The sequence below is a fragment of the Rattus rattus genome, chromosome 5, assembly GCF_011064425.1.
Source record: "Rattus rattus isolate New Zealand chromosome 5, Rrattus_CSIRO_v1, whole genome shotgun sequence".
NCBI lineage: Eukaryota > Metazoa > Chordata > Mammalia > Rodentia > Muridae > Rattus > Rattus rattus.
Window position 1 is genome coordinate 50,344,784 of NC_046158.1, and position 243,570 is coordinate 50,588,353.

Below are 243,570 nucleotides of genomic sequence, written 5' to 3' on the forward strand. Positions count from 1 at the left end.
ACCCCATGGGATGCATCTTTTTACATACTTTATGGAAGAGATAAAAAGTTATTACTTGACTGATCGGTGCAGGACCAGAACTCCAATCCGAATTCTTCACGTCCCTGCGCCCATTCTTCAAAGTGCTCACTTACACTGCTGAGGAGAAGATCAAATCCCTCAGATGCTCTACTTTTATGTCCCTCTGTGGAACTTTTTATCACCTGTATGAAAACCTTCTCTGCTGAGATGAGCAAAGCCTGGCTTCCAGTCCCTTTGATGCACAATCAGCTCAACAGATGTGGCTGTCAGGACAAGTTGCCTGAGGAGCAGAGATTTATTAGCGTGTGCAGGAACTGAAGAAAGGTATCCTGACGGTACACTAGTTCTTAATCCCCATCTGCAGAACCCCAGGGCACTGTTTTCCTTTATTTACAACACTGTACCCTGTCTCTGCTGCCCTTAGATGTGAGTAAGAAACAATGAATGTATTATAATACACATTAAGGAACAAATGACGAATAGCTTATACTAGTTAAAACGAAAACTCATAAAATAGCCTTCTTGTCAGACCACAGGGAAGAGGCAAAGTCCTCTGACCACTAAGAATATGGTGGTCATTGCTACTTTGTGGGTTCTTTTTCCCACTCTTTATCACCCCTGGTTTCACTCCCTATCACTAGATAGAAGAGAAAGAAGGAAATGGGGGAGGGGGGATAGAGATCTCTAAATTTAATTTCTTACTTTGTGTTTCTTCTTTGAACATGACTACTACCTAAGTGAAACTACCCCCTAAACAGCCACCCGCCCCGTGCAGTGGGGCTGTAGCACTTATTTACCTTCTGAAAGTTCCCACAGCCTCAGAAACCATCTGCAGCTGTAAAAACAGCTCCTCTGCTAGGGCAACAAGCACATCACAGTCAGCTGCTGTGGAAAGTCCGAAGCAGCCCCGTATCCCCATACCTGGGATTAAAACCAAAGTATGTTCTTAATGTATGTGAGCACACTATCACTGTCTTCAGACACAGCAGAAGAGGGCATCGGATCCCATTACAGATGGTTGTGAGCCACCATGTGGTTGCTGGGAATTGAACTCGGGACCTCAGGAAGAGCAGTCAGTGCTCTTAACCTCTGAGCCATCTCTCCAGCCTCTCCTTTTGGTTTTACAAGACAGGGTTTCTCTGTCCAGCTCTGACTGTCCTGAAACTCATTCTGTAGACCAGGTTAGCCTCAGACTCAGAGATCCACTTACCTCTGCCTCCCTCCTGCTGCAATTAAAGATGAGCCCACCAGGGCCTGGCTTATTTCTGTGTTTTTGTTTTTGTTTTTTTAAGAAACCAAAATTCTAGAATTCTCACTACAGAGTACAAAACAAAGAATATCTTGTATCTTTTCCTGTTTTAGTTTTGTTTTTATTTTTTTGAGGCAGGGTCTCTCTAGGTAGTCCTGGCTTTCTTGGAACTTACCATGTAGACCAAGCTGGCCTCATACTCATAAAGAACTTCCTGCCTCTGCCTCCTGAGTGCTGGGACATTTGCCACCACACCTGGCTCTTTTTTCTAAGTAGTTGTTGGAGGGTAGAGAGAGCAGAGAACAGCAGGCTGTGGGAGGAGCAAACGCCTCCTCAGTCAGGCAGATTTCTGAAGGGAGGAAGAGGCTAGCATTGCTGGATGACCTCAGTCGGGCAGGGTCATATTCGATTCTTGAGATGTAGAGCCTAAGCTTTCTATCTAAACAGCTCTAACTAGAGCTGTCTCTGGGGCTAGAAAGACATCTCAGTGCTTGAGAGTGTATGCTGCTTTTTCAGAGGACCCACCTTCAATTCCTAGCACCCATATTGGGTGGTTCACAAGCATCCATAAGTCTAGCTCCATGGGATCCAACCCCACTGGCTTCCTTAGGCATCCACATCCATGTGCCCATATCCTTACACAGAAACACACACACGGGCACATCATTTGAAAAAAATTTATTTTGTAAATTCTTCTCTGTTTAACCGTCCTATCAGTCTTAGCTCATATTAACTCCTTTGTTTTCTAAAAGAGGGAAAGGTGCATGCATGTGCCCGTGCGTGTGCATGTGTTTAAACTTATGGATGGATAGGCAGATAAATATGTCTCCAGTCCTGGAAATCGAACTTAAGGCCTTGATGCTGCTCAAGCATCCCCCACCAATCCCAGCTATAACTCAAGCAGCTTCCCCTGGGCTTCCTTGAGTCCTCATCTATTATAAAGCTTATCACCTATCCTGTATACACAAACCATGACACTAACTAGAATTCCAGGTCACAAACGAATGTGCATATTCATACAATAACATAGCAGCAAGTGCAGTGCATTCTCACAGTCATGCGTGTACCAGTTCTGGGCATCTCACGACACAGAAAGCCTAACTAATCTACAATCCAAACGACGGAGTCAGTCCACTTGACATCCGCAAACTGAACATCCTCAGATTTCTCTTTAAGCCGCTACAAAGTTTTGCATGGCTATCAAAATATTTTTGGAAATTCTGTAACATCTCCTCTTTTCCCCTGACTTCATATTTCTGGTAAGGCTTCGTCCCTAAAATACCCTTCTTCTGGGACACTGAAATAACGGTCCCAAAGCAGCTGCCAGAGTTAGAGCCACTCAGAGATTTGGGACACATTTCCAGGGAGGGCTACTTGTAATTGATTCAGTCAAAAGCCCAACCCACTAAAATGTTCAAAGGAACAGGTGTGCGGGAGAGGGGGCGAGAGGGGGGCCTGGTCATCTTTCTGGATCCTCTCGTTTTCGTTCACAGTTCTATCTGCACTTTTACTTCCCGTTTCTTCCCTTCTTTGGTCTCAGAGCTACCCCTCCTCTGCGTTTTATTTTAGATGTGCGGAAAAACAGCCGACCATCCCCCTTCTCCCACCCCACCCCACCCCACGCCCCCAGGGCGCTGAAGTCATATTTCTCTGCGGCTAACTTCCTCTCTTGGTGCCTCACAACTGGATTCTTGTCACCCAGAACCACCTCCCCTAAGTTCAAAGCCAGTTAGAGGGCACATCTGGTACACAAGAGAGCGGGCTCCACCAACCAGCACAGGGGCTTGCGTGGCCCTAACTGAGAGGCTTCCTGCAGATAAACCACACTCGGGCCATCTGTGTGGCGCACAGGGTCTTTGCCATGCTTCTGCCACCTTGAAATCAGTGGTTGGCATCTCAGGGACACCAGGGAATTGTTGTTGAAACCTTTGAGGGAGGAAAAACTGTTTTCAAACAAAAACAAACAAACCTTTGTTCGGGCCTGTTGAACAGAGAAATCCCTGAGCCTGGGCCGAGCAGTGCAAAATTTTTTTTTAATTTATTTTTTTATTTTTTTTATTTTCTGAACAGCTCCCAGATGATTCTATTGTGCGGCAGGGTTAAGAACCACCGCTGTAGATTCTGCTAGTGGAAGCTTTCCAAACCCAAGCTTACTCCCTTCCTTCCAAATGCACCCCAGGAGATTCCTCCGCCTGTTCTCACACAACAGATATCTGGGAGTCAGGAAATAAAGCCAGGCGCCTAGGGAACGCAGTTAGGTGGAGGAAGGAAAGGGGTTGAAAACAGAGGAGATGCCAAGTGGTGAAGCCAGCCTTAACCTCCCCCCTTCTGTACATGGGGGCTGCACACAGCTGGTAGCATAAAGCCACCTTCTAGCTGCTGCCCGCTGCCCAAGGACCTGGCCTCCCAGGCTCTGGGGATTGACATATTGAAGTGTCGTGAAGCTTCGGCGCTGGAGTGAGAGAGGGGAAAAGTATTGAAGAACCCTGAAGCCCCAGGAACTACTCGCGAGACTTCAGGAAAAGAACACACTCTCCAGACAGCAGAGGACAATTTAAAATTTTAAGTCACATCTATGCTGAAAGGGGACGAGAACAAATATGATTTGTGTGTGTGTGTGTGTGTGTGTGTGTGTGTGTGTGTGTGTGTGTGTGTGTGTGTGTGTGTTGAGGTGCTTGAGAGGCACACAGCTGCTGTGTGTGATGTAATCTATTCCTGGTCACAGGAAGGCCAAGACTTTGCTGGGTTGAGGTAGTGTGGGAGGGGAACTCCTAAGAGTCCCACCCCCCTCCCCCCCCCCCGACCCTCCAACTGCTGCTCGCTGTGCGGTTGAGAAATAAGCAAACACAGAGCTCAAAGGTACTCTGCTCCCCACCAGACACCCCTGGTTACTTAGGGCAACTGGTGGACTCCCCTCCTACACTCCTAGGCCTGTAGCTGTGCAGGGGGAGGGGCCTGCCCCCACCGCCTAGTTCTTACTCAGTGCCTCTTGGCCATCTGCCCGCCTTCCTCTGGCACGGTTATGCGGCTCTTGCACCCTTGGCTTACTCCATAAGAGAAGGTCTCCCTGCCTCCACCCTTCTTTCTGTTTGCCTCTCTCCCCAGATGTCTCAAAGTTTCTGTGGGAAAGAATGTTCTTACTGCTAATATGAGACTTTCAAAGTCGGGCCTTTCCCTGAAGGCATGGGAGTCTGCCTGGTCTAAGTGTCGCGTGAGGGATACCCAACAGGAAGGTACCGTTGGTCCGCATTCTCTGGGTAGAGTGGCTGAATGCCTCTGGGTTTCCACTGGCGCTGTTCTCTGCTGAGCATCCAAATAGCGGGTCTTTGTCTGTCCCAAGATTGATACAGATGTGCAACATAGATGTGGTCCACTTCTAGAGGAGTGAGCAGTTTTATCTGGGGGTTGGTTTTGTTTTCCTTTATATGTGTGTGTGTGTGTGTGTGTGTGTGTGTGTGTGTGTGTGTGTGTGTGTGTGTACGTGAGCGTGCACACGTGCAAAGGACAATCCTATGCCTCCAATTTAGTGAACTTCTATTACCCTAACCCTTTTTGTCGGGGGGTGGTGTGGGGGGAGGAGATTATTTAGAAACAGGCCCTGGCTGTCCTGGGATTCACCCACAATGTAGACCAGGCTGTCCTTGAACACAGAAATCCATCTGCCTCCCGAGTGCCGGGATTAAAGGCTTAGACCCATGCTCCTGGTTTTTGATACCTAGATTTTTGAATGTCTTTCTTTTTGCTTTTTCCAAAAAGAAATCCTGGCAAAGACCCACTGTGAAAGAGGACGACAGATAATAAGCAGAAGTTCAACCCGTTGGGCCCCAACACCAAACACACACACATCGGGTCTGTGCTGGTCACCAGCTCTCCCCAGCATCCAAACAGCACAACTCCCCAGGAGCAGATGGGGTACCGCCCACCTTTAAGAATAAAGTCTGTGCATCTGACAGTATTTGCAGTCTTATCTAATGGTCGGAGCCAGACACTCCCCCTGAAATACTGACTGACTGTGTTAGGACTTTAAAATCTGTCAGCAGGATTGCAGATTGTGGTTACCAGCAGAAATGCCCTAAAGACAGATCCTCCCACTGGAGCAACTGTCAGGAAACACCCTGCCTGGAACAAATATTCCTGCTGCAGGGGGTTTCTTGCCCCACCTTCTCTCTCTTTCTCTCTTTCTTTGTTTTTTTTTTTTTTTCCTCCTAGAAACCAGAAAAATATGAAATATGAAATTGGTTTAGTTGTACCTAGGCCTGGCCCCATGAAAACCAGAAAGTGGACCAGATCCCAAAGTTAAGCTTCCAGCCCTCATCTACCCTGGTGCAAGACAGACAAGGAGTCATCTAAATAACTCGGGTAGACAGGAGCTGCTGGTGGTGGTGGGGTTGTATGTGAGTCACTGCATGGCATAGCAGAAAAAGCAGAGCTGTGTGTTCACGTGTCAAGGAATCAATATGATAATCATCATGACAATAATAACGGCCACTGGGCTTTTGGACCTTAGGCAAACCATTTCACAATTCTCTTTCTTCATAATGAAAAAAATCAGTGTTCCTTGCCCATAGCTTGCCCCACGAACCATATGAGAGTATGTGGATATAAAGTTGATTTATAAACTGTTTCAAATATTCATTATTAATACTACTTAAAATGAAATAGATCTTCCAAGACAGATGCCAGGCTGAAATATCATACCTCACAGGAAGTACAGTAATTCCCTTTTGATAATTGACTGTGCAGGATTTGGGGACTGCATCTGCCATACCGTATTTTTTCTTGTAATATTCCAAAGTGTCCTTAGAGATATGTAAACAGTCTCATTACGTAAAAGCAGTTTTCGTGGCATGTGCTAAAGTGGGCTCCTACCTGGCAGCATGGTAGAGTTTCAAGGATCCCCCGGGGATGCTCTGCACAACTCTGAGTGGGTGGTGCAAGTCTTTAACGAGCATACATAAAAGTGTGTCTGTTCTCATTGAATGCAGCTATCTCTATGATTTGTGAGTGGGCTGCTCAATGAATTCAGAAAAACATTTCCTTCCAACCCCAGCTGGCAAGATGTCAAGACTGAAAAACACATCTCCTGGTTCTTCTTCTGCCCTGATTGGGATAGATGAACCTAATTCTCACCACCCCATTTCCTTAAGCCATTAGCAGTGATTGAAACGCTGTGCATCCCAGTGAACTTCATGAGGACCACTTCAATGCACAGCAGCACGGGTAATATGGAAAACCATGTTGTGAAACTTCAAATCTACTTTTTAATTCCATCTTTGACAGGCCAAATCGAAGCCATGGGTTCTGCTCTGCTAGGGCCACTTAAAGCGAAAGCAGGGAAACGCCGGCCCTCTTCAGTCGGAAGCTTCCCTCTCCTACCAGTCGGGCAGGGCTATATGGATGGTTCAGTCCATGGAAAGGGTTTGTGAGGACTAGAGAGGGGGCAGACAGGACAACCAGACATCAGTGTTCCTTGGGAATTGGGTATCAATGAGGAAAGAGATAGTGAGGCAGCCTGGAGTCCACTTATGGTGCTTTATTTTTTAAATTTTATTTTTCTTGGATATTTCACTTACTGTGCATTTATTGGTTATGCATCGTCTAAGCATTCCTGAGCAAAGATGGGGCTTTAGAAGACACAAAACTGCAAGCACAGCACTTTTTGTCTGTTTATGAGACAGGATTTCCTTGTGAGAGCTCCCAACTGTCCTGGAATTCCTGGAATTAGCTCTGTAGACCAGGCTGGCCATTGAACTCAGAGATCCCTGTAACCATGCTTCTGTCTCCCAAGTGCTGTTGCCCCCCCATTGAAAGCCACCACACCCTGCTCAGTCCCTCATTAACTGACCACAGATCATTGCCTGTTTGTTCATGTCACAAGTATTGGTTTATGGCTTTTATCTACTCTAGCAGGACATTGTAAGAGGGTTCTCCCTGAAAGAAAGAAAAAAAAAACTGCAACATCACAACCAGTTGTTATTTTTCTTTATCTTAAATTCCTGAACAAAGACATGAGACACTTAACTCAGATCCTTGTTCCATAGATGAGAGCTTGGCAAAATTGGGTAACTTCCTCAATATTGCCTAAGCACTTGGTGGCAGAAAACAATTAAGCCTAGATTTATCTGATTCTTAAATCTTCATGAGACACTTAACCCATAGAGACATTCATCTGCCTCCCTGACACTTGGGGAAATCTTTTAAAAAATGAATTTCATTGCCTTTTGAAAAATGAAACGTGTAATGATTTGGATTGCCTCGGGTTGCAAAAAGAAGGGGGAAGAATGTACTGCACAAGAGTACTTAGGGCTCCAAACAGGGCCAAAACCCAATATCTATTTAATGGAAGGATGATGGATGGATGGATGGATGATGGATGGATGGATGGATGGATGGATAGATGGATGGATAGATGGATGGTGGATGGGTGGATGGGTGGATTGGTAGGTGGATGGATGGGTGGGTGAATGGATGGATAGGTGGATGGGTGGTGGGTGGGTGGATGGGTAGGTAGATAGATGGATGGGTGGGTGGATGGATGATGGATGGATGGGTGGGTGATGGAGAGAAAACAGTTTAAACAAAACCATGGTGATGAGTATCACGATGAGAACCAGGGATGGGAAACTTCCAGGAGAAAGAAAGATGAAGGAAGAATAAAAGAGGGGTATTCATTCTGATCAGGTAGGAGCCATGGTCATCTACACCAGGGAGAACTCCAGGGTGTGGTGCTCTGTTCTATGAACCACTGGGAGACTAACTCCTAAAGTTGGGCCGGATAAGGCGGTCTGTGCTTGAGGACTCATCTGGCTCTGGAGTGCAAAGGGGACAAGAGGTGAAGAGATCAAAGACAGAGAACACCCTTGGATGGCCCGAGAGCGTTGACTGGATGGGTACAGTACACACACAGGTTTTAGTTAAAAGGCAGGAATGCTAGGCATCCTGCCGTGACTAGATGGTTGACAACAATCACAGGGCTGCAGGTTCCTCTGCCACATCACAAAGATTTTCATACAAATATTTTGAAAGCATTCACCTTAGGTTTACTGCACAAAGGAACTCATTTAAGACTCCTTGGCTGGGATAGCAAGATGGCTCAGTAGGTTAAGGCACTTGTTATCAAGCCTGAAAACCTGAGTTCAATCCCTGGAACCTCCACGGTAGAAAGAGACAACTCCTGCAAGTTGTTCTCTGACCTTTACACACCGCATGCCTTTAATTCCAGCACTCTGGAGGCAGAGGCAGGGGGAACTCTCTGAGTTTGAGGTTAGACTGGTCTACAGAGTGAGTTCCAGGGCAGCCAGTCAGGGCTACACAGAGAAACCCTGTGTAAAAAAACTAAATAAATAAACGTAAAAAAAAAACTTTAGTCATCAGGCAAAAGAATTAGCTATTTGTTTAAAACAAGTAGGTATGATTGCTTTTTAAGTAATCTTAACTGTCCCGAGAGGGGAAAGCCCTCCCTAAGTTAGAGCAGTCCCTTTGTCAAGGTTGCTGATAAAAATCAAGAACCATGAGGCAGCCGTGACTATGAAGATTCCCCTGGTGACAAAGCCTATGGAGAACGTCAGCAAGAACTTCTCCATTTTTGGAGCCCTACAGAAGGATCAGCACCAGACATACAGAAAGGAATGTCTCAAAGGTCAAACTGACTCTCTGAAATAGAGAGACGACTTCCGGACTGTCCTGCGTGAAGATGCCCTCAAGTGACTTTTAAAGACAGCTCCAGGAGCAGGGTGTGGTGATACACACTCACAATCTCAGCTGTGGGCGGGTGGGGGAGTGCGGGGATGGGGTGGGGTGGGGGTGGGAAGGGAATGAGGAGGGCAGAGAGTTTAATAGGGATAACTGGGGCTTCAGAGTGAGCAACTGTATTGAAAACAAACTCGAGTAACTGCAACTCCAAACATCTTCACTCCCAGAGAGATCCTGCCTTCAGGAAATGTACCTCATGCCAGTGGTCCCAGCTACTCTGGAGGTGACAGCAGGGGAATCACAAATTCAAGGTCAATCTGGGAAACATGAAGGCTGTGGGGAGAGACCAAGACCTTAGGATTCTTTGAGGTTGGGAGTAACCAATGAACAGAAGAGGATCGAGAGGTATGGACACCTGAATATCCGTTCAGTCATTCAGCAAATGTTTCCTATCAACTTACTACAAGTCAGGCACAGTTTGGAGCATTAAAAATACATCAGAGGCAATACAAATAATTAAAAGGAGATGGATAAACGCAATAAACAAGTATACATAATAAAAAGTAAATTACTAGATCAGAAAGTGGCATGTGATCTGGACACAACATGGAGTGTGGGGGTGGTGGGGCAGTATCTTAGCTATAAACAAAGCAATAAGGTGGCATCACTGAGATGATGATATTGATCAGAGACGGAGAACGGTCTTTCCGTCCCTCAGTTATAACGTATGTCTATTTTCTGTGTAGTGAGGCCTGCATGTAAGTTAAGTACACCATGAGCAGGTCTGATACCTGCCGAGGCTGGAAGAGGGAATAAGATCCCCCTTGAACTGGAAGTCAAGAAATCTGTGAGCTCAAAGGGAATCCCAGGCCCTCTGCAAGAGCAGCAAGTGATCTTATCCATGGAGCCATCTCTCCAGCCCCTTGACTTTTTTTTCTAAAAATACTAAACTTTAGGTAAAAATAAGACATTTGCTTATATCTGATGTAAGAAAAACTGAAAACTTGTTTCCCTGGGACAAAACTGATAGATACACTGTTTATAAGCTGATTAGATACACAATTGGTTGCATTTTAGCAACAGAAACAATTAGGAAACCTTCCCCCACTGGGGCAGTATGTGTTCAAATACTACTTTCTGAGTCCTTTATGCGAACAAAAGTTACTTTGTTAAAATTCAGGGTCCAGTTGTTGACTCTATCTTACCCCAAACCACTCCTTTTCAGAAAACTATAGGAACCAATACCTGGCTTACAAAGATGACAGGCGATGCACCCCCGATTTCCTGCTTGGTATTAAATTTATGGATTTTAGCTGGGAATCAGGAGCTGGAAATATTTGACTTTTTTGCCAGTGATAATAATTCAAATTTAAATGCATGTTGTGAAAATTGTAAATCTCTGCTCCAGATTTTAAGACTTCTAGACTTTCCAATGGTAGTGTCTCTCAACTGTAGAAAGTGGTCTTACTCGTCAGCAGATCAGGGATCTGATCTCAAACAGAACCAGTTAATACAATGTTCCTGGGGACTTTTCAAGGGTTCTGAACTGCACGGTGTCTGAGGAATGAGACCTCCCACAGCATGCTTCTACTCCACAGACTGTGACTGGGTCCTGGAGTGGTGTTCATTGTCTTTTAACCCTGCTCAGAGAGTCTTCCTCAACCTACACCTCCTCCCCATTTCCCCTGGCTTCTCTTGTATCTTCATCTCTCACTTCCCTCAGCACATCTCCTGACTTCCCCCGCATTGGCTGCCAAGACCAGAGTGTATTGAGGTCTGATCTGTTGCTATATATTATGATGCTAAATTCTGTACGTGAAGGTCTACTGGTCCACCAGTCACCATTACCAGCTTTTCTTGTGCAAACCTTGAGCTTTAATTTAAATAAAAAATGGCACAGCCGCTTCCTGGAGGGATTAGAGGTAGGCAGGTTTTGAGTTACCTGGTTGAAGGTTGCAGAGGGAGGCAGAGAAGGAAAGGACTAGGAGAGAGGAGGGAGTTGCTATGAGAGGAGATGGACCATGGACACATGGCCGGGAGAAACAGCAAGTATTTGGGGTACACTGCCAGGCCAACAGTTAGAAAACTAGATTAGAGGTTAACCCCTAGTAATTGTCAAAGCCAAACAGAATAACCACAGTCTGATTCTCATTCATTAGTAAGCTAGCCGGGAGTAAGTTTATTGGTTCAACTATAGGAGTGTATGGGTCAACACTCACGTGAAAGCACCCGCCTCCTCCTCTGGATGGGCAGTGGCTTTATTTCCGTTTTCTCCGTTAAGCAATTCTATCTCCACATGAAAAACTTTAGCAACTGATGTTTTAAAATCCAGATCATGAAAACAGTGATAGAAGAGGAAGCCGTTAAACCTGGATGCAACTACCCCAGCACACCAGATGCACCAGGAGCCCTTTCTCAGGAGAAAAAAAGAGTTAAAAAAAAAAAAAAAGTGTCTTTACAAAAAAAAAAAAAAAAAAAAGAAGAAGAAGAAGAAGAAGAAAGAAAGAAAGAAAGAAAGAAAGAAAGAAAAAGAAAAAAATCCTGGCTTGTAATGAGAAGCAGCAAGTAGCACTTCCCATTTCAAGCAAAAATATCTCAGACCACTGAGCGCTTCGGTGTCGCAATCGCAGCTGAGTGTTAGGGATGCCAGCCTATTGCCCCATCTCTTCTGCGATGCCCAAGTCCAAGCCTTGCTCCAGAAACAATGTATCCTGTTGAATGGATGCAAGTCATGGGAGCTCGCGTGTGCGGGAAGCCTCGGCACCCCAGGACTTCCTTCACCTGTTCATTTCTGCCGGCTTCCTCCGGGCATCCCTGTATCTCACCATCACCCCAGCCACAGCCTTTAACCCCGAAGATGAAGCGAAGTCACTCGCCCACAGTTTGTACAGAGACTGGAGTGGGGAGGCAGAGCCCCTGACTCCAGCTTGGCACTTTTATTTTATTTTAGTTAGTTAGTTAGTTAGTTAGTTAGTTAGTTAGTTAGTTAGTTAGTTTTTCTAAACAGGGTTTTCTGTGTAGCCCTGGCCATCCTGGAACTTGCTCTGGAAACCAGGCTGGTCTCCATCTCAGAGAGCTGCCTGCCTCTGCCTCCTGAGTCCTGGCATTTAATGGTATGCACCACCACATCCCAGCCCAGCCTGACACTCTTACCTGTACACTTTTGCCCAAAGTTACTAGAATAAATTATCAAAAGTTCATCTATCTGCCCATGTCTCTCAGCAACACCCAGCCTCTCCCAACATTTCTTTCCTCTCCACACACACCAGGGGAGACCTTATTGCTGTAGCTTCCATATTTGTCCAATGTCTTTTTTCCATCATTCGTGTGAGAGCTGCCTGCCTTCCATAGATATTCAAGTTACCAGGTAAGGCCGCAGCCTAATCAAAAGACACTGACTTACTGCTGGATCAAGGACAAAAACCCTTTCCCCCCAAAATATGTCCCATTAGCTGCAAGTTAGTGAAGATGGCAGGAGAATCTGAGAGAGCCCCGGTCAAGAGGCAGCTTCCGGTGTGGGGAGGAGGGGAGGGGGAGTGGGGAGGGACAGACTCATGAAGGTAGGCACACTGGAGAGGGAGCAAGAGACGCTCAGACAGCTGTAGACAAAGACAGGAGTGTTTGAAAGTCAGGTTTGCCATCACCTTCACGTCCAGTCTTCTGTGGTTTGTACACACAATGTGGAGAGCATTATAGGAAATACAAAGTCGGTCAGACGTGGCCTTATTACCCATCTGTTCCTGGTAGAACAGATAAGAAGTTTGCACCGCACAGTTGTTCCCGTTTGAGATGCGTCTGGAAAAACAGGTGTAGCAATTGGAAAGTGAGGGCAGTGGTTTTCTCAGATTGTAAATCCTGGGTTCCTCGGAGCACGCACTTCAGCTGGTGTTGGGAGGGTGCGTGCGGATTGGGTGTAGGGGGTGAGTGTCTAACAGGGAGAGGCAGTGGGGGAGGGGTGCGGGTAAGGAGTCCTGCATCGGTGGAGAACAGCTGCCCACTATTCGGATCTAGGACCTATACCTGGAGCTCAGGTGCTGAAGTCAACATCCAGTAGATGTGGCTGATGGGCAAGAGAGAGGTGGGCCACCACTGCTAGCCCTGCTCCCTGAGTTTAGGATCTGCTCCTTAGAGTCCTTCCACGTCTAAGTCTGACCAGGGACCTTTTACCCGTATGTGTGGTTCTAGCCTTCCTAAGGAAGACCCAGGCATTTACCACACAGTGGGGTTACATGTTCTTTCTGGGCTTGGAGGGACCCTTGAAGAATGCTACCCCCTAGGAACAGCAGGCATTCTCGAAGGCTGCTTGGAGGCAACCCAGCCCCTGCCTGGCCCTAGTCCAATCTGGCAACCGAGACTGGAGGGAGTACACGACTGTGGGCCGTAGGTGCTCCCTGGTTCCTAGCACCAACTCGGCAAGAGCCTGGAGATGGGCACGTAGGAGAGGAATGGCTGGCGCTTGGGCTGCCGTAGACACAAATGAGGAAGTGTTCAAAAGTTGGTCTTACCGTTACCGCGAGTATATAATGGGTCCCTCATCATTTTATTTCAAAGACAAAGTAGCCCGGTGCTGATGAGAAAGATGTGGGCTATGGCATTTCATTGGTCCGGTCCAAGTCCCCTTGTAAAGGGAGAGCACAATTCCATTTATTTAGAAATGTTAGCAAGACGGGTCTGTGAATTCAAAGTGAAGTCTAGGAAAAGCAAGAGAAAGAATCAATCAGTCTGTGGTTCTCTACGGCAATGAAAGAAGAGGATGCCTGTCTCTCTGACCGGTAGGGTCTGTTGACATTCTGTCTAAGCTCCACCCCCACAGTTACCTGGCAACAGCCAGCAGTGCCTGGCACTATAAAGGGGCTGCTTGCCCCCTCCTCGTTCTCTTCTCTTGCTCTCTTGCTTCTTGCTGTTGCCCTCTTGCCCTTTGTCCCCTCTCTCCCCATTCCCCTTCCCCATCCCCTCCACGTGCTCATGGCCGGCCTTTACTCCTCTCCTCTTCTACTCTTCTTCTCTCATTAAACCTCTCCACGTGGAACCATGCTGGCATGCTGTGTTTTGTCCAGACGCGAGCCGAGATTTCTACCCCAACAGGGTCTACGTGGAAATCTCTGCAGTGATGCACACAGGATAACTAGTTCCCTTTAACTCCCACCAGTTCCCTGAACACGGCTGACTCTTCTCTACAGGCCAATCTGCCTCCTAACCTCTTCCTGAATGACTGGGCTCAGGAGCATCCTGTATGTATAAACAAACGGTCTAGCTTTCAAACAAAGCCTTTCTCCTATACCATTATTTTCCAGATTGGAATCTAAATTATAACCTGGTAGCCCTAATAGTTCATTAAAGAATCCTTGAGGGGTTTGGCCATTTTCATTTGAACGATAATGAAAACATTTTCACTCACATCAACAGCACTTCTGCCTTTTTAGAGAGACCACTCTGCTTTTTTTATTGGTGACTCTATTAATCAACTGATCATCTCAGTCTCCTAACGTTAGTTTAAATTAAATGTTAAGTTGGAATATATTTCAGAGTGTATGTGATCCCAAGAGTGAGAAATACTTTTTAATTTAATATTTTTTTATTCTCTCTGTATGTATTGCCCATGTCTATGCCTGTGCATTATGTGTATTCCTGGTACCTGAAGAATTAGAGTTACAGACGGTTATTAGACACCATTAGAGTGCTGGGAACCAAATCCAGGTCTTCTAGAAGAGCAGCCAGTGCTCTTAACCACTGAGCCATCCGTCCAGCCCCTGCGAAACACGTTTAATGATGAATGACCTGGTGAGCTATTTTTCAGTCTTAGAAGCATAAAGCTACTGGCTGCATCCTTTTAGCTTAACTACCTTCAGGAAGGGCGCCCAGAAGTTACTGACTCTGTAAAGCTGAGGACCACCACATTTGTTTTTCTTTTTATTATTCTTTAATCTTTTTTTACAGTCCAGTTGTTATCCCCCTCGCGGGTCTGCCCTCTGACTGTTCCTCATCCCATCCCCTCAACCCCCCCCCCCCCCCGCACTCCCGTACCCTCACCGGTTCCCCGAGTCCTGGCCCTCCCCTTTTCCACGCTGTCTCCAAGAGGTTGTCCCCACCCCCATCCTCTCAAATCTCCCCACTCCCTGGGGCCTCAAGTCTCTTGGGGTTAGGTGCATATTTTCTCACTGAAGCCAGACCAGGCAGTCCTCTGTTGTAAATGTGTCCGCGACCTCGTATCAGATGGTGTATGCTGCCTGGTTGGTGGCTTAGTATCTGCACTATCTCAGGGGTCCAGGTTAGTTGACACTGCTGGCCTTCCCAGGGGGTCGCCCTCCTCCTCAGCTTCTTCCAGCTTTTACCCAGTTCAACCACAGGGGTCCCAGGCTTCCGCCCATCGGGTGGTTTAAGTATTTACATCTGACTCAGCTGCTTGTTGGGCCTCTGGGAGGGCAGCCATGCTAGACTCCCTCCTGTAAGCACACCACAGCCTCAGTTACAGAGGAACCACAACTTTAGGATTGCTACCAATCTGTTGCCAATCGATGTGACACCAACCCACATGATCCCCTCCTGAAAAGCTCCGGCTTCCTCGTGATAGGTGTGTTGTTATTAGATAACCACACAGTCTGATCTTAGATTTGAAAGAGGAGATTTCTCCGATCCTGCCTAAGTCCAGAAATGACTGCTTTTGACTTGGTAGAATACAGACAGCAAAGAGCATCCGGTCACATGGGATGCCACGCTTGTTGCTTCCGGCTTTCCTTTGTGCTAGGCAGGTCTGTCTGTGCTCCTGACAGTGCTCTAAGGAACCTGCAACTCCAGGAGAGAAGAATTCAATGAAGTGGAAGATACATTCAAGGGGAGGAGAAGCAGAGTTGGGGAGCTCTCTTTGAGTTCTTAGGTTGGTGCTGGTGGGAATCTGAATGGTTCTTTCAGATGTACCTGGGACAGAAAAGGAAAGAAATGTGCCTAAGACAACCATGCACCCTTCCTCAAAAGTATTCCACACAAATGTTAGGCCTACCTGTAAGATGGAGATATAAACTCCTGGGGGTAAAACATAAGAAAAACCGCGATGGCCTGAAGCATGCTGGTCCCAAGTGTGTCCTGTCTCCCCTCCTCCCTGTTGTCTGTGTAGTCCTCCTCCTCTGCCTTGTTGCCCTCCTCCACCCCCACCCGACCCCCATCTTTCAAGACAGAGTTTCTCTGTGTAGCCCTGGCTGTCCTGAAACTCTGTAAAACAGGCTGGCCTCGAAGTCAGAGATCCCTCTATCTCTGCCCTCCAGAGTGCTGGAATTAAAGGCATTCACCACCACAGCCCACCTGCTGATAGTTTTTAAATACAATACTGTTACAGGATATTTGATGATTGTACATAGAAAACCTAATCATTAGAAAAATAGAAACATTTAAATAGATACTGTGCTGGTCGGTCGCTGTTAGGTGTGTCCTGAAGAGATGAGGTTGGGTGTGCTTCTATTTTTTTTTTTCCCCCCTGGAGCTGGGGACCAAACCCAGGGCCTTGCGCTTGCTAGGCAAGCGCTCTACCACTGAGCCAAATCCCCAACCCGGGTGTGCTTCTAAAAGCCTCCATAGATAAGATGCTAAAGAAAGGAAGATCCCTGCCTAGTTTAAGGCAAGTTGCTTAGGAGAGGTCTTGTGGTCTTTTCTCTATGATCGAGGAAAAGTCAGTGGGGTGGCCTCGAGCTACCCCACCTTAACCCTGAAATGGTTTGCCTCCTAATGACTTGGCTTGGAGCCGCAACCCCCCATGACTATGAGATGGTTCAGCCTGCCAGGGTGTAGGGGAGGAGCTAGAGACTTGGTGTAAGCTGTTGGACCTTTGAGAGAGTGCTCTGTTTTGGCTTGGAGGAGTCTGTATGGCAGGAGCTCCTGGTAAGAGGGAGGCATTCCCTCTTTGGGCTTACCGGAACAAGGGAAGCAACTGACAGGACACAGGTGAAACAGGATTCTCTTTAAGAGAGCCAAGGAGCCCTCTGGGGTTTGGAGGAGCTCAAGAGAAAGACTAGCTCTGTAGAAGGACCCAGACAGAGAGATTTCTACAGAGCTAGTGGCTTAGTTGTCGGATCAGGCTTGTAAATAGACCTTTTGTATACAGTTAAGTTACCTCGATGAGCTAGCAGGCTTCAGCTCCCGTGTCTATACTGGTATAAATATTAGAAGATTTAAATAGACATCTGTAATGGCAGGTTCTATAAGAAAGCAGGCTGAGCAAGCCATGAAAGCCAGCCAATAAGTAGCATTCCTCCATGGCTTCTCTGTAGTTTCCTGCCTTCAGGTTCCTGCCTTGGCTTTCCTTGATGATGGACTTCAGTCAGGATTGCAAGCTCAATAAATCCCTTCCACCCACAAGTTGGTTTTTATCATGCTGCTTGTCCCAGCAATAGAGACCATACTAGAACAGTATCTCGTACAAAAGAAAGAACCGCCAGGTACAATGGCTCATGTCTTTAATCCAACCACCTGGGAGACAGAGGCAGACAAGGTTTTTTTGGATTCAAGGCCAGGCTGGTTTATAGTCTCTCATCTGTCTCAAAACAAAAACATCAAAACCCTGATAGATTGCACTTTACTAAAATTCAAAATCTGTTCTTTAAAAGACACTGTCAAGACAAGGAGAAAAGAAAATCCATAGTCCAGGAGAAAGGACGTTACCTGATGGAAAACTATTGTCGACAACAATAAAAAGAAAGAAAACAAACCCAGCCTAGCATTGGATCGAATATCTTAGCCAGCCAAAGAAAATATATAGATAATAAATCACCATAAGAAAAGCTGTCCCGGGGCTGGGGGGATTTAGCTCAGTGGTAGAGCGCTTACCTAGGAAGCGCAGGCCCTGGGTTCGGGTCCCCAGCTCCAAAAAAAAAGAACCAAAAAAAAAAAAAAAAAAAAAGAAAGAAAGAAAAGCTGTCCCACAGGTGCCATGAGCAAAATGCAAAAGAAGACAATAGACAGTGGAGTGTAGTGACTGTGGCTTTAGTCCCAGCACTCAGGAGGCAGAGGCAGGCAGATCTCCGAGTTCAAGGCCAGCCCTGTCTACATATTGAGGTCTAGGACAGCCAGAACTAAATATTGAGACCCTGCCTCAAACAAACAAAGCCAAGAAGAAGGAATGAAGGAGAAAACACAGAGATAGCTACACTTTTATTCAAACAGCACAAATCCAGAACACCAAATAGGTGTGGGGGAGCAACTGGAGGGCTCATTCATTGCTTGTTGAGAACGCAGAAATGGCACAGACACTTTGGAAGACAAGAGCAAACATTTTCCCACGTAACCTCGAAGCTGCACATCCTATCTTCATGTATACCCAAAGGACGTGAAAATTTGGGTCCATACCCAAACCTTCATGCAGCATATTGACAGAGGTCTTAGTTATAATTGTGTAGTCTGGAAAGCAACTGTTCTGTCCTTCAGTAGGAGCCTTAAGTGCATATTGATAAGGGAAAGAAGTGAGTTTAAAAAGCCTATATTGTGGGGTTGGGGATTTGGCTCAGTGGTAGAGCGCTTGCCGAGGAAGCGCAAGGTCCTGGGTTTGATCTCCAGCCCCGAAAAAAAAAGAAAAAAAAAAAAAAAAAGCCTATATTGTGTACGAGTCCAACTATGTGATGTTCTGGAAAATGAAAAACTATGAAATAGTTATAAATAAATAGATAGATAAATAAATAACTGATTACCAGTGGGTAAGGAGGAGATGAATGGCTCCAACACACATTTTGGGGACAGTGAAAATGCTCTCCACAATGCTGTAATAATGGGTTTTTATTAATTGTCCAAATCCTCAGAGCACAGTATCAAGACTGGGTCTTCATGTAGACTTAGGCCATGCTGCATCAGTGCAGGTTCCTCAGTTGTGACAAACGTCACCAGTGACAGTGGAGGAGCCTGGGTGGGAGCATACAGCTCTCTGTTTGCCAGTTTACTGTTCTGGGACCCTACAACTACTCTATTAAAGCCTTTAAGTTGCAATTTAGGGAAACAAAGTAACTTAAAGACTTCATTTGAATCAACCACAGTAAACTTAGAGTCGATACAACCGACACAAACAAACGAGAAGGAAACAGGGGAGTTCACTGGTTCCTGTAATTAACAAGTACAGAGGTAGCCCAGCCCCAGGGTGGAGTCTGTGACTCAGCACTCTCCTCCTTATCAGTTTCTTTAAGCCACTCCTCTCTGCTAAACACTGCCTTGACCCCACCCTCACGCTGGCACTCCTCTTGGGCATTATATGGTTGCCAGAAACCTTCTAGTCACAGGCTTCCTCAGAAAGGGTTGTCTCTGCTCTACATTCTAAGCACACGTTATCAGATTTAGCCTGATTGGAATCTGTCTCAGGATCTCTCTTCTAGTATTGGAAATCCAACCTGTAAGAACATCAGTTCTATCCTCAAAATACACCCAGGATTGAACCACTTCTCAACATCCCTCATCTGGATGACTGGGGTCCTAAACAGTCCCTTGGCTTCAATGTTTTTCTAGAGTGGACGCTGGAGAGAGAGCTCGCGATGTTTGGAAAGGGTATAAATAGAACCCAACAGACAGTAGACAATGCTGTGTGGTATTGGTGTGCCTTGCCACTCTTTGCTGGTTGTCATGGCTTCATAGAGAGAAACACACCAAAGAACTTCTGGTGGTGTTCTGGTGGCTTCTTGCCGCTTCCACAGCCAATTGGCAGAGCCTTGTCGTTTCTTCTAGATCAAACTGCCATTGATAATTTGTGAATGAGTGGATCGAGCTACTGCTGCTAATTCATGTGAGTTGAACTGCTGATATCCCAACAACTCAGACTGGATTCCCTCCAAAGAACTAAACAGGTCCACACCCTCCTTTGCCCTAATAACCTTTCCTTTTCACTACCCTTGGTGGGTGGTGGGCTAGAAGGGAGGTTAGGGCATTTAAGTACACTTATTAAAATAGGATTTGAAAAATATAATCCTGCAAAGTATACTTATTCAAGTGAGAAGGCTAGGCTGATTCCACGACAGGCTTCAAATTGGCAGTTAAAAAGACTAGGCCTAAGGGGTTGGGGATTTAGCTCAGTGTAGAGCGCTTGCCTAGCAAGCTCAAGGCCCTGGGTTCAGTCCCCAGCTCTGAAAAAAAAGAAAAAAAAAGAAGAAGAAGAAGAAGAAGAAGAAGAAGAAGAAGAAGAAGAAGAAGAAGAAGAAGAAGAAGAAAAGAAGAAGAAGAAGAAAAGAAGAAGAAGAAAAAGAAGAAGAAGAAGAAGAAGAAGAAGAAGAAGAAGAAGAAGAAAAGAAGAAGAAGAAAAGAAGAAGAAGAAGAAGAAGAAGAAGAAGAAGAAGAAGAAGAAGAAGAAGAAGAAGAAGAAGAAGACGACGACGACGACGACGACGACGACGACGACGACGACGACGACGACGACTAGGCCTAAATCTCTGTTTCCAAGAACTGGGCAACTCCTGGCAAGTCCAGGCCTCTTGAAGCTGCCCTGACGCCTGGCCTGAGGCAAGGACAATGGGTCAGCAGCAGTTTCCAGATTTCCTCAGCAACAGTTCCCAGCCCCCACACCCCAGTAATAGAATATCTATAGAGATGAACCCAACAGATTGACATAGAGGTCACCTACCCCGGAATTCCCTAATGGCTTTAAATCAGACCTGCAAGCTCCCTTGGGTGTCTCTATCTTGGTAATGGGAGACTCCAGCATGCTGGGCTTTTGCAGAATAAAACATTCTTTGCATTTGCATACTGTTTGAGTCTGGGGTGTCATTCTTCGGTGAATCATGGACCCTTACAAAGTAGGATTTGAAAAATATAAGCCTACACATCTATTTTTGGATTTTAGTTAATTCCAGGTGTAGTCAAGTTAACGCCCAAGAATAGCTTTCTTATGATCACACCCTAGGGTTGGCTCCATGCTTAGGAGCAGCCAGCTAGTACAAAAATTAGCTCTATATTTTTGTTAGTTTCTTGTTTGTGGAATTTTTGTTTGGCTTTTGTTGTTGTTATTTTGTTTTACTGGGTTTTGTTTTTTGTTTTTGCTTGTTTGACTTTCGTTTATATGTAGGTGTTTGGGTTATTTTGTTGTTTTTTTGTTTGTTTGTTTTGAAAGACTATAAAGTTGTTTTGGGAAACTGAAGGGGAGGATCTGGGAGGAATTGACAGAAAGGGGAACATAATCTAAATATATGAAAAAATAAGAAAAATTAGGAAAAGAACAAGAAAATATAGTTTACACACACACACACAAACACACACACACACACACACACACACACACACACACACACACCCCTGCTGCTCAAACTCAATGGCTCTGTATCAGAATAGAAGCCAATGACCCTGGTATGCCCTTGTAAGAGACAGTAGAACCCCGTATAACCTCTCTTTTTATTCCCCCTGATAGGTTATTTCTTCTTCAACAAAATGAGCCAATTCAAAGCAGACTAGATTATATTAAAGACGGCTTTATTGGGGAGCTGCACTTGGGCAAGTTCGCTGGCCCCAAGGACCAAGGCCAGAGGAGTCACCATGGGAAAAGGGGTGGGAAGAGAGAGAAAGGGGCTTGCAGGCAGAGAGAGAAGAGAAGAGAAGAGGAGGAGGAGGAAGAACAGGAAGAAGAGGAGGAAGAGGAGAAACCAAAAATGACTGGATTATGTAGGGAGGAGCCTCTGGAGGAAGGGCATCCCAGGCTCTCTGGGCTGGAAAGTTCAGGGTGGTGGGCCGGGTATGCCAGGTAGGACTGAGGCATGCTGGGAGAACCTGGAAGCAGAGTCTGCTTTGATGTGTAAAATATGCACCTCAATCCCTTGTCTGAAACCAATCCCCACCCGCTGCCTTTTTTCTTTTTTTTATTAACCTGAGTATTTCTTATATACATTTCAAGTGTTATTCCCTTACTTTATGTATATGAGCACACTGTAACTGTCTTTAGACACACCAGAAGAGAGCATCAGATGGTTATGAGTCACCATGTGGTTGCTGGGGATTGAACTCAGGACCTCTGGGAGAGCAGTCAGTGCTCTTAACCACTGAGCCGTCTCTCCAGCCCTTCTTCTAGGTTTCTTGTTTGTTTCGTTTATTTGAGACAAGGTTTAGCAGCCCTGGCAGTACTGGAACTTCCTCTGTAGGCTAGACTACCCTGGAACTCAAAGATTCTCCTGCGTCTGCCTCCTGAGTGCTGAGATTAAATGCATCACCACTGCCCAGCTGCTAATAACTTTCTAACTTTAGCTCTTCCACTCTCTTCTCCCTCCCACTCAGCCACAGTGGTGGAAATCCTAAAAGCTAGAAACCTTACCACAGGAAAATAAAAGTGTGGCTCTTCAGAGCTTAGTACCTATTATGCTCTAAGAAATTGGAGTCTGCCATGGCGGGCGGGAGCTGTTCCATTCTGCTCTGTCCTTCCTGTCAGGGTGTGTGGCAACTTTTGGCTCAATTCTACCTTTATGACTGAATAAAAGCCCACTGTGTGTGTGTGCTATATTTTCTTACCCACTCATCCATCACTGGCTATGTAGGCTGATTCCTAAACTTGACTCTGAGTTATTCATTACACTCTATTGTTCTGTAAAAAATAACTCGAGTAAACGGGCTAAGAAGAAAGGACACTTGTAAGCAAAAACAGACCACCAGTGAGGTTAGCAACATCCACGTACATAATGTGTTTATTCTGAGTACCAGCATGGATCTTCAAAACAAAACCCCTGGGGACAGGGGACATAATTTTACTTCACTTTGCCTTAATTTTTTTTTTTACTCAACATTTATTTCATTTAATCTACCAAATTGTGTGGCTCAAAGGAGCACAACCAAATCAGAAAACTTCTACTTAAACTGGTCTAAATGTCTGGGCCAACCTCCAGCCATTTCCACATCCTCTGTGACTGTAGAGCTGGGCCTGCCTGAGGCTGTGATTCTTGGTGTACACTTTTGCCTTTCCTGTTGAACGGGAATAAGTTTCTCCGAACATAAATTAATTTCTCCGAACCGAGAGAGACGTGAACTATGACAGGATATGGGTGCTTTATGTTTCCAGTTTTAAAATTCAGCCAAGCAAAGACTATTTGATAAAAGTAACTGACCAAGGAGCATGTTAGCCATTCTGGCTCTAAGTGGTGCGAGACAATGTTCTGATGAGAATAGGGTCAAGCAAGTAAAGCAAACAAGATTACCCGGGGTGGGGCTGGAGAGATGGCTCAGTGGTTAGGAGCACCGGCTGCTCTTCCAGAGGTCCTGAGTTCAAATCCCAGCAACCACATGGTGGCTCACAACCATCTGTAATGATGCCCTCTTCTGGTGTGTCTGAAGACAGATACAGTGTATTCATATACATAAAATAAATAAAGAAATCTTTAAAAAAAAAAAAAAAGATTACCTGGGATTGATGGTCACATTTGTTTTAAAAAAAAAAAAAAAAAAGGAAAGGGAGAAAGGGAGAAAATGCCTACTTGAATCCAACTTAAAATTCCTTCAAAACCTCTTTTAAAAAAAATAAAAACAGTCCTGAGTGATTCCTCCATTCACTGGAACTAGGATATTTTCTGGGGTCCATGCAAATCCTTGGTGAGAAAGAAGGGTATGCTGGGAGGTGACGTATCAGTGTGTAATTAAGAGAACAGAGGCATAACAACCTTAACATCTCAGAAAGGTTTCTTGGATTTTGAGGTGAGCGTGAGGAAAGGGAAGAGGAGAGGGTGGGAGTAAACCAACATCTGGGGAATGCTTTTCCAGGACTGGCTAAGAGACAAATAGAGCACCAACGATTTGGTCACTAGACAGAGTCACAAGGTCATTTGTCTAGCTCTGCTATGTAAACAGCCCTGGGAACTGTCTGTGTTACTTTGCTAGGGCTGTGGTAACACTTGACAGCTTGGACAATTTGCTGTGTCACCAGGCTGTAGGCTGGAAGTCGGACATGAAGGTTATCAGTAGAGTTAGCTCCCCAGGACTGTGAGAAAAAAATCTCTTCCCTGCCTCCCCCCACATTCTGGGGTTTGCAGCAACTTTTGGCTAATAGGTCATCACCCCCTCCCTGCCTCCTCTTCACACCCCTCTTGTGCATCTATGTCCAATTTTTTTCTTTCCATGAGGAAAACTCACCAGTCATACTGGAACCAGATCTACTTAAGTCTTATCTTGCTCGTCGTATCTAATTACATCTGTAATGGCGGGCTTCCCCCCAAAGTTTATTTTCTTAAAGAAGAACCCCACGTTCATTTTAATTTCCTCTCTTTGTATGAGTGTTTTGCTTGGACGTGTCTGTGCACCATGCACATGCCTGGTGCTGAAGAAGTACAGAAGGCTATCGGAGCCTTGGAGGTGGGGTTACAAGTGATTCCCCACGTGAGAGGGGAATCAAACCTCTGCCTTCTGTAAGAGCAGCACGTGCTCGATACCTTGGAGCCAACTCTCTATCCTCTGATACATTTATTTTATAAAATACTAGGGGCTAAGAGTTCAACATGTGAATTTGAGAGTCATAGAATACCCATTTCTCTTTTCATATGTGTGTGTGTGTGTGTGTGTGTGTGTGTGTGTGTGTGTGTGTGTGTGTGCAGTTTTTGTTTTTCGTTGTTTCTTTTGAGACAGGGATTCTGTATATTCACGGCTGTCCTGGAACTAGCTCTGTAGACCAGGCTGGCCTTGAACTCACAGAGATCCACCTGCCTGTGCCTCCCAAATGCCAGCCTGGGATTAAAGGCATGTGCCAATACACCTGTCTCTCTTTTCATATTTTGAGATCTTCAAACAACTTTGGGGCTGGAGGTACGGCATTCTCCTGGCTTGTGGAAGGCTCTAATTTCCATCTCAGCCAAAACAAAGATAACAGAAGTTATGCTTCCCATTTTCTGCCAATAGGATGGCTTTGTAAGTACCTAGGATTTTCTAGGATTTAGCAGTCAGGATCCTGGAGAAAACACCTGAGTCTCTTGGTCATGGAGTATAAATGTCTGTGGTGATTTGAATAAGCTTGCTTCATGGAAATGACACTATTGGGAGGTGTGGCTTTGTTGAAGCAGGAGTGGCCTTGGAGGAAGTGTGTCACTGTGTAGGCAGACTTTGAGGTGCTTGCTTAGGCTCTGCGCTGTGCAGAAGAGAGCTTCCGCCCAGCTTCAGTGAGACAGTCTCTCTTGGCTGCAGTAGGATCCAAGATGCAGAACTCTTGACTCTTCCAGCTCCATGTCTACCTGCACATTGCCCTGCTTCCTCCCATGATAACAAGGGCCTGAACCTCTGAACTTGTAAGCCAGCCCCAATTATATGTTGTCCTTTTTAAGAGTTGCCTTGGTTATGGTGTCTCTTCACAGCAATGGAAACCCTAAGACCATGTCCTTATTCGGAACTGGTATTCTATTCATTTATGGATGTTCGGTGAGTGTGGTACCCTGCAACCGTCCCTGAGAACCTAGGCACTGTTCACATTGATGGTGTGAAGTCTGAGGACCACAGGTCTTCCCTGTTAAGTTCTATCGTTGTTTGCATTTCTCCAAGATGCAAGATTCAGGAACTTAGTCCCCAAACTTCTGCTTCTTAGCCTTTGGAAGTAGGAGAACACTTCTGGCAAATAATTGGGATGAGACCGAGCCTATGAGGGTGAGTGTCCATGATGGCAATGGTGACTTGAGAAAAAGAGAAGAGAGTGTAGCTAACATGCTTGCTGTGTTTGCCACGTGGCAGGGACTCCCTTCCACCCTGTGATGACGCAACAAGACAGTCCTCACCAGATGTTAAGCAGATGTTGGTGTTTTGCTCCTGGATTTCACAACCTCTAGAATCTTAACTCAAATAGACCTGTGTAATGGCTCTTCCTGGGTGTCACCTTGACTATATCTGGAATGAACTACAATCCAAAATTGGAGGGCTCACCTGCGATCCAATCTTGACCTGGATCTTGGCATGAAGATCTTGAGGCATAGTGACTATGAAAAGCTTAGGCCTAGGCAAGGTAGTACAGGCCTTTAATCCCAGGAGATTGAGGCAAGATCTCTGAGTTCAAGGTCAATCTGAGAAAAAGCAGGTCTCAGATCCAGGCTTGGTGGCACACACCTTTAATCTGGGCCACACCTTCTGCTGGAGGCCTACGTAAGGACCTCGGAAGAAGGAAGATTCAGTCTTTTTGCCTGCTTGCCCTTACTTGCCAGCACCTCTGTTGGAACTCACTTCTACAGAAGAGCAGCTGAAACAACCAGCCTTGTGGGACTGAGCGACTACCAGATTCTTGGACTTCTCATCCACAGCTGCCCATTGTTGGGTTAGTTGGACTATAGACTAAGTCATTACAATAAATTCCCTTAATATAAAGAGATATTCTGTAAGTTCTGTTGACTCTAGAGAACCCTGAGTAATATGCCCTGTTACCCAGTTTTAGTTACTTTCTCTGTTACAGTGATTAAGAGATAGTAACAATAGCAACGTAAGGGGAAAGGCTCACAGTTCAAAGCTCACGGTGGGGGGAAAGTCAAGGCAGCTGGTCGCATTGTATCTATCAACAGACAAGACGCAGAGAAGCTTACCCTCCGCTTCTATTTTATACAGTTCAGAACTTGGTACCACCTACTTTGGACAGGTCTTCCCACTTCAGTTCACCTACACAGGATTAATACGCCCAAACCACGACCAGAGGCCGGCCAGGTGATTCCAGATCTCATCAGTTAACAACTGAGGTTAACCATCACAAATCCACCCCCTTGTCAACTTGATACCCAAACGCATCGCTTTAAACCTAACCTTCCATTACTCATCCTCATGGTGTCCTACTCATCCCATAATGAGCACAGCCCAGCTTCGAAAGTCCCCAAAGTCGTCAACAATTCCAACAGTTTCAAAGCCCAAAGTCCACATCTCATTTGAGACTGGTTACAGTCTCATAACCCGTAAACCAAAAAAACAAATTACACACCTGAACGTACAACGACACAGAATAACTATTCCCATTCTAAACACTCACAGTAATCAGGACAGAGCAAACCCGAACTCCAGCAAGACTAACACCATCGCCTGCAGCTCCATGCTCAGTGCCTGGGACTCTCATGATAAGACTGACTCAGCTGCACATGATTTAGGGAGTCTTATTCCTCAAGCTCTGCTGCCCACAATACACACAGCTCCCCTTTTAGGCTAATTCCATTCCATGCACGAAGCGGTCCACCGTGGCTGTTCCCTGGTGCTGCATTCTAGGTATTCCACTATCCTGGATTTTCACTGAAACTCGATTCACTTTCACAGATTCACGCAGTGTCCTGTCAGGGCCTCTTCGAAGGGCCTCTGACCTGCCACGGATTGCCTGGCCTTAGTTGCTTTCTGAAACAAGATTCCCCGACATCTCAACCTTCCATGTCTTCAAAATTAGTACTGCATGTGGTGACACTGCCAGGTTCTGCCGCCTTTGACCAGATGCGCGCTGACTCTGACTCTAGGCAGCTGCTTTAGTGGTTTCTCATTCTTTAAATAAGTTTGGATCTTCACAAGATGAGCTTCTGCTGGGTGGGGTTTTGCCCTTGAGGCCTCGTTCCTATTGTCCCAGCACAGTACAAGAGGTAGCTCTTCAGCGGCTGCTCTTTTAAGAACCAGCCCAAATATTCTCCTGGCTTGAAATTTCCTCTGCCAAACAAATTAGTCCGTTACCCTTAGGTTCGACTTCATCCCATTTCTCAGAATGAGGGCAGGATGGGACCAGACCTTGGCTCGGCTTGTTTTCCCTTTTTTATACAGTTCAGGAGCCATGTCCCGGGGAATTAATCTCATCAGGCAGATCTTCCCACTTCAATTAACCCAATCAAGATTAATACCACAGAGGCACACCCAGGGGCCCATCTCCCAGGTGACCCTAGATCTCTTTTTTTTTTTTTTTTTTTTTTTTTTTGGAGCTGGGGACCAACCCAGGGCCTTGCGCATGCTAGGCAAGCGCCTACCACTGAGCTAAATCCCCAGCCCGACCCTAGATCTCTTAAGTTCACTACTGAGATTTACCAGCGCCAAAAAGAAAACAGAGGAAGGCAGGCCTTGTTTGTAGAATAGATTGGCTCCGCTCTATGGCATTATTGGTCCCTATCTATAATCGCAAAGGGAAACTCCATCTTAGAAAATTCAGAAAAATAGAGAACTCAGGAGATATACCGCAGTGCACATCTCCCACTAACCCAGGAATCTCTACCTCAAGATCTGCCTCTAAGGCTTTACCACCCAACACCCTGAGAAATGAGAGCTACCACAGTAGGTACCTCCAATTAAGAGGATAGAGGTAGGTTGGGGATTTAGCTCAGTGGTAGAGCACTTGCCTAGCAAGCGTAAGGCCCTGGGTTCGGTCCCCAGCTCCAAAAAAAAGAAAAAGAAAAGAAAAAAAAAAAAGAGGATAGAGGTAGAATCCTTAACTTTTTTAGGAAGGGTGTGTGTGTGTTGGGGGGGGAAGACAGGATTTCTCAATGTAGCCTTAGCTGGCTATCCTGGAACTCAGTCTGTAGACCAGGCTAGCCTTAAACTCAGAGATCCCTGCCTGCCTCTGCCTCCCAAGTGCTGGGATTTAAAGGAATGCTCAACCACTGACAGACAGAGGTCCTCAAGGTTTAAATGATTTATTCTTAGTTTATATATATATATATATATATATATATATATATATATGTGAGTGTGTATATGTGTGTGTGTATCTGAGTGTGTGTGTGTGTGTGCGCGCGCGCGTGTGTACTGATGCATGTGTAGGTGCCCATGGAGTCCACACACGGCAGGATCCCTTGGTGCTGGAGTTACAGTTGGGAGCTGACTGGCACGAGTGCTGAGAGCCAGTCCTTTGGCTGAGCAGATAGCACACTCTGCACTAAGCCACCCTCCCACCCTCCCATAACACACACACCACACACACACACACACACACACACACACACACACACACACACACTTTTCACGTCTGGCATCCCCAGTGAAGAAAAAGAAGGTCTTAGTTTCAACCTCAGTGCTCTTTCTTGCCATATCCTTTTCCAGCTCCACCAAGTATCTTTGGAGTTCTGTGTGGTGGAGAAAATACTTGCTACAACTTAAAGGGAGGTTCTTAGAGCCTTCTAACATTGTCCTGTGCTAGGAAAAACGTTTTTTTAGATTAGCTCCGACACTCTTTCAATCTGTCTCCTTGCTTTATCTACGGGAAAGGATATGCCCAAGTGGCTTTATATTGGCTCAGCGATGGCTGATTAAATACGTAACATGAACTGCGGGGGCCATTAGCACCAAGTGTGAGCCTGAGACCTTTCGATACAGGCCAGGTATCTTTTAACACCCAAAGCATAAAAACCAAAGCTTAAACGCCTTGAGATTTCCAAACCCTACTGGTGGGCCCAAAATGCAATCCAACAACATTTCCCTACGGTAGAAGCTCCCTTCTCAGAGTCCTGCTGAGCAGCTCTCGGAGTGGACTGACCTCTTTGCCTTTTCTTCATGATCACTGATGTCAGTGTGCACCCCAGAGCTAGGAGGCTGCTTTTAATACAGCTGTTTCCAAATTCCAAGCCTTTGTACCGTTTACTGGAGTTGGAATACACTTACCGGGTCACGACTGGTGCTGAAAAATGAATGCAGACCACCTGAGCTGTGCGCGCACTGCCACTTGTTTTCCCTAAGACGTGTTTACGTTATTACTTTATGCGGTGAAATATGAATACAAAAGACCCTCGAACAACAAAACAACTTCAAATTATGAAAATGAAGTTAAGTGCTTTGAGAGGGCTCTATGAAAGCAGGTTCCTAAAAACTAAAGAATACAAGCCCTTGTGAAATCATTCACAGGCTAGAGAAGATTAGGAAAACAAATTTCAAAGCCTAAAATAACTCAGTAGTGGTATTCTAGTTTTCCACTTTCTATAAGAGAGCAAAGCAAGATGGCGCAGTGGTTAAGAGCACTAGCTGTTCTTCCAGAGCGCCTGGGTTTGATTCCCAGCACCCACTAGAAGTTTCCCATCCTCTGTAACTCTAGTCCCAGGGCACTATGCTATCTTCTGGTCTCCATGGGCACAGACACCAAATAAATAAATTTTAAAGAAAAGAAAGAAAACGATAGAAATCATGAACCAGTGTATGAAGAATGGGGCTAAACCAGGGAAAACAAGATTACGTCTCAGGGCACAGAGATGCTCACCCAGGTAGCTACTGCCTGGGTGTAGTGCTAAATTTAGCTACACCACTCTGGCTCCCTGAAGGTCTCACTCACACGCCCTCCCAGGTGCTATCTGGATTCACAAATGGAAGACACACACACACACACTACACACACACACACACACACACACACACACACACGAGTTAATTTTAAAATGCCTTGGCTTGCTCAAAGGCTTGGCAGTTCTAATCCTCCCCGGGGCTAGCACACATTTCCCTCCTATAATCCTGCCTTAATGCCCTCTAATTCTGTATTTTATCTTTGTTGCCCTGGCTCCTTCTGGGTGGCTCTTAGTCCTACTTACTCCTGGGAGTAAGTGTAGTGATCCACCTTGCTGAACAAGGAATGTTTAACACGTCCAAATCTGATAAAAGCTCAACTTTTTAATGTGTCCAGTTTTTAAAATGCAATGGGATAAGATGGATTCTAATTCAATAATTTGAGGTGGGTGGTGGTGGTGGTGCAAGCCTTTAATCCCAGCACTGGGGATTTCTGTGAATTCGAAACCAGCCTGGCCTATAGAATGAGTTCCAGGAGAGCCAAGGCTACATAGAGAAATCCAGTCTAAATTAACTGATTAATTAAATGATTTGAATGTTATAAGCTCACTGAAGAAAAGTATCACAAAGCATGTCCTTAATGTGTTAAAAAGGTACAACCAGATGGCTAGCGCTCTAACTGGATTAGGGCAAAGTAGAAAATGTATCTCATGTTAGGAAGAACTACACACTTAAACACTGAGGATTCATCATGAACCCAGAACTAGTTATCAGTGAAGCTTCTCCTGTCTCTTTGACGGGTCCTGTCTCTCTGCCTCGGTACAGCAGCCGGTTCCTCTCACCCACTAGATTCTCTGTGCCTGTCTTCAGTAAATTCCTCCTATGTCTCCGTGTACAAGAGTATCCATCATCCCTGAGCTCCAGGCATCCCGTGGTACCCCTGGCACTAGCACAGGGCCTGAGTCAGCTGAAACTTTGAAAAAGTAACATGGGGGCTGGAGAGATGGCTCAGAGGTTAAGAGCACTGTCTGCTCATCCAGAGGTCATGAGTTCAATTCCCAGCAACCACATGGTGGCTCACAACCATCTATAATGAGATCTGGTACCCTCTTCTGGCCTGCACGTGTACATGCAGGTGCAACGCTGTATACATAATAAATCTTAAAAAAAAAAAAAAAGAAGAAAGAAAGAAAGAAGGAAAGAAAGAAAGGAAAAGTAACATGGAAATAGAAATGATTGCTACCCTAGAACCACTCAGCCCATTTTGTCTTTTCTGGATTAACAGGGACCTTCTAGGATTTTGATTCTTTGTCTTAGATACCTTTGAAAGACTGTTTCATCTTTAGTCTTTGACAATTCCATACATGTATACAATGTATATTGATCATATACACCTTGTTCTCACTCCCCACTCTCACTCGATATTTTGACACTTTAAAAGTCTTCTTAAATGGGAAAGACAGATACCATACCTAGTATAAACAAGCTGTCTTTATCCTTCAAACAGAAACAGATTGATTTTCTAGTACAAATCAGTAAGGATTAGCTGATCTCAAAAACAGTGAAATTTTAGAAATCTTCTAAGGATAGGAGTTTTTTTTCCCCTCTAAGGCCTTCACATCCCTCACTATTGAAAATAAGTTATCCTCTCAAACACACACACACACACACACACACACACACACACACTCCCCTGTGCATGGATACATATATGCAAATAAATAATTTGAAGTAGTTTTCCAAAGCAACATTTAAAACAGAAAGAGGGAAAAATTAGTCACAATTCTAGTACACTATGTCACATATGCGACAGTGACTATAATAGTTGGCCTGCTCTCTTCCAATATTATTTCTTGACTTTACATACCTGAGATTTCTATACTTGAGAATAAATGTATTTGTATGCCTCTAAATTAGCAAGGCACTTCACTCATTGTCTTCTTCAACTCATCTCACCTGGTAAAGCATTTTCCATAACTCTGAAAAGCCTATAAACACCTTTCTCTGGGTATCTGTGAGCTTTTCGTAACCATTTTGTCTTAGGAGGCAGGACCAGGTAAGGGATTAGGTCTGGAGGTTGTGCCTTTACGAATGGATGAATGTCCTCACCTCAGAAAAGAGTTATCATAAGAATCCTGTGATGTAAAACTGAGCCTGACCCTGGTGCCCCTCCTGTTATGTCCTTGTGCCTTCTGCTATGGGGTGACACAGCTCTCAGTCTCTTGCAACATGCCGGTTTCATGCCTGTAGGCTTCACATCTTACAGAACTTGGGGCAAAACCAGCCCGACTTCTCTTATAAATTACTCAGTAATGCTCTTATCGCATTGCAAAACAGTCTAAAACTCTAAATAAACTCTGCTTGAATCATTTCGGTTAGCCTTACGGTAAAGCTTATGAGGTAGACTCTATTTTTATTCTCCCCACTTGATAGCGGGGAAACTATTGTAGGGGCTGGGGATGAGTAACTTCCAGGAAGGTCTGAGAACTAGTTTGAACCAGAGCTCAGATTTGACTCCTAAAGTCTTTCTCCAGAGGTGGGCTGTTAACCCCGACTTCTACGTGATGTCCCCAGGTCACCAGAAACGAGCTTCCAAGTCTGCAATCTGGGCTCAGAGGCAGTGAACGAGAGGTAAGAGGAGAGTGTGTTTCTCTAACAACAAGTCTCAGTATCTCCACTGGCAAGTCAGAAACAGAAGGCTCTCTCTCTGGAGAGGTCTAGCACTTCAGTCTCGAACTTCGCTGTGAATCATAGGCCTTGTGGACCTCAGCAGAACAGTCAGTCCCTCTGCAGGTAGCCCAAACTTTACATCCCCAACATGGAACTTTGGAAAGAGAGGTGCCAAGCCAAGGATCCTCTCATCCTTCATGGGTGTTCACTCCAGCTCCACACCACTATGGACCTATATGAAATTATGAAGCAAGGGCTATTTCAGAAGGGACTTCTTGGAAGGGTTGGTGAAAGGATCTGCCCTCTCCGCCCCCGACCTTTCATAACAAAGCCTCAGAAACAAGATGAACTCTTGATCTTTGCTTCCTAAGGCGGGGCCTGACCTCAGACAGCAGCCCAGCAGGGTCCTGCCGCCCACAGCTGTGTGCACTGGACAAGGCTGGTGTGAGCTGCCCTGTCCCAGGCATAGTCCTCCCTGGGTCTCGCCCCACCCGGGGGCGCCCAGCAGGGAGGGCCATGGGATCAGGGCTGCTCCTTCCTGGGACTGACTTGTCGAGCTCAGGTCCAACCCCACGCTCTGGAGGAGGCCCCGTTGCAGAGATGAGCCAAGCACAAGAGGGGCTCCTCCCAGCCAACGGGAATATCTGTGATAGTGTGCCACCCCCGCCACCGAAAAACGCGACGCCCCTGGGCAGATTTGGAAAGAGCTGAAAGACCTGGACAGGGGGAGAAGGAGTCAGACTCCACTGCACAGTGTCAAGGATTTCTTGGCGCTTCTTTGTGCCCCGCCCCCCATGCCCCTGCGTGTGCTGGGGGCTGTTGATGACAGAGAACAGAGAACCCTGGCTAGCATTGTTCCCTGGGGGTCCTCAAGGCTTCAGCGGATAGTGACAGACAGGGTATGATCGCTAGTTTGAATCTAGGAATTTACAGGCAACATTCTGACTTAACAACAATGGAAAACCTACATGTGATCAAGAAACACATCACATTCTCTCTCTCTCTCTCTCTCTCTCTCTCTCTCTCTCTCTCTCTCTCTCTCTCTCACACACACACACACACACACACACACACACACACGATGGAAGTCCCCAGGAAAATACAAAGTAGTTTAAGCCCGGCTAGCTTTGACTGAAATGAAAGCAAGTAGCCAGTAGTTTTCCTCATCTATAAGACAGAGTCATTTCTGTACTTAGAGTTGCTGTGAGGGAAACTGAGATAATGCATTCTGTAACAAACCATTAATAGCATACAGATTACAAATAGAAGCTGTCACCAACAGAGATCTGTAAAAAAAGGAAACGAGAAAAGCATCTCAGTGATCGTGGTTTTCCCAACCTGGTTTTGGTGCTAGGAGAGTCTAGGAGTTCAAGGAACTGTGCTTTCTTGCAAAATCGTCTTAAACCAGAATAATACTGTTAGTTCACTGTCATAAAAAAAAAAACAAAACAAAAAAACCCCCCAGCTTGCTGCATCTTACTAAAATATATCTGGGAAGAGGAATATTACAAAATCAAACATCAAACACTGGGTGTCAAAATAATGAAAAAGGAAATGATTAGGAAACACTCGGGTAAACGGGGTAAAACAATGTAACAGGGTTTGGTTTACTACAGAGCCTCCAGAGCCTTGGGTATGCGCATTTACTCCGAAGACCATGCCTGTCCTTGTTCACCGTCCTCACCAGCAGCTTGGAGTAATCTATTAGGGAGCCTAAAGTTTCAGGCCTGCTGCACAGCACTTTAATGTCAACTTCTCAGGGTTAGGGTCAGGGGTAGGGATGTGTCTTCTGGCCTCTATGAGCACATACATATATATTATACACATATCCTGCACTATACCACACCACACACACTACACTCACACACAAACACACACACACACCATACACATATTCTGCACTATACCACACACACTCACACACACACACATACAACTGCCACCACCGAACACACACACAGAGACACACACACTACCACCGCCACCAAACACACACACAAACACACACACCACACTCATATACCCCCTATACACAACTGCCACCACTAAACACACACACACAGACACACACACTACATTCTCTCACGCACACACATACCTCTCTCTCACACACATACACCACACACTCTCTCGCACACCACTCTCTCGCACACACATACCATATACACATTCTTTCACACACACACAGCTCTCTCTCTCACATGCACACCGCTCTCTCTCTCTCACACACACATACCACACACATTCTATCTTTCTTTCTCATACACACAACATTCTCTCTTTCTCTCTCTCTCTCTCTCTCTCTCTCTCTCTCTCTCTCTCTCTCTCACACACACCCCCCACATCCCCCCCCACACACTATGATAATAGTGTATGCTGACATCTCTAGGAAAGGATCTCCCTGTTTCAATCATAACTTCTGTGACTACTACTACTATATTCGCCAGACTACTGTTTTGCAGTTTATTTATTAAAAAACAAAAAACTTCAAGCAGAAAAGCTTGAAGTTCTTCAAGAGAAAATGAATGTAAAGGTTTGCTAAATAAAAGAAGTAAATAAATGCTGTTTCATGGACTGGCAGGATGGTGCACTGGGTAAAGGCTCTTGCTAATAAGATTGAAGAATTCAGCTCAATCCCTGGGATCCACACGGTAGAGGGTAAGAACCAACTCCTGTAACTTACCTCTGACCTCCAGTGGGGCTTGTGGTAATGGTACACACACACACACACACACACACACACACACACACACACACACACCCCAAGTAAATGAATAAATACTGGCTGCATCTCTCAAGTTGGGAAAAGGAATCTCATCGTACACATATACTGAGTGCCTTAGGGTTTGACTGCTGTGAACAGACACCATGACCAAGTCAAGTCTTTTTTTTTTTTTCCCCCACCCCACAAGGCAAGTCTTATAAAGGACAACACTGAATTGGAGCTAGCTCACAGGTTTAGAGGTTTAGTCCATTATCACCAAGGCAGGAGCATGGCAGCATCCGGGCAGGAGGATCTGAGAGTTCTACATCTTCATCCGAAGGCTGCTAGCAGAATACTGGCTTCCAGGCAGCTAGGATGAGGGTCTTAAAGCCCACACCTGCAGTGACACACCTACTCCAACAGGGCCACACATTTTTATAGTGCCACTCCTTGGGCTAAGCAGTTGTGCTCATTTAGCATATTTATCACCCAGGTACATCTTGGCTTGGGTTTCTAAGGGACTGAAAGCAAAGATGTTGAAGGCTGATGAGGAACCCACTCCTGTCCAGCCAGCCATGCTATTGCGGAGCTGAGGGTTCTTCAAAGAGACCGCAAACAAAAGCAACTGATCTATTGGGTGTAAGTTTGAGACCAGCCTAGGCTACTAAGAGACATCTTGTCTTAAGTAAACACAATAAAGTTGCCACCAATTTGCCTGTTAATTAATAGACAAATGATTCCGGGTTTTCTTTTCTTTTCTTTTTTTTCTTCAAGGAATAAGGTGCAAACATGTCGAGTAAAACATGGAGAACCTTAAAAATACTACGCAAAGGTAACAACAGAAGGTCATAAATTATATCATGAAGGTCTAGAAGAGTCAAACCTTAATGTTAACTAGAGCTGGTAGTGGCTCTGAAGGGTTTAATTGGTATATATTACCTGTTGGGATAATAAAAATACCCAGGAATTAAACAATGGTGATATTTGTGCAGGTCTGGGATTAAAGTAAACACCACCAAATTTCGCCCTTTAAAATGATTAGCAAGAGCACTTACTTTTCTCTCCTTTCTTTTCCTCCCCTTCCTTCCCTCCTCCTTTCCTTTCTTCTCTTCTTCTTCTTTCCCCTCCCCTTCTCCCCCTCCTCTCCTCCCCCTCCCCTTCACTTCCCCCCTCCCTCCTCCTCCTTTTGAGACAAGATCTCACTGTATAGTCCAGGCGGGCCTCAAATATCCTCCTACCTTAGCCTTCTAGGTGCTAGAATTACAAGCACTGTCAGGCCCAGTTCATGATTTTTATATTATGTGAATTTACCACAGTTAAAAAAGCGAAACTTCTTTGGTTGAAAGAAAAAAGAAAACCTTTGTTTCGTTCTTTTCTTCCTAGATGAAGTCATCCAGGCCTGTAGTTTCTAGCACTAGCTGGACTACCAGACATGGTGGTCTGTCCTGAACTCTGGGCCAGTGTGTTCAAACATACAAGTTTCCTGAGGCAAAGCCTCGTTGAGGAACGACTAGTGAATGCAGAGGGCAAGCATGATCTCAGACACGAGTAAGACACAAGTACAGAAACAGCTCCCGGCACCTGGGAGGGCACTTGAAAAACTGTGGCCAAGCAGCACGTTGGGATGGAGTTTTTAAATCCTAGGCTGTGAGCCAATTTGGTTCCACCCACATGTAAATTAGGCACAGAGCTAGGACTAATAGGGTTGGTTAATTTGAAAGGATGTGGAGAATTCTGATTGGTTGTGGAGAATTCTGATTGGTTGATGGACTCACAGTCAGAGGATTGTGACGTGGCTTTCTTTTGTTCTTCTACCATTGGGCACTACTTCCATAAATGAGAATGATAATAACAGTAGACCGCGTATCCGGAAGAACTGAATAGAGGAAGCTGGTTTTAAAGACAGAGGGGGAGCAGAAGTTGTTTTCCTCGTAAAGCTTAAAATAGAATAACTTGTCAAGCCAGCTAACACAGGCTTGTTTGGGAATTTGACTATTACTTCTTGTTTCTCCTGATTTCTCTGAAGGTCAGATAATTCCGCAGTGAGAAACTGCGGCACATTCTTTGGTCGACTGGGCCTAGTGCAGAGGGCCAGAGTAAACGAGTGGCCCAATAGAGATGTTATTTTTAAAACCTTGACAAAAAAAGGGCTCTGGCTTTTTTATTGTAAAAATAACAAAAAAAAAAAAAAAACAAAACAAAAACCAACAAACCAACAAACAGCAACAACAACAACAACAAACCCTCAACTTGGCTGGAGAGATGGCTCAGTGGTTAAGAGCACTGATTGTACTTCCAGAGGTCCTGAGTTCAATTCCCAGCAACCACCTGGTGGCTCACAACCATCTGTAATGAGATCTGATGCCCTCTTCTGGTGTGTCTAAGGACAGCTACAGTGTACTCAAAAACAAAAACAAAAACAAAAAACAAGCAAACACCATCCCCTTGAGGAGCCCCAAGCTTGCCCCAAGTCTGACTGTGCAGACGGCCAAATCACTTATCTGGACCGTTGTTGCTTGTCCTCCCCCTCCAGACCGCTTTCATTAAAAAGGCTTTTCTCAGCCAGCTTGCTTTTCATCCTCGGGACCCTCAGGAACCCTAATAGATACCAATAGTAAGCATGTGAACGCCCCTTAATGCTAGATGGGCCCACTGTCAGGGTCAGCAGTGTTCCCTGCATCCTAATGATTCTGTCATTCACTCTGTTGGTCCCACAAAGCAGATCCCTCATTGACCAATCATAGTCATCATTTTGTAAATTTGACAGAATTTCAAAGAGTCTCTCCAAGGTCACCGGCCATTTGGACTTTATGTATCAATAACAGGCAAATTTGAATTGAGAAAATCTGTCTCGGTCATCTTTCTATATCCTGGAGGAAAAAGATGTTTGCAACCCAGGACTGTCATCAAAGTACTTATAAGCCTGTCATGGTGGTGCAGGCCTTTAATCCCAGCACTCAGAAAGCAGAGGCAAATGGATCTCTGTGTTTGAGGCCAGCCTATTCTACAAAGTGAGTTCTAGGACAGTCAGGATTACATAGAGAAACCCTGTCTTGAAAAAACAAATTACTAAAAAATGTACTTATGAATTTGAAATCTTTCCCCTCTTCTAAAGACTGAAATCACATGATCTTAACCAGCTATGCCAGTGGTTCTCAACCTATGGGTCTCGAGTCCTTGGTGGGATGACCACCAGAAGAGGGCATCAGATCTCATTACAGATGGTTGTGAGCCGCCATGTGGTTGTTGGGAATCAAACTCAGGACCTCTGGAAGAGCAGTCACTGAGCCACCTCTTTAGTCCTGCAAAGCAAGTTTTAGGACAGCCAGGATTACAAAGAAAAACCCTGTTTGAAAAAAAAAATTAATAAAAAAATGTACTTATGAATTTGAAATCTTTCCCCTCTTCTAAAGACTGAAATCACATGATCTTAACCAGCTTTGTGGTTGACCAACTCTTTCACAGGGAACGTGTATCAGATATCCTTCACATCAGACATTTACATTAAAATTTATAAAAGTAGGGTTAGGGATTTAGCTCAGTGGTAGAGCGCTTGCCTAGCAAGGGCAAGGCCCTGAGTTCGGTCCCCAGCTCTGAAAAAAAGAAAAGAAAAAAAAATTATAAAAGTAGCATGGTTAAGGGCTGGAGAGATGGCTCACTGGTTAATAGCACTGGCTGCTCTTCCAGAAGACCTATGTTCAATTCCTAGCAACCACACGGCAGCTTACAACTTCCTGGAACTTCTGTTCTTGGGTGGGATCCAACTCCCTCACACAAACATACAGGCAGGCAAGACACTAATGTATGTAAAACAAACAAATAAATAAATACATATTTTTTTTTTTTTTTTTGGTTCTTTTTTTTTCGAGCTGGGGATCAACCTGGGCCTTGCGCTTCCTAGGTAAGCTCTACCACTGAAAAATCCCCAGCCCCATATATTTTTTTTTTTTTTTTTGGTTCTTTTTTTTTTTCGGAGCTGGGGACGAACCAGGGCCTTGCGCTTCCTAGGCAAATATTTTTTTTTTAAAGTAACAAAAAGTTTACAGTTAAGAAGTAGCAGTGAAAATGGCTGGGGGGGTCATCACACCATGGGGAAGTATTTAAAAGGGTCACAGTGTTAGGAAGGTTTGAACTTCATAAAATTTCTTAAAACATTTATTTGTTTTTAATCTCGAGCACATGACTATTTTACCTACATGTATGTAAACGTACTACCTCATGCGGTTCCTGCAGAGGTCAGAAGAGAATATCAGATACTCCAGGACTATGAGCTGCCAGACGGGTGGTGGGAACTCAGCCCTGGGTCCCTGGGACAGCAGGAATGAGAGCTGTCATTGCTGGGCCTCTTAAACTTCATAGCTTCTTGTGGGAAGAAACTGGATAGCGACATCGAAAGAGTCAGAGATTTTTGTCCGCAATAGTGATAATAATTATCGAAACGGTAATTGATAACAATAAGTGCTTCCTGTGTGCCAAATTATGCTAAGTGATTTGTGGATAATTTCTTTTTCCTTTTTGAGACGGGGTTTCTCTGCATAGCCTTGGCTGTTCTGGAACTCACTCTATAGACCAGGCTGGCCTTGAACTCACAGAGCTCTGCCTGCCTCTGCCTCCTGAGTGCTGGGATTAAAGGCGTGGGCCACCACAGCCAGGTAACCCTGGGTAATCTCACCTTTTTGATGAAAACAGTGATACAGATTTCCCCTGAAGAGACACAACATCCAGAGTCCATGGGACACCAGAAACAAGGCACCTTTGTTACCGTCAGTGACGTTCTGGGTAAAGGAGGGACAACTCCCCACTGTTACCCTTAAAGTTTGAGGAACCTTGCCTCAAGCCAATCCAGGGTTTGTGGCTTGGACATTGAAAAGAATTTCAGGACTAGCCGTTTTATGAAGCCAAGTTGTGACTTTTATTAAGGGTATTTTAGCATAGGCGTAAGCGTGAGGCTTGGGAGAAGGCAGGCTGTGTGGGAGTGGGAGAGTAAGGTACATCCAAGAGTGCGCAGGACTCCTCACAGGAAGAGGCAGGGCCACTGCTCTGACAATTGTCTCATAAGGGATTTGAAGTAGAAATCTTATCAATGGGTGGTTTCTGGGGGCATCTGATAGGATTAAATTAATAAAGTAAGCATCCACCTCAATGGGCTCCAGTAAAGCTGGCCCAAACAGCTTGAATAATAACTACTTTCTCATAAATGCCTGTGAATGAAAGGAATATTAACTGTATCAGAAGCCATGACAGCTAGTGAGAGGCTTCAGACAGACTCTGGGGTCAAGGTTCCTCTAACTTCTTGTGATCCCACAGTGTCCCCGTCTCTTTTTCCTACCTTGATGTGACAATCACGAGGCTGGCTTCACTCTGTTCACATTTAACCCTCGAAGCCACCGATAAAGAACTACAAGTACAATTCCACATTTTACACAGAAGACTTGGGCTTACATAGGTCAGCTGCTCAATGCTATATAATTTTTATGTGCTAGGAGCAGGGACAGTTGGACTTTCTGCCACTGAGACTGCTGCTCCTAAGGAAAGGGTCGATCCAGGGTTTAAACAAACTTTCTAGCACAGCCACAGGGGAAATTTAAATGCCCTGGGAGGTCCTCTGAGAAATAAGAGCTTCTAGGATTCCAAACAGCAGGGTATGAAAATACACGATAGACCTGTTAAATCCTATTCTGGCAGAAAGTAAAGCAGTGCTCAGCACACTCACGTGCACATGCCTATACACACCCACACACAAACACATTCACACACATATTCACACATGTATGCATGCTCACATCCACATGTACCCAGATGCACAAAACAAGATTTTTTTTAATGGGTGAAGTCATATTAAAGGTCACAGAAAAGGTGGTTTACACCTGTAATCCTAACACTTGGAGGCAGGGAAGGAGGATTGCTGTAGGTTCAAGGGCCCAATGGGAAATATAGCAAGATCAGTCTAGCCTGGGCTACAGAGTGATGCCCACTCTCAACAAACCAAAACAAAAGGCCACAGTAGCAAACCTGGAAAAGCTTCCAAATACCCACAGTTAGAGTGATGAGAGCAATAAAATAAGGATAGTAATAGATCATAGCCTAAAGAATAAAATAAATATCCCCAGTACACATTGATATAAATAAATGATTGGGTAAACAAATAAATGAGCCCTCCATTTTATAAATATAGACGGGACCCGAAGACTACCACAATAGTAACTGCTGGGGGCAAAATTAAGGGATGCATTTGAAAACCAGCAGTGCAGAAATACTGTGCAGCCTCAAATGTCTACCCCAAATATTGATCTTTCCTGTGGCTTCAATGTGTGTCCCAGAACTGTCTGTTTGTTTTTTTAATTTTATTTAGTGTGTGCATGTGCACACATGCATATATGCATCCATTCTACAGTTATCCTGAACCCCCAATGTGTTGCCAAGAGAAGGGCGCTTCCCCTCTGGACTAAGCCTGAGAAACTATCAGATCCGAGAAGAAAGAGTAAGAACACGACTGGAGAGATGGCTCAGGGGTTAAGAGCACGGACTGCTCTTCCAGAGGTCCTGAGTTCAATTCCCAGCAACCACATGGTGGCTCACAACCATCTGTAATGGGATCCTACGCCCTCTTCTGGTGTCTGAAGACAGCTACAGTGTACTCATATAGAATAAATAAATAAATCTGTTTTGTTTTTTTTTTTTTTAAAGAGTAAGAACACAACTAAACCCCGTGTTGTCCCGAATTGGAGTCTGAGACTGAAGGAATGGAAAGAGATCTCTAACTAGTTTCAGGTTGAACTACTAAGTTAATCACTTCACAGCATCCAGGCAGGTCGCACACATCCATAACTGCAGCACTTATAAGGCCCAGATTAGAAAATCACAAGTTCAAGGCCAGCTTGAGCTACAGAGCTACAGGACTAAAGAGAGAGCTTGTATAAAGCCCTGGGTTTGACCCCGTTCCCCGCATCAAGCAACAACAACCAATGAAATTTCACATCAGTGCAATCTCTCAGAGTTTACAATGGAGCCCTGGCTATGGAGGGTCCTAACATCAAGAGAAACTGAATGAAAGAAAGTCTAGGGGCATGCTTAGTGATGGTTCCGGGAGGTGAGCGGGCCGGAAGTTGAGAGCTGGCACATCAGTCAATTTTATTCTGAAACAATCAAAGAAAGGAGAGATTGGCTTTGGCTCACCTTTTCAGAGGGCTGTGTCCAGGGGCCCTTGGCCCCAGTTGTTTGGGCAGGGCAGCATCAGGAGAGTGTAACAAGGAGTGTTTTTCATTTTGTCACAGACAAGAAGTAGAGGAAAAGGACAAGGAGGAGCCAGGGACAATATACCCCAAGAGCTCGTGCCAGTGACCTACTCCTACGACCTGGCTTCTACCTCCTCAGGTTTACAGAATTTCCCACAATAATGTCTCACTGCCATCCAGGTGCTGAGCACTTAGACCTTTGGGGTTGGGGGGAGTCCCTTTTTTTTTTTAAATTTATTTATTTAATGTATATGAGTATACTGTCTCTGTCTTCAGACACACCAGAGGAGGGCATCGAGGGCATCGGAATCATTACAGATGGTTGTGAGCCACCATGTGGTTGCTGGGATTTGAACTCAGGACCTCTGGAAGAGCAGTCGGTGCTCTTAACCACTGAGCCATCTCTCCAGCCCAAATAATAACTTTTTTTTTGGTTCTTTTTTTCGGAGCTGGGGACCGAACCCAGGGCCTTGCGCTTCCTAGGCAAGCGCTCTACCACTGAGCCAAATCAGGGGAGTCCCTTACATCCCAGGCATAGCAGCCAGGAGGAAGCCACTGACATGTCTGACATTTGTGAAGTGTTTTCTAGATGTCTGCTGCTTTGCTATGTTTGCTCTTTCTTTAGACCCTGCCTTCATTCTCCAGATCTGAGATTTTCTTCTGATCGTCTTTGAAAGCCTGGAAGGAAGTTAGAGTAGACAGACAGCTGGATACGGATAAGGAAGGGAGACACGCAGACAAATCCAGCTCCAGGTAAAAACCGAGATAATCGGAATGAAATTCGGACCTCGGTTAATCACATTATCATTGTTAGTACACTAGTTATAACGCATGTCCCAAGATTGTGTCAGATTCTAATAATATAAAAAATTAGCTGTGCGGTATGCAGGGACTTCCTGTGTTACTGTCTCTAAACTATTTTCTATTCCGACATAGTCTATTCATAAAAGAAATTGCCCCATCCCTGTGAGGTTGCGGCAACCCTCTGAGGTAAACAGCACAGAGAACCCCTGATGGTCACACAGGGCTGCCCTGGTTTGCTTTGGCTCCCAGGGACTTGGAGGGTACCCAGGGAGAATACAGAGGAAGCACAGAGAAACACAAGACGGGGTGGAGGGCACGCGACCATTCATTGACAAGCAGGACAAGGAAAGAACAGGACAAGGAAGGAACAGGAGGAGAGAGGAAAGACACCAAACACATTCTTGTTTGTCCCCTGCCTTGCCCCCTCAGCCGACGCTGTCTCTCTTAGTTTGCTGTTTGCTACTGACACCCCTTCCCTTCTCCTAGGCTGGAGGTCTGTGTCAGATCCTCTGTCCCTCTGGGTTCGCTACTCTTCACCCGGCCTCTGGCTCCCCTGGGGCTTGGCAAGTGGAAGGCAGGAAGAGGAGCAGTGGGAAGGGATGAGAGTGTTTGTGGAGTCCATAGGCTTCTTATCCAGTGGCATGCCCCTAGGTCACCATGCCTCTAATGGAAACCATAGTCCTGGGGGTCAGCTTTGTCCCCCAGCTCTAATCATCCCTGCTTTTGTCCCATCAGGGTTGGAGAACAACTGAGCACACCACTATTTCTTGGTTTCTTCATGTTTTCCTTGAGCGCTGCTCTTGGCGATTCCCCCATTATGAACGTCTCAATTACTTGGAGTTTGCCATTAGTCCCTAGCCTGGACCGCAACTGTTAGCGGAAGACCTCGCTATTATGACTGTCTACTCTCCTTTAATTCTTTTCTTCCTCCAGAGAACATAAACCTCAGGAGGGCAGAGATATCGAATACTTTGTTCACTGTCGTGGCATGCCATAAATAGCTGTGAAACAGAGAGAGAGAGAGAGAGAGAGAGAGAGAGAGAGAGAGAGAGAGAGCGCCTTGTATTTGTGCTGTCTCATACGGTTGTCACTAGCTGCATGTAGCACATGAAATGTGACTAGTGAGAATGAAAAAAAATTTTTTTTGGATGGAGTCATGCTATGTAGCCACAGATGGACTCACATGAATGATTCTCCTGCCTCACTCTCTGGTGCCGGGATTACAAACAATGCACCACCATGCCTGGCTTCAATTTCTTTCCTTCCGACTTTTTCTTGTTTCTTTCATTTTAACTTTTTTTTTTAAATTTTATTTTTAAACTTATTTATTTTGTGTGTTTTGCTTGCACGCATGTCTGAGCACCATGCACAAGCCTGCTTGGTGCCTGGGGAGGTCAGAAGAGGGAACCAGACCCCCTGGAACCGGAGCTATGAATAGTTGTGAGGTCGCCATGTGGAACGTGAGTTACAGACTGTGGCGAGTCACCATGTGGGTGCTGGGAATCGAACCTGCAATCTCATGCTTCAATTTCTACATACAGAGCACCTAAGCTAATGGTTATGGTGGCTGTCTGAGTCCCTGTCTCCATTTTTAAGGCAACTGGATGACTTCTAAAGCCCATTGTCCCCTACTAAGGGTTAAGACCACTGCTCAAGGCTGAGGTAGCAAAAGTAACTATCTGGTTATGGTGGTTTCTATTCTCGTTGGGAACTGGGGTGCTGGGCTTTCTGAGGTCTCTCTGGAACTGCAGCTTTGAGAGAGGCTATGTCCTACATTTAAGCATTTCCATTTTAAAATGATCGACCAGTTCCAGTGTGCTCACTAGGCCTTAAAAACTTGCAGCTTCTCAGAGCTCTGGCCTGGGGCCAGTGGAGCCTCCAGCTGCTGACTGACCCTGCCTGGAAAGTCAACTTGGAAGAGACACAAACGTCCTAATCCTCTTCCAAACCACTCTAAGAAGGTTTATCCAGTGACCTGTAAAACGGAATTAGTAAAAGGGACACTTTAATTCCAGCTCGTTAGAGAGCTTCTAAAATCTTTAAGAAAGCCACCACAGCAGATTCTGTGCTGGGGGGAGGGGTAGACGAAGACACGCCTCTCACTTTCAGAAGCAAAATGTCCTTGCTTTTCAATGGTAATTCTGCACACTGACTTTTTTTCCTACCTCTTAGGGACCTCAGAGAAGGTGGGAAGCAAGTTTTGAGAACAGGATGACAGCCCCACAAAGTCAAACGAACCCCATCCCAACCCATCACCAAATTGGGTCAAGTCCAGAGGCACTCTGGCCTGACTGACTACAGGAGCCTGCCTCTTCGCACTGTTCTTACAACATCTCCCTGGAGCTGGCCTATTGCGCAACACCAGGAAATGGTCCATATGAAACCTTGGCCCGCAGAGCGTACATGTTCTGGTTTTTATTCTGCAGCTCTTTTATAATACGTGTTTTCCTTTCCCATAATGTCATCTGGAAGCAATTCCTCCCAACAGCTGGATCTGCTTTCGGAATTGGTAAACACGTAAAATGGAAGGCTGTGGAGGATTCGGAGACTCGGCAGAGGAGCTGCTTCTCCGCCTGCTTGGCTCGCGTTCTGAGGCTTATCTGGGGTCTCCTCACAAGCCTCATCAAAACCCAGAGTGTCTTCAAACAGGCAACCCGCACCGCATTCCCTTCTTCAGAGGGTCAACATGTTCTCTGGTGGAGAAATTTTCTGAATGCCTTGCTGATAAAATTGATCAGATGCAGGCCAGATCGCCAGCTGCCAAGATCTGCAGGCTCCATGTGGAGGCCAGCCCAGCAGAACATTCCCAGCATCCCCACACCTCCCTGCGGCCAGCGTCTTAGAGTCCCCTGGGATATCTTCCCAAGAGCACAGTTTTCCGGTACCGCTGCCACCAACGCCCATCAAGTGAAGACCAGAGCCAAAGACTAAATGTGATTGATCCTCGGGAACAATTTTCCATGCAGACACAAGACGGAGACCTACCGGGTTATGGAGAGGAGCCCGAGAACTCAGCTGTCCATCCTCCTGGGTTGGCTCTCTCTCTCTCTCTCTCTCTCTCTCTCTCTCTCTCTCTCTCTCTCTCTCTCTCTCTCTCTCTCCACTCTACCCCCAGGGAACAGGGGCTCACCCGAGCATAGCTAGTTCTGGTACAGGGAGTCCAGGGGCTTGTGTCAGCCTGAATACAGAATAGGGGACAAAGCTTAGGCTCTGTATCTTCTACAGAAGAAGTGCAATTCTTTTGATGGAAATTTCCAGCATGGGAGGAGGTTGGGGTGGGGACGATGACAAGCTGAGCACATGGTCCACTTTCAGAGCGAGCTTGGAAAAGTATGCCTGTGAATACCTATCCAGCTGCAGAGAGGGTCACACACAGGGCTGGTCCCCTTCTGAGCTGGTACAAGACGGTTCCTCCTAGAACCAGTCACCTTTTAGGTAGCCAGAGCTCCATTCACCCCTCCCCCGAAACACACACATACAAAGGGGATTCGCTAGCCTCATGGGGTCTGACTTCAGAGTTCTCTAGATAGAGGTGTGTGATGGGTAACTTTGACTAGTTACCTGGGAAGAGAGTCTCAATGAGGGAGTGCCCCCTCCCTCGGGTTGACCTGTGGGCATATCCACCAGTTAGGAGTGGGATGTCTCAATTAGTTCAGTGAAGTAGGAAGGTCCACTCTGAATGAGGGCAGCAGTATTTCACGGTCTGGGTCTTGAACTGTGTGACAGTGTCAAGAGCTGGGGAGATGCTCAGAGGTTACAACTATATGCTGCTCTAGCTGAGGACCAGGGTTCCGTTCCCAGCACCCAGCAGCAGATTCACAACTAGCTGAAATTCCAGCTCCAAGGGATCCACTTCCTTCTTCTGTCTTCTGAGGGCACCTATGTGCACATACCCAAACATATATACAAAATTAAAAATATTATGAATTTTCGGGGTTGGGGATTTAGCTCAGTGGTAGAGCGCTTGCCTAGGAAGCGCAAGGCCCTGGGTTCGGTCCCCAGCTCCGAAAAAAAGAACCAAAAAAAAAAATTATGAGTTTTCATCCAGGCATTATGCCATAGGTCTTTAATCTCAGCTCGTGGCAAGCAGATGCATGCAGATCTCTGTGAATTCGAGGCTAGCCTTGTTGGTGAGGCTAGTTTCCAGCCAACCAGGACTGCATAGCAAGACCTTAATATCTCTCTCTCTCTCTCTCTCTCTCTCTCTCTCTCACACACACACACACACACACACACACACACACACACAACCTTAAGAAAAATAAATGACTAGAAGCTAATAGCTAAGCTAAGCGAACAAGAAACATGCTTACATCTGTTCCTCTCTGTCACTATTGTGACTCTGTGTTTTCACCTTGACTTCCGGCTACGATGGACTATAACCTGGACTTGTGATCTAAAAACAAACCCTTTCTCCCCTAAGTTGATTTTGTCAGGAAATTTGTCAGCAAGAGAAACGAAACTAGGACAGATGGGTGATCCTTCCCGTTGTCCAGGGACCAAGCTCAGAAGGAAATCCCAAGGAACACGACTTCCCAGTTCCGCCTCACAAACCACGAACGTCCTTCCTCCGGAGAAACCAAGGAGTCCACACCTACACAGAGCTCAGCCTGTCTATTGGGTGGCCCCTCCCCCTCTCTCTCCTCTGGCCTGGTGGAAGTCCAGGAACAGAACCTACTTCCCAAGTTATTTTGTTTTGTTTGTTTTATTTCCCAGATTTTATGGTTTCTTGCCTGGACCTTGAAAATCCAGGAGTTTTGAGTTCCATGCCAAAGCTCACTCCCTCGGGTCCTGGCTGTTCTGGATCTGGCTTTGTGGGTTACTGGGAGGGGCCTGGCGCTGAAACTCAGGACAGAGGGTGATGGGCGGGTGAGAGCAGCCACTTGGTTAATGCTGCCATCCGACTGATCAAGGGGCTGGAGACAAAGCAGACACGTGCAATATGGAAACCTTTTTTGGATCCTAATTTAAACCAACTGTGAGAAGATATTTTGAGATGATCAGGAAATTTAAAATTAGGACAGTATATTAAAAATATTTCGAGATCATTAAGTTGGTGTGTGTGATGACACTGTTAAGATCGTACAAGAAAAAGGCTTTTGAAAAGGCACATGTGTAGGGCTGGAGATGACTCAGTGGCTAAGCACTTGCTGCTCTTCTAGAGGACCAGATTTTGGTTTCCAAAATATACGTTAAGTGTCTCATAACCACTTGTAACTCCCGCTCCAGGAGACCTGACACCTTCTAGCTTCACGGGTGCCTATATGTGCTCACGTGCACACACACACAGAGATACACAGACACATGTATAATTTTAAAATAAAATATTTTTAGAAGAGTGTGTGTGAAAATATTTAACGATGACCTACAACATCTGAGGTCAGTTTTTAAATGCTACAGGAAACAACACCGAGAGATAAAGGGGGAAGTCCACGATGGCGGCTGGATTATCTGATGAGAGAATGCATGGGTCTGCTCTTTTGCAGTAGTCTCTCCGTGCTTACCATGAGGATGCTTTTCATCATGGAGTCTCCACAACTATCATCTCATAGAGAACCAAACGCCTGTCTCTAAGCTTCTGTGGTAACTGAATTCTGCACTTGGGTTTATGCCCCGAGTGACAACTGAGTGACATTACTCCTATTACTGCAACACCCTGAGACCTCTGCTCTGTCCCACCATGTGCTGACAGCATCTCCACTGCCTTACTCAACGGACACTCCTTCAGGGACAGGCGGATGCTTGCCTTCCTGCCAGCGCAGATGGCGGCTGGAGACTGTCCCCGCAGGGCCACAGAGAAAGCTTCTTGCTAGAAACATTAAAGCCACGCCTGGCCTAACACATCTTCCCTCCCTGGTCTCAGCACCCTCTCCCATTTCCAACCTAGTTTGGTCTGTGGCCCAGACGGAAGGATCAGCCTCTCTGGTATCTTCAGGCTTTTGTCTGAAGACTTCCTTCTGTTCAGAGCTTTGCTTAATGTTTTGGGAATATGAACTAGTTATCAAAGGACAAAGACTATACATTTATATCCTCTTGGACCCTTGTCATGGAGCACTTGAGGGTCCAGATACAATACTCAGGAGACTGAAAAGGGGGGATGAATGAAGTTCAGAGGTGCGAGACGTTTGGAAGCCAAATTCAGCAGCTTGGTGCGATAGTGAACTTGTAACAGCAACACGGAGAGGGCTGGGGTAGGACGGCTCACACCACAGGTTTCGTTTCTACTTTTTTTTTTTTTTTTAAGCCAAATTTATAAATGTTGAAACTGTTGGCCAGCCCTGACTAGACTGCAAGTCCCTTGCAGGGAAAGGTACATTTTGTACATTGTTAGAGCTCAGTGTCTGACCTAAGGATGTGACATCTGCTCATGTTTACTAGATGAACGTTCTGGTGAGCCTTAGAATGTCCCATTCTGTCCTGTGCTGCTATTGTTGTGTTTTATTTGAAGACCAGATTATTTTTAAGATTTATTTATTTCACATATGTGAGTATATTGTTGCTGTCATCAGACACACCAGAAGAGGGCATTGGATCCTATTACAGATGGTTGTGAGCCACCATGTGGTTGCTGGGAATTGAACTCATGGCCTCTGGAAGAGCAATCAGTGCTCTTAACCACTGAGCCATCTCTCCAGCCCCCAGATTTTTTTTTTTTTAAAGCAGAAATATATTTCTTCTCTTAGGATACATACCTCAAGTAAATGATCTAATTTGACTAATAATTAGGCAATTTGAAAACAACATCCTGATTAGGTCATGAGAATCACTATGGCCCATAGAGCAGAAATGTGCAACTGTTGGGTCCCCAGGAGGCTGAAAAGACTGTGTGGAAGGGAAGTAAATGATCTGCCCCAGAAATCTAGCAAAAGAACTCATTTGAGGATTGAAGACTCAGAGAAAAGACCCAAGGAAGGAGGCAGAGAGGAGGAGGAGGTCTTTTCTGGGGCCCAGAGATTAGGAGTATTTAGACCCCACTTAGGAAAAGACCTGGTGATGTCTGGATCGTGCTTTAGTCTGACAGTGCTCCTGTGAACTTGCTGACAGGAAGGTCGGAAGGCCTGGTGATCATTACTGAGCAGATTCCGAGGTTTTGCGGTCTACTCCCAGTTAGAGAGAGAACGAGTCCCATTTTCCCCAACTTGGTGTCAACTCCTTTTGAAACGTGCTGTTGTCAAATCAAAAAGGGGATGGAGTCTGAATTCTATAACAAATGAAAGTGAAATAAAAGGAAGTCATATCATCCTAATCAAAGTACATGTCCCCCCAGCTGGCTCCCTGGTTCATCCCTCGGCCTTGGTGACTCAGTGCTGGGAGTTACGGGTTTGTGAAAGAAGATGGGTTTTGATCAAGTGTCACATCTGACAGTCATGCGACCTACTCTTTACCACTGCAAAGAAAGATGGGGGCCACAGGAGCTTTATAGTTAGTGCCCAACATAAATTAGGAATCTTGTGGAATGGGCGCTTTTGCAATTGGCCTTGACCTTTCAAGGACCCAGTGGATGGGTGTAAGCGAGAGTCCACAGACATGCGCGAGAGAGTGGGTTTGGAGAGATGGCAGAAAAGGCTGCTTCCTAGCCTGTGCTAATGGCCTGGCTTCCCCTCTCAAGGTTTAACTTGCCATTGTCTCACAAGGCGGTGGTGCTAAACTTGCCCTCGTTCTTGAAGTGCCAGGTAAAGGTCTCCATGCCTCGTGCTCGTTCGGAATGTCAGCCACTGCATGGATCTGAAGATGGAGAGCAGAAGTAAGTGCTTCAGATGCCTGCTGCCATTTCTATCCCCCCTTCACGGGGGCAGTGGGGAGGAGAACCGGCAATGTTAGAGTCTCGCCAATGGGCAACAGGCCTTCAGGTGTGAATTCTGATGAACTTGGAGCAACGGCAATGGAGAGAGAATGAAATAAACAAACACCCAAGGCTGTCCTGGGGTGGTCACGAGACAAGGAGCTGGGATGGTCAATACACAAGGATAGTATCCCCTAAGAGGCGACCCCCACCTAACGGGAAGCCCATGTCCAGACTAGTTTTCCTGCAGTGTCAGTGTTAATAGGTGATGACCTGTTCAACAATTCTCTCATTGACCACAGAGGGAAATCTGTACGCCACCCTGGCACTGCAAGTCCATCCTGTTCAACCCAACTCTCTTCTCACTGTCTCTCAAATGCCCAGCTACTGGCCTCGTCCAGGTCACTCCCTACCAGGAAGGCTGCACGGTTTCTCTTCCCCGTGGAAGGGCTACTCATCATCCCTAGGCTGGGGCTCCATTCCTGTCTCAGGGAGGACTAAATGCCCACTGACACATCCTTAACTCCCTTTCTTTAATGCAGAATGTGACCCGGGAGCCTGCTTGGGATGGGTCAGAGCAAAGCAGAGCAGGACATCTGCTTTCAAGAAGGCTTTCTGTAGGGCTGGAGAGATGGCTCTGTGGTTAAGAGCACTGATTGCTCTTCCAGAGGTCCTGAGTTCAATTCCCAGCAACCACATGGTGGCTCACAACCCTCTGTAACGGGATCCGATGCCCTCTTCTGGTGTGTCTGAGGACAGCTACAGTGTACTTATATATTATAAATAAAAATTAAGAAAAAACAAAAAAACAAAAAACAAACCAACTTTCCTAGTCCTGGGGGAACCTGACCTCAAGATAGGAAAATGGAGAGAGTGTGAGCTCTGGTAATATGGGGCAGAGTCAGTTACCGGTTAAGAACCTATTGACCTCCAGGGAGGTTCTAAAGTCAGCCAATCAAACACCTCAGGAGGAGAGGGGTAAAGCTGGGGAGAAGCTTCTGATCCCAGAAGTTTTCAGGTCTCTCAAGGACACCCTCTCCTGGTTCTCTGGTCTTTGAAAGCTGTGGTGATTTGAATGAGAATGGACTCCATAGGCTCATGTGTTTGAAGTTTGTTCCCCGGTTTGGTGGAACTGTTGGGGAAGGATTAGAAGGTGTGACTTTGCTGTAGGAAGTCACTTGGGGTGGGCTTTGAGGTTTCTAAATCCCACCCTAGCCCAGTCTCACTCTCTTTCTTTCTTCTGTCTGCAGATCAGGATGTAAGCTCCCAGCTATTGCTCCAGAGCCATGCCTGTTAGCATTCTGTCTAAGCTCTGCCCCACAGTTACCTGGCAATAGTCAGGTATGCTACACCCTACAGTTACCTGGGCAGCAGCCAGGTATGCCCAACTCACTATGAAAGGGGCTGTTTGCCCAGTCCTGCTCTCTTGCTCTCTTGCTCCTCTCTTGCTGTTGCCTTCCTGCTGCACTCTCTCCCCATTCCCTTCCCCCGTCTCTCTCCATGTGCTCATGGCCGGCCTCTACCTCTACTTCTCTACACTCTCTCTCTCTCTCTCTCTCTCTCTCTCTCTGCCTCTACTATACTCTTAACTCCCCTCCCCATGCTCTGAATAAGCTCTATTCTATACTATACCATCATGTGAGGGATGTCTCAGCATGGGCCCTCTGAGGCACCCCTTCCCACAGACCTCACCACACCTCTATAGAACATATCCCCCCTCTCTTTATCTTTTTATAAACATACCAATGCCTGCCTGCCTGCTGCCATGCTCCCCAACACAACGGTCATGGACTCTAACGCTCCATGACTGTGAACCTCAATAAACTTGATCTTTTATAAGTTGCCTCAATCATAGTCTTCCTTCATAGCAGAGGAAAAGTAGCTAAGACAGGAGGGGCAGAAGTCTTTCTCTTTGATTTCTTTTCCTGGGAGTTCTGCAGTCAGCTGGGCTCTGGAAAGGGTGTAGAATAGGAAAATAAAAAGAAAATCTTTGTTGTTGAATACTGAATACAAAGGTCTATATAATGTGTGTGTGTGTGTGTGTGTGTGTGTGTGTGTGTGTGTGTTTGTGTATGAGTCCATCCATACTATCCCCACCGACAGATATACATACCTCAGCTTTTGCTGACCTATCACCCCCAACCCCAATCCCCACTAAGGAGCATCGCCTGTTTCTCTTAGCCATCTCCCTGGACAGCTTTCCAGCGTTATTCTCACTCAGATGCCATCTAACCTTAAGAGTCTGGATCCCTGTTCCTCTTTCCTTCCTTCCAGTGTGACCATGGACAAGTTCTTTAGTCAGTCAGGGTGCCAGCTGTCTCATCTGTAAAATGGGTGAGCACAGTGTTCTGTGATTCACTTCAGATAACCCATGCATAGTACTGGGCACAGGGTCTAGTACCTCTGTGACACCTTACAAGTACCTGGGGGCGTGTTCCTTCTCCTGGGTTTCATGTCCCTGCTGCAAATGGCTGGCTTCCTCTTTTTGCCAGGCGTGCTCCCTTCCACACTTCTGCCCTCCCCACAGGTGATATTGTTTCCTGTGGTTCTGGCTTCTCCTTCTGACCACACTTCCTCTTCTTAGCCACTTCCTATTTGTATCAGTTGTCAACAGCTAATTTCTCTTACCAAGCCACCTTCCCTCCTCCCACATCTCTCTACCTCTCAGTATCCACTAACCCAGGGCTAACAGTGCCTCCATGTGAGCCGGCCTCCTTGACCTCACCTCCACCCCTCCTCCTACTGTTCTCCTGATCCTGTCCAGTGTTCCCTCAGAGACTGGTTCCAGTGGATACCAAAATCTGTGGAGGTTCAAACCCCACGGATAACATGGTGTTCGCATATAACCCAAGCACATCCTTCCAAATACTTTAAATTGCCTGTACATTACTGGCATTACCTAACACACTGTAAATGCTCCAGCAGTAGTAGTTGTGTTCTGTCTGAGGACAAAATGACCAGGAAGAAGAAAGTCCGGGAGTTTCTGTTTGGTATAGGTACAACCATCGGCCTAACAAGGAGGCCCGGAGAGTAACTGAGGCTCTACAAAGTAGAGAGCCCAAGCGACAGGCATTCCTACACGGCACTGCATCCATGGGACTTCAGCTTAATGTTCACACCCAGGAACCTCGAGTTCTGCCTTTCGGGACTTTTTTCCCCGGGTGTTTTTTTTTTTTTTTTTTTTTGGTTCTTTTTTTGGAGCCTGGGACCAACCCAGGGCCTTGCGCTTCCTAGGCAAGTGCTCTACCACTGAGCTAAATCCCCAACCCCTCCCCGGGTGTTTCAATGGGAGGCAGGTCATATCCATGGTCGCAGGCTCCGCAGCCTCGGAAGTGCCAACTGTGAGCCCTCTCCGCCGATTCCCTTTCGTTTTGCCGTTTCTTTCTTTTACCTATCCAAGCTCTGGAGCATCTGCAGTGCTACCAATGCCCCTAAGAAGTGCTCCCTGAGCAGGGACCTTTCAGCTGTCCCTGCTCTCGTGGATATCCAGGTGTCCTATATCATGGATACCTTGGGGGATCTCCCAGGGCACAGAGGAAAGTAATTTGACAAAAGCTAGAATGGGACTTAGGTTAGGAGGGAGGAGTGAGGCCAGCCTAGCTCCAGGCTCAGGAGTTGTCTCCAAACAGGGCTGGAGGAGCCCAGGCAGGAGGATTGCAGCAGCCATGGACCAGAGGTGGACGGGAGAACTAGACTTAGGAAAACTTCTAACACTGCTCAGTAAAGGAGATCGACCTACCAGGGCTCACAGTCTACCAAGCTTGGCTCTTACACAGCCCCTCTCTCTTTCGAGCAGCCATTAATGCACACCAATTCCATGTCTTACATCATTATATTCCTGATCCCGAGAGGCTTCATACAACTTTACGTTTAACAGTTATTTGGTTGCCAAAATAAAAACAACTAATATTAACTATTGACTATGATTTCTTTCAAGTTCATAGATAAAAATTTAAGCATTGGCTTGTTGTTAAATATGATGTGAAATGTTTGTGTACTCAAAGCTGATAAGTAGGGGTGATCAGCTGGACACAGCTGGATCTAGCCTGTTGTCCCAGTACTTGGGAGGCAGGAGAATCAGGAGTTCAAGGGTACATAGCAAGTTTGAGCCAACATGGGCTACTGAGACCTTGTCTTTTTTTTTTTTTTTTTTTTTTTTTTTTTTTTTTTGAGTTGGGGACCCGAACCCAGGGCCTTGCGCTTCCTAGGCAAGCGCTCTACCACTGAGCTAAATCCCCAACCCCTGAGACCTTGTCTTAAAAACCAAACACAAACAAGTTCAGACTACTGGGGAAATGTACACTCTATGCCTCTGAATAACTTTCAGCCTTGCCTTGGGCTCTGGAGCTGAGTCTCTCCTAAGCCCATTCTGTGCGGACTTGGAGGGTTGGCTGTCCTGCTGGGAAGCTTAATGAAGCTTAGGTGCCTGAGTCACTGGGCCTGGGCTGTGTCAGTCAGGCTGCAGGGAGGGTCGTGTGGAGATGTCCCAGGTGTAAACCTGGTAGCATTCAGTGAAAGATTCGGTGTTGTGTGGAGAGAGGACGACTCTAGGATGACTTGGAGAGCCTGGGTGGCCAATGGAGCCGGTCGTCAAAGACAAACTGAAGGAGGAAACGTTAAAGCAGATGGAGCACAAGTTGCCATGAGCCTCTTCACTCAAGGCTTAGAAGAAGCCCTAAGTGAAGGTGTCCGGGGTACTGTGGGAGAGTAAGAAGAGGTCTTAAGGATGACCCACCAGTGTTATATGAGTAGTGACAAACACGGTGTGGACTTCTGAGGAGCCAACACAAGGTCGTCTCTACCACCCTCGGGAAGGAACGGCCATCACTCCACCTGACACATACATCCGCACCACAGGGAGGTAAAGGGACTGATCCAGGATTGTGCAGATGTAGGGCATGGCTCTCCACCCTACTTTGAACCTTTCAGTTTGGAAGACTGGATGGAACGGGAGGTAAAGTTTTGCAGAATAAACAATTCTTTAAGGAATGCCTGAGATTTTCAGAGTCGTGGAGATGAAGCAGCCAGAGGAGAAGGAAGACCTGGAGAGGATCCGGCAGAGATGTCTTGGGGAAGCGGGAAGGACAGAGCTATGACTGAGGGGCTGCCAATGCCGCCCTGGAGACCTTTTGAGCACCGGAGGGTAAATCAGTATGGCTCTTCCACGGTGATAGAAACACACAAGGCTACCTTGCCATCGTCTCTTTCCTGCACTCCCACCAACTCGTGTATGGCCCAGAGGAGCTCAGGATTGGTGGTCCCTAAGTGAGAACAGGGTCAGGGCAGTAAGTTCCATGAGGGACAAGAAAGATTAAAGTTGAGCAGAAACATGTCTTTCAAGTTGCTCAGCTGGAAGGAAATGAGGAAGACTGCTGCCTGGGTGACAGGGACCCACTCCCCCGACCTGAAAGAACCTCAGCCAGGGACCAGATGATAGAAGGAAAAGGACGCTGGGCTCACCCGGTTGCCCACCTGGCATCTTGCCTACCGATCTTGCCATATCAACCACCAACTGTAAAGTCCAGCCCAAGTCCCCTGTACCCCACCTCTCAGTTTCCTCAAAAAGTGACAGTTATGTCAATCTTGAAGAAAGAAGGGAGCCAGGTAGGCACTTTGCTCCAAAACAATGCGGTTGCCACATTAGTTAACCAAAGTGCAGGCTGCTGAGGGTGTCTGGGACCCAGCCCAGTCAGAGGGCATGGCTTGCTAAGCTGCCTTTTAAGCAGAGGCGTTTGTGAGGTTCACATGAATAGCTCACCCTCTGAACACTCTCTTCTTGAAAGCCTGTCTAACGAAGAAATTAAAATTGAGTTTTTAAGGGCATGCACTGCTCTGGCAGAGTATGAATTCTTTTCCCAATGCTAATAATTTTGGGTGTCTCACAACTGCCTGTAATTCCAACCCCAGGGGACCCAATATCCTCTTCTGGTCTCCATGGGCACTTATGTTTATGAGCATGCGCAAGGACGTGCGCGCATGTGCGTGTTCCCCTCACACCCCCCCGACACACACACAAATAAACAAACTAACAATTTAAAAACACGAATCTCCAAGCTCACAGGCGGCGTTCACTACGCATGCGTACTGACCTTGGTAGGAAACAAGCTTGCGTCCCATACTCTTCACTGTGCATTCAGAAAACATTTCTCACAAAGAAATGGACTTCCCTTGACTGAGCAGCTCAGGCAGAGAATCGTAACTCTTTACCCAATGCAAATACTTCTGGGTGTCTCACAACTGCCTGTAACTCCAATCCCTTCTAAGTAAATCGAGCCCACCTCAAGAACCGTTATCATCAGAACCTACCCAAGGGTTCTCATCATCCCGCCTTTCCGCGAGACAGGTTGGTTTTGTGAGTGGCTGCATTAGAATTGTCGTTTCCTGGATTACTGAGGGGCGGACTGTGGTCCGCATCTTAGTGGGTGCGGTGTAGTTCCTCTTTCACCAGTCAGTCCTTAGGTTGTCCAGGAAGGTCTTAATTTGGCTGAGGTGCGTTTGCTCTCCTACACGCTCGCCTGACCATCCACGCTTTGCCATTACACTTCTCTGAGGTGAAGCAACGTGGTACCTCTCTAGGTGACACCTGGCAGGAGTCACTTTTCAGTGAGTGGCAGAGCTGAGCCTAAATAGACCCTGGTGTTCTTTCAGTGTCTATGAGAATTACAGAAATAGGTCACTGAACCTTTTTAAAAATAGAATTGACACATTTCAGGAAAGCACTCTTTTTTTCCCCCTGCTGAGACGGCATAGAGTACAAAATGAAGCAATCTCGAGAAGTAGCATTTTAAAAACCTTTCCTTCAGTCTTATTTACGCTGTGTTTTACCGTGTTGCATGCGTGTGTTGTATGTATGTGGGCCACAAGTGGGCCTGGTGCTAGAGGAGGTCAGAAGATGCTCTGGAGGGGTGGGTGATTGTGAGTTATTTTGTAGGTGCTAGAAGCCGGTTGGACCCAGGGCCTCTGCAAGAGCACAGGTGCTTTTAACTACTCTGCAGCCCCCAGAGGGAGAATTTAGGCACCTGGCATGAAATGTACACGTTCTCTTTTGTTAAGATTTGTTTTTTATTTTATGTGCATCGGTAAGTTTTGCCTATGTGTACTTCTGTGAGAGTGGGGCTGTCGGATCCCCTGGATTGGAGTCACAGACTATTGGGAGCTACTATTGGGTGCTGGCATTGATCATGAGTCCTCTGGAAGAGTAGCCAGTGCTCCTAACCACTAAACCATCACCCTAGCCCAAAATTTAAACATTTATTTTTCTTTTCTTTGAGATTTATCTATTTTATATATGTGAGTACACTATCACTGTCTTCAGACACACCAGAAAAGGGCATCGGATCCCGTTATAGATGGTTGTGAGCCACCATGTGGTTGCTGGGAATTGAACTCAGGACCTCTGGAAGAGCAGTCAGTGCTCTTAACTACTAAGCCATCCCTCCAGTCCTCAACATTCATTTTAAAAAATAATTATTTCGCTTGCCTAGCAAGCAGAAGGCCCTGGGTTCGGTCCCCAGCTCCGAAAAAAAGAAAAGGAAAAAAAAATAATTATTTATTTTTATTTTATGTGCATTGATGTTTTGCCTGTAGGTATGTATGTCTGTATGAGGGGGTCAGATCTTGGAGTTATAGACGCTTGTGAGCTGCCATGTGGTTGCTGGGAATTGAACCCTAGTCCTCTGGAAGAGCAGTGAGTGCTCTTAACCGCTGAGTCATCTCTCCAGTCCCTAATTTCAACATTCTTAATGATAGTGACATACATGTCCCCAGTGTGTCTTTGCTAAGAACACCTATACAGCCACCGGGACAACTGAGACAATTCTGCTGAGGAATGAACAATTCCTTGTGAACCTCCGCTCAGTCATTTGGCAATGGCTTTTGATGGAAAAAAAAAGCCACACCATCAACTGTTGGCAGTACTTGTTCTCTTGCCAAAGTCAAGATCTCCGTCTTCCTTGGGTTTGCCTTTTTCCCATAAAGTTTCATCACAGTCCCCCAGATAAAGCATGGGCCATTATCAAACATGTGGCTGCTTTGTAAGTCACAAGGCTACCATATCACCTTCACATAGCATCATTTCAACTCTTCCAAGGACTTAGCGTATCATGGTTGGGACAGTTATACTCTGTTTTGCCCATGGCTCCTTAAGACCAGCTAAGAGTTCCAGTTCTGTTCTGTGGGAGGCTGTGTGTGACCTGCTCCTAAGCCATCTTTAGAAAGCTCTCTCCAGCTGTTGCCCACCTCCTTCTCACATCAGCACTGCCATTTCCTTTAAAAGCCTGTCAGCTTCAGGGGAGAGCCCAGGTCTCCTCTGGACTTCTAAGGAGCTTCTCACATCTCTATACTTGAGTCTGATGTAGAGATGAGTATCGTCCGATGATTAGGAGAGCCAAGCCTCTGGTGACTCTGAGAAAGATGTTAATTCCAAGAACAGCAGGAGAAGATACTCAAGGGATTCTGCTGTCCCAGGAAAGGGAAGTGAATGTGAGTGAGGCCGGTTGCAGGCTGGAGCAAGGTCATCTTGTGTTAGGAAGGTCTGGAGGCAGGGAACGAGTGCTGTGCTGTTACTAGCATGATATTCAAGCAGTGGCCCTGAGAGGATGGGGAACAGACAGAAGGACAGATGGGAGACAGACTTTTAGTAGAACACATTTGAAAATACAGGCAACCAAAGGAGAGGAGTCAAGGGTCCTGGTGTGGCATTTCTAACCAAAACATATAGATCCGTCCACACTAATCCATTTCTAAGTATGAGATGGGCTCTTACTTTGCACGAGACATTGCTATGGACTCTGGAATTACTATCATAGTTCAAAGGCTGTTTCCATTCAGGTGGGAGGGGTCCAGGCTGTGTGGACAAAAAACAAACAAACAAACAAACAAAAAAAAAACCAAGTTAAACAATATTCAAAAAGTGTGTTTATTCATGCTGATAACCACTCTTGGGAAATGATGAGTGTCATAGGAATCTGGGACCAGGAATGATGTTTCTGAGGTAATCAATTCCACTGGAGACCTCAATGATGAGAAGATGCCGATTAAAGAAGATCCTGGTTAAATAAGAGAGCTCCAGCTAATGACTGTGGGGTAGGAAAGATCTCGGCACACTTCAGGAGCAGAAAGAGGACCCCACGGCACTGCCAAGAAGTTTGTCCACCTAGGTGGCATTCTGACTGTTTGCCAGGCTACCCCTGGAGCCCTCAGACCATTGTCTTTGGTTTCCAGATACCCTGGGTCCTACCCATATCTCCTTTCTCTTTCTCTTCAGACCAGCTTCAACCGGAAGTGGCATTAATACACATAAACCCACCTAGGGTCTGAGAAGGAAGCAGTGTCACAGCTAGTGTACAGAAACAGAAAGGGGAGAAGCTCTGGGACCAGCCGGTTCCTTTTCTCAGGGTTATGGTTCTTACTCAGTTTTGCCCATGAACCCCTTCAGCAATGTGCCGTATGAAAACCACACAGATAGTGTTCCCTATACAGCTAAGTAAGCGTTGGTGAGGTGAGCAAATGCCAGCAAGGGCTCTCTCCTAGGGTTCTTGAGTAGCTTAGAAAGACATACCTATGCAGGACAAAGTATAACATATGGCAGGGGAACACGTTTGCACAGTGCCTCTTACATTGCAATACATGGGTCATCTCATCCCTTCAACATGCTTTGCACTCAGGCGGGGCAGACGCTGACCCACTTTATATGTGGGGAAACTAAAGGTCATGTGACTAAGCAGGTGCCTGCAGTAACGGGGCCAGCTGGTAGCTACTCTGGAATGGAAGCCTACATCTCGTCATTCCCAGCTCCGGGCTCCTTAGAAGTTCAGGTCAGGACGGTCAGCATCGTTACTCCTTTTTATCTTCTATATCCCGCGTCTACCCCTGGGCCTGCTGACATCCCTGAAGAGCCTCCGCAAACACTGTGGCCCTTGCAGACCTCCAGTGGGAATGAAGGTGCGGGGGCAAATACGTTCCAATGTGGGGAGAGATACACGGAGCTTGCCTCCGGAATCTAAGGGTGTGAAGATGAAGGGGACATTCTAGAAGGACACAGTCTCAGTCAGTTCCACCTAGAGCCATTTCCTTTATCTTTTGAAGACTGGGTTTCTTGCCAAACTTCTGCAGAAATGAACCTGAAGGACCGCCACCTAGTGGCCTGCACCGTAAGGATTGACACTCATTTCCCCCACAGTTCCACGGGGCCACCTTGTCTAGAAAACCGGGCCCATTAGAGGTCTTGCCATTCACCAGGATAAACTCCAAACGGACCAGGAGTCCTGACGTGAAACATGAAACCATACAAATGTTAAGGGACACTTGGGTGGATTTATTTATATCCCGAGTGTATGGGAAGTTCATGACTCTTGAGTGTGAATCAGGGGCATTTGGACACCTGTTGATCCAAATTACAGGGGTGACACGAGGCACATCCTCCCTAATGAGGGCTAAGCCCCAACCGAGGCTCATTTTCCCCGGAGAAGGAAATGAGATGAAAAACCAACTACACTGGTTGGGCCCGCTCCACACATCACCTTTTTGGCAGAAGGTTAAAAAATACGCCTTACTCCTCAAAAGGAGACAGTATGTATGGTGATACATACCTCAGTCTCCAGAGACTGAGGCAGGGGGATGACTTGGATCCTAGAGTCTTGGAGTATTCTGGCAACACAAATAGAGAGCATTGAGGGCAGACAATCAAGCACAGACACCCAGTTAAAGCCCAGCCTAACACTCAATTTTTTTTTTCCGTTTAATGTATCTTGTTATTTCTTTTTTCTTTTATTGGATATTTTTTAAATTTACATTTTAAATGTTATCCCCTTTCCCAGCCTTTCCCTTCTCCCCCCCCCTCCTATCCTCCCTTCCCCTGCTTCTATGAGGGTGTTCCCCCCCCCCCCCACCCCCCCCCCCCCCACCCCCCCCCACCCCCCCCCCCCACCCCCCACCCCCCCCCCCCCTCCCACCTCCCTCTGGGGGTGAGGGGTCGAGCCTTGACAGGACCAAGGGTCTCTCCTCCCATTGATGCCCAACAAGACCATCCTCTGCCTCACGTGTGACTGGAGCCACAGGTCCATCCCTGTGTTCTCTTGAGATGGTAGTTTAGTCCCTAGGAGCTCTGGGGGGTCTAGTTAATGGATATTGTTGTTCTTCTTAAATCCCAAATAAATGTTTTTGTATGAAAAATAAAACATTAAAAGACAGTAAAAGAAAAATATTAATAAATTAAATAACCATATTAAAAATGATTCAAGGAAATTAGAAGGCTGTGAGAAAATCCTTATAAAATGTATGTTGGGCATAGGTATATCTGTGATATTAGGAGCATGAGGAACATTTAAATATTGAAGAAAATGTCACTACTTGATGGAAAATCAGGCAAAAGGCATAGACAGTTTACATGCACATAAAAATTGTTGCTAAGTAGACCTGGAACATATGGAAATGTGTGGCCTGTAAGAAGCACGCTAGTCTATCAGTTGAAGCCCACATCTGAGGTTTGACAATGTGCACTGTAGAGAAAGAGTGGGAAAGGAAAATGGTACAATCTCCATGGAAGGAATTTGGAAATATTTGGTAAAACCACTATGTGTTTACCTTTGAACCCAGCAGTCCTAACCCAAGGGACTTACCCTGCAAGTGTGTGTCCACAAAGTATGAGACTTTCAAGGTTATTCATGGCTGGACATTTGTCACAACAAAATGTTGCAAGCAGCTTCGATGCTCAGTCTAATTGAGGAGATAGGGCTTGTGTGATACAGTGAGTGGAGAAGAGTCGAAGCAATAAAGGCAGATGTAGCACATTATCTTTATATAAATAAAAGATATACAGGAACAATGAACTAAAACTCCAAATGTCTATAAAACCTACTTCTTTGTACAATAAACATAAACTAGTAAAAAAAATCTTAAAGGAATAAACAAAAAAACTAATGAAGTTGGTTGCATATAGGAATTGGTAGGGCCCCAGTTGGGAGGAAGGACTGAGGCTGTAAGGAAGGCTAGCGAGGACACCTTTAAATTACATAAAATATAAAAGTTTTCCGTGTTTGAAATTATTCTCTTATGGACTTAACAAAAAAATTATCTTACTATTTTTTAAAATTCAGTATACATGTGTAGGTCTGTGTGCAGATATTATTCAGTATACATGTGTAGGTCTGTGTGTGATAGCCCATGTCCATGGAGGCCAGATGCATAGGCTTCCCCAACCCTGGGATCCACAGTTACAGGCCATTGTGAGCCACTCCACATGGGTGCTAGGACTTGAACACGCATCCTCAATAAGAGCTATTAATTGCTGAGTCATGACTTCATCCCCCATATTCTAAGTTACTTAAAGTGTAAAAGACGTAAAAGAAAAAATGAAAAAAAAACCCATAAAACTAAGTGAAAATAGAAAAATAAGGACTAGGATTGTCTATGAAATCGATTCTGAAACCACATAGGAGAAAAGCAGAACCATGTGATTTGAGGATACAGTATTCTGATGTCATGCCCATTGTGAGACAGGTGCCCAAAACGAATAGAAATGCGGCATTCTGAATGTTTGTGGTTTGGGGTGTTTAGTTTTGTTTTAAAGACAGGGTTTCTCTATGTGGCCCTGGCTAACCTGGAACTCGCTCTGTAGACCAGGCTGGCCTGGAACTCAGAGATTTACCTGCCTCTGCCTCCCAGCATCCGGGATTAAAGGCCCGCACCACCATGCCCAGATTGAATGTTCTTAGAAGATGTTGATTGGGGAATAAATTGGAGTCCTAATTCTGAAAATGTTTACGCCAATTACAAGTTAGAGTGAAAAGTTAGATATATTAGGAAGCAAGGTTGTCACTGTGGAGGGAAGATGTCAAATAGAGAAGGGGAAGGTGAGGGAGGACACCGTAAACGGATTTGACTGGAAAAAGTCTCTTTACAAAAAAAAACCTTCATTCATATTTACCTATTTACTTATTTACTTTTACTTATTTATTTTTATTTACTTTTACGAAGTGCATCTCCTCTCTCTATACGCTAAAAGGGTCTGTAAGCTGTCTTAATCAGGGTCTTATTGTTGTGAACAGACACCATGACCAATGTAAGTTTTATAAAGGACAACATTTCATTGGGGCTGGCTTACAGGTTCAGAGGTTCAGTCCATTATCACCAAGGCAGGAGCATGGCAGCACCCAGGCAGGCATGGTGCAGGAGGAGCTGAGAGTTCTACATCTTCACCCGAAGGAAGCCAGGAACAGACTCAGCATCTTAGGAGGAGCTAGGAGGAGGGTCTCCAAGCCCGCTCCCACAGGGACACACTTCCTCCAACAAGGCCACACCTTCTAATGGTGCCACTCCCTGGGCCAAGCATATGCAAACCATCACAGTAAGCTATGACATCCAAGTGGCCATGTGCAAACCTCCAGTGAGTCTCCTGCTAAAAGAAACCTTGGAGAAATGGCTGGTTGCAGTTCTGGCACAGGGAAAATACCACGTGAGTCAGAAAATAGAACACCTACAGACAGACATCAAGTTGGAGGAGCCTCCACTAACCACTCACCGTGGGCAATCAGGATAAGGAGCAATAAAGTGATGTCAGTAGGGAGGCGCTGCTTAGCGATAGAATACGTGCCTTGCGTGCTGTAGATCCAGGTTCTATCCCCAGCATCGCAAACAACACAGACAATGGTAATGAAGAACAGGAAAGCAGTTGCTGCGCTGGAACTGAGCCGGAACCTCCCCTCAGCTGGCCAGCATAGCCGGAAGTGCATGCAGGCTGCTGGGGGTGGGGTGAGAAAGTCACCAATAGTCTTACCCAGTGTGACCCCAGAGGGCTGCAACATGACCCTGCCAGCCAAGGTTTGCCCACTGTGCAACAGCAGCACAGGCATCCTGCTTAGCCAGCCGAGAGGAGTCTTCTAGCTCAGTTCCAGTTCAATTTCTTTTCTGCCCTACACCCATGGTTGTCTTGCAATAGGTTCTTACCATCTAAACGGTGGGTAAGTAGAAACAGTAGGAATGGCCTGTGCTTGTGCTATTTGGGAATCTTGGGAGCCTTTCAATGAACAAGAAGGATTCTACAGCTAACAATGGATCTTCATGTAGTTGCGAATAGCTTCCGGGAGCAGCATCCTGTACCCAGGTAGAATCCTCTCCTCCTCCTCCTCCTCCTCCTCCCCTCCTCCTCCCCCCTCCTCCTCCCCTCCTCCTCCCTCCCCTCCTCCTCCCCCCTCCTCTTCCTCCCCATCCTCCTCCTCCTCTTCTTCTTCTTTGTGTTTTTAATTTATTTGCACATTTTAAATTATCTTCAAAATAGTAAGTCTCTTGGGCTGGAGAGATGGCTCAGTGGTTAGGAGCACTGATTGCTCTTCCTAGAGGTCCTGAGTTCAATTTCCAGCAAACACATAGTGGTTCACAATCATCTGTAATGAGATCTGATGCCCTCTTCTGGTGTGTCTGAAGACAGCTACAGTGTACTCAGATATATAAAATAAATAAATAAATCTTCAAAATAGTAGGTCTCCTGATGACTTTTTCCTCATTGATCCTTTGTTTCGGTTAACCTAGGGTCCTCCCTCCAGTTTCATGTGGCATGTATTGTATGAGCCATTTTCCCTTAAGGCCTCCTTCTCCTGCCCCATGGGTCCCTTTCTAGCTTCCAGGACTCCACAGGCACTCCAGTCAAACACACAGATTTAAAACTCTGAAGCAAGGATCTTCAAAAAAGAGAGAATGCATATTTACCTTCATCTTAATTTATATTTTATATTTTTTACTCGGTATAAAATGTCCAAGTTCCGCCCATTTTCTTGCAGATTTTGTTTTTATTTAAACCAAGCAAAACTCATTTGTTTACATGTGCCACGTTTTCATGGTCACGAATCAGCTGATGGACATGCAACTTGATAGGGTTTCTTAGTTACTGTGAGGAGAGCAGCTACACACGATGTTCATAACGTTCGAGTTATTCTACTCTCCGGAACAAGTCCAACTCACATTCAAGGAAGAAGGACACAAAAGGTGTAAATTCCACCATCTCAGGGCCATGGACCACACCACCATGGAACAGGCTGGCAGTGTGTACCTCCAGATACAATGGCACTAGAAAATATACATCATCAGCTCTGCAGCCAAGTGGAAACTTTAAGGGTTCTTTGGAAGGTCGGTTGGCTGGCGTTTTGCTGAGGCAAACACGCGAAGGAGTGTCTTCCTGAAGTGGACACAGGAGAGAGGATGTTCTGCTAAAGCAAGCACGTGAATGGACCTGTGATGAAGGATTCTTTGCTAATGACATGCACGTGCTGGCCCTCCTTACATTGTGTAGTTGAGTTGCATTTTTGGGACTCCAGAGAGAGAGAAATGCACCAAAAAGCTTCTGGTGGTGTGCTGCAGTTTCTTGGGGCTTCTGAGGACTCGGGCTGATTGGCCGACTGACGTCAGCTGAGACAGGTGCACGTGCTGAGGGGAGACCGCTGGGGGGGTGGGAGTGACGTTGGAGGAAGTATAAACAGGACTGGGTGGACAGTGGGCTGAGCTGGGCTTGCTTATAGAGCTAGCAATGTTTGTGGGTCACGCATCTTCACTGATCTTTGCTTCCTTGAGAGAGGCACAGCCGAGAACTTCTCCTGGGGTTCCTCCGGGTTCCTCCTGTAGACTTGTGCTGAGGCTTGGCTGCCTCTGCTAGGTAGTGCCATGGCTGCCGATTCATGTTTTATCCCGAGTCTACCGGACTGGACTTCTGGTGTATCCGAGAGGTGTTTGCAAGTGGATCGAGCTGCTGCTGCCGACCTGTGAACTGAACTGCCGACAACACAGACAGGAGTTACTTCAAAGGACCTTTCTAAATAGGTTCACTTCCTGTATCCTTTCTTTCCCACTAACTCTGGTGGGTGGTGGGCTAAAAGGGAGGTTAAAGCATTTAAGAACCATCATTAAAAATAGGTTTTGAAAAAAATTAAAGTTACACCTTCGTATTGTTCGGGGTGAGAGGAAGACAGAAGAAACAAACAGAGGTAGAATGTGAACACTCTACAATGGTGGTTCTCAACGTTTAGTTTCAACCCCTTTGGGGTCGCATATTAGATATCTGAATATTGGATACTTACATTAGGATTATGTAATGTAAGAGCAAAATTACAGTTATGAAGAAGTAATGGAATGACTTTATGGTTGGGGGTCACCACAACACGAGGGACTGTCTTAAAGAGTCACAGCCTTAGGAAGGTTGAGCTCCAATGCTCCATAAGGAACCTAGCCCGGACTCTGAAAATGTCAGCATCCTGGAAAAGAAGTCAAGCTCTTCCAGGCTATGTAAAATTAAATTTCTGATTTGCTCAGGGAGGCAAAAGGCACACTACAACCACCAAGTACCTGGAACACAGAGCACCTACCAAGCTCTTAATGTAGTGTCAAGTTCATGGCTGTGGCAGTGAGGCACTGGCCATGGAGGAGAATCCCTTTTCTTCAAGGGAAAAGAATAGGAGTCAAATGATAGGACCCTCTGGGCTTGGTGACACACGCCTTTCATCCCAGCACTTGGGAGGCAGAGGCAGGTGGATCTCTGTGAGTTCAAGGCCTGTCTAGTCTACACAGTGAGTCCCAGAACATCCAGGATTGTATAGAGAAACCCTGACTCAAACAAAACAAAACTAAACCAAACCAAAGTGTTAGGAGGCTTAGAAACGCAAATTCCAAGGTTTTGGTGCTGCTAAGTTACTTTTCAATAGAAAAAAATACAACCTAGCCTATCATTACAGATAGGTGTGAGTATCTTAGACATCCAGTATGTAACTCTTTCGACTCTCCCCTACCCTTTAACGTGTTCCCACTAGCCAGGGGTGATGCACACCTTGAATCCCAACACTCGGGAGCCAGGGGCAGGAGGATCTCTGAGTTTGAGGCCAGCCTGGTCTACAGAGCAAGTTCCAGGATAGCTAAGGCTACTCAGAGAAACCCTGTCTTGAAAAAAAAAAAACAAAAACAAAAACAAAACCCTAATTACAACAAAAAACAAATTAGTTTTTCCAACTAAAAGGTAGAGGCAGAGGTGTGGGTGGCGGTCAGGAATGCATCCATGTGAAGAGCTTGGGTCTGGCTGGGCTACCCTCGAGATTCTAGGGAACATACAGTCTATTAGTAGTTCCCAGCCAGTGTCCGTGTTGGCGATGGCCTGAGACATCCCTCTCCTCACCAGTACGGTTTAGAATGTGTGGTCTTAGAGCATTTTCGCTGCTACAGCACAATTCCCGACACCAAGCAGTGTATGAAGAACAGACATCTATTGACTCTGGGGTCTGTAAAGAGAAAGCTCAAGAGGCCAGCATCGGCCGAGGGCAGGAGGAGAGCAAGAGGAGAGGCAGGGTTATAAGATCATTGTCATCTACAGGGGGGTTGCTGCAACCAGATTTCACCATTGGTTTTAGAGGAGACAGACATTCAACCTGGCAGGGCATGGTGGTGCCCACCTGGAATCCTGGCACTAAACAGCTTGAGGCAGGAGGACCATGAGTTTGAGACCAGTTTGGGCTAGGTAGAGTTCCAGGTCAGCTTGCATTACATAGTGACACCTTGTCTGGGAAAACACATCAATTACCAGACCATAGGTGGTTTGCAGAATCAGACCTGGACTCCAATTCTTACACTGCTGCTTCCTGGTTGTGCAGCTTTGGGAAGATTTCGAAACTTCTCTGACCCTCGGTTTTGTCATTTATTCAAGGGGGAGTGACCGTGCCCACTCTGCGTGGCTGTGGTAATGTCCTAAGGAGATACTTTTTCTTAGGCCACGTCCCGTACTTTGGATCCATGCACTCATCAAACACTCGCTGGGAGTGCCTGGGAAAGCACACCCATGTGAGTCAAGTCCCTGAAGGGAACTCGGGTCAAATGGGAGAGAGAATCCATGAGGTCAGTGCTAAAACGGAAGTGCTGGGATGTTCTGCGGTGAGAACTTGACAGGGTTTCTGCGAGACCTTGGAGTTGCACTGTCTGCAGTGGTGAGTTTGATGGTCTGTGCTGTTGAGAAAAGAGTGCACCCCTGCAGGGACAGACACTCCAGGGCAATGTATTCGGTACTTTAAGAGTCCGGCATGCGGCTAGACCTCCTTGGAAAAATAGCTTGACTATGGGCAGGGCCGTGGTAAGGAAATGGGTCACAAGCAAGCAGCACCGGGCTTTAAAGGAACATTTCCAAAGGCCATGTGTCCCCGATATGGTAAGCCTTGGATTTAGAAAGCAGTCAGTGGTGGAACTTGGTTACGCTATATTGACAGAGGAGCGGGAGTGGGGGGGGCATTAATTAATAACTAGAAGGAAACGCTGGGTCTTAATCTTCTCCCAGCCTTATTCCTGGAAGGGAAAGAGAAAGCCAGGGTGAGAACCAGGCCTGACCCTAGGAGGTGCAGAGTGAAGCTTGTACCATTGCTACCATTTCATCCGGGCCGTTCCCCATGTATTTTGAAGTTACTTTTTTTTTGTAGTCTTTTTTTTTTTTTCCGGAGCTGGGGACCGAATCCAGGGCCTTGTGTTTGCTAGGCAAACGCTCTACCACTGAGCTAAATCCCCAACCCGTTACTTTTTTTTTTTTAACATATAGTTTTATGAAGTATAGTGTGATAATCATATACCCGGTGTGCGCACGTGTGTGTGTGTGTGTGTATGTGTTGATTTTGTTTTTTGAGGTGCTTGGGATGGCACCAGGGCCTCCAGCATGCCAGATTGGCACTCGACACCAGCCTACATCCTCAGCACCCCCTCGAGTCATAGAAAAACACTAGAATCCATTCGTATCTCTGGTGAGATTACCCAACCTCCTCCTGTCCTGCCCCTACACCGTATGAAAGAAATTCTGATCACACATTTCCAGTATGTTTTTACCACACGTATACATGATATTCAATTTGATTTTTTTTTCTTTTTTTTTTTTTTGAGCTGGGGACCGAACCCAGGGCCTTGCGCTGGCTAGGCAAGCGCTCTACCGCTGAGCTAAATCCCCAACCCCTCAATTTGATTTTTTTTTAAAAGGATACATTTATTTTATGTCTGAGCACTCTATCTGCATGTACGCCTGCGTGCCAGAAGAGGGCATCAGATCCCATTACAGATGGTTGTGAGCCACCATGTGGTTGCTGGGGATTGAACTCAGGACCTCTGGGAGAGCAAACAGTGCTCTTAACCACTGAGCCATCTCTCCAGCCCCTGACTTGATTCTTAAAAAGGAGTATTTCCATTATTTTAAAGTGTGTGTGTGTGTGTGTGTGTGTGTGTGTGTGTGTGTGTGTGTGTGTGTGTTTGTGTAGCTACACGTGGTTACACGTGGTTGTGAGTAACCCCATGTGGGTGCTAGGAATAGAACTCAGGTCTTCTGGAAGAACAGTTGGGACTCTTGATCCATCTCCCCAGCCCCTGATGGTTACATTTTCCTTTTTAAAGGCAAAGGAGTGAGAACTCCAAGCATCCACTTTCCATCCAAAGTAAGTGTATCTTCCTATGTTCTCTTTTCTGCTGTCACAACCCACTATGGTTTTCCATGTCCTCTCTCCGTTTCTAGAAAACAAGGAAGAGAAGACAGCATCCTGGTGGCTTTGAGCAGGCCACTAGGACACCAGACCCGTGTCAGCCCTGGGCTGAGAGGTCAGTGCTCCCTGTCCCCAGGGACCTGGCCTCAGGGACCAGAGAGTCTCAGCCTCGCCCACTGCACACATGCATAAGGAGGCCTGCTGCCTCGTTCCAAATCATTTTTCTAAGAACAAAAGTATGCACAAATAAGTATTTCCATCTTTATTTCAAATTCTAGGTTTCAACGACAATATTAACGCTACTCCGCAGTGCCGTAATAATATATCATTATTTCTATTTTACAGCTCTTCCCTTAAAGTAGCAAAGCGAATGTTTAAAACAGCAAAACTCGCAGCCCCACAATTCCCCATTCAGGCTCAGAATCTGTACTCTCCTTTCAGAATTGCGCATAATTGAAAACAATGCAAACCCCCGATGTGCTAAATGCTGCAGTCATTAAAGCATTTTTTTTTTAAATTTTTGGGATAAAAGATCGTTCTTGTGGTTGGGGTTATTATTTATTTATTTTTAGAAACCCCAAACAGGCTTGCTTCCTGTTCCCAGACTGACATCTGCTGGGGACCACGGGCTGGCGGGCTTGGGAGGCAGGCCCGCAGCCGGCTGCCACTCGGCGCCCTGGGGCGCCTCAGAGCCACCCGCGAGCCTGCGCGCTGAACTCGCTGAACTCGCTGGGTCGGGATCCGAGTTCAGCAACCTCCCGGGAACCCCACTTTCTCCCGCTCTTCTATCAGCTGAGATAAGGCCCAGAATGACACTGTCTGGGCACAGGAGCTCCAGGTTAGTGACTCTGGCAGGGACTTGGTAGGCAGGGAAGAGTTGGACAGAAATGGGAGCGTGGGCAGGATGTGTGACCCCACCGTATGATCCTCTCCCCGGTGCCACCAGGCCCGTGAATTGTTTCCTGCCTCCTTCAGGATGCGGCCGCATGCATGCGACTCACTTTTTTTTTTTTTTTTTTGCATTGTTTTCTCTGCTCTGCTCATTCAGTCCTGTAAGGGAGATCCCAGTTCTACTCTCTTCGTATTTGACAGCCAGGAGCCAAGCTACCTTTGCAGAATGAGGTCAGAGGGGGCCCTGGCCTATTTCTCAATCTTCTCTCTTTATAGCAGCCGGGCTCCTCCTCCCACCACTCGCCTCCTGGTCTGCCCTGTCCCCATCTTGGGAGAAAGTCTTGTAAGGCTTTCGGTGTGGAAAGATCCTCTGCCCTCCTCACACCCACACTTCAGTGGGTGTTACCTACATCAGGTGACCAGCCCGACCCTCCTGTTTCTAACCTCTTACTGAAATGCTCGTCTTCCTCCCCTAAAACTATTTTTGTAAGATTTGTGTGTATTGTCTTTAACTGTCAGTATATAGTTATGTTGGGGTATAGGAACATGAGTGCTGGGGCCCTGATCCCCTTGGAGCGGAGATACAGGCAATGTGGATGCTGGGAACTGAACCCCTGCCCTCTGCAAGAGCAGCAAGCATTGTGGGTGCTAAGCCATCTCACCAGCTCCCCCTGAGCTATTTTATTTTGCAAGGCAGCCTCAAGCCCATGTAAGTACCTTTAGTGGAAACTCAGGGACGCAGAAAGTCCCTTAGCCTGATATTCAGATGCCACATCCCATCCAGCGGGTGGGGGTGAGTGGAGGGTGTGTCCCCAATGCCTGGGTGCCTGGGTGCCTGTGGTGGGGGCCCCAGGAATGATTTGAGAGGTGAGAAGGGGGACTAACGGCGGAGTTACTGAGTAGAAGGTCCAGTATGAGATGGAAAGACTTTGCTGTGGTTGATTTTAATTTTAGGAAAGGGTTAGACGTACGGAAAAGTTGCAAGAACATCCCACAGACTTCCTGTACACCCTACGACCATTTTCTCCTCTATTTGCATTGCTGGTCGAGACTCTGTGCCCTCGAGGAAGGCCTGTGCGATACTGTGGCAGCACGGAGAACACTTCTGCAGAATGACCACGGCACGGAGAGAGGGGCTCAGACACCCTGAGAGGGTGTTCTCATTTTCTGTTACCTTCCAGTTCCTGTAAGTGACACTAGATGCAGATGGAACACACACACACACACACACACACAAAGAAAGAAAGAAAGAAAGAAAGAAAGAAAGAAAGAAAGAAGGAAAGAAGGAAAGAAAGAAAGAAAGAAAGAAAGAAAGAAAGAAAGAAAGAAAGAAAGAAAGGAAAGAAAGGAAAGAAAGAAAGAAAAGAACGAAAGAAAGGGTTTGTGTAGTTTGGGCAAACCACATGTACTCTTTATCCTGTTGGCATCAATATTCACATCGGCCTCTGAGAGCATCCATCCATCCTCATGCCCTGCAGGGGTGCTCTCTGATGTAGGGAGTACGTGGTACTTTATCATCTGCCTAAATAAGAAAAAGTCTGGATTCCACACCACATCTGGCACTCTGAGCTTCCCACCCGTGGCTGGAATAGAAAGTTTCTTGTAAGAATACATTTAAGTAAAAAGAACAAGCCAATTAAGAAAAAAACAGTAAGCATGACTTTTTTTTTCTTTTTTCTTTTCTTTCTTCTTTTTTTTTTTTCCGGAGCTGGGGACCGATCCCCAGCACCCCCCCCCTTTTTTTTTTAAAGTTTCTCCTGCTTTGCTTTCCCTGTTCTTTAGAGCCCTAGAAGGAGAACACGCATTGCCTTGGGACCCAGTTGATATTTCTCTGGGAGAAAGACCTTCACCCTCACTCAGGCCAGGCCGTCCACCCCTAGCACAATAACGCTTGCTCCTGCCTGGGGTCCTTACACATTATGTTCTATTTCCTCGAAAGGCTTCCTCTCTCTTCCTGGTACTTCAGGGTTTCTTCCAATCTCTGCTCAGATCCATCCTCTCCAGCGAGTCTATGTGATCGGCTGTAAGGTCCCATGATTTGGGTTTGTTTGTCCCCTGATTAAGCTCCCAAAGCTTACTTGGTGGGGTGAGTAGCAGTCGCCACTCCATTCACTGTTCTAATCCTCACAGCAATGCTGACAGGAAGTGTTGAGACTCCCCTTCTTAGGATCAAGGAATAGAGGCTCAGGAACAGAAGTTTTCTTCCCCAGGCTGTAGTAGACAGGGATAGCCGGGATCCTCCCACCCTCATCCTTCCCTCTTACTCTCCACTACAAGGGCTGAACACCATGTGAACATCACAGGGTTTCCAGGTCAAGATGGTCGGGCAAGGCATCTTCAGAGTGCCAAGCCTGGGTACAGGAGCTGACTGATCTACTCCATGGTTACCTCAGCCAGGTGGCCTATAAGAGGCTGTTCTCTACCTCCCTGTTCATGTCTGCACTGAAATTCTCCTGTGAGGCCTACCTGTGCTGTTTTAAACTCTGATAGGGAATTACAGTTTGTGCCTCTTTTTTTTTTTTTTTTTTTTTTTAGCTCAGCAGAAATACATTACTAACTTATGTTCTTTCATCTAGCATTCTGCACATGGGCTAAACCAAGAGAACTTGATAAGCATGAGGAAAATAAATAATTGGATAGATGGGTGGATGGATGGATGGATGGATGGATGGATGGGTGGGAGGGAGGGTGGAAGGATGGATAAATGGATGAGTGGATGGATGGATTGATGGATGGGTAGATGGACAGAAACTAACAAGGAATAGACACATTTTTGTCCTTAGACATTTCTAACACATTTGACACGCCGTGACTGAAGGAGAGTGAAAACTAACACTTTCCAGATAATACTTCTCCAACCAGATGTTCAGAGACCAAACAAAAAAGGGAACTTAAAAATAACCCTTCACACTGCTTTGCATTCTGTGCCCGCATCTCTGGTAGAATAATGTGGTAGCCATATTCCACACGTACGGTCTGCACTTGGGACTGACGACGCTAAGACATGCTAACTGGGATAGAATGAACACCGTGGTCTATGTGATGTAGAAGTGCCAGCAGCATCAAGGGAAGAGCAGGGAGGAAACGTGCCTGGCCAGGGCCTCACAGTCTAGCTATGCCAACTGCCACCTCTCAGTGTCAGGGAAGTAGACCCTTACGGGAAAAGTAAAAAAGACGATCAAGTGAGGCCTGAACACTGCCGTCTGTGCAGCCGTCCTCGAGAGTGTGCAGTCTGCATCCAAGGCTGCAGTTGTTACTGGGAAGAAACTCGCACTGCACTGCACACAGATAGCCGCTCCCTCGTGTGGACCCTACCCTGCAGTGTTTGCGTGGTATGAGGCACTAGGATCTAGAGATGATTCCAAGTACTTGTGAGAATAAGTGCAAGGTATATATATGCAGATCCCTGTCGTTTTATACGAGGGGTCTGAGCACACATGGGTCTCGGTATCCACGTGGCTCCTGGGAACCCATCCCCATCAGACGTAGATATTTCAGTGACTGTCATGGACATTCCGGTTATCAGCCTTACTTCTTTCTACTCCTCTACATTCTCCAGTAGAAGGAGAACACATTCACTAATGAGTCTCGTTCGGAAGCCAAAATGGCTACATATGGATGAGAGGACAAAATTTTGTCACAGGGTACAGACCAGCCTAAGAATCTAGGGACTCTTTGGCACAGCCATTTAAATTATAAGCTATTTATTTGTCTCCTTATTTACAATTAGCACCTGGTAATGCGCCGATCTTATGGAGGTCCTTAAAATCTGTTACCATGGTTACCACCAATGTACATGCCACACTATATAAAAGAAACAATTTAGAAATGGCTGGCTATTAAGCTGAGCCTATTTAACTGGTTTGGGAGATATTTCACTCTGGTGGAGTCCTTGCGTTTGGGACCCACTTCAAAGTCAATGCATTAAGTTTTTGATGGGTTTTAAGATGCTTTCAGAGCCTCACGCTCTCACAGTAGGGAGCTGAATGTTTTTCAAAAGAGCCCTGAAGAAAGTGGTGCCTGGTAGAAAACAAGTGCAATGGGTGGAGAGCCCGCAATCTCATTTAAAACGTGTTAAAAAAAAAAACGTCACCAAGAATAGCAACATCTCCTCCCACAAGTCCTCAGGCCCAGAGGTTTCCAGCAGCTGTGCCCAGGCCTTTTGTGCTCAGGCCTTCTGCGCCCATCCTCCCGCGGGGCAGACAGGAGTGTGCAGATGAAAGGGCCTCCCACTGTCCTCCTTTTTGTCACCAGATGATAGGCTGCAAGGCCATCCTCTCACATGCGCCTGGCTTCTTAAAAGGCTGTGGGGAACTTTTGCAGAACTTCAGACTATGGCCCACAAAATGGCTACGTTGGTAGGGATGGGTGACTGGTATTTTCAGCTGTGACCGCTCCACCTCTCTCTCAATGTCTTACCTTTCTTCCACGTAAACAGGGGAAGCACAGGAAACAGAACTCCACCCTGCTTCTGGCTTCTGTCACCCAAACCCCTATCCTCCGTAGGGTGGGAGTGGAGGTTCAGGAAAAAGAGTTTGAGGAGAAGGAAAAGGAGAGGAAAAATGAAAGAAGAGAAGGGAAGAGGGAAGGAGAGGGAGGGTCAGGAAGTGGGAGCGGGGTGGGGCAGGAGTGGAGGTGTCTGTCTCTTAAAGGGGCTGGCCTTTAAGGCAAATGCCAGGGAGATGGGGAAACAGTCATCAAGGCCACCTAGACCAGGGTTGCAGTGTAAGGTCAGGCAGGATGGGTGATGGAGGCCTGAGGGAGAGCAAGCAGTAAGGCCTGGGTCTGGGGAGCGAGCTATTCCACCCAAAGCCAGAAGACCCTTTGACTTGGATAGATTTCAAGAGGCAGGCCAGGGCCCCGGGCCTGGCAGAGCCATGGGCAGGGGTTTGGGGGCGTCTGAGCAGTGTCTATGTGCCGAGAGGGAGAGTAGACAGGGGTCCCAGAAGTTGGGCATAGCCTTGGGGTAGGCGAGAGAATTCTATTAAACAAGGACTCTATGGTCTTTCCCCATCAGTCTAGCGAAAGGCACTTCAAATCAAATATTAGTTTCTTGTAGATTTCTATCTCTGGGCAAGGATTTGCACTCATGTCATATGTTTGAGAAATGCTTATTTTAGAAAGCCACAGAAAGTTCTTTATTGTAAGGTTTCTCAGAAATTTAATATTTGAAAATATTCCATTCTGGATCTTCAAGAAAGGCATTCAGTAGATCACTGCTGGCAAATGATTAATAACCAACTTGAGAATTAAATCAAGGCTTTAGAGCCTTGATTTATTTGTTGCAACTTCCATGTTGTAATCCCAGAAATCATCCCAGTTTCAGAGTGCCCCTCGGGGCTGCAGAGCACTTTGCTATCCTGTCAGTCTGTGATGCCAGTCTCATGCTGACATCCTAACAAGCAGGAATGATCCAGAAGGCTCCTCTCCAGGACAGAGTCCACGAACTCACCTGCAAAACTCTACCTTGGAGATGCCTGCCAGGAACGTGGCCCCAAGACCCTTGCTCACACACACCACGCCATCAGTGACTTGGCTCATTGCGGTATTTCCACAGAAGTGTTTGGTTTTGTTTGTTTGTTTGTTTGTTTTTGTTTTTTTTTGTTTTTTTTTTGTTTTTGGTTCTTTTTTTCGGAGCTGGGGACCGAACCCAGGGCCTTGCGCTTCCTAGGCAAGCGCTCTACCACTGAGCTAAATCCCCAACCCCAAGTGTTTGTTTTTTTGAGAAACACTTTCACTGCATAGACAACACTGGTCTTGAACGCCTATGGTCACAGCCTCTGGAGTGATAGAATCACAGGCATAGATCCCCATGTAGTTAGGTTCTTCTGAGTGACCATATTCATGCCAACATGAATGATATAAAGAACGAGGAAAAGCCGGATGGTGATAACACACACTTTTAATCTTAGACACTGGGAGGCAGAGGCAGGTGAATCTCTGAGTTCAAGGCCAGCCTGGTCTACAGAGTTCTAAGACGGCCAGAGCTACACAGAGAAACTCTGTCTCAAAAAAACAAAAAAACAAAAAAACAAAAAAACAAAAAAACAAAAAAAAACAAAACAAAAAACAAAAAAAAAAACAAAAACAGAAACAACCAACCAAAGCAAAGCAAAACATAACAAAAGAAAAGAATTCAGGGAAGGCTGGGTTCCTGAGCCGAGTTGGCCATTCTGTCTGAGGACCCCGAATAGTTCCTGTGTGTTGGTGTTCATGCCTCTGCCGAGGACCATGCATCCAACAAGGTATTGGAAGGGGGTGTGTGACTTTGAGGCCCACCACACGAAAGGCAGTACAACCCTTGCTCTTTCTTGGGCTCTCTCAAGGCTAGTCTGGATGACTGTCACACTTAAGTAGCTCCTGGAATAGACCTCTGGAGCCAAGGTGGCAAGAAACTAACTAGGAGGCTCGATTTGTCTTTGTGCAGATGACCCCACCCCCACCCCCACCCCAGAAGCAGAGCCTGGGGCTCGGTCGAGCCCATCCAGGGCTGCGGCACAACCATGCTGGAGCTTCGGGCCCAGAGAAACTGCTAGATAATGTTGTTTTAAGATGCTAAATTTGGGGGGTAATTTGTTACGCCACATGATATAATTAATGCAGAACCCAATCTGTAGGAACGTTTTAACTTAAAAGGGAAGAAAAGATGAAACTGTATAAGGAGAAATATGTGAAACCAAGCAGTGTGTGGATAATTACGAACTGATTGTTACGGGAGTTCTGAGGAATGGGGTGGGGGAGGGGAGGGAATGGAGGCTGCACACTGGGGAAACGAGAGGCTTATTTAGGAAGATTTCCAGAGGTTAATTTAGAAGGAGAGGGAGCTTGAAGAAAGGCAAGACCACACCATGGGGCTCTCTCCTTTGAGGACAAACCAACCACATCTTGAGGAGTTCATCCAAATGGTCTTTGCAAAAATGTAAACTCACTTGGAAATCAAGAGTCTGTCTTGAAGTCCGGCATGGTGGCGTAACCCTGTAGTTTCACAATGCGGGAAGCAGGAGAGGAGGATCACATGAGCTCAGGTGTGGGAGTGGATGAAGTCCCAAGTCACTGTATGTTGTTGAGGTGAGCACAGCCATGTCAAGGACCCTAGTGCCTCAGACCCATGGGAATAGGTGAACCCCAGGTGTGGCTCAGAGGGACAGCGAAGTCTTCCTCAGTCAAGTACAGGGTTGACAAAGACGGACCAGTGGGAGCAAGAACGGGCAGTTCAGCTTCCTCCTGGATGCCCAGATGACTGCTTCCTACAGAGACCTCCCACAAGGCTAGCGAGCCCCCTCCCGGTGCTGTGCACAATAACCTCGACCACTCTGTGTGAGTTGTATATCTGGTGTCCCCTTGAGAACTAGAACAGCCTGGCTGGTCCTGGCTTTCCTGCACACGAGTCTGTCATTTCTTTAGCATCTGTCATTTCTTCATTTCCTAACTGCCCAGTCAGGATTCCCCACAAGGTAGCCAGGACGCGCACTCCGAAGTTTGGAAGCAGCCGGTACAACACTAGGTGATCCCGTGTCACAAAACAAAATGTAAATAAAACAAGTGGCCGGGAGATGAGAGTCAGGCGAGCATGAGGACCTGAGTGTGAGTGTCCAGGACCAGTGTAAAGTTGGGCACCAGAAGTCTAGGCCACTGGTGGTGGGATGGGAGGAGAATGTAAGAAGAAACCCAGCTAGTCTAGCACGCTCTGGGCAGACGACAGAACTGCGTGGAAGACTGCACTAGGGATTGTTTTTTTAGCTCCACAAGTGAGCCTCAGGAGAGTGTCTGTCTCTCTGTCCCTCTGTCTCCGCCTGTCTGCTGCCACCCCCCATGCACCATGCAAGTGCAACACACACACACACACACACACACACACACACACACACACACACACACACACACACACACACGCACAGAGAGAACAGATCCAGATCTTTGGAACAATAGACAAAGAGTCAACTTTTTTTTTTTTTAATTAAGTCATCCAGACTTAAAAATTATCTAAAATTAAAAAGCGGTTTACCAGTCTGTAATCTATCACCATTGATGCTGGGCAGGGGGAAGCCAGGATAATTATTAGGTTGGATTAAATCATAGAATCAGAAGATTCAGTTCTTGGGGAGTTGGTTTCCACGCTGGAGAAATAGATGCTTTCTGTTTAGCCGAAAGGAACGAACAGACAAACCAAAGCCCCTCGGCCAACCAGAGGGAATTCGTGTCTCTCCACAGCCTCTCTCACCTCACTTTGCTTTGTCAAGGAGGTTTAGACTCATGGTAGAAGTCATAGCGGTGTGGAGACGCTGGTTGCAACAGTCCTCCCGCAGCAGTGCTTCTACAGCGGTGCTCCCACAAAAACTTATTTTATTTATTTAATGTACTAGTGCTCTGCTGCATAAATATTTGCCTGCCTGAAGCGGACATCAGATCCCATTACAGATGGTTGTGAGTCACCATGTGGTTGCTGGGAAATGAACTCAGGACCTCTGGAAGAGCAGCCAGTGCTCTTAACCACTGAGCCATCTCTCCACTCCCTTCCCCCAAACCTTCATTTCTCTTGATACTCACTCAGTAACTTGGGGAAGCTTGTCTGAATCAAATAGAAAATGAAAGGGTACGGATAGGCAGCCTGAAGAAAAAGCAGTGTGTAGTAAAAAGTAAATGGATTAATACTACGTAAAAAGCACAGCCAGTCTCATCAGTAGTTACAGAAGCGCAGGGAAAAGTGCAAAGAGTTCAAGTTTCTAAAAACTTTCCAGATGGGCAAAGTCTAAAAGTTGTTAGTCCCCATTAGTGGGAGGCAGGGGACATGGGCAAGTCACAGGCGGCTGCGATATGAGTTGGCAGAACCGTTTCAGACATCTAAGAACCCTCAGTGTGATGTCACCTGTGAGTCCCTTGTTCTATCAATTTTGTTCCTTGTATTTTCTCCTCGCCATGACTGTACAAGGAAGTGCAAGTTTAAGGACATTTTCTTCAGCCTTTTGGGAAAGTTAGACATGTCAACGTGAGGCCAGCTAAAAAATGGCAACAAATACATGTAGTGTTCACTTATTTTCTATATATTTATGAAATTGTGCACTCTCCCAGTATCCCTTAAAAGTGATTCGTTCTTGCCTTATGATGGAGCAGGGAAAAAGAGAAATACCACTCGGCCAGCAAAAGGCCATCAGAGGTAGGTCTGATGGGAGCACACAAAGACCACTCATGATGTAGGGGAGTTTCAGGCAAGCCTGGGAGCACCATCTTATTTATGGTCAAAGTAGTTTCCCATAACAATATGCATGCATATCCATTTATATCTAGGCAGAAAATATTTGCTATGCAGATGAATTAGAACTGTTTATTATTTATTTAGTCTTTAACAATGCTCAGAATTAGCCCATCTGCAAAGGCTGAAGTCAGAGTCCTCAAGCCTGCTCTCTTCCAACACTAATCACATGCCTATCATATTTTAGTTGAACCTTTCAGTGCTATAACCAAATACCTGACATAAATAACTTATGGGAAGAAAACCTTATTTCAGCTCATGGTTTCAGAGGCTCACGGTTGCTTGGCCCAGGTGCCTGGGCAGCTCAGGGTATCATGTCAACAGGAGTCTATAAAAAGGAACCTTCTTCACCACTGAACAGGGCTGGGGAACAGGGACAATTTTCAGTCATGTCCCACCAATAAGGGACCTCTTTTTTTCGCTGGACCCCATTCTTTTTTCCCCCCAATCTTTATTAAAGTGGGTATTTCTTATTTACATTTCAATTGTTATTCCCTTTCCCGGTTTCCAGGCCAACATCCTCCTAACCCCTCCCCCTCCCCTTCTATATGGGTGTTCCCCTCCCCCTCCTCCCCCCATTACCCCCCTCCCCCCAACAATCACGTTCACTGGGGTCCAGCCTTAGCAGGACCAAGGGCTTCCCTTTCCAATGGTGCTCTTACTAGGATATTCATTGCTACCTATGAGGTCAGAGTCCAGGGTCAGTCCATGTATAGTATTTAGGTAGTGGCTTAGTCCCTGGAAGCTCTGGTTGCTTGGCTTTGTTGTTCATAAGGGGTCTCGAGCCCCTTCAAGCTCTTCCAGTCCTTTCTCTGATTCCTTCAACGGGGGTCCCATTCTCAGTCAGTGGTTTGCTGCTGGCATTCACCTATGTATTTGCTGTATTCTGGCTGTGCCTCTCAGGAGAGATCTACATCCGGTTCCTGTCAGCCTGCACTTCTTTGCTTCATCCATCTTATCTAGTTTGGTGGCTATATATGTATGTGTGGCAGGCTCTGAATGGGTGTTCCTTCTACCTTTGTTCTAAACTTTGCCTCCCTATCCCCTCCCAAGGGTATTCTTGTTCCCCTTTTAAAGAAGGAGTGAAGCATTCGCATTTTGATCATCCCTCTTGAGTTTCATGTGTTCTGTGCAGCTAGAATAATTCAAGCATTCGGGCTAATAGCCACTTATCAATGAGTACATACCATGTGTGTTTTTCTGTGATTGGGTTACCTCACTCAGGATGATATTTTCCAGTTCCATTCATTTGCCTATGAATTTCATAAAGTCATTGTTTTTGATAGCTGAGTAATATTCCATTGTGTAGATGTACCACATTTTCTGTATCCATTCCTCTGTTGAAGGGCATCTGGGTTCTTTCCAGCTTCTGGCTATTATAAATAAGGCTGCGATGAACATAGTGGAGCACGTGTCTTTTTTATATGTTGGAGCATCTTTTGGGTATATGCCCAAGAGAGGTATAGCTGGGTCCTCAGGTAGCACAATGTCCAATTTTCTGAGGAACCTCCAGACTGATTTCCAGAATGGTTGTACCAGTCTGCAATCCCACCAACAATGAAGGAATGTTCCTCTTTCTCCACATCCTCGCCAGCATTTGCTGTCACCTGAGTTTTTGATCTTAGCCATTCTCACTGGTGTGAGGTGAAATCTCAGGGTTGTTTTTTTTTTTTTTTTTTTTTTTTTTTTTTTTTTGTTTTTTTGTTCTTTTTTTTGAGCTGGGGACTGAACCCAGGGCCTTATGCCCTAGGTAAGCGCTCTACCACTGAGCTAAATCCCCAGCCCCTCAGGGTTGTTTTGATTTGCATTTCCCTTATGACTTAAGATGTTGCACATTTCTTCAGGTGTTTCTCAGCCATTCGGCATTCCTCAGCTGTGAATTCTTTCTTTAGCTCTGAACCCCATGTTTTAATAGGGTTATTTGTCTCCCTGAACTCTAACTTCGTGAGTTCTTTGTATATTTTGGATATAAGCCCTCTATCAGTTGTAGGATTAGTAAAGATCTTTTCCCAATCTGTTGGTTGCTGTTTTGTCCTAACAACAGTTGGACCTCATTCTTTAAAGTTTCCAGAACCTTGTAAAATAGGGGGACCAAGTGTTCAACACATAAACCTGTGAGAATGGTTCATATGCAATCCATAAAGGGGAGAGATGGAGGGAGGAGGGAGGGAGGGTAGGAGGGAGGGAGGAGGGAGGGGGAGGGAGGAGAGAGAGAGAGAGAGAGAGAGAGATGGCTCAGCAGTTTAGAACACTGACTGTTCTTCCAGAGATTCTGAGTTCAATTTTCAGCAACCACATGGTAACTCACAATCATCTGTAATGGAATCTGATGCCCTCTTCTGGTGTGTCTGAAGATTGTGATAGTGTACTCACATATACAAAACAAATCTTTAATAAAGAAAAAAAAAGAAGACTGTGGGAGCTAGCTGCAGTCTATTGCTGTGGACAGATACCATGACCATAGCAACTCTTATAAAGAAAAGCATTTAAGAGGGTAGGCTTATAGTTCCAGAGTTTTAATCTACTATCATGGCAGAAGCATGGTGGCATCTGGGCAGACATGGTGCTGGAGAAGGAGCTGAGAGTTCCACATCCAGTCTTCAGGCAGCAGGAGAGAGAGTGACACTGGGCCTGGCTTGAGCATCTGAAATCTCAAAGCCCACCCCCAGTGACACACTTCCTCCAACAAGGCCACACCCACTCCATTAAGACCACATCTCACAATAGTGCCATTCCTTAGGAGCCTGTGAGGCCATTTTCATTCAAACCACCACACACTGGATAAATCAATAAAGACACACACTGAAGTCATCAAAAGCTAGTAGTACACACTCATACTTCTTATGGGGAGAAGATAAAGATAAAAATCAGAAGAGATGCATACCACAGTGTCTGAGACCCTATCTCAAAAAGGAGAGAGAGTGGAGAGAGAGAGAGAGAGAGAGAGAGAGAGAGAGAGAGAGAGACAGAGAGAGAGACAGAGACAGAGACAGAGACAGAGACAGGAGGAGGAGGAGGAGGAGGAGGAGGAGGAGGAGGAGGAGGAGGAAGAGAAGAGAGAATTTTCTGACTGAAGTGAGCAGTGGTCTTGTCTGCTAGGTCCAGGCTCAGGCATGTTTAGGAAACCCTAAATTTAAGGAATAAGTTTAGTACTTCTAGTTAGCATTCTGATGATACAGGAGGCAACATTGTTCATCCCACTTGTTGTAGTCTGTGCTCTATATAGAATTTGAAAATAAGTTCAATACAGACCGCTTACAGAATGCTTGTCAGCCCAGAATTATGTTCTGACTAAATTGACCAAAAATGCTTGGGGTGGGGGTGGGGTGGGGTGGACCTCTGTCCCTTCCCTCCTTCCCCTGGTCCATTTAATTAAGCAAGTAAGACACACCTACACCACAGACTAAATCCATCTTGAATACCTTAAGACCTAGAACCTCCACAGGAAGGGAAACGTTTATTCCGGTCTGGGCAAATGTTGAATTGTGATTGCTCTGCTCATTTCAAAACATCAGGGCTCCCCAAAGCTGCTTTCTTCCCAACTACCTTGATTGTTCATGCAGGCAGAGACGAAAACTGAAAACCAAGCAGGCTGAGGACATCCATTTGGTAGTTGATTCGATAAATGTTCACAGTGTTGTCGTCTGTTAAACTGGCCTAGTAGTCACTAAGTTTGGCTGTGTTCCCGCATTTACTGGAACACAAATGGGCTAAAAAGAAACGGCTAACAAAAAAAATATTAAATACGGTCCTGACCCATACATCCTAAGGGTCGTAGGGCAGCATGCCCCAGATGCACATGCGTGTTGCATTTACTGCTGCATGTTCACAATAGCTAAGATAGAGGGCCTGCCTAGAAGTTTACCAGCAGGTGATCTGTTCATCAGCAGGTGAATGGGCAACAAATAAATCCATAAATAAAAACGCAACAGTACACACAATAGAATTTTATTCAGTTGTAAATAAATTATGACCTAGGTAGGAAAAGAGATGGAACTATGTTAATCGAAACAAGCCACACTCAGAAAGACAAACTACCATGTTTTTTTTTTCTCTTATGCTGAAGCTAGATTTAAACACACACACACACACACACACACACACACACAAACACACACACAAACACACACACACACAAACACACACAAAACACACACACACAAACACACACACACACACACACACACACACACACACACACACAGCACATCATTTTGTCATAACTTGGCCAGAGTTCCATTTGCCTTTGCCTCCCTAACCCAGCTTCTTTAGTTAAGCACACACACATCCTGAGCACATGTACATGTGCATGCATGTGTGTGCACAGGAAAGCAGGAATGGGACTATAAGCAGGGAATAGGAGATCTAGAGGGAGAGAGAGAGGGGAACAGGACAGGGAATGAATGTGTATCCGTGTGATGAACAGAAGGAGGGGTTGTTTGAGAGGAGAAGGGGGCATTGAGGAAAGAAGGGTGAGAAGTAGTTGGGGAGAAGCGAGTAACAGAATAATTATGTGTATATGAGAACGCTACAGCGGAAAGTAGTTTTTCCGTGTTACCGAAAAACTAAAAATATAGTAATATAGGACACACTCTAGGTATGAAGTGGCCAAAGTACTAAAGCTATAGACAAGAAGAACATAACAAATGCCATGTCTTAAAGATCAGTGATGCTCTGGTTTTGACAGTACAGATGTGGTCATTCAACGGTTAAGAAAATGCCTGACTTGGGCACTAGTAGGGGTTACCACTAATGGCTTTCTAATATTTCCCAAAGGCCCACTCAATTAAGAACTCAAAATTCCAGACTAGAAAGTTAAAAAACAAAACAAAAGAAACAAACAAACAAATCCCCCTAAACAAAAACCCAAAAGGCTGTAAAGGTGAGAGCTCTGAACTGTCCCTTAAGGGACACCATCTGTTTATGATATTCTGTTTAGTCTACATGTGCGAGCAAATCGGAAGGATGAAAACATCTCTCCCTTCAACAGCACTCTTGGCTATTCAATGTATTTAACAAATTTAAGGAACCAGGGCTTGATAACCCAAGGGGGTTGTTCTGGGGGAGGCAGGAGGCAAGTGGTCACTGGGAATACTCAGTGCCCTGCCAGTTCTGTGCAGTCAGGTGTGCAAGGAAGGTTTCAACTGCAAATGGCAGTGGTTGCAGCTAAAAGTGGCTTCAGTTGCTTAATACACACAAAACAAGAAGTCCGTCTGGAGACCGCTTCACACTTCGAGCTACATACCCACAGTCTGGGGCTGCCTCTGTCCTAAACCTGCCTACCCATCCTCTCCCTCACCCATTTCTCTTTCACAAGCCTCCCTAGCGCTGACCTACATTACATCCCTACCTCCAGCCATCTATTTTCAAACAAAAGAAAAGATGGGATGCCCAGATAGCTCCAGAATTCAAGTCTTCACAGACGGAGAAGAGAGAGTATATCTCTCATCAGGGAGGGAAAGTTTTCTCCAAAGTCCTTTCCAGACCCCTCTCCAGGTCTCCCGTCTCAGTCAGGAGCTGGCTCATCAGCCTTGCCTGCCACTGGCAAGGACCAGATAGAGCTATCAGGAGCTGGGTGTGCTCACTCACAGACTGAGGTCGTGGGTGCAAAGAAAGGTGTAGTATGTAAGTGAGGTGGTTCTGGGCAAACCGTTGGTAACATTCAGAGACATTAGCTCATGAAAAGTGAGACACTGGTCCCAAAGCTGGAGCTGCTCATTACTATTCAAAGACATAGAATAGGGCAAGACCTTTCATTTATTGTATTGTTTAAGGTAGCTAAAGACCTCAGTCCTAGCACATAGCCTGTGAAGTGTAGTGAGAATGTCGGTTCAAGAAAAAGAACCCAGTTATATTATATGAACAGGTTTTAGTTTTAATCCCAGGTGAGGGATATGGGACTGGTTTAGGTCCACAGCAGCTAAACTATGATTTGTCTCATGCTCTGGCAGGGGCATGATTCTGTCAGGTGAAGATAGTTAATGTTTGGAACTTTGGGGACTTTTGAGAAGGTTTATAAAAGACCAGAGCCCGGAGAGAGGCAGCGGCTGCTGCCTGCCTTGCTGCTGGCCCTGCTGCTGCTGGTGTTTCTGCTATTTTGCTGCTTTTGCTGCTTTTGCTGTTTGCTGTTGTCAGTTGGATGCCAAGATTGGGCTTGCTCCTAGGAACTTGATGCCCCTGATGAGCAGGAAGTAGTCTAAAGAGATCTATGCCCCTCTGTCCCTCTAACCTTCTTTCTTGACAATCTAGTGCTGGGTTGGAAGGGACTGTAGTGGTGAAAGGTAGTAGATATAAGAACCCAATAAAGTAGCCAAAATGTACAGTCACAGAGAAGGCTAAGTTTATGTTTTAAGTTTAAATTACTGTGCTTGAGAGATCTATAAAACAAAATGCCTTTGATCTGTAAGCTCCGCTTGCCCAGGACAGGTGACTTCCTGGAACACTGAGGGCTGTTCACGTAAGATAACAAGCCACGTGTTCACTTCTGTAAACGAGCTTGGTTGCCTCAACTGCTCGTATGTAGGCAGGAAGTACATCAAGATGTATGTTTGCAGCAGATTGGGTGAAGGGGGCAAGTAAGTAGTGTCATGGGTTTTGCCTTTATAAGTACAGGACTAATGTAATTCATCCATTCTCTGGAAATCCCAGGTATGGACCCACAGGGCCCATTGCCCTGGGCAGTATTTCATAAAACTTGCTTCAAATTTGGCTCAAAAATTATGGTGATGGTCTTATTCTCACCCATTGGGATTAACAGTAGCATATGGTTTTAGGGGAGTTAAGAAAAAAAGTTAGACTCTTTCCTTGGAAATCCACTGTGCAAGCTCCATTCCTTAGAAATAGGATTCTTCATTCAACCTATTTTTAAGTGAGAGAGAGAGAGAGAGAGAGAGAGAGAGAGAGAGAGAGAGAGAGAGAATAAGGTTCCACAGTCCCTGAACTATACTCTCCAATGATGATACAATAAGCTAAATGGTTGAAATCATTAACCACAACTTCTGACCAAAGTAAATAAGCTTGTCTCACCCTGTGTAGGGAAGGGAGGTTTTGTTTGAAGCCATGAAAACACTGAATTCTTTTTTTTTTTTTCCTTTTTTTCGGAGCTGGGGATCGAACCCAGGGCCTTGCGCTTCCTAGGCAAGCGCTCTACCACTGAGCTAAATCCCCAACCCCAAAAACACTGAATTCTAAAGCAAGGGTCCTTAGAGCTGGAAGGGAGATATTACTAAATAGGGTTTAGTTAATCCACTTGGGCAAGAGACTCCATAGTCCAAGAGTTCTCATCTGCACATTCTTGGGATTTCGAAGGACTGAAGGCAAGGCTATGTCAGCTCACACGCACAATCTCTATCCTTGATGGCGGTGGCTAAACTGCTTACATTGTATTAAGCGACAATAAGTATATTTGAATAGCGACTGTGCTGGTTTGAATATGCCTGGCCCAGGCAGTGGCACTATTAGGAAGTGTGTCTTTGTTAGAGTAGATGTGTCTGTGTTGGAGGAAGTGTGTTCCCATGGGGATGGGCTCTAAGACTCTCCTCCTGGCTGTTCACGAGCCAGACTTCTCCTGTTTGCCTTCAGAACAAGATGTACAACTCCAGCACCATGCCTGCCTGGATGCTGCTATGCTCCCATCATGATGATAATGGATAAACCTTTGAACCTGTAAGCCAGCCCCAGTTAGATATTGTCCTTTATAAGAGTTGCCTTGGTCATGGTGTCTCTTTACAGCAATGGAAACTCTAAGACAGTTACCCTAAAAACTGCTCAGATATGAAGAGCTCTTGAGAACAAGAAGACAAAACTAGAAAGACACAAAGGGGAACCTACTGAGAGGTCCCTTGACCCTGAGGATCTGAGTCACTGAGAGAGGCTGACCTACGCTGGGCGGCCAGAGCTCTTCTCTGGGCTGCTCATTGTCTAGGATAATGAATGCCACCCTGCATCTCCCACCGCCCAGGGGTAGTGAAGGAAGGTGCTTGGGGCTCTGAGCCAGCTGTCGGACCTCAGTCAAACAGACAAACTGGAGCTGACGAGGGCCTCACCATGCTCCCACTGCCTTTTCAGACTTGTTGCCAAGGGCTTTGGCTGAAACTTCACCTAGAAACAGCAGCTACCTTCTCACCACCACCCCTCCCCCTGCCCACCCCTCCCCCATGCCTGCCCTTCAACAGTGGAGGAAGCACTTGCAAAGGGCCAAGGCTGCATGGCCTCTGCCCCTGCAGCTCTCAGGGGACAATGCTGCTCTCTGCTCTCTCATCTGTTGGCCCTGAGCTCTTCTCTTAGAAGCAAGCTTTATCAACACCCAAATGTGCATAGGCACTTTCCAGTCCATGAACTAACTCAACAAAACAACAAAACCCCCTTTGCTTGCACAGTTCCTGGCAGCTTCTCCCAGTCAACCCTACCTGTGTGTGTTAGGTCTTCCCAAGGGTACGGAACTTCTCCTTGGTGAAGCAACTTGCGATGTGTGGTCTTCCGGTGGCTGCTTAGCACAGCCTCCTTCCTGTTTCATCCATGTCTCTCCAGCAGCCTGCTCACAGGCTGCCTTTTAGATGCCTCTGCACCAGGCTACTTCTTGGCATCTTTCCTCTTCCTCTAGACCAGAGGTTCTCAACCTGTGGGCCTCAATCCCTTTCAAGGGTTGGGGAGTTGAACAACCCTTTCACAGGGGTCACCTAAGACCATTGGGAAACATTGAATTGCTTTACAATTCAAAGCAGTAGCAAGATTACAGTTGTGAAATAACAACAAAAACAAACTTATGAAGAACTGTTTTAAAGGGTCAAAGCATTAGACGCCACTGTTCTCAACCCTGCCCTGGTCTAGACCATCTACTCTGCCCTCAGGCTTTGAATATTATCCCTTGAGTACTGATTCTGGGAGCGTATCCCTGTATCAGACTTGTGAATCTCTGATGCTGTATCTAATGGACAACTTGCTACCTACACAGGGTGTTTATTGGCCACTCTGAACCCACATTCAAAGCTTTTAAAAATGGGGGGGCAGTTTGTTTCTTTATCAACTTTTAAGAGTCTTTGTATGATTTGGGGAGTAGTTCAAACTCGATCTTTACAAGACACATCCTCTGCAAACGTTTCCTTCCCATCCGTTGTCTTCTCACGTTCTTGATGGTACCCTGATTTTACTACAGTGTCAGCTATCCTCTCTCTCAAGGACCACGCTTTGGCCTTTGATCAGAAATGTTATTGCCTAGGCTTTGCCTTATCCTCCAGCTCTGTCATTTTGTGCTTTATATTTACGTCTATAATGCAGTTTGAGATTTATTTTAGGTAAATTTTTGAGAAGGGTGTAAGGTCTGCATTTAGATCTCTTTATTGTTCCTGTCCAGTTGTTCCAGTACCAATGAAAAAAAAATTTTTTGTAGTTGTTTGAGATAAGGTAGCTCTGGCTGTCCTGGAACTTACTATGTAGACTAGGCTGGCCTCAGACTCACAGAGATCCTCCGGCCTCTGCCTCCTCTTACAGGCTGGTATTAAAGGCATAAGCTACCACACCTGACTGTCCTGTGGTAGATATAAAAAAATAAAAATAAATTAAAAAAATCAGTTGACTAAGTTATTACTTCTCAACGTGACAGGATCTAGAATCCAGGAGAGAAATATCTGGGCATGTCAGTGAGGGAGTTTCCAGATTGGGAAAAGGAGTTGAGCTGTTGGGATAGAAACTGTGGTAGGCTGCGTCAATGGGCCGAGGTCCCAGACTGAATACAGGAGGTGAGCTGAGCACCAGTACTCTACGTCCTGACCCTGGACTACAAATGGAACATGTATGGCTGGCACCTCAAGCTCTCGCAGTCTTCCCTACCACATGACAGACAGACTGCATCCAATCCTCACAGCAAGAGAGAGCAAGTCTTCAAAACAAATTATCTCTGCTGGAAGGCAGCGGTGGTGCACGCCTTTAATCCCAGCACTCGTGAGGCAGAGGCAGGCAGATCTCTGAGTTCGAGGCCAGCCTGGTCTATAGAGTGAGATCTAGGACAGCCAGGGAAAACAGAAAACCCTATCTCACAAAACAAGAGCAAAACAAACCAACAAAAATATCCCATTGTCCTTTATGTGTACGGGTTTTTGTCAGCATGTGTGTGTCTGTGCACCACTTGTGTACCTAGGGACTTCAGAGGCTGGAAGAGGTTGTTGTATCCCCTGGAACAAAAAGTTCCAGGAGTAAAAGATGGTTGTGAGGTGCTGGAAATTGAACAGGGGTCCTCTGGAAGAACAGCCTGTGCTCTTAACCCCTGAGCCATCTCTTCAGCCCTAAACCCTTCCGTTAAGCTGTCAAGGCAACCAGAAAAAGTAACGGTCAGGTGTGTCTGTGTCTGGGTTTGATTTTAAGTCTTTCCTTCACCAGAACCACACTGGCATGAATCATAAGCCTCACTGTAAGCCTTAGAAAGAAACAGTCTGGGGAATGTGTTTCTGATGAGGTGTGGAGATCAGGTGTGGTTGAGAGGGCAGGTTAAAGCCCTCTGGAGGGAAGGTAAAGTCTTACAGTCACAGGCGACATGGAGCTCTTGAGCACTGGGAATGTGCCCAACATGGCGTACAGTGTGGCGGTGGGATTTGAAGGGCTTAGGACAGTAGCCCTTATCTGAGGCACTTAGGACCACAGGTGTTTCAGATGACAGAGGTTTTCAGAGTTAGGAATATTTGCATAGACCTCGCTTGACTGAACATTTCTAACCCCTAAATCCCAGATGGTTCAAATCCAAATGTCTTTCACATCAGTGCTCAAAACATTTTGGATTAGGGGTGCTTAAGTTGTGTGAAAGGAAAGCTTTTTAACTTTTAAAACATATTTGTAATTTTAAGGTTGGTCACACACTGAAGTAACAGCGTGGGCATCCTGGGTTAAATAAGATACATTATAAACATGAATTTTGTTTCTTTAAAGACATGGCTAGTAGCCAGGTTTGGTGGGATACACCTGTAATTTCTGCACGTGGGGCTGTCAAAGGCAGGAGGATTCCCAAGTTTGAAGCTAGCCTGGTCCTTTTAGTGACTTCCAAGCCAGGCTGGGCTACATAGTGAGATCATGTCTCAGAACCCGAAATAAACAGAACCAAAGTGGCTGTTAGAAACAGACACCACCCCCCAGAACACTTCTTTTGGGTAGTCAGCTGCAGTTCTGGCCTCTGGCAGCCGGCTTCCTGCTCCCTCCTCCCCCATCTCTCTTCTGCACTACCACCAGCTCCTGCTTCTTCCTCACAGCCATCTCTGGACTGGGAGCACATGGCAGATGGGGCAGTGCGCCAGCTGACCTTTTAAAATCTACATCACAATGCACGGCTTGTTTGAAAACTAAGGGCTTTCCACTTAAGCCAGAGTGAGATCCAAAGTCCTGAATCACAGGGAGGCCATCCCCGTACACCCTGGCCAGCCACCGCAGCTGCTGTTCCACAGGGCACCAGGCTCTCTCTTGCCAGAGCCTCTGCATTTGATGTTGTGTCTGCCCGATTGCTCCTGCCATATTTTATTTCAACATTACAACTTATGGTTTTAATATCTTTTTCAGTAAAGCACCTACCTATTTGCACTGACAGCTACATCCTTTCTCTCAAGTCTTGGCTTACACACATAAAGGTAAGTCCTCAGACATAATGTAATTCTGGACAGTTTTATGTTGCTTTCAAATGGACCCCTTCAGTGAAAAATATAAGTATGAGATGGTCTCATTTAGGCAAGAATATATGTAGAATTATTCGTACATGTAAACTCATGGCTAACCATTCAGCAGGACACATACCAGTTAACTGAACTTTCCTCTGGGATTCTATGCCACGCACTGTTCTGTGCCTTCTCTCACAAAGCAGTATGAATGAGCAATTTCTCCATGCCAGCTCATATAGATGTACTTTTATTCTTTTTAATGGCTTAAGGTACTCTTTTGTATGGGCGCATTATAATTCATTTTGCCATTTTCCTAAATTGATAGATATTTGAAATTGTTTCCAATTGTTTTTGCTGTTACAATTGAATCTTATTACAGCTGACCAGATTTCAATTCTTTGGATCACAGAAAATAATTTACCTTCTATGGGGAGCAGTGCTTTATCATAGCTTCTGAAATGACACATACAGTTAGTTCAGTTGTGAAATGTGGCTGGCTAAAGTATTAGCAAGCTTTCGTATGCAGCTTGTACACTGATGTGATTTTTACCTTAACTAACATCTTTACGGTATTAAAACACGGGTATTTCATGAAGACCCGAAATTTATAGTAATGTGTGTACAGTAGCCCTACCAACTGCTTGGAAAATGCAGTTTCCTTTTTAAAACTGAGGTATAACACATAAGGAGCACAAATGTTGACGGATAATGTGTGTGCGTCTGAGTGTGGGTGCCCACGGAGATGAGAAGAGGGTGTGAGAGTCCAGGAGCTAGAGTACAGGCTGCAATGAGTGGCCTGGTGTGGGTGCTTGAACTTGGGTCTCCTCTGATCTCAGAGCCATCTTTCCAGAATGTGTGCTGTAAAGAAATAGTATGTTTGGGTATACACATATGTAATATACATGTTTAATACACACACACACACACACACACACACACACACACACACACACACCAGAGTAACAGTTTTCAGATAAAAACATCTAACATTTCCTATATTATTTAAGGAACAGTTTTTTGGTTTTTCTTTTTTGGAAGGCAGGATCCCCGGTGTCCAGGCTGACCTTGCACCCCAATGCTCTAGCCTTCAGTGTGTTGAGACAATGCCGAGACGAGACGGGGCAGCACATTTTAAGTAGGACCCTTTTAAGTTTTCTTCCTTTAAAATTCCAGTTCACACTTCTTGGGATGAGTTCTCCTTTACGATTTTATGGTGCCAACTGTTTGGAGAGTCTGGGAAGAAAGGGACCCACAAGGATGTTTGGAATTTCTCATGTCTATGTAACTTTTTTAAAGGGCTGCTGGTGGGCAGCTGAATGGGAAACACTGTCACTGAAGCCTTTCAAGTTTATCTGGCCATAGTCAATGGGATTCTCATTTTAGCCTCTCCAATGTGATACTGTTCTTGGAAAGGCCATTCAGTGCTAACAGTTACTGTTCTGTACTGGCTTTAAAATTTTAGAAATAGAAAACAGTGAGCTGTGTATGCAGTTTTGGCTAGGGAATCTAATTTCTGTCTGTACAAGTCATAGACAAGATGATAACCGACGGCCTCCATCACTGAGCTGAGAGTTTGAGAGCCTGGTTCTTTTCTTTTGCTGCCAAGGGGTTCCTTCATTACCACAGTAGCATTAATGCTGAATAAAAATTTGGAGGTACCCTGGAAGTACTGTCTCAATTTTAGGTGAGGCATAAATTTAACTTTAAATTTCAAATACTAAGGTATAGCTTTTGGAATACAATTTATCAGTTCACAATACCATTCTGGGTAGCTTCTAGAGGCCAGCTTTTTACAGAATCATAGAAAAACATGTTCCGTAATTCTCTCCTGTGTGCACTACCTAGAGGTCTGTTATTGGCTCTTTCCCTAGCCCTTCCATAGGCTATTTAACCTATTAATGTACCAGTGTTATTCTGTCACACCTACAAAGACACTGAGGCTATAAGAGTAATTGGCATTGGCTGACATCTAAGTGGAATCCAGATCTGATCAAAAGCCCACTTCGCTCTATCCACTGCACTCACAGTAGAGCAGGAATGACATTGCACCGAAGGGCTGTGGAGACAACCATGCCTGTTACTACACAAATGCTAGCTCAGACACAGTAGCTTACACTCACTTTTCTTTTCATGGTAAGCGGCCAGGGTACTGGACACCCCTGCCCCAGATGCAGGTTACTGCCATACTGCTGCTCCACTATTCCTTAGGGCAGTGCTTTTCAACCTCCCTAATCCTGTGACTCTTGAATCCAGTTCCTCATGGTGTGGTGACCCCCAACCATAAAATTATTTCATTGCTACTTCATAGCTGTAATTTTGCTGTTACAAATCGTAATGTAAATATGTGTTTTCTGATGGTTCTAGGCGATCCCTGTGAAAGGGCCATTCAGTCCTCACAGGGGTCACAGCCCAGAGGTTGAGAATTGCTGCCTTAGGGTGTTGACCTTGTGTGTGAGATTAATGAGTCCCCTCAAAGGGAAAACAGGGAAGGAACACACAATCAAGTTGCAAAGAACCTCCTTCAATCAGCAGCAGGCAGCTTTGACCAGCGTAGCTTTATAATAGAACTGTACAGAAGACTAGGACAATATGAATAGAACATAACTTACAGATGTGACACACTGTTGACGCTGAGGCACCCAAGATGGTGCTTCACCAGACTTACCCCCACTTCTACAAAGAAAAAAAATATACAGAGAGCAGAAGAGTCAAAGGATGTGGTGACCCCCACACTGCCCTTTTCTTCCATATTTGGTGGCAACAGGATGTATGACTTTCCTGGCTGGCCTTTGGACCTTCAAGTGCAGGTCATGTAAGCTGTCCCCAACCTAAAGGCTTCTTCCTTAGCTACTTGCCAGAGTGTGAAGGACTTGCTCCCTCACAACACGAAAGCAAAGACGTGCACAGGAGATGGCTCTGGAGTAAGACCTTCTTAGCTTGGGACATAAACTGGAGTGAGAAAGCCGGATCTGAGGACCCAACTCCATGACGGCCTGGAGTTCCTTCTGCTTCATTAGGAAATCTGCCTTGTCCTGGAGCTGTCTTCTGTGCCTTTTAAAAAAAATATCTGTGTACATCACTTCACTGTGACCTTCTAGTGGCAAGGCTAATAATAAACTGATTTACTGATCAAGACAAATGTATCCTCAATAGAGGACGCCCACTTATCTCTTCCAACTTTACTTGTACCATTGCACAGAAGACAGCACCACCCAACCCAGACAGAATTGCCAATAAAACTTTAAAAGAATTAATTCATTTTTCTTTTTTTCTTTTTTTCTTTTTTTTTCGGAGCTGGGGACCGAACCCAGGGCCTTGCACTTGCTAGGCAAGCGCTCTACCACTGAGCTAAATCCCCAACCCCTAATTCATTTTTCATGTGTGTACACATGCATGTGTGTACTTGTGAACATGCGTGTAGGGGCCAGAGGACAACTTAGAGTAAGCAGCTGGTTCTTTCTTTCCATCATATGGGTTTCAAGGACTGTACATGTTTCACCAGATTTGGCAGCAAGTAACCTTACCCTCAGCCATCTTGCCAGCCCAGAACTGCCAGTTTTTTATAAGGAGCCCCCCCCCTGCCCCCAATCACTCAAAAGTCAAAGCCTTCTTTTAAGATGTTGTGTTACTAGAAGCTTAAAAATATGTCAAGATCCACTTTTCCAGTATAAGGAATCAGTCATAAGATCCAACCTGTCTGAAGGGTCAGACAAAATGTTAAATAAAGTAGATTGGTAAGAAAAAATGACAGAGTAAGAAATTCTGCCCTTGACACAGGGTGTCTGAGGCAGAGTCACAATCAGAAAGCTGGGAACATCACAGGGACAGCTAGGAGTGGTCAGCATTGTGGCATGCTGATAAATCACTCGGAGGAACACTCGCTCCAGCATGATGCTGGCAAATTATATGTGAACAAAACCTTTATTCAGAACCAGATGAGTCATGAACCACTAAGAAGACTTGGCTTCCTCAGAAGCCCTGGTTCTGATCCAAGCCATGCTCAGCGCAATGCAAAAGTCATAAAGGCAACATGAGAAAACTCAACCAGAGACTATCAAAACATTTCCCCAAGCTTTTGGCATAAGTCAGATCCCCAGAGTACAAATTCGGGCTGAACTTAGAGAGGTGCAAAAAACATTTCCTTAAAATTCTAAAAATATACAAACTATAGTGTATACATGTACATTGTTGAAAGCATTTCAGACACCTTCTTATCGACAGGCAACAGTTCCCAGAATCCTCAACTTGTGTAGAGCATGCAATTTTGTATGCTGCACATTTTTTTTTTTTTCCCGGAGCTGGGGACCGAACCCAGGGCCTTGCGCTTCCTAGGCAAGCACTCTACCACTGAGCTAAATCCCCAGCCCCATGCTGCACATTTTTAACTTCCAGTTTCAGTCTCACCTCAGATGGTCTTTCTTTCCCCTGCCAGTGGTTCACTCCCATAGTGTGTAGCCATCACATGAGAAGCTGGAGAGCTGCGTTTGAGCATCTTCAAGCTTTTTGTACACCAGTGCAGAAGCAAAGTATTTGTTTTCTCCTTGTGGTACCCAAATGCCCGAAGAGTTGCTAAGCTACATGTGGTCCAAATGCAGACACAGTAAGGGCTTCTCAGAGCAAGTGTGGCCTTGTTTCACTGCAGTCACCATACATCCACTACCCCATGGTATCCCATCTATTGCTTATTTATAATTCTCTAGCCTGGAACATCACTGTGCGGTCTTGGTCGACTCCCACATGCTGAGATTGTAGGTGGTGAGCCGCCATGTTTCGCTTCACTCTGTGTTTTGAGGCAGGGTTGCACTCTGTTGCTCAGGAGGGCCTTGAGTTCACCATCCTCCTGCCTCAGACCCTGAGTGCTGGGATTACAGGCTTGTACCACCGGGCCAGGAGTCTGCTTTAAAATCTCTCCTCAGGGCAGCTCAATCTCCACAAGAAATACCTTTCCTCCCCTTTGGTGTTACACATTCTGCATCTTTAATAGGACACAGTAGTACAGCAGAGTGATGGCTGGTCCGGGTATGACCCTCCATTTCATGCAAATGGCTGCACTTGTGCTGTGGAGCCCAGAACGGCTCACAAGAATGTTTACATGGAGGCAAAAGGGGCATTCAGGAAGGAAGGAGTTGAGGATGACTCTCTGAAGGGACAAGTGGCATGGCAGATGATCAGAGGCCACTAAATTGTCAGCATTTGCTCACTCGCTATGAGTCTAAAGGTTCCTGACTTACACGCATGCCCAGTTTTCAACTGGCTGCAAATACCTCGACGGCAAGCGTAAAAGAAGTTTAAAAATGAACTATTTTTAAGAAGTAGTTGAATTCGTTTTGGAAGTTTTAGAACCAGTATATGAATTGGAATTGAAATAAAAACGCGACTTTCAGAAACAAAATGGTCAGTTTTTACAATTGAGTAATTTTAAAGAAAAGTGAGAATAAAGATGGCTTCCATTTGGTTAGGGCAGTAACAACAACCAGGATTCACTGACGTTGGAGAAAATGGTTTTCTTTCTGGCCAGAGTCACCTGTCCTACAACCCCTGCAGAATCACTGCTGTCATCTTTCAATAAATGTCCACCTACAAATTAATTAACTTTTTCTGAGACAATCCCTGGCATATTCTTCTTCTAATTCCCATGAAAGACTCACTTTTAGGACACAATTGCAGCTGCCCCACACTGCCAGTCCCTGCGTCACACGCACGCCTTAAATTCTGTAATCAGCAGCCGGCAGATGCCATATCGCATTCAGCACACCACAGTCAGTCAATACAGACATCCCCAAACACACCAAGGCTGGTTTTGTCAAATGTTTTATTGAGTGTAGACATCTGGAGTACTGTAAAACATGCATTATCTTTAGATTCAAAAAGGAGCAAGCCACATTGTCTTCTCTGTCACATGTGTCAGGCTTGGCATACATGATGGAGATTAATGAAGTATCAGGAGAGTAATATGGCTCTTGAAAAGCTTCTACAGTTTGAAGTAGGGTCTTAATCACGTGAAAAAGCAAAGCCGTTCACGCTTAGTAACTTGCATTTCATTGAAGGTACAGAGTATCTTATAATTTTAAAACAAATAAAAAATAATTTGTTTGTAGAAGATTTCCACTCCTAACTGTCTCTTTAGATTTCAGAAACTTTAATTTAAAAAACAACCCCTTTCCCCCAAACCCAATATATGCATTTTAGAAGCTGTATGTCGATCTGGGTGATAACTAGATTTATTTCTTTTTTGATTGCTGAGGTGTATTAAATTTGAAGAAGATAATATCTCCATCTTCAACAATATAATTCCTCCCTTGTTGTCTGTATTTTCCAGCAGCCTGCAAATAGGAAAAACAGGAAATGGCTTATTACTTATAACCAAATACACAGGAAAACTAGAGGAACCGGCTTACTGCTTATAACCAAATACACAGGACAAACAGGAGAAATGCCTTGTAACTTATATACAGACTCCCAGGAAAGGGAGGAGAAACAAATGAAGCAAATGCTCCCCGGGCCATGTTAAAGACAATGGAAAAGAAGGGAAGTGTGGGGAGGCACATGAGTCCTAAAGGAAAACAGGAAAAGCAAAAACTTCCGGTTTGGACAGGACTGAGCTTCCACACGTGTGTACCAATCATAATGCAGTCTCACTAACTGTTCACATGTAAATGTAAATTATACCAATGTCCTTAAGTTTCATTACATTCTGCTCATGGTACATTTCTGAGGTGTCTACAAACATCCAGCAAATCACTGTGAGAAACTGATCAAATGAGGCAGAAAGAGCCACACACTTTGTTTGTGTGTTAAAGAAATTCTTTTAGTGATGTCTTAAAGACATTTGCTCTGAGAAAAACTGCTCAACTGTGCACACGCATTTGAATTTCTTGTAGCCCCTGTTCCCGCATGGCAACGGCACTGACATGTGTGCGTCCTGAATGTTATCTTGGAAGTTTTCTGACAGAGCTGCTTCCCAGCAGACTCTTACAGGTTGGAACTGCAGTCAGACATTTTCCCACTTGTAAATCAGTGAGCAAAGAAATGATTCCACCTGCTGGTGTGCAGATCTAAACCTGCTCTTGGCAATTACACACGAACAAACCAGGCTCACCCCATGGCACAGCACACATTTCAGGCTCCTGAGCACCCACACTTAACACTCAGCAATTATCAGACTCTTGTGACCCTTGCTCCAACCACTCAACAATGGCATCCAAATCCTCAAAAGTGTTTTGCTTGACAACATGAAAACTGTGTCTAATGTAAGATGACTACTTTCCTTTGACAATATTGAAAGTTCAAAGTCAAGCAAAATTATATTTATCACAATGAAACATAACGAAGACCATACATCTGAGGTTTACATCAACAAGCCAGACTGAAGAGCCTTTATAAGCGTATTTTTGATAGTGTGCTATACAAAGGACCTTGCCTAATAGCAATATGCTATTAATAGGAACGTTACCTTCAAAGAGACGGTGCACCGTGTCATTCTAGAAGACATACTAATAAACAATCACAGGACTTCTGTAAAGACATGATGCACTGAAAACTATGTGGTACTTACTTCTAGGATCTAAGCCTGCTGTTATAAAACTGCACGTACAAGTTAAAGGAAACGCACATTGACATGACACATTAGTATAAGTTTATATACTTTATTATACTCAAGTTTACTATTAATAGTGACAGTGTTTCTTTAAATTTCTCTAGAGACCATTTAATCCATTTCCACTGCTATCAGAAACACTGGTTGAAAAAAAAAATCAATACCCATTTGTGAATCTTGAGTATGTATTAAACAAGACACGTCTAGCAGTTCATTTGCACTTGAAAGCAGCCATCTGTAGAAGGCAGCTTTGCCTAAGCAGATATGATTGCTAACAGTGTGATATCCCGGTAGACTACAAAGCCCAAAGAGCTATTCAGTGTATGTTCACAGCCCTGCACTGAATTAGCTATGCTGCACTGGTGGTAGACACACACACACACACACACACACACACACACGCGCACACACACACACGCACACACACACGCGCACACACACATACACGCGCACGCACACACACACACACATGCATACACAGTCCTGTTTGCAACCTCAAACTTCCTTATCACGTACAAGTAACACTGTTAAAGAGCACAAAAAAAGCAGCTCATAAGTTCTTCATTTATAGAGCTCAAAATTTAAATGTTAGTTTTGAAAGTTAAAAATACATGAGATATTTAGTGGTACTCTAGGTGGAAGCCAGAAGCTGAACTTTGTCAATTTATGATAGAAAGTGCTCAGCCTTACATATTAGTATAAGGAGGAAATATCATTGTATTATACATTACAGTTTCTGAATTGTTAAGAAAGTATTCACAATTCATTTTTCCTAGGTTTATTACAACAAAGTAAACTAAGGTTTGGTAAGTACTGACTTAGCATATATAAGTATACAAGTTCCATCTCTGGAGACTTGAGACAGAAAATGTCCTCAGTTTAATTTTTATATGAAAAGAAATATATGCTAACATGATACAACATGTTGACGAAAGAAATCAGATATTCCCCAAGTCTAATTAGCATTCCTGATGAAGTTCATTCTCAGTATTTGCATACCTATCTATATCAATACAGATGACACCAGTGAAATAAATGATTTGTTTAGTCGTACACTGTAACTTTTTTGGAGGGAGGGGGTAAATCATAATGGCTCTCAACCAATATCTAGACAATTATATGGAGATTTTTCCCTTCCTGGTTCTAAGGTTCCAACAGTCCCATCAAAGCCCTGCTGTTCTAATAATATTGGTAAGGATAAACCAAACTTGAAATATCTTTCACATTCCTTTCAAATTATGAAATGGTTGACAAGAGTTCTGTTTGAATCTCTCGGCATTTTCTATGACAGTCTTCAAATTAAATCAAAGAAGCTTCCTACCAGGTCAACTTTGAGTAAGGTGAACTATTTACTTATTGGATATTAACAAGTTTCTCTGTGAAGACTCAAACAAGCGAGAAAAATGAATTTTGCAATAGAATGTACATTAAAAATCATTTGGTACTCATATTTAACAATGCTTCATTATGAGTGTCTGCAAATCAAGTTACAGTTATTAGCTAAAAGAAAGCACAATTTTGGACCTGCCCTCTAGTGTTGAAAAAGCAAATCAAATTTCTAAAGATCTTAAAACAAGGAAAGCCATAAAGTTTGGGCATCAGCAAGTCTGTCTAAGTAGACACCATTGCCTGTTCTTGGACTTAACCACACTGTGATCTCTAATTCAGATATGCAAATGGGTTACTATCACTTTCTCATTAGCTACTAGTCAACGAATTCTTTGTATTTATGTGACCAAAGGTTTTATTTTTATTTCTAGGTAGAGGAAAAAAAACCCCAAATTAAAAACCCTCCATACAGCTATTTAAACCTGACCTGAGAGCACACGACACGGACAGCTCTAATCAGCGAACAATGTAGGTCCTAACAGTCTAACGGCGTGCAGATTAAAGAAAGCTATCGTCTGCCATGCGCATCCTCAGGTGAGTGCTAAAATTATAAAATTTGCAAGTAAAAAAAAAAAAATCATTCCTTACCTTGACTGCATTCTCAGAGCCCTCGTCTTTAAAGTCGTCGTACTTCATTACTTCTGCCATAATGAATCCCTTTTCAAAATCGGTGTGAATCTTTCCCGCAGCCTGAGGAGCCTTCGTTCCTTTCTTTGGAAAGGACCAGAGAAAACGAATTGCATTTAAAATGACTGACTGTAAGCACCGAGCTTCAGTTCTCTGACCTGCAGTTGGCTCACAAACTTGGTTTAATGGGAGTTAGGAAGTCCCCTACGCATGTTCACCAGAGAGCACGGCCTGTGCAGCGAGCGGACAGGGCACAGGCAGAGCAGCAGGTGTTAAAGAGGCACAGCTCACAGCTTTGTTTTTCCTAACAGTCATCTACGGTTTTATTGATTTAGATGCAGTGGTCTGGTTTGGTGTGGGTTTCACTTCGATTTTCTATTCTTCACAGTGGAAAAAAAATAGACTTTAAAGTAACTTTCAAGTTGAATTATCAAAGGCTTAAAAAAGATAAAAAGCCCTCAAAAATTCAGCTCATCTAAACATAAAAAAAAGATATATAAAGGACATTTTTAGACATTTCTAGCAAATCAGAAAAGCTATAGTAAGCAAATAATTTTGAAATAATAAATGTTAACATTTTAAAAAACCATTTTGCATAATACTGCTCGCCTCTAACAATCCTGAAGGAAATCAAGTCAAGATGGAAAGAGAAATTGTCTTGTAATTACCCCATATGTAAAATCAGAGGAACATACATTGCAGACACACACCAGCACAGAAAGAATTCTGAGAAATAATGGTGACCGACCTACATGCTGCTTAATAAAGCATGTCAAAGTGATGAGGGCCCTGACAGCACACAGCACAGTTTTTACAATAAAAGATGTATCGGGTCAATGTGGCTACTCCCTGATGCTCACCTGACTGAGTGTCTTACACACGGAGTCGTGGCGCTAACAATCAGTCTTAAGACAAACCAGCTTTCACAGTGCAACCCAGCGGGTGCTCGTTCCTGCTTCACACACGTCAGTCTGAAGTTTTAAAGACTTTCAGATACATCTTTAAAATATACAGTAACAATAAACACTGGCAATTTGTTTACTGACTGGGATTTGCTTTAACATCATTTTTAAAGTTTACATAAAAGGCCCGTGTTAGAAGACAATGAAACATTTCTATTCTTACAAAAGGGGCAGATAAACGGGAAGGGAGTCTCGGGTTCACAAGGCGTATGTAACTGTGCTGACTACCTCCATGTTCCTTCTGTTGACACTAAATAAAAATAAACGTAACACAGCACTGAGAACACAAGTCAGGACGGACAGCACTGCGTCAGCACAAACATGCATTTCAAACAGCACAGGACCAGACTCACGGTGACGCTGAGTCTAAACGTTCTGACCTTTAATATTCTGTAATCACAATTTAGGACTACATCTATTTCAAAGTATTTTTCAATAGGAACTACTATATTACCATAATATATTTACATTAAAAAGCAAACCATTATATTTCAGCCTATTGTCTTCTAGGAATAAACTAGTTATTCTCCCTAATCACATTCAGTATACACTTAATGTTTAAAATATGTCACAGCCTTGAGGTTGACCATGTAACAGTAAAAATAAACATCACTTCTATGAATTCAATAGAAAGAAAGAAGTATTACACGTCGAGTTGAGCTTTTTGAACCCAAGTGTGTGTCTATGAAGAGCATAATGATGTCACATCGCTTTTATTGCTGAAAATGTAATCCGAGCAAAGCAAGGGAGGAAAGAGCCACCCGCAACCCAAACAAACTTCGCGAACACAGAATGAAAAGCAACATCAATTTCCCCGCAGACAGACCCAGTCACACAGATTAAGCAAGCACAATACTGGTGTGTCTTATCTCTGACCACAGGAGGGGGGTAGGCAGGTTCTACAGGATGAAGAAATTCAGACTATGTAATAGGCAGAATCAATTGTTACCTACCTCAATCAATGCCGCTCCACTTTCACTGTTCAGCAGCTCACAAATAATTAAAGTTATCCTGGACAAAACCTCATCTGTAATGACTAGCTAACCGCCACCATGACAAACTTCAAAGTCAGTGATATCAATCTGAATTCAATAGTGTGGAACGGGTGTAGCTGATGAATAAGTATGACTCTTACCCTGATGGTCCACGCACGCACTTCATCTGGGCCTGCAGTGAAAAAGTATTCTAGTTGGAGTGCTGCAAATCCAGCCTTAATGATCTTTGGCAGAGCACTGAAATAAAATGAAACAAATTCACTCAACATTTAAGTTGACTCTGCCTGGGATCCATCCAGAACTAAAATTATTCATCTCAAGCAGATAATGGTAAAGACATTAGTAAATGACCATTCATCTCTCACAGCAGCTTGAAGAGGTCAGACGCAGGGGCTATTTCTTAAAATACCCCTTCTACAATTGGTTTTAATTGTATTAGCCTGAAGCATTTGAACTGTTTACTACTAAAAAAAAAATTCATATCTTCCTAGCCTATGACTATTTTCATCCAATATTAATTATTTCCAGAACTTGAGCGATGAAAGCAAAATTATTTGATTGAAACCCAATCTTCTAACAATATATTATTGTTACTCAGAAAAAAATTATGGCAAGTGATTCACCCTTTCCCCTCCCCCACTCAACATGACGAAAGAGTTTTGGCGATCATCCCTCCTCAAAAATATACATAACTAATACCTATGTTATAATTAAAACACTGTACGGAGATGACAGATGACAGTTAAAAACTTAATTTAAAATAAATCTTTTCACTCTGTCTCATGGTAAAGAAAGGAGAAGATTCCTCTTTATAATGGTAATTACTCTGTCATTTATTATTCTATCAGCGCAAGCAATTAAATTACTGCAAGGAAATAGTTGATAATAAAGTGTAGGGAAAATGAATGCTAATTAACCTTTGTGTCATGTTCGCTTCCAGATACTTCTGTCTCTCCTCAGCACTCAATTCTTGCAACTTGAGTTCCAAGGCCCCACTAAAAGGAATGACCAAGGCGCCTGGGTCAGACTTGTCCACCCACTCTTTAATTTTTATCAACCTGTAGACAAAAAAGGGCACAGCATTATCTTGTAGTGCATGCATGACTGTGCCACATTCATTACCATCACGCAGCACATACATATTCATGAGAACCGCACGGCTTTAGGACGCCATCTTTGTGTGTATAGCTTTACAAGGTCAAGGCGTTAGCAGGCAGCAGTTTCTTCAGGTACACGCTGGAATGTTCTATCACAGTCTAGTTTTATTTTAGCATATTACCTATAGGAACTGTGTCACCTCTGAGTAGTACTATTTTATAATGCTCATGTCCTTTACAAGTAAGTTTTAGAAAAGAGAGCTCACAAGGTTGCTTATACAGGAATCACCCTTAGACATGTCAACTAATTTCTGAAGCATCTCTCAAACACACATACTGTGTCCCATCCAGTCATCTACTGACTGGGCTAGCTCCTTCCTGAAAGAACAGAACCAACAGTTGCCATAGGTTTCAAGGGAGGCTTCTACTCACATTAGCAGTAACAACAACAACAACAACAACAACAACAACAACAACAACAACGCAAATGCAATTCTTCCAGATTTATAAATACAGTCAATTGGGTACATGCTGTTCTTATAAGTTCAAATTATTATAGGATCATGAATAGAAATGCAGAGGAAATAAGTTCCGTTAATCACAAAAGTTACGGAAAGGTAAATCCACTGGGGAACATACTAGATGTTGCCTAGAAAGGTTCTGCGTCGTTCCCCTCTTCTAAAGTGAGGATTCTGGAAAAGCAGTAGTTAGAATTTAAGTGAAAGAAATGTAGCAAATATAATTAAAAGGCTCTACTCAGAGTCCCTTATTCCTGGGTAGGTACCCATTTCTAAGCCTGTTTCCTCATTATAGAACTGGAAGTAATAATAGTACATATTATACTGTGAAGAAACTAGGGAAATGATGCAGACAACACACAGGCAGCATCTGCATCATGTCAGACAACACAGCATATCCTTCTGTGACTCGTATGGTTTTATCTAGGTCTGGTTACAGATCTGGACAGTAACATAAATAACCGGGGTCTTACATCATCCTATCAGAATGCCGGGTCTTACATTTACTTTATTTGTGCACCCATGTGCCATGGAGGTCAGAGGACAACCTGAAGGAGTCAGGACTCTCCCTCCACCACGTGGGCTCTAGGAACCGAACTCAGGTCGTCAGGCTTGTCAATAATCACTTTTACCTACTGGGTCAGCTCACTGGTATTTTGACTAAAGTTTAATAGGCATTATAGCAAAATGCTGCAGGAGAAATCTGTTAAATCATCAATGTTACAAGCTATGTTTAAAGGTAAAAGGAAAAATTAGAACCAAATTCATCAAAACTCAAATATCAAACAAAATGGCAGGAATTCAAACAGCTATCAGAAAGTCAAGAACATAGCCCAATGATGGCGCCACACATCTTGATCCCAGCACACTTGGGACCAGAGGCAGGCAGATCACTGTGGTTGAGGCCAGCTTGGTCTACAGAGTGAGTTCCTGGACAGCCAGGGCTACATAGAGAGACCCTGTCCTGAAAAAACATTAAGAAAAAAACAAAACAAAACAAAACAAAAAACCCAAAAAAACAAAGAAAGAAAAAGAAAAGACCATGACCAGCTGTACAGGATTCAAGATAGAAAAAGAAACAGATATCCCCACATTTGTACATGCTTATCATGAAAAGGGAGTCACATATTCAATACGTTGTTAGTGACTTAAATCATAATTTTGGATCTTTTTATTTATATCCTAAAAGTATACTAACCCCTAAGGTTTATTTTGGAATAAAGTGTACGGCCTTAAATTATGAATAAAACGTGGCACTTTCTTATGGAAATTATGAAGGATATAGTAAAGCAAAACGGGGCTTAAATAGGGATTTTGCCTATAACAATATCATCGCATTTTAAGTTATTTTATAGACAAAATATTCAAATCTCTATGTTAAAATATTATCATTAATGGCTTTTATTTTATTATACAAGTTAGAGTCAAATATGTCATTTTAAAAAGCACAGCAAATATAGTTCCACTGAAAGGGACTGGAACAAACCCATGTGCTAGGATAATGAACAGGGCCATGCATCTGCCTCCTAAGTGTGGTCAACATAACCAATGAAGCTAAAGCTGTTAGGAAACAGGAGAGGAAATAATTACTCTGGCTAGAACATCCGTTCAGAATAACAATGGCTTTACCTGTCATTTCCACAGCCTTTCCTGCAGAGCCCTCCGAGGGATTATTTGCATTCCTCAGGTGTTCTATTGTACAATTCAGATGAATAAAGACTTACAAACCATTCCTCTACCGCCAATGTAAGACTTTGATCTGGTGAATACACCATTGTACCTTAACTATAATTGGCAAAAAACCTGACAGTGTCGAGCATCACACGCTTAATAACAAAGGGGATCTCAAAGTGTTGACAGATGATCTTCATAATGCAGAAGCAGAGCGGGCACGTTTTAGCAGTAAATGAGCACTGAGGTCTAAAGGTCTCTAAAGTGACTGACATCAGACCTGCTACAGTCTCACTGAAGAAAAAGCTACCGTCACACTCTCCGTAAAGTGAGTTCGCTCTTGTCCTGCCAGCTTCACTTTTGTGACTTTCACTGTCACAGACAACACAGGGAAGATGAAAAGTGACTTCGGTTCTTTGGCTGCCTGCTTTACTTTTGTGACTTTCACTGTCAAACAAAAGTGAGAAATGTCCCAAAGTGATTTTTAATTGCATATTTGAAATAAGCCTTGGGTAATTAAAAAATTAAACTTAATTTAAGATTATAGATGAAATACATATAACATGCCTATTAGACCTGATGGTTTCAAAGGTGTCATAATGAGGCGAAGATCACAAGTTTGAACCCCGTAGGGATCTTCTGCAGAAAGAAATGTCTATTCTCTTGCTATAATCTATGCCCCAAACTATAGCCAGCCGTCTAGAAAATGCGTGCTATTGGCACCTGATGGACCCAGGAAATTCAAAGTTGAGCTCAGTTGTCGGCACTCAAGCCCATTTCCCCCGTGCCTAAACACTAAGGTGTCTCAAGAAAGGCGTCCAGTTGCTGGTGGCCTAAGCTGTGACCTTGAGACTGTCAGAGTGTCAAATGGTGTGATGGTGGGGAGAGAAGAGAAGGCTCTCAGAGGTCAACTGCAAAAGCTGTCCTAGCACTTGTGCGATCAGTCTACATGTGCAGACTACCGCAAGGGGTCCAAGCTCCCTGATACGGAGCCGGATGGCTGGACTTCTTCAGTGTCTCGACAGAGAAGGGAAATGCTGCAGTTACAGGCACTGTCCCCTGGCGGCCACCACATAGTAAGTGGACAGGGACGGGTCTTGCCACTCGTCAGAGTCTAAGCAGAGTAAACTTTCCAGAACTAAATTAGCACTACGTCCTAAAAGTGTCTAAAATTCACCTCCCTTAATTTTAATCTTATTTCCATGCTGAAACTCCAGATTCCAAAATTTGAATTTTCTCCCTTGGTTACTTACTTTACACTGTTTGAACATCTTTTCCTAGATATTAGTTTTACTCTTTTTAATAGTTGGTGGTGCTGGGCACTGAACCCAGGGTCCTTGTGCAGTTAAGCAGATACGCACTGAGCTACATTATCAGTTTGAATTTTGGGGTGGGGGAAATGTCGTTCACTAAATTAATTGTTCCTTTCACCATAAAAAATTCTTCAAATTCTTATTTACTTCCTGCAGTCATGTTCTAAGGGAATCTGGCGGTTGGTCCCTGGGGTGAGAGGCATCTACAGTATAGTAGTTTTGATTCTTTTAAGAGAAGATCCCTCTGGCTGGAGAGACAGCTCAGGTTTAAAAGCACTGGCTGATCTTCCAGAGGTTCTGAGTTCAATTCCCAGCAACCACACGGTGGCTCACAGCCATCTGTAACGAATCTGATGCCCTTTTCTAGTGTGCACGAAGACAGAGCACTCATATACATAATGTAAATAAATAAATCTTTCAAAGAAAAGACCTCTAGAAGTACCAGGCTCGAATCAGGGTTTTTTTTTTTTAAAGGTTTATTTCATTTTGTTAGGTATACGAGTGTTTTGCCGTATGTATGTATGTATGTATGTATGTATGTATGTATGTATGTATGTATGTATGTATCCATGTGTGTGCTTGGTGCCTGTGAAAGTCGGAAGGTGTTAGATCCTCTGGAAGTGAGGAGTTATTGATGGTTGTGAACCATTATGTGGGTGCTGGGAACTAAACACAGGTCCTCTGCAACAACAACTGCTTTTAACCACTCAACTATCTCCCTAGCCCTCTGCCTTTTCATTTTAAAGCTTAGTGTTTCTGCACTTGGTTATGGGCAAAGTCTCTGGGGGCAGGCCAAGTGTCAAGTTACTGAGCTCTTGTCTGGAAAAGGTGAGGTTACCTCCTAGCATCTGGCTATAAAAGGGCACCCCCATCTTCCGGCTTTGTACATGAGCTGCCTGATGCTCCAGTGAGGCCTGCCCACTGTCACTGAGCTTTTTTTCTGCTGTTGGTTTCCAGAGAGTCCCAGTTTTCATCTTCAAGTCCTTCTGCACACTCTAAAACCAACAAAACACCACTACTCCCCCTTATTTTACACAGGATGAAAGTAGATAAAGTTAGTTCAGGTTGGCCTTAAACCTGAGATTCTCCCTCTTCAACTTCCTGAGTATTGGAGTTGTGAGCATGTGTCACTCTGTGGGGCTCAGACTCCTAACTGAGAACTCTACACTACACACTCACTTCACAGTGCTCTAACCACCATAGTCTTGGCTGTCCTGGAACTTGCTACCTAGGCTAGGCTGGCCTTGGTCACATAGTCTTGGCTGTCCTGGAACTTGTTACCTAGACTAGGCTGGCCTTGGTCACAAGAGGTCTTTGCCTCCCAAGCTGGGATTAGAGGCATGTACCACTGTACCTGGCTCAAGCTATCCTTAAAGTCAAAATTAAGAGACCTTTGAGGTTTAAATTTCAATTCAAGGGGTTGGGGATTTAGTTCAGTGGTAGAGGGCTTGCCTAGCAAGTGCAAGGCCCTGGGTTCGGTCCCCAGCTCCAGAAAAAAAAAAATTCAATTCAAAAATGGAATACTGAGATATACTCTTTTATATGTCCAAAGGAAGGACTCACAAACAATACTTTCCTTAAAACAAAGGGAACGGGATGATCTCAATCATGTTACTTGATATTTTCCATAGAGCCAAATTCTTGCAACTTAAAACATTCTGGAGACATTCTTCTCTAGCATATTTTAGGATGGATTTTATGTTCTTTTCTAGAACTCAGATCCCTGTAACTTTTCAACCACCTCCAGCCCATTTCAAATTCAGATTGTATTTTCTGAAAAACACTTGAGCTCAGCCTAGCCAAATTAGGTTGCCAATTATGACATCTTTGTGAACACCGGAACTTTCTCAAATTTCTTATTATACTTGGCAACATCAACGTTTATTTAATTTTAAAACTGACCTATTATACATAAGGTAACTGTGGTAAGAACCACAGGCAGCCAATACTCAGAAGATGCTGCTGTTAGGCAGGAGGGCACAGTGACTCAGCACCCATCAGCCAGTGCCCTCAGGGCCCTGGCCAGCTCTGTGCGGCTGCTGACCTGGCAAATGCTGAGGCCATTTCTGAGCTCCTCCCTGCGGCTTTGGCCTTCAAGACAAGACTGTCCTTCCCATTTCTCAGACAGAACACTGCAAAGAGGCCTTTTACAGGTGTTCTAAAACCAGAGAAAGATAAGGGCCATTATTGAAAGGTAAAGTTAGTTTCCTAAGGAATATTTTTTAAAGCAATGGCAACCATTACTGGGTCTGCAATCCGATTTGTACCAGCACTGTATAAACTTGGAATACGCCATGTATTTATTACATGTGATTTTTACAGTTAAAGACTTAGCTGCAGAGCTTCAGACATCAGCTTCTCCAAAATTTCTTAAGTAGAATTACTACAGTATGACTTTATTTGATAAGCATCTCTGAAGAACACTGCCAAGGAAGTCTGTAACTGAGCCTGGTGACACAGGTCTGTAACTCAATGTACTTAGGAGGCTAAAGCAGGAGTTCAGGGCCAACCCGGGCAACAGAGTGAATGCCTAGCTATCTCCAAAGGAAAGTATGTAAGTTTGTGGTAGAATGCTTGTCTAGCATGCGTAACTCTTTGGGTTTGAGTCTTAGCATTGAAAAAACAAATTATAATAACAACAATAATAATAACAATAATAATGGAAGTCTTTAAAAAAATGGTAGGGAGAAAGAAAGAAGAAATAGTAAGAAAGTAAATTCTGGTTTTGACTAGTACATAAGTCTACACAGTGCCTGAAAACTCAAATCCTCTTGTTAAAGAGGGTCTTATGTTGTCACAGAAGTTTCCATGTTGTAGCCTGACTCTATGGGGCTGCAAGGGGAACAATGGCACTTGTGACTCTATCACCTAAGTGGCATGTTGGGAAGGCAGAATCTGCATTCTAATATGACATCCACGTCAAACTACATTTTCAGTAGGATTTGAAAATAAATGCGTTTAATCCAATGCATGAGACGACACAGAGCAGCAGACGAGGCAGCCAGACCTTTGAGCCATCCCAACACGGCACAGAAATTGACAGGTGAATTCCTGCTGACATCTCCTGGGCTCAAAACCAAAACAGAAAGAGTCACTGGCTCTTCAAGAAGTCTAAGAAAAATGTTCTGTCTGAGTTCCATGGCATGTCAAGTTTCAGATTCACAATGAAAATGATGACCTCGTTCAGACACAGGGATGGCTAACAGTCTGTCCTCTGTTAAGACTCAGTTATGTGCCTTTCGTCTCCTCTGAGCCTCAATACCTGGAACAACATCTGTAGTACATTAGCTTTTGGGTTCAGATTCTATTACGTGAGACTTCAGCCAAAGTGATTTCGTTTGGTGAAACAAAAGGAATATTGCTACAAACTGTTTCCCAAGACCTCATGTGTGCATGCTTGTTATGCATGTTAATGAAAATCAACAAAGTCTAGAGAAATGGGTGTTAATTTTGCAGCAAATAAAAGTCTACTTTGATTCCCTTTTCAAGGATAATAGGCCTTTGACTCTAACAATTGGAGGGCTATCACAACAGTCAGATAAATGAAAGGTGCCAGGATCAGCAGGTAACTATAAAAACACAGCAGAAAAACTGGAATACACTTACCCTAACCCTCTGACTTCATTGTGACTCCAGGGTTCAGCCGTCCCTCAACAGACTTGAAAAGTCTGCCATGGCCTCACAACCAATGTTTGAAAATAGTTTGTTTAGCAAAAAGGCTACATTAAAAAAAGTTTTTGGGGCTGACAGATGGTTTTGTGGTTAAGAGACTTGCTGTTCTTCCGGAGAACTGGAGTTTGGCTCCTGGTATCCACACCACACGGCTCACAACTCTGTAACATCAGCTCCAGGGGATCCAAAGCCACTCTTCCAAGGGCACTGCACACACCAGCACACAAGCACACGTGGGCACACACACCTACCCATCATTTTACAAAGTTCCCAGCAGTCAGTAAGCAGACAGAAAATATCAGGGTAAGTTCAAGTCAACTCCAGCCAGTCAAAGCTGATTTGAGTGTACACACACACACACACACACACACACACACACACACACACACACACACAGAGGGTGGATGGGAGGAGGCCTACCAGGGAGCTTCAGGACAAGGTTTCAAAACATTCACGAGGCTCTTGAAAACAGAAGAGTGGTTCTCTGGGGTCACCATTTGGGATCTCACCGCGTAGGTACAGTAGAAGCTATCATGTGAAGGGGACAGCTTGATGCTTGGTCTTGACAGCACAAGACCACTGAAGCAACCCTCTCAGTATACAAACTCTCTTCGGTCTTCCTATGTATCAGGGCAACCCTCTCAGTGTACAAACTCTCTTCGGTCTTCCTATGTATCAGGGCAACCCTCTCAGTGTACAAACTCTCTTTGGTCTTCCTATGTATCAGGACAGTGCTTGTGTGCCAGGCAGCACCCTGATACTGCTGCTTCCTGAGGAACTACCCTCACTTAAGTGACTCTAGTACTCTGAAGTAGAGTAACTTTAATGTATTCTTTAGGACATATTTCTCGGGGTTGGGGATTTAGCTCAGTGGTAGAATGCTTGCCTAGCAAGCGCAAGGCCCTGGGTTTAGTCCTCAGCTCTGAGAAAAAGAAAAAAAAAAAAAAAGAAAGAAAGAAAGACATATTTCTCCTTTCAACAAGTTTCCATGTGAATAAGAGCACACCATTCTACCTATATTATAAACTGCTCATTTTGCCCCTTTTCTTGTCTCCCATTATAGAAAAACAATTGAGGGGCGGGTCAAGGTCTTGTTATGCAGCCCAGGTTGACATCAAACTTGTGATCCTCCCCTCCCAAGTGCTGCGACTACAGGTGTATGCCATCAAATTTGGCTTTAGATGCCCCACATCTAAAGGAATTAAATGAAAGGTCTCACTGCACTAAATAAACACACAATTTACCACTGAGATATTATATTATTAGCCCTTCTTTTTTTGAGATATAGTCCTATTAAGTTTCCCAGGCAGTCCGTGAACTTAATGATTTTCCTGCCTTGGCTTCCTGCGTAGCTGAGATCAGACATGTACCATAAGGCAAGGCTAGGAAACACTCAAGATTAGACTCGAGTCTCTGTGTACTGCCTGCCACCTCCACAGAGCACTCCTAAGCACAGTTACCTGTCGCACAACGGATACTCAAATACTCATGGACAGTGCGGGCTCTGTGAGCCATATCAGGCTCTGATGATATGATGATGATGAGCACTATTCAAATTAGGGATGTTTAATTAGTTTGTGCAAATATAACAACTCTGAAAAACTCTGAAATCTAAAAGCACTTTGAGACTTTGAGTCTCAAATATTTTGATTAAGGGCTACTCACCTTCTAAATAGTTGAGTGACTCCAGGTGGCTGTTTAATATTTAACATCTTAGTTCACTCATGTCAACCACTCATAAGTGGTCTAGATTAGCAACTATTAATCTGTTCTGAGTTTCTTGGGAATAGGTGCTAGGAGGATAAAGGGAGACAGAGATAGCGGAAAGGACTCTGAGGTCTGGGACCTCCCGACCACCCCACCCCCACTCCTGCACAATCAGAGCTGCTTGACTTTTTACGTTGGACTTCTCACTAAGACTTCACTTGAAGACAAAACTCTGTTGTTTTCAACCATTCTAAAGCTCTCTGATGAATGACCTTCTTCAGATGGAAACCTCTGTGGAACCAGGCGTGTGCCTGGAATGTGGAGGAGCCAGCACCGAGGTCTTTCCATTCTGCTCAAGTGCACTTTTCAGCATCTTTTTAAATAGTCTCCTTCCCCTTCTGCCGCCCTCTACTCCCTCCACACCTTGTCTTAGTTCTTTGTACTGCATTTATGTTGTGTCCTTGATTATTAAAGCCAGGATTAGTTTGAATACTGTTTCAGTCACCTCCAACACCACCTAGAAAAGTGCCTATCACAAGATGGTCAAGAAGTGCTGGGTAAGCCAATCAAGAGAAATAAATTAAATTCAACTGTTTTTCTTAAAAAAAAAAAAAAAATTTAAGAGCTGAGGAGACAGCTCTGTAAAGGAAGTACTCTCTGTTCAAGAATGGGGACCTGAGTTTGGATCCCCAGCACCCATGCACTTCTAACAGTAGCCCAGGTGGTGGGGGCAGGGTACACAGAAGATCACATGTGCTGCTGGCCAGCCAGGCAAGCCAAATACAGTGAGCTCCAGGTTCAACAAGAGACCCTTTCTCCAAGATAAGGCAGGAGAGAGGTGGCACAGGATATATCTTCCTCTGACATTCATAGTGATACACTGTTATATTCAACTGCATATACATACATGTGCACACACATGAAGGATATGTAATTCCTACAGATTTTGTTTACCTGTCTTTTGCAAATTTAATGTTTTGAAAATATTAAGCTATAATTGGAGGTAGGCTTGTTTTCCAGCTTGAATGATAAGTGAAAAACCACAGCAGAACAGGGTAGGTTTAACTGATTGCTGTAGGCTCTATCAACAAAAATAGATCCTTAGGACCATTTTGTGAAGAGATGAGAACTAAATAGTTGACTGTGCTGCTGACCTCCCGAAGTTTGTCCACACAGAGTCTTTAAGTAGGAGAGTTAGGAACAGAGTCTCTTTTCTTCCCTCTCCTCTTATCTAAGGTGATCGAAACAATACGGTACCACAATAGGATAGGCACTCGCTCGTGAATTCCTACGTATGTACTGGGAATCCCAACGCTTCTGAGGTGGCAATCTTGTAGAAGAATGCTCAACTATAGGCTTCTTTGCTCATAAGGGCCTTGGCCCTCAGTGAGGACATTTGTGAGAAATGCCAGGCTGGTGAAACAGGGAGAACTGTATCTTAGATACTGGTCTAGCTGCAGAGACAGACATGAACCAAGAGGAGCACCCGTGACAAGATGCACAGCAGAGACAGCAATCGCTATTAGATCCATCTGTGCCTTTTAATGAGTTGACTGTGCAAGCTGTATAGTTACCCTGTACAGGTCCCCTCTTCCTGTTCCTATTGCTCAGACCGTATGCCCTCTAAATGCCACAGTGTATCAGGAAACCTCATGAAGAGCCAGGGTGCTTCCATTTTAAAAGTGGGCAATGAGGATCTTCTCTCAAGTCTGGAAGGCTGAAAGCAATAACCTTAAGGGCACTAAGACTGAGCTGGTCCAGACCAAACAAAAAGTAGACTCTCTATTGGAAAGCCTGGAGAAGTGAAAAGCAATGTAGAGAAACCAGTAAGACGAGTCATCCTCATCTCTACAAAAACATCTGAGAGAGCCAAGTGGCACCTCTGTGAGGACAAGGTGGACATGGAGACGGAAGGATGGTGATGGAGACAGAAGAGCCTCTAGCTGGTGTTGTCAAGGATAAGGAGGAGGCGAGCAAGGCAAGGGTGAAGACGCAGGGCAATGGCGACGTGCCTCTCAAGCTTGGGCTTCAGAAAGCTTAGGCCACTATTTCTGTACCTTGCTCCAAGTCCCTCCTTGTGCTCAATGATTTATAAGTGTCCTGTACCTGATTCTTTTTACTTCTTTTCATTTCCTTAGTAGTTTTGTTAAGTCTTGCCCTGTAATTTTTGCCTCCTTATGACTTAACAATAAAAAAAGATGTTGGCACTTTATTTTTTTAGGTTTTTAGATTTATTTATTTATTTTGTATATGAGACACTGTAGCTGTCAGACACACCAGAAGAGAGCACCGGATCCCATTACAGATGGTTGTGAGCCACCATGTGGTTGCTGGGATTTGAACTCAGGACCTCTGGAAGAGCAGTCGGTGCTCTTAACCACTGAGCCATCTCCCCAGCCAAGGGCACTTTATTTTTTTAAATACTAGAATAGGCCAGGCAGTGGCAGTGCACATCTTTAATCTCAGCACTCAGTAGGAAGAGACAGGCAGATTTCTGAGTTCGAGGCCAGCCTGGTCTACAAAACAAGCTCCAGGACAGCCAGGGCTACACAGAGAAACCCTTTCTCAAACAAAGCGAAACAAAACACCCAAACACACCCAAACCCCCAACCAACAACAACAATAAAGCTAGAACAGTAGGGTCAGATTCATCCCCAGTTTACATCTGCGGTTGGAATCATCAAGTTGCCAACCATATTTTTTCACTGCGCATGTACCAGAACGAACAGTTCAAAGCCAGGATGCTTTTTAACCTTCCTCATGGCTACCTGCTCTGCATGGACTTCAGTGATGGGGCTGACTGGGACACTGAGGAAATGATGAAAAGACAGAAACACGTACAGAAAAGCTGAGGTCAGGTGAACTGGGCTACTGGATTGAGAAACCACAGCACCCCGGAGGCTTAGCATGATTATATACTGTCAATGATGTATGTAACAGAAGTGGGGTTACTGCACACAGCTGAAGAAAGAGATGGGGTTATTACACACAGATCAATAAGGAGGAAGGTTTATGATATAAAGCTGGATCAAGTAGCTAGAATTAGCTCATCTTGGTAGGAGCAGTCTCTGTCAACACTCAGAGGGAGAAAGCTGAGGTGGATATTTTTGGCACAAACTGCCATTTTGCTAAGCCGTGTGGGGCATGGTGATGCTTAGCCATCTTCCCTGTGGTCCTTGATGGCTATGCTCACCTCAACAGCACACACTTACTCAGGACTTTAGTTACTCAGGGCTTCCTCCGCTCCATAGTTACTTAGTTAAGATCTGTGTTGACCATTAGTGGCCTCCAGAAAAGCACATTTTGAGACTTAGAAGTGTTTCTCAAAATAGTTTGTTCACAAACTATGAAATCGAGGGTTTTAAAAATTATCTGAAGTTATAATCTATTGAAGTAACAATTTTTAAAACTTTGTTCTCTGGTGTGTGAAAGTCACTACTGAGTCTGTATGGTATTTCCAATTTTATACTCTAATTTTAAATATCATCTGTACATCAGTTTTACAATTACAGTTGTCATGAGTTGTGAAGTCCATATTTATACACTGAGACTAAAAAAACCCTATTGGCTATAAGAGAATTTCCAACTATGGTATGACCTTATATAGGATAAAATTATTTTCAGCTCTGTTACCCCAGATTAAACCCCCCTCCAAACTTTTTGTTCAAAGAAATACAGTGCTAGGATATACAAATAATTTTCATTGTTATAATTCAACAATAAAAAACAGAACCTGAACAAACACAGGCAAAAGACGGAATAGACATGTCTCCAAGGAGGAGGGACAAACACCAAGCAGCAGGGCGAAGGTGACCAACACCAGCTATTGGAAGAACACAGACTAAAACCTTCCCGAGACACGGACGACCTCACAGCTAGGAGGAGACTACGAAGGAAAGCATGAACGACAAGGGGCAGGTCGATGAAAAACAGGATGATTTAGCCAAAAAGAGCAATGAATTGTTTTAGTGCATGCCACAATACAGATGACTGCTGACTGAAACAATACACTAAGTAAAAGAGCCACCTACTGTAGGATTCCAGTAACATGAAACAGGTAGACAGTAGGTGAGCAGCCGTCCCTATGTCCCAGTGGGAAAGGCGATGGGAGGTGCTTGTTAATGAGCATAGGCTTCTTTACAGTGTTAGCAAACTGGATGGTGACACACTGTGAGAAACCAAAAACCAATAGTGTGCCTTAAAAGAGAGAATTATGAGTTTGTGAATTATATGCATGTAATTCACATGTACACATATATACATCTAGATAGGTTTAAAAAACCCTAAAAGTAAGCAAAATTGATCTAAAAATTAAAAAAGTTATAGTGCTACATTATGATTCTATGTTGGACTTCCTATGGAAACTGTACAGTCCAGTAAGAACACCACAGATTGAAGTAAGGCAAATGCCAATTCAAATTATAGTTCAACTACATAGTAACTATGGGATCCTGGGAACATCATTTAAGGTTTTTGAACCTCAGTTTAATCACTACTACAACATCTACCTTTGTAGGCCAAATTTGCAATAAAGTGTTCTTTCAAAAGTAGCCTCCAATACCAGGGGAGTGGGTCACTCTAGGTACTGGAGAGTTAAAAATACTGTAAGACTGCCCAAAGGTAAAGAGGGGGAACTGTTTTAAATCAGGTCTACATTTCTAAGAGAGCTCACCTAATGAATCTGTATAAAAAGGAAGGTGGCTAGCTGACTACAGAAATATATGTTGAACAACTATATATCATAATAAACATTATGACATATCTTGGTGAACACAACTTTGAGACACGAATGTGGGAGCAGGGACAAAAGTAAGCAAGAACCTGCAAAAGAGCGTGGCAAGTTTAGGGCGAGGGAAGCGAGGCACCTGAGGCAGAGAGGGGAAACGACAGCACACAGTGGATTGAACCCACAAATGTACAGACCTTCTCAGTTACACACTTAAAACACTGAGGTTAGGTAAGAAAAGCAGTGATGATGATGATGATGATGATGATGATGATGATGATGATGATAAAAAACAAAAACAATAAACTAGAATTTTATGGGGCCAGGAATAAAGTAAGGAATGCCGGGGTGGGGTGGGGGATTGTTCTACCCTTTCCCTGAGGTTGGTCATAAGCCAACCACTTAAGGTGATTCCTTATTCTAACACGAGTCCACCTTATGACCCACATTTCACATCCTCCACTGACAGTGGGTCATCTATGAGCTCCATAAAGGTGAACCCCCAAAGGTAAAAGCAATCATAGAAGACGTTATCTGTTTCTGTATCTTTGGGGTAAGAAAGAAGGAACACTGAAGAATGAGTAGCGGCTCTCACTCAAATTTCTGTACTCTGAAAGGAACACAAGATCCTTCTCATCACAGAGCAATTAACTTCCATGATGGTAATCGAAGCCATGGTGGATGGGAAATGAGGCGCTGAAAGCAAAAACCCACCCAGCCCACCTCCTAGCCGTTTCCTACCAACAGTGTGCAGCTTGTGATGCGACACTCAGTTGCTTCTGAAAGGTGACTTAGTCTCAAATAGAACATTTGCCTTCATTTAGGATGTGTGTATATTCATGCACACAGCACCAACTGGAATGTAAGGAAAAACTCTGACAAAAGAAAAAATATTGGGAAATACATAGAAGAATCCCAGTTACCAAAGGTTTTAGTTTATAGCTTATCTGTTTTACTGGAGATACTAAATAAAAAATAAGAAAGAAAAAAGAAATCAGGAAAAAAAGTCCACTCACAATAGTTTCAGAACAAAGGAAACAAAATGCCTTGGTACCTGTTAAAGAGCCAGGTTCTGAGATGGTATCTTACAATCCCAGGGTTTCCTGGCCAATCAGCCTCGCCTACTGAGAGATGACCAACGAGGCTGACTTCTGGTTTCTACACAATCCTACTCACCCAAGCACATCAAGAACCCCAGCAGGGAGCGGACTCAGGCATTAAGAATACTTGTTTTTCTAGTGTGGGACTCAAGAGGCAACTCAGTCACTGTCCATACTATTCCCGCCCCAGGGGGTCCAGCACCCTGTCCTGACCGTGTGGATAGCAGGGATGCTCATGGTGACACACACGTGCAGGCAGGCAGACCACCAACACACCAAACACATCCCTTAAAAAATGAAGGAAGGCCTCGGGATACGACTTGAAACTTTGATGGTGCTAGGAAAAAAAACACATAAAATACTTCATCATCTAGGCAAGGACTTTCTTTAAAGAACTCTTAATAATAAAATACTTAATAATGCTTAACCTCAACAGGCAAGTGGGATTGCTTAAAATTAAAAGGCTTCTGCATAGCAAAGGAAACAATCTTAAACCTGAAGAGACAGCCTACAGAATAGGAAAACAAAATAAACAAAGAAACAAAACACCAAACCACCCAGCTGACAGGGCTTTAATACCTAGAATCCATAGAGAACTCAAACTAGGCAAAGAGTGGTAGTGCAAGTCTGTAATTTGGGAGGCAGAAGGATACCTGTGAGTTTGAGAACAGCCTGGTTTTAGATGATGAGTTCAGGGAGGGCTATATAGTAAGGCCATATCTCCCCTCTCTCCCCTCTCTCTTCTCTTGTCTTCTCTTTTCTTCTCTTGTCTTCTCCTCTTCCCCCTGCCCCGCTCTCTCCCTCTCTCTCTCCACATCAACCCCTACCCCCCAGCCCCAGCTCTCAAGTATGCAGGCACTTGAGGATTATGTGTGATCTAGATTCAAATGTATATGTATCTAGAAGTGGGTATGTGTGTGGAAGGGGAAAGGGTACACTGAGGGGGAAGAGGACATCTTAAGAGTGGGGAAGGGGAGAAGACGACACTGGAATCCAGGTGTCACGGAATCCAGGTGACACGGAAGCAGAAGGGAGATGGGGGAAGGGGACGCATGGGTGTAGCTTGCTCTAGTTAATGTTCTATTACTGTGAAGGGACACCTACTAAGACAGATCTCATAAAAGAAAGCGTGTAACTGGAGGTTTGCTTATAGTTTCAGAAGGGTTTGTCCATTACCATCATGGCAGGGAGCAGACAGGCAAGATACTGCAGCAGTAGCTGAGAGCTTTCCCTTCTGATCCACAGGCTGCAGAGAGACACTGGGCCTGGTGTGGGGTTTTGAAAGCACAAAGCTCATCCCCAGTGTCATACCTCTCCCAATAGGGCCACACTTCTTAATCCTCTCTAAAGAGTTCATCTCATCATCACCTGTGGACTAATACATGAGTCATTTTCATTTGAACCATCACAGTGGGGAAAGGGATGAACAAAAAGTACAATAGCACACGTACCACAATGTCGTGAAAACTTCACTTTATATGTGAGCATAGAAAATAATTAAAATAAAATAAAAATATTGTTAAAAATACCCTTGAAGCTTCTAAAAAGAAGCTTTAAGAAACAGCCTGGAGTTACAAATATCATACAAGAAAGAGTTGGGACAAGTACATAGGAAGTATACACTTGATTTTGTTCCATGTCCCGATACAACATCACTCAGTACTATCTGCTACTTGACTGTGTGGACCAAGAGTGGTTTCATTCACCCTATTCTGTTTCCATTCCTGGTGCAAAGATTTCATTCTACACAGTCCTGGGGTTTCTGTTACTGTGATAAAAACACTACAACCTAAAAGCAACTTGGGTTTATTTTACCTTAAAGTTCCACATCACAGCTCCATCACTGAGGAAAGTCAGAGCAGGAACTCAGAGGCCATGGAGGAATGCTGCTTCCCGATTGGCTCCCTATGGTTTGTTCAAACTGCTTTCACCCAGCACCCAGGACCACCTGCAGTGACACCACCTGCAGTGAGCAGCTTCCACGTACAGCAATCCAAGAAAATGCACCAGAAGCTCGACACAGGCCAATCTAGTGGAAACACTTTCTCAGGTGAGGCTCTCTTCCCAAATGACTCCAGCTTATGGCAAACTGACACAAAACTTTCCTGTCACATTGTCACACTAATTCATTTGAAAAGCAACTGCCAAAAAAAGTTGTATTGAGATGTATATATGAAATAAATACTCTTTTCTTTTTTTAAAGATTTATTCATTTATTATATATAAGTACACTGTAGCTGTCTTCAGACACACCAGAAGAGGGCATCAGATCTCTTTACCGATGGTTGTGAGCCACCATGTGGTTGCTGGGAACTGAACTCAGGACCTCTGGAAGAGTAGTCGGTGCTCTTAACCGCTGAGTCATCTCTCCAGCCCGAAATAAATACTCTTAAGTGATTTTTTCCACTTAAAATGATAACAAAATAATAACAAATGAGAAATGCTATACAATTAACTTAAATTCATTTAAGATTATTTTCTCCCCAGGAGAGGCAGAAAACAGGTCTCCATCTTTTAATAATTCATAGTCACTAAATGAACCATCTCCAGTTTGTGATCCAATAAACAATAACAAAGTAACATACCACTGCATGTCTACTTGGTAGAGATGAAGATACCAACAATTCACAGTTCTACACGGGGTTGAGGCCAATGCATTTTCTTGAATAGCCGCATGACATTATTTAGTACACTTTGTTTTTAAAAGGCAGAAAGTAAAAAAGAAAGCACTGGAAGATTTGGATAAATATAGTACCTTAATATACTACCACACATCAGTCATAAACAGTACTAGAAGCTATTCAGGATCTACTGAGAATATTCAGCACATTATCATTTACTGTTAATACTATATGTCAGATATTATGTTAACCAAAGACAGCGTCTTTTCTTCATGAAGGTTACCCACCCACCCATAGGATTATATAGCTTATTAATATCATACATACTTCAGTTTGTAGAATGACACTCTATGTTTGCACGCAATGAAACTGCCTAGCTACGCTTTCCTCAGAATGTCTCCATTGCTATGCCATGCATGACTGTGTATTTATACAGATGTGACAGAAACATTTCTTTTTTTAAAATTATTTTAATTTGAGGCAGAATTAACAAAGATTTAAAATGCAAATATCCTAGATCTTCAGTTTGATTAATTATGTATATACATACACATAACTTGTCCCATAAAAAATTATACAGACCATTTTCTCTCTCTAGTATGTTTTCTTAAGCCCCACCTGCAGTTGCTACCACTCTCTATGCTCTCAGAACCACACTGTGTAAGAAGAAAATCATTTCCTGCAAGCTGTTTTCTGACCCGCAAACATACTGCCCATTCCACGGAACACAAATAAGTAAGTAGATAAGTAAATATAGATATATGTTTTTGTTTTTAATATGAGAAAATCCCATAATCTATTTTTCCTCCTACACAGGGTTTCTCTGTGTAGCCCTGGCTGTCCTGGAACTCACTCTGCAGACCAGGCTGGCCTTGAACTTACAGAGATTCACCTGCCTCCAGAGTGCTGAGATTAAAGGTGTGGCCATCACTGCCTGGCTAAAATTCCATACTTTATTTACCCATTTTACTACTGATGGGTACGCATGCTTTCTCAGTCTGAAGATACTACATTGAGTTGTTGTTTACGGTCTTGGATAATAACAACTTCCGTTTTGTTTAAGTAATACTGAAAGTGCCAAGTTGGAATTGCTGGCTCACAGTGTAGGCCTATGCTTAACTTGAAGGGCACTGCACACTTTCTAAGGTGCCTGTGCTCTTATTTATTCCCAACAATTCATGACTGTTCTCACTGCCCACACAGCCAAACGGAACAAATGCCATGAAGTTTGAGTATGATTTACTTGAGAAAGAGACAAGTACCAGGATGCGCCTTCGTCCACTATGGAAGAGTCACATGAGAAGGCTGAACCACGATGTGCTCTGCACACTAGCACTAATACAAATACAGTGATGTGATGACACTGACCTGAAAGAGAAGGACTACAGCTTCTCATCTTGTAATTTAATGTAAACATTCTATTACTAATTGCTATACTGTTCAGAGAATAATGATTGGGGAAAAGGTTTACTAGAGATGCAATTTAAAAAATAGATTTGTGGCTTTGCTTTGTTGGGCCAAACTTGCCAGATTTGTTTTGTTTTGCTTTGTTTTTCCAGCTTGCTCTCTCGCTCACTTCCCTTTCCATCCGTGTAGGGCTCCAGACTACCTTGGGGGAATCAGAGAGGAGGCCAGAGCCAAAGTCTTTTCGATAAAGCACCGGGACTACACAGCAGCCTACTTGGACAGACTGACTGCCCTCCTTCCCAAGGCACAGGATCCTCCCGCACGAGAAGATGTCCCTCCCTCCCTCCCTCCCTCCCTCCCTCCCTCCCTCCCATCCTTCCTCCCTTCTCTCCCTCTTGACCATTTTCCCTCTTCCACTGTACACTCAATAAAATAAAGTAAATAAATGAAATCTCGAGTTATTTATTTGTTTGAGCTACCTAAATTCTCTCTTAACATCTGCACCTCCCCTCCAAAAACTTTTTTTGTTTCGTTTGTTTTTGCTTCTCTTGGCTACTCTAGAGCGAGCTCTGTAGATCACTCCAGCCTGCAGCTCACAGAGACACACCACCTGCTCTGCCTTCCTCCTGATGCTGGGACTAATGCACCACCACTGCCTAGCTTGAAAAAAAAAAAAATAGATTTTTAAAAATCTATTTGATCTAATTCATAGGTACAAAATACAGACATGGAAGGCCAACTGTATTCATAATATTTTCAAAGAGGACAAAGAAAGGAACTATAGTGTAAAAGGCAGGTGAGGTTAAAACAAGTTCCAAAAAACTGGCAAAGTAAGATCATGGTTACGTGCTTCATGAAACCATCTAAGGAAGGAACTGAGGATTCAGAAAGGGATTTCAGTAGATGAACGGGGTTATAGCATCCATGTACGACAGAGGAGCTAGCTATGGCTAGGTACAACTTGGAACTAGCAAATCACTGCAATGTTTTGTTTTGTTTTGAACACATTATTAAATGACTTCTTAAAGAAAACAATAATTTATGCCAGTAATTACATGATCTTCACTCAAACTTCAGGACCTATAAATGTAATTTTATTGGAACAATGGTATTCCTGCTTGGTTACGTGTTGTCTATTACTGCTTTAACTTTACAATGGACACCTCATGGTCCTCAAAGCTGCAAAGGTTTATTCTCTGACTCTCTGTAGAGAAAGAATTTTACTTGTGTTTTAAGCGTTAGGTATATCTGAACAGAACAGACTAACTCCAAGTCATCTAGATGTTTTATTAATGAAGACTGAAAGTGAGCATTGATGATATGTCTACATCACGTTCCTCCCCTCAAGGCTCAAGGCTCTATGCAAAAGATGGGGCATAAAGAACCAGAGGTGGGGCTGACTTCAAGGATGCAGGGCAGATGCACATGTGAGCGCAGAGACTGTGACAGCATGCTCAACACCTACACACGCTCAAGACAGACCAAGTCCAGCATGGAGGAGGGAGGTGGGCAGGAGGCTCACCCCTAGCCGAGGAGCTATTGGCATCTGACTACCGCCTGGGAGAGGGCAAGGAGAGTTTTCATCAGTGGAGAATATGGCATTGGGTGGTCAAGAAGATGAAGGAGGATCTGGGAGGAATTGGGGAAAGGACAGGAATATGACCAAAATTCATTGTATGAAATTCTCAAATAGCAAAGAAAAAAATTCCTCTTTAAAAAGTGTTGAAATAAAGGAAGTAAGAAACAATGGGCGTTTGGCTGAGTATGGCGGCACATGCCTTTAATTCTAGTACTTGGGGCGGGGGCGGGGGCGGGGGATATACATAGTAAATTCTAGGCTACCCAAGATTACATAGCAAGACCTTGTCTGACAACAACAACAACAACAACAACAACAACAACAACAACAACCACAACAACGGGTTTTTCAGTCATTTTTCATTCATCCATTCCTTACTGAGTTCACCGACAAGCACAGGAAATATAAAACAAACAAGCAATCTCCTCCAATTCAGAGACAGACACAAGACAACTAAGATCATATTGCTGTGATAACGGTTCCAAAGAAAGCACACAGGATACCATGATAGTCAGGGGGCTTAGGGGCAACTCTAAATACCTCTTTTGAGGAAGCACTGGGAAGCAGCCTTGGTGGGAGGATATGGCATTGCTTAAGCTGATAACTCAATATTCTTAGACTTCCACAGACACAGAGGCAGGTCAAAAGAAGTGACACCATAAGGAGCAGGGTTGAGACTACCTCCCCTGAGTTTTTCAGTGGTGTTTCCGACTACGAAGTACACACTAATGTAATTATGTGATAGGAAATGGTTCCAAAACAAAATAAAAACAATACAAAAGTGCGGCATTGTATCATCACTTAATTACTTACTGGGCAACAGGCGTGGCTCCAGAGTGCCATTTCCACTTACTGTGCATATATGGCAACAGTTATTTTTTTTCCAACAGTGGTAAAAACATTCTATACAATATAAAATGTAGGATCCTGGCAAACCAAACATGTCAATGAAATTTAAGTAGAAAGCGTTGCTTAAAGTAAAATTAGGCTTTCCTTCTTTTAGTCTGTAAACACAACACAACAATTAAGTAAAAAATAACCATAAAAAAGGTAAATAATTCTAGAAACAGTAGGGCATTCTTTCCTTGTGTTCAGTGCAGCCTGACACACAGCTCACGCAGCATACTGTACCAGTGGAAGCTTGAAAATGATCAGCTATAAATTCTGGACCAAAAGCTGCTGTCATGGGGCCATATTCCAACATAACTTGAAAATAGAATGCATACATTTTCCAAGTTGCCTCTGCAGTCTGTTTTATGCCTAAAAATAATTTTAGAGTACAAAGAACTTTCTATTTAAAATTTAAGCAAGTTGAAGTAACATGAAAATCAACTGTTTGGTAATCTCTTAGACACTTTTTAAATAATCAGGCAATTCTAGTTGATTTTTCCTTATGAAATGCAAGAAAACATGGTTTCCATTCCATTGAAAAGCCAGATACAGGTCTATCAAAATGTAAGGTACAGTTCAATGTAATGATTCATAGTGTCTCTAATAGAAAGATTCAGCAGTTCTCAATCGAGACCTTTATTTCTTCTCTGAATAAATGATGCCTGAAATTTTTATTCTTGTTCTAATGGAATTTCAATGGCCTTCACTGCAAATCTACTGGAAATTTTTGCATATTAAGTGGAAAAAATTAAATGATGTTAACCACATTTTAATGTGATTAAGGCTGACAGGGTCATTATTTCTGCTAATCACTCAGTTTAAAAAGCTCAAACAAAACTTTATAACAGACAAGGTTTTTAATTTTATGTATATCTTGTTGAAATTAAAAAAAAAAAAAAAACCTGTAGAAGAAGAGGGAAAAAAACCCCATAGAACACACAGTCCTTGAAGAAAGGAAAACCAATGAGCAGCTCTCCAGTCTGCAGATGGGTTTCATTATACTTAATCTGGTGATGTAAAAACAAAAATGCAAAACAATCTCATGCCGCACATGCTCCTCTGGTCTCTTTCCTTTTAAACACGGAGTGGGTAAGAAATGCACTTTGTAGAATTTTGAGTTCTGTGTTTCCTATTTGCTGCTAAATGGAAACAAATATCATTTTTTCTTTAGATCTTATAGCAAACTAAAAACAGAATTAATGCATAATACCGCCTCAGACAATTCTTCATGTTCTGTATTCTATTTTAATCTATTCCATACGTCATGAATATTTCGGATAGATAAAGATAAACTAAAAGCCAGTGACACAAACCTGCAGAAGGAGCGACACTAATTGCCATCAGTGGAACAACAGGGATTCTAACGACCAACAGCATGTACAGATAATTTGTCTCCCCTATTTTCTGTACAAAATTTACTTTGCTTACTGGTCATTCTATACTAGAAGCCAAATACTAAATTAATCTTAAAGTTCACAGGCATATGGAGCAACTTTGGGACTCTATTTACAGAAGGACAATGCTATGATGTTACAGCACATCATAATATTCCCAAGAAGAACAAGTAGGAGCCAAGCCCAAATAACTTTCCAAGCACTTGAGTATTCTCTCTAAGAAGTAACCTGTAGCTAGGTACATAACAACAATTACACAAGGCTGCACGGAATACTCTCTACCTTTTCTGTTGCTGTAAACCATTTGACTAATACTGGTTGTGTAAGATTACCTTTCAATTACTAACATGGTAATTTCGACAAATGGTCTGGAGAATATAACTCATCTTGACATATGAATGCAATATGAGCAGCTTTAACCTAAGAGTTACGATTTTTACTGAAATAGATTTAGCTCTTAGAAGACTAAGATGAGAAAATGGTTTTTGGAAAGAAACCCATGCCTAGAGTTCAAACAGTCTAATTCTGTTGACTCACCTCTATCTAGTAAACTCACACCAAATTCATTAAACTAAAAACAAACATCTCATGCACAAAAGCTTAGATACACTTTGCATTGTGGCTTCTTAAAGCAATATGAAACTATGATCATATCCAATAACAAAGCAGCTGCTATAAAACTTCAGCCCTGGTGCAGTACCTTATCAAAGACCGATTGTCCTTTTCATGGCAAATTACTCATTGCAGGCAAATAGGAAAATGAGTTTACCTCACTGATCACAATCTAAGCACAAAAGCAGAGCACCTGGCCGGACGCAAGTCCTCTGAAGGTAATTTATGCTAACGTCTGAAACTGCCGTTCTACTTTCATACTAAAAACCAGTAAGAAACTACTCTTCAGTAAGATGCTCAGGCTTCTGTGCACAGAAAGTGATTAAAGTCTGAGTAGATTATATAAATATCGAGAAAAGAATTCAACTTGAGTGCTGCATTGTGTCCTAATCCTTCTTGTCCACAGAAAGCATTAATATCGCTGAACTTTTTTAGAGTGATGCTATGCACTGGTGCATCAACTAATCACCCTCCAGAATGTCTCTGCTCATCTAAGAAGAGTCCCTGCTGAACGTTCTAATGCATCTTATTGTGAGCCTTCAGCAAATAAAACTTCATGTATGAGCTCATGATGTGCTCTGCTGCTGCAAAGTCGCAGGCTCTGTGGGAAGCTCTTTATCTTCCCAGCAGTCAGTTCTCCGAGAACATCAGTGCAGCTACTGTAGTTACCTGTAGATTACTTGTATTTTCTCACATCTGTGTCCAGCAATCTAAACCATGATGATAAAGGGTCATTAGGTTTTGAGTGAGGAAGGGGGTGGACTAGACAATTTGCTCTGATAAGCTCCTTGTTGGGAGCTCCCGTTTAGAATGTGAAATGCCGGATATACACAGTTTTACACTAAAAGGGAAAAAGAATTTCACTTTTTTGCACAAACAATTAAAAATAAAGCAGTTTAATGCCTCATTATAGTCTGCTGGCTTTCATTTTACTTAGGTGTTTCCCAATTAAAAGCATTTAAGACAAATAATTTTCTGCTTTTAAAAGAGAAATCCACACTCTATTAGCCACAAAGAATTCGGGTACAATTACTAAGATAACTGCTGTTTGGCGCACAGCAAAGCAATTTCCCACAGTGGGACTTACAGTTCAATTTACCAGTTGGGCAAATATTTTGTGCTCTGTAGTGGCCTAGAGAGTTAAAAGCCATAGGTAACGCCAAGAAGTGTTATACTTGGAGAAAAGTTTCCTCAACACGAATAGATGCTTTAGATTCCAAAGTAGCAAGAATAGCCCAAAAATCCCCAAATTAATAGTATAAATTTAAAAAGTACCACAGAACACAGCTGTTACATACAGTGAGCCTCACTTCTTTCTCACTACCTAAAACAAAGGGTGAAAACTTAAAACTAAGTGTAATGCTATTTCCCTGTTTGCAATGGGTTCTAAATCATTCTATACTTAATCATATTTTCACAGTAATCAGCTCATAGAATGTTAAAGTCTTGATTAGATTATGAAATAAGAATGCTAATTACTTAATTTTAAATGGTTTAGAATAATTGTGTCAAATTATAGGAATCTATGTTTAAAAGTTTGTTCTATTGGCATCCTTTAGAGAACTATGCATGCAGAGAGGTGAAACGAAGATATATATTGCTTGATGAAAATATATTCTCACTGGAGTCCTAACTTACTTACTGCTAGGTATGGTTACTCTAAGGCACTGCTACGTCTGCTTCTGAAAGGCTATTGTGAGAGAAAACAGTGACTGGTATAAATAAAATATTGCCAGCCTCAAGGAACTACATTAAAACAACATAAAAGCATAAAAGCATACATTTTTTTAAATGAAACATCAAGTAGTGACTTGAGGCTTTGGGGGGTTAGTTTAAAAATGGTATTTATTTGGATTGTTTGAAGGCTTTCCAATGTTGCTAGAGAAAAAAATAAAAATACTATTTTCAAGGTCATTTGCTCGAATTAAACCCAAGCAAGCAATATTTTCTAAGATTAAAAACAAACACAAACATTCAAAAACTCTCATTCTGTCTTTAAATACACAAATTTCCAAAAAGCCCTCTCACTAAAGCTGGAATACAGGACTCTATCACCAGGACAGAGACATTTCCTAAAGTAAAAATGGTCAGAAAATGTAACATTCTGGGAAGAAACGTTAACATCCTAAGGCACTGTGAGAACACAAATCCACGATAATTATTCATGCGCCAAGCCACTGTAAACCTAAATCATTCCTCAAGACCTGAATGTGTCAGGAACTTTGACAATTATGACTGGAGCCAGGAAACTGTAGCACTGCAGAATTTCTTATGAATGTCTCCAGTTACTTTTTATAAATGCTGTCTTGGATGACAGCTTAATGTGTACCACATGCAATATTTATTCTTCTTCAGTGTCAGACTGTCTAGCCATCCCAGGGAATACAAAGAATGTCACTTATTAGGATAAAAGCACAAGGAAGGTAATCAAGGACACATGTAACATCAGCCAATCATGCCCCATTTCCACATCCTCCTCCATTCATAACAGTTCAACAATTATTTGCTTGCTGATAACTTGCTTTCAGGCTGTTTGTGTTCACCATAATGGTGGTTTGCATTTATTTTGCTCTTTAGAATTGGACACTTGCTGTGCCATACGTATTTGTCAAAACTTTATATCTTCTGTCAGAAATGGGTTAGAATATAAAATAATTTCTGTTTGTCAGGAACCACTAATACAACAATCAGTAACCCTTGATGTCAATAGGCCACTAAAATAAACTATAAAACTGCAAACCACAACTATTAAATATTTCATAGGGAGAAAGTCCCTAAGTGATACACTGTAAGAAGCAGGTGTTCCCAGCCGAGCCACACGCAGCACCTCAGCGCAGGGCTGAGAATGCTGACGTGCCCTGCTCTTCCTTTTGTCTCACTTTCCCAAGCTTATGAAGCTTACAGAACCTTCCAATCTAACTGGGTGGTCTTGAAGCTATATATTCTAAATGTCCAAGTAATAAGTCACAGGGAAATACAAATATTTGACAGTCCATACATATTTTAATTAATAACATTTGAAATAAAATATTGTAGCAATACAATAATCATGCTTGGTATAATTAAAAAAACACATTAATTCCTAAACCATATTTAGTTCAAAAGCTGTATTTACTCAGATATGGTTTTGCAGCTGTATTATAACAGCCTTTAAAAGCTTGATGCGGACAACCACATGTTATCTCTGAATATAGAAAAGAAAACAAATGGTTGCTATCACTGGATTCTCTTGTTTGTTCTTTTGTCTCTGTTATAGATCTGGCCTGAATTAGCTTAAAGCTCTATGATATAAGAAACTGTTATACAAACTATTCCATACAACTCCTTAAAATATAATTTTGCGGGGTGGGGGGCACACATACCCATTCCCAAATAATAAAGTATTCTTACAGCTTTCTCTTTTGCAGTCTCTATTTAAGAAGTGTCTTGCGAAAAGAAAAATAAAAAAATAAAAAGAAGTGTCTTGCGACATGACTTAGTTGTTTAATGTACTAGGTGATTTTCTTAAAGTTATATGGTACTACAAGATAGCTATTGACTAGAAAAGAAAATACACACGACAGAGACTCAAAACTCCACTTGGTTAGAACTGTATAGGGACAAATCTTAATCAGCGAAGACGAGACAGAGCAAGATTTTCTACAAGCTGCCATTTGGTGTAAGTCCTGAACATCTACAGGGCAGTAAGGTACAGCTTGGTATTCTGTGTTAGCAAGGCCTGGATTAAGAGATTTTTACTACATGATGACAAGTTTCGGGTACTAAGTAACTAATCTACTCAAGTTCATACACATGTGTGCTTTTCTCACAGAATTACAAGAACTGTATAAAATCAATCTGAAAATGAACCTATTCTATCATAGTTCACCTCGGTAGGTTGTACATAGTATTTCATTTAATTCTGACAGATCTTTAAGAGAAGCACTCTGACAGGTGAAGACACCTAGGGCTGTAAGGAAGCTAATCAAACTGCGTTGTCATTCTTTCTAAATTTCAAAATTACGTGTGTTCTCTGGCAGATAGGAGTTTTTGTATAATTTTTCACTAGGATTTAAGCAACATAGAAAATTCTTTGCATGTTTTTTGCATTAAAATGTACTATAATGCAAAAATATTTTATACTTTATCTCCTGAGTTCAAACTAAAAGAAATGTTTCAAATATTTAACTAGGTTTCTTACTTTACCTCTCCAAGCCTTGAGTTGTTCTCCCTAACAGGCTGTATTTTGTCTCATGAGCCTGTAAAAAGATGAAACACAGCACAGGACATATTGAAAAGTCCCTAAGTCAGGCACATAAGCTTCTAACTAGTGGTAGTTATTTCTTCCAAGCCTCATTCGTGTGTGTGTGTGTGTGTGTGTGTGTGTGTGTAATATATAAGTGTGTACATATACACACACACAATGCTCTTTCCAATACACTGCTATGAACTAAAATAGTAATTTACCCAGAGCAATACACAAATCACCCACTTGTATTTTGTAAAAGAGACACACAAAGACAGAGGTCTGCATCTCTATTTTTAAAGTAGTTTTCAAAAGCAAACTCTTTTTTTTTTTAAAGATTTATTTTATTTATATGAATACACTGTCACTGTCTTCAGACACACCAGAAGAGGGCATCGGATCCCATTACAGATGGTTGTGAGCCACCATGTGGTTGCTGGGAATTGAACTCAGGACCTCTGGAAGAGCAGGTCGGTTCTCTTAACCACTGAGCCATCTCTCCAGCCCCCAAAAGCAAACTCTTATTAAGGCCGAGAATGGGAAAAATGGTCTTCGCCAGGGAGTAGTAGTACAGCAATGGTTGGTTATCCAATACCAAAAACTCATACAGAAAACATACACAGAAGTTACATTATGCAAACTGAATGGTCTGTATTTATGTATTTAAGAATATATACGTACACACACACATGCATGTATCGATAATTAATGGGAAATGAGAAGATGATGCCATGATTTGAAAGAGAGCAAGGAGGAATGTACGGGAATGTTTGAAGGAAAAAGAAGGGGAAAATGATATAATTATATTATAATCTCAAAAGTAAAATAATTAAAAAATACAATAGAAGAACAAATCCTTGCTACTCAAAATGTACTGAATATAGTAAATTACCATGTAATTACAAACACGGGTGGGGTGTGCATGTGCATGTGGTTTGATGGTAGAGAACTTGTTAGCAGCCATGAGGCCTGGGTTTGACTTCAGCACTAGAAAGCAAACAACCCAGGGCTTGGAAAAAGCAGTATTTGGGGTTCTGATTTTTCAGATTTATTTATTTTATTATATTAAGTGTAAGTGTGCTTGCTTGTATGTCTGTGCACCATGGTCATGTCTGGTGTCCACAGAGATCAGAGGAGAGAGCGCTGGATCCCCTGGGACTGGGATGGTTTGTGAGCTGCAATGTCAGTTAGGTGCTGGGACCTGAACCCAGGTCCTCTGCACGTGCAACAAGTATTCTTAACCACTGAGCCAACATTCCAACCTGAAAGCACATGTCCTAAAAAGCGAGTAAATATATATTTTCCACATAGAAACAGATAAGCTATCTTAATGATTGTCCCTGTAAAGGCTGTTAAATTGGAAAAGTTTTAGAGGTAAGTCCATAAATAAATATATTTTTATGTTATTTTCAGTTGGCATTTCCTAATTATGTTATGATAAATTTTTTAATCTCAAATTTTTTTCAAGCCTAAACTTTATGTGTGTATGTATCTCTGTGTGTGCACCTTGAATGTGCAGAAGCCCCCAGGAGCCAGAGGAAGGCATTGGAATTCTTGGATCTGGAGTATAAGTTGTTGGAAGCCACGAGACATGGGAGTTAGGAACTGCACTTGGGTCCTCTGGAGAAGAGCGGTACTCGTAACTGTTAAGCCACTTCTCTGAATATATGTATAACGTAAATTATTTAACAATAATAAAGCTTTATTGATATAAAATGTATAGTATAGGAATGTGCCTGGCATGTGACATATTTTCTGGCCCTTTTTACCTTAGCAGCATTACCATGACCTGATGCTGACACTGGATGACACAGCTGTGAAGAACATGTGTGGGCTCTGCAGACAAACCTCTTAGGTTTCAATCCTAATGCTGCCCAGTAGCTAGTAATTCTGATCATCTTCCTTAATTTCCTATACATGGTTTTCAATGTGGGTGATAACAGTATCTACTTTATAAGGTTATTGGGACTCAAACATAAGCGGTATGCAACTAAGTGTACACTGGCATGATGTCCACTCCCAGTCCAACATTAGTCATATGAATTATTTGCCATAACTCTAGTTGGTGGTATTTTCTCCTGTCCTGCAACTTGGCTCAATCTGGCAGTAAAGAACTGTTTTTAAAGATTTATTTATTTATTATATACAAGTACACTGTAGCTGTCTTCAGACACACCAGAAGAGGACATTGGATCCCATTACAGATGGTTGTGAGCCACCATGTGGTTGCTGGGAATTGAACTCAGGACCTCTGCAAGAGCAGTCAGTGCTCTTAACCACCGAGCTATCTCTCCAGACCCAAGAATTGTTTTTAACAGACAATGATTTGCTTTTTTTAAAAAAGGGTCAAGTATTTGTTTTTAAGTGATTTAGGAAACATTTCCTTATCAAAAACATTAGTCTGCAAGAATAACCACGGAAGCGTATTGAACCTGCAATGCAGTAGAAGTAATACAGCTAGTGCAGACATACTTTCTTATCTGTGCCCATTACTGTCACTAGTTCCTCCCTGTGTTGGAAAACATGCTCATCTCAATGTATAAAAACTAGCCTGTTACAGTTTGGGGAAGTCTGTACTGTGACAACACCAATTATTTTAGATTTGGCAGTTTTATACAATTTTTAGTTTTTGGTAGTGTCCACAGAATTTTCTTTATAGCACGTGCCTAAGTATGCTAAAATATACTCCTCTTGCTCCTTAGCAGTGAGGTATTCTATAATTAGTAAAACTACAAGGTGAGGCAAACCCAGCAGCAACAGAAACATATCCTAGGAGCAGCACGTAGTTCTCAGGTTTGTGGGAATTCGTAACACATCCTGTACTTGCCACCTGGTTTCCAGTTATCACACATGGAACAGGCATAAATAGTCAAGTCAGCTGGACCTCTTTTACCACACACACATGCACACAACACACACCCACACACCCACACTCCGAGTATATGGGCATATCCTGTTATCTTTCCAACTGCCATATCTATAAAATGTGCATGATATTATTATTTATATAAGCTTCAGGGTTTTTTTTTTATTAATATCTTAGCAATTTCTGAACTTCAAGTGCCTGTCACACAGCAGGAAGTTAAACAAATGATCATCTACTGTTTGTCTTTTGGTTCGGCATAGGAAAAGCTAACCAATGACATTAAATGTAGGAAAAAAATAAAGAATTAAATTTTAGAATGCATATATTTAAGTTTATTGAATTGCAGTATCTTTAAATAAGAACTCCTAAGTTCTTTTTAAAGTAGTTCCTAGAGGCTCTGTAAGGTAATAAAATCCAGTCTCACGATGACTGCACTGACTACTGTCTCCTATTCAGCCTCCTGATTAACTTGCCCCATGCTGCCCCACATATTTTCTGTCCCAGCTCAGATCCTTGATGTGCCCCTTCTTCCTGAGGCCTTCCTACCTATGTTAGCTAAGATGGTGTCACTTGTCTGCTTTGCTTTTATTCAATGTTGTAATAATTTCCTGACATTATGTTTAATGTCTCATTGAATGTCTATTTCCATGAGAGAGAGAACAGCCTTATGGAAACAGGGACTTTTCTATTTATAACCTACACAGGTATAAGATACACAGAAGACCTCTCCTTCCTGCGGCTCCTTAGGGACCATGGCGGAACCTCGTGTGAGGCAGATCAAGATCAAGGCTGGAGTGGTGAAGTGATTGGTCAAAGAAAAAGTGATGTATGACAAAGAAGCAAAGCAGCAAGAAGACAAGACCTTAAAACTGAAGGCTGAAGATGGTGAGATCTATGCCATTAAGAAGCAGGCAAAGATCCTCCCAGACGATGATCCCAGATTGCCAGCGCCAGTTTGAGGCTGCATATACTGCTCTTCAGCAGATATTAGAGAGTGAAAAAGGCTTGGAAGAAGCAGAGGAGTGTAAGAAGCCCGTGTAGTGCTGGATTCTGTAAAGTTAGAAGTCTGACATTTTTCTGTACAGGGTGTTTTTTTGCATTAAATCCTGGGGTCCGTTCTACAATTCGTCATTTTTGGCCACTGCTGTTTTAGTAACATGAAAATATGGTTCTTTTTAAGCAGTTGCATATATCTTTCTTTGCATAACTTAATGTCAAATAAATGAGTTCATCTAAAAAAAAAGAGATACACAGAAGGCATCAATAATTACTTGCTTAGAAAAGGAGTGGGAGTTACAGGTAGTTCTGAGCCTTCCGCATCAGAGACTCAACTCTGACCTTCTGGAAGAGTACCAAGCACTCTTAACCAATGAGTCATCTTTCCACTTCACTAAATATTCTTAATGACACTTTTTACGAAGTTAGTCTTCTCATTGCTATAATAAAGTATTTTTCTAAAAGACAGAATGGATACTTATACAAAGTGCCAACCTTATAAATAAGGGTGAGCTCTAAGTTTTTATGTCAACTATCTCAGAATACATTTTTGAGTAGAAAAACTGGTAATAAAAACAGACACCAAAGCCTGTCTCACCTAAACTGAAATGCCTGCTACAATGTAAGCTAAATAAGCTTTTATGGTGCATATCACAAGATTAATGTTTCTGATGGAAAGATGCATTCTCGGAAACTTAAAAAAAGAACACACTAGTTTAGGTAGTAGTACTAGTCTTGACTAAAGATATGCCAATTCTACATGTGTATTTTATTTTCACATACATTCTCCAATTCCAGCCAAACCAACCACTGCCCACCTTAAGAGGAAGATGAGAAGGCATATGGAGACTCAGGAGAAATGCCTTACTTTCAAGAACTGAGAAGGAGAGAAAGAACAGGACTTGGGGAAAAGTCAAGTCTTATCTCCAGCCTTGCAAGAAAAGGCTCCTAAGCTGGGTGCTGAGCCTGTATTACATTCCACGGAATTCCAGTTGGGGCAATTTCTACAAACCAGAATGTGAAGATTTAGAAACCATTGGATATCTACATACTTTTTTTTTTTTGTAAATTTACAGTATTTCATTTTAAAAACACCATAAAATTTAGAGACTATAAATAAAGCTTAGTACTAGAGCACATGCTTTGCACATGCTAAGCGAAAGTGAAAGGAAACAGGAAACCCTGGCATGGGAAGGGGTGGCCCTTCAGGGCCTCTCCTCCATTCAGCACTCTAGGGCTGGCATCCTTCGTCCTGTCACTGTAAGCCACACCACACACATGCAGATGCAGAGAAACTGAGAGAGAGAGAGAGAGAGAGAGAGAGAGAGAAGAGAGGAGAGGAGAGGAGAGGAGAGAGAGGAGAGAGAGGAGAGAAGGGAGAAGAGAGAGGAGAGAGGGGAGAGAGGAGAGAGGGGAGAGGGGAAGAGAAGAGAAGAGAAGAGAGAAGGAAGGGAGAATTTTTTTAAGGGCTTTTAAAAGAGCAACTTCCTAATTTATTTTAATAAATAAATTTTAATGCAATGACAATTTTTAAAATTATGCTGATGGGAGCTAAGCAGCAACAATAAAATCATCTAAGACAAACACAGCAAAGCTGCAGGACCACACACGTGACTGTGACTGTGATTCTTGGGAGCCCCACCGAGCGAGTGAGCTGTGAAGACATGGGATGCATCCTGCTTCTTTACTCAGGCAACAGAAGAAAAACTAAGGGACATTTCCAGTACCCAGAAGATAGTTCAGACAACAAATCCCTTTCCCTGTTACTAGGTTACTCCTGAGCTACGACAATTCAGTCTGGGGAATTTTGTTTATATGGAATACACTTTATATGAACAATAGATGAACTGCTCTCTATAGGACGGTTTACGTAATTTGCCTAAGGAGAAAACCAACCAAAACAACGACAACATGCTGAGCAGCAGAGCCCACCACATTAGCACTTCCAACTGTAACTTCTCCCTGGACAGCTTCCTCTTGATTCTCCCGCTGGCCTGTAATGCAGAGATCCACCTCTGCCTCTCTAGTCTAGGATTAAAGGCGTCTGCCACACCTGGCAGAGCAGTATTTTTCTTAATAGATCAAACTTCTTGATAAAAGCTATTCTCTCATTTAGAACTCAAGCATATTCTCAGACTTTTTGAGAGTCCATTTTTCTTACTAGATATGTTATTAATGGTATATAGCATTTTTGGCTAGCCTTCAAAATTTGCTGAACTACGACTCTAAATGTGAGTTCTATACCTAGAGAATATGTAGCATGAGGGCAAAGGTCAGAGAAAGTAATACTTTCTCTTATTCTGAAAATACAGGGCATAAAGGACAAAACACTGAAATAGTTCAAATTAGCGTTCTCCTTTGTGTTGTCCCAGAAAGACATGCACACTGTCTAAGATGCCATTCTAGTCACACCAGGCTGTGCCTCAATTCCAACAGTCTTAAATTCTCTGCATTTCAAAACTCTCCTCCACTTCTACCAACCACTAGTCAGACTCCATTTTTTATTATTGTTACTATTTTTTTATGTCATTGGGCTTTGCCGGCATGCCTGTCTGTGTACCAGGTGCATGCCTGATGCCAACAGAAGCCAGAAGAGTGTTGGAGCCCCTGGGACTGTACTTACAAATGAATCATTGGTAATTTGAATTATAAACAAATTTCTTTCATTTTCTAGATCACATGTGTATGTGTGTGTATGACAGTAGTTCTCAACCCGTGGGTCACAATCCCTTGGGAGTCGAATGACCCTTTCATAGGGGTCACCTAAGACCATCAGAATACACAGATATTTTTACATTATGGTTCATAACAGTAGCAAAATTACAGTTATGAAGTAGCAATGAAAATCATAGTTGGGGTTCACAACAACATGAGGGACTGTATTTAAAGGTCACAGCTAGGAAGGTTGACAACCACTGGTGTACGAGGAAATTCATAAATAAACTATTTGAGAGAATTCTATAAAATACTTGCTGTTTTTAAAAAGGGCCTAAACTGTTTATTCTCTTGAAGCTAGAAAAAATTATGAAATGTTTGTTTTTCATAGAGAAAAACCTTAATCCTATACATTTGATGAATTCTATCACTCAGAAATCACCCTGAGGAGATGATGCTCATGGAAATTACAATTGACTCCTACCATGGTATTTTTTTATGAGTGAGCTACCCCACAAATAGAAATAATAAATCACATTGAACAAAATGCAAACAGGCTTTCATATATGCATTTATGGTGGAGCAATAGCCTTTCTACAGAGAGTTACATTTCAATAATTATCATCCTCATGATGTGTGCACGTATACTATTGCCACTTGATAAGAAGCTGAAATTGTTGAAAGAGTAACCAAAAAACATTTAATGAAAACCAAACACAAGTCCGGCTTGAAAGGTGGAGGCAAGAGGATTGCTTCAAGTTCAAGGACAATCTTGGTTTCATCAAAGAAAAATAACCACAAATAAAACAAAACCAGAAATTCACAAATATCATTACATGAAAATGCACACATATGTGAAAAAAATGATTCAGAGGCTGGTGAGGTGGCTCATTGGGGAAAGACATCTGCCACCGACCAGCCTTGATATCCGAAACTCCATTCTAGGATTCGAACGGTGGAAGGAAGGAACCTGCACTGTCCTCTGGTGACCACAAGCATGCCCTGGCACGCGCCATACACTAACGTATGCAAATGAGTCAACTAAACGTATGTTAAAATAATCTGGTAAAGTAAGACAAGATTAAACTATTCCATGATTTTCCCGTATACCAGTTACACAGTATATATCATTCTAGAGTTATTTTTGGTTTTGTAAGAAACATCAAAAACTAACAAAAGCAGGAGGTGGGCAGACAAAAACTGAATCAATGACTGGTATGGTGGCCATACCTACAATCCTGGCACTAGGGAGGCAGAGGCAGATGATGTCTGAGTTTGAGGCCAGCTTGGTCTACAAGCAAATTCCAAAACAGCAAGGATTATACAGAGAAACATTGTCATGACAAGCTAAAAATCAAAACATGAATCATACATCATATGTATATGGTTTAATAAAGCTTCTGTGAATTTAAAATTTTGTGTCCTTGACATAGTCTAATTGTTCTAAAGCTTGAAAAGATTCCCAAATATTTGTCTATGAATCTTGAAAAAAATTCATCATTTAAAATGACTCACTTATTAACCAAGACATATGTAAGAAGTGTGCATGTTTTAAATTTTATTTGTATTTCTAGATGAACATCTATGTGGCACAAGTAGACAAGATCTAACTGTCCTTATCAATAGTTTAAAGAATGGTAAGGGCAAGGGAACACATGAGCGAAACATAATTGGTAGCTGTTAGGTGTAAAAATATCTAAAATTAGTTTGTTCTACTGATTCCATAATTGGACAGCATATATTACTAACAGAGCAGCAAAGGTACAAAGATTGAAATTTAAACCTCCAATTAAGCAGTGGTTGACAGTTTGAATGTCCCATACCTGCTTGACACCATGACTCACTAGGCAATCTAAAATGAAAATTAACACTGTGTATAATCTTGCTTGTAACAACTGATCATGTTTAGAAAATGAAGTGTTAAAAAATCATTAGCATCCACCAAAATCAATAAAAATTTCCACATAGTTTATTCATTCATTTGTCATAATATTAATGGTTTCTCTAGATTCTTATACAGTATCTTGATTACTGTCATCTAATCACAACACAACTATAGCCAACCTAGCTGCCACACCAGCTTCTCCTCAGGGCCTAGGTCTTAGTCATCCATCAATGAACTAATGAATTCAGCACTGCTAACACAGTGGAGGGTCAGACTCAGTCTAGCTTTTACCTTTCAAAACAGTAAGTATGCCTCTAGTTCATGTACAATAGCCTTATCTACCAAAATGCTATTTAAAAAAAAAAAAAAACCAACAACTTAGAATTAAAAAATAACACACTACCATTTAAAGTGAATTTTAGCCAGAAACCAAAAATGTTTATCACTCTAGAAATATGACCTGAAATATAGTCTTCCTCTTGGGGTCAGAGCCACAAACCTTTTTTGATCTTTTCTAACCACCGAAAACAGTGTGTGTGTGTGTGTGTGTGTGTGTGTGTGTGTGTGTGTGTGTGTGTGTGTGTACGCGCGCGTGTGCGCACTATGTATGTTATTACTTCTTCTTGGTGCTGGAGACAACCCAGGACCTTGTACAAGTTAGGCAAGTGCTCTACTCCCTATCAGGCCCAGCTCTTGTGAGCGCACTTACTACCACTTCCCACATCAGTCCTATTTGCTACAGTAATATTACATGCTAACCCTAAAACAATTGTTTTTGCAGGGCAGGTAAAGGAGCAACTGATGCAAATGGGGCTTAGATACAAACATTACCAAAAACCAAGATGCTAACAAAGCAAGTGGATGTAGGAATTAAAATGAATTTTAACTATTTACATTTCCTTGGAGTGTTAGACATGATGAAAACCTAGTGTGTCTCTTTCATAATAAAAACTCATTCAGGGCTTTAATATGAAGGCTATGTTACATAAACAGAGATTTAAAGCTGCAGCAGAGTGGCTGAATGGGAGCAAAGTGGCAATCTTTCCGGCTCCAGTAGATGCCATTCCCTATCACACAGTGTTTCCCACTCATAAATACATGACAAACACTTCCTCAATTCTGTTTTACGAGCAGGGATGCACAGGGGGTAGTCAATGGCTAGCTCGAGGGAAAATAGGAACAGCAGGCGGCAGAAACTGTACAGAAAATGGCTATGTGGTAAATTCTCTTCTGGAACATCACTCACTTACCCAGTCTTTGATCTTTCAGCTACAATTACACTAACTTCCACAAGATCTGGACACACCTCCCCCCCAACACACATATCCCAATGTCAGACCAGATCATTAGCTATACATAAAACCTACAAAAATTTGGTTTTATAAATAGAACCATTCATACATCTATGTTGTTACAAATTAAAATTTGCTATTTAGACAAGAGTAGTTTCAATGGGCTATAACCATATCATCATCACAACTGGTCTCACAAAAAACATGGGGTGTCTGGCGACAGCTAAATCACAGACTGGCGTCTCCTAAGCAGTCTGTCTACCATTAGGGTCTGGGAAACCGTATTTACTATACAATTAGAGCCAGGGAGTTCTACCTGTAATCACTGAAATACAGGTGTGAGAAGCCCCTTTGGGCAAGGAAACTGACTCATCCCTTTTCATGTAAACTTTGATGTCTGTATTGTTTTACCCGGCCTCAGGGAAAGTTGCCATTCATACTTCCATGAGAAGATTTATTAACTGAAGTCAAATAATAAATTTTAAAATTCTTTCTTAAAGCAAACAATTTTTGACACATTAATCATTAAATTTATTAGAGTTTGAAACAAGATGGAACTGATTATATTTTAAAGTTAATTACTTTTGGGGGACAATGACCAGTCTGAACTACATTTTTATGCTAAATTATTCTTTCTAGAACATTGCCAATAAAGAGGTTAAACTCAGCTTCCTATCAGGGACACAAAATGTCTTACAGTAATATCAACAGGGCATTTTTAGTTGCAGTAATTTCACAGAATTTATTCTAATGATTTATTGGAGTTAACCATCTGACATTAATTATTGTTTTGGCTTCCAGTCTATGAATGTTTATTTTTCAGTTTAAAGCCTTCTCACTCTTTGATATCATATGGAAATGAGAATTTTTAATGGAAAATTGAAACCATGTGCATCTAAGTACTTAATGAAGTTCAGGGAGAAGCCGACAATATATTTTAGGAGAACTCAGATCTTTGTCTTTGTATAGTTTTGATTTGTTTCTATGACTCAATGGTATAAAACATGAGGGTCTAGTGAGGCAAGTCAAAGTGAACACTATGCCAAATGTCTCCATGCCCACACGGACACAAGGGTCCTCTCACGTTTATGTTACATATTAGAATGGCAACACACAAATGCAGCTTTTACCTTGATATACTTCAGAAGTTTCAAGCCAGTATTCGGACCTTTTCCACACCTAGGTTTTGCTTCTCTCTTTCTTCCCCTCCCTCCCTCCCTTCTTGTCCCCTCCCCCGTCTCTCTAAACTATTCAATCTTGGTTTTAAAATTTATGTCAGCTGCAATCCCTAGTAAAGGTTTTAAGGTCACCTGAAGTATCAATGTGGCTACAAATTCTCAGTTTAAAACACTTCATTGTTCCAAATAAATTTACCCTCACTTTGTAACAAAACAAAACAAAACATTTTAAAAACTTAAATTTGATAAGCAAATTTATACAACTCAAAATTTTCTAATATAATTCAGTTTGTAATGTTCTATTAGTGCAAATCATTTAGGAAACTTACCTTTTAAATGTAACATGACACAAAACTTTCTAATTCTTAACATTTTATAAGGAAAAGATATTAAAATCAAACACATTACACACACATATGCACGTACCTACATGCTGCATGTGGGCATATCCAGAGAAGAAACACTTACCACTTGTTTTTCTTTCTTACGTAGTCTTTTTCTGAAAGGTTCACCAAGTAGACCATTGGTTTGGAAGTCAAAAGTAAGTGTTTATTCAACACTTCAATCTAGAGAGGAGACAGAGAAAGAAGCCCTTAAAAAGCTTAGTAAAGATGCAGTAAAACATTGAATAATTTGAACATAAACATTCTTTGCGTAAACATTTTAATTTTTATAATCTTTTGTTTATAAAGGGTTAGATGTTATGAAATATTTAAAGTGAGAGGCTGGGAAAGGGGGAAAATAAGCTTAGGAATTTACAGTGGCTGACAGAAATAAAAGTAACTATGTAACACTAACTATAGGATAACAGCAGCTCGGTTTGTTCTCTGAGAAATGAAGGCAGAAACAGACGCAGTGTCCACACGTACCTCCTTGTCATTCCAGTCATGATAGAAGCGAACAGGTTTCTTTTGATCTATAACCCAAGACTTGACTTTGCACATTATATCCTGTACACAATCAAGGAAGAAGTAAATACAAGATGAGCGGTAAGCACTGGACACTAAGTGCTACAAGTTTCAAGTCCTCGAAATAAAGATAACTCTTGCAATGAACAGAAATACAACTTTTATATCTCAAATGAAAACTGATGAAATATTGATGAAGCATTAGATTTTTAGCATACAAAGTCAGCAAAATCAGTTAACATAACAATATGAAAAACTGCAAGACAACTCAATCACATCAAAGATAGAATTTCAGAGTCAACATTATCTAGTGATGTCACATGCTATTATGAAATGGGGAGTATACTGAAAAGAGACTAAAATATGGTTTTTCCTTAAAAAGAAATATAAACAAATAACTAATTTAAACCTATGACTGATTATTTACTCTACAAAATATTAAATGAACTGACCCAAACCTTTTCTCTTCTGAATTAATTTTTTTTGCCAACCCCTTCTCCCTGTCACTTTGCCACTGCTCCCCCCCGCCCCAATACCCCAACCTGCCAAAGCCTCCATCATACAACGGCAAGAGCCCTGCACTGGTGACCTCCAACCAGCTGCATTCACTTTCAGAACATCTCTCTCTGCTGGAAATCTAAAGGCCTTTTAGTTAGCAAGCTAGTGTGCATTCAGAAGGAGGAACTGCGGGAAGAGGCCGCCCGGCTTTGTTTCTCTGGCCTTTCTTCACAGAAAGATTAATCATCTGTGAAATGGAAACGCCAAACAGCAAGTGACACAAACTGAACCCTTCAAGCCTTTCCTCATCAGTTCTGTGGGTCTGAATCTAAAAGCTGCGTGTGGCAAGGGTCTCCTTACAGGCAGGTGTTAATAAAAGGCTCTCAGGGCTGAAAGGTCAAACTGAGCTCTTCCACAAGAGGCATATTTGAGAATCATCTGGTCCTTCTGTTTTGGGGACATTTTTTGGTTTTGTTTTTGTAAAGATAATTTATGGACCTGTTTTAAATATTCATTTCTTAAAATTTGTTGCTACAGTTATTAGTAGTAAGATTTCCTGAGTATTTTTACATTACTATGACCAGTTATTCTCTTGTAAATGCCCATTTGTATAAATTATCTCTATATTTAGTATACCTTCCTTGCAAATATTACTGTTACCAACAAGAAAAATTAAAAAAAAAAAAAAAAAAAGGCCCCATATCCTTAGATCCTGATTTGAAGCCCCCCAGGGAAAGGGCTTCCCATGGATTTTAACAAGGAAGGGGCAAGACGAAAACTTTTAATGAAATTGAACATGTTCTGCTTAAGAATAATCACTTTTACTCTTCTATAACTGAATTTCACTCATAAATGTTTAAAAGTGGCTAATGTAACACCATTTCCTACAAGGAGAAGATCAAAGTGCTATATTACAAATGCATTATGATTAAAAAAGCCCTGTGCAGCCTTGCTATTAACTGTTCTTTAAACCCTAAAAGGCTTCCCATAGATCTCACTTGGCACTGCATATACAACCTTTGACAAGTAATGTAGACCATTTTTATTCATTGCCTAAAATTGTAGGCAATTATGTGCGTCACACTGGCCACCTGCAAATCCTGAATGCCTGCTGCAGTTGTCAGTGCAAAAAACTAATGTCGGAGGGGATTAATCTAGGGGGAGAGCGTCCTCTTTAATGGCTCCAGCAGGTGAAATGGCCCAGCTGGTTACTGGATGAGTGGCCGGAACGGCGTATGTAGAGACATGCAGCAGACTACACAGGAGGAGGACAGAGGGCCGGCTACACTGCCTTCTGTTCCTTGTCAATTAAAAAGGAAACGAGACAAAAGACAGCCAATCCAAAGTAAGAAAGGGAATTAAATTTTACTCATATAAAAGTATAAAATACTTTTGTGACAATAAGCATTTTCACAAAGCAAAGGGCCTCAGCGAGTGCTGACCAGTGGTGAAGGAATGTCAGGCTTTCTCTTCGTTTAAGAGTGAGCAGGTTCTTGCTTCCGACACACAGGCATTTGGCGCTCGTTTTCAAGTTTTCGTTCATACTATAAACTGGGGGCACTGCAGTTTCACCTAAAGAGGACCATGGCAGACATGAAGTCCACCAACAGTACTTTCCTGAGAAGCTTCAGTTACGTGTTAGAGTCCTGAAAGATGCCAGTTGGAGCTAAGATAAACCAGAAGTGGACTGCAGTCAGAGAAGATAATCTCATGTAAACAATCAGTAGGTGCTATGTTTTCAGTGTGTTCTTTTCTTATATAAAAGAAAAATTAGTGTTAGTAAGAAATTAAAGTCCTATAGCCTATCTGAAAAACTTCTAATTGGAGCAAAAGTGGGTTAGATAAAATGCATAATAGGCTAAGTAAATGTTTCCTTTATGGCTACATATATAAGCATATATATTAATAGATAACAATATGTTTTCTAATAAAAAAATGAGCAATAAAATTTCCACTTAAATAAATTTAGTTAACTGAAAAATATGTACTTTACCAATAAAGCACATAGTAAAAACATTACTAATTCCTTTGTATTACTCTTTAATGCATTTTAGTCATTTTGAGATTTCATATTTCTTTTTAAGATTTTTATTCATGTTTGTCTGCCATATGCGTTCAGGTGCCCACAGAGGCCAGAAGAAGGCATCGATCTCCTGGATCCAGCCATTGTGAGACTCCTGATGTTTATGCTGGGACTGAATTCAAGTGCTCTGGGACAGCAGCAAACATTCTTAACCACTGAACCATCTCTCTATTCCCTGAGACTTCACATTTCTTATTTATATGAGTGTTTTGCCTGCATGTATGTCTGTATGCTATGTGTGTGTATGGTGCCCATGGAGGTCAGAAGAGGACATCAGATCCTTTGGAACTAGAATTACAGATGGTTTTCAGTCACCACAGTAGGTGTCAAGAACTGAACTCAGTCCTTTCTAAGAGCAACCAGTGTCTGCTCTCAACCATCGAGCCATCTCTCCCACTCAAAATCTCATACATTATAAAGAAATACAAATTTTGGAACATGGACCTGGACTGCATATATGACCACCTAACATTATTAACCCAACCCCCAAGATCTCTCAGACACAGAGCCACCAACCAGTCAGCATATACAAGCTGGTCCGAGGCCCCAACACATATACAGCAGAGGACTGCCTGGTCTGGCCTCAGTGGGAGAAGATGCACCTAACCTTCCAGAGACTTGAGGCCTCAGGGATTAGGGAGGCCTGGTTCGGCGTCGGGGGGACATCCTCTTGGAGACAGGGTGGGGTAGGGTAGAGGAGGAATGGGCTGACGAACTGTGGGAGGGTGGACTGGGAGGGAGACAATGGCTGGACTGTAAAAAAAAAAAAATGAAAAAAAACCCCCATATTCTCTATGTTATAAAGAATAAACCTATCTGAATTTCGTATTAGCTTATGTTTTATGAGTACACTAAGCTTAGATCTAATAATACGATGTTTAAGTATGGAAACAAATCCTAAGTGTACTGTTTATGATGGAAAAAAGGGTCCAGAATGACCAGGGGAAGCAGAGGAGGAGCTCGGTGGCAATGACTGGTTAGGGTACACAGGACCCTGGGTTTAAGCTGGCACATTTTACTAAGGAACAATGGAGGAGGTTGGGTTGAGGCAGTGCTCTTGCACTTGAATTTCGATACACTACCGTGATATGTTTGAAAAACCAAAGGGGAATCAGCCAGAAATTAAATATATTCATTTGGAGCTCAAAGGCTAGATTAAGGCTAGGGATACAAACTTAGAATTCACCCATCTTTAGACAATTAATTCTAGCCAGAGATAGGGATGTGACCATATAGAGCAAGTCTTTATATCAGAAGAGCTGCTATGATTTAAATGTGAAGCATCGCCCACAGGTTCATGGCTTAAACACCTGGTGCCCAGCCTACCGGTTGCTATTTGAGAGACTGAGGAACTATTAGAAGGTGGGCCGAGCTGGAGGAAAGATCATCAGGAGAAGGCCTTACGGTTTTATAGCCCAGATGTGCTTCTTGGCCTCTATTTCCTTCCTGCTGCACAGAGCTCTAAGTAAGTAGCCTCCACTCCTGCCAGTGTGGTCTGGAGCTGCTCGTGCTGCCACACTGCTCCATTACAATAGAAATAACATAAATTCTTAAAGTGGTTTCTTCTCAGGGTTTGGCTAAGGCAGCAAGAAAGTAATCAGTACACAAAACTGCCTATGTGATTCATAAGTATTTGGACCCAGTTTACAGAAGAAATAAGGAAGAGTTCAGAACAGGGTTCCTAAGACTTCTCCCATTAATAATCTCTTTATACCTGAGCAAATTTTAATGGCCCTGTGCATAGAGGTATACAAAATATGCAAATGAACCAAGTATTTACTGATAATAAATTATAAAACTTTTATTTAAAAACCATTTTTGCATGCATATATTACCATTTACTAGAAACTAGAACGATTTGCATCCTATGAGCGGGTGTTTACATAAAGAATTAGGCCCTGGCGGAGGGTCTGATGCTGCTGACTGGACAGCACTTCAGTGGTTTTCAGAGCCATTGTTAATGCTGAGCAGGCCCTTCACAAAAATACAAGTATAAAACGGCAGGAGTATCTTTAGGGCCATTTCAGAAATTGTTAAAAATTCTGTCTTAATTCCAAGACCAAACTTTTCATTTAATAAAAACAAAACAAAAACAAAAAACCCTTCAATCAGCAAGCTGAACAATTTAAAATCAAATGGATGAATCTGTCAGAAACACCTTGTATTCATTACATGTTTAGTCATGAATTAATTTTTGGTTGCCACAGACTTAGAAGCCTTTCTAATATTCCCACATTTTTCACAGTTCTCTTATATTCAGTTATGAGGGTTGTGATTCACAGATCGGTCAGGCACGGTGGTGCATGCCTTTATTCCCTGCACTAGGGAGGCAGAGGCTGAGGGATTTTTTGAGTTCGAGGGCAGCCCAGTCTACAGAGCCAGTTACAGAATAGCAAAGGCTATATAGAATCCTTATCTCAAAAAATCCCCAAAAAACAAAAAACAAAAAATCACCATCCTCATCATCATGATCACTGTCATCATCGTGAATGACTTAACCCTAGGACCCATAAACAGACCTTAATGGGCCATTCTGGCGTAGTAAAGAACAAGGTGGATAAAGGTGAGCTACAAAGACTGTGCTAATCAGGTTGGCCAAGGGAACCAAAAGCTCCTGGAAACTAAACTTCACTGGCTAAAGGTCAGCGCTGACAGACTCTTAAGACCTTCCTCTGGGCTCTTAAAAACTTGAGTCAGGCTGAATTCAAGTCACAGACAGTAACCAACTTTGCAGGCTGTGGCATAGTTCCTGTTCACTGCTTTTATTCAGGTTTACAGAAAAGAAGGCAACAAATAGAACAGAAATACATATATTTTAAAAACTGCCCCAGTTTCATGCTGGGCGAGGAAGACCACAAGCATAAAGTTGCTGAGAAGTAGGGTGCAAACAGGCACTTATGACTGTTAAAGAGTAAAGACTGTAAGCCCCAGTAACTTCCTCAGAAGGATCTGGTGATAGTAAAGAAAAGGCACTTGTGTCTTGGAGATGGTTTGAAGCCTAGAGAGCTGGAGTCCACCTCCAGAACCACTTAGAGGTGGATGGAGAGAGACCTGACTTCACATGCAACTCTATGGTGCCAACATCCTCACCAATACAGTAACAATAAGTACAAAGTTAAAATATACATGTAATTGAAGGGGGTATTTAGAAAACTGTGGCAGCAAATGTTTTATTTTCTATGAAAAACCTGGAAAGAATCTATAGAGACAAGTATTACATAAAACTGAGAACTCCGGACTAGGCATAGTAGCACACACTTTAATCCCAGAGAGGCAGGAAGGTCTCTGAATTCCAGGCTAGCCTGGTCCACAGAGAACATTCCAAGACAGCAAGAGCTGAACAGAGAAAGCCATGGGGATGGGGGTGGGGGTGGGGCACAAAACAAACAAAACCATTAAGAACCAACTCCAAAAACCAGGTGACTTCCACAATCTCCAGCTTTTCAGAATGACATGAGTCCACAAATGAAAAATCCCACATCTGATCTCATGGGACTAGTGGCAGTCAAAATGAAGGAATACCAAAATTGCATTAAACTGTCTTCAGGTAGTATGCAGCCTATGTGAAACACAGATGGGTTTGTGTTTAGAATTTGGATCCTGTGCTCAAAATATAGCAGAAGGTATGTGCAAATAATGAAGAATATGAAAAAAAATCCACATCAGAAACATTTCTGCTCCAAATAATTTTAGATACAATTTAAACAATCTGTACAGGGAAACAAGGAGGGAGGGAGGGAGGGACAGATGGGGGAAAGAAGGGACAGACAGAGGGAAGGAAGGGGGATTGATGGACAAATTATAATTTTATGAATATACTAAAAGTCCATTGAAATGTATACTTTTAAAGCGTGAATATTTTAGTTTATGAATTGTCTAAAAAGCCACTTAAAAGCAACAGAAAAAGTGTACACTTTCCTACGGATAAGAAGAGTAAAAAAGAATTTTTGCCTGCAGACTTTTACCTTGGTCTTTGGAGTTGGGAGCAAGGTCATCTGGTAGAGGTAAGGAATGCATGGAATCACAGAGTGAGCACAAGTGACAGGTTTGGGGAACATAGGGAAACAGCTGCAGCAAAGCAGAATGAATAGAGAAGCTAGGTCCTGCTAAGGGTCCATGGGAGACCATATTCACAGGAGTGTGTGTGTGTGTGTGTGTGTGTGTGTGTGTGTGTGTGTGTGTGTGTGTGTGTGTGTGTGAACATCTATGTGTGGAGGTCAGAGATCATTGATGGGTATCTTCCTTGATTGCTCTCGGCCACCAAACGCAGTTTTTTATATTGGTGCTGGAGAACCAAACTCAAGTCCTCAAGTTTGCCCAGTAGGCATTCTACAAGCCAAGTTATCTCCCAGCCATGATCTAACTCTCAGCTATATCATTCATTCATTCATTTATGTATAACAAGTTCCCATGCTGTAGACCAGGTTAGCCTCAGCTTGTGATTGCTCTGCCCCTGTTGCCCATGCACTGGGAACACAGGTGTGAGCTATCATGCCTCTGGTTTTTATTTTTAATTTCCCTGCTATTTTTGAGACAGGGCCGCACTATGTTCTCTTACACGGCCTTGAACTCTTGGAACTGCATATACCACCAAGCCCAGCTCTACAGCCACTGTGTTTGATGCCTATACATCCTAGGAAAGTGCTAAAGTGCTCTACCCAGACTGGTGTATGCCAGTGACACATCTACCTTTGTATCAGCTCTTAGATGAATTTACTTTTGTCTAATGCGCTATACAAACCGATAATCCTAAATCAGTCTAATCTCTGCTTTATCTTGGGAGGACTCAAACATCTTTGCACTTCCCAACTTTTATCCTCAAACTGAGAACAGGGTGCACTAAGACTCATACCATTTATGCAACACACTGAACACACACACTATCTACCACAGCACTTGACTCTTAGTCCTTTTCTAAAGTAATGTGCTCAGTCCCCAATTTCTGTTGAGAGTAATCCTTCCCAAGACAGTCTCTAACAGGCATCTGACCCTATACATTGGTGTCCTGCAAGAGTTCTGTCACGATGGGCGTGAAGGCAAAGTGGTGCTCAGGCTCACAAATCTGGATCAGAAAATATACAGAGTAAACACAGAAACCCTGTGAAAAAATACAGAAAGCACACAACAAACTACCTGAAGTTAAACAAGCCACTTTTAAGTAGGCATAAATTGTAAAAAAGCAAAAGTCAGAAATAAAAATAATATGTAAGGCAAGATATAAATCCTTGCAGCAATAGAAGGAAAGGAGGCTTCTTTGTGGTGACAAGCAGTATACCTGGCTCCATGAGTGTCAGATGTCAGAGAGAGGTTAAGACTGCTCTGGTTAAGAGAGGTTAAGGGAGCTGTTCTGGAATGGCTTACAATTCAGCTAGAAAAGGCATGTGACAATACAACAAACCTTTCTTGAGTATTTTATTTCATTGCATTTATTGCCTTGTATTGTAAGAATAAAATCCCATTTCTTAAAATAGTATTAAACTGAACCTGTTCCTTACGAATAAAAGCTTCAATTTAAAAGTAAAAGAAAATTTCTGGGAGTAAATGACATAGAAGTTTTTCAGCTCTAGCAATTTTTAGCTGTATGTTCACATACTATACGACCAAATATGAAGTCATTTTATTCTCTAAAACCTAACAATAGTTCTTTGCTAACAATGACTGTAAATGAAGCAAAATATAGTATTAAGAAGATTATTTGGTTAATTGCAGTCAGTTATGAAGAGGTTCTCAGGCAAAAAGCAAAAAGGAAAGACTCGCTCAACCCTCAGCCTTTTTCCATTGCTGCTTCAAAGCATCACTGTTCAAAGCCCCCATCGGTATTTAGAATAATTACTTCTGGACCTATGAAGTAGTTCAACCTACCACAATGTGGTGTGTAGATGAGAATGGCCACCGTAAGCTCATGTATTTGAATGCTTGGTCCCCAGTTGGTGGATTGATCTTGGGAAGGATTAGGTTTGGTCTTGTGGGCTTTCAAAAACCCACACCATTTCCAATTAGTCTCTCTGCCTTGAAGTTATGGATCAGATGTAAGCTATCAGTTGCAGCTCCTGTATCAGGCCTGCCTACAACCATATTCTGCCATGATGATCATGGATTGACTCTCTGAAATTGTAAGCCAGTCTCCAATTAAATGTTTTCTTTTACAAGTTGCCTTAGCCATGGTGTCTCCTCAGGACAATAGAAAAGTAAGTAAGACACGAAGTTTGAGTCCCACATTGATATTATCACATCAAATTAAGAATTTTATCATTCTCACTTTAAATATTTTATTTTCTAAAACCTTTTGAATATATATTATATATTTTTGAATTTATAAATTATTTCAATGTACACATTAGATATATTGTGTACATTCAAATAATAAACCATAATAATATGTCTACATTCTTGATTAATACACCTTTTTTCAAAAAAGGTGTGTGTGTCTGTCTGTACATCCAGGTATATAAGTAACGCAGAAGTTGGAAGAGGGCACTGGGTCCCCACAAGTGGCATTATAAGTTGTGAGCTGCTGGACGTGAATGTTGAGAACTGAACTTAGGTCTTCTGAAAGAGCAGTGAACATTCTTACTAACTGGGTCACCTCTCCAGTCCTCATCGCTCTTCTCTCTGTGTGTTTATGTTCCCATATATGAAGGTACATATGTATGTGCTTGCATGAGTGTTCATACAGTGGCCAGAGGATGGACTCAGTGTCATTCCTCAGGCGTCTCTCTCGGCCTGGAGCTGAGCTGGTTGGCCAAGAGGTGGGAGGGGTGCTGCTGCCTCTGTCTCTCTGGTACAGGGATAGAAGTGTGCCAGAGCACCTTGCTTTTCACGTGGCTTCTGGCGATCAAACTCAGGACCTCTTACGAACATTTTACCAATGAACTATGTCTTCTCCAGCCTATGCACTGTGAGGTTTTCAACTGATTGATGTACCTAATGTTTATTTAACTTTAGGGTTTGCTTTCTATAAATTTACTTTATAAAAGCTATAAAGAGTCTAGAGCAGTGGCTGCTACTCTGACAGAGAACTTGCGTTCAGTTCCCACTCTATGCTGCTCACATCTAGTTACAGGCAGTTCTGAGACTTTCTTCAGGCCTTCATAGATACCAGACGATCAGGTAACACTTATGCATGTAAGCAGACACTCACGCATATACATAAAGAATACTTAAGTAAAAGTGGTAAAAGAGTAGTTTACCTAAGTATTTGACATTCTTAATGTATTATTTTTAATGTAATAAGCCAAGCAGAAAAGAATAAAAAAAAAAAAACCATATAATTCTATTTTATAAGACATCTAGCATAGGCAAATCTTTGGAGACAGAAAGGAAAACAAAAGTTACCAGGAGTTGGGTAAGAAAGTGGAAAATCATTGTCATTTGTTTGTTTGTTTGTTTGTTTGAAGACAGGGCTTCTCTATGTAGCCCAGTCTGTCCTGGAGCTCACTAAGCACACCATGCTAGCCTCCAACTCACATGCATCTTCTTCCTCTGCCTCCCCAATCCTGGGAATAAAGGCATGCTCTGCCACTGCTGCCCTGTGGAAAGTCCTTGTTTAAAGGCCACAGAAGTTCTTTCACTTTGAGTTTATGAAAAACTCAAGTGGTAACTATTCGACACCACTGACTTAGATGCCTGAGACTGGTTAATGGTCGATGCTCTAGTGTGTATAATCTGCCATGGTAAATATCACTCCCAGAGCAGGGCCTACCTTCTGCTTTAGCACTTATCTTACTAGATAACCAAGACACTGACTGTAGGACAAGGCAATACGGCAATTCTAGCACTCGGAAGATGGAGGCAGGAAGTCCCTCAGTTCAAGGGCAGCCTATCTAGCACAGAACAGAGGGGGAGAAGAACAAGAAAAATGAAGTATGATGGCTTACGTTTGTAACTTTAGCACCCAGAAGGCTGAGGTGGGAAAATTACCATGAGTGTGAAACCAGATATGTAATGAGTTCCAAGCCAGCCTGGGCTACAGGAGCAGACAGCGGTTTCATTTTAAACAGCTGCCTTGTTAACTGGAGACTGTACAAGATGAAAGAAGGCTCCTCAGCATCAATAACTGCTTCTCTTCATATCTTTTCCCTTAGAAATGAGGTCTTCAGGGGCTGAAGAGGTAAGTCAGATGGCAGCATGATGGCCTAGCATGAGCAGAACTCTGGTTCTATGACAGGTAGAACATAAAGCCAAATGCAGTGCCACACCCAAGACCCCCAAATTTGGAAACTGGAGGATCAAGAATTCAAGTGCAGCCTTGGCTACTCAAGAGTTTGAGGCCAGCCTAGGCTACGTGCCAATCTGACTCAATGACAATAACAAGAAGCTATATTTAAGTCATTTAAGATGACTCCTAGCTTAAGCCAGGTATATTTTTTCATACCAAAAATCCCAGCACTTGGAAGTCCAAGGGCAAAAGGATCATATAGTTCAAAGCCAGCCTGGGCTACACATTTCAAACTGTCTCTAATGCATCCTTCCAAGCCTCCTATTTTTTCCCCTTGAGAATTAGTTAACATGAGGCCATAGCAGAGTGGAGAGGATCTTTAGAATGACTGGCACCACTTTAGCTAGAGTGCTGTTAGGACAGAGGGGACAGAGGAAACAACTATGTAAAGGCTATGATAAAGGGGATCCCCACTGTTGCTCCTTGTGATGGTTTGTGTTGTCTTGGCCCAGGGAGGGGCACTATTTGGAGGTGTGGCCTTGTTGGAGTAGGTGTGTCATTGTGGGGGTGGGCAATTTTGTGTCCACCAAATCCAATCTGTATCATCAGTGTGGGCCACCCACCAGATCACAGTCAACGCAATAAGAAGAGACAGACCATTAAATAAAACCCGACTCTTCCTTCCCCGGAAGCTGTGAAATGTCAACATCACTTCAGCTGGGGATGGGGCTTGCAAGCCCTCACACTGGAACACTGACTGGCCTCATCATATGCAGGGCTTTGCCACAGCTGCTGCGAGCTGTCCTATCCTGTCCAGAAGACATTGCTTCACACCAGTTCTCCCTCCCAACCCAAGGAGTATTTTTATACCCACTTTGCATTCTCTTCTCTATCCTAACCCTCATGTAACTTCATTAGACACCTCTCCATTCTCTATTGTGTAGGACGTAAGCACAACATTAAGAGAAGTGAAACACACAAAGCACAGTACAAAAGTACACACACCTTCCCACCCCAAGTCAAACCATTTTCATTATCAATTGTTGACAGTGTCCCTACATTCAGAAGACAAGTCTAAGTTCTTTCTTTCCTTCCTTCTCAAGAAAAGCCAAAATTCATTTAACAAGGACAATTGTAAAGAATACTCCAAGGTAGGCAGCTGTAAATCTCAGCAGCTGCCTGGAGGAGGAGAACATAGAAGAGAAACAAAGCGGACATGCCTTTTAGTTAAGTCAACACAGAGGCCAGCTGCACAGCAAAAAAGAGGCAAGGTTCAGAGAAAGTAAGAAAGTCCAGAGTATCAGGAAAGGCCTGCTTACAACAAGAAGTATGCTTTTCTGAGAAACTCAGGAAAGCAGGCAGACTCAGAAAGTGGCACGGCTGTAGCTCTGTGGCTACTGTGGTTCCTTTCTAAGTAGTGCAGTTTTATAAACACTAAAAATAAGTGCGGGAGGGGGAAATGGCATAATCAGTTTCTGAAAACTAAACCAATATTTGCAATAAAATTAACATAAAAATAGAAAAATATTTATATAACAAAGTTATATATATATAAACAAAGCAAGAACAGTTACTAGAAGATGTTATCATGCATTTCTTTTTTAAATGAAAAGTACAACTCAACCATATAAAACTTCAAAACTGGCGTTTAAGCATCTATCACAATGCTACAAATAGTAACTCACTAATGTGCTTAAAATACATCTGAGCAGGGGATAATGGTGGCTATTTCCTCTCCATAAAACATAAAATTTCTCTCTACTTAAGAGTGTATTCATTTGTGGCTAGAGAGATGGCTCAGTGGTTAAGAGCACTGACTGCTCTTCCAGAGGTCCTGAGTTCAATTCCCAGCAACCACATGGTGGCTCGCAATCATCTGTAATGGAATTCTATGCCCTCTTCTGGTGTGTCTGAAGACAGATACAGTGTATTCATATAAATAAAATAAATCTTAAGGGGGGGAGAGAGCGAGAGCTAGAGCTAGAGCGAGAGCAAGAGAGGCCCCTGAAGTCTATGGGCAAGCTAGCTTGGCACATAAAGTGACAAACAGCTAAAGACCTGGCTTCAAAGAAAATGGAAAGAAAGGATGACCCTTGAAGTTGTCCCCTGACCTCCACATGTTCACTGTACTATAAGTGCATCTGTATTCTACTCAGAAATGTGTTTATGTTTGTGTGTGTGTGTATATGCGCACACACACTCATCCTGCCCATCCCTAAGAAAGTCTACGCTTTTGTGTAAATTATTAATTCAAACATAAGAAGTTCATATATTCATCATTTTTCTAAACCCAGTTAAGTTTTTCATTGCAAAACTATGTTTCTTTAAGTACCATAACTCAAAAATCTACCTCTTAACCACTAAATTCTCAATATTACTAACTATAGTTTGCTAATAACCATGACTCTTGGTTGTGTGCTCCAATAAACTTCTCCAAAAAACAAACAAAACAAAAAACACTTCAGAAATAAATGTTTATTCTAAAATTCAGTAATATAAATAATTTCTGTGCTTTATTTTTAAACCACGAAAACCACACTTAAGCATCTCTTTAGAAGTTGTAAATGTCTACTTACATATTCCGGCTTTAGTTTCTTATCACCGCCTCTCACGGCCACCTTCTCTAGTTTATCTATAATGGGCCCAATCATTTCCTCATCTTTCAGCTGAAGCTCTTCATGAATGATTTCTATATCTCGAATGGGATCTACACTTCCTTCAACGTGTGTGATATCATCATCTTCAAAAGCACCTAAAATGAATTAAAACCGAATTGAATAAACAGATGATACAGAAGGTGACTGTAATCACCGTGCACAGAGAGCGGAGGACATTTAGACGGCGAGCAAATGGCCACAGCCAATCAACTGCTCTTAACTCTTTTCAAGTAGACCACAGCACTTCCCTCCATTGGTAACACTTAACATGCTAGCCACAGGCAGAGCAGTTCAAGAGCATCAACATTTAAAAAACTGACACAGACAAAGTAAAATACGAAAACAAAATTTTATTTCAGAACTACTGGTTGCTTTCAAGTTTGGTATGTAAGAGATATTGAATGCCAGGCACGAAAGCCTGAAGTTTTAAACTGCACTATTAGGGTTTCCAAGGGAAACCAGATTTGGGGGGGTGAGGGGCTCAAATCATCTGGCAGACCTCTTCTCTGCTTCAATCTACTTTATCACTGTGGTTCTGACGGTGATTAGATAATGAACCACTCAGACACACAATTTACACAGCAGCTAATTTCACCGGCCTGATTTGAGGGTATGGTTTTTAGGGGGCTATCAAAGAAGCAGATGAAGGTGCATTTGTCATATATGAGTGACAACCATTCACACTATCTGAACAAAATGGTGCTGGCCCTTATTAGAAACACATGCTATTATCACATATTTAAAGTGCAGTTGAAGCCATAATTTCAAATTGCCAACTAGAAACATAAGGGTAAAACAACCAGATATTACTGAGGCTTGTGTACTGACTTCATGCCCTTCTGAAGACATAATGTGGCAACATAATTCTATTGGGATTTACTCAAATTACCAGATAAAGAACAGTATCACAAAAAATGAATAAATGCTACAAAATATTACACACAGAAAGCAGTGATACAGGTACAAAACAATAAACACTTATAAACAAAATAATTTCATAAAAGTCATCCTTTTGGTTATACTACCTAAGAGGTATTTTCTAACATAGAATGTCAATTATTTTAAACGGAGGTATAGGAATCCTGAGTTAGCTTGAATTGGATAAAGCAGCAAATATAGTTAATTTTTATGCAACATAGGCGAGAATATTCTTGTTTTAAGTTATAAAGAATTCTAAATTGCAACTGCCTAGTATTTTTAAAAGTCATTTTTAATCCTAATGTGGATTGGTCAGTAATAAGCCATAAAATATAGGTATTTAAATATTTAAGTGCTTTAAGCATAGAACTGGTTGGTGTGTTAGATGATGTCAGATTCATATGAACAAAATAAGCAACAAACATATAAGCCCCACCCCATAGGCACAATACTATTTCTTGCTATGATTTACTTTACAAAAAAACCAAGAAATCGACATAAGCAGCACAGCCAGCTACAGAGAAGGCTGAGTCAGCCATCTCAGGTGCCCCTGAGTTGGTAGTGTTTTTCCTGGCACACAGGAAGCCCTGGTTTGATCTCTAAGAGAGTTCTGAAACTAGGTATAGCAGGACACACCTGCGACCTTAATACTCATGGGATAGACACAATAACATCAGAGGTTCAAGGTCATATCTAATGACACAGTAAACTTAAGGTCAACTTAGATTACATGAAATCTTGTCCACAAGAAGGGAGGTAGGGAAGAAAAAGAAGAACTAACGGTACCTTTTACAAAGAGTGAAAGTACCCGGTACAGCTGTCTTTCTACAGAGGCTAATGACTACAGTGATTCAACAACCTCTGAAAATCTGAGCACCTAGAGTAGACAGCACAGGGCTGCACTCAGCATAGGAGAGCATTTCCTACTTTACTCAGGGAAAAGGGAATGAAAACTTGGATGAAAGCTAAAGCAGTAGCCGGATCTTCACAAATGCCTAGTGTGGTTCCTGAGATCTATGGCTAGGTAATTTACCAGAATGGGGGTGGGATGGAAGGCAAGCAAGTGGGGGAAACAGAAAGGCTTGAAATGAAAATGTTATTAAAGGAAACATAATAGGATTTCTGGGTAAGAAATCTTTGTGGTGGAATCCAATTTAGACCTGGTTTGAAAAATGGAGGTTTGTTATATTTAATATTTTCAGACTCTCTCTTTCTCAACACACACACATACACATGGTTGGGCACAACATACAGACATTATGATTTTCTTGTTCCGGCTAATTACTGTAAGATCAAAGTTGTAACTAAACTTAAGATATTGTTTTGAAAATTAAATTTGCTTATTGTGTTTTAGAAAAAAGAGTGGCTTGTTTTTATAAAAACTGTTCTTTGTGGAAAGTTTAAGTAAGACAAAACTGATAAAGAAGCTTAAATTAACATTGTTCCTATGCTTCTAACAGAATTTCAAATACCAGGTTCCTCTCCATTATCTGCTTGGATAAAATAGAGGGTTGTAATTAAGAAACTACCATTTAAAATTTCCTAATGCATTTACTGGAGGGATGTTGTTAAATAATCACTATAGTTACTGGCTTCTATATAAATAGACAATTGTATAAGATATTTTGTCACCGAGTGTCACAGAAGTGATTTCTTCTCTTAGTCCCTCCCTTCCTTTAAATGTTTCCTCCCACAGACTTCCTTTGACTTACCGAGACCTTAAGCAATTAAGTCTCTCTCCTGTATTAGAACGTCCACCATTTCAAGAACTCTTTCCCTCAAACATTTCAGTAAATTTAAAATTCTCTGTAGATCAAATATGTCACTCATTCCAGGACATTTATTTCATTCTAGTTACTGCTTTCCTTCCTCCAGTTCAGAGCCAAACTTTCTGAAAGCACTGTCTGTGACAGTCAAGCCCCCATAACCTCTTTGTCATTCAAACGATGTGCACTGGCCAGGTACAGTGGCTACTCATGGGTTCCTAACATTTGAAGAAATGATATGAGTCTGAGGTTCGGACTGCTCTTCCAACAGACCCTGGCTCAATTTCCAGCATCCACATGGCAGCTCACACCTATCTGTAACTCCAGTTCCAGAGCTCTGACACCCGCACATAGACATACGTGCAAGCAAAACACCAATGCACATGAAATAAAACTAAATTACTTTTAAAAATGAGAGTTGACATGAACAATGGTTAGTGACAAGCAGTCATGCTGGAGATAAGCATTGCTTCTCAGATGATGGGGTAGTGATGGGAAGGTACAGATATCAGGATCAAGCATGGACTTCACTGTCAGTCAGCAGGAAGTCAGCAATGGCTCTTCTGCCAGTGAATGATGTGTGAAGAACAGGTTAAAAGACTAACCAGGAAGATGAACTGCACTCTAAACACTGTAAGAATCCCATGGGGTATTAAGGGAGATATAAAGATAGGACAAACAACAACAGATACAGAAAACAACTTCAGCTGGGCAAAACCAGTAAAGGAGTATATAGGAGGCAGTAAGAAAAGGAGAGAGATCACCATGAAGTTTCAAGCCAAAGAATTTTAATACGCGTTACTGTAAAGCCAACACATATAAATGTAAATGCCTAAACCAGGTACAAAGCCAAGAGGTAGTATATAACCAAAACGCACACTTGCAAGGACAGCAGTTCTCAACCTGTGGGTCAAACCCCCTTGGCAAACCTCTACCTCCAAAACTATTTACATTACAATTCATGACAGTAGCAAAATTACAGTTATGAAGTAGCAACGAAAATAATTTTATGGTTGGGGTCACTATAACATAGGAACTGTATTAAAGGGTTGTGGCGCTAGGAAAGTTGAGAGTCACTACTCTGGGAAAAGAGATAAGAAATACCACACAACATAGAGTCCTATTAAATCAGCCTCGAGACATCTGTACATTGTCCTGTCTCACTTCACACTCCAGGTTCTTTCAAGGTAATTAGCATATGTCCTGAAAAGTCTACATTCTGATTCACTCCTAATAAAACCACTAGAAGGTTAGGAAGCCACACCTTAAAAGCAGAAGAAGACATAAGTACATATCTGCTTTTATTTTTAAGTCAGCATATAAAGTGATGAGCTCATTAGGGTACTGTGGTCCCTGTCTGCTTCCAGTTTTTTATGCTTTCATTTATTGTTACTTTGTATATGACTGAGGGCACATAGATGCCACACTACACATGTGGCAGTAAGGGATAAATCTCTGAAGCAGGTCCTCTCTTTCCACCATCACATGCTATATTAGTTAATTTCCTATAGCTGTGAGGAAGCACCATGACCACGACAACCCACAGAAGGAAGGGGCTATTTGCTTACTGTTCCAGAAAGATGAGAGAGTCCATTATCTTCCTAGCGGGGAAGCATGGCAATAGGCAGGCATGATGACTAGAGCAGCAAGCTCAGAGCTCACACCTTAAACCACAATCACAATGCAGAGAATGACCCAGAAATGGCATCTGGCCTTTTAGCTCTCAAAGCCTTGCTTTAGTGACACACTTCCTTCAACAAGGCTACACCTCTTAATCTTCCCCAAACTGCATTACCCTTGGAACAAGTACTCAAATGCCAGAGCATACAGGGAACATTTCTCATTTACCACACATGGGTTATGGAGATTAAACTCATGCCATCAGACTTAAGAATAAGTGATGCTACCCTCTGAGTCAGCTCACTGGCCACAGCTTTACTACTGTTTTGGTCAGTTCTGGGAATCAAGTCCAGGGCCTCTGCATGCTGGGCAAGAGCTTTACTCCTGTATTACTAGCCTGTCAGTGTAACTTTCATCTTAAGTCTTGAGCATACTAGGCAAGCATCTACCACTGAGCTATAGCCCCAGCTTTTTAAAGCAGATTTCTCACTAAATACAATGCTGGAAATCAAGACAAGAATATAATTTTTAAAATTTATCTTTTCAAGTTTCTAATCAAGTCTTCAAACTTCCATGTATGTCGAACCTCCATTCACAACTTCTTTGCGCTCTTCATTCTTTCCGTCCTGCCACTCACTGTTGCCTCAGTTGGACTCAAACTCTTGCATTCCTGAAACCCTCTCTCCTTAGCCCTCTGAGCAGCAGCTTTTGTTCCTGTTTGATGGTACTAGGATCAAAGCCAGAGACTCATGCATTCCAGGAGGGCAAGTATTCACAAACACTGGGAAATGCAGGGTACCATTTCCCTTTCATAAATAACACAACAAAAATGCTTCGTTAAATAGAAGAGGAGAGATAGTTGGGGATAGGAGTGGTGAGCTATTTAGTGCTTATTCTAAACGTCCTGATTTTAGAAATATAGTTTAAACCCCAGCTTTGAGGTCCACTGAAATTCTAGTCTTAATCTATGAAAAGGACCCACCTTGACAAGAAAACAGAATCTAATTCACAGCTGGGCCTCAAAATTTGTAATTCATAACTACAGATTAAAATAAGCAACTACTTTAAGTTACAAAAAGAGATAAAAGCACTTTAATGTATTTGTTTACTTTAAAGAGTTCATTTACAGGGCTGGAAAGAGTACAGCACATCAAGTGCTTGTTGCTTGCGCGTGAGAGCTTGAGCTCAGAGTCCTGACCTGAGGTGGAAGCTGGGCATGGCTGCACCAGCCTGTGGCTACATGCAAGCCAGGGAGGGATGGGAGGAGATGGACCCAGTGTCTTGCTGGCTAACTAGTCTAACAAAAAACCACACACTAAGTTCAGTGAGGGGTCGCACCTCAAAAATTAAGGTGGAGAATGATCAGGAAGGTCACCTGACAGCAACCTTTAACCTCTACACTGGAGACACGCACACACTTAAATGTGAATATATACACATACACATTAATAAATAAGTAGTCCATTTTTCTTATTAAAAAAGGGAACAAAACTCATTTTAGAAAACAAAGAAATAAGGAATATTAACAAATTCTCTTTTAAATGCAATTTTAAGTCTTAAGCCTTCAAAGTCTAAAGTAAATGAAAAGTTGTGTCACTCAAATTACAATTACTTTGGTTGGCTATATTTATAATCTCTGAAAAGGAAAATATTTTGTAATCAGAAATATAACGTCAAGTAATAAACTGCTAGTCACTCAACACAAAAGCATGAATGGAGCAGCATAACTGGGTTGGATGGGTTGTCCTTAGGCAAAAATAACCAACTAAGGATGGAGATACGACTGGGCCGGGACAGGGCCTGCCTACTCTGGAAAAAAAGCCCTGGGTTTGAGCCCCAGCATCTCATAACTCTTTCATTTTCCAGGAGAAAGCCTATTATTTGAGATTCTGCAGAAAGTGTGTGCGCATAAAACACATCTGCACGAATGCCTACCGTCTATACTTCAGGTTAACTTCTATGGCGGAACAGGAATTCAAACTAGGGGTAGCCAGAGTAAGTTGTATTTGCCTTAGTTCTTTCTTCGTTCCCTTGTTTCTCTTCCAGCATAGGGAAAGGATCTAAAACCAAATGTTGGCAAGGAGAAAAAATTATCGCTCCACTTACATATTCAGGAATTGATAGGAGTTCTCAGAATCTTTGTAATGGAGCTGGAGAGATGGCTCAGTGTCTAAGAGCACTGGCTGCTCTTGCAAACGACTCGTTTGGTTCCCAGCACCCACATGGCTTATGACTGTAACTCCAGTTCCAGGGGATTTGATGCCCTCCTCTGACCTCTGAAGGTACCAGGCACTCAAACAATACACATACACACATGCAGGCAAAACATTCAAACACATAAAATAAAGTAAATATTTTAATTGTTAGTAAAACAAAACGAACATGTCACTGACTTTGAGAGTCAGTTGTTTAATCTAACACTAACAAATTAACTGATTCACAGAGCTTTTGCACCAAACAGTTAATTATAAGGAAGCAATCAAGAATGCTGTAATTAAAAATAATTCAGATCTTAAGAAAAGTAAGTATTTAATATAAGACAGAATAATTAAACAGGTCAGTTGAGTTCTGAGAAAGCTTTAAAAAAATCTTTATTATTTTCTCCTAACTTTAAGAATTCGTTAAAATTAAGAATAATATACTTTTCATCAATTAATCAAAATATTGGGTAAGAAAGAAGAGATGAAAAGAAACAGATATAAGAATATATACTGTTTAAAATGGAACCTTCTACTGGAATAGCCATAAGCAAAGAGTGCCTTTGATTTTGAGTGACACCACTTAACTGACACAAAGGAAGACATTAGAATCCACAACACAGTTTTTCAGATGTACAGAACACCGGAAAATTCTGCCTAACAGTTACTAGTACTATACTTATACTGTAGATAATTATACAATCATACTATTTAAGAAATCCTTAAAGTCACTTAAAACTTATGAATTATAATTCAGAGTCAACACCTGTACTTAATTATATTCAACTGCTCAAGGGTTTTACATTTTTAGTTGCTGTAACACATCAAGTCTTTCCAAAAAAAGTAGAAAAAGAAGTTCCTTAATGGGAACGGGATTGGCTTCTCCAGCTTCCCTGCTTGTTCAACAGCACATTAATAGTTATTTACATACACAAAGCAAACTTGGTGTTTTGTTGAGCCTTACTTCCAATGCTGAGCCCCTGTGCTCTACTTACCTCAGGGATAACCAACCCTCTAGCTTCCTAACTCCTAAAGCTATCTGTCTGTCTTCTGTCTGCAGAAAACGCCTTTCTGTAACCTTATCTTCACCATCTACAAATCCTCGGCTGACCCAAACTCTTGGATCAGATTCCTCAGTTCTGAGAGTCCCGCTGGTTTGTCCCTGTATCTCCCTCCACCCAACCTCTGAGCAGCTTCTTGTCTTCTTTCTAAGTTACATCCTGCTAAACATCAGACATTTTAACTGTTACACATTTCCAACTGGATAACTGGCCACATTTCCCCCTGGATTTGATAGCCTCTTTCTTACCCACCAAGCAAACAGTCTTTTGATACAAGCTGGCATGGATCATTCAGAGTGTAAGTGAGCAAGAGAGAAAAATCACAAGACCACTGCTGTGGAAGTATATACAGGTGCTTTATCATCTAAAAGATTAGAACCCAGCACTACCAGTAAGTAATTCGGAGGTGAAGAGAAATTACAAAGACTTTGCTGAATCTACGAATTTATGTTTGGTATGCTTAGCACTGGCTTTCTCACAATATTTGTTAAATATTTTAATGTATGCCATGAAATTTATCTTTTGCTATTTTAGCTTCTAACATTCACAGTTCTTCTTTGGGGTTATTTACTTATTCTCAATATGAATAATTGCACAAAGAATTCATTCATTCATTAATTCTCTTATTCATTGTTTTACCTTATACTAAATTGTATATTTATCAGCTCTGCCCAAGGCGCAGGTAGAAAATGGGAAGACAGTTAACATGCAATCTTCAAACTCAGGCAGCTAGGAACAGAACCATGGGCTTCAATATTCAATGTGCGTGTCACAAGCCATAGGAATAGAATGGGCATATTATTGTAGTGATTAAAATAAAGGGTAGGGCCAGAGAAAATACTGTCATGGAGATTACATTTCAGTGAGACTAAGGCTATAAAAGATACTGTGTGGTATCAGAAACATGAATTCGAGTGTAGAAAATGAAGGATGGGAGGGCTGAGTTTCAAAGTGGGCTACTATGGCACCAAGGCTAGAAAATGGAACACTCAGATTTGCCGCTCAGTCTATTCACAGTGGCAGGCAGTTCCTATGTCCTCCTTAGTCACTGTACACAGAGGTGGTGGGAAAAACCCATTTCTACTTCCTCTGTTTTTATCTTCAACTTAGAAAATTACTCTTCAGAAGTATACAAAACTGATTTTCTCAGAAGCCATATTTAGAATAATCTATTTGTCCCTGGAGTCATGCTTAGGACAGTTTACTGAATAATCATTTTATTGTATTTTATTCCAAAGAAATCTCCGTGATTCCTTTATGAGCCAGAGAACTCCTGGGTCTGAATTCCTCCAGTGCTTGCCTTGTTGATAAGGAAGATCAAGCTATGCGTTTTAAGGATGAAGGTGACTTTTTTGTTTTGTTGTTTTGTTTTGATTCTCATGTTTACCTCCTGTGTCCTGGGATGGTGTATGTGTACCAGCATAAAAATACACATCTTAAAAGACACTTTTTCTACAATTGCCTATTGGATATTGGAGTACCAGAAGCTCAAAGGCACTTCTCCAAGATAGAAAACTGGAGCAGCCACTGCCAGGCAGCTTCCATGACTCTGAGCCATTCATCCATGACTGTAGACCGCAGCAAAGCACACAAGGTGACCAAGAGCACAAGGTAAGATGAGGCACAGGTCCCGGACAGAAGTCTAACCAATCATGACCACCTTCCATGAGAAATGATCCAATCCGAACCACTCCAACCATGAAACTAAACTACCCAAGTGTTTAAGAATGAATGGACCCTCAAGTTCACCGAACAAAGGCAGGGACGCACAATGGGAAAGAAGCTGAGCAGCGTCTGAGCTGCCATGAGGGCAACAGCTGCCAAGGAGAGCCCAGCCCCCTCTCTTCTCCTGTGCATAACAAAACCTTTATAGAAGGGGGAAATGGAAAACAATTAATTCCTACTCTTCAAGATATTTACAATCAAGTAGGAAAGACAGATCAGCACATACATGTAAGAGTAAATTTAGAATCAAGAATAGCAAGGAAGACTCAGTATCCACTACAAGTTGACAGAGAAAAACAACCTCAAGGTTTCAAACTGGAGAACAAGTGTTATACAGACGCAATGTAAAATTTAGATTCAGCGTCTTCAACGGGTTTTGATGGGAGTACAAATTATTTTTAGTGCCATATTTAAATGTATTGATGCTGTGAGAAGAGAGAAAGTATTGTTTTCATTGAAATTTGAAGCTGGTGTTTAAATGCTTGAAAATGCAAACATGTAATAAAATTGGCTCCCTATTAATTTTAAAACAGGTATTTTATGGCCTTTATTCAAAATATCAATGGATTCTGACTTTAAATTCAGTTTTCTAATATACAGCAGGGGGAATAGGGGAAAGAAACACACCATTTACTTGGTACTGGAATTGGAGGCTGATGACCATATCTACCTTACTTAGGTCCAAACACAAGAGCACTATGAACGTAGTAGATACCCCAAACCAGGCAACATATATCAAAAATAACTGTAGTCTTGGATACAGGATTCACAGTTATAAACTGGTGAATGAAGCACGGGAGGGAGAGTAAAGACTACAGAGACTAAGAACCACAAGTATGTCCTTTGGAAGCCGACTGTGTATGTAGGCTCTTACATTCCCAATAGTCTTCCAAAACAACCCACTCAAATTGGCCCAACAAATAGGTACCGACTACTTGAGAGATTTCTAGACACCTACTCTGTGAGATCCTCTTACAGAAATCCAGTCATTACCACTGATAGTTAAGTCAAAGCAAGTACTCACCACCAGGTGGTGCCAAATCAAAGCCAGTACCAGAGCGACTTAGAAGGGCCTGTACCTTGTGACATTCATCACCCTCAAGCTAGTTACACAGGTCTACCTCTGCTAGTTCATTCATTCACACAGCAAGAAAATGACTCCATATTTTATGCAACTGACACTTGCGGACCCATACAGCACATTAAAGCACAGAAGGGGCAATTAGTATATTATACTTTTGGAGGATAATAGTACAACTGGGTTTACTAAAGAGGAGTTATAAATGAATACATGTTTTAGAAACAACTGTACTCTATTCTACTTCATATGCAGCCTTTAACATAATTAGAGAACTATAAATAAGAAAAGCGGGTACAAACATTCTGGAAAAACCAAGACTTCAAGCAGTTAGATATGAATACAGCAAAGACTTTAAGCTTTATCCAATGGCTGCACTAAAAACCATGATCTTCATTCACTCCAGGGTCTTCAACAAAAGTGAGAGGGTGCAACACTGCTGACCCTGTTGAAAGGGTTAAATACCCACATTAGCTCGCCCATCTTTACAGCACAAAACAGGGTTCTAGTAATGAGATAAAAGATTTTTCCACTTGCCCCCAAAGTGGGGGAATACAAATGTTCCTCTGAATTCCTTCAAAAGTTAGCTCAAAATTTCCAACAAGACTTGATGGCAAACAAGCTGACCTCCATGTCTGTCCTATCCCCCCACTGCTGGATTTCTAGCACTGTCTCTAAGTCATACCTGTCAAGATCTGACGACTGCATGTTATGTATTCATCTGAACAGAACCACTACACTTAGTTACAGGCTATCATCAACCAATTCATTCTCTTGCTAAAATCAAGTCATCCAATTACTCCTTGACTAATCAAGGCTGTTTTGGCTTTTTCTTTTTTCAAAAGGTACTCAACAGCATAAACAGTTCACTTACAAGAAATGGAAAGGGGCTAATCAGCAGAATTATTGTTTTGCTGCTACAATTTGCAGTATTTAAATTTAGTTGCTGATTGGACTGAAAGTTTTATGATATAGCATCTGAGACTAGTTTAACACAACCGATGCTGTGTGGCTATATGGTCTTGCCATGACCATACTGGTCTACTCTGGAGGGAAGATTACCTAGTGTCTTTAAAAAAAGGATATTTAAGTTAGGTTTCAGTGCACTCTCCCACATAGACTGCTTTTAAAAATAAAGGTGCCTGAAGGATTAACTCCTGAGCATTATTCTAAAGTCAGCAACTGTCTACTCTTAAAAACATGTTTGTTATAGTGTATAAAAAACACAAGCACAAGGAATATCCAATTACATGTATTTTACTTTAGACAAACTAAGATGACATTATTTGGTTATTACTTAAAAAAATAAGGTATCTAAAATAAGTATATATTAAGTAACTATGCTATCTCACATAACAGCGAACACAGCATTTATAAAATGAAGAGTACTTTACTGAAACTCTAGATGCACAAGTTATAAAAAGACATACGTTAATGCTGCTACACTTACCAGTGTAAGATTTTTGAGAGAGTTATCTATCCAACAAGATGATTAAAGCTGAACTTTAATATAAAAATCTTAGTTTTATATTATGTTTATTATACTCATTGTAAGTGATTTTCAGAAAAGTATTTTTACACCTCAGACTTTGAGAGAAATATTAGATTTTATGAGATGTAATGAGATACATTAACCAAAATTACAAATTTTACTTTGTCATTTTGCTATTTTACACATTTTAATTACAAAATAATTATATTTTCTAAAATGCTGTTACTTAAAAAGTTTATTTTTTAAAAATCTCAACAGCAAACAAATTCTCAATACATTAAAACAATACTTACACTAATCATCAACTAGAACATAAGCCAGAGAAAGGGAGGGAAAGCAGGATACTGACAGAATCAAAGCAAATTCTGAGTCTTCTCTGAGTGTACTAATGTAAAAACATCACATACAAAGTCCTGGCTAGAAATCAATTCCATATAGAATTACAGAAGCCATAATTCTAGCACATGTACTATAGGGCCAGCTAACTCATATATAAAGACTTCAGAAAAGACTTCATTTCATAAATGTGCTGATAAGGTAAGTAAGTACCAGCACATTTCAAATGAACTATTTATATATTTATAAACATATTATATTATATAAATGTATTAAAATGTTAGAATTTTAATATATTTTTAATTAAACCTGATTATGTTGAAATTCAAGGGAGCAAATAAATTTAAAGGCAGAGTAAATTAACAACGAAGCACTAATATTCTTTAACGATGAACAACTCTCAGAGGGGCACACCTGCCAATACATGAAGAACAGTAAATCAAGTACCAAGTGTAAATCAAACGCACAGCAGCCCTGACTTCTCAGGCCGCATGTCCAGAGTCCTTTGTGCTTTGTTGGGCGCCAGAGCCCTTTAAGTTTTGTCTTCATAAAGCCCTAACTAGTTGTAATCATTTGCAGCCTAATTGTGGACATTTATCTGCTTTTCTTATGCATAGAACATAGCTATTAAAGCTGAATGGTGATGGTGTGAAGTATAGGTTAAATTGGGTGAAATTAAAGCAAATTACTCCGGGATGTGGAAATCTGAAAATAGAAACCACCAATGATTTGCAAGCCTCTTGATGATCAGCTTCACAGAACCCTAAACGACAAGAAAACTTACATATTTTAAAGTTAACTAGGTTTTTAAAAATAATATGTATAAATGTATTTTTAACTACATGTACTACTTATAATGGTGGAAAGATTATTTGTTTAACTCAGCTGCAATGTGAAAAAGATCTCAGATTCCTATTTTAAATAGCACAGTTCATCTTTCAAATAAGGCTTCCTTTTCTTTATATAAATCTGTGCCTATAAAATATGCTTAATTATACCAAATATGATACCATATTATTGTCAGCTCGGAATCAGCCCAAGACAAAAGTATTAATACTGGAGACAATAATAATAAAATAACAATAAAATCAGTCATAATGACAAATGCAAATTAACAATGTAAGTACAAATGTATCTGTATCCTGTTTGTACAGATGCCAAATATAAATCTGCATGCAACTAGCACAAAGCCCTGCCTGTGAAGCCCAACAATGCATGTAAGAGGTTAAAGTATAAAAATTACGTTTTCACTTATTTAAAATTGACTTGCAATGTTCTCTTAGGCAGCAAAGTAAAGCAGTACAACGCCTCTACCGTGTCACGACTCACACCAGCTTACTTTAGAGCAGAAACAAATATGAGCGACACGATTGATAAGCATCGTCTGACACTGAAGCTCAGTAAAAAGCATGCTGTAGGCACTGGAGAGACTAAAGCAGACAGTACGATGCACACTTTCAAGAAGCCAGCAGTGTAGTCAGTGCGGTTAAGAATAGGTACACATGGAACGAAGTCACAGCTGCATGAATGAACCTGCCTGAAGGGGGATTCTGAAATCCCAGATAGGAAGGAGAGGGCAAAAGCAGGGTAGAGAAAAGCAGTTCACAGAACACATGGCCCCTGCAGGAGAAAATGGTGCTACAGCTAAGCAAAGACAAGGGTGGAATGGACGAGGTACATTCAAGACACAAAGGTTCTGTCTGAGGAAATGCAGAGCAGAAAGAGTACACTAGAAAACACATTAGTTCTTAACAATAAAGAGTCTTAAAAATTAGGGAGAAAGAGGGACTCCAGGAAGGTGAGGCAGTAGCATGACCAAGTGAAATGACTTCAAATGGTGATCTCTCTAATTTCTCACCAGTTCTATAGCAATTAAAGAGGATTAACACAAGAAATCTGCTCTCCTGGAATATTAGCTATATTCCCAGATGAGGTCTTTCCTTTTCTGTGCCTCATACCAAGTATGAAATTACCGCTCTCTATTTAATAAATGTATGCTCATGCACTCATTATCTTTGTCTTACAGTCAGCACAGATAAAACTCAACAGCCATTATAATAATAGTCAGCTACAGCTAGATTTTCATTTGTGTATATTTCAAAGCATACAACAATATATCCTTCTAAAGATTATTAGAAACACATAATTTATTTTCTGAAAAACAGGCTTCTCTGCAACCCCACCAGGGTGTGGGACCAAACTTCCTGGACAGAATTCATTATGATGTGATATAAAAATTGTTGAGAAATGGGCATGAAGAGATGGCTTGGTGGTTGAGAGTACTGGCTGTGCCTGAAGCCATGTTAGAGTCTGTGGGAGGGGGATGGGAGCTGTCCTGCCCCTCAATGGACAAGGGAGAGCTGGCCCAGTCCCTCTCCAGCCACTGCACAGCCCTCCTCAGCTGATGGCTTCTGGAGCGGATGCAGGTGGAGCCTCATCCTCCCTGGGGGGCTGGCCACTAGGAATGTGACCATGCTCCAGTGAGCACATGAGCAACAGAAAATGGGCCCGCCCGCCCGCCCGCCTGCCCGCCGGCCGGCCGGCCTGCCTGCCTGCCTGCCTGCCTGCCTGCCTGCCTGCCTGCCTGCCTGCCTGCCTGCCTTCCTTTTTTGGGGGGAGGGTGTGTGAGATCTCAGGGGTTGGGGGAGCAGACATGGGAAGACTGGGAGGTGAGCACAATCAGACTGCATGATGTGAGACTCTCTAAATAATTAATAAAGCAAATAAACAAAACACCACTGACTGCTCTTTCTGAGGTCCCAGGTTCAATTCCTAATACCCACAGGTGCTCACAGTCATCTGTAACTCAAGTCCCAAGGGATCCAAAACTCTTTTTTGGCCTACAAGGGTACTGCACACATGGTGCACAGACATGCATGCTTGTAAAACACACATACACACAAAATAACAAAACACAAATGAAAACATGAAGTTTAAAAAGAATAACTGAGAGCCCTTGCTCGTGACTCCTAGAGTCCTCCCATCAGCCAGCCCTCTTCTTGTTTTAGGACTGCTAGGCTGTCACTTGAGATTCTGTGTTAGAAAACTGTCTGTGAGACAGACGGTTCTGGATCACACTGATTTAAAGAGAGAGAACTCAATAACATTTTATCCCTAAAATCAATTAAGTGGTGGTAGAAATACAATAATAAAAAGACTGACTGAACTAAATGACCAACGACAGCAACCACACACATCAGTGTTATAGCTGTATGAAAACAGGAAGCCGTGAGTGAAAGGTTATCACAGGCTTTTATCCCTCTTCTGGAGTACAGAACTACTTCACTTAACCAAATAAAGACTAAAAATTAGATTCACACTGTGTCATCCTTTAATGGTACAGACAGCTCAGTACCAGAACCAACTGATTCTGAGACCAGGGAGCCTTGAATACCACTCTATTTTATGTTTGGTTGTCCCACAGAAGAATGTCTCATAGCCATTTTCATGAACAATGAACTTTACTACATAGTTAATGAAGAGGAAATATTTTTATTACAATTCTAACAATGAAATTTCATCAGAATTATACTGCTTCAACTCTCATAATAATGTCTTTTAAGCCAGTATTATGAGGTACTACCATGACAAGAAAGATATTTTCCGTTCATTTGTTCATTCATTCATTCATTCTTATTGGGTTTTTGAGAAAGGTCTTTCTTCATAGTCCTGATTGTTCTGGAACTCACACTGTAGACAGGTTGGCCTTGAACTCACAGAGATCTACCTAACTTTGCCTCCTGAGTGCTGGGATTAAAAGAGTGTCATACTACACCTGGCTTTAATTCTTAAGTTTTAAATCAAACTGTAAAGGCATAGTTTGCTTCTGACAATGACATGTACTGATTTGCTGTTACCTCCGCAGCATACCTCTTCTGGTCACTCAAGCCCTTCTTAGAAAGTGAAACGGTTTCAGATTCTATTATCCCAGCTTCCTACAGTGGCTACTCAAGGACCAGGCGTGTGGCTTAACTATTTATAGTGCATTAAGTTCACTAGGAAGGGTGAGACAATGTCGTTCTTTCATCCTAGAGAGATGTAAACTAAAAGTTATGTGGCTGACGAGAAGCCATTTTTCATTGATGAGTGTGCACTCAGAGTCTGGTCTACGATAGTCTCCTTTTCATGACGTTGAGCAGGGCCAATGTTGGCCGTACTGTTCAACAAGGAAGCCAACCAACTAGTCCTGTCTTGGGAAGGAACAAAACAAAGCCAGGACATTTAGCCAATGAAAAGTTAAGGGGAAAGGGAAGAGCCAGAAAAGAAAAAGAAGGAAACCCCTAAGGTTAGCGCCTCCGACTGCTGTTAGAAGCAGGGGTATGGAAGGCGGGCTCAGTGCAGACCAGTGGTAAAGTGTCTGAAGTGAGGCTGAAGCCGCCTCCTACGGTGAGAAACTGGCAATCTGAGGCCAGTTTCTAACCTCTACAAGAAAACATTACATACTGGAGAAAAACAAATCGGGAATTTTAATATTCAAAAGGTCAGATACAGTCCAAAACTGCCTATGAGAGGCCAGGCCTGTTATTAAGAGGAAAGAAAATGAAAGAGATTGCATTTGGAGATCACCTGAATACTGGTAGCTTATATATTTTTTAAATGTCCCTTCAATTTCCATTTATTTTCAATAAATTATGTAGAGAATGAGCAAAAATATTCACATCCCCATTAGACAATAAGAGAGAGAGGCAGAGGAGAGAGAAAGGAATCATGGGTAAAGTATCTTAAGGAAACTATTGACATTAACAGACAGTGATGACTACAGAGCGACTGTGTTCACTCAAGTTAGCAGAAGCAATACTGTTTGATACAGATGAATAAAACTGGAAAAAAATTGGCCCAATTTATTCCAAGAAAGGAATTTATGTAATGAAGTGTAACAACTACCAAAAAAAAAACAATGTTACAAATAAAAAGAATGAAAACAGTAATACAAAAATATCAATTCAGGGCTGACATCTCATCAGAAACTAAGGTGACAAAGACAGTAAATTTTTAAGTGCAGAAAGAAAAATAGAACCCATTAACCAAAAATATTTTATTCCTTAAAGTATGATTATGAATGATCTGAAATGAATACATTTTCAGACGACAGCAGAGAATTCACTGCCAACAGCCTTCTGCTAAAGGTCCTCAGGGTTAGGAGAATGGTGGTAGACCAGGTAAAGCATCAGATGTGTAATACAGAAACAGTATGCTCTATTTCGGACAGTTGCTTATGGATGCATTAAGTACTACTAAACAAGCGCCCTTTTGAAGTATGAATGGCCTTATGTAATGTGAGCTTTAGCTCAATGCTTTACATTGCAGGGCTTGGGGTACATATACTTATCACAGCTACACTGCAAAGAACAGACAGAAAATGGCCTTAAGAAAACATTCAAGTGTTCTACATTTTATATGAAGTGATACAATGTGAACTATAAAAGAAATTAAGTACACTTGTCACAAACTACGAAGTTAGGGATACAGACTGTAATCACTGGCGGAACCTCTAAAAATAGGATGTACAAATACAGCCAATTAGCAAAATTAATGTTAAGATTGTTAAGATATTTAACAGAAAAGTCCCAGAGACAGACAGACAGACAGACGGGGGAAAAGCCTCAAGGAAAAAGCAAGATAACAAGGCAAAGCACTCACAAAGCAAACCTGTAAATAAGTCCACTGAACAACAGGCCAGAGTTGAGGCTGCAAGCATTCATGCAGCATTAGGCCAGGGACTTCATCTTCAGGATTGGAGAGGGGGGCAAGTATCAACTGACAGAACTGAGAATAGATATATACTATTACAAGACAAAATCTGGGGGTGGGAGAGATGGCTCAGTGGTTAAGGACACTGCTCTTCCAGAGGTCCTGAGTTCAATTCCCAGCAACCACATGGTGGCTCACAATTATAAAAGGATCTGATGCCTTCTTCTGGCATGCATATTGACTCCTACATTAAAAAAAAAATAGATAATTTTTTTAAAAGATACAATCTAAGCATAAAAGACATGCATAGACTGGGTTCAGCAGATAGAAGACAGTAAACATGAGACTACTACTACGGCTCTGTTAATCAGATAAAAAATCATTTTTATTTCAAAATAAAAATAAATGCTGTCAGAATAAGCATGATAAATACAGTCTGATGAGCTCTGGAAAATATTCCTAGGAGATAACGGCTGCTACTGAGCATCAGCAGGAGGGGCTGCCGCTGCTCCCTGAGGTTTTGTCAAAGTAACTGCTTAAGAACAGCAAGAAGAAATGCTAGAAAACAACAGGCCGAGAACGACAAAGACCAACAAACAGTCTGCAAGCAAAGCGGAAGAGCAGTGGCCCACGGCAACAGACTGCAGGGCAAGCTCCACCACCATGTGCAGTTCCATGAGGCGGATACGACAACACTGCTGAGCTCTCAGATCCTACATTTGCAACGTTCTCTTCTCGGAGACTGAAGACAGGCTGCCCCCTGGCCAGCCTCGCTCTTCAGGAACTCTTCAGTAAAGGAGTCACTAAACTGGTTTCTGAGCAGAGTTCAAGTAATTTACACCAGAAATACGTGAGTGGAGGCATCCCGGCTGCTGGCAGAGATGCACAATCAGGTTCAATGGACAGTGGTTTACTTGGGGAGGGGAGGAAGGGGCAAAAGTAAACTGACTGGGAATATACACATAAAGGCATAACATGTCTGTATAGGTACCTAAGAACACTTTCAAAACATGACATTTGTTGTAGGATATTTGATTGTATTGTGAACCCCAGGATTGTGAATTGGAAAAACCTGTTTCTTGTTGTGGTGTGGTTTAGCCCTAACATACATTTACGCCAAGCGCTCTCTGTAAACAAGAGCTAAATAAAGTCAGCAATCAGACAAGAGCACAGCAAGTAAACCAGGTGACAGGGTCTTTTAAAAAGAGCAGTGAAGCCGGGGAGTGCTGGTGAACTTAGTCCAGCACTCTGCAGGCAGAGGAAGGCAGATCTCAGAGTTCAAGGCCAACCTGATCTACAGAGTGAGTTCTAGAACAGCCAGGGCTACACAGGGAAAACCTGCCTTGAAAAATCAAAAAGAAAAAATAAATTAATTAGACCACAGATACATTAATCAAGAAAGGACAAAAGGTAAAATGTATGTCTTGCTCCAATATCAGGAATAAATGGGGCATCACCGTAAGTCATATTATACCAAATGATAAATTAATAACTTTATACTAATAAATTCAATAATCTAGCTGAAACAATAAATATTCTAGAAACAAATGAACAACAATGAACAAAAAAATATAAAGTATCTTGTATCAATTCAAATTGAATTTAAAATAGAAACTTCGCCACAAATAAACAAACGAAAGAAATAAACAAACAAACCTAGGCTTTAAAATGGCTCCACTGGTAAAATCTTTCTATCATTTAGGAGAGAATGAACAACTTCCAGCAAACCCATCAGAAGATCACCTATTAATTCACAGCACTTATATTCTCCTATTGTGAAATCAGATAAAGACCACAAGGAAACCAAACAAGTGGCAGGCCTTCAAGAACACTCATGAAAAATAAAATCTTTAACATTTTAGCAAACCAAAGTACAATGATCTAAAGGTGGTATGATACTGTCACAATGAAACTCATTATTCTGTATACTATAAAATTAGGAACATTTGCAACAAAAATGAAAGTAAAAATTTAACTACTCTGTATATTAACCCCAAAATATAATGACTGCTCATTACCCATGACTACCAGAAATTCTAATGGTATATGTTTAAATTTCATGAAATAATGGCCAGTGAAAACATCAGTTTTATAAAAATCAAAAATAACTTGAGCCAGCAAATTTATAACTTATATATAAACAAACAAAAAACTTGGCAAGTTCAAAATTATGTAAAGAAGATCAATATGACAGTGAATTTCCATTAGAAACACAGATGATTTATCACCCAAACTTGTCTGTATAGTTCATTAGCAAGTGTTAAACAAGATATGGAGGGACTAGAACTCACAAGCCCTGTGAAAATCTGTCACAGCCACTTTGAAAACCAGTGAGGTAGTGTTTTGGAGATAAATACACATTTCTCACACACTTCTAGCAACCTTATTTCTACGTACTTAACCCCACCAAAAAACCACAAACGCATGTTCACATAAACGCCTATGCACAGATTTTTATAATGGTAAAGCCTAGGAAAAAATTACAAGTCATTAACATACAAACGGATGGGCAAATTGTGATACTCAATAGTGTTAAAGGCTGTCTGGCAATAGAATATCAACAGGGAAACTGCAGACAAACTCACAAGCATGCTTGCTGGTGAAGTGAGACCCTTACAGACACAAACACTGTATGCCATGGGACTTACATGAAATTCTAGAACAATAAACAGCAATGAGAGACAGTGGAAGGATCAACAGCAGCAAAACACGAAAAGCACTGGGGAACAGGAAAACCTGTTTATCCTGATCCATGACAGTGGACATGGAGAACTGCACACTATAGATATTCAACTTTAATGGTGTTTGGAGAAAACACCACACAGAGAAACTTGATATACAAATGTCTTTCAGAAAGCTTCATATGTTTACTTAAGCTTAACATTTCTGACACTTATCAAACAAAGTCAATTTAATTTATTTTGAAAATTTTACGAGAGCATAGCAGTTTACGGTGTGATCATATAAATTTCAAAAACTGTTTCATGAAGTTTCTAGAAGTAAAAGTTGATTCTGAATATTTAAGTTAATAAAACCAGAAAAAAAATCAATCTAAAGCACTGTTACAAATATATATGAGAAACCATCTGCTAAGAAAAGCAATCGTATTCTATTCTACTCACCTGCTAGGGAAAAGCAATCATATTCTATTCCTATCCACTGGACAGTGTCCTAGTGTACTTGTTCTCAATGGTGTGTAGCCTTTTCTACACTCCTCAGGTGCTCCTCCAGCTCTGAGAAGGCTCTTGACACAGTGTACAGCATGGTAAGAGGTAACCCTCACCATGGTGTAAAACCTTGGACCCTAAGAGATACAGAGCATCCTACCACCAACATGTACAGGGGATTAAAAAAAACAAACCAAGGAATCATTATTTCTATAAAATTTTTATTTCCAAAAGAGACCATTTTATTTTGACATTAAACTCACTGGTGCAAAAATCTTGTTTTCAAAAGGTTTCCTCAACAAAGCAGTTTGTTCTGAGCTGCGTAGTTCACTGTATTACAAGCACCAGACTGAACAAACCGGACTGAGAGAGGCGCCTTATGCACTTGCTGTTGTCCCACATCACTCAGAACAAACCTTTTTAGATCGCTAACTACCACAGGAGTGCTGATTACACAGGCACCAGCAATTTCCTAACCAATGACCACCTGAACAATGATGTGTTCAGCTTCTCAGACCCTGAAGCCTTTCAAAGGTGAATCATTTCACAGTTTGGAACAAGATCTCCATAGCAACTTCCCTTTGAGGGTTTTAGAATCACCATCCAGTAATTCTATGATCATCAAGCTCAACCATTCCCAATGGTTCTTTTCACAGCAGATGGAAAAGGATGCCTTGAAATTTTACAGTCTATTTCAAGCAATTCATCTGGCAGCCTATTAGAATTCAAAATATTTCGACCTTCAATCACAAAGCATGTTATCTGAAGCTGTGGTGATCTCAAGTCAAGACAAGCAGACGTTTTAGTCTAATCATCCATGATGAGAAGAGACTGACAAAAACTCTTAATTCAACCACCATCAAAATGCTTATTTTAACTGCATGAAAGTCTTTCAACAGGCAATGAAAACACACCATGTACCATTTTATCACAACCTTCTGTTCAAGAAAAATATGAATTCTGAGTATTGACATGGATCTCAGCACTTCTTAGACTACTTAGAACAAGTGCATTCTTTAACAGTTAGCCTAAGTCCAATAGAGGAGCACTATTATTCTCTGCCAGAAACCATATATAAATTGGTCGTGCACCTTAGAAATGGTCAGTCAGTCAAGTAAAATCAAGAATATTTGAATTATTTGTCTTTTAAGTACACTTCATCACAAAAAATAAAAAATTAATATCAACTCCTAGGAAATTAATTTTGATTTATAAAAAGATATATCCTAAAATAATCATAATTTATGGAATGTTAGTAACCTTGTTACCTTTCCCCAGTTACATTAATGCTCAAATAATTCCAAAATATACTAACTTTCCTGTTTTTAAAATACTGGATTCAACCACTTGCTAATAAGCTGTATTTAATTATTTATCTAAACCCTTTAGAAGTTGTAAATTCAACTATAAAGTAATAAGTTCATTAATTAATTTTCAGCATTTATAAGTACCAATTATAGGTATTTATTTCCAAATTTTGATTTGTTTTTTTTTTTTTTTTTTCATTTTGTTTGGTTTTATGAGATACGGTCTCCTTAGGGGCCCCAAAACAGTCTCTCAAATGCTGGGATTAGGCACACAGCACCACACCTGGTAGTGTATTTATTACAAATGTTCAGTGGGTCTTAGAAGTCTATCTCTGCAGAAAGAGCTTATTCTCTAGTTAACAGTCAAGCTGAACCACAGTTCCTGCTGAAGAAATGAGCAACTTTAAGGACGTAAGCACTCATAAACAAGACCGTGTAAATGTATTACTCCTTTCATTCAGATACACAATAACCTAGCACCACTCTCAAGTCCCAGTGATTTAAGTTTCAATGAGATCTAAACTTAAACACAACATGAACAAAAATAAAACATTCTACTCCCTTAAGCAAATGCATACACACACCTCACACAATCAAATCATGAAATTTATTTTCCAAGCAAAGTGTGCCACTAACTTCAACCTGTAATTGAACCTAAGTCTCCAGGGTAAAATGTATAAGTGAATTCTGATCACTATCTTCCATACGAGCTTTGCACTTGGCTTAAATGATCACAAAACAAGACAATAGCAATATTGTCTAATGCTATAAAACTGAGAACAACAATAACCAAAACACAAAATCTAGAAACTACTGACTTCTGAAAAGTAAAAACTCTGAACGAGAACAAAACTGACAATGATTTCAACCTTAAATTTGCTTCATACTACTTTTTGTTTTTAAAAGCTAACTCCTACCAGAAGAACAATACAGCAATAAAAATAGGCTGGGGGAGGTGAGGCAAGCCTGTACCACAATTCTGTGGCAGCTGATGCAGGAGGACTGCTGAGTTCAAGACCACCCTGGGTTACATAGGAAGAGACAATGGGGACAAAGGGAAGAAAAGGGACAGGAGGTGGCAGGAGAGAGGAGAAGAGTCAATCATAGCATGTTTTACTTCAAACTGGCTGACGATTTGAGCTATGCAACTTACATTAAAATCAATTTATATATAAAGAACAAAGTAATGTTAAGTAGAAATTTAAACCAAGGATAATGCTTACATTAAAATAAAAAGCAAAAAACTTGTATACACATGTGCATGTGTATATTTTTAACAATATGTGTTTTACTTTATGTTTAGGGATATAATACAACTAAGGAAACAAAAATTTAAAAAATTAAAAAATAGCTTACTTGTGAAATTTTAATTCCCGTTTTATGATTATGTCAGTGTGAATAATTTTATTACTATTATAAATCAAAGTTTAAATAACAGAAACTTCTTAAAATGGTTAGACATAGTGTTCTTTTTTGAGTCTAGTTTATTAAATATTCCAAACAATGTCCATTCACTGAATATTCAAAAATGTATCTTCACTGCCCTAAAGGCTCACTGATGGAAACTCTATATTAACTTTGGAATACTCTAAAACATTTCTTTATCAATCATGGAACCTATCAATATTTTGCTTAGTCATTTGCCAGACAGGGGCCTAAATGGAATAAACATGATATAGATTCTCTATTGACGGTAGCAATATTTAATAACCACTATACAACAACATACACCTTAGCTACTGCAAGATCTACTTACTAATTCTGAATTATAATGACTTTTATAATGTATCTTAGTCTCCTCTTTTTGAACCTTTTAAGGGGAAGTATTATTAATTTTACTAACCTGCATCTATGGAGCTTCCAAATGACAGCAGTTACTCAACAAAGGCTGCTCTCAATTACTAGACAATACTAGCTACGTCATGCTTCTGAAACATCCTGCACAGGCAATTAAATTTACAGTTAATTTCTAGTTACACAATAAGAATCAGAAATACAAACAGACTAATTTAATGAGAGATAATAGACAATGTTTTAGTATTATCTTCATTTTTTACTTATATGTTCCCCTCCCTCAAAAAATATGTAGGAAATCTGCCCCTAACAGTGAGTTAACCCACAAAGTACTTTATCTAACTGCCTAGAGTAACCTTAAATTTACTTTGTAACATATAATCAAGCAACATACTATAATTGAAGCACACTGAAAACAGCATTTACTAGCTAATTAACATTAGTGGAAACATTTCCCTCAATGAAGATTTTAAAAATCCATAATAAAATAGTTTGTTATGAATATATTTAAGTTATAAAAACCCATTTTACATTTGGTGTAACACTAGTCCAACTTTTAAAAATACATTCATTTTTAATTTTATTAACAGTATCTACATTTGACCATCAACTGCTGGAAACATCAGACATCTCAGATTTAAATATAAATCAGAAATCCAGCCACAGAACCAGAGTATAAGTGGCTGTATGTACATGTGCTTATGCTACATTTCTTTAATCAATATATATATCAATATATACCACAGTACATGGCCAGACTATGACAGAAATCTAAAGCTTGGTGGGACATAGGAATGGAAAGGGACAACTGACATGATCAAACCTTTGAGAAAGTCATGTCGGAAACCTACAACTGCAGAAGCATGCATATGTGTATATAGATTTTGCTTAGTTACTTGTCAAACAGGGGTCTAAATATAAATGTATATAAAACATATACATCGTGGTGGTTTAGATATGCTTGGCCCATAGAAAGTGCTACTACTATTGGGAGGTGTGGCCTTGTTGGAGGAAGTGCATCAATGTGCGTGTGGGCTCTGAAGGCTTCTGGTGCTCAAGCTCCACCTCCTGTGGGAGATACTCTCTCTTGGCTGCCTTCAGATCAAGATGAGTTTCTTCTCCAGCACCATGTCTGCCTGGACACTGCCATGCTTCCTGACATAATAAAAATGGACTGAACCTCTGAAACTGTAAGCTATCCCCAATTAAATGCTGTTTTTGTAAGAGCTGCCTTGGTCATGGTGTCTCTTCACAGCAATAGAAACCTTAAGACATACATATACATCATACACATACATATACATCATATACATGCATCATATACATACACATATAATGATGGAGATAGAGAAGGAAAGATGGGAAGAGAGAGGGAGGTAAGAGCCTATTGCAGAAGACACCACATACTCGAGTCATAGACAATGAAGAAATCAAGCTGATAATGACCTGCAGTTTCACCCCTACTGGCCAACTTTCACAGTGCTAGAAGATGCTGTCCATGCTAGCAGAGAAGAAAAATCAATAATAAATCTTGCGCAGCTGTGAATCCTGTGAGCTACAATAACCGCTGACCTGGCAGGATAAGCCCACTGTGTAAGAGTGGCACAAACGTTATAAGAGTAATCAAACAACTTTGTGACATGATTTAAAGCCCATTTCATAAGACATAGTTAGGCATCATAACCAGGGGCAAAAAGCTCTGGCTAGACAGACACCTTGGAGAGAACCTATTACTGTTATTCTGCTAAATGGACATAGTATTAAACCAATTCTTAGTGACTTGTCATTACACCCAAAGATTAGTGAACCTCATTTGTGAAGCCTTTTTTTTTAGCAGTAGCTAGCATGTAATACACTGACATACACGGGTAACATGAAAACAAAAGACTGCAGGAGAGCTCAGCCCTAAATAATATCAAATCACCTCCTCTCAAGGCACAGAGATCAATGTAGAAAGGGAGCAGGAAGATTTTAAGAACCAGAAAGGGTAGGTGACTATAATGAAATTGTGTTTTCAGGACCCAACGGAACAACTGCACATATGAACTCACAGTGATTGTGAATATTATGCACAAGATCTGTGCAAAATCAAGCCAGGTAAAGTCCCAGCATTGGAGGAAGAGGAGAAGTTGGTCATAAGGTCCAGCACCTAGATAACAACTGATGACATCTAGGAGAGAGGGAGTTAGTTTTTTTCATGGAGGGGATGGGAGGATGGGGGGGGAGACAGAGACAGAGAGAATCACAGAGACAGACAGAACACAAATGAATGAACACATAAAGTTGGGGGGGGATCAAGAAGGAACTGGAATAAATAGAAGTTGGACTTAATTTTAAAGAATTTTTAATTAAATTTAAAACTTTAAGAAAAAATTGGACAGGCAGAATAGCACACATCTTTAATCCCAGTACCCAGGAAGCAAAGGCAAGCAGGATTTCTGTGAGTTCGAGACCAACCTGGTCTACGTGACAAACTCCGAGCCAATCAAAATTACCTAGTAAAACTGTGCAAAAAACAAACAAATGAAAAATTATTGCGGGACTTGGTAGCACATGCCTTTAACCCCAGTACTCAGAAGACAGAGGCAGGTGGATCTCTACGATCTCAAAGCCAGCCTGGTCCATAGAGTGAGTTCCACGCCAGCCAATTCTTCGTAAGACCATCTCAAAACAAAACAGTGTTTTATGTGGATGGGTGATTTGCCTTTATTTATCTATGTGCACCATGTGCGCTGCGCCTATGGAAACAAGTAAAGGGCATCAGATCCGCTGGACTTGGAGTTACAAGCGACTGTTAGCTGACACATGGGTGATGGAAACTGAACCCCAGTCCTCTGAAAGATCAGCCAGTGCTCCTAACTACTGAGTCAGTTCTCCAGGTCTAGATCAGAGCACATTTTATTATGACACAAAATTCTCAGAAAAAAGAAGTCACTCTACTGTTTCCTAGCCTTCACAGTTTCTGACAAAGTTTCTGGGACAACAGAAGTCACGCCCTGCAAAATTTGTACCTTTATTCTCTCTAAGTAATATTTCTGTGGGTGCCTTTGAGACTCCCTTCTCTGTTTCTTGTTTGGTTTTCCACCAGCATCAGTTACTGAACCCATGCCAAGCCATGTGTCCCATCACTAAGCTACCTCCCCAGACCAAATTCCTATTACTTTGTTTTCAACAATTCAACTCTACATGTGTATATGAGTTACTGTGTATGTTATTCATACTGTTGTGATTATCTAAGCTTCTTGGAATGTGTCTCATTCATTCTGGAAAATCCTTGGTCATTATTTAAAATACAGTGTAAGCATTAGAGACATTAACTCTGTGGTACAGCACTAGCCACTAGCCTGGTATATATAAGGCTCGTAGGTGCAACTTGGAAAAAAATGTATACATATACATACATATATACATACATGCACACATGCATACATACATACATACATACACACACACACGGGGGATCTGAGTCACACAATAATGTTTTGGTCAACAACAGACTATATACAATAAAATTCTCAGGAGATTATACTTAAAAATTTTCCAGACTATAAAGTGTTTGCTGGAGGAAGGGGAGGGGAGGGAATGGGGACGTATGGACAGGAAACCAGGAAGGGGAATAACGTTTGAAATGTAAGTAAAGAAATATATCTAATAAAAAATTAAAAAAAATAAATAAAGTGTTTGCTGTCTGCTTGTTTTTGAGACACAATCTGTGTAGCCTAGGCTGGCTTGAACTGATAATCCTCCTGTTACCCAAGAGCTAGGTTCATAGGTGTGTGCTGACCAATCCTTTTAACTAGTACTTTTACTACAATTTGCCTGTGCTTGGTGGTTTAAATATGCTTGGCTCAAGGAGTGGCACTATGAGAAAGTATGGCCTTGTTGGAGGAAGTATATCATTATGGGGGTAGACTTGGAGACCTTCCTCCAAGCTACCTAGAAACAGTGGCCTTTAGATCAAGATGTAGAATTTTCAGCTCCTCCTACACCATGCCTGCCTGGACACTGCCATGCTCCTGCCTTGCTAATAATGGACTGAACCTCTGAAACTGTAAGCCAGCCCTAATGAAATGTTGTCCTTTATAAGAGTTGCCTTGGCCATGGTGTCTGTTCACAGCAATAGAACACTGTTCAGATACACAAAACTTAACACTGTGTTGTAATTTCCTACACTATTCAGTCTAATTATGTAGTAGGCTATCCCCCTAGTTTTCTGTATGCACATTATACTGTTTATACAACAGTGGTGTCACCTAACACATCCCCACTATAAAGTGACACGTAGCATGCTCCTTCCTTTACATGTCAGTTGTTAGACCTTCTGATTGCTCTTGACAGTCTCTTCATGTATCGTTTCAGTTTCTTTTTTTTTTTTTAAAGATGTATTTATTCTGTATAAGTATACTGTCGCTGTCTTCAGACACACCAGAAGAGGGCATCAGAATGCATTACAGATGGTTGTGAGCCACCATGTGGTTGCTGGGAATTGAACTCGGGACCTCTGGAAGAGCAGTCAGTGCTCTTAACCACTGAGCCATCTCTGCAGCCCCTCAGACAATGTTTCTTACGTAATGAGTCTGAAGCATCTGCTATTGACTCTGCCTTAAAGGGTTTCTATTGCTGCGATAAAAATCCATGACTAAAAGTAAGCTGGGGAGAATTTGGCTTTTGCTTCCACATCACTCACTGTTCATCACTGAAGGAAGTCAGGACAGGAACTCAGGCAGGTCAGGAACCTGGAGGCAGGAGCTGATGCAGAGGCCATGGAGGAGTGCTGCTTACTGGCTTGTTCCCCATGCTTAGCCTGCATTCTTGTAGCACCCAGCTATAAGAATACCGGCCCAGGAATGGCACTACCACAATGGGCTGGGTCCACCCCATCAATAACTAAGGAAAAATGCCCCCCAGGCTTGCCTGTGCTCAATCTTTTGGAGCTGTTTCCTCAATTGAGGCCCCCTCGTCTCTGCTGACTGCATCTTGTATCAAGATGCCACAGCCAGGACAGTCACTGGAGTTTCTATCTCCAGTGTTCCTTCCAGTTGCTCTGTCCTTTTGTCTTTCATCTCTACTGAAATTACCCATCCAGTCACGCACATTATCTACTTCTTTAAAACTCAGCTATTTCAAATTCCTTGTGAAACAGTAACATACATACAATACTTGAGCATAGTTTCAATTGTTGATTTTTAGTATGTTTCCCCTGGTCTTTTATGGCTCATAATTTTCTACTGGAAAAACCAGCCTGTAGGGAACAGAACAAACTGAAACACTCTTCATATGCCTTAAACAGAGTAAATCTTTTTTATAATTTTTATTCTTATTTATGCTGTATGTGTGTGTGCACATGTATGTGCACCACTGCACAAATGTAGAGTCAGAGGACAGCCTGTAGAAACCGGATCACTCCATGCAACTTTAGGTGGGTTCTGCAGATTGACTCAGGTCATCAGGCTTTGGTAGCAAGTGACTTTACCCACTGAGCCAACTTACAAGCCCTGAGTCGTTTATGTTCCTGGGAGTTTAGTAGGGGTTGGAGAGTGTGTATGTGACTAAGTGGCAGAGCACTGAGTGGCTAGCATTCAGAAGAGCCTCCGCACTGGAAATGAGAGGAGTAAAAGGGCTAGATTTGAGATTAGCACAGTTGTTAACTTCACATTCCCACAAAGAGGACTTGTTTAGGATGCAATTTGGTTTATTAGTTCTGTCCACTCAATTGTGCACTGACATCTTTCCTTTGCACGGTGACTACTCCTTTTCCCTCTACCTAACTCTTTAGGAACATGCTACTTTGATCGTAAACAGTAGTTGGAGGATGAACTACACTGTTGTTCTGACCTAGTTTCAACCCTAGGCATGTAACTCTGGGCTGAGAATGTAGCTTTTTCAACTCTCTTCATATCACTCTGGACAGCTGTGAACCAAACAAATTCCTGGGAGAGTATATTCCATCCACCCCAACTGTCAGCAGCTGCAATGAATTTTATCAATGTCCAAAAGCCTTGGGTATTTTTTTAACAAGGCAGAAGGATTCTGACTGTGCCATTTTCTCTTTGGTGAACAACACACTTGAGAGATGTTCCCATCCTCCACTTCTATGGAGTCTTCCCTACCCACTGGAGTTGAAGAAGAAGGGCGACACAGAACACCCTACGCTGCAGCTTTCATGGACTTCACTGGGGCCAGCCTCTCCTCAGCTTCACTGCTCCGTCAGAAGCACAGGGGAGGCCCTCTTACCTTACCCAGCTATTTCCACCCAGGAGAGCGCCTCCACTTTCTGCACCGTGTTCATGACCTCACATTAAGTCAGTCAGGCTTTTTCACTATAAGGAATGATCTCCTTCTGGCTGTCTACATCCCAGGTTATAAACTCAAAGCCCTTATAACTTTTTAAAAGGTTTTTGTTTTGTTTACAGCAAAGTATATTTGTTCAACAACAATGATACATTTTAGAATTATAACACATAGTAGGAAATTCAGAATAATATTCCCGTAAGTTAAAAATATTAATTATTAGGGGTTGGGGATTTAGCTCAATGGTAGAGTGCTTGCCTAGCAAGCACAAGGTCCTGGGTTCGGTCCTCAGCTCCAGAAAAAAAAAACATACTTCTAACAATAACTAAATAATTCAAATAACCAAAATTACTTTTTAAAGAATAAAATATAGGGCTGGAGAGATGGCTTAGCGGTTAAGAGCACTGACTGCTGTTCTACAAGTCCTGAGTTCAATTCCCAGCAACCACATGGTGGCTCACAACCATCTGTAATGGGATCTGATGCCCTCTTCTGGTGAGACAGTTTCAGTTTACTCATATATAAAATAAACAAATCTTAACAACAACAAAAGAACCTTAAGTAAATATTTTTTAAAGAATAAAATATTCTAAGTTTGGTAATAATTACAAAGAACTGCAGCCTAGAGAATACTGAAATAATGAAAACTATAAAATTCAGACCTCAGTCAGGTGATGTAGGTGGTGCACGCCTTTAATCCCAGCACTCAGGAGGCAGAGGCAGGTGGATCTGAGTTCAAGGACAGCCTGGTCTATAGAGCAAGTTCCAGGAAAAAGAAAAAAAAGTGAAATAAGATTCAGATCTCCCAATAAGGTAACATCTCCTCAAGTAATCCCATGTGGACACTGCCCATTTAATGAGTTGTTGAGCAGTGAAATTAATTAATTAATTTTAAAACAAAATGCATGCTAATGAGTTCACATACATAATGTAACACAACTTTCTCCGTCCCTGCTCCCCTCACTCTACTCCATTTAGGTTCAGGAGGCACCTGGCTCTGTTGCTCTTCCTAGACATCTGCACCCAGGCTTCCACCTACATTTCCCTGTTCTAAAGCCTGTACTTTGTAAGACATTAACACCTATGTGTCTGCAATGTAAAACTCTTACCACAAACAACCAGTTTTAGATAACAAACAGTTGAAGTGAACTTACATATCACCATTTCCCTGTATTTCCAGTCTTGAAAGTGTCAGTCATTACTGTAACTCTACTATTCAGATATTACCAGCACAAATATTCCAGTTCCATGGAAAAAAATTAATATGCTATCTTCATACAGTGAGTGCGCCAAAATAGAGAACTATCCTTGTAGCCACTCAAGCCTCAGGGACAGATGCACTGATTGGAGATCTCGCAGCATAACTCAGCTGTATCTGGGGCCTTCTGAGCAGATGTTGTTCCTATGACTCACTTAGTCATTCTGCACCAATGTCCACTATATTAGACCACTCACATCATAGCAGCCGAGGAGCCAAAAACAAATCTTACATTTTGCTCATGTAAATAATAAAGCTTCCATTTGAATTTAGCTTGCTTCTAAAAAGGATAAGCAGCCTTACTTGCAAGTACTTTTTCCTTTCAATCATTAAAGGCGTGTAGTTCCTATATAGGGACCAGCGATGCAATTTACAAAGTCTAATACATCATAGGGACACGATGCTAGCTATTACTAACAAATGCCCTTATTCTGAATTAACCTTTCACAATTCATTACAATAAAAGCTAAATACTGACATTCTTAAGGTTTTTTTTTACAAAGAATAAGCAATTAATTAGTACAAAATTAACTAAGCAATTTTCAATTATTTCTAAAACCTGTTCATTGAAATAATTATCTGAAGAAAATACTTGTAAATTTAAATAATGTTAATATTCTATGGTTATTAACAATGCAAGTAAATTAAAACCAGAATTATTCAACAGATCAAGGGGGAAATTCAGATTCAAAAAAGACATTGGTAAAGCCTCTACCCATGTAGTGTGACTGCAGTACAGAGTAATGTTGGTGCAAGTATAAAAGAAGTTAGCTAGAAGTCTAAATATTATTCCAACATCAATCTTAAATCGTAATCGAATAGTTACACTACACTGTTCTTCCAAACAGGGGGAAAATGAGTAAAAATAACTGCAGCACATTTTTTTTCTTCTTTTTTTCCGGAGCTGGGGACCGAACCCAGGGCCTTGCGCTTGCTAGGCAAGCACTCTACCACTAAGCTAAATCCCCAACCCCAACTGCAGCACATTTTAGTGGAAGTTTGAGATTTAGATCAATACCATTAAAGTGCCAGTGACTGTTTGTGTAAAGCAGTGAACTCATCAGAAACCAAACTGCACAACTGAAGATATTTCACATATGTGCCATTAGAATCTGTTACTAATACATACTGAGTGAAGACCAACTTTGAAATTAAAAAACATAAATACAATAAATGTAAATATATAATATATATAAATATAAACCATGTTTTCACTTGCTACCAAAATCAGAGAATGTTTAAAATGAAACTATCATGTTAAATAGCAGTCAACAGCCTCATACAAATATTTAGTCAACAAATTTGGGTCTTTCTATTTAGTGGTTGCAACTGATATTATTCTAGTGTGTAATACTTTAATTTGTATAAAACAAAGCTGATATCACAAAAGCAAAAGAACATCTTGCAAAACAAGCACAAGTCACTTCTGTACTGCCACAGATGACTGACAAGGGGTGAGCACTCTGCTCAAATGTACACACACACACACAACACAATAAGTGGCTATAAAATAAAACATAAAGAGAAGCTTTTATCACTTCATAATCAACATTTTTACAATATAATTTCTTCGAATATTTACTGTAATTTAAACAATGAATAATTTCATGAACAGAGAAATACAGGATTCTCAACCTAAAATATAAAGGCTTAATCAGACAAACCAGCGTTAATTCTGGGATAAAACTGTTTGTATGAGATAGTGTACTGACCTATTGCCAGTTCATCAATATGTTGCCAAATGCTCTATGATAATACAAGTTGCATATTATATACAAGTTTCTAAAAAATACATTCTTACAAGACAGGAAACATGGTCACATAGAGCTGAAGCTTAATTAAGGCACTCAGAAGTAAAAGAATTAGAAGTTCGAGGCCAGCTTCAACTATGTAATGAATTTACAGCCAAACTGGGCTACATAAGATACTGTCTCAAGCCAAGTATGGTGCAGTGTGCTTTTAATCCCAGCAGTCAGGAAGCAGAGGCAGGTGGATTTCAGTGAGTTTGAGGCCAGCCTAGTCTACATAGCAAGTTTCAGAACAGCCAGAGGTATTCCACAGAAAAACCCTAGAGAGAGAAGGGGATGGGGGTTAGGGGGATGACTATCTCATAAAACCAAAAAGGTTAATTAACTAATATTTGTGTACTGTTTCTGGGCAAAACCTTCCTATTAAAGTAAACAAAGGGACTGGGGAGATGGAGTAGGTATAAAGTACTTGTACAATCCTAAGGACCTGAGTTCAGATTTTCAGGAACCACATAAATTCCAAGAGGGCACGGTGACCCAGCTATATCCCAGCATTCTGTAGGCAGAGATGGGATTCCCAGAACAAACTAACTAGTGAAACTACATGAATAGGTAAGCTGTGAGTTCAAGGAAGAGACCCTGCCTCAACGTGTAAGATAAAGAATGATCAAAGAAGATATCCAATGTCATCCTGTAGCCCCAACACAAATGTGGGGATATATGCATGCCCTACTGCACACACCCATGGGCTCATAAATATAGGACCATGCATTTGCATATGTGTGTGCACACAAAGACAAATTAACAAACAAACAGACAAGACAATCGTAAGCATTGCCCAGCTGGAAGGCCACCTAATGAAGCTGCCCAGGGTAGAGCAGCAGACTTTGAAAGAGGTGCTACTCATCACATTAGGGACCAGCAGGACCAGAAGAGGGTAGGGCTGCCCAGGGAACTATCAAGAAAGGATTTACAACCCTCACTCCTCCCAAAGCCCCCCATGTGCCAGAACTCCAAGAAAATTGAGGCTATAAGGATCCCTTTCCCCAACAAAAGCACCTGCAGCCTGTTAGAGACAGAGGGATCTGAGAACTTCACATTTTCCAACTTGGTGAAGGAATGCCAGCAACGCACTCTGTAAGTATTCTAAGTCTTGTTTTCTGTATTTCATTTCACTCTTACATCTCATGGTGGGTTTGCTCCTGTTTGTATGCTGCTCAGTTAGGTTGTAAGACTGTTGCTTATGGTTTCCACATCTTGTTTACTAGAAAGCCTTTTCAGTCACCTCTTATCTTGTCTTCCTCTTTCTCATCTTTATTCACGCCTTGTTTTTACTTCTTAATTATAACATTACACACCTTTAGCAACCTCTAAATCATGTTTCCTAACAGTATCCCAGCTTTCTCCTCCCAGCTACTTTGCCCATCTGAATTTTTTTCTTTTTAGAGTCAATCTAATATTTAAAGCTTATTTTATCCACCATATTTCCCTTTCAAACCTCATCTTACTAACTAAAATCTCAATCTATTTCACCATTGGTAATTTGTCCTCCACCAGTTACTTAAATCAAGGGACCACTATAATTACTGGCTACAAGAGACATCTGCGGATTACAGCATCTGCAGAATGGTGATGCCAAGCAGTGTGGTTGGTCTTGTTAGTGTCACCACTGCTGTAGGAGAACTGCACTTAGCACACGAAGGAGAGCTAAAAGCATCCAGGGGAAGTTTACAGAAGAGCAGGCTACAGGAGGTTGACTCCATTCACTCAAGTGTAACAAAGCCTGCACTGATTTCCAAAACCAGGCCTGTTCTGATACTTACATTTTAACTTAACAAATGACAGAGTTCTGACAACTAAGAAAAATGTGGTTCAAAACTTGATGCTTGAAGATCAAGAGATTCTCCTGGACGTTAGAAGTTGCTCTCACATTCCTGATTAGTTTAAACTCATTAATAATACAAGAGTCACAAAGTGACCTCTACAGTTGGCTATTTTGGGCAAAGGACAGGAAATGAGACCTCAAAGTTATGTCAGAATAAATATTCAAATATCCAAACAATTAAACTGCAAATAACTAGTAGACTAAACAGTTCCATACAGCATTGCAATTTAAAGTAGAAGAAATTGTTTCTACTACAGTAATTTTCCATAGTAAACAGAGGCTGGTTATTAGAATTCCTTGTATATGTAGAAGAGAACTACTGCAGAATTATTGATTATATTGAATTTGTTCTGCAGAAACAAAGAAAACATATGGGGTTTGGTCAAATTATTTGCTGAAGTCTAATACTAGATCAATTTAATAAATACTGCTGAAAAAGATAATTACAGAACCCAAGGGGGAAAACTCCATTATTTTAGAATACAATCAAAGACAACTTTATATTGGCAATTTGTGTCTAGGCAAAAATGTGTAATTCATTTAAAACTTCTAAATGACAAGCTTATGAAGGGGGAAATGTGGGTTCTTGAAAACAGAAATTTATGTTCATGGTAATTAAAGGTGATTTACTAACATATAAACACCTAACTTAACCTGAGGGGGTGGGGCAACTGAATGAAGGCATTCTTACCTTCTCATTTAGCAGTTCAATAAAGCAGTAGTGCCTTGAGGGCTATGACTCCAAATAAACTAAAAAGGCAACTCCAATCTGGAGTCCCACCATCAGCTCTGTTTAGCCAAGCGCCCACAGAAACTAAAGAAGCTCTCGGAACAGTGTTGTTAAAGCTCTAACTAAACAATTGTGACATGAAATTCAAACAGATATAGGGACTAGTAATATAAAACAGGAAGAAGACACATCTGCCATTAATAATTCAGGAGAAAGGATAAGGGCCTTTATTTCTCCTTGCCAAAAATTCTAACCATCTGAACAGAAACCAAGAAACCATCTTTACACAATCTGATCTCCGCTCTGTGTCCATAAGAACGGGGCTGACCAGCTTAAGAGGAAAGACCAAGAGGGAAGTGTACTTGGCAAGCACTTACAATCCTAATGGAGAGGAAAGAGGGAGTGCTTTCTAAGGACTAAGACTGCATATTCAGAAAGAGACAGCAACCAAAGCCAAGGCACAGGCAGGTGGTGGTGGCGCACACCTTTAATCTGGGCACATTTGGGAGACAGAAGCAGGTGTGTCTGAGTTTGATGGAAGTTTGGTCTATATAAGGAGTTCCAGAGGAGCCAAAACTACAAAATAGAGAGATTCTGTCATTAATTAACTAAATAATTAACTAATTAATTAACTAATTAATTAAAGTTTCATTGTACAACTGTAAAATCTGAAGTGCTCTATTTCCTAAAATAGACTCTTACTTTATAAAATAAGCACTAAAAATAAAATTAAAAAGAATAAATTACTGGCCAAAAAGAAGTCTTGAGCTTAGTATTATAATTACTGATAGAATAAAAGCATTTCTATGTTCCAAAACCGGCAAACTTTACGTTTGCAAGGGACATCCAGCATCATACTGGTAACTGCAGAGCCTGTGATGTGCCTGCCACTGGGAGAGAGTGGGAGGAGCTTGCTGATGAAAGGAGGGACAGGAAGCAAATGGTCATCTGTGAGCATATCAGCTCCCTAACTGCACAGACAAGCCAACAAAGTACTTATAAAATAACCTACACTTCTATTGCATGGCCATCTTCTTCTCCCACAAAAGGAACAGAATTTTCTTTGCTGGCTTTCGAATTTGTATAACGCATATCTCTCAAATTAGCTATAACACACTACACAGCAAATGTCTTTGACACTCATGGCTTTTATTCTCCCATTTCAAAAACAATCTCTTTTAGAGCTTTGAAAAATGAGGGCAGCAGTAATGTTTCAAAACTCAAATTCTGTGGCAAAATCTGGGAACTTCTCATCAACTTTCTACTCAAGTCTGAGTGTGTGTGGAACCCCTCCCTCCCTCCCCCCCTCCTTCCCTCCCTCCCTCCATCACTTGTTCCTTCCTTCCTTCCTATCTCGACCCCCCACACTTACTGCTGATGTTAACTGTTCATCCACTTTCAGTCTTTCACCAAATGTCTTTTTTTTTTTTTAATGTATGTATATGAGTACACAGTCGCTGTCTTCAGACACACCAGAAGAGGGCATCAGATCCCATTACAGATGGTTGTGAGCCACCATGTGGTTGCTGGGAATTGAACTCAGGACCTCTGGAAGAGCAGTCAGTGCTCTTAACCGCTGAGCCATCTCTCCAGCCCTACCAAATGTCTTTACACTCCTTTATATGCCTTTGAGGCTATGCACTTTCTTAAATAATAATCATAACTATAATCATATCTTTGTAACTTATTTCGATATTTTTTCTCAATCACTTTCAACTTTTTACTTTTTACAAAGAGTCTGTCAGGGACCTTGAAGTTCACCGACTCCTCTAGATTAGCCAGAAGGCAAATGAGCTTCAGGGATCTGCTGAAGACACTGAAAAAGGAAATCAAAGAAGATGGAAAGACATCCCATGTTCCTGGATTGACAGAATACTGGGGGTCCTGGGAAGGGGGACTATACTACCAAAATTAATTTCTCTATCAATACTCTGATATCACATTTCACAGATTTAGAAAAAACAACAACTCAGGAATTCATATGGAACCACAAAAGGCCATGAATAACCAAAGAGCACTGTTTAGGCAATGCAGCACCTAGCCTCGAATTACACCAGAGCCACAGGACAAATCCAACCCGGTACTGCTATAAAAATGGATGAGTAGGCAAATGGATCACACTAGAGGACCCAAAAATGAAACAACAAATAATTTATGCCCAGATAATTTTGACAAAGGAGATAAAGACAGCCTGTTCAGTACTGGCAAAACTTGATTTCTTTCACTTGTACAATCAATTCACAATGAATCAAAGACCTTGGTTTAAAACCTGAAATGCTGAAACTTCTAGAAATCCATAGGGAACTCTCTTCAAAACGCTGGAGGAGGCAAGAACTTCCAGAGCAGAACATGGAGCCCGGGAGCCAGCCTACACTATAAACAAATGAGACTGCGTGAAAATAAAGCTTTGTGCAGTGGGAGCTGGAGAGATGGCTCAGTGGTCTGAGCCTGTATTGCATGAAGAAACTCTAGAGCAGAGATCAGCACTCTACGGTCTTAGATTATGACCCTAAAGCTAGCATGACATTTGTACCTTTCAAGCATTACAAACACACATAACATACATACACACACTCTAAAGTACACATAAACACAATATATAATGGAGCAATGTATTTACTAACTAGCCATTAAAGTTTCCCAATAAATGCTCTATTAGGAAGCAGGAGAGGCTACAGATGGCTCAACTGCCAGAATGCTTGCCTAGCATGCACAAAGTTCTACATTTAATCCCCAGCACACAATACATCAGGAGTAGTGGTAAATGTCTATAATTCCAGCATTCAGAAGGTAAAAAAAAGAATCAGAGTTCAAGGTCATCTTTAACTGTTATACAGTGAGTTCAAAGCCAGCCTGGGGCTACATGACAGCCTATTTTTAAAAAACACAAAAACAAAAAACCAAAAACCCAGTAAGCTAGTAAAAATCATTAGATATAAAAGTTTAAAAAAAATCATAATATGAACAATATTTACTTTCAATTTATAATCAATGTATATCTTCATATCCTACTATTACAGATTTTAAACCTGTTTTATCTGTTTCAAAAAAATAGTATTAGAAAATTTAAACTCTCATAGGAATAGAAAAGGAGCCTAGATACACCTAACAGAATTTTAAATGTGTATTATATATCCCTCACTTACTAGTCTTTCTGCTAAGTCTATTGCTTTGAGAAATACCAGAGATATACAAAGAAGACAGTCATGATAAGAATATTCTTTAGCAACAACATCTGCAATTTTTAAAAGTTATACATAATAAACAGAAAGCTATTCAGCAACCAATGACCAATGATGTAGTAGTTAAATCACAATGAAGCATGAAATAAGCCAATCTCAAAAGGAGGAAATACTGTATGATCCATTGACTTGAGATACTTAAGTCAAAGTCAGCCAGGCAGTGGTGGTACCTGCCTTTGGTCCCACAGAGACAGGAGAATCTCTGAGTTGGAGGCCAGTCTGACCTACAGATTGACTTCCAAGACAACCAGGACTACACAAAGAAATCCCATCTCAGAAAAAAAAGACAAAAAAAAATCCCCAAACAACGTAATCAAATTCGGAGACAGCAGAGCGGTGGTTCTGTCTCGGGAGCGAATAAGTAGCACTGTGGAGTGCTGTGGAAAAGGTGCTTAGCTTCCGTCTGGGAAGATTAAGAAGTCCCTTAAAGGGGCTGGAGAGGTGGCTCATTGGTTAGGAGCATTTACTGCTCTTGCAGAGGGCAAGGCTGGTTCCTAACACCCATATGGAGGTTCGAAAGCATCTGTACACCAGGTCTAGAAGATCTGTCTCCCTCTTGTGACCTCTGTGGTCAACAGGCAATGTCTGTGGTCAAAACATGGTACACATACATATATGAAGGCCAAACACCTATATAGATAAAAAATAAAATTTGGGAGTTAGAGAAATGGCTCCTCAAGTGAAAGCACTCGTTGCTCCTGCAGAGAACCTGAGCTTGACTCACAGCACTGGCATGGCAGCTGATAACCATGGATAATTTGAGTTCCAGGGGTTCTAATGCTACCTTCTGACCTCTATAGTAACCAGGCATCCACATACTCACAGACATCAATGTAAGCAAATTATGCATTTTAAAAAATCTAGAAGAAAGCATAATTAGCATGAATATATTTTTAAAGTCTCTATAAATGGATGGTGATACTGGTTATCTAACAATTGGAATACACTTAATACACTGGACTTCGTTCATACACAATAGTGATTAAAATAGCAAATATGCATATACTAACACAATTTTAATATTAAAAAACAATATATTGCCATTTAAAATCTACATTTACACATGGGCATAGTGGCATATGCTTTTAATCACAGAATTTAAGATCTCCATTTAAGACCAACCTGGTCTATATAACAGCAAGTTCCACAGTTAGAGACACATGGTAAGATCATATCTCAAAAAATATATAAAATAAAACCTATATTCACACAAAAAGCAGCATTCTAAACAACAGTTTGTATGTGCTAACATAAGGCATCTCATATTTCAACTGCAACGTAACTATATAGACAGTACAGCACTGCTGCTCTTCTTGTTCATGGAAAACCATGGCTCAGAAATGCAGATTATATTTTCACAGTTTTATAACTATTAGTAGGAGCCAATAGTAACAAGCAGATTGATTCTAAAACACATACTTATGCTGAGAGTATCAGGGTATGAGTCAGTGATAGAAATAGGATGCAGTGGCCTAGATCAGATCCCACACCACACACACACACACACACACACACACACACACACACACACACACACACACACACACACACACACACCATATATTCATTCAAACTACTTTATCCTCAAATTTAAACTAACATGATCGTTATCTTCTTTTCAGTCTATCACTTAAATGACTTTCTCGGGCCTGGAGCCGACCTCAGTGAGCCCCTAAACAGTTATCTCACGGAGCTACTTCAAACACTACTCTGAATCACTTAGATTTCTGCTTCAAAGTAAATGAAGGCTTTGGCAATTTATTTTATTTTAAAAGGCTGCTTTAGTTCATGTAAATGACTAATCTATAAAGGCATTTTGGATAGTTAGCTTCAAAAGGTTTAAAAATAAACAAACTGGTACAAACAAATATTCCCAACAATAAAATCTTCCACAAAAGTAACATACACTAAGCATCAGAGAGACTTACTTTATTTTCGAAAGCAGTTTAATCTACTAAATAATTCTTTGGAATAAGAATTTCAAGTATTTTTTATAAATACCAGACACTTTCCTTTGGAGGTATATGGCATTACTGGGGACAAAACACAGTTTTTAGACATTCTAAGCAAATTCTCTACCACCAAGCTATATACCTATCCCTAATAAGAGTCATTTTGTTTTGTTTTTGTGCATGTGGTTTTTTTTTTAAAGATTTATCTTATTTTTAATTATGTGTGTATATGTACATATCTGTGTATGGGTTTGAACATGTGCAAAGGAGTCACTGGAGATCAGAGGTGTCAGATCCCCTGGAACGAGAGTTGCAGGTGGCTGTAAGCAACCTGATGTGGGTCCTCTGAAGATCAGTGCATGCTCTGAACTGCTGAACCATCTCTCCAGACCCCCAACATAATGGTCGCAGGTAAACTACACTGGCAGTCTAAATGAGTAAGTTTTGTGTGTATACTGATACGTGCGCACATTTGTGCTAAGTGTAAATATATGTGAGGGAGCTATCTAAAGGCCATGTGTGTGAAAGGCAGAAGCTGACATCGGGTAGCTCCTTCAATCGAGCTCTATCTCAGTTTTTGAAACAAGGTCTCTCACTGAACCTAAAGCTCACTCACTGACTGGCTGCAGCAGCTGGCCCACCCAAAAACTCTGTCTGTTCCCATGGCCCCAGCACAGGACACAGGCTCACACCGTATCCCTAGACCCATCAAATTCTTTTTACTAACTTTCTGCCTGATAAAAACCATCTCATGGGTTTTTTTTTTAAATGTGTGCATGGCATGTTTATATGTATGCTACATGTGTGAAGGTGCCTGTGGAAGCCAGAGGAAGGCTCCAGATGCTCTCGATAGCAGGAAGTTCTTAGGCACCTAATAGGAGTGCTGTGAACCAATCTCAGGTCCTCTGGAAGAACGGAAGCACACTTAACCTCTGAGCCATCGATCCAGACTAAATCATACATGCTTAATTCAGCAACCCAACTGACATACACAAAACAGTTACCTAACAGGACTTAAAGATTCATCAAACATTGTATTTTAGCCCAAATCTCCCAGGTTTTTGAGCCATGGCCTGACCCAGGCCCTGAATGAAGACAAGCATCAAGGGTTATTCAGGTGTCTCGACTTCAGAGGAACAGGAAAATCCCTTGCAAGAACCCGTGCCACTACTGAACTGAAATGTTATGTAAAGCCTTGTGTAGAGCTCTTCTTACCCAAGCACATACAGTTCTGGGCTCAACACAGCACAGTTTCAAGAAAGTCAAAATGCCTTATAACCCCGAAGTCAGTTCACACAGAAACACACCTCAGGTCTCTAATCTAACAAGGGATACCCTTCAACCAGACTATATCATGCAGTTCCTATTCAGTAACCTTGTGAGGAAACGACAAGGACATTAAAGTTAGAAATTAGTAAACTAATTCATGATTCATCTTGCAAAACAAAGCTATATTCTAGAAACCACTCATTTCTATTTGTGCAATATAAAAACTATTATCTTAATGAATAAACAAACAATTGTACTTACGCGTTAGATGAAAAATCCCATCACAGGCACTAATATGAGATAAAAAGGCATTCCCCAAACCCTGCCCATTGTGAGCTCCTTTCACAAGGCCAGCAATATCCACTACATTAAGGAAAGCAGGAATCTTGCTGAAATACAAAAGATGATTTTATTATAAAGACTCTGCCTATCAACCAACTGAATTCTCCAAACATTTCATATAGATTAACCATTGCTTCTTGAAACAAGGTTTGGAATGTGCATAATAATAACTTGATAAATTAATAGCCCTCCAAATAAATAAACTTTCTATATGCTATGACTTCTTTCTTTTACCTTTTATTTTTACTTTTTATTATTCATTATTTGTGTTGTGGGGGTAGGGGAGTGTATGTGCCATAGCTCACTCTGGAGGTCAGAGGACAAATTGCAGAAATCAGTCCTCTCCTTCCACTATGTGGGTCCTTGGGATCCAATTTAGGTCAGTAGGCTTGAAGGCAGCCCCCTTTACCTACTGAGCCATCTCATGTGTGTGTGTGTGTGTGTGTGTGTGTGTGTGTGTGTCTGGTCGAGTGTGTGTGTGTGCATGCACAGGAACATCTGCAGGTGTCTTCAAGTGCATGTAGTGGTCCAAAGTTTACATGGGGAGTCTTTCTCAATCATTGTCTACCTTACTCATTCTGAAAGGTGACTCAAAAAAGAAACAAGGGCTGGAGGGATGGCTCAGTGGTTAAGAGCACTGACTGCTCTTCCAGAGGTCCTGACTTCAATTCCCAGCAACCACATGATGGCTCACAACCATCTGTAATGAGATCTGATGCCCTCTTCTGCTATGTCTGAAGACAGCTACAGTGTACTCACATGAATAAAATAAATTAAAAAAAAAATAGCAAAAAGCAAAAAGCAAAAGAAAAAGAAAAACACAGAACTCATAGGCATGGTCAGTCTGTCCAACCAGCTTCCTCCAGGGATTCTCAGGCCCTGCCTTCAGCCCTCTACATTTGCATGAGTGCTAGAGATCCAAACTCCAGCCCTCATACCTGGGTGACTCACTTTACTCACTGAGCCATTTCCTGTGTCCCTCCCTTTTCTGTACATATGTGAACTGAGTATGCATGTGTTTGTAAATACTTCGTGTACATGTAACCCCTGAAAGCCAGAGGTTACATTCCAGCATTATTCCTCAGCTGTCATCCACCTTGTTTCTTGAGACTGAGTTTTTTGTTTTTGGTTTTTTTTTTTTTTTTTGTATGATCTGGGACTCGCCAACTAGGCTAGGCTAGTGACCAGTCAGACCCAGAAATCCACCTGTCTCTGTGGATGTCTCTGCCATCGACTGCTGAGATTACAAGTGCACCCCCATAGTGCCCAGCTTCAGTTTTGTTTTGTTTTTCAACACAGGATTTGACTGTGCACCTCTGCCTGTCCTGGAACTTGCTCTGTAGACCAGGCTGGCCTCGAACTCAGAGATCCACCTGCTTCTGCCTCCCCCGTGCTGGGGTGAAAGCTGTGCATCACCACGGCCCGGCTGTGCCCAGCTTGTTTTCAATGTAGGCTCAGGAGACTGAGCGTGGGTGTTCACGCTTACGTGCCAGGCATCTTACCCACTGAGCCATCTGCACAGCCACAGGAAGACTTCCTTACCTAGGAAAACGAGGGAGGGGACTACTGCTCTGTTTCTGAAATTAAAGCTCCCATCAGGAATATTACTAAAAGTTCTAAGGCGCATGCATATATTAAGTACCAAAATCAAGAAGGTAGCTAGATATGATTGGGATTCAGCAGAAGCTAGGGTTAAAAACAGAAACCAGGTATTTATCAGCACCTCAAATAGTGAATAAAAATGTTCTGTGAATGAATACAATACGGAATGAAAAGTTAAAAAGAAATAGTAATAGGTAAATAGTAAATATATTGTATATGACATAGTACTAACAAGGTAATAAAAATGATTTGTATCATTATCTAGAAAGTTACGTTTTAAGTATGCCTTTTATCTTTAATTAGAAAAAATGAAACCTTATTAGGGAGAAAATAAGAGAGTGCATTGTAGGATGGGAAGAGAAAGCAGGTAACAGTGAGAAGTGAAAGCTACCTCTTCTCCCTATGCAATGATGAAACAGGACTATCTACATCTAGAGGTGTGTTCTCTGTACTGTATGCTGAGTATGTACACAGAAGCATGGGATATGTGTTTTCCTAGAGCGTGACTAACTCCCTGTATTTATTTCTGAGCATACACAGGACACTAGCTCTCTAATCCTGTCTATCACGGTAGTCGATGCTGCTGTCTCCTTATCGTATTTGCCCTTCTTTCTCTTCTCCAACACTGAGAATCCTGGTTCCTGTGATCCTCAGTATATCCATCCTACTGTGTGCAGAATCCCTTATAATCATCCCTTCACTCCACCAGGTTACCGTCTAATCTGCAGACCTCTTGTTTGTCCCTGGCTATTGTGAGACTGTGCTTCTGACAGTGGGCAGTCCTTATAGGTCCAGCAGCCACCATGCTGCCATCTGGCTCCACTGAATTCCCTCCTAGTACAAACCCTCGTCACCACTAGACTGTATTGTATGGCCATGTGATGCTGCTGAAAATCTCAAAGACATGGAGAGACAATAAATTTTTTGAATTTCAAATCTGTTGAAATTTTAGGAATTAAAAGTATGAATTCCTCGAAAATATCCTTGCTTACCTTTACAGGAAAAAAAAGGCCCTCATGGAAATAAAGAAATTAAATGGAAGCGTATCTTCTGAAATTTCTAAGGTCAAAATACTACTTGTATGGAAATACAACAGTAGAACTAAGAATACAGTTAGAACTAGGGATGCATACATTTAATCCCAGCACGCAGAAGGCAGAGCCAAGCTGACCTCTGTAAATGTGAGACTTCCCTGGTCTATCTACACATTGGGTTCTAGGCCAGCCACGGCTGCATAGTGAGACCCTGTCTCAAAACAAAACCAAACAAAAACAGCATTAGGTATTATGAACTATAAAGGCTCACATTCAACCAATCACAGAGCAAAAGGTATTTACAAGAAAGAAGCCACACCTGTAATGAGCATGCAGGTTGATTTCTTGTCATTATTCCCTAAACAATAGCGTGTACCTATTTATATAACAGTTAAGTTACCTGCATAAGTAAACTAGAGAGTGTGAAAATATAGGAGATGGTGCAAAGGCAATATGCATGAAATAATTATAGCACTTTAGGGGAGCAGCTTTGGATAGCTCTAGAGTATAAGAACCAATTCCCCATTCATGGATACCAAGGGACAACTGATTAGTAAAAATCACCTTCAACAGCTGTGGTGATGCATGCCTGTAAATTCCAGGCTGAGGCAAGAGGTTCAAGGCCAGCCTGGGCTACATAGTCAAACCTTTCGTTAAATAAACAAACAATTCAAGCAAATACCATCTAAAAAGTCCACTACCCAGAAATTACTGTCAATACATTAGAGATCGTCTTTACATACCTCTTCCTATGAACGCATGTATAGCCTTATAGTATTACATGATGAAATCATATAACAAGCTAATTTCTCCCTCTACTTCACAATCTCAGAAAAAATAACTGCATCAACAAAGAAGATCCATCCTTCTTCCTTTCCTAGTCTACACTGCTTTTATAATCACCAAAGTAATGCTACCTTAAGTTTGGAAGGAACTTGATTTTGATCAAATACACGTATTTCCCCATCTAGGAGCAAGTAAATAATGGTGACTGCACTTCTTACCTTGCTGGCTTGTGACACTGGCAAAGGAAGTCAAACCTCTCGTCTGGCACAGGCACTCTGCTCTCATTAGGGTCAATAGTGCAGAAAGGGAAGTTTTCTGCTGAGGCCTGACTATTGGTTAACACATTGAAGAAGGTAGACTTCCTAAAATAAAGGAAAGCACTTTCAGTCAATTCTGAAATTGCTAAAAAAAAAAAAATACCAAAACAACATCTGATGCTTATTTCAGAGCTCCATATTTATAAGGACAAATCTGGGAAGGCGGAAGAAACATTACTAACACAAAATATCAAATTTGATAATTTAATTTCATAATTAGGTTATATTCCCTATTTCAGACTATGTAGAATTTGAATGTTCCCAAAGAAACTTTGAAATAGAAGATACCCAGAGTTCCATATAATGTCACAAAACATATTCTTCCCCCAGTGTACCATTATCCGTAACGCTGGTATTATCCATAATGCTGGTATCATGTCACCCATACCTACCATAACTCTCCTAAGGTGACATTATGAGAGCTAGCACGACTGTTCCCAAAGCATTCCAAATTGAGGAGTAGCTGCTACTTGTCTCTGAAGAAACAGGCCTGCGCTCATACTAACTTCTAACCATTACTACACAAGGATTACTGGCAAGCCTCAAACTATGAATTATAAAAGTAAATATGTGAGTTTTTTGCTATATGATTTAAATCAAGATAAAGTACCATTCATATGGAGGAAACTAATCATTAATTTTCAATTATCTGATACATATCGTGTTATGTACTCACAAGATGATGCCAACCCATAGAACACCAGTCATGTTTTTAAAATGTGCAGAGTTTTTAAAGCATGGAGTTAAGTCTGAAACAAAATGGGACTTGTAAGGATTTTGCTGATTTGCTTTGGACTACTGTAGAGACCTCACTGTAGGAACTTTCCCTGCTCCAGAGAGAGGGCACAAGGAATTTACAGTGAGAATTACGGTCATACAATGTTTTTTAGAATTGAGGAAGTGGTTAAGGATTAGTTGGTAATTATAAAGCCAGCACTTCCAAACTCTGGTTAGATGTGATTATGTAAAAATGTTTGCATGTGGACTAAATTTGATAACAAACAATACTCAGAAAGTATAGTAGTTGAGTTACTATGTGAATTAAAGATGATGACTTTTCCCTACGCCCCACAAAATTTTAAGGTAAAACTGTCTCTTCAAATGAGGGCTAATTATCTTATATTCATCAGGGACAAAACCATTTTAACCACAGCTCATCTGATTAACCTTTTAAACTAAGGAACCAGTCCTTTTTTATTGAATTCCTAGTGCTCTACAGAAACAGGGTGAAAAGAAGGTAACAGCGAAGCTTGTCTTAGTGTTACCAGCAAGACCTGTGTTTTAACAAGATACTGAACGGTAGCTTCCAAAGTCTTAAATACTGAACTTGTGTCTCCTTCAGAGTAAACATCTCAGAGTCTAAGAGAGACGTGTGCCAAAATAGACAAATCACTGCTGCTAGCAACACTGCTAGTCAAATCAGCAGCTTCCGAAGGCCTGCTAGATTTCGTTACAGAGGGTAGCCGTGAGAGCTGTCAGGCCTATCACAAGATCTCCCAGAACTCAAGCCCATGTTTTACATATATTCAGATATATGGTATAAAGTTGGGTTTAAAGACATGGGGCTAGATTCATGCTCAGCTAAACAATCACGGACTAATGTAATGGTGACTACTGAAGGCTATAGTGGCAGCATGTGACAACCTTGCAGAGGATGCCCTGAACAAATGTGTACTGACCACACCCACACAGCCACGGTAAGAAAGATCGAGGCCTTGAGCCCCAGGTAAACTGACTAGCCTGTTCCAGCATGGGCCAGTCTCTGTAGGGTGGTAAAGCTTTCCTTGGGGGTCCAAGTACAGAATGGTCACTGTGGACAAAAGCTAGCAACTACGGCTTCCTCTTCTTGAATGCTTACAGATTTGACCCCTGCCTGCACTGCGCTGAGGTTCCAGGTTTCTGAAGTAGTAGGTGTGACTCCCTCAAAGCACACACCCCTCTGACCCCAGCTTCTCCTGTCCACATGTGCACTGTTTCTTAGTATTCCTGTCCTTTTCTTTATTCCCTTGTCAGCCCTAGTCAGAGTTCCAGGACCCAAGCCTCACGAGACACAGTGCTAGGAACAATTTCAAAGCTCTAGGAATAAAATGAATCAGAGGAAATCACTGGCTTCTTTTATAGAAATGTCCTTTAATTTCAATCTTATAAAGGCAAATGTCATACTACTTAATTTTAAAAGGTACATATATTTAAAAAGGTATAATCCATTTACTTTCAAAAAAGAGGGAGAGGGGCAAGAAAACAAGAAGGAACTAGGAAATAGTTTAAGATTATTACTATGGACTTCAGTGGCAACTTAAGACATTTTTGATCTTTTTAAATCTATTCAACCACTGCCTTGTTTTTGTTTTGCCCTAAGATTGATGTGTTAAAAACCCATGGTTTGTTTTTTGTTTTTGTTTTTGAGAAATGAAATTTTATATATACATATACATTTAAATCCCATGAGGTTATTATTGAGACTTAAAACAAGAGAAAGACTCCAAATTGTAGAAAATTCAAACAACAATGAGTTTGAAGGCCTGGAGAATCGGCTTAGGGTTAACAGCTCCTGCTGCGGTTCCAGAAGACCTGGGTTTGATCCCTAGTACTCACATGCTAGCTCACGGCATCCAACACTGTTTGACTCCAGTGCCAGTACACTCCGTCTTCTGTCCTCAATGAGCATAGTGAGTGTATCTGTACTGCACACACATACATACACACATACACCTAATAAATACACCTAAACAAAAGCTTGGTTTGTACAAAGGACTCTTTCGGGAATAATGAGACTTGAAGAAACGCTGCCTAATGGCACATTCCTGTAACCCTGCAACTCAGAAGGGATTGACTAACTAGCTTGAGCTACACAGTGATTTTAAGGCCAGCCTGCGCTAGAAAGAAGACACTATCTTAGAACAAAAGCACAAGTAGAAAACGGTAGTTGGACTTAATATGTAGGCCTCTACTTAAGACATACGAATTTCACTTTGGAAATAACATCTTAGTACATCAAAAAAATGTAATTGAATAGGTTTTACCTAAAATCTTTATGAAAATTTCAGTAGGCAAGAGAAAATATGAATACTAACATAAATTCCCACAGCACACTGAATTAACCATTTATACCACACACCCGCGTCACACATAAGGAGAACGTCCTTTCAAACTGTTTTTTCCATAACTCTATTTTTCATGTATTTACATTGTGTGCCTGTAAGTGAGGGTACACATCAGCCACTGCACGTGTGTGGAGGTTAGGGACAGTGCCTCCCACCATGTGGGTCCCAGGTACTGAACTCAGGCGCCTTTACCTGATAAGCTATCTCATCAGCCCCACTTTTTTGAATTTCAATACTTAATTGTTAGAAGCATCTATGCAGCAGAAAAAGAAAAATGATTGCCAATGTATGTATGCATATAGGTCAGTATAGCTACATATATTTTGTAATTATTCAGTAAAGGAAGCTAAATTCAGTAACACACCCAGAAACAATAATCATACCTAGAAGCCAGATTATTAGTCTCTTAATACCATTCTTGAATTTTAAAGAAAAGGGGGAGGGGGTCTTCTGGACACAAGACCAAGACAAAAAAGAAAATCGTCTAAAAGTCATTGTTTTTCCTTTTGTTTTTCTATATTTCTTTATTCTGAAAAACAGGTGAGGGGCTGGGTCAAAGTTCACTTGTTAAAGTACTTGCCATACTAGCATTAGGACCTGAGTTTAGATCTCCTTGAACCCATGTAAAGAATAGGGTTTTAGGGGCTGGAGAGATGGTTCAGTAGTTAAGAGCACTGACTGCTCTTCCAGGGGTCCTGAGTTCAATTCCCAGCACCCACATGGTGGCTCACAACCATCTATAATGGGATCCGATGCCCTCTTCTGGTGTGCATGAAGACAGCTACAGTGTACTCACATACATGAAACAAGTCTTTATAAAAAACAAAAGTGGGTGCTCCCCCTTGTCTGCAACCCCAGAGCAGAAGAGGCAGTAACAGTTTGATCCGTGGAGCTAGCTGACCAGGCATTCTAGCTAGTTTCCTTAACCCAGTTAAGGGAAGCGAACACAAAACTCAATAGTATTTTTGGAGAATTTTATCTCATAATGCTTTATGTGGACTTTTATTTACCTTAATGGTCTCTTACTTACATATGGTTTCCAGGTTCAGTGAAGGACCTTGTCTTAAAACTAAGGTGGAGGGGTTGGGGATTTAGCTCAGTGGTAGAGTGCTTGCCTAGCAAGCGCAAGGCCCTGGGTTCGGGCCCCAGCTCCGGGAAAAAAAAAAACTAAGGTGGAAACTCTCTTTCCTGTCCTCCACCACAGTTTTTCCAGCCTCCTCCCCAGCCCTGTAGCAGACAGCTTGCAGGGGCTTATCCTCCCAAACAACCCTGATTCCTTGGCTACTCCTCCAAGGCTTACAGTGGAGCCAGTTTTGCCCATTCCTGTATACCTTCCTAGCCCTCCCTTCTAGCCCATCCTGTGCCCCTGTCAATTACCTACATCCAAGCACTTTCTACCTAGGCTCCCGACCTGACTCAGATCAATGTCTCCCTCAGCCATCACCTGAGAAGCTTCCTCCTGCAGTAGATGGGAACAAAAGAAGAGACCACAGCTGGACAATGAGCAAAGGGACAGACCTTAGTCTTAAATGGGATGTCTCCATCAAAGCCCTCCCCTCGCTTCAGGGCTAGGGAAGAGGAAAACTTGTAAGAGCCAAGGAAATGGAAGACACCAAGGATACAGTGCTTCCCAGACAACAGAACCGACATACATGAACTCAGAGACTGTGACAGCAGGCACAGGTACAGCTCCAAGCCAGATGCTGTCCCAGTAGACATGAGCCCCCATCCCTCACTCAAAAGCTATCTCCAAGTGCCAAATTTTCATAAAGTTTTCTCCAATGGAGCCTTGCTAAGTATAAAAACAGTTAACGGGGCTAACACAAGACAAACCCAATGGTATTTTGGAGAATTTTGTCTCATTAAAAAAAAAATGATAGAAATCAACTATGGCAGACATTTTCCCTACATTATCTTCTGGCTTTCGTGTGTGTGTGTGTGTGTGTGTGTGTGTGTGTGTGTGTGTGTGTGTGTGTGTGTGTGTGTTCTACTAACCACTGCAGTTTAAAGGAAAATGCTGCTAAATTATTTGACACTTTGGGTAACCACCTGTCTGGGATTCATAGCAGCCTAGGCCATAGGAAAAGGCCACAATCCTAGGGACTGCTAAGCCAAGAAGAATCTGAGTTCTGTAAGACTATCATACAGAAGGTCCACTACAACTAAAGAACCCATTTCTGACTGTAAAACACACTTTTATTTTGTGTGCAAAACATACAATAAATTCTTTAAACCAAGGTTATATGGAATATTCTATCCTCCATAACTCAGTCTAATGCCACACAAGAAGATCTATCCTTGAGACCGGTCTAAAACACTAAGTAGTTTCCTGCAAGAGCTTCTAAGTCTTACATTCACAGTAAGACACTGTTCTAACAAAAGGTAATTTACAAAGATCAACTGAGGTAAGAAACAGGGAAGTAGAAACCAAATCGCCATACTCTTACCCTTCTGCATTAAACACGTCTCTTCATCACTAAGCCTACATACAGCTATCAAAGAGGAGAGAGTATTCTATTCACAAATAATTACTACCTTCCACAAATAATTATCGGGTGTTCACTATTTACTAACACCAGTCTAGGCACCAGGAATATGTCAATAAACAGGAACAACACTATCGCTTCCTTTTTGGAACTGAAAGTCTATTCGGGGATGCCAAACAGTTAATTCAATTAGATGATATGGACAGCACTCAGAGAGAGACTGTTCAATAAGTACCAGATTAGCTTTCTGGGCAAAGGGATTTATTCCTGTAGTTCCAGCACTCAGTAGGCCCAAGCAGGAAGACTCCTGGGAACTCAAGGTCAGCTTGGGCTACCAAGGTCAAGTTTGAGGAGTGATACAAGACAGGGAAGAACAAATGGTTTTTCCAGAAGCTTCACTTTTAGATGTATTTTGTTTTCGTCATTAAAAAAAAAAAAATCAACTGCATGCAAGACTGCAGAGTATTTTCTTCATTAGTGTTTGACAGGGTTGGGCCCAGCTCACTGGGAGTGGGGGTTCTTTAAGAAAGCAAGCTGAACCTCTTGCTCCTTTCTTGCTCTTGTCTTCCTGCTCCTGCTCTGTCCTCGCGCCCTCCCCCTCCCCTCCCCAGGCTCATGGCTGGCCTCTATTTCTCTACTTCTCTCCTCCCCTCCCCTCCCTCTCTGTGTGCCTTCTCTGCTTCTTCTATCCTCTTGACTCCCCTCCCCATACCCTGAATAAACTCGATTCTACACTAAAAAAAAAAAAAAAAGAAAGAAAGAAAGAAAGAAAGAAAGAAAGAAAGAAAGAAAGCTGAACAAGCCATGCTGAGCAAGTCGGTAAGTAGCGCTCCTGCATGGCCTCTGCATCAGCTCCTGCCTCCAGGTTCCCAGCTGGGTTGAGTCCCTGTGCTGGCTTCTTTCAATGGCCTGCGACTCAGAATACATAACCCAAATAAACCCACCCCTCCACAGTTGCTTGTGGCTGTGGCAGTCCGTCAGAAAGGCAGGAACCCTAACTACAACCGTTTCTAAACTGAATGCCCTTCCTGCAACCAGTGGACTAGCCTTAAGAAGGCTACCTACTGCAAACCTCCGTCCGATCTATGTCTTGTAAACCCAGCTAAGAATCATCCAGGTCAGGAGCTGGTGTAGCCGAGTCCACGTGACTGAGGCACACTGCCTGAGCTGGGCTCTCACTCTTCTGATGGCTAGCTGTCCACTCCTTCAACTCCTCTAGGAAGCCTCTTTTTTCTTGCTTAAAACATTTGTGTTTCATACAATCAACCCTACCTGATACAGTTTAATAGAAAGATCATTTTATAAAGATGAATTTTACAACCAAACACAACTGCCAAAATTGAGTAAACTACTGCTTTAAAATAAATGAATTTTCACAGAAGCCCTGAATTAGGGAGGTCAAATGAGAAAATGCAAGCAAGCAGGATGTCTAAGCAGGTAAAACACCTTCCACCAAGCCTGATGACCCAAATTCAATCCCCTAAACTTAACCCACATGGTGGGAAAACTAACCTCTACAAGTTGTCTTCTAATCTCCAATATTTGTTTCATCACCCACAAACAAAAGAAATAAAATGTAATTCAAGAGACTACAGAGATAGCTCAGTGGTTGAGAGCACTGGCTGCTTTCCTGGAGAACCAGGGTTCAATTCCCAGCACCCACATGACAGCTCACAACTGTCTGGGATCTGACACCCTCACACAGACATGAATGCAGACAAAAAAACAACAACAAAAGACAACGCACATAAAAAATGTGATTCAAAATATTTTAAATTAAATTGTGTTTAATATACCTCAATAAAGCTGAAGAGGACTATTTTGAAGTTGAAAGTACTAATTATTATTATATTCTATACTGTATCCACAAAATACATTAAAAAGACACTTGGGATTTTGGGATGCCCCTTTTCAATCAGTCCCATTTGAGTGAAGATGGTGTGACCACAGTGATTTCAAAGAGATGGATGCTAACATCTAAAAGCCTTCTACTGGTGCGGAAAACTCCCTGCAGACGTTATGGTCGCATCTCGCTTTACTGGCAGTACCCTATAGCACTTGGCTGATTACTTGTTTTGCTATATTTATATTTCCACCCTTTATTTATTATTACTCTACAAGTAGACTCTAACACAGAAAGAAACCCCTTCAAAATACAACCTGCTCTAGAAGAGACTGAAACTCGGACAACCACATTTGCTCATGATTTATATTACAAGAATCCAAGAACTGGGGACTTGAACACATCATGCTCTATTCACTGAGGATTCTTGTACCAGGAGCTCCAGAAAGCACACAAAACACCACAGTTGTCTTATATCCCACTAACCCAAACATCTAAAAGTACATCTCAAAATGCCCTAGTGATCTTTATAAACCCATGCTGTGTCTACTACCCTAATCACTGAGAGAGAGAGAGAGAGAGAGAGAGAGAGAGAGAGAGAGAGAGACAGACTGAGATTCTTGTTTTTGAGACGAGACTTCTCTAGAGCCTCAATCTCACAGTACTACTCTTGCATTAGCCTCCCAAGTGCTAGGATAAAGCTGTGAACCTCCATGGCTGGCTAAGATAGTTTTAAAAATGAAAAGAACAGACACTGAACATTCAAGTTACATGTGTAAAGAATTATAGGATTAATCCCACATATATCTTCTATCACTGTCTTATGTGCAAATATATGGTATATAGGGTTAACTTTAATTTTAAAGACATGACAAAATTCAGTACTTTGTTTTCATGATCCCCAAGTTTAAACACCTTTTGTGCACACACATGCATAGCATCCATTTGCCTGTTCAAATGTGTGTAGACACAGGTGCATGTGTGTGCTTATGACAGCCTGATGCTGGGGTCAAGTGTCCTCCTCAGCTGCATGCCACTGTAGTTCCTGAAGCAGGGTCTGCTGCTGAACGTGGAGCTCACCACTTTGGTTAGACTGGCTAGCCAGCTTGTTCTGTGGATTCCCTGTTTTGGCTTTTAAATATGCAGAAACAGAAACCTTTTACCTACCTTCTAACAGTTTATTCAAAGTAGTTACTTCTTTCTCCAATAAAATTTCACCTGCCAGACAACTCTCTTCTCTCAAGAGCTTGATAAAAAGATTTTTAAACTATTTCCTAAATTGTTCTTCTGCTAGGTTTCTAGTGACAGTCTGGGTAGGAAGTGCAAGTCCAAGCAAATCGAATACTATGCTTCTCCCAACATTTCAAGCAAATGTAGCTGATTTGCCTCATTAATATTTTAACTCTCACTGCTTCTTCCTCTGAGTTTAGCAAAACAATGTAAATAACTCATTTCAATGTGTGCAAAAAAACCTAAAATCAAGTAATTACCGCACATGTAAGTTAACGCCTAGTTTTCTAACAATATTCAAATCACTGTACTTCAATTTGAATTCTTATTGCCTTGTAAGTTTTTATTTCTACAACAGGACACAAAAGTTTATAAAACAAAAATGTGAAAAGTCCCCATTTTTACTTACCCAACATTTGGCAATCCAACAATACCAATTTTCAGTGAGGTTCCAAACCTTCCAATGATCGGAGGTGGTTTAAGTCCGTCTCCTCCCTTTTTCGGGGGCATCTAAAATATCAAAATGAACTTTTAAAACTACCCCTGCAAACAAAACACATTTTTGTCTACAGAGTATATTACTGGGTAAGAGAAAAGAAAACCTACTGTTTATATCAATCCACAACTAAAATGAAAGCAAAACCTATACTTTTTAGGGAAGGCGGGGGGGGGGTGTAATTCTAAAATTTGTATACTAGTCATTTCTGAGTAGTTTCAGAAACACTGTGGCAGCAGGAATCAAAGATAAACATAAAACCTCGTCCCAATCTTCCATGTTGGCCACTGACAACCACCTTAACCTGTCATATTATTTGAAGGAAAGCATTTGGAAAGCAATCAAAAGGTTGAAAGAAAGCAGAGACACAAGTCAAAGAAAGCCCGTTGCAGAAACACCAACAACCAAGTCACCACTCACCAACCATTCCTCCACCACTTGGGACCTGCTTTTCTCCACAACTCAATGTTCACCACCCTAATGGTTACTAGGCCTGGAGGTCCTTCGAACCCACCAGACCTCTTCGGCTTTGACACTGTATAGGTAAAGCTAATCAGTCCTTATAAACAGCTTTTGAAACCCACACTCCACACTGGATACTTTGAAGGCATTCGTCTCACCCCTTTTTAAGATCCAATCTAGCGCTTTCATGTGTGACGCCAAAAGCAAGTGCTCTACCAGTAGACTATACAGCCTCATTTCAAATACTTCCAACCTTTTGATTGACAAGTCCAAACTTTTTGTCTTTTCTTGCTTGTCCTGGCTCCAAGGTTCACTGTGCAAAATTGATCTCATTTTAAACACTGCAATAGAAACCAACGAAGAACTGCAACCTGGCGTCTTAGAAGCTGGAAACTAAAACTGTCCCTACCTTCTGGCTGGGTTATACCTCCTAGAGCCACGCTGCTCCCCCTCCCCCGCCTGCCCGCCGCAGAAGTGATATTCCAACCTGTAATCCCTGTCCAGGAGGCCAAGGATCTCCCTTTTTAGGGTCTTGACACCTGTTCCGGGCCTCCAATGAACAGCTGCATGGGGAGAGCCCGTCCAGTCCTGTGGCCTATACCGGGTGCCCCCGTAGCCCAGTCGAGCACGATGCCCGCACACCACCCTTCCCCTCCCGACCTAGCACTGGCGTCCCGCCCCGAAGCAAGGCTTTCCCCCAGACTGCGGCCAGGGCTAATCTCGTGGCCGCGCGGCCTAGTCCAAGGGCGCCTCATTCATCCACATGCCTCAAGCTGTCTGCTGCCTTCAGCCTGTCCCGGCGGCCGGCCTCCGGCCTCGCGCCAGCCTCGGAGCCACCGGCCCCGGCGCCTATGGACTCTTTCAGGGACTCACCGTGCACCGGGCTAAAGATCGCACGGGGTCCCAGACTGCAAAGACCGGTGTCGCCGGCAGCCGGAGGTGGGGAAGAAGGCGGAGAGAGCGCAGGCCCGGCCCTCCGCCGAGCCGCACGTACGACGGCAGAGGCGACGGAACGGGCGGGCCGGGGCGGCACCTGTGCTCAGGCCACGCCCCTACTGGGTCACGCCCATTGGCCCGGATGCCCGGGCCCGGATGGGTGGAGCCTGCAAGGGGGCGGGCGCTTAGCAGCACCAGGCTTCTACGTCTCTCTACACGTGGGCTTCAACCGAGCCATCAGGTTCTCTTCCGCTCCACTGCTCCGGTTCCGGACTCCCAAATTTATCTCGGATCCCTCTTGTCCCAGACTCATCCCGCCGAGATCTGTCTCTGAACCTGCACGGCGCTGCCCTCCACCTCTTTCCAGTAACTTCTTTCAGCTGGGCTAACAGTGAGAGGCCATTTAACTTTCTTCAAGAAAAAAAGGACCAAGGAAAACTTCGGATCCAAGACGCACCTAACTGCCACAGAAGTACATAAAGCATTTAAAGAGTCACCATCTTCCTCCCCGACGCCGCACGTACATCCCTTTCCTCTGCGTGATTAAGAACCACGAAAAGGAAATATGATTTGTTCCAGGTTATAAAATGAGACTCGTGCGGTCCATCTCACGAGGTTATTGGTAGGATTAAATCAAATAATATGTATAAAGTGACCTACACTAGGAACTCCACTGGGAAAAAAGCTCTTTATTATGTTTTCTCCAAGACTTTCAAGTATTTGTTGCAGTGAATGTCCAAAACATAATTTTTTTTTTTTTTTGGTTCTTTTTTTCGGAGCTGGGGACCGAACCCAGGGCCTTGAGCTTCCTAGGCAAGCGCTCTACCACTGAGCTAAATCCCCAACCCCCATAATCCTCCCCCCATATACCAGTTGCAGATATAAGGAAATGGTGTGAATTGGTTGCTAATCCCCAATTTGCAGATGACAGAATATTATCAGAAAAGTATCGGGCTGGGGATTTAGCTCAGTGGTAGAGCGCTTGCCTAACATAGAGCAAGGCCCTGGGTTCGGTCCCCAGCTCCAGAAGATAGAAAAGTTAAAAAAAAAAAAAAAAAGAGTGAACATTCTTAACACCCATAAGGAAGGGGAGGGGGGGATGTTTGCCCGGAAACCGGGAAAGGGAATAACATTCGAAATGTATATAAGAAATACTCAAGTTAATAATAAAAAAAAAAAAAAAGAAAAGAAAAGTATCAGGTGAAGTCACACAACTAAACTAGTGACAGAAGACACATTTAAAACCCTGATCTCACTGCAAAATCTGAGTTTTTAAAAAACTACGTTTATTGTCTATTGTATGTGTGCTTGTGTGGATTAGCTCATGCATACAACAGTTCTGGTGAGTTGAAAGAACTGCTTGGAGTCAGTTCTCTCCTACTTTGCGGGTTTGGGGGATGAAACCCGAATCATGGGGCTTCACAACAAGCACCTTTCCACACTGAGCCATCTCACAGATCTAAAACTGTTCACTTTCTGTCAGAATCCTTTTGAATAGTGACTTATAAGCGGCAGTTGAGCGACTGTTTATAATAAAATTGCATTAAGGGTTTTCTGTCACTCCATGAGATGATCTGAGGAAAGCCGTGGAGCTCCTTTGATAAATTTTAAGGAGAGGGTCTTTGTCTTCAGTTTTGTTATTGTTTAAAGATTGTAACTGTCAGAGTAGTCAGGTCCTTACTTTATACAGTTACTAATGCACTATACACTCAACCTAGTATCCTTGTCATCAAACAATGTATTTTTAAAATAGAGGGCAGGGGTAACCAGTACACATTGTGTAGCCACCATTGATCTAACTCACAGGAACAGCACAAAGATCTGACAGATTCAAAAATAACACTCTTTTCAATTACTTTGACACACACACACACACACACACACACACACACACACACACACACACATCATGGCTTTATGTAGCTGTGGCTTCCTCTGCCCTCATCCTCTGGCTAACAACCAAAAGCCCATTGCAGTTCTAGGCGCCACTTAAATATAGGGAGTAGAAGAGAGGAAAACTTGTCATCTAGTAGACCTCTAGGGAAAAAAAGGAAGCCTGTCTCAGAAGCCTCTAGCAGACAAATTCCATTTTACTGGTCAAAACTAAGTGGATCCTTCATGACTCACGGGTGAGGGGAATTTGGAGTGTGGCTGTGCTAGGCAACAAGATAAATTAGTTAGGCAGGATAGAAGAAAGCAGCACAAGACTGCATCATTTTCTTCAGAATGACATGATTGAAAACTTGGGAATTAGTTCTTATTTCTGGAATTTTCCATTTAGTACTCTAACGTTGCAACTGGGCATGATATAGTAAAGCCATGGAAAGTAGAACCATGGGTAGGGGGATGGGGTTATATAGTACTGGAATCAAGATGTCCCATTTGGGGGTGTAATGGCTCAGTGGTTAAGAGCGCTGGAAGCTCTTCCAGAGGACCCAGGTTCTATTCCCAGCACCCACATGGGAGCTCAAAACTGTAACTCTGGTCCCATAGGATCCAGTGCCTTCTTCTGGCCTCTGAGGGCATCAGACAGTCACATGGTGCACACACATCTGGACACAAGACCCATATATAGAAACAAAACAAAACTTATGGGGGAAACCTCTTCCCTTTTAAAGAAATATATGTGTAAGTTTAGGTAGGTGTGTGTATTTTTTTTTTTTTTTTGACAGAGTATCTCACTGGAATGACTGGGACCTGGGGCTCACTCATTAGGCAAGGCTGGCTAACTGTAAGCCCTGGTCTTCCTGACTACACGTTCCCACCACTGGGATATGAACACATGGCCTCAATAGGATCAAACTCATCCTTGCACAGCATGTGCTTTACCAAGTAAGCCACCTCCCAGCCATTCCCTTTTAAAGATACAGTCTCACTGTTTAGACCAGGCTGGGCTACCTGAGTGTTGGGATTGCAGATAAGCAACACCATATTTACACAGGCTGCCCTAATTTCAAAGAGCCATCTCAGAGTCACCTAGTGTGACTGATGCTACCATGAGACCTACTTATCCCAGGCCCCTTAGAGGGTTCATTGCTCTCAAGCCTTACTGTAGCACATGAACCTTCTGGCCATAACATACTGGACCTGGGATATCAAATCCAAGCTGAAGAAATCAAGATTCTTTTTCTTTCTGGAAATCGGAGTCAAGCCGTAATAACAAATGCTATTGGTTGCTTAGAGGAGAACATAAAACCAGGGCTAAGAAATATGTTAGGCACTTTTTTTTTTTGACAGAAGGCTATTCTAAAGAAAGAAAGAATAAGGCAGAAAAGGGGCAAGTAATCATAAGATGGTCCTGGAGAAATTGAGAGAGAGAGAGGAGAGAGCAATCACAAGTTCTAAGTGTCCAATTCCAAATGTCTAATCCATCGAGTGGCCTGTTTACTTTTTAACCCCAGGCTTTCTGATAACCTCGCTTTCTACCAAGAACTTCCATTTTCTGTTTAAATTGGTTTACAGTGGATTTCTAATAGCCAAGCAATATTTGTAGTGGCCAAGGCAGACAAGAACTTATAGCCTCCTGAGAACTATCATAATGTATGTTGGAGGCACATTGTTCCTCTCACCTGCAGTCTTAAATTATACGACAGTTTCCCAGAGTACGTTCTGTGTAACTGTGATTCTCCAAGAAGCTCTGTCGAATAAGGGATGCAGGATCAGATGAGTTGAGGAAACACTACATAATCTTTTTGGGAGACAACGATTGGTTTTGTTGTTGTTGTTTTGAGGTTGATATAAAAACACCTCCTTTTTAAAATTTACTTATTGTATGCATTCGAGTGTTTTGCCTGTATGTATGTTTACGTCCCACATGTATGCCTGCTGCGCACATTGACCAGAAGACAGTGTTAGATCCTCCTGGGGCTAGAGTTTTATGGATGGTTGTGAGCTGGCATGTGGGTGCTGGAAATTGAACTCCTGCCCATTGAAAGAGCAGCCAGTGCATGCTCTTAACTGCTGAGACATCTGACCAGGCCCCCAACCCCCGCAGGAAAAAAAAACACCTATTAAATCCCAAGAGCTGGCAAGATATCTCAGCAAGTAAGGACACCATTAAGCTGGACCACCTGAGCCTGGTCCTGAGGATCCACATGGTCAAAAGAGAGAACCATAAGTTGTCCTGTGCCCATTACACACATGTGCACACACATTTATATGTAGACACAACACACAAGAATAATAAACATCAAGGTGTGCTTTAATCCCAGCACTCAAGAGGCAGAGGCAGAGGGATCCCTGTGAATTCATGATCGACTTGATCTATTCAGCCAGTTCCTTGCCAGGCATGGATTCATAATGAGACCCTGCCTCAGAAAGAGAGAGAAAGAGAAGAAAGAAGCCATCAAGAAGAAACGACATTCAGGGAACTAGTCAGGAGAGCCATTCCAAAAGCACTCTGTAAGTCCAAGTCTACAACATTGTGGAAAGGCACAGAGGAAGAAGGGTGGAGGGAACTGTGGCTGCTAAGGGTTAGATGGAGAGAGGGAGGGGTGACGGCACAAAGGGCGTTAGAGCAATGAGACGATCTTGAAAAACACTATAAAGTAGCTGCTATGCATCTATCCTAAGCCAAGGATTTACAGCCCCAGAGTAAACTCTAAGGCATGGACTTTGGAGGGAAGTGTCAACCAAGTTTATCAGCTGTAGTGCGTACACGTACGATTCCACCGGGGAGAGTAGCAATGAGGGTCCATGTATTATAGGGAAAAGTGTGGAATGGAAAAATCTCTGTACCTTCCTCCCCATTTTGCTATCAACCTAAAACCACTCTTTAGAAAAAATAATGCCTATTGAAAAAGAAGCAAAGAGTAGTGCAGTAGTGGTACATACCATTAATCCCAGCACTCGGAAGGGAGGCAGGTGGATCTCTGAATTGGAGACCAGCCTTGTCTGCAGAGTGAGTTCCAGGACAGCCAGGGCTATTCAGAGAAATCCTGTCTCAAAAACAACAAAACAAACAAAAAAACAAAAAAACAAAAACAAAGAAAAAAGAAAGATGTGTATGGGTGTTCCTACAGAATCAAAAATTAAATATTTTATGTATAAACATCGACTTCAAAGAGAATGTCTGGCTAGGATTTCTTTCCTTTAATTGTGGCCATTTCAGTTTGGTCAGTGTGATTATTAAATGTTGAAAGACATATCCACCCCCAGTGGTTTACCTCTTCCAACAAGGCCACCCCCACCCCCAAAAAGGCCATATCTGCTAGTCCTTTCATATAGTGCCTCTCCCTGATGACCAAGAATTCAAATCTATGAACTTGTGAGGGTCATTCTCATTCAAACCAACACACTGTGATAAGACACCGCGATCAAGGCGGCTTACAGAATCAAGAGTTTATTTGGGGTTTACAGTTTCACAGGGTTAGAGTCCATGACTATCATGGTGGGAAGTTTAGCAACAGCCAGGTGGAGAAGATGCTGGAGCAGTAACTCAGAGCTTACGTCCTGAGACACCACCACAAGACAGAGAGAAAATGAGTTAAACTTTGAAACCTCAAAGTTTGCTTCCAGTGACACACCTCATCCAACAAGGCCACACCTTCTAATCCTTCCCAAGCAGTTCCACCAACTAGGTACCAAACAGCAACTATAGAGCCTTTGAGGGGCGTTATCAGTCAAACCACACGTCTCCTGTTGTGACAGCAATGTAAATCTGTAGTGCCAATGAGATATTCCTGTTAAAAGAAGTTATAATTGAATCTAGATGAACCATTAGTTCTTACTCCCAGTTCACAAGAGATAAAGTAAATTAAAGGGACAAGTTAATGATTCTACAAGAAAGCAATCATCCATACCCAACAAGATGATTAACATGATTTTGTCAACATATCAATGGCATAAAAAGTGACGGGGGTGGAGGAGCACCAGCCAGATGACTCAGCAGGTGAAGGCCCTAGCTGTCAAAGATGAGTTGGATCCCAGGAGCCTACACGTAAAAGTCTGAACCAACTGCTAAAAATTGTCCTCTGATCTCCACAAATGAGCCATACTATGCTGTACACAGACACAGACACAGACACACACACACACACACACACACACACACACACACACACACACACACTCATGCGCACACGCGTGCACACACACAACCCTATAGTTGGGGAACAATTTCACATACAGGGCTCCTAAGAATTTTAATTTTAAGACCTTTTGATATTTTTTTGAAACTCAATGTAAACCATTTCTTGAGTTGTGGATAAATCTAGGAGCAGAGCACTTGTCTAACATGAGCAAAACTCTAGGTTCAACCTCCCCCACAAATGAAACAAAGGCCAAGTCTAAGAGCGTAGCCTAAGAGCATAGTCCACACCTTCAGTCCCAGCACTCAGGAGGCAGATGTAGGTGGATCTCTGTGAGTTTGAGGCCAGTCTGCTCTACATAGAGAGGTCCAGGACAGTCAGAGCTACATAACAGAGAAACTGTCTCACAGGAAAAAAAAAATTTGATTCCTAGCACCCACATGGTGGCTTACACACATTTATAGCTCCAGTTCCAGGGGATCCTATGCCCTCTTCTGACCTCGTAGGACACAAGGCAAATATAGACATGCAGACAGATAAAACAAACATATACATAAAATAAATACAAAAATATTAAATTTAATTTCTAAAAATAAAAAATACATACACACTAAATGTGTGGGCACACAATGTTCCCAGCACATGGGAGGCAGAGGCAGACAGATTGCTGTGCATTCAAAGCCTGCCTGACCTGCACAGTGAGTTTTAGGCCAGGCAAGTATGACTACATTGGCAGACAGACCCTGTCTAAAAATAATGATAAATAAATAAATTATTTGTGGTATATGATAACTTGAAAGAATATAGATTTTTAACTACCTCCTAGAGTTCATCATAACAGCATAAATATCTCCAAGTCTTTGTAAGTCACTCAATAAGCTTGATTGAGTAATTGATTGGTTGATTGATTGGTTGATAGACAGGGCCTCTCTACATAGCTCTAACTGTTCTGGAACTCAGTCTGACCTTGAACTTACAGGGATCCACCTGCCTCTGTTTCCTGATAGCTGGGATGAAAGGTGTGCATCACACCACTCAGTAAAGCTTCTTAAAAGAAGAAGTAAAATCATGTTTTCTTGTTGTACCCCATGAAGGTGCCTTTCTTTTGGTTTTTTTTTTTTTTTTCTTTTTTGGTTCTTTTTTTTCGGAGCTGGGGACCGAACCCAGGACCTTGATTTTTCCTTGCTCTCCACTGAAAATCCCCAACCCGAAATTTTTCCCCTTTAACCAAATCTTCCCAACCATATTCTTCTGCTCTGACAAGAGGGATAAGGTTGAATAACATGCAATTCATTACTCAATAGTTCCTTAACCTCACTGGGGGAGAGAGAGAAAGGAACCAGTATATAAATGAGTCTTACGGTATCAACAAATAGTAGGCCTTGTGGTACAGGACTAAAAAGAACTGCATCCTGAAGTAGGGGATGAAGGGAAGATGGGATTCACCGAGATGGTTGGGGAGAGTCTTAGAGAAACAGAAGGATAGTTTCCTCACAGTAAATAGCTACATGTAGCAAGGGCAGAGTATGGGGTATCCTCTGCCCATGGACAGAAGCGAGGTCCTAAAAGGACTTGCCTACCAGAATCTCCCTCCACTGTTGTCCCTATCACTCCTGCCAACAAATTCATTAAGGCATAACAAAGCCCTGACCAACTGGAAAAAACAACCATGAAGCAAACCAAAGTAGGATGGCTCTGAGAAGGTGGATAAAAAGAACTGATTTGCTTCCAAACAATTGCTCGAATTTATATGAAACCATCCTTCTAAGACAGGCCATGAGATCTTTGTATAGCATTGATAGCTAAGTATAACTACCTAGCAATCTGTGAATAAACTGGAAGGAGCCATCTTGGGAAAGTATAGAATTTACACTATTCTTTAACCACAGATTTCTTCTTCAATGGGAGGCTTTGGAGGTGTTTCATGCCGCTTGTGTTTTATGTTCATCGTTCATAGTCTTTCCTTAAAAGTCAACTGTTCAGAAGCGTGCCTGTCACGTGCATTTGTCTCCTGCTGCACTTGAAGAAACCTCTAAGAAAGCCAAATGCGATGAATAGTTTCTTCGCTTCGTTCCACAGCCTGAAGCCAGTCAAAAAAACTCAGTAGGAACAGGATTTTCTCTGAGAACTAAAAATAAAAAGTTGATACCGGAATAAGCAACAAAAAATATTTCCTGGGGCTGGGGATTTAGCTCAGTGGTAGAGTGCTTGCCTAGCATGCGCAAGGCCCTGGGTTCGGTCCCCAGCTCCGAAAAAAAGAAAAAAAAAATTTCCTGTTTGTCTTACTTAGGGTTTTAAGTTATGCATAACTTAAAGCAACTTGGGAAGGAAAGGGTTTATTTTGCTTAGACTTCCATATCACAAACATCATGGAAGGAAGTCGAAGCAGGAACCTGGAGGCAGAAACTCATGCAGAGGCTGTGGAGGAGTGTCATTTACTGCCTTGCTCCTCAGGACGTGCTCAGCTGGCTTTTTTACATAACCTATGACCAGTAGTCAAGGGGTGGCACCACCCACAGTCAGCTTGGCCCTCCCATATGAATCATCAATCAAGAAAAGGCCCTGCAGACCAATCCCATGGAGGCATTGATGAAGATTTCTTCTTCACAGATGACCTTAGTTTCTGTCAAATTGACATATAAACTAGCCAATACACTATTATTGGATTATTCACGTTAAAAGAAGAAAATAAGACAAATGAAAGTCTTGAGATGAGAAAGTAAAGATTTGGAGATGTATATACACATATATACACACACACATATATATGTGTATATACATATATAAATAAAGCATATTAACAAATATATTATATAGTAGTATATGTTAAATAAGGATTTATTTCTATTTAATAATATACAAGATTTTTAGAATAGCATTCTTTAAAATTGTAGATTGTGTTAAACTTTCCGTTTTTCCATTGAAGTATTAGTGAATGCTCTGTCGCACCAGAAAGAACAAAAGCACTGGGCCCAGATTAAATTCTAGTGTCACCAATTACATTGCATTACATTACATTACATTACATTACATTACTACACAGCGTGCTCCCAGGGAACTCTAAAAGATACATGCAAAATTGTTACACTTATTTGGCTAATGTTTGGTGTTTGCCATCTGGGGTCATTAATTAAGGCACCCAATTGTCCACTCCTGTATCTCACACTCTGGCAACTAAAAGCATTTCAAGAACAAGAGAAAGTAGAGGCTGTCAGATTGCTTAGGTCACAGTCTGGAAAACCTAGACTATAATTTTGTCCACATTCTTTTGGTCAGCCATCTAGAATCAAGGAAAGGAAGTAAGTTTGACCTCTTGATAGGAGCAGGAGGAAATATATCCCACTAGAAGTAGTATTTGGGGATGAAAGCAAAGGCTGATTAATCTTTAGAAACTAGCTAGAAGAGGCACAGAAGTTTGCACATCTCCATGTGAAAAAATACACTCATCCCTTCTCAAACCCTAGAAAGTACAACTAGGACATCAACTCAAGTCCCATATTTATCAAAATAAGAGCAGGAGCAGACAAGCCTCTTCTAGCATGTTCTGTGGTACAGCAGCCAGGGCGTCAAGACCTGTGATCTAAAAGGTCTAAATACCTGCTACACATGCAATGAAAAATACAGAGATAGAATAGAAACAAAATATCCATAACTCATACTTTAAAAAGGGAACGAATAATAAAGCATACTGCGGGGTTGGGGATTTAGCTCAGTGGTAGAGTGCTTGCCAGCAAGCACAAGACCCTGGGTTCGGTCCCCAGCTCTGAAAAAAAAAAAGCAAAGAAAAAAAAATAAAGCATACTGCACTCTAATCCGCTGACCCTGTCCTTGTGTCCTGTTCATAGTCTCCTACCACCTTTCTCACCTCTGCCTTCCTGACAGTCCCCAAACAAATGCCACAGGACATAAGTGTTACAGTTTACAATGTTACATTGACCCCTGTTACAGTGCTACAATGTTACAGTTTACAATGCTACATTGACCCCTGCTACATTGTTACAGTTTACAGTGTTACACTGACCCCTGTTACAGTATTACAATATTACAGTGACCTGTGAACTGAATCTAGTTTCCATGATATTATTTATCTCTATGTAAAAGCCCAAAGTTTTAGAGACATAAAAACATTAGCAACTTTATCACTTCTCGTAAGTCTATGGATTGTTCTGGTAGGGTGGTTAAATGGGTAGTTCTTCTTGCTTGGGGTCTCTTATGTAGCTGCAGTCATAGAAACTGAGTTATGTTATGGACTAAATGCCCAAATACAAAGGTATTAATCCTACCCCTCAACATGTCCATATTGTAAGGTATGACCTTTGGAAAGTTTTAGCATCGTGAAGGATAAAGATCTTGTGAGTAGAATTAGAGCTTTTGTAGAAGCTCTAACCCGGGCTTCAGTCAGGAAAGTGCTTGCTGTACAACCATAGGGACCTGAGTAAGATAGCCAGAAACCATGTAAAAGACATGCTCACCTACAATCCTAGGGAGAAGGAGACAGACAGGAGGAGTCCCAGGACTATCTGGTCAATCAGGCTAGCTGAATTGCGGAGTTAAGAATTCAATGAAAGACCCACCAAGCCACTACAGCAAGCCCTGGATACTCCAACACACTGGAAAAGCAAGATTTGGATTTAAAATCACATCTCATGATGATGATAGAGGACTTTAAGAAGGACATAAATAACTCCCTTAAAGAAATACCAGAGAATACAGGTAAACAGGTAGACGCCCTTAAAAAGGAAACACAAACATCCCTTAAAGAATTACAGGAAAACACAATCAAACAGGTAAAGGAATTGAACAAAACCATCCAGGATCTAAAAATGGAAATAGAAACAATAAAGATATCACAAAGGTAGACAACACTGGAGATAGAAAACCAACAAAAGAGATCAGGAGTCATAGATGCAAGCATCACCAACAGAATATAAGAGATAGAAGAGAGAATCTCAGGTGCAAAAGATACCATAGAAAGCGTTGACACAATAGTCAAAGAAAAGGCAAAATGCGAAAAACTGCTAACCCAAAACATCCAGGGATCCAGAATACAATGAGAAGATCAAACCTAAGGATAATAGGTACAGAAGAGAATGAAGACTCCCAACTTAAAGGGCCAGTAAATATCTTCAGTAAATACCTTCAACAAAATTGTTAAAAAAAAAAAAACTTCCCTAACCTAAAGAAAGAGATACCCTTGAATGTACAAGAACTCCAAATAGACTAGACCAGAAAAGAAATTTTTCCCATCATATAATAGGCAAAACACCAAATCCACAAAACAAAGAAAGAATATTAAAAGCAGTAAGGGGGAAATGTCAAGTAACATATAAAGGGAGACCTATCAGAATTACACCAGACTTCTCAACAGACTATGGAAGCGAGAGAAGGTCATGGGCAGTTGTCATACAGTCACTAATAGAACACAAATGCCAGCCCAGGCTACTATACTCAGCAAAACTCTCAATTCACATAGAAGGAGAAACCAAGATAGTCCATAACAAAACCAAATTTACACAGTATCTTTCCACAAATCTAGTCCTACAAAAAAATATTTGGAAAACTCCACCAAAAGGTGGGATACTACACCATCGGAAAAGCAAGAAAGTAATCTTCTTTCAACAAGCCCCCCAAAAAGATAGCCACATAAACCTAATTCCACCTCTAACAACAAAACTAACAAAGAAGCAACAATTACTTTTCCTTAATATCTCTTAACATCAATGTACTCAATTCCACAATAAAAAAACATAGACTAAGTGACTGGATTCGTAAACAGGATGCAGCATTTTACTGCATACAGGAAACACACCTCGGTGACAAAGACAAATATTATCTCAGTGTAAAAGGCTGAAGAAAATTTATCCAAGCAAATGGTCCCAATAAACAAGCTGGAGTAGCCATTCTAATATCAAATAAAATGTACTTTTAAGGAAAAGTTATCAAAAAAGACAAGGAAGGACACTTTATAGTTGTCAAAGGAAAAGTCTACTAAGATGAACTTTCAACTCTTAACATCGATGCTCTAAATGCAAGGGCACCCACATTCATAAAAGGAACAAAAGTTCAAAGCACACATTGTACCTCACACAATAATCGTGGGAGACTTCAACACCCCACTTTCATCCATTGACAGATCATGGAAATAGAGAGTGAACAGAGACGGTGAAACTAACGGAAGTTATGAACCAAATGGATTTAACAGATATTTATAGAACATTTCATCCTAAAATGAAAGAATATACCTTCTTCTCAACACTTCATGGTACCTTCTTCAAAATTGAACAAATAATTAATCACAAAACAAGCCTCAACAGATACAAGAAGATTGAAATATTCCTTTGCATCCTATCAGATAACCATGGACTAAGGCTGGTCTTCAATAACAACAAAAACAACAGAAAGCTTATATACGCATAGAGGCTGAACAATGCTCTATTCAATGATAACATGGTCAAGGAAGAAATAAAGAAAGAAATTAAAGACGTTTTAGAATTTAATGACAGTAAAGGCACAATATACCCAAACATATGTGGCACAATGAAAGCAGTGCTAAAGGGAAAACTCATAGCTCTGAGTGCCTCCAAAAATAAACTGGAAGGAGCATACACTAACAGCTTGACAGCACGCCTGAAAGCTCTAGAACAAAAAGAACCAAATTCACCCAAGAGGAGTAAACTGCAGGAAATAAACTCAGAACTGAAATCAACCAAGTAGAAACAAAAAGAACTATACAAAAAAAATCAACAATCCAAGGGCTGGTTCTTTGAGAAAATCAACAAGATAGATAAATCCTTAGCCAGACTAACCAGAGGGCAGAGAAACAGTATCCAAATCGACAAAATCAGAAATGAAAAGGGAGACATAACAAGTGAATCAGAGGAAATTCAAAAAATTATCAGATCCTACTACAAAAGCCTATACTCAACAAAACTGGAAAATCTGGAGGAAATGGACAATTTTCTAGACAGATACCAGATACCAAAGTTAGATCAGGATCAGATAAACCATCTAAACAGTCCCATAACCCCTAAAGAAATACAAGCAGTCATTGAAAGTCTCCCAGTGAAAAAAAGTCCAGGACCAGATGAATCTAGTACAGAATGCTATCAGAACTGCAAAGACCTAATACCAATACTCTTCAAACTATTCCACAAAATAGAAACAGGCGGGATACTACCCAATTCTTTCTCCAAAGCCACAATTACGTTTATACCTAAACCACACAAAAACCCACCAAAGAGAACGTCAGACCAATTTCTCTTTTGAATATCAATGCAACAAATACTCAAAAAAATTTTTGAAAACTAATTCCAAGAACACATCAAAATGATCATCATAATCAAGTAGGCTTCTTCCCAGAGATGCAGGGGTGGGTCAATATACAGAAATCCATCAGCATAATCCACTATATAAAGAAACTCAAAGAAAAAGTCACATGATCATCTCATTAGATGCCGAGAAAGCATTTAACAAATTTCAATGTCCCTTCATGATAAAAGCCTTGGAAAGATCAGGAATTCAAGGCCCATACCCAAGCATAGTAAAAGCAATATACAGCAAACCAGTAGCCAACATCAAGCTAAATGGAGAGAAACTTGAAGCAATTCGACTAAAATGAGGGACTAGACAAGGTTTCCCACTCTCTCCCTACCTATTCAATATAGTACTTGAAATCCTAGCCAGAGCGATTAGACAATGAAAGCAGGTCAAAGGGATACAAATTGGAAAGGAAGAAGTCAAAATATCACTATTTACAGATAATATGATAGTACAATTAAGTGACCCCAAAAATTCCACCAGAGAGCTCCTAAATCTGATAAACAACTTCAGCAAAGTGGCTGAGTATAAAATTAACTCAAACAAATCAGTATCCTTCCTCTACTCAAAAGATAAACAGGCTGAGAAAAAAAATTAGGGAAACGACACCCTTCACAATAGTCACAAATAAAATAAAATACCTTGGTGTGACTCCAACCAAGCAAGTGAAAGATCTGTATGACAAAAACTTCAAGTCTCTGAAGAAAGAAATTGAAGAAGTTCTCAGAAGGTGGAAAGATCTCTGATGCTCATGGGTTGGCAGGATTAATATTGTAAAAATGGTCATCTTGTCAAAAGCAATCTACAGATTCAATGCAATCACCATCAAAAGTCCAAATCAATTCTTCATGGACTTAGAAAGAGCAATTTGAAAATTCATTTGGAATAACAAAAAACCCAGGATAGTGAAAACTATCCTCAACAATAAAAGGACTTCCGGGGTAATCACCATCCCTGACCTCAAGCAGTATTACAGAGCAATAGTGATAAAAAAATTGTATAGTATTGGTACAGAGACAAGCAGATAGATCAGTGGAATAGAATTGAAGACACAGAAATGAACCCACACACCTATGGTCACTTGGTCTTTGACAAAGAAGCCAAAACCATCCAATGGAAAAAAGACAGCATTTTCAACAAATGGTGCTGGTTCAACTGGAGTTCAGCATGTAGAAGAATGGAGATTGATCCATTCTTACCACCTTATACAAAGCTCAAGTCCAAGTGGATCAAGAACCTCCAAACAAAACCAGATACACTGAAACTAATAAAAGAGAGAGTGAGGAAGAGTCTTGAACACATAGGCACAGGGGGAAAATCCCTGAACAGAACACCAATGACTTATGGTCTAAAGTCAAGAATCAACAAATAGGACCTCATAAAATTGCAAAGCTTCTGTTAGGGAAAGGACACCGTCAATAGGACAAAACAACAACAAATAGATTGGGAAAAGTTCTTTACCAATCCTACATCTGATAGAGGGATAATATCTAATATATACAAAGAACACAAGAAGTTAGACTCCAGAGAACCAAATAACCCTATTAAAAATGGGGTACCAAGCTAAACAAAGAATTCTCAGCTGAGGAATATCAAATGGCTGAGAAACACCTAAAGAAATGTTCAACATCTTAGCCATCAGGGAAATGCAAATCAAAACAACTCTGAGATTCCCCCTCACACCAGTCAGAATGGCTAAGATCAAAAACTCAGGTGACAAGAGATGGTGGCAAGGATGTGGAAAAAGAGGAACACTCCTCCATTGTTGGTAGGATTGCAAGCTGGTACAACCACTCTGGAATTCAATCTGGCATTTCCTCAGAAAGTTGGGCATAGTACTACCTAACAACCCAGCTATACCACTCCTGGGTATATACTCAAAAGATGCTCCAATGTATAACAAGGGCACATGCTCCATTATGTTCATAGCAGCCTTATTTATATTAGCCAGAAGCTGGAAAAAACCCAGATGTCCTTCAACAGATGAATGGATACAGAAAATGTGGTACTGCTCAGCTATTAAAAACAATGACTTCATGAAATTCTTAGGCAAATGCATGGAACTAGAAAATATCATCCTGAGTGAGGTAACCCAATCAGAAAAGAACACACATGGTATGCACTCACTGATAAGTGGATATTAGCCCAAAAGCTCATAATACCCCAGATATAATTTACAGACCACAGAAAAAAGCTCAAGAAGAAGGAAGATCAGAGTGTGGATGCTCAGTCCTTCTTAGAAGGGGGAACATAATATCCACAGGAGGAAATAAGGAAACAAAGTGTAGGTCGAAGACTGAAGAAAAGGCCATCCAAAGACTGCCACACATGGGGATCCATCCCACATGGAGTCACCAAACCCAGTCACTAATTGGGATGCCAAGATGTGCATGCTGACAGGAGCTTGATATAGCTGTCTCCTGAGAGGCTCTTCCTCTCAGAGAAGAGGCTTACAGGCATACAGAGGTGGAGGCTTACAGCCAACCATTGGACTGAAAATGGGGTCCCCAGTAGAGGAGTTAGAAAAAGGACTGAGGTAGCTATGGGGTTTGCAACCCCATAGGAAGAACAACAATATCAACCAAGCAGACCTCCCCCCCCCCAGAGCTCCCAGGGACTAAACCATCCACCAAAGAGTACACCAAACCATGAAGCAACCCATGGCTCCAGCCACATATGTAGAAGAGGATGGGCCTGGTCAGGCATCAGTGGGAGGAGAGGCCCTTGCTCCTGTGAAGGCCCAGTGCCCCAGTGTTGGGGAATGCCAGGGTGGAGAGGTCGGAGGGAATGGGTGGGTGGGTAAGCTCGCTCATGAAGGCAGAGGGACAAGGGATGGGATAGTGGGTTTCTGGATCGGAAACCAAGAAAGGAGATAACCTTTGAAATGTAAATAAAGAAAATTTACAATAAAAAAAATTGGCCCTCAGGATTATGGAAACTGAAAAGTCTCATAGTCTAACTCCTGTCATTTGGAGAGTCAGGGAAGCTGCTGATAAAGTCCTGAGGACCTAAAGTGCTGATGGTATAAGCCCAGTAGGGGCAGAAGGCTGATGTCACAGCCCAAGAGCCCTGGCAGACAGAATGAGTCTTTCCTGCACCTTTTTGTTCCACATCTGTTCATTTTCAACCATTCATCAATCGCCAGATAACTGGATTGTTTTTTCCCCTTGAGTCATTGTAATACCATGGACATTTATTTACAGCTTTATTCAATTTAAACTGAGGGTTCTGTGGGATGTCTTCAATAAAGTGAATGTGTGTGCTTGGCATGGTATGGTTTGTGTGTTGTCTTCTTTCAGTCTTTGTTTTAAGATGAGAATCCATATTTCAGCAAATAAAACCAGCTAGACAGAAACTGGTTTCTGGAGGGGGAAATTGGAGCAAATGAGGAATACTCAGATGGTGTGAAGTGAGGGCAATTGTGAATACTCACATAGTGTGAAGTGAGGGCAATGATGAATACTCAGATAGTGTAAGGTGAGGGCAATGGTGAATACTCAGTGTGAAGTGAGGGCAATGATGAATACTCAGTGTAAGGTAAGGGCAATGGTGAATACTCAGTGTGAAGTGAGGGCAATGGTGAATGCTCAGATAGTGTAAGGTGAGGGCAATTGTGAATACTCAGATAGTGTGAAGCGAGGGCAATGGTGAATACTCAGGGTGAAATGAGGACAATGATGAATACTCAGATAGTGTGAAGTGAGGGCAATAGTGAATACTCAGATGGTGTGAAGTGAGGACAATGGTGAATGCTCAGATGGTGTGAAGTGAGGACAATGGTGAATACTCAGATGGTGTGAAGTGTGGGCAATGGTGAATACTCAGATGGTGTGAAGTGTGGGCAATGGTGAATACTCAGATGGTGTGAAGTGTGGGCAATGGTGAATACTCAGATGGTGTGAAGTGTGGGCAATGGTGAATACTCAGATGGTGTGAAGTGAGGGCAATGGTGAATACTCAGATGGTGTGAAGTGGGGGCAATGGTGAATACTCAGATGGTGTGAAGTGTGGGCAATGGTGAATACTCAGATGGTGTGAAGTGTGAGCAATGGTGAATACTCAGATGGTGTGAAGTGTGGGCAATGGTGAATACTCAGATGGTGTGAAGTGTGGGCAATGGTGAATACTCAGATGGTGTGAAGTGTGGGCAATGGTGAATACTCAGATGGTGTGAAGTGTGGGCAGGGAATACAGATGGTGAATACTCAGATGGTGTGAAGTGTGGGCAATGGTGAATACTCAGATGGTGTGAAGTGAGGGCAATGGTGAATACTCAGATGGTGTGAAGTGAGGACAATGGTGAATACTCAGATGGTGTGAAGTGTGGGCAATGGTGAATACTCAGATGGTGTGAAGTGAGGGCAATGGTGAATACTCAGATGGTGTGAAGTGTGGGCAATGGTGAATACTCAGATGGTGTGAAGTGAGGGCAATGGTAAATGCTCAGATAGTGTGAAGTGTGGGCAATGGTGAATACTCGGATGGTGTGAAGTGTGGGCAATGGTGAATACTCAGATGGTGTGAAGTGTGGGCAATGGTGAATACTCAGATGGTGTGAAGTGAGGGCAATGGTGAATACTCAGATGGTGTGGAGCTAGAAATCACAGGTCCACTGTATTACACTCAGGAGGAGGACCAGAACATAAAAGAGAACCCATGCTGTTTTTTCAGGGCCAGGGGAATTTATAAAAGAAAACTTAAATACAAGTTCTCCTATTTCAAGATTTATAGGATGTATGAGCCAAATAAAAGCACCTCGTTCTGAAGATCTGTGTCCTAGCCGGTATAACCATGGTGAGAGGTAGATGCTCACCTCCTCTTCCTGTTCTTGCTCTAAGAGTGTTTTTGTTTTTACACATAATTAATGGTCCCCAGATGTACTTGCTTTCCTGGACCCATCTTCTCACTTTCATCTTCCTTAGCAAACAGAGGTTTTCAATATTCCCCCACACTTAAAAAGGACCAAATAATAAAGCCATGTTGACAGAACTTTTAGGAAATGTTTCCTCTGGGCATAACACAAATAAATCTCTTCTGTGTAACTCGGCACATGTCTCCTCTCCTTTAGCAGTGACTTTAAGACTTGTCACTACTTCAGACGGCCCTTCCTCTGACATCTGTCACCTGCAACCTCATTTTTCTAGCCACCGAGCCATCTGGCCATTCACTCTGTGCATCCCCCCTTTTGATAGACCCCTAGTGCTGTAGGATTTTAGGCTGAAGCCTCCTGGCTTCTTTCCTTCTGTCTATGTCTGGTTCCAAATGCCCGGACACCCGTTCACACTTTCATCCTCTACTGCCTCAGCCGTGGACTCTGGCCTCTCAGCCTCTGTCCAAACAAAAGTCAACTGTCCTGTAGCTTTTTCTACCCTGTCCTGAGCCTTATGTCCTCTTGGGCTACAAGGTAGGTCAGGAATTGTTTTCTTTCCGCCTTTCCTTTCTATTCATAGCAGCGCCTTAAAGCTTTGCTGCCCTTCTCCAGTCCAACACTAGTCCCTCAAGTAGAAGTAAAGAAAGAAGGGAAGGAAGGAAGGAAGGAAGGAAGGAAGGAAGGAAGGAAGAAAGAAAGGAAGAGAGAGAGAGAGAGAGAGAGAGAGAGAGAGAGAGAGAGTTGTTATTCCTTTAACTCTCTACTGCTTGCATATGTGCCTATATTTTTCTTCATAAGTTTTGTTTGGTTTTGACTAAGACCCAGACTCACTATTTCACTCTGGTGGGCCTAGAATTTGCTATGTATTCCAGGCCAGCCTTGAACTCACAGAACTCATGCAGATGACCAGAACTTTCCGTTTCTTAATGGCTGCCTTTCTCCATTCCTGTGGTCCTTTTGCTTTCTCCAGTGCTGTCTTTGATCAACTTTTTCACATCTAGCTTCTGTCTTCTCTCCGCACAATCTCTACCTCAACGTTCTAGGAATATGGACCTATTTACAGTCTGAATTTACCTTTAACTTACTAATTGTAGTCCCTGTGTTCTCAAACACTTACCCTCTACACGCTCTGGGCCCAGCACTGCAGAATATTCAAAAACATGCCTTCGATTAGGACATTTCATGACTTCAATTTTTCCAAGGCCTATAACCCCCAGGAGGAAATCTTAGCTTGGTAGGTAAGAACCTTAAACCTCTTAGCCCAGTCCAATTCTGCTTTGTTTCAGAAAGATCACATTACACTTTTGCTACAATAAACAGTGATCTCACCATGCCCTTTCATGTCTTCATGCCCCTGCAGACAATGCTCTTTAGTATGTACTTAATGGTGTCTCCATCCAAATTCATATGTTGAAGTCTTAAAACCCTAGTATCTGAGGATGTGCCTGTATTTAGAGAGGAAGCGTTTAAAGAGATCATTAAGGTAAATTGAGGTCCTGTAATGACTCGGTCCACTTTGTGTTGCTATGACACAATATTTAATGCCGGGTATAAAGTAAAAGAGGCGTCTTTGGCTCACAATTCTGACGGCTAGAAGGTCCAAACAGCTTGGCACCATGGAGATGATCCTTGGCTTTACCACGATGTCAGAGAAGAGGAAAAGGACCTGACCATATGCACAAAGGGCCAAGCTGCAGAGCACTGCTTTTTAGAAGAGATGTTTCTCTGGATGGTGGTGGTGCGGCACATGCCTTTAACCCCAGGACTTGGGAGGCAGAGGCAGGTGGAACTCTGTGAGTTCCAGTTCAGACTGGTTTACAGAATGAGTTCCAAGACAGCCAGGGCTACACAGAGAAACCATGTATCAAAAAACCAACAAACAAAAAACAAACTATCTAATATATATTCATATTCCATATTTACATTCCAAATACATAATCATATGAAATACATGTTCATATTCCAAGGACTGAAGTAGAACACGATCACTCTGTACTAACATAGTTGCTTAGCATGTAGTATGTGCAAGGTTGTGGGCTCGATTCCAAGGGCTGAAAGAAAGATCCCAACATAAAGATTCACAACCATTGCCAGGCCACTTAAGAGTTATTCCGAGCTTCCCAAAGCCATTTCCTCTAAGAGAGCAGTTTCTGCAGTAAGAATGGAGACAGAATCTTGCTGCGTGCCGCGTGAGGTCAGAGAAATAAGAAGAACAGGTGACCCAAGTATGCAGCCGCGCTCCCTACAGCTGGAAAGTGCATCTGAGGCAACAGCCCAGAAGAGACTGGAGAGGGCGAGTTCTACCTTGAGGAAAGCTGGAGAGAGGTGAGCACTGGCGGTACAGTTCGAGGTTGGTGTCACTGACTGACGTGCTCCAAGCACTTTGTAGACTGACTGGATGGCTGTCAGCTCTCTTGTGGTTCAGTTCTTATGTTTTAAAGAAGCGAGGGTTCAGCAGACTTCAGCTGTAGAACGTAAGGAAGGACATACATTTTACAGGCAAAAGGCAATACCCACAAAAGCCTCACCTGTAAAATCAAGAACGGTGCAGAGGATTATGGAGTAAGAGGGGCCAAAGGAAGCAATCTGTAGGAGAATAAACAGACCCAGGGTCATTTCTACAGCAGTCAAGGGAAATGGCCCCATTTCTTTGCCTGTGGTTACTGCTTTAAGTTACTGTCCGCTAGCCGGGCATGGTGGCGCACACCTTTAATCCTCGAACTCGGGAGGCAGAGGCAGGCAGATAGCTGAGTCTGAGAGACCAGAGTTCCAGGACAGGCTACACAGAGAAACCCTGTGTCTTATAACAAGGAGTAAATAAATAGTTTTAATAAAAAAGCTTCACCCAACTGGCTAAATATCTCAGTCCTCGCTTTTCTACCTCCCTAACTAGTAATAAACCATGTTTTTCTCTTAGTATGTTGTCCAACTTTGAGGCTAAGGACTGTTTTTCAGATAAGTGAAAATATGTCCAGTTTTCCTACAACTCTGGAAGGAAGATGCTTAGCAACTTTTATGGACGTGAACTGCTCACCTGTTGGGGTTGAGAGCTCTCTGGGAAGAGACTTTCTGTAACTGGAGGAGGCAGGAACTTTGTCAAAGCTCTAACTGGGCGTTAATTGTACCTGCTGCTTACAGCTGAAAGACAACCACGAGGTGCTAGAAGATGCTTGGACGCCAGTGGGATGAGCCAACAGACGAGGAGCGATTAGAGTATGCGATAGGAAAACGTTGACAATGGTGTAAGTTCCCTGAGAAGGTAAAAGAGTCCCATGGAAGGGTAAGGGCAACTCCACAGCAATGGAGAAGAGACAGAGTTCACAGAGATAATGAGGCTGCTGGCCTACTGCCGAGACCCATTAACGTCCTTTCGGAATGAGGGATGAGATGGATCATAGGAACACAGGGGCAACTGACAGAGAAAGGCAACATCACACTCTGGTTGCCTTCTGTGAGTGATAAATACATGCCTTGGCAGCAGGATTGTTGTTTTCTTCTCCCCACACCATCGACCTGAAGATGTTAGCCGGAGATACCCGTCATCTGAAGCTTGACTGGGGCTAATGCGTTGCTCATGTACATGGTTCTTGGCAGAAGGCCTCAGTTACCAAGGTGGTGGCTCATGCCTTTAATCCCAGCACTCCAGAGGCAGAGGGATGTGAATCTCTGAGTTTGAGGCCAGCCTGGTCTACAGCTTGAGTCCTGGGACAGCCAGGGCTACACAGAGGAACCTCGCCTTGAAAAGAGAGAGAGAGAGAGAGAGAGAGAGAGAGAGAGAGAGAGAGAGAGAGAGAGGAAGAAAGAAGGAGGAGAAGGAGGAGAAGGGTAGGAGAGGGAGAAAAGAAAGGGAGGAAGAGGAGGAGGGAGAAAAGGAGGAGAAGAAGGACAAGGACAAGGAGAAAGAGAAGGAGAAGAAGGAGAAGGAGAAGGAGAAAAGGTGGCCTTAGTTACTTGTATTGCTGTTCTTAGGGGTTTTGTTTCCTTGCCTGGTTTTGGCTTCTCCACAGAACAACTGTGTCCCTAGGGAAATGACACCTGCCAATGAATGGCTCAAGAAGAAACCCTAGAATCTTTCATAACTGATCATTTTCTTCATTATAATCTAATTCTCATTAAATCTAGCCAACATTCAAACGGAAGACAATACAAATGTCCCCACCTCTCTCTCTCCTTTCCCATTTTGAGACAAAGTCTTGCCACGTAACCCTCTGTATCAGTTGCTCTTCCATTTCTGGGATAAAACACTATAACTGAGGCAACTTAAGAAAAGAAGACGTTTAATTGGACTCAGTGTTTCAGAGGGTCCGTGTCCACAATGGTGGAGAAGAGGCATGGCCAAGGAACAGCCGAGAGCTCTCCTCTGACTCTACAAGCCGGAGACAGACACTGAAACCTCAAAGCTGTCCCAGTGACACACACCCTCCAAGGAAGTGCCTAATCCTTGCTGAGCAGGTCCCCCACAGAGTAGTCAAACATAGGAGTCTATGGCAAAGTGGTGGGGAGAAGGGGGAGGCACTCTTATTCAAACAACCGTATCAACACTGAAAGTTGTCTTAGTTTAACTTCTCCAGAGATACCTTACCTTCCCGCTGTCTTCTGGAGGGTACTTGCAAAGAGCCTAACCTAACAGGCACCGTTATCTCAGGCTTGCTTTGCCTTTCTAACTGTGGGCTAGAAACAACCCTCGCCCTGTGCCTCTGCCCCTCCATGCAGACTTTGCTTTGCCTCAGCAACTTGTGAATAGCTCAGTCCCTTGCAATCCTGCATGTAGAGCTATAGGAAGAGAGAAGGAGCTTAGGGTGGGTGTCCTTTTCCTCTGTGTTACACAGAACTGTAGAACTTGACATGATACGTTGCTCCCCAGCCTTATAAAACTAGAGGCCAGAACTCCAATAAGACCAACAAATAAAGGAGCATTTGCCTTTTAATAGCAAGACTTGTAAAACTTTACACTGTAACATTGGACTAAGCAGACCCTGTTATCACACATTTAAACTATTTACTTGAAACTTTCGAGATACACAGGTACATAAAGGACAGGTCTACAAATCTGTAGGAACCCATGACACTTACACAGCTTCCAGAAATGTCTACGCCCAGCAACGGGAAGCAGGGCTGACTCCCAGGCTGCCTCAGCTGATAGTTCGAAGGGGAATGAGTGCAACACAGGAATGAAACAAATCCTCATTTTTCTTCAACTGTCTGTGGTCCATTTTATCAGAGATAGATGGTACGCACACAGCACAAACGACTGACTCTCAATAAAAGCCACTCTCCACTTTCTCCTACCTCATCTGCCGACCGTTGACATTTCCTTTTATTTCCACACTGATGTTTCTCTTTCAAGCTGGGGGTTTTAGCACTGATGTTGTAATTGCTCATCACACAGCTGTGGCCCTGTTATGATGTCCTTGTAGATGTCCCTTTCATTTTCCTGACGGTCCTGTGATCCAATCTACAACCCGTTTAAGGACAAAACATTTCACATGCCGTTTTATGCCGCGGCTGTTTCTGAGAGTTCCATTCCAGCATCATCAATATGGATGCGGTCAATCTCCCTGCTTTTTTCCAGAAGATTCATTGAAATTAATCTGCAGAATGCGCTGTGGTTTGTTGCTGCTTTGTACGACAGCCCCAGTACAACTTGTCTCGTTAATCTTGTTTTTCTTTATTTTTATGCGTCTGCTACAGTAGTTCTACTTGTACAACTGGCGTGTGTCTGGTCCTTTATAGAAACCCAGTTTTTTTGTCTCTGCCTTTCACCGTGATTTTCCATCATTAAGGGGCTCTTGAATAAAAATGTCACCCTTGTTTCTGACAGAGCCTACGTTCCCTCTCTTTTCTTACTGTGATTTTCCATCACTATGGTTCGTAAATTTCTTGAATAACGATGTATACTGTGAACAGACGGGCAGAGCAGTAACGGCTTCACCCATGTTTCCCTGATGTATCTGTGGCTTTGAGAGCACACAGTGGCACGGCAGAATCTGCTGTGTATGGAAGAGAATGTTTAAAATAGATTTTGTGGTCTGCCAGGGCCTGTGCTATGGTTCATCAATAATTCACATTCATGTTCGTAGCCTCAGAATGTCGCTTCCCCAGTGGCAGGTTGGAGACTGGCTTCAGTCTGACCGTCTTTGAGAAACAGAAGGGCAAGGTTCTATGTGCTTTTTCTCTTTCCTGAAACATTTTCAAAGGTAGCCAAGAGTTTTCTTGCCTAAGGGTGCTGAATTGGAAGTTGCATTCGTTTTTAAAAGTGAGGCAGAAGGCCAAACTTCCCTCATTTGACATACTTTATGGATTGTTTGTTTGTTGTTTGTTTCTTTTTTGTTTTCATTTGGTGGGAGGTTGTTTTTGTTTTGTTGTTTTGTTTTGTTTAGACAGGGTCTTACTATGTAGCCCTGGCTGTACTGGAACTTGTTATATAGTTCAGGCTAGCCTCAAATGCAGATTTTGTTTTTTGTGTGCTGGGGCTAGCCTGTGCCATCACACTCGGCTTTTATTTGAATTATTTTTGTCTGTCGGGATGAGTAACTTCACTGACCACTTCTGAATAAAACAACCCCATAATTCTAGTCACAAGCAGGCAAGGAGGCATTATGGACAACAAACCAGTGCTTTTACTAACGACTACAATTGAATAAAGTATAAGCCAATAAAAGCTATGAAATGGGGGTGTAAAATTGTAGATGCTGGCTGTCCCCTCATTGCTGTAAAAGAAGAGAGACTGAAATTAAATTCATGCTAAAATAAGACATATAAAAATTACTGCTCACCGTTGGTTAACCATTACATCTGCTTCTGGTTCCAAATACCAACCACCAACTGAGAGTGGGATCAAGCAGTTTGTTCTTTGAAAATGCTTTACATAGACTACCAGCAACTATAGAAACGTAGTATTCCAAAGACCTGAAAAGTCAAGAAAATTGTACCTAGAGTGCACGTTCAGATTTTAGGTATATTTATACTGTCGCTTTATAGAAAAAATTCTCTGATATTTCATCTGAGTGTATGTATATACACACAGATACACACACACACACACTTTAAAAGCCTCCCCAATAGGGTCTTACTATAAAGCTCTGCCTGGTCTGGAACTCAGTATTGACTGAGTACCAGTTATCAGCCAAAGCAGGAAATCCCAGGAGAAGAAATACTGTATCTGGGGCTGGGAGAGGACCTGGTGGATCAAGTGCTTGCTCTGTAAACATGAGCTCAATCCCTAGAACTTCCTTGAAGGTGAAAGGAGAGAGCTGACGTCACAAAGTTGTTCTCTGACCTTCACATGCTCTCACTGTGGCGTGTGTGCCTGCACTCCAACCTACACACACATACACAATTAATAACAAGTAAAAAAAAAGACAACAAAAGAAACGCCGTACCTGACTCAAAAGAGATCACTAAATTCTGATCAGATATGCGCAAAGTTTGCAACTTCCAACTTGGTCTTGAGAATTCTTGGATCTAAAGTGTGTCATAAGCCAGGCAGAAGGAACCAGGAAGTAGCAAGTGTGCCCGGTTCACAACCCTTTGAAGTCCACGAACGCTCTCAACTCAATGCTGCATTCCTTTCTTCCTACTTCCAGCAGACATGGCCATCATGTGAGCAAAGTCAATTCTGGTGAGCAGCTGAATTCTAGGGCTACAATCTGGCCCCACGCCTCTTGTCACAAGGTGGCGGAATCCCCAGGGACACACACCTGACTCCCGGAGCAGTTAGCTTCCCATCAAGAGACTCTCCTTCCCTGTGTTCCACCAAGTCTGAAGGCTTGCCGGCTTGATGGGGCAGTCCTAGGAGCCATCCACACTTTTCATTCCACTGAAGGTGCATGGGTCACCTTCCCGACAACACAAATTTGTCCCTTGAGGGAACAATGTATGCAGAAAGTCTGAACGCCGTAGTGATTTACATGACGTCGGTCCTTTCATCTACCACAAAAGAGACTGGAGAGAGCCAGCAGCCGTCAAATTGCCATCTTATGTGGCACTTCAAAGAGGACAGGATAGTTGGGTGCAACTTCCAGAAATCCGGCCAAATTAATTCGTGGTACTCACCCATCATCAAATGGATCTCCTGGACTCGCGTGCCTCCTGGATACAATCTTTGTGACAGCAGAAATAGAGAATGTGCAGGGAGCAATATATATTCATTATTCTTTAAAGGAAAGGCCTGCTGGGAAAAGAAGGGCTGTGCAACAGCTGTTTTCTCCCCAGTTTTACACATAAAAGAATCCTATATGTAAAACACCTGTAGAGCGTGGACGGTCTAATATGTTTACCGTAGGTCCATTGCCCAGCCTGCTACTTATCCTATTTTGAGCCCAATCAAACACCCTAACAAATGTAATTCTGCTATTTGTAGACCCGCAGGCTCGCCACCGCTGACCGCATTCTCCAGCCCGGAAAACCCTGCCATCTTTCCTTTGATGTTGCCCATGGGAGACGGGATTAGTTCTCTCCAGCCAGTAGAGTGAAGCCCAATTGGAAACAGGTTGGAGCTGGTGTATACTGTTCTTCTTGGAGATGTTTAGGATACAGGAAACATTTTTTTCCCAACTGGTTATGAAGATAGGCAATTTTATCTAGACCAAGAAAATCTCCTCTTCCTGCAAGGGACTTAACTTAAGGACTAGAGCATATCATTTTGGAGAGCGAACACACAGAAAGATGACACCGTCATCCCCGAGGAGACATGCTTGGCTCATTTGATTTTGGTACAAATGGGTCTTTGCAGCATGCCACTGTGTGAACGAAGGAGAAAAATCTGTCTTTAATCATAGCGACCCTGCTCTAATGAGTGCCTTTAAATCCTCCACCCTCTTGGGGCAAGACATGTCTCTCTTCCGCAGAATTCCCGGACCGTAATTCCTTAGCTAAAACACTAGCATCCAGCTCCACTTCAGCTCTGCCCAACGCAGACCTGAGTTAAACACGTGGTGAAGGCCCAGTCACCAGCCAAGGCAAGACCAAAACTAGCTGTTCTTCGTCTCACCCAGAAGCCATTGCCAGCCCTCGTCGCAGGAGGAGAGTTCGCCGTCCTGCTGTGGTGCGGGCCACCTTGACTCATGGTTCTGCTGGGGCCACCTTGTCTCATGGTTCTGCTGGGGCCACCTTGTCTCATGGTTCTGCTGGGGCCACCTTGACTCATGGTTCTGCTGGGGCCACTTTGACTCATGGTTCTGCTGGGGCCACCTTGACTCATGGGTTCTGGTTTCTTGGAGTTCAATATTTAAGTCTTTGAAGTTTGAGTCAATATTTGTTATGAAGATTTTGGCTTTTTTTTTCACCCAAATATGTAGTTTTAAAAACACTATTGACATAACCATCCTTTTTGCCTCCTAAGGGAACCCTGTCTTTCTCGTTAAAGGTCAAGGAACTTACACAGGAGGGTATTTCCAAGCCACTCGTCTGTCCCGTAACTCTGTGTCTGTCCCCATGCCAGTGTCACACTGCCTTGATTACTGCATCTTTAGAGTGTGATGCCTCCATGTTCACTCCTCTTTCCTGGGACACTTGGGTCATTAGGAGTCGTCGGTGAGTCGATATGACCTTGGAGGTGCATAGATATGACCTTGGAGGTTCTTTTCTATTTCTAGAAATATCAGTGTTTCGATGGGCTTCGTTAAATTTGTAAATTACCTCAGGTAACATAGACATTGTAGCAAAATTAACTCTTCCCCCAAAAGTTGTCTTTCCATTCATTTGTGTCTTCCTTAAGTTACCTCACGCGGGTTCTACAGTTCTCGGTGTATAAGTTCCACCCCCTTGGTTCATTTCTAAGTGTTTTATTTCTACTGGTACTGTCAATGGGAGTGTTTCTTTAACTTCCCTTTGAATTGTTTGTTGTTCCACAGAAAGGAAACTGCTTCTTAGAAAGTAAAGTCTTGCTACGTAGCCCAGAATAGCATGGAACTTGGTATGTAGCCAAGATTGGCCTTCAACCCACAGTCCCCCTGCCTCAGCAGTCTCTGTGCTGGGGTTAGCGCAGGTGTGCACTAGCACACACAGGTGCAAGTCATTTGATTGATTGAGTTTGTCTCTTGCAACTTTACTGAATTCATTTATTCTAACAGGGGTGTGTGTGTGTGTGTGTGTGTGATGTGTAGCCTTTGAGGTTTTGCGTTTTATATAAAATCGTAGCATCTGCAGAGATAATCTTTCTTTTCGATTTGAATGCCTTTTATTAATCTCTTGCCTCGCTGCCCTGGCTGTTGCTATATTGAATACATGTGATCATAGTGAGTAATAATAAATGGACTTCTCAACACGTAACATTCCTGGAACAATCTCTGGAGGAGTCTTCTTGATACTTGTCTTGGAGGCAATATGTTGACTACGACACGCAAGGCACAGACAACCAAAGCAAACGTGAACGGCTAAGGTTTGGCAAGCTAGAAGGTTTGGAA

General features: G+C 42.3%; 1 protein-coding gene and 1 pseudogene across 1 annotated transcript; one reads left to right on the top strand and one right to left on the bottom strand.

The window, feature by feature from the left end:
* Positions 1-98,298: 98,298 nt before the first annotated feature.
* On the bottom strand, positions 98,299-215,012 carry Ola1 (Obg like ATPase 1). The gene is made up of 11 exons (XM_032903490.1): positions 214,886-215,012; positions 213,464-213,564; positions 204,293-204,436; positions 200,572-200,699; positions 157,702-157,877; positions 144,348-144,428; positions 143,947-144,044; positions 104,991-105,131; positions 104,214-104,310; positions 102,078-102,200; positions 98,299-98,826 (listed from the first exon to the last, which is right to left on the bottom strand). Exons 2-11 carry the CDS (start codon positions 213,562-213,564, stop codon positions 98,725-98,727), a joined length of 1,191 nt encoding a protein of 396 aa, XP_032759381.1. The 5' UTR covers positions 214,886-215,012; the 3' UTR covers positions 98,299-98,724.
* Positions 115,741-136,513, top strand: LOC116901516 (annotated as a pseudogene).
* Positions 215,013-243,570: the final 28,558 nt, after the last annotated feature.

Excerpts from the sequence above, each read along its gene's own strand:
- Ola1 (XM_032903490.1), bottom strand. The coding sequence starts at position 213,564 with ATGCCCCCGAAAAAGGGAGGAGACGGACTTAAACCACCTCCGATCATT. Across the intron at positions 157,878-200,571 it reads TGGGATTTTTCATCTAACGC|GTGCTTTTGAAGATGATGAT; the intron begins GTAAGTACAATT and ends AATTCATTTTAG. Across the intron at positions 102,201-104,213 it reads TGCGTGCGTGGACCATCAGG|AAAGGAACGAAGGCTCCTCA; the intron begins GTAAGAGTCATA and ends TCCTTTCCAAAG.